General features: G+C 38.7%; 13 protein-coding genes, 1 long non-coding RNA gene and 2 pseudogenes across 24 annotated transcripts; 9 read left to right on the forward strand and 7 right to left on the reverse strand.

The window, feature by feature from the left end:
* Positions 1-7,222: 7,222 nt before the first annotated feature.
* Positions 7,223-9,227, reverse strand: LOC145467284 (ATP-dependent DNA helicase RecQ-like). The gene is made up of 2 exons (XM_081450828.1): positions 8,734-9,227; positions 7,223-8,375 (listed from the first exon to the last, which is right to left on the reverse strand). Exons 1-2 carry the CDS (start codon positions 9,225-9,227, stop codon positions 7,223-7,225), a joined length of 1,647 nt encoding a protein of 548 aa, XP_081306954.1.
* A 7,049-nt stretch (positions 9,228-16,276) lies between these two features.
* On the reverse strand, positions 16,277-34,535 carry LOC145467150 (uncharacterized). 3 transcript variants are annotated; one of them, XM_081450689.1, is made up of 6 exons: positions 34,266-34,535; positions 31,048-31,121; positions 26,408-27,375; positions 25,792-25,862; positions 20,758-25,212; positions 16,277-18,458 (listed from the first exon to the last, which is right to left on the reverse strand). In XM_081450689.1, exons 5-6 carry the CDS (start codon positions 25,199-25,201, stop codon positions 18,424-18,426), a joined length of 4,479 nt encoding a protein of 1,492 aa, XP_081306815.1. In that variant the 5' UTR covers positions 25,202-25,212; positions 25,792-25,862; positions 26,408-27,375; positions 31,048-31,121; positions 34,266-34,535; the 3' UTR covers positions 16,277-18,423. The 3 variants fall into 3 exon arrangements, with proteins under 3 accessions (XP_081306815.1, XP_081306817.1, XP_081306816.1); XM_081450691.1 differs by lacking the exon at positions 34,266-34,535 and having other exon boundaries at positions 31,048-31,399; XM_081450690.1 differs by lacking the exons at positions 31,048-31,121; positions 34,266-34,535 and having other exon boundaries at positions 26,408-29,852.
* Positions 34,536-45,767: 11,232 nt separating this feature from the next.
* LOC145468747 (uncharacterized) lies at positions 45,768-47,326 on the forward strand. The gene has a single exon (XM_081452447.1). The coding sequence runs from the start codon at positions 45,768-45,770 to the stop codon at positions 47,055-47,057; it is 1,290 nt and encodes a 429-aa protein (XP_081308573.1). The 3' UTR covers positions 47,058-47,326.
* Positions 47,327-48,921: 1,595 nt separating this feature from the next.
* On the forward strand, positions 48,922-59,596 carry LOC145467826 (uncharacterized). 2 transcript variants are annotated; one of them, XR_014042121.1, is made up of 7 exons: positions 48,922-49,174; positions 50,670-50,765; positions 51,474-51,587; positions 52,802-52,890; positions 54,622-54,716; positions 55,662-55,744; positions 58,733-59,596. It is a non-coding gene; the product is annotated as an uncharacterized LOC145467826 (long non-coding RNA). The 2 variants fall into 2 exon arrangements; XR_014042122.1 differs by having other exon boundaries at positions 50,670-50,761.
* Positions 59,597-74,890: 15,294 nt separating this feature from the next.
* On the forward strand, positions 74,891-90,750 carry LOC145467866 (tachykinin-like peptides receptor 86C). 3 transcript variants are annotated; one of them, XM_081451474.1, is made up of 4 exons: positions 74,891-75,155; positions 81,676-81,789; positions 86,132-86,201; positions 88,556-90,750. In XM_081451474.1, exon 4 carries the CDS (start codon positions 88,560-88,562, stop codon positions 89,535-89,537), a length of 978 nt encoding a protein of 325 aa, XP_081307600.1. In that variant the 5' UTR covers positions 74,891-75,155; positions 81,676-81,789; positions 86,132-86,201; positions 88,556-88,559; the 3' UTR covers positions 89,538-90,750. The 3 variants fall into 3 exon arrangements, with proteins under 3 accessions (XP_081307600.1, XP_081307601.1, XP_081307599.1); XM_081451475.1 differs by lacking the exon at positions 81,676-81,789; XM_081451473.1 differs by lacking the exon at positions 74,891-75,155 and having other exon boundaries at positions 81,340-81,789.
* Positions 90,751-95,605: 4,855 nt separating this feature from the next.
* LOC145468577 (uncharacterized) lies at positions 95,606-123,479 on the forward strand. Of its 3 annotated transcripts, XM_081452313.1 has the most exons (9): positions 95,606-95,679; positions 110,351-110,458; positions 113,244-113,441; positions 115,114-115,202; positions 117,058-117,274; positions 118,731-118,844; positions 119,638-119,811; positions 120,516-120,604; positions 120,792-123,479. In XM_081452313.1, the coding sequence occupies exons 1-9, from the start codon at positions 95,665-95,667 to the stop codon at positions 120,979-120,981; spliced, it is 1,194 nt and encodes a 397-aa protein (XP_081308439.1). In that variant the 5' UTR covers positions 95,606-95,664; the 3' UTR covers positions 120,982-123,479. The 3 variants fall into 3 exon arrangements, with proteins under 3 accessions (XP_081308439.1, XP_081308438.1, XP_081308440.1); XM_081452312.1 differs by lacking the exon at positions 95,606-95,679 and having other exon boundaries at positions 107,031-110,458; XM_081452314.1 differs by lacking the exons at positions 95,606-95,679; positions 113,244-113,441 and having other exon boundaries at positions 107,031-110,458.
* Positions 123,480-123,737: 258 nt separating this feature from the next.
* Positions 123,738-188,723, reverse strand: LOC145468576 (DNA repair endonuclease XPF-like). 2 transcript variants are annotated; one of them, XM_081452311.1, is made up of 34 exons: positions 188,642-188,723; positions 188,456-188,567; positions 188,010-188,089; positions 186,556-186,678; positions 186,345-186,402; positions 185,546-185,658; positions 184,586-184,625; positions 183,773-183,886; positions 182,905-182,997; positions 182,657-182,712; positions 181,757-181,810; positions 181,349-181,418; positions 180,130-180,218; positions 179,066-179,091; positions 178,250-178,342; positions 177,210-177,271; positions 176,583-176,673; positions 137,737-137,795; positions 136,911-137,026; positions 136,561-136,592; positions 134,928-134,953; positions 134,296-134,396; positions 133,555-133,648; positions 132,987-133,061; positions 131,588-131,650; positions 131,005-131,142; positions 130,366-130,452; positions 128,691-128,776; positions 127,676-127,763; positions 126,887-126,967; positions 126,285-126,344; positions 125,875-125,970; positions 125,272-125,315; positions 123,738-124,705 (listed from the first exon to the last, which is right to left on the reverse strand). In XM_081452311.1, exons 1-34 carry the CDS (start codon positions 188,716-188,718, stop codon positions 124,531-124,533), a joined length of 2,772 nt encoding a protein of 923 aa, XP_081308437.1. In that variant the 5' UTR covers positions 188,719-188,723; the 3' UTR covers positions 123,738-124,530. The 2 variants fall into 2 exon arrangements, with proteins under 2 accessions (XP_081308437.1, XP_081308436.1); XM_081452310.1 differs by having other exon boundaries at positions 179,066-179,094.
* LOC145468677 (DNA repair endonuclease XPF-like) lies at positions 138,272-153,450 on the reverse strand. Its single transcript, XM_081452387.1, has 18 exons — positions 153,130-153,450; positions 152,944-153,055; positions 152,498-152,577; positions 148,938-149,060; positions 148,727-148,784; positions 147,928-148,040; positions 146,977-147,016; positions 146,164-146,277; positions 145,266-145,358; positions 145,018-145,073; positions 144,035-144,088; positions 143,630-143,699; positions 142,413-142,501; positions 141,449-141,477; positions 140,665-140,757; positions 139,612-139,673; positions 139,028-139,118; positions 138,272-138,285 (listed from the first exon to the last, which is right to left on the reverse strand). Exons 1-18 carry the CDS (start codon positions 153,243-153,245, stop codon positions 138,272-138,274), a joined length of 1,407 nt encoding a protein of 468 aa, XP_081308513.1. The 5' UTR covers positions 153,246-153,450.
* Positions 157,851-162,937, forward strand: LOC145468678 (uncharacterized; annotated as a pseudogene).
* LOC145468041 (methionine adenosyltransferase 2 subunit beta-like) lies at positions 166,110-168,305 on the forward strand. The gene is made up of 2 exons (XM_081451700.1): positions 166,110-166,656; positions 167,353-168,305. The coding sequence occupies exons 1-2, from the start codon at positions 166,110-166,112 to the stop codon at positions 167,736-167,738; spliced, it is 933 nt and encodes a 310-aa protein (XP_081307826.1). The 3' UTR covers positions 167,739-168,305.
* Positions 173,653-175,447, reverse strand: LOC145468578 (DNA repair endonuclease XPF-like). Its single transcript, XM_081452315.1, has 3 exons — positions 175,376-175,447; positions 174,789-174,926; positions 173,653-174,236 (listed from the first exon to the last, which is right to left on the reverse strand). The coding sequence occupies exons 1-3, from the start codon at positions 175,394-175,396 to the stop codon at positions 174,063-174,065; spliced, it is 333 nt and encodes a 110-aa protein (XP_081308441.1). The 5' UTR covers positions 175,397-175,447; the 3' UTR covers positions 173,653-174,062.
* Positions 188,724-193,400: 4,677 nt separating the features above from the next.
* Positions 193,401-198,537, forward strand: LOC145467285 (uncharacterized; annotated as a pseudogene).
* Positions 198,538-201,649: 3,112 nt separating this feature from the next.
* Positions 201,650-204,392, forward strand: LOC145467868 (methionine adenosyltransferase 2 subunit beta-like). The gene is made up of 2 exons (XM_081451476.1): positions 201,650-202,196; positions 202,893-204,392. The coding sequence occupies exons 1-2, from the start codon at positions 201,650-201,652 to the stop codon at positions 203,276-203,278; spliced, it is 933 nt and encodes a 310-aa protein (XP_081307602.1). The 3' UTR covers positions 203,279-204,392.
* Positions 204,391-209,230, forward strand: LOC145467286 (uncharacterized). The gene is made up of 4 exons (XM_081450829.1): positions 204,391-204,419; positions 205,671-205,733; positions 208,150-208,421; positions 209,097-209,230. Exons 1-4 carry the CDS (start codon positions 204,391-204,393, stop codon positions 209,228-209,230), a joined length of 498 nt encoding a protein of 165 aa, XP_081306955.1.
* Positions 209,231-209,334: 104 nt separating this feature from the next.
* LOC145467287 (DNA repair endonuclease XPF-like) lies at positions 209,335-223,257 on the reverse strand. Its single transcript, XM_081450830.1, has 18 exons — positions 223,048-223,257; positions 222,163-222,255; positions 221,444-221,451; positions 221,096-221,149; positions 220,691-220,760; positions 219,475-219,563; positions 217,793-217,821; positions 217,021-217,120; positions 216,322-216,406; positions 215,854-216,077; positions 215,579-215,610; positions 213,921-213,946; positions 213,304-213,401; positions 212,886-212,979; positions 212,325-212,399; positions 210,920-210,982; positions 210,333-210,470; positions 209,335-209,779 (listed from the first exon to the last, which is right to left on the reverse strand). Exons 1-18 carry the CDS (start codon positions 223,255-223,257, stop codon positions 209,606-209,608), a joined length of 1,662 nt encoding a protein of 553 aa, XP_081306956.1. The 3' UTR covers positions 209,335-209,605.
* A 283-nt stretch (positions 223,258-223,540) lies between these two features.
* On the reverse strand, positions 223,541-243,221 carry LOC145467509 (uncharacterized). 3 transcript variants are annotated; one of them, XM_081451050.1, is made up of 10 exons: positions 242,150-243,215; positions 234,637-234,744; positions 233,304-233,501; positions 232,577-232,665; positions 229,915-230,137; positions 229,334-229,447; positions 228,322-228,495; positions 226,867-226,955; positions 224,028-226,097; positions 223,541-223,697 (listed from the first exon to the last, which is right to left on the reverse strand). In XM_081451050.1, exons 1-9 carry the CDS (start codon positions 242,162-242,164, stop codon positions 225,929-225,931), a joined length of 1,179 nt encoding a protein of 392 aa, XP_081307176.1. In that variant the 5' UTR covers positions 242,165-243,215; the 3' UTR covers positions 223,541-223,697; positions 224,028-225,928. The 3 variants fall into 3 exon arrangements, with proteins under 3 accessions (XP_081307176.1, XP_081307178.1, XP_081307179.1); XM_081451052.1 differs by having other exon boundaries at positions 239,803-243,214; XM_081451053.1 differs by lacking the exon at positions 223,541-223,697 and having other exon boundaries at positions 225,955-226,097; positions 226,869-226,955; positions 242,150-243,221.
* Positions 243,222-244,789: the final 1,568 nt, after the last annotated feature.

The raw sequence follows: 244,789 nt of genomic DNA on the forward strand, positions 1-244,789 counted from the left end.
CAAGCCAACCCCCCCCCCCCCCCCAAACAGAATGAAAAAATCCCCTCTAAAGATGGTTGGATTTTTTTTTAAAAATACAAGAAAAAAAGGGGTGGACAAAGGTGATGTTTATCAATATATTTGATCACTTAGTGGTAAACTGTATTGTGCTGTACTTTTTTCCAAGAAGTACATTACCTCTCATCAAAATGTAATTATAACCATTCCCTAGCCACAAGTAAAACCCAATGAAACTACATAGAAGTGTCTGCTTGGGGGTGTCCACCTTTTGGTCAGAGAAGTTTAAAATGAAGAGTGTCTAAGACAGAGATACCTTAGCTTCTGTTAGGGATGAAGTTTTATAAGAAAACTGTGTCAAGACTTACTGGTACTCACAGACTTTTTCATTTAGCAATCATCTCAAAAGTTATTAACAAGTTTTTTATAGGTGCTGATGTATAGCTTTTAATTAAGTTGTTGTTTCACATTTATCTGTTTTTTTTTTTTATTTCTTGCAATATGTACCATGCAGACCTTTGAAAGAATGAGGAGTCTTGGTATCTGCCAGTCAAGGGCAAATTACTTGAAAACTATGGATGCCATTGGTAAGCATTCATTTACAACAGTTTTTCTTAAATCATAAATTATTTTAAAGGGCATAAAATATATGTATTATTGTTATTTTCCTTCTTGAAAATTAAGGACTTTTTCTTCCTTTCTTTGCAGGCGATGGGCTTGTACAAAAGGTTCGTGACGTAATGAAGGAAAACAGTTCTATGGAATTAAGAGCTACATTTGACAATTTTGATTTCAAAATTTTAGCAAATGTCATCCTGAAAAATCATAGGAACTCTGATTTTCACTGGATAACGCATTATTTAACATTTGATCGGATCTCAAGTGCTGGGCTTGATGATACAAAGCCACTGGTGAATGACATTAGCACTTTCAGCAATTCCAATTACTTGCTTTGTAAGGATGAGCTTCAGCTTTTCAGAAAAGAGTTCATTGTCCTTGTTAGCAGAATACTGGTAGAATTCTTGCCATGTCTCAGTTCCTTGGAATCTTTTATCCCTAAGCATATTAAGCATCGCTTCTCTGCAGAAATGGCAAAGAAATCTATTGTCATCAACCTACCAATTGTTCCATACAATCAGTCAAAGCATTCCGATGTTGTGCAGTATCTTGAAGTGCTGCAGGAGCTACTCACTGAGGTGTATGCCCCTGATGAGGGAAGTATCGCAGAAGTTGTTTCACAGTTTGAAAAACTGGAAAGAACAGAAACACTTCTAAAAGGTGTGTGAAAAGAATATCACAATAAGTTTTATTTATTTTTTTGACAATCAATTACTAACCTGTAGTGTATCAGGGGTGAGTACAGGATTTTAGAGAAGGGGTTTTGAGAAGGGGACTACCAAAGGCACCCCCCTGTAGGGGGCCCGGGGGCATCCTCCCTCAATTTTTTTTTTAAATTGAGAATTTCCAGCAATCTGAGACCAAGTCAGCATGTTATAAATGTCTTTTTTCTTTTAATTTAGGAGGTTCAACCAAAACCCCCTAGATCTGCCCTAGGTGTGTACCTTAAAATTTTCTGTTTTAACTATAGTTATAACAACAAGAAAAAAAGAGCAATTTTTATTAAATGAGGTATTAAATTCTGTCACATGGAATTCTTTCTGAGACAATGCTTGCTTCTTCATTTTCCCGTCTTAATGAATTTGCAAAAAATATTTACACACAACAATTAAGGTGGCCAAACAGTTTTCATGCGTGCTTTTGCTGATGCCATTCAGCACACGCACAAGGATTGCTAAAAACAAGCATGCCGTCAATAGAACGATCATTTTATTTACTATCTGCGTTATTTTTCTCTATAATTGAACCCAGAGTGTTGATGGCTTTAGTCTTTTATTACAAAGATATGTTAGGAAAGGTAACGCTGCAAAGAACCCAGCAATTCTCAGCTTTTTCTTTGTTACTGAAAGAACCCAGTTAAATGCAGCGCATGCATAGTAGGTCAAAAAATTGCGATTGAATGAAAATTGCACTCTCGGAAATACGCCTTTTACTCGAAAACCACTCATTAGAATTTCACAAAATTTGGCACAAATATACTTAAGGAAATAAGTAACTGGAGTATTGAAAATGATTGAACTTTAACAAAGGAAATTCTAGATATTCCAGTGAACCTTCAACAACAGATAATTAAGGATCTCTCTGTTAAACTATTAGCAAAATGGTGTTAACTTGTGAGAATTGCTACAAGCTTGTTGCATGCAAATTGTAAAGAAAATCTAATGATTAGATTTTCTATAAATAAACAAAACTGATTTTAAAGGCCTGTTTATATTTATTCATGTTGCCATGGCAATGGCACTTACGTCAGCTTAACCATCAAAAAACCAAAGTTTGTGATGTTAACTTGCCTGCTGCTATTTTTGGCGAGCGAAGGATTAAGGGTTTTAGAGAAAAAGGTGAATGAACACGGATATCAAAAACTGTGTTCAGCCACCTTAAATTAATGTGTTTCTGTCAATAATCAGTTGGGTAAATTTATGACAGAAATTAATGTATATAATAAAATATGAAATATTTTAACATAGAAATTATTTGCTTTGAATATATGTATTGAATGTATAAACAGTGAAATAGATTTACTTCAATACATGAATTTTGTTTTCAAAAAGTAATTTTCTGGTGTTCTACAACTGGTAGGAAAGCATATCCCACTGTTTGGTGACCTTCTTGGTCGGGAACGAGTGACTGGAGCGAAGAAAACTAGAGCAGGCTGCGACTATTCATGTGAAAAGTTTGAATGTGTTATAGAAGCTGCAGCTGTCTGGCATGCTAAGCAGTCATTCCTTGGGGTAAGACTGAAATACCTCTGTGGGTGGAGGTGGTGGAACTGAATTTAAAATAAACAAAAATCCCATTGATGCTATTTCCTTCTGATATCCTAACTCCCTAACCCCTCCTGAAGATATAGGTTGTTTGACCCTTGTGCAAGCAGTGCATAAGATTTTTATAAAGTAAAAGGGACTAAATTGTGCTTTGTAACATTATTTACATGTATACATGCACAGCTGCTTACAATATGTTTTCCCAACTTGATGTACTGGTTTTTAGATGGTCAAGAAAAAAAAAATTACTATTTAATGAATATAAAAAATAACAATTCTATATGCATTTAATGCAAAGCCTAGCGTAGCCTACATCTGGACTCGAGATTTCTGTCCTGCTACCAGCTCAGAGGACTTTCAGTTCTCAGGCTATAATCACTTATTGCAACTGTCAAATGTACTGTAATAGGAGGTGAAACTAATGATAATAATGATGATGATTTAACATCATAAATGATCGACTTTAATATTTTCAATGATATTATAAAACTACGCAGGTACATGTATGAGATTGAAATGTCAGTATGACTTTTGAATTTCAATCATGTTACATTACCAGATCACAGTCCTAAGTCCTCCATGTTACTGACCAGTTTTAGTAGTAGTCTAGCTATCATACAATCAATTGGTGTGAGATTGATGCATTAAGTCACTTCTTTCTTTTAATTAATTCTCTCTTTAGTACATCTGGGAGCAGCTGTACAATACACAGTCTGCACGAGATGTAGGTTCCCTCTACAACTTGAGGCAACGTTTTGGCTTAGTAAATGTTTCCACCAAAGTTAAGAGCAACTTTGAGAGTGCCAATTCCCTTATGTTATCAGCAACAAAAGCCTACTTGTGTAGTGCTTTCATGGAATATGCTGGTCTAGAACGATTGGATGGTGCTCCAAAGAAAATTACTTCCTCAGACCCAAAGGACTTGGAAAGGATCATTGGTTGTTTTGTGGATGAGTACGTGATGCTTGAATTTGATGTTGAAAAAGCTCTGAGACAGCAGAAAGAGCAAGCACTGCAGCATCCACAGGCTGAAGCTGCTGCTACAGAACCCAGGTTTCAGCAATCACCCATCTACTCAGCAGGTACAGAATTGAATACTTATGAAATTTATTATTGAGCCGTGTTTTTATCTGCATTATTTTGTTAATTATTAGCTGAGGTTAACATTCTTGGTCATCAGTTAAAGAAATAAGAGGCAGTTGTTACATAGGTTTGAAGTAGGCAGCTTTATTGTTGGAGTAGGCAGCTGATTTTGCCATCTCGCTTAAAGAATCAGGTGATTAGCAAGTAGAGTAGCTGGGGGAGATCATGAAGTAGATAGTGATTTTTGCTGGTAGCTGGGTACTTCTGACAAGCCTAAGAAGGAACAATAATTTTCTGTTGGCTCGGATCTGAAAGAGACAGCCATTAGCTACTAATTACTTAAGGGGCTTGTCAGGAACAGACAAGGGAGATGGGTAGAGAAAGGGACAGCTACATGCATATGTAAGGGTAAGTTAAATAAATTAAACACCCGCAAAACACTTTGAAATTATACAATATAATCACTTAAACCATGTCAAAACTTTTTGGGGACATTAAAATAGTTTTTACCCAGTCTGTTACTGGTAATAATTAATCAGGGATATCACCGAGTGAAAGACAATTTTTTTTAATAGCTCTCATAATTTTGAAAATGAGTTAATAAATGTGCAAAACAATATGCATATAATAATACATGATAAAACATATTTAAAACCTCACTAATTAAATCAACTACACATAGGCATTTTTTTTGGCTCATTGTTGTTTATGTTTCAAAAAGATCAAGAGCAAAGGGAAGTAAACACAGATTCATTGAACAGAGCAAAGAGACCATCCATCCAACCAGGTGCATATTACATATATTACATTTTATATGAAGTTAAATTTATGTACACTAAAAACAAATGGTTTTGGCTCTTTTTTGTTACAGGTCATTGGCTTTTTAATTCACGATATTATTTAAAGATTTCATGGTACAACTGCTACATGTATTTCACTCTTCAGATAAAACTAATGGTAATACAGATGACTTAATTGCTGAGAAGTTTTAAAAATTTGTAATATTTAATATATACATGTAGTACTAAGATACACTTTTTGAGCAAGAATAAAATGCATCTTGCATTCACTGTTATGCATTTTGCAGGTCACATTGTTGCTCTTCTCCAACAAGTACCTAACCAGGGACCTATAGTACTAGGAGTGGGGAAAGTAATAACTCCTCCACCCACCATTGTGACCAACACTGAGACTGCATTGGTGTATGTAGCTCATGTTGAGGCTGTAAGTCCTGAAAGAAACACACACAACCTGCATGTTGGACAGTACGTGATTTGGCAGAAAAACCTCTTAGCATTATGTGGTCAGAACAAAGCAAGTCAAGAAGACAACAAACAACAACCTCAGTCTGAACCATTTACTGAGCCAGAACCTACAATATCAAACATACCACCACAGGATCCACAGAAGGATGACAGGGTACTCAACTATGGCTTGCAAGTGATACAACTTGGCACATTACTGATGCAACTGCATGATACAGAAAAGGAGGGGGATGGTGAACGTAATCTAAGAAATGCAAAACTATTAATGCTTTATTTCAGATCTAGACCAAGAGGAATGAAGTATGCATTTGAAATGATGCGGTTTATAACATGTGTTAAGGCCCTTTACACTCAGAAAGTAGCCCATAGGATTATACATGGACAGTTTGTTAACTGGAGAGGTGGTGAAGGGAAGAATGTTGCCAATGACCTTAAACAAGAGCACTTTGTTAAAGGCCACAAGACTGTTCTGAAGGATCTTGTAGCTAACAAGACACTCGCAGCAGTAGAGAGGGCTACAAAAGCTTCTTGTGGTTTGAAAGGTGTTTCAGATAATTTTGATAGACAGTGTCAAATTGCTCCTGACTACACCCTTCACACATCTCTGAGTAAGCAAGATGACGAGAGGGAAATGATTGAACTTATACATAGCCGAAGACCATTTGTGTTTACTTCAGGTCGTAAACACAACTCTTTCCCCACCATCCCAAAAAGTCCCCTCGACCAGTTGGACATTGTAAAACTGGATGCTTGGTTAACTAGACATAAAAGGAAACTGGCAGCCTGTAGATTTGCTGGAGCTGACAGTGATGGGGATAGCAGCAGTGATATTGAGGATGGGAGTGACAACGACTTTGATGAAGAGTCGGATGTGGATGAGATCAGTCCTGATTAGTCACACAAAAAGTGTAAAGTTAGAAATCATAAGCACATTACCTAAAAAGGACAAAGTTTATTGTCAGTCCAACATAACTTCAGCCATCTTACATTGTTATAAGAATTTTACAAATTATGTAAGTTTACACACTTGCATACACATAGTATCTTAAATGTGCTCAGTTTTCCACGATAATTCAGTAAGTACATGTACCATTGATATTTTGAGAACAACAGGTAATCCACATAAATGTACTTATAACCTCCAAGGAAGCCATTTCCATCCACTCACATTTATCCTAACATTCTTTAGGGTAAACCATGAATAACAATGCATATTTTAGAAAATAGCCCAAAGAAAATACGTGTCCTAAATGGTTAAAAATCATATTTCTGTAACTCAATAGGAAAACAAAAAAGTTGTCCTAGTCACATTGTTTATTATTTTCTTTGGGCTCTTTTCTAAATAAGATAAAAACATTTTCTTGGTGTTTCTATTGGGGTATACATTAGAAAAACTTGTGAAAGTTTGGGAGGATGTGAAAAAGCCGTGGAAACACTCGCCTGTCAGCTTGTGGTCACACAACATTTCTAGTTCTCCCAAACTTCCTTTTGTGTTTTTGAGGTTGAGATTTCTATCATGTGATAATTGACGAGGGTGCAGCCAGAGTCAACTATCACGCATAGAAACTGAGAGCGAATAATCTAATTGTTTTAGTATAAATCTACTAGTCATTCTAAACTCTATCTAAATCCTCTTCACAGACACTTAGAAAATGCCAAGCAGCAGCAGTCATTTTGTTAACAAGGGCACACTGCTACGCTACTCACTATCTATCACAGAATAGACAGTGAGTAGCGTAGCCAATCAGAGAATGGCATTCATGATAGAACACTAGTAGATTCATACTAAAACTTGATAGAAAAACAGACCATGTTTTCTCTGTCTTAAATATTAATGAATTACACATGAAGTTTAGTGTAAAGGTTTGACAAGAATATTGTGATGCCACCCAAGTAAACTAGAGCACCTCCCATCTCCGAGTTGACATTTGCATAGTTTATAACCAGCCACTTCACTATGACTTATTAAAACATAAGAATGGAACATAACTCCATCTAGGTCTGTAGCTCACCTAGGACACTTTGTAGGATGTCAAAAATAGCTTTAGCATTGTCTTCACTGAAAACAGGTAAATAGGATAAAATACTCCCAATGGAATCTAAGTTCTCAAAGTTTTGCACTGCTTTATCAACTAACTCTAAGCTGAAACCAGTTGACAAGCTCACACTGCCAACACAAGACCTGGAAGTACCCAGGGTATCTCGAAAATTAAGAAGCCTCTGACGAAAAAGGTCTCTCTGTTCTTTGGAAACAGTGATGGAACCAGTAGGTGCTGTACTCTGCAGATCAACTTCAGTGACAAATTTTGGTTTCTTAGCTTCACTTACACAAAGTTCACAGGAGCATATGTTTCTGTGGTAGTCACAGCAATCATGACCACCATCAGTTCTGTCTGGGGCTTGATACCCAAAATATTGGAGAATAATTTCGCGTTTGCAGTCAGATGTTGATTTCACAAACTTAATCATAATATCTTGTAGGCCACGTTTCGCTTTACTAATGTCATATGCATTGTAGTAAATTGTAGCTTTGGCTGGTAGACCATCCCTTCCAGCACGGCCAGCTTCCTGGAAGTACTCCTCCATGGTGTAAGGTACACCGAGATGAATTACCCTTCTAATGTTAGGGCAGTCTATGCCAATACCAAATGCAATGGTCACAAAAAAAACTCTGTGCTTACATTTATTGTTAGTAAGTTCTTCCATAATGCGCTCTTGTTCATGTTTTGGGTATTGTGCATGATATTGTGTAAATAGCCTGTTCTTGGCCACTTTGTCTGCATGGAGTGGCTCATACTGATTGTCACCTAGCTCAGAGCTGAAATAAAGAAAGCTTTCAGCACAGCCCTCCAGGTCCCCATAAAATATTGTTAACGGCATGGCAGATCTTTTAGCTTTTAACTCCTGAGCATAAGGTGTTAGAATTGTTATTCTTTCTTCTTTAGCAGCTGGTCGGGGTTTTGACTCAAAGAAAATATTTTCTCTGTCTGGATTAACCTCAACAACAAAAGGAAGCTGAAGACCAATGGAGCTAACAATCTTTTCTTTCTTGCTTTTGGTAGCTGTGGCAGTTAGAGCCACGATGGGCACATCAGGGAAAATACTGCAGATGGTATCAAGCTTCCCAAATGCTGGGCGAAACTCTTTCCTGAGTTGCACAAAAAATATAATAGATGGGTTTTAAGAAAAGGGGTCACATCCACTTTATACTATGCTTTGTTTTCTTTGATTGAATTGAAATGATTAACATTATTCTCTTGGTTTAAAAGTTTGCAACCTTCCATATATTTGAGTTAACGCCAAACTGTGCATGTACACACATTAACCTGCCACTAAACGGTTTTGAAATTTGTAGCAGAAATTTGACAAGTAATTAAGTTAGATGTAAGGTAGAACAAATTGAAGTTCAGTTGAAATTAAAGTATGCTTTAATACGTTTTAGTTAATTTATAACAGAAGTTGTATCTGTGTAAACCAAACGAAATCACTAAAAGAAAAGCACTCACCAGTCGTCCACTAAATGCGCCTCATCTACTACAATGCAACGCACATTCCTCTGAAAGTTGGTTGTTTTCAGCATCGTTTTTGTGTTGTTCACGAGCAGAAGTTCTGGGTGTGAAAATATCAGTTGTAGTTTGCCGTCTGTTACTAAGGACATTGCTAAATGGTTGGTACTTTTCGTTCCGTCGAGAATAATGGCTCCCAAGTGATCCAATTTTCCTATCTGATCTCTCATCAGGGCATTTAGTGGCGATACGACAATGGTGATGGCTTTTGTCTGTGTAGGTGGACCTTTAGCATCAACAAAGTCAAAAACATCACTTAACAGATGGAAAACGAGGGACTTTCCGAAACCCGTCGGCAAAACACCTAAAACGTCTTTTTTAGAACAAACTACGGCTTCGATAATTGCCTTTTGCTCAGCTTTTAAGCGAAAGTTTTCGTCTTTTCCAGCTTTCTTTAAGGCAGACACAACAGCTGCGTCCAAGTAAGGCGCCATTTTGGTTTTTCAATGAGCATGCGCTGTGACGCCAGCATAGCCAGATTTTGGCTACGCTTGCGTAGAGTTCCCCAGAGCCTTCGCGCGCGATCAAGAAAGCGAAGGGTCTGGGGTCGAGAATGGTAGATGTCCAAAATGTTATACGTTTTGGCTAAATCGAGGAAATGAAATCATCATTAAAACAGAATTTTCAATAACACATACGAGTGAGAAATTCTTGTTCTTTTATACAAAATAAACTAAGCTAGAAAAAATGTATCCAAAATTTTAGTGTTGTTAGATGCAGGTATAGTCAAAAATTCTGGTAATATATTCTTTTTAAATCTGAAATTTCTCCATTTTGGTATTTATTTCAAATATTTCTTGTATCTATTTGTTACTGTGCTAAAAGATATCATGTCCGATTTCCACATTTAAATTATGAAAACTTACATATAATTGCTGACTTTCACAAGTTATTTACCCAAAAATATCAAAATAAAATTCCTGGACAGGTTGACAAGGGAGCATTCACAATCCATCCACATGTCCCAAGGTTTTATTATATATTTATTTAAAGTATACAAAACAAATTCAGTCTTGAAAGTGAAATCCATTTTATTTTATTCACTCTTTAGGTACTCCTGACCTTGAATTTGCCTCTTAGCAGAGTGCAGGACCTGAAACAAAGCACAAGCGCTTGGAAGATTATTACATTGCTTACAGATGCTAATATTATTACAAATGTATTTTTTGTTTTAACATATGAATTTATTTTGAATGTAGTTACCACATTAGTCTCACTAAATAAGAGATTGCCCTCAAGTGGTCTGATAACTCTTATGTTTTCTATTTTTTATTACATATTCTTAACCAAACTGATATGTTTCCTGTACACAACCAATTAATGTTTTGCATTAGTTTCACAATTAGCAATGTTCAACACTCGACACTACATTATAAACTCTCGTACCTTTTCAGTCTTTGCGTTCATAAAAATTATTTTGCAAAAAAATTACTTTCTGGTACATCAAAGCTTCATGGGGAAGTGAAAAGAATCATCATCTACTGGGAACAGCTGCAGTGTGTATAGTTTTTAAAAAATGCCAAAGAAAAAGAGTACAGTACCCCCTACAAACCTTAACTTACTTGTTTGCATGGCCCTCAACGTCTGTTAAATGAGCACAAACAATCTCTCTACCCTTTGTGCCATTCCTTGGGATACTGATAGCATCCATTTACAGGGAATCACTGCAGAACCCCTGGCCTGTCTGTTTCGCTGCCACTTCTGTGCTGTAGGTGGTTTTCAACAGGCTGCTGGCTCTCCAGTGATAAAACTGGGGTGCACATTCGGTGAATCCACCAAAACATAGACCTCCCAAATTTGTTTAATTTCGTCCGCGTACTTAGCGACGTCTTATTTCCTCTCTTTTCCCTTTGTTTTTTCCCCAAAAATTCGGCAAAGTGCCTCGAGCAGTCGAGTATGGTCTTCCATGTACTTAAGAGAGAGAAATTGAAAACAACTGTCATAAAAATGAAGGAACGATGCTTACTCAAGCCTTATAACAACTGCGGTTCAGGTACACTTGTAACGCCTCAAATTCAAAGAGAGTTTACAAAATATCGACGTTGTTTACAACCGTGTAATTTGGCAAGATGAAACTTTAGCAACACTAGAACCAGTAAAAAATATACACAGCTCAATGAAAAATACGTGAATACTAGAAAATAACGCGTACACTTTACTAACCTTAACATTTGGCCACAAAATCGCGTCTACATCGTCGCTTGACACCAAAAAACCTCAATGATTAGAGACAGTCAACGTTCTCCCACTACCAAAATGGCCGCTTATTCTCCTTCTCAACGTTTGGTCGCAAAAAGTCCTGGATAATGCTGGCCATACTCTATGCGAGACTGGAAACAACATATTTTCTTGGTCCGCATAAAAGGTCCGCCATTTTCCCTGCAAACAATAGCTTGATGACGTCACGACTGTCCTAATTTATCGGGATATTCCGGACTGTACAACCACTCTTTCTCACTTGATGCTACAATCATGGTATCAAAAAACTGCCCAGTCATTGCTGAACACGTTGTTATCATTTTCGCGACCCAATAGGTTACCATAGTTTTGAAAATTTAAGGTGGCTCTGAACACTATGTACAGATTTTTTTTAAAGTTTGTCAAAAGTTATCATGCTTATTAAAATTTGATAATGTAACAAAATTTCACCGTGCCGTTTTTGAATTATAACACCCCAAAGCTGTAATTAAGGGTGTTTTTAGCAGGTCATAATGTTGCTATGGTAGCCTATTGTGTCGAAAATGATAACAACGTGTCACTAATGAATAGGCAGTTTTTTGATACTATGATTGCAGCACCAGGTGATAAAGAGTGGTTATATTGACCCATCAAAGTCTAAGTTCTGGAAACTGTTTTGAGCCACCTTATGGGAGGAAAGCCTCTTAATGGAGATCAATAAGGCACGTGATTAGAGTAGATCAGTAAGGCACGGCATTCGTGGAAAGCAGCTTTCTATTTAATAACTCCTTATTATACTGGGTAATAGACATAAGGCGTTAGGCGTTAGGCTTTAGGCATTATGTGTAGGTATTTTTAGCTGATGAATTTTTACCGTGGTTAAATAAAGATTATTTATCTATTTAATGCTGAGAGTAATCCTGTGATGGACTAGCATCCCATCCATGCGGGATGAAATACTCCTAGTCGCCTCATGCTAATAAAACCGGGATAAGCTCCGGCCTGAGAGGCCACTTGACTCGTGTGCAGACTTTACCAATTATTTTTCCCATAGATGCTCAGTGGGACTTATAAGCTGATCTTATCATCGTAAGATAGTAAATGAAGGTAACTTAAGCTAATCCGAGGGATTCGAAGAGCCAAAAAGATCTTAATTTCGTCTCGTAATTCCGGTATCTGTGGCATGAATCAAAGCAATTTTAGACCTGATCCTTAAATGAACGACCGATGTTGAACGCATTATGAAGGCGGGGCTTTTGTTGAAGGTCTTATCGATAATGATGAAAAAGTAGCTTCTTCTAAAAAAATTAGACCCAATTTAAGTCTAGAGTGCAAAAACCATACCCTATGTAAACCAAAATTGCCAAAATCGATACCATATTTCTGACCAAAACGGCTAAAAGGACATACCTATATAGCCCTTTTGAGTACCCTCTCGGCCCTTGTTATTTACTAAAGTTACCCGTTGGATCTCTCTTCGATTCTCTAATTCATAAATATTGTGTTTGTTTGTTTGTTTGTTTGTTTGTTTGTTTAGCTACATTGCTAACTAGCATGAAAGTCGCCGTTGATTACCTAGCAGCACAGTGTTAACTTTTCTTTTCCTCGTTGTTATCTGCGTGTTAGTGTTGCTGTCAATCAAAGCCGAGAAGACGAAAGCTTCTGAAGACGATGAAGAACCATACGAGAAATCGCCAGTCAAACCAGCCGGTCCTAGACCAAGCGACAGCGATTTGATGATCCCTGAAGCGCGCGCGCGAGGCTGGTTCACCTCTTACATTCCTCTAAAATCAGGAAGTTCGAATGGCGGCACAAGTCAAACCTTTAAATCCACTTGATATCGCAGCCTGGCTCCAACAGTACTATATTGTTCCTTCAGCTGAGGCTTCGTCCACACTACGCCGGAGAAATTTGAAAACGCAGCTATATTTCAACGATTAGGCCTACCGTCCACAATAATCTGTCACGACGAGAATGGAGCTTTTTCGAAAACGCTCTTCAAACTAGAGATATTTGAAAACGCGGGCTTTACGTTGTAGTGTGGACGGAAAACAATCTGAAAACGGAGCTTTTCGAAAACAAAGACATTACAATAACCACGCCGAGTTTTCCTCAAACACAAATCCAAAATGACCGGTGATTGTTGCGTTTTTAAATTCCTCCGGCGTAGTGTGGACGAAAAACACTTGATGCGTTTTCGGAGTGAAAACGCCGTTTTCAAATTTCTTCCGGCGTAGTGTGTGGACGAGACCTACTATCGATGTAGCTATAGATGTAACCAACGAAGCGATCCCAGTCACAAGACAACAACGAGATTAAGATCAAGCTATAGTAAATTAAAAGAAACAGCATTTAACAAGATAACAGAAGACATTATTATAAACTGAATGCAACTACTATCTTATCAACGCAGCAACAAAAATTTTAACATTAATTAAGAAATAGAAAACATGTACCGTGTTTCTATTGAGTTTTAGTATAAATCTGCTAGCGTTCTATCACGAATGCCTTTCTTTGATTGGCTAGGCTACTCACTATCTATTCAGTGATAGATACTGCGTAGCGTAGCAGTGTGCCCTTGTTAACAAAATGAAGGCGGCTACTTGGCGTTTTCGAAGCGTCTGTAAAGATGATTTAGATTAAGTTTTGAACGACTAGTAGATTTATACTAAAACAATTAGATAATTCGCTCTCGCTTTCTATCGCGCAGTAGTTGACTCGGGCTGCGCCCTCGTCACTTATCACGCGATAGAAATCTCGAGCTCATAATCTAATTGTTTATTAGAATGCAGTAGCTCTCGGTCGTCCACGAAATGTGACGTTTTTATCGTTTTTCTGAAGTTTTGGAAAAAAGTTCAGATTTAAATGGATAATTATATTCCTGAGAAGACAAAAAGAAGGACATAAACGGGTTCTTGACTTTAAAAACTTGAAATTATTGAAAAACCGGTGCGCGCGCGTAAACAACTGCAAATTTACCAAGGACAATTCAATACGTGCGATTCTGTTTAAGTGTAAAGTTCAATAATGCGTCGAAAAACTATTTGGAAACCATTATTTGCGCTAATTTAAGTTAGAATTCTACTAAAACAATTAGATTATTCGCTCTCGATTTCTATGAGGCGATAGTTGATTCGGCCTTCGGCCTCATCAACTATCACCTCATAGAAATCGAAAGCGAATAATCTAATTGTTAAATAGAAACACGATATTTAACCAATCAGCGCGCGTATTTTCTTAGGGCTGTTTTCTAAAACAACAATAATGACAAGACAACAAGAACAGGAACTCAATACGAATCAAGACATTTAGACCTTAGTTTCGTTGGTTTATCACTCGTGTTGCTATGTTGCCAGAAGTTAACTTTTAAGGTTTTCCTGTCTATGAATACGGGCTAAAACAACACAACGACTGTTAAGCGATACCCTAAGAAAGCAAGGGAAGGAAGTTTCATGAAATTTCTTTTTGTGTTTCTATTTGCTTAATACGTTCGCTACATTGGCTTGATTTACGTTCAGATAATTAGCCTGGGAGTCCTGTAGTTTGCCTTAGGGTTATTACATTACTAAAAATTTTGCATTTAATTATATCTACAGAATCAATTTTTAATTTCGCAATTATTTCTGTTTGTAATAATAAATAATTTTTTATTTATCTCTTTTATTACCGATCAAAGACTTCGCCGTTAAGTAACTGCGAAATATATTTTCTCTCCATAATAGAAAGGACCGAAAACTTCGCCGTTGAATAACTGCGAAATATTATCTCTGTAAAATAGAAAGGTCCATAAACTTCGCAATTTAATAACTGCGAAATGCATATATCCTCTGTATAATAGAAAGGACCATAAACGTCGCAATTTAATGACTGCGAAATATTTCCTGTGTATAATAGAAAGGACCAAAAACTTCGCCGTTTGATAACTGTGAAATATTTCGTCTGCATAACAGAAAGGACCATAAGCTTCGCCGTTTGATAACTGCGAAATATTTCCTCTGTTTAATAGAAGGGTCCAAAAACTTCACCGTTTAATAATTGCTGCGAGCAGTCCCTCACTTCCTCGAAAATCCGTGGGGAAGAACGCAAAACAAGTTAGCGCGCGAGCGTGACTCACGACTGTGAGCGTGACGTGCGAGAAACGATGCCGCGAGCCGCTAGTAGCGCGGGCGTCGAAAGACGGCCGCTATCGGCTCACGGCGTCGCCGCTCGTCGCTCGCACGTCACGCTCACCGTCTCGCTCGTACGCTTACTTGTTTTGCGTTCTTTCTCCACGGTTTTTGAGGAAAAGAGAGACTGCTCGCAGTCTACTCACCATCATAGAATTCTGCTGATCAGCAATCCTACAGAAAAAGTTCATGCAAGTTGGCATGGCACGCGTGAGGTCACACATACGAGGAATGTGTTCAATACAGCAAAACCCTTTCTGTCTTCTTCTCACACGTCGATTTAGTTAGTGCATACAATTCAACTCAACAGCCCTTTAAATTTAATGGCTACCTTTTTTTATTTGCATTACAACGTAATCCAACGTGGATGCCGTGCAATTTCAAGCCGAAACTGCAAAATCGTCCAAAATTTGCCTCACATGTTGGATTATTTTATTTGTTAACAAAATCCAAATAAATAACGGTGGAGCTCCAAACAAAGAGTATATCGCTTGAATATAGTCGCATCAGGCTTTACTGTACGACAGGGCTGCGTGTTATCAGTACCCAGTCCTCGGCGCCCGCGTGGCAAATGATGAGGACTAGGAACGAGGTAACCCGGATATAGTTTATGCTAAAGATAAATCAAAGCAGTTTTCGTTAGTACTTTAGTTCAAGACTAAAGTTTAACTTGCTGAGCTTACCACTATATAAGAAATTCAAATGACAATAAAATTAAAATTTTTAACCTCTAGCAGCTAAAACGGCGTCTCCTTCAAAAAAAAAAAAAAAACGATGCACGCGATATAAGACTTTCGAACCATGGGATACGCTTTTGATTTCGACTGGCTAAGACGTCTTTTTATATATCTACATTCAGAACAAGTATCAAACTAAAGAGACGGAACGAGTAGTTATTTAAGCGTTTGCATCGTGCAGCAGTGAAACTGGTATTTGTAATTCCTTCTGCTTATCCAACTGTCTCACTTATTTTGTGGCATTTGGACACAGTCTCATTTTGGCGTATAGGTTCTGCCATGTTACACAGTCGGCACGTTTAATTTTTTCCTCGTGTTTCAGTTTCATTCGCAATACAAGTTACAATTACACAATTAAGGTACATGTTTGTCTTATAAATATATACTGTACATGTATGCATGCATGACTCAATGTGTAAAATTTTACTAACTTCCTTTCGTCTGTGTTGCTGACAGCTAATAGTAATATTAGCGACGCCTTTGGTTCAGACAAACCTACTTCATTAGAAATGTATTCTCCAAGGGAAGTTCTACTGGTTAGGTAGTCTACCCCTAACTTGCAAAATGGTTTTTCGACAGGATCTCATTGCTGCCTGAGTTCGATTCTTTCTCCTGAAAAAGCTATTGACAGGTAACCGGCTGTGTGAATTAGCCCAGCCCTACCAATCATGAAGACGTGAATAACGCCCTACGACCACACCCAACTGCTCAAATGGTCGGTGTGGGGTGTGGTGTGTGTTCTCATCAGACAAGAATTTTTTTATCACGGTTACCCCCGGGAGAACGACAGACACGTGACATGCAAGGCAATACGGAACTCGAATAAGCAATGAGATGGACGACGCGAAGGACGACGCCCAGTAAAATATGAGAATTTACATTTTAATGATTGTACCGAATCTCGCAATTACCTAAGACCAATCAGTACGTCTATCAGTTTTAAGAACTAGCTCCAACTGAATATGGAAAGAAAGCATTTTACTCCAAATAGAAACAGAAGAAAAGTTAATCTTGTGGTTCACTTTCTAGCCACAAAATACCCTAAATTTGGTTTGAATTTCACGTTGATTTTTTTAAAAAGTCAGCTAAGAATTTGTACCATGCACCAAGATTTGTACTATTATTATTACGTGGAGACACTTTGTTCTTTTCATTACGGCACAACCGTAATGGATCTCTGAAGCTCTCTATTAATAATCCCAATACCTGTTTCCCTTGGAAAGGCTATAAATATTTTCTACAGAATAACAAAATAACAATAACTTTATTTACAGAGGGGGATTTCCTGTATTAATTCAATAAGCAATTTACGTTTCATTTTTGGTGATTAGATAGTAAACAAGAACTAAGGGATTCCCCCAAATGAGCTTACGTCATCACCTACTCGTACGGCTTTCCTTTAACGAAGTGAGTTCCGTTCTGACTGATAACAACAAGAAGGATCTGGAAAGAGAAGCTGGAATCTCGGTTCTTAGTTAAATCTTGTCCGAATTTCTCAGGCCCCATTTCATACTACGCCGGCGAAATTTGAAAACAAAGTAATCACCGGTCTTTATATGGACTTCTGTTTCAGAAAACTGGGAAAGGGAAATCACCCGAATTATATCGTGATGTCATCGTTTTTGAAAAGCTCTGTTTTCAAAGTGTTTTTCTTCCAAAACTAAAACGCAAAGCCGGCGTTTTCAAATTTCTTCTGTTTCGAAGAACGTTTTCTAAAAGCTTCGTTTTCGAGAAGGATTTGTGTAGACAGTAGGCCTAATCGCAGGATAAAGCTGCCCATTTTCAAATTTCTCCGACGTAGTGTCAAGGTTATCAGTTCAAATTCCTGTCCTTTTCTTGCAATAAACTCTTTACGGATTTCAGATCTTAGCTATAAGTTAAAAAAACGCGTTATTTTGTCAGCTGACAGTTGAAATTTTTACCAATTCTCTGTGTCTTCGTCATACAATATGCTTATTACAGTACTTCCTTTCGGTTTAACGTATGAAAATGCCAACAAAAGATGTGCAGAACACGTACAGTTGCATAAACGTTCTTCAGAAATTTAACAACTTACGGCAAAGGTTCATGTTGTTTCTGACACTATAATTTACTTTAAAATCCTACTTTCCTCATTAACAATTGCTACAAAGTGTCAGTATTCTTTTTATGTACACTATTTACAAGTTTAACAGCACGTTTCGCTGGTAAGACATTAGGTTTGTCTGTTAAGCGTGACTTTGGTATTACAGTACACTTTATATTTTTCCTAAAAGAGAAGATTCAGAACAATTTCTATCATCACGTGTAAACGTTCGATACTATGCAAGAATTTACCTTAAGCACGGAGGTTTTTCTGGTTTAGGCAGTTATTTGAGAGTTATTTGAGCTGTACACTGCAATATCCGGGAAAGTTTGAAATCTTCTTTCGTCGCTAAGAAAACAAATAAGAAAAACTGAAACTTATAAGCTAAATGTAATCGTTGAAGAAATTCTCGATCATAATTTCTATCCAACTTAGCAAAAGCACTGACACTTTCCGATGAAGTCCTGGCGCTTTTCTATGGGGATCACTCGCTGTCGTCCTGTTCACTCTTGGCGACACCTGCATGACAGAGGAAATAAGCAAAAAACACTAAAAAATAAAGTCATATAACCACGCTAATGTTCACTTACTTTAATAGGTTTTAGCAGGAGCCATAATAGGAGACGGAGATCGTAGGTCTTGGGATCCGCGCGCACCTATGATATGGGACAATTTTTCTATTTTTAGAACAAATTGTGCCATCCTGACGTCATATATTCGCGCGGATCCACGCACATGTCGGGGGCTCTCGCGTGGATGTTGTCACATTGCGTGGGGAAATGGTGAGATTTGCGAGATTCTCTTGCAGATTTTTCACAGCGAATATGTAGTTATATGCTCTGAGCTAATGGAAGAGATGAGTTATTTAGGATCGATAACATAACTTCAATTTCGCGCTATGAATGAATAATAACTGTTGTGCGCGTATTAAGCTTTTGCGTTTGTTCTGTAAAGAAAAGCTATGTAAGAAACCTCTTTACTCTGGTATCGAGTTAATTTGTGAGTTTCCCCAACAATGCTTAATCATAACCAAACCCTGTTTTTGATAGTTTCTTACTGTTTCGGTTTGTTTGGCGAGTTAGCAAAAGTTTTTGAAAGGAAAGTCTGACGCGTACATTAAGTAGCTCATTTGCATGGTGCAGTGCGTGCACTTTCAAATCCGAGTCCGTGTTTTCAATTGTCAACAAATCTTGACAAAGATTTCCTTCGTTACCTGTTTTGCTGAGATGCTGCAACAATTTTCACCAACGCCAAAAGGCTACTAACATCATGTGCGTTTCTTTAACATAGTGAAATTTTACACTGCCAAAATAAAATAGACAAGGAGTTTTGATAACTCAATCAACAAAATCGAAATCGTTATTCGAGTTGATTAAAGAAAGCGTCATCGTAATTTTGCTGATTTTTCTGCTTTATTCACATATTTTTAGCTAAGCTTTTAATATTTTCTCAAACATTTATCAACCTTAAATATATTTAAAAACTGGAGATATTATATGAGATATTATATGAGTTCGATGTACGTTTCAAGTCCAGTTTGTCATGTTTTACTGACTGTACAAAACACGCATCGGCGGGCGCTCTTATTCATCAACAACAGACAATTTATTGGATTTTTACAGAAATAAAACTGAGCAGCATCTACAGACATCAAATTTATTGTCACTTATCGGGCCTTGATAAAACATCAAGCGTTGCTTACAACTCAGGCGAAACTCAAACTTGCAATTGTTATTTTTTTCTTTTCGGTCTGACTCTGGCGAAATCCTTGCAAGCGTGTTCATGTGGCGAGAGGAGGGAAACTTTGAAGTCCTGAAACGCTGCTATATCCAGATATATCGAACTAGTTTTTTGCTGTGTTTTGAACAAGCTGTTAATCTTCAACATATGTGAAACTTGGAGTGGAGTAACGTGGAACTCTTATAAAAGAAGCTGCGGAACACAACTTGGGCAGTGATAATATCATAAAGCGGCACATAACTAAATTCGACACTGTCTTACTTCACTCAAACTGGAGCAGCTTACTACGAAAATACTGAAGTAAAATTCCAGACATTAACGTATTGAGTTGTGGGCCAAAAGCATCAAACATTTCGGAAATTTCGGAAGCCATTTCCCCGCGCTACATCCGCAAAATTCCTCGCAGCATGTACGTGCGTGTGCCGCACGGGATCGCGCAATTTGTTCCAAAAAAAGAACAATTCTCTCATATCATAGGGACAGCCCCAATACTAGAAATGGCGTGCGCTTACGGTCTCCGTCCCCGATTATGGCTCCTGGTCTCAGTTAAGCATTTTCTTACAAAAGCAGCTGCCTGATTACAAAACTGAGTTACGTTTAACACATCAGATTCTGCGCGCCCCCTGATTGGGTCGATGCTATATTTTATCTCTGTATAAAACAAGAAAACCTGTTGTCATTTTCTCGCCCAAGTAAATGAGTTAAAGCCATGAATTTTACCGTCATAAAACATCACGGTAACTTGAGGCTCCCATGGAAAATATGGAAAGTTGTCGTCTGCTGCTCTTGCTCAGAACACGCTTCACTTTTTGTTTTCTTTTAAAAATTGCGTTACATTACATGTTACTTAATTTAATGGTCTACACTCACATGACCGACAGAACTAGTTATCAGTTGTAAAATAAAATACATCAGTCGCACAAGATCAAACGACAAATGTTAGGAAATAATTACATATGGAAACCTAGCCCTATTAAAACTGTCTGAGAATACATTGATCGTTAACATGTATGGAAAATTATGGCTTAATAGCCCATTGCTAAAAACAATAAAGGCACGTGCTTTCATTGAATCTTACCTTTCTTTCCAAAATCAAATGTCACGTCATCTCCAATTAGTATAAAAGGTGCCCACTGATTCACACCATAGCCCTTTCTTCTCATCCACTTCATGGCCTCGTGTAGAGATTCACCAGCACTTTCCCCAGCCAAAAGGTGATCGTAGAAATGAGTCATTAACTGCTCCGTTGATTTGTCATCCAGGGCCCACAGTGCCACCAACACTGAGCGTGCGCCAGATCCTAAGAATGCTCGGGCAATTCCAACAGCTCCTTCGGCTTTTGTCTGTCCACGGGCACTATGGCAACAGCTAAGGACTACCAGTTTAGCTCGCAGTTGGACTTTAGAAATGTCAGACATAGTCAATAAGTAGAGTCCTTCTTGAGGTATCCCGTTAGGATGACGAAACGATGGTGCAAGGGCAATTTCTCCTCTCTCAGCATCGCCGTGTGCGGCTAAATGAATCAGGGCTACTGAATTCATCGCTTGAAGTACTGCCTGCTTAGTTGCTTGCTGTCCTAACAAAGGCTCGACACCCAGCTTTTCTGCTACCATCCTCGCTTCGTTTTCTGCACATTGCAGTCGCGAAATGTTCGTGAGTTTTCCTTCGAAATGCACTTCACCAACATCAGGATTTCCCACTATCAAAGCACCAGTCTGACGGTGATAGTCTGCTGGACTTTCATTAATGAGCTTGAGAGTTGTTAAAGAAGGAACAACACGAATCCTGAAAGTCTCGGATAAGTACTTTCCGCTTTTATCAGTTAAGGCGGCAAATGGAATTTGGTATAAAGCGCGATCAGGAACAATGATGATTTCAGGGCCCTCAAGAAAGCTCACCGCTGGAGCGATAATAAGTTTGTAACAGATAGGAAGGTTCATTTTGGGTCCTTGGTTGTCTTTACTTTCGTTTCCAATTCGCCAACTTTCATGGCTATCTTTCTCGCATGTGTTGGATTCTGGCTGAAAAACGTGTAAAGATCGGTCTTCGCAAATCTCGTCTGGTAAAACGCCAAAACTTCTGAAATCAAAAAAGTCTTCCACTTGTTGACTTAATCCTTCGCCAGCAATTAAATCATTTACTTCTATCTCCTGAAAATGTGTGAAACCGCCTGCTTTGAGAATCCACAAATATATACTGTCAGAATGATATGAGACGCAGAGACAGGTACGATTGCATATTTTGGCCACGGTGCTTTCAAGGCCATCCCATGTGCGAGGATCAGCTGAGATTTGATTCTCCACAGGGTACTGAGAGTACTGAGCTGACATTAAATCTGCCAAAGCCCTGGCCCTCGATAACTCTGAAACATACAGAGCTTCAGTAGGATTTCCGGTTTCACAGAGCAACGCACTGAGATCTCTGTAGGAACGAATATTGCGGTCAGAGAAGGAAATCTTAAATTGATCGTTGTCGCGGAGAGAGCCGCGCATTTCCTCGCATTTTTCAATACCAGAAAGGAAATATGAGATCGCTTCCTGAATCTTTCCTTCTTTCATTCTAATGCGTGCCATCATTTCGAGCGAAAGGAACTGAACCGCAATGTCTCCAATGTTCTCACTTAATGCAAGTGCGTCCTTGATATATTCTTCCGCTCTGTCATAATCAGACTGCCTGAAAAACCACTTTCCAAGCGAGACATAACCATGTACTTCTGTTTCCCTGTTTCCAATTTCTTTGCTTCTTGCAAGACTGCTTTCATAATATTCTTTTGCCTTGATTAAGTTACCTACAGCCAACTCCACGTCGCCTTGGTTGAGGTAAAATTGGGCGACCCCTTTTCTGTCTCCAATGTCTGTAAAGATGACCATAGCTTTCTTATTGCATTCATTAGCGCTGTGGTACTTTCCAAGCGACTGAAGTGTATCTCCCATCCTTAGGTAAGATAGAGCTATGTTTTTTCTGTCACCAATATTTTTGCTGATGGCCAATGATTTTTCATCGTAGTATGAAGCCTTCTCATATTCGCCAACTAATGTATACACACTTCCAAGAATTGCGTAAGACGCAGCTTCTCCATTTCTGTCTCCAATTTCTTTGTGGATCGCTAGTGATTTCTCGAGATGTTCTCTAGCCTTCTCATATTCGCCAACTGATATATAGACGGTTGCAAAGCTTCCGTAACAATCAGCTTTTCCATTTCTGTCTCCAATATCTTTGTGGATCGCAAGTGATTTCTCGAGATGTTCTTTAGCCTTCTCATATTCGCCAACTGATCGATACACACTTCCAAGGTTTGTGTAAGACTTAGCTTCTCCACTTCTGTCCCCAATTTCTTTCTGGATCGCAAGTGATTTCTCGAGAAGTTCTCTAGCCTTCTCATATTCGTCAATTAATCGATACACATTTCCAAGATTTGCGTAACACCTAGCTTCTCCACTTCTGTCCCCAATTTGTTTCTGGATCGCAAGTGATTTCTCGAGATGTTCTCTAGCCTTCTCATATTCGCCAACTGATAGATACACATTTCCAAGATTTGTGTTAGACTTAGCTTCTCCACTTCTGTTCCCAGTTTGTTTCTGGATGGCAAGTGATTTCTCGAGATGTTCTCTAGCCTTCTTATATTCGGCAACTGCTAGATAGACAGTTCCAAGGTTCCCGTAACGGGCAGCTTCTCCATCTCTGTCTCCAATCTCTTTCTGGATGGCTAGTGACTTCTCGAGATGTTCTGTAGCTTTCTCATATTCGCCAACTGATAGATACACATTTCCAAGATTTGCGCAAGACTCAGCTTCTCCACTTCTGTCCCCAATTTTTTTCTGGATGGCAAGTGACTTTTCGAGGTATTCTGTAGCCTTCTCATATTCGCCAACTGATCTATAGACGGTTCCAAGGCTTCCGTAACAGGCAGCTTCTCCATTGCAGTCTTCAATATCTTTGAGGATCGCAAGTGATTTCTCGAGAAGTTCTCTAGCCTTCTGATATTCGCCAACTGAGCTATAGACATTTGCGAGAACTACGTAAGACTTAGCAACTCCACCTCTGACCCCAATTTCTTTCTGGATCGCAAGTGATTTTTCGAGATGTTCTCTAGCCTTCTCATATTCGCCAACTGATAGATACACATGTCCAAGATTTGCGTAAGACACAGCTTCTCCACTTCTGTCCGAAATTTCTTTCTGGATCGCAAGTGATTTTTCGAGATGTTCTCTAGCCTTCTTATATTCGGCAACTGATAGATAGACAGTTCCAAGGTTCGCGTAACAGGCAGCTTCTTCATTTCTGTCTCCAATCTCTTTCTGGATGGCAAGTGACTTCTCGAGATGTTCTGTAGCTTTCTCATATTCGCCAACTAATAGATAGACAGTTCCAAGACTTGCGTAAGACTTAGCTTCTCCACTTCTGTCCCCAATTTCTTTCTGGATCGCAAGTGATTTCTTGAGATGCTCTCTAGCCTTCTCATATTCGCCAACTGATAAATACACATTTCCAAGAGTTGCGTAAGACACAGCTTCTCCACTTCTGTCCCCAGTTTGTTTCTGGATCGCAAGTGATTTCTCGAGATGTTCTCTAGCCTTCTTATATTCGGCAACTGATAGATAGACAGTTCCAAGGTTCGCGTAACAGGCAGCTTCTCCATTTCTGTCTCCAATCTCTTTCTGGATGGCAAGTGACTTCTCGAGATGTTCTGTAGCTTTCTCATATTCGCCAACTGATAGATACATATTTCCAAGATTTGCGTAAGACACAGCTTCTCCACTTCTGTCCCTAATTTCTTTTTGGATCGCAAGTGATTTCTCGAGATGTTCTCCAGCCTTCTCATATTCGGCAACTGATAGATACACATTTCCGAGATTTGCGTAAGACTTAGCTTCTCCACTTCTGTCCCCAATTTCTTTCTTGATCGCAAGTGATTTCTCAAGATGTTCTTTAGCCTTCTCATGTTCGCTAACTGATGTATAGACGGTTCCAAGGCTTTCGTAACAGGTAGCTTCTCCATTTCTGTCTCCAATTTCTTTGTTGATCGCAAGTGATTTCTTGAGATGTTCCCTAGCCTTCTCATATTCGCCAACTGATGTATAAATGGTTCCAAAGCTTCCGTAACAGCACGCTTCTGCTTTTCTGTGACCGATTTCTCTACTGATTAGGAGCGCTTTTTCATAGATTTGTTTTGCTTGGGCGTATTTACCCTGATGGAGATATATTCCTGCAAGATCTATACTTAGCTCACATTCTTCAAGTCTTTCTCCACTTTCACGGTGAATTTGGAGAATTTTTTCTGCATATCTTATGGCGTTTGTGTTATCGTTTAAAATACTACAAGCCTTCCACATAGTAAAATATATCCTTGTGTAGAATGATTTGCTTATTTTCTTGTCTTTTAAACCAGCTGTGTCTTTGAGAATGAACAAGCATTCCTTGTATAATCCGATGGCTTTTAGGAATCGATTGGTGTTGAGAAGGAAATCAGCGATAATGAGGCCGATTGAGATAACTTGTATGACTCCGTCTACGTTGTTCATGTCAATTACTTCTGTCAGAATATAACAGAGAATAAAAGTGTACACAAACTTGGAAACAAGTCCAGTTATCCATTTGTCAACTATTGTTGTTATGATTGTAATAGGAACATTTTTGCTTTACTAAAACACTCATATACTAAAAAAATGTCTGCTTCTGTTATCTATCGAGCTAATTCATGACAGAAATCATCGCTACATATCATAGATAAAGCTCTTTTTTTGAACGGACAATGTTAAGGTCTAGAAATTCATGAACTCGAGATCCAAATTATTCTCGGTTTTACAGTTGATTACAACACAAGCAGGTTATTTCGTCTGTAGTGTTCTTAATATACAATAATTAATTTAATCAATTGAAGACGTTCTCAACAATATGTCTATCCAGACATGCGCATAATTAAGCACTAAATAATCTGGTATAAGTTTCCTCTGCCCTCATCAGAAAGACAAAGTCTAAGAGGGAAGTGAAATAGTACTTTCATATTTTGCTGTTAGAAACACGATTAGCGACTTCCAGAAATATTTTCTTGCCATTAATATATAAGGTCATTCTTGTTTGAACAACAACAAATAATACTGTAAACACTCACCACTTCCTGTTCTCTCGGTTTCAAGAATACAAAAGCAACGACAGCGTCTGTTTACACTGGACTTTGTTTGTCTATGAGACAACATAAAAACCATCATAAGCTCATTCAAGACACGTATTTCTTTAATAATTCTGATTTTGCCTCTAACTCCATGCAGATATAGAAACACAATGCCAAAATTTAATCATAAAGGAAAGACAGTGGTACAAAATTGAAATATGCAGATAAAGGTAAACCCCTTAGAAATTGAAAGCCACAGACCAAGTAAGACAAACATGCCTCAAAATTCACAAAAAGCAGAAACAAGCAAAATTGGAATTTTCCGCCGATCCGCGAAGGTAAGCTCACAAAACGGAAAGTCACTGATACACAGAAACACGCAAAACTGGAAGTCTTGATCCCGGGTCTTAGTAACAGACAAAGATAGGCGTAAAACCTCCTGTTCACAGACAAAATTAACACGGAAATCGGCAAATTCAGCCCATATGAAACTGAAAGTCACCAAGGATTGCTTTCTAAAGCATGACTTGTGTATACTGAACATTACAATTATAACTTCATACTTACAGTATTGAAACTTAATATTTATGGTCATAAAAGCAATGCTTAAACTTACTATTCTATCCGTTACTTGAGAAGTGAGCTTCGGAGCGAAATCCAACGTTAACTTCACCCTTGTGAGCAATAAGGCTATTCCCCTAACAAGGACAAGGATACATTAGTACTTCATTTTTATAACTACTGAGAGGCATTTTTAACGCACAGTAAACATATAAAACGAGAGCATCAAATAGACGATATTTTATATCTAGGTTAAGTTGGGCCACCCTGCGAACAGAGCCTCTTTTATCGCTTTTTTGAGCGGACAGGAGACGGAAAAAAAGGCTCTGCACAAATCTGCTTTAGCCTTTGAAGTCGCCGTAGTCCCAAATCTCGGGCTAGTCATTCCGGTTTACAGTCGTCAAACTGGTTTTTCGAGTGCGAGCATCAACTTTTACGATAAACCGATGATCGAAACTGAGCCCACTGGATGCAAGAAACACATGGCAGCGAAAGGGCCGGCGAAAGGAGATCGTGCGAAAATGCTTGACGATGCTCTGCTTACACGCAAGCATCAGTCAGCTTCTGTCAAGTCTTTCACATCCGGGACTTTCGTGTCTTTACCCGGGGTCATTGGTCACGGAAAATCTTTCCTTTTATAAGCTTATTAACCTTCGCTCCCGTTCGCAAAAGAGTTTCAAAAGCACTCTGAACTCTGATTTTCTCTGCCCACTAACTGCGCTGATCAAAGGCCAAAGCCAAACTTACCAAGTTTTCGGTATGAATTGTTTGAAGCTCGAGGAATTTAAGCAGGGTGACCCCAGCGATTTGTTGTTTTCAAGTAAAGCATTAAGAAGGTTCATCAAATCTGAGCGAAGAAAATATTTTTGGCGTTGGTTTAGATGAAGCTCGTTGTGTGGTTATTTGGTGAGTTGTCATTCTTTTTAATTCAGCTTCTTACAGATCATGAGTAATACTCATCTTTATTGTTTTTCATTGTTATTTTCCTTTGTGTCGGTGAAGGATAATTATGCATGCACAAACCTGAAATAAGTTAAATAAAACGTTAAATAACACCAAGAATTAAATTGAATCATGATTGTATATACTTGGTAATTTGATTATGATATCATTTTGGTTTGATAGATAAACTAGTTTACTAGAAAGCATATTGTGCTGTTTTTATTGTTACTCAGGCATACTTTTGAGCATTTTTATTATTAGTTTGGCATTATTTAATCTTTGCTACAATGAATCAACATTAATTACTGATTAATTATCACTTATTGATATTCACATGGTGATATTCATGTCACACTGGTTAAGTTGGAGTGGTAGTCATGGCCAAGTTTCCTTTCAGGCTGCCTATTCTATAGTTGGCAACATACAGTAAAAGCAATTCTGAAAGTTCCAGTGTTTGCCTGACTGCAACAGCCAGCACAAAGTTGGGAAAAAAATTAAAATTAATAAGATGTTAAATATGACAGCTGTCAAAACCATTAGGATGTCACCTGACAAAAGAAATGTCAAATATATTGTTGAAAACGGTAAGGGTGTGTCTCTTTCCGGTAATGTGGATCACGATTAGGGATCCAAGATCACTCAGATCATTGTGCATCAAACAAAAGGAGCTGATGAATCCATGACCATAGTGGATTCATCAGTTCCTTTGATGTACCATGATCTGAGTGATCTTGGATCACGGCTCCTGATCCAGATCACCCCAAAGGAATGCATCCTAAGAGTGAACCACAGGATACCTTTAATTGGCTTATCAGTGATATGGTAAACAATGTGCATGCTGAAAAAATCATAATTTTCTGCCAGTCATTAAAAGCAGTGACATGGTGACATTTATGACACTTTTCAACACTTCCTTCCATGAAAAAGTAAAATTAGGGACTATGATCACTCAAAGACCCCTCAAGACATCAAGGATAATATAATGTTTTTTTCAGGACTGATTTACAGTCTCACAATGGAAATACTTGCCTGGTAATAACAGCTAGTGCCCTGGGGATGCGAGTTAACATACCCAACATCTGAAAGGGTTGTTATTTTTGGAGTGGCAGAGAACATGGAATCCTACTTTCAAGCAGTTGGAAGGGGTGAAAGGGATGGTTCTGATGTTTTGTCCATATTGGTTTACCGTGCATACCACTTGTGTCACTGTGATCCCACAATGAGGGCATTTGTTAAAACAAAGTTAAATGTAGGCATGTGGAAACAGTTTTTGAAACAGATTTTTAATGAGAAGATACAAAAACCTTCCATACTGCACAAGGGCTGTGATGTGTGTGGTAAACAGTGTGATTGTGAATCCTGCCCAAAAGAAATGTTAAAAAATTATGCTTGGACGATCAAGATAGAACTTTCTACAAGAAGGGAGATCAGTGCCATGCAAACTTTGCAGAAAGTTTTATCTTGATAACCCTTTTCATTATAATTTTAGTAATTAGTATCATTTTTGACAGCTTGTATTAAGTCAAGAGGATTATCAGAACACATTTAACAAATTTGTTTAGCATTGCTAGGAGGTGCAATGTCTCTTAGGGGTGCAAATCAAAGATTTCGGTTTCACTTATAATATGGGTGCTTAGAACAAACTACCTCCCTTCCAGGTTGTACATTGCTGTCATTCTATTTCTGGTGTCTTTAGCTCAACTTTACTTTAATTAGTGTAATTGCCTATAGGCAATTGCTAATACGGCAATGGTGATCAGGAGGGTGCTCAGGTGACACATTTACAGCGAAGGTGAATACAAATTACATAAAAGACACATTAACAAATAGCAAACGAAACTACTCACGCGCGCATACGAAGAACGATTACGATTTGTGTGTACTTGATTAGACAGGAAATTTGTATTTAAATGTCCTCTCAACTAAGGGTTCGCTTTTGCAACTTTATCCTGCCGGATTGCTTCGGTTGTGATTGCTTCTGAACTGTTCCAATGCTAAGTCTAAGACGGACGACTTTTTTGCGATCTTCTTGGCAAGGCCATCGTGACTCCGCAGTATAAAGTTGTAGTTACTTCCAGCTCCGCACAAATTCAGGCATTCAGCCCACAACAGAGGCAGCACGAATCCTTTTCATTCTTCACCTTAACTCTTCTTTTTCAATTTTAACTAGAGTTTGCGAACCAAGGGTGGGAGGCAAAACCTCCAAGTTCTACACGACGACTCTTTTTTGCGCTCTGTTTACATGAAGGGCGATCCAGTCTACGTTCGAAACTGTATCTTAGCAACCCGCTGAGCATGTTCAATAAGAACTTGACACGATTCGTGCAGAGTTTTTTCTCGGTACAAAGCATATGTACCGCAAGAAAAGGATCTGCTTGCAGGGTGAAGTTGGGCGTGTTTAAAACACGAAATGGCGAAATGACGAAATGGCGAAATGGCGAAATGGCGAAATGGCGAAATGGCGAAATGGCGAAATGGCGAAATGGCGAATGGCGAATTGGCGAAATGGCGAAATGGCGAAATGGCGAAATGGCGAAATGGCGAAATGGCGAAATGGCGAAATGGCGAAATGGCGAAATGGCGAAATGGCGAAATGGCGAAATGGCGAAATGCCGAAATGGCGAAATGCCGAAATGCCGAAATGCCGAAATGCCGAAATGCCGAAATGCCGAAATGCCGAAATGCCGAAATGCCGAAATGGTACAAAAGATAAGAACCAAAGTTATAAGATATTACCGTTCCACTGAAATCTTCATCTGTTGCCGAGTTTATTCTGTAGATTAATCCCGACAAATAAAAGAAACATCTACAATCACAAATTCGCGGTCACTGACCTTTGGGTAAGTTGGATTCCAGTCTCTCTCTGTTAACAGGGCACGCTTTGAGACGCCTAGGATATTCTTGATATTCGCGATGAAGTTTATACACAATATTTGGCAAACATTTACTTTGCACAGAAACGGAGTGACGTTGGATGTTTATACCAAATAGACACAAGGTAAGATTTGTAAACAAAACAATTACAAGTACCAATGCAGGAAAAAAATTCTTCCTCGGAAGAAAGTGTCCACACCCCCACCCCTCTCCCCCTGAACTCAAAAATTAAATGCTCCGTTGCCAAACAGAATAAACTGGGCAACAATTGCAACTTTTACTGGAGCGGTTATATCTTATAACTTTGGCTCTTATCTTTAGTACCATTTCGCCATTTCGTCATTTCACCATTTCGTCATTTCGTCATTTCGTCATTTCGCCATTTCGTGTTTTAAACAAGCCTGGTTACGTTTACTGTTCTTACCGTTACTTGATGAGTCAAAATCAGAATGAAATCCAATTTAGGCTGGATCCGGAAAAGGGATCTTTCTTTAAAAAGGGCAATGAGTTGTTAATGGAGTAAAAAAAATCTTCCCAATGCAAAGTGACAATAAAAAGAACAGAAAATAAATTATTAGAAACAATATATGAATCTTCTTCACTGTAATAACGCTATGTACGTAGAATTTCCCTCAGACATGAGCTAACCCAGTCCCTAAGTTTGAGCATCAGTTTTGGCTTTTTCGACATGAAAAATCAGTCAAGTGCAGTGTAAATTGACATACGTAAATCCGATTTCTCTACATTGGAAAACTGACTCTTTAGAAAGCGTGTAGAGGCTGTGTTTTTCCCAGAAACATGAGCAGTGGGCATCCTTTGTATTTTCTCCCTATTACGATAAATTACGTCATTGAAAATCGAACAACAATACATATTCACCAATGAAGAGTTTCAGGGGTTCCTTGCTTCATCTAAGTACAAATTAAACCAAAGATGAATCCTTCACTTAATGGCTGCGAAAAAAATAAATAAATAATAGGGTCAGTTCACTGCAGAAATATTGTCCGGGGGGAGGTGGGGAAAGGTTGGTGGTGGTGAAATTCTCCGAAACTGGGGAGGAGTACGTTGCCCGCGTCTTGAAACCCATACCGAAAATGGAGAAAATATGCGATTTTCTCTATCCTGTTAATTCAGCCCTGACCAAACAACAATAATCAAATTCAGACTTGATCCAAGCTCGGCGCTGCTTCGTTTTGGATAAAACAAAATCAAGTCCCTCTAATTCTCAATGTTTTTTGAATTGCAACAAGATCACCCTTCCCAAACGATGTGCAGCAACAATAAGAAACGTTTGTTATAAGCAGGGGGGGCAAGCAGCGAGGCCTGGAACCGAGTTTCTATGATCGCCCCAGTTAAGAAATTTGGCCGAGCAAGACTAAGTACTGGTTTGTGGAAAACAAACATGGCGGACTTCCGTGAGCGCGATGCGTTTGTAAAGTTTTGTAAACGTCGTGCATATTTCACGTTCAAACATCTACGAAAAAGCTTCAGTTGCCCTGCATCTAAATCTTGGACATTTGATCGAGGCATCGGTGATAAATATTCCAACGTAAACCTGTGAGCCCTCGCGAGCGGGAACTCCACAGTGTGAGCCAGATTGCAGGCATGAATATTTCATTCGAGCATTTTTGGGTGTCCTATCAACGGGATAAACTGAAGTATTTCTATATTTCCGCACTCCCTGTTGGTAAGGGTTGCTTTTTCTGAACAACTTCGTGACCCTTTTTGTTTGCACTTATTAAACTGACAGGGTTAAAGTAGGTTTCATAGTGAGTGCAGTGGGTACGGCGTTTTTCTGCTACGTTACTACAAGAGGTCTGTTTCAGTTTCAGGCAAAGCATCTGGCATTATTTATGAAAGCGAATACTGGATAGGTCCCTCGGCAGAATTGAGAATTCATCAGCATCTCTTTGCCGTTACAATACAATAGTTGCGTCGTTGATTGTTTTTGTTTCTTCATAATCCTTAGACTTTTGTTTTGATATTCTTGACTTAAGGGCTTAAATAATGGGTCCAATCAAGTCGTTGACATGGAGAGTGTGCAGGAAGTTTGACTTTGCCACCTCATTTTTTATGTCACCTCTCAATCAGTTTTCAAAGGGTTCATGCTCCTCTCTTGCACCAAGAATTGTCATTTGAGACAAGTACTATTAAAGACTTCTTCATCTGACTTTATATTAGTCTGCCTTATTGTCTTATTTAGCTATCCTTCCACTACAGGAACAAGCCACTGATAATCAACACGTTGGGCCAAATCATGAGTTGATATATTAACATCCTTACTCATCTTTTTGCCTTAGAGGAATAAAACAAATCCTTTGGTTACCGGTCATTTGATTAGCCCCTAGCCAGTTAGCCCCCAACCACAAGCCGATTAGCCCCTTACTCATGCTTAAGGAAAAAAATATATACAGTTTTTTTATTTCTGGTAGGGGGCTTATTGACTTCTGGTTGGAGTTTAAATGTTTAGGGGCTAATAGACTTGGGGGCTAAATGACTGTTACAGATCCCTGTGCTTGATGTCTTTTCTTGTTATTCTCGAAAGCCTTAAAGCCAAGTCTCAAAATTGGCCTATTTCAAATGTTGTGGAGGTTCTTTTGACTCAGGTTTACCCAAGTTAAAGTTAGTAATCTGGATGAATGACCATTTTACCTGCTTACCTCATTACTACCACTCAACTACAGGTAACATGGCCTCATTTTCCTTCCCTGGGTCTATTTCATAAATTATCTCCCTCAGCAGATGAGTATATGGCAGCCCTATTTTGATATCCAGAAGTATTACAGAGCTTTCTCCCACCACACAAATAAAACTGATGCTTATCACCAGTACAAATTATGCCAAAGCATGTGAGCAGAAGCTGCTTTCTTTATTTTCACGGGTAAATAACTTGTAAATGAAATACCTCAACCCAGTAAAGGTTCACATTGAGTCTGTGTCTAGCAAACAGTCCATTTTGGACATTCCCATATGCAGAAGCGGAAAAATGATTTCAAATTTGCGAGTTCACATTGGTACTGAACAGTAAGGGATGGAGGTTTCAAAACCTCTATAATTTATCACTGCATTATCGAGACACGCAAACTGGTAGCTATTTTCAATGTTGTTGACTGATCTGCAACTGCCCTCAAGTTTCATGATTAAATTAAATTACTCGAAAGAAAGTCTTCAGACTCAACACACTACAGGAAAATCATACAGTAAATGCAGTCTTTCATAAGAAAGTAAGTTAAGACAGAAAAAACTTTAGACAGAAAAGCTTGTTTAATGTAGTCAATGTAAGCTCAAGTTTAAATGTACAACTCTGAACAGTTGAGAAATATTTTAAAGACTTACGTTCGGAGGCTTCGCGATATATAATGGCAGACATGAAACAGTTCGACATCGGTATTTTCCATAGAAATTTGGGAAGAATAATTGCTCGGTATGAAGATGGAAAGTAATGAACCTTGAAATTTCCACAGCAAAATAAAAACTTCAGCTTCGTTTTCTTCCTGAGACGGAGAAACCTCTCCAGGCAACCAAGAATGCCACCACGCTCGCCAGGAAAATAGCACAAACCTGGTCCTGGATTCCCTTAGTCCTGATTGTCTCAGAGCTGTCGTTAAAAATTGCTAACAGCGAATAAAAAGTTATCGAATCGAAGGCAAACCCTGAACAAAAATGGCGGCGAAACATGTTTCGGTTACCTCGTGTTATTTTCGCGTCGTGCGCATGCTCGTTACGGTTCTCAAATGATTGACAGATTTCTTTACTGGGGCGATCATAGAAACCAGAAAAGCGGCGAGATCAAAGGTAGCTGCCAGCCCCCCCTGGTTATAAGAATCATACCTAATTGTTGACTAGAGTCCAAAACCATACGCTATATCCTGAGACCAAAATGGCCAAGACTTGTGACCAATTTTTGACTGAGACTGCTCAAAAAGTATGTCGTTTCAGGCCACACTTACCCATACAGCGTATAAAAGTGAGTCCCCGCTGACTATCTCAGGGGGGAGGCTCATTAAATTGTGTATGTATGTAAAAATAATAAGCAATCAATTGACGAGGATATTTAATATTAGAGGGAGCCTGAATCAAATCAAATGTGTACTCACCACCAATTCCTTTTCGGAGTGAAAGGAAAAACCTACAATTAAAGCCTGTTACAGCTCGTCAGATCACAACAAGTAGTTCAAGGAGTTTGTCTGGAAGATAACAGAAGAACCATCACAGCCTTGTTCATATCTGCTATTCCACGCTTTAACTAACACCAAGATACTAAACTATAAAACGGATAGCTTTCTACTAAGAGACAAATCTAAATTCCTCCATTTGACATTATTACCTTACTGGGAATCAGGGATAAGTTTTCCTTTGAGCGCCCACCCAGGAGTTTAAGAGGTGCCCTCTGTAATTTTCAACTATGGCCATTTGGACCAGAAAAAATCAAATTCCTCAAACTTTCTCAGATGAATGGTCTAGATAAGTGATTCACAAAAGTACAATTTTCAGTTCAATTCGATTCGTATTTTAGCGCTGGGGCCACCATCTTGGTTTTGTCCTTCTGAGAGGGCTTTCAGCGGCCATTTTAGGGCATATTTTTAACAATTTGCCATAGAAAGAAAACGATCTAAATCCGGGTAAAAACCCTTTATTCGAGACAAGCAAATGTTTCTTGTTACATTGAGAGGCTGTTTTGGCAATTTGATCATCACCCGATTTTTCTACAGAATTTTAAATTTCTTCCCTTTCGGACTACTCATGAAGCGCCACAAAAAAGGCGAAGTTTAAAGGAAAATATCGCTAAAAGTACATCACTTGAGATCCCAAAACTATCCTCCACTTAAAGAGCAATGTCTCACCTGTAAAAACATGTAATAAAATTTTGGGGCAGTTAAAACTGTAAAATGTTAGAAGAAGAAGTTTAAGCTGTGCTTTTGTCAACAAAGACCGCCGTCCTAATTAGCATAATAACGTGAAAATAACGATGCACAGTGAAAATAATTATATATTCCACTTATCTCGCGACATGTCGACAACTGGATGTTCCACGATGCCTCATGTTATATTTCCAGTATGTTTCAGCCACATTTTCGGTAATTAGTGTACGAAATCACTCTCAGACATCGCCACGGTTAAGCAGATTTCAACTCTCCGAAGCCCGCTTCATAACATCTATCAATATTATTTGTCTTTCGCCTCATAAGCCGCCGTTTACAAGAAGTGTAACAATTTGTTGAGATCCTAACTGACCCAGAAGTCTGTTAGCAGTCTTTAAAATCCTCCTCTCAATCGAGAATTCTCATCAAGAGTTCGTTTAAGCTCAGTTCTGTTTTGATCTGTTGTGCACCCGCCATTATTCCACAGATTGCGTTACATTTGACAAATGCGCATTCCAACGGGTAGGGGTAGGGTGGGTAGGAAGTGAAAATGTAACCGACGTTAAAGCCATTTTACGCATTTCTGTGGCTAAACTAGTTACTGGCTTTCCCAGAATGATTTCAACATGAGCTTCTGCTTGCAGGTATTTTCTAGGTTATTTTTGCAAGGTAGGTGGGGGGGGGGGGGGGGGGGGCGTCGTGTATTAAAAAAAAAAGAAAAAAGAAAACGATAAGCAGTATCAGGTCAAAAGATTATGATCTGTGTATCTTGATCAGCTTTATCAGTTCATCAGTGAGGCCCTATTAAGGGTTTTCAGGATACTGGATATTTGGGCAAAAAGTTAATAGGATGCAAGCAATTTAGGGGAAATATTATTGGGGTAGAGCATGTTTAGATCAGATAAAACGGGACATTAACTGAGTAGGAAATCGTTGAGCTGGATTTAACAGGATACAAGATATTTAGGACAAAATTATCAGGATAAGGGATACACCGACACCCCCCCCCCCCCCCGCCCTCCCACTCTGGGGCCTCAACAGTGGTCAGCTATTTAGAATAAAATAAATGTATGTCAACTGTTATAAGCATTTATTCTGGACTCTTAGTACTTATATCACGGTGGAATATGGAAGTTTTGTATCAGGTTTTAGGGGCTTTAAGGTTAGGTAACGCAGCTCCTTGTTAGTAATTTCGAAGCTCACACTTGTTACACTGAATAGATAGATAAAGACAGGGTTGGAGAAATAAACAGAGAATGAAATGAGTCCCGAATTCTGTACCGTTTAACACGAATTTTTTACATGGCAACCTTTGTGTCTGCAAAGAGATCGAGGCACAACATTCCACACTATATTGGTAAACAGCTATCCTAATCTCATTGACAGCCATTAGTTTTTGACGAGGATTTTCCTTTATTACAAATAGAATACGGATAGAACTCCAGTAAAAAAGTCTCTTCCTTGTGTTTTTTTTGTTCAGCATTATACTTGTGTCTTTCGCTGCCCGAAATGCCATCAAATGCTGCGAAAGGCAACAGACTGACAAGCCGTGCGCAAGAAAAGTTTTTCTCGGGTCAGGAAACGGCCATAAAAGTCGAAGCAATTACTGTAGCACAAAAGATGAGGTGCTCAAAAGGTGACGCCAGAATTAGGCGGTTCACCCGTGATGAGTTCCTGACTCCTTGCCACGTTTAATCCTTCCTCTCGAGAATGCCTTCAAAGCTTAGAAACAGACAGGAGAAGGTCCTCCAAGAAGACACAACAACTGCTGAGAATCAAGCTGCAGATATTTTTGACAAGTGTCAGTTAACTCATCCAATTGCTTATGACTCATTCAACTTGTGTGCCTTAAACGCATCTATAATGTCCTTAAAAAGCTAAGCGTCAACATTAGTGCTTCGCTTGATAGATGCCGGTATTTTAAAGCGCCCTGCATAGGGTTGAAAACTAGTCTGCAGACATGCAGCTGTGCTCCATCACAGAACTGAACGACATTAGTGGCTGTGGGGTGCCTCAGGCTCATAACGCGCAAACAAAATACAAACGTGTTTCCGCCAGATTAAGAAAACGTGGAAAAAGTAGATCTTAGCCAGGGTTATTAGAATCCACAAAGAAAACTGGGGGTATTCATTAATTTTTCCGAGATAATTAGCTACTGTTGACGGTAGCATTTTTCTGAAAAAAAGGTAAAGATATTTCTTCACAGATTCTCCTAAGGTTCGCCTTTACATGCAGAAAACTAAACATATTAAAAACATCTTTAAACCACGTGGTAAGTGGTAACATAAAAACCACTTTTGATATGTATTTAATAACAGAATCGTCACAACAGCACTCCTCTGGCTCAGCCAAAATACAGTCTACATAACTTTTCCTCACAGCCAAAAACTAATGTATTGTCGAATAGGCTTGCCACTTCCAATTCATACTATAAAATGTAGCTGTAATCACCCCTTTGTTAAAAGTTAAATGAGTTGTTTCATCCTTTCGAAAACTTTGTCGGTGTCCGTTGCTTTTTTTTCCTGTTACTTTCCAAGTAAGTTAAACATTGACGTCTCTCGCAGTTGTTTTGCGCGCGCATTATGCCATCTACAGTTGAATTTCAGTATGATTTTTTCTACGGATACGATAAAAGGTAGTTTTTCAGCTGGAAGCTGTTCACAGTTAGTGCTTAGCGATATGCTGCTTTTCTGGTAATCCCGGTTTTAGTACAGGCTCGTAATTTTAGTGCGAAATTTGTTTCGGCCACAATAGAATTTTTCTTAAGTCGCACGCTTGGTAGGGTAGTTAATTACGTCACTAGTTCCAACCCAAGCGCGCGCCTGGTGTTTAAACCATGCCTAAAAAAGAAGGTACCGTCCTTAACTGCCCTTCAGTAATTTTCTGAGCATTTTCTTTTCTGATGGAAAAGTGACACGGCTAAGAAAATGTAAGAAGTTTCAATAAAACGTTGCTTATCATTACTTCCTGCGCACTATTCGTCAGTCTACTGTCTTTTGCAAAATTTGATGGCACTTCCGGCAGCGAAAGACACAACTGTCCCGCTTTATCTGATCTAAGCATGCTCTACCGCATTAATTTTTCCCCTAAATTTCTTGTATCCTGTTAATTTTTTACCCAAATATCCAGTATCCTGAAAACCCCTAATAGGGCCTCACTGATGAACTGATAAAGCTGATCAAGATACACAGATCATAATCTTTTGACCTGATACTGTCTATCGTTTTCTTTTTTTCTTTTTTTTTTTCAATACACGACCCCCCGCCTACCCTGCAAAAATAACCTAGAAAATACCTGCAAGCAGAAGCTCATGTTGAAATCATTCTGGGAAAGCCAGTAACTAGTTTAGCCACAGAAATGCGTAAAATGGCTTTAATGTCGGTTACATCTTCACTTCCTACCCACCCTACCCCTACCCGTTGGAATGCGCATTTGTCAAATGTAACGCAATCTGTGGAATAATGGCGGGTGCACAACAGATCAAAACAGAACTGAGCTTAAACGAGCTCTTGATGAGAATCCTCGATTAAGAGGAGGATTTTAAAGGCTGCTAACAGACTTCTGGGTCAGTTAGGATCTCAACAAATTGTTACACTTCTTGTAAACGGCGGCTTATGAGGCGAAAGACAAATAATATTGATAGATGTTATGAAGCGGGCTTCGGAGAGTTGAAATCTGCTTAACCGTCAGGGGCACCCAACGACCGTTTTCTCTCTAATGCTGTTAGATGCTGTTTTAGGCTATCTGGAGTACTTTTAAAGCTCTGTAGGTTAATTTTAGGTTGCACTAAAAAAATTTTATCTGTTCGGATATTCTAGGGGAACTTGAGTATTCTCGAATTTATTAGGGCTTTTTTGTCCATTTCCCGAAAACCTTAGGTCTTATCGCCTTTCCGAAAATGATAGCTGACCTTTTTTCGCTACTCAAAACGACATTTTCAACAGTCCGAAAACAACAGACATTAAATTTCTCATATCACGAAAATTCGAGGTGCCAATTCTCTCAAGAAAATCAGAGGGGATTAAAGGCCTTCCGAACAGATAATTTACCGAAACGATCCGTTGGGTGCCCCTGAACCGTGGCGATGTCTGAGAGTGATTTCGTACACTAATCACCGAAAATGTGGCTGAAACATACTGGAAATATAACATGAGGCATCGTGGAACATCCAGTTGTCGACATGTCGCGAGATAAGTGGAATATATAATTATTTTCACTGTGCATCGTTATTTTCACGTTATTATGCTAATTAGGACGGCGGTCTTTGTTGACAAAAGCACAGCTTAAACTTCTTCTTCTAACATTTTACAGTTTTAACTGCCCCAAAATTTTATTACATGTTTTTACAGGTGAGACATTGCTCTTTAAATGGAGGGTAGTTTTGGGATCTCAAGTGATGTACTTTTAGCGATATTTTCCTTTAAACTTCGCCTTTTTTGTGGCGCTTCATGAGTAGTCCGAAAGGGAAGAAATTTAAAATTCTGTAGAAAAATCAGGTGATGATCAAATTGCCAAAACAGCCTCTCAATGTAACAAGAAACATTTGCTTGTCTCGAATAAAGGGTTTTTACCCGGATTTAGATCGTTTTCTTTCTATGGCAAATTGTTAAAAATATGTCCTAAAATGGCCGCTGAAAGCCCTCTCAGAGGGACAAAACCAAGATGGTGGCCCCAGCGCTAAAATACGAATCGAATCGAACTGAAAGTTATATTTTTGTGAATCACTTATCTAGACCATTCATCTGAGAAAGTTTGAGGAATTTGATTTTTTCTGGTCCAAATGGCCATAGTTGAAAATTACAGAGGGCACCTCTTAAATCTCTCAGTGGACAATTTAGAATTGTCAAAAATGTCATTTGTCTTGATAGTGTAGCACCATAATAGGAACAGAACCACATGCATGCATAGGAATAGAAACCCACGCAACTCTGCTTTCGTGGTCATCATGACTAGCGGCATGAATCGCTGGCGTGTGCAACCAACGACGACGGCGACGACGTCGCGCAACATGGCGGCCATACTCCACCATATTACCAAGTCTTGGTTTACAGCGTACGTCTTTGATATTTGACATCCATACTATGGTCAATTGACACCTGTCAATACAAGGTATCCGCTGACCAGTATCCCGTGCTATATCGCGCTTAGGTTTATAGCTCATCGAGGTAATGTGTTTTTTTAAAGCTGACCACTTACCAAGAACTTGTTTTCGATTGGATCGCGGGCTCATGTCAGGTTAATTTGTTGTAATCAGGGACCGGTTTCTCGAAAGCCCAGGAAAGTGTTCGGGTCCGAAAAGCCATTTTTAGTTAATCGGTATTTAAAGACAGAGTGGTGTATACGCCTGAAAACTTCTCGTATGAAGAGAACCTCTGTTCGTATTAAGAATATGTGAAGAAAACAGCTCTGTAGTCATAAGGTTTGAGATTTTGCTACGGCTTTTCGGGACCTTCGAAAAACGGGCCTCTGAGCCGGGTTGTTCGGAAATTAAAAGTTAACCGAAGTGTAAATTTATCTACTATACAAGTGTTTTTCAAAACCAGAAATCAATTACTCGTCGCTTTTCGTCGTTATCAAAATAACGAAATGCCTATGATGGAAGCACTGTGGATCGTTTGCGCTTGATAGGTCTTGATAGCCCGATTTTTCGTGTAAAAATATCTCAAACTCTCTTCGCTTGTGTTTAAAGAACAATTATCTAATTTCTGCTTTAGGGTCAGGGCCCCTGGTGTAGTTTGAGATTGTTCAAAATCATAACAGAAGGCCAAAAATATAAACAGAAAACCTCACCGCAAAGTTACAAAACTCGAATCAAAATTCTCGCTTATCCTGGGTTAGCTTAATCGAGTTTTGAACAAAGCGGTCCGGAAGCTCCGCGTTTAGGTTTGACTAAATCTATATATAATGTAAGTCTAGTTAGTTCTCTAGTTTAAAACTAAGGTAAAACTTATTGTACTTACCGTTTTATAAGAAATTCAAGTCTCTACCCTCTGTCAGCTTAAACAACATCTCCTTCAAAGTAACATTGACACAAGAGTTACCAGACTTTCGAACCGTGGGATATGCTTTCAATTTCGACTGGCCACGGGGTGTTGTTTTTTATTTATATACGTGATACAAAACATGTATCTTATGAAACAGATAGAGCGAGTTGTCATTTCATATTTCCAGTGTGCAGTAGCTATACTGACATTTGAAATTCACTTTAGGCTGTCCAGCCCTATCACTTATTATCTGGCATGAAGTACAGTGTTACTTTTGCGTCCAACAGCATCTGTCATTGCTACACAATAGGCACGTTTCATTTTTTCAGTATGTTTCAGTTTTCATTGGCAATTTAAGTCACAATTACACGGTTGAAGAACATGCTTGTTTTTTTTTTTATCATATGCTGTATATACTTTCTTTCGTCTGTGTTGCCGACAGCTAATAAAGTAAATATGCGATGAGAGGACTGAAGCGGCGGGGCAATCGCATTCAGTATGTTAAAACGGCTCCTTGCGCGCAAAAATAATGGTTCACTTCGAGCTTATAAAAAGCAGTCCATCTTTTATTCAACTAGACGCTCTAAGAGCCTTTACTCGGGCTTCGCACCGCAATATCAAATCGTGCTTTACGAAAACGCGTATTAGACATAATAAAAACAAATTAAAGAATCAGGATATTTTAGCAAGAGAGTTCCGCTTAGATATTTACTATTCAATAATTGCTTCGTTAAGTATCCTCCTATTCCAAGTTGTGAGTTTAAACCATTTTGTTTCAAGAATGAAGCACAGCTGTCTACGCATTTATGGAGAACTTGTTTGCAAAGAATTTTCCAAATCTTTTTTACAACTTTTGGGGATTACACTGTACATGCTAGCAGAAATTGTACGAAGTTCGTTTACTGGTCGTGGCGATCCGAGTAAATTGTGCAGCTGAACATTTTTGCTGCGATCTTAAAACTTTTTCAAGAGTCTTATCTCCTCTGGAGTGCGAATAGATAAACTTCTTCGCGAAAACAACAGTTCTAAGACAAGGCGTAAATTGCATTGCACTTAATTTGCATAAACTTTCAAGTTGTGTTTTTTGCGGATAACTTTTGCGAATTTGCTACCCTTAACGCAATTTGTGAAGAAATATTTAACCTACATATTTTTATTGAATCAAGGCAGGATTATTTTTAAAAAGGAACTCATTTATAAGGGGAGATGCGGCTTTTTCTATTCATTTTGGTTTCATACTCGTCTAGTTGATGTCACGCAACATGATTTTCTCTAGCAGTCAGACACAGTTTTCTAAATTAATTGGCGATTGCTAAGACTGCTAAATATACTTGAACTACTAGTGAAATAAATTTGGCTAAACTATCGTCAATGCAGATTTTCCTTAAGACTCGGCAATAACATTGGTTCGTGAATAATCCCGCACAATTCCCGGCACAATAGAAGGTTTAATTTTCCCGCAAAATTTGCCTCCAAAATCACACGGTATTTTTTCTTTCCTGCACCCTACTAGAAAGCCAACTAACTTGGAGGAGATATTTAATTCAAGTTACCGAAAGTCTTATCTTTACAAATTTGGAGATCGACATATTTCGCGCGGTGCAAGAAACAAGTCGCATGTTTTTAATGAACTACCAGTCCAAAAACCGTTTTCGTATTTAGCTCGTTTTATTGTAATATGATTTGTTTTACTGCAATGTCCTAAATAATAACAGCAGTAGCCACATGCAGTCATTAACTGCATATTTTTTGTCAGTGCTTCCGTAGTTTGAACTCATACCGCGATCAGCTCAGTTGTTATCTCACGAGAACGTTTCGAGCTTGACCTTTGGTTACCTGGCTGACTTTCAAGCAATATAATTCGTGGACTGGCCCTTTCTGAAAACGATAGACATCTTTGTATGCGAGATGAACGTATAAGGTGCGATTCTCACCAAAACTTTCTTCGCAAAACACCGCGTTCTGTCACGATGAGCGAGCAATGTCGCGTTTCTCGTCCCCAGTTTCCACGGTGTACGCATGGAACGCCTGGGACCATGACCCCCCTTTTGGCGACTGAAACGCTTGCATTTTATGACTTGGGCTTTCCTACGGAAGCCCAAGTGAAAATCTGACTTTCGGAAGAAAAAAAAACTGACTGCTTTGAAGTATTGAGAAAGTGTAATTTCCTGTGGCCGGGGGTGAAACTCCCACGGTCTAACAAAACCGAAGAAGACCAGTGCTACTAACATGACACATTCGCTACTTAATTTTACTAGCACAATCCATAAGGGCCTTTGTGTGCCAGGTATCACTTGGTCTGCTACGTCTTGTCTCCCCCTCCCGAGCACAGATTACTGCCATCTTAGGATGTTGGCTGGCATTCTGGGGATGTGGTCAAAAGTTTGAAAAAACAGTGTACGTTCTTAAGAAGATTTATATTTTCCATGCTGGTCTACCAGAACCCATTGCCCTTTATCCTCTTAACGAACAATACGGTGCTAGGGACATAAGTCAGCAAAAGAACCCGTCAGGAAAAATAAGAGGCGTTAAGTATGCGCCTGGTGACTTCGGGCAACCCGCGGGATTCTTCTACTTCTCCGGGGCATCATCGAGTTACGCCGAGTTCCCAAACAACGGAGGCCTCGACGCCAGAAATTCCATGACGTTTGTGGCCTGGATACGACCTGAAAATTCTGCTGGCCGAACAAGCTTGTTGCTAAGTTTGAAAACCTGACTTCTAATTTACCTTACGCTATTGAAAGCGACAAAATTCGGCTCAAAAAGTGGAATTACGTTGCTGCGTCCTACGATCACTCAGATGGAACTACCAAGCTGCGGATAGACGGCAGACAGGTGTCCCGGTTAAACCTGGGCCGGTTTGAGATCGCTATTCAGGGCGATGTAAGAATGGGTGCGTTTTTACTTTTTATAATTAATATCCATTTGTATTTATTTTTATTGAGATTTTTATAGTTGGTGTGATACCTCACGATTTTTACCGACTTAACTAAGTTTAGACTGATGTAGATGCGTATGCATTATGGTGCCGTTGAGTAGCGCCTTTGACTTGGAAATTTTCCTAACAAAGGGTGTTTCAAATTATCCTTACCTTATTTAAACTTGTACTGCGTGTATTGCTAGCCCTTAGGCCCGGTCTACATTACGCCAGAGAAATTTGGAAACGCAGCTTTATTTCGGCTACGGTTAGGCCTACCGTCCACACTAATCCGTCACGAAAACGGAGCTTTTCGAAAACGCTGTTAAAACCGGACGAATTTGAAAACGCGGGCTTTGCCCGACCAGTGTGGGTGAAAACATTTTGAAAACAGAGCTTTTCAAAAACGAAGACGTTAAGAAAATCATTTGATTTCCTTGCCCGAGTTTTCCTCAAACGCAAATCCAAAATGACCGGCAACCACTTAAAGGATGAGCACAGAAAGGATCCGGAGACCAGTGGAAGCGATTTCGAGATTATGAAAAAATGTCAGAGTAAACTCGACTGTTTGATTTTTATAATGATTTTCATTCGTAAATTTAAACCAAAACTGAGCAAACAGTGACTCGATCCGTGCGAAGGTATTTACTTAATTATTTCATTTTTTATATCGTTTTTATCGCCTTAGCGTTTTCATTATCATCCATGCCGCAATTTTCTTGCATTGTTTCTATGTAAATATTTTAGAGTTTTAGTCAGTGTCCATCAGCATTCTTATAATCGATATCTATATATTTAAGCGCATACAAAAATTTTATTTTTCAACTTGAAAATGACCGTCGAACGGTCGAAACGTCGTTGTTTTTTAATGTTAACCTTAATAGTGACCGGGGTTGTTGCGGTTTCAAGTTGAATTCCTCCCGCGTAATGAGGACGGAAAACATTTGATGTCTTTTCAGAGTGAAACCTCCGTTTTCAACATAAAAATATAATTTACGATTAGCAAATGTTAAATTGAAATGAAAATGTAAAACGTTCACTCATCTGGTTATGTTGTTCATTAATAAGTCTTCGATTTCAGCAGTGCTTGACAGACGGGAAATAATTTTCCGAGATGATGTCATCTTACTTTTGGTTGGTATTTATTAAGTTATTTTTGTGTCAGTTCTGCAAAATACTTCGTAACTAGGACACTCTAGACTGTGGTGAACTGCGGTAGAAAAAACTAAGGAGCCAATAACGCATGGAGACTTAAGTTTGGAAAATATCGAGAAAAACTTCGAACGAGAACTTGAAAATAATGTGCTAATTTTTTTTTTTTCATGATGCGGAACCCGAAATATAGCTCTCTGAGAGCCAAAAAACCCCAAACTTTTTAATTTCAGCAATGCTGAACAGTAATTTTTTTTAATGCAGTTTTTTAAATTATGATATCAAATTATTCGTCCTTTTTTTGATTTATTCCTTTTTAAACTGGTTCTGTTTGGAGTTCAAACTTGATCCTGATAACTAGTCAACTAATTTACACACACCATGTGAATACATTATTATTATCGGTCACAAAATTGAAAACACACTTTACAACAGAAATATTCCTCTTTGTCTTAATTTAGAATGAATGATTTCTGAGCGAATCTTTCATTAAAGAAATGTAGTTAGGATTTTGTGGTTGAGCTGTAAATTGCCACTGCAGTTGTCATACGCGTGACAAAAGCAGCGAACAAAGATCACAAAACTGAGATTAAGTGATTTCGACACACTATTGTATTTCTTTTATAATCGAGTGCTTTTGTTTACGCAACATTTTGCCGCTTTGCAAACAGAACCAAGAAGGAAATGACGATGGAATACGACAGAGAAGTTGAAGAGGCGACAAACTGTTCCATTCGTGATGATGAAGCGGAGATAGATATCTTCCTGAGGGTAACCCCATTGCTTACATTTTCATCTGGGCCTGAACCAAGCATTCAAGACGACGGCGTCGCTACAGAAGGACAGAAGCTGGTTAATTTGGAAAAGGTTTCTGGTACACATAGCGGCCACAATCACAAGCAGACGAGCTTGCTTTCAGGAGACGAAAACGTTGAAAAGCTCGCGGAATCAAAGAAGGCTCGAGCGAAGAAGTTCAAGCTCGACAGATCTGCGGAGGTCAATGCGGAATTGCCAGATTCACCAGAAAGTTCCCCAACAAGTGCAAGAAATCACAGAATGGCTCTAATACGAAGCTTATCCAGTTCTGCACCAGCGGCTCCAAAAGAAGTGTCTCCGAAACGAACACGACGGCTGTCGGACCCTACTGTTCCAAGCGCGAAAGGCCTCGTCAAGACCTTCGAAAGGCAAGCAAGTTTGAAGAAACTCCGGCCGTACCTCAAGCGAAAGGCCGTGTCTCCATTACATCTTCTGGGCAAGGTAACTGCGTCTACCGGCTCCAAACATAACAATAATGACGTGACTCAGAACAAGGAACCAAAAGGAAATAAAGTTCGTCTGCCTAAAAGGCTGTACCCTTCTTTTAATAAAGCTTACGAACAGCTTTCTCAGAAGGAAAGACGAGGTTCAGATCCGTCTGGTGTGCCAAGCAAAGAAGATAAATGTAGTGTGGGAAATGGCTATGAAACAATGATAAATGATTTCTCAAACCAGATTCAGGACCTTGCCTTCAACTTGGAAAATTTGACCACTTCTGAGCACACCAGGAATGAGCTTGCTGTATCAAGCCACATGAAGACAAACGGTCAACAATTTGGTGAGCCAGACCCGAGGGACAATGGCACGAGATATTTTTTCAAAGACGGTGACATCCGTTTGCAGGAAATGTTGGAACAGGTCTTGAAGTCGCATCTTGTGACCATGGATGATTACTCGCCGACAAGTTGTGACCGGGCAAGCAGGAGCATTTGTAAGATAACAACCCGGCTTCTTGGTGGTGGCCGTCGCCAAAAACGACCGTGTGAAGGCCAGCGTAAGGTAGCCTGCCTGGTGTACATTGGTGCCATCAGAGATAGCGGAATCCAGATGGCAGCCCAGGCAATGTGGTGTCCAGATGAAGACAATTTGGCGGCTGCTAGTTTCAGAAATAAATCTGTGTACGGCTTTGCAGTTGTGATAGCTACACCAGCTTTTTAATGATTGAAAATATGAAGTTATCAAGCCAATCAGCGCTGTAGAGTTTCTTGTCATCAGCAATTTTTTGCCCGCGTCGAAGATTGGGGAGAATAAAACTGAATGTCTGAGAGCACGCTATACCTAACAAATTAATCCTTATTTTAGATTAATTTTTGTCAGGTTTAGTGAACATTAAGTGGCTTGATGCGTGATTACATTATATTTGTTATTCTTACTATTTGTTCTAGTTGGAAAAAAGTCCTCGCAACTGCTTCTGGCATTATGTATTCTAAAATTGTAAACAATTATTGTAAATAAAAATTGTGAAGTGTTTGTGAATTGCAAAAGAACGTTACTTTGTAAGTGATGTAGTTTTACTTTACACCCGGGCTTTGCATTGGGTGTATTTAAAACATAGCTTTTCTGATGTAGTTGATTCGATTCCGGAACTTTAAAACCCGGACACCGGCTTTAAAATTGCGCTACCATATTCATTAAGTAGCTCTTTAGTGAATTTGTATTTGCGCTATTGTACTACTTAAATGATTTCGCTTCTTCTCATGATATCCTTGAGCCCTTGTGAGCAGAGAATCGAAAAAGTGTCTTAAGCGAGTTTAAAAGTAAGGCTTAAATTCTTGAACTTTCGCAAGCGTAACAAGGTAAAAAATAAAATGTCAACGTAGTTTGTTTATATACTCAACGCGTAATTGCTAATTTCCTAAGTGATGTGCAAATTTTAATTTTAATTTCAAAACGTACAATGTAGTGAATACAATGATGATTCGTGTATGGCTAAATGACCTTGACAAGTTGAACGTTTCTAGTGCTGAGAAAGGTCCATAAAAGAACTTCAAACAACGAACATAACATCTATACTCAAGTGAGAAGGTGTCCTTGATCTGCACTTCAGTTTGGACGTCTGACGATATTGTGGAAAATTGTTTCGCCCGAATCAGTTGAAAATACGCGGCGGCTCTCAAGGGAATGATAGATCAAAAGGATTCTTTTCTGCAGATTATTATCCGCCCCGAGGCTGCCGTTTGGTCGAATTACTGCGACTTTGCAATTTCTTCATTTAAGAAAACAGGCAAACAACAAAAACACTGCTGCAGCACGTGTGGAAACAGTTAATCGCGTAAATCTTTTGAGTCATTCGGAAGATATCCCGAAACATACACTATCAGGCACTATCAAGCAGTTTCTTCGAAACACATTTTAGGACTAAAACTAGGGGTATCGAATGGTCCCATTCGATGTAAAAGTGCTCGCTAAATTTGGCTTCTGCTCGAATTGCTCGCAAAAATTAGATGCTCTTCCTCACAAAATTTTTGGAACTGCTCAGATTCTCGTTAAAAATCTCTGCAGTGTAGCGGAAGCATATAATTTGCATCTTGGAAACAGCTGGAAAACGTTGGGGAAATGATGCAGGCTGCGATGTAAATGTTTCTGGAGGTGTGTTTCCTCGTTTCATTGAAACTGGCACGCATAAGAATTCTTCGCGAAAGGCACCCGCAAAGGTAGAAAATTGTTTGTAGTTTTGCAGTCAAATTAATCCCAAACTAAAGAAAAATTTAAATTGAGCTTAGAAATTGAAACGATTTCAGTGGACCTGATAAACCACGTAATTCAAGTGAAAATATAGGTTTTGGCAATACCTTCGGTTGCGTGTGTCATTTGTCCGGTTGGGTTTGTTGAGTTTCCGACGTGCTCGCTGCTCGCCATCTGTATTTTCTAAAGTGTTCACTCGGCTAGCAAGACAAATTTGATCACCGCTCGTGCTCGCAAAAATAAACGCACTGCTCGCATGTTCGCAAATGCTCGCAAAGACCATTCGATCCTCCTAATTCTGAAAGAGACATAAGAAGTCTACTATGCCTGTCTTTGGGTACCAGAGGTGTTCCATGCTTCACTAAAAGTATTTCTTGAGTTTTCTGTCTTTGGACATAACCATTTTAGACTGCATTCACTGGCAGTTATGACTATCTTCGCGTAAATATTCCATTGATTTATTAAAGAACCGGAAGCTGAGCAATGGCGTGATGTCAGATCCGGTTGAGTAATACTGAACAATCTAAGATCACGTGTCCAGAAGCATGATGTCTTCGAAAATATGGCGGGCCGATGTTGCTTCTTGCAAGGTGAGGCATTTTGGCGTTTTTCTGTTTTTATGTGCTCTTCTGTGACTTGTCCTTATATTATCATAAGTAAGATTTATTCCTTCAAAGTGAAAAGTAACTTGCAGAAGTTAATGCTAGTGGAAGCAGACGTTTTTGGAGGGTGAATTTGTCTTGAGCACATGGTAATAACATTGTCACCTCACTTGCGGTACCGGGGATATGCAGACTGCAGACTACAGATTGTAAAGTATACATCATGCTATTTCCAGTATCGAGTGCTGACTGTAAACAAGATTTTTTAGCGTATAGCTAATCGCGGTATAAGTCTGCACTCCAGATCACGCCTGCAGGTGAGCCTAAGTAATGCTCTCACGGTTGGTTGGCTCTCAATGATGGAAAATCAAATGGTACCTTGATTCAGTTAACAAGTCTACAGTCTGCGCGAAAAAAATGGCAAATTTTACAGTTATTGAAAGCGGATGAGTCTCAAAGGAGCTCTATTGGCTATTGTTTAGTTAAACAAAGAGCTGTATGCATAATTAATGTAGGGGGTCCCACGGAAATCTTGCCCAAATAGATGTGCATATTTTTGAACTCACAAAACTTTATGAACTGAATGTCTTTATAAGAAAACCTTTCCTCTAGAAGGTCAAACCAGGTGGGCACAGTTATCCTCACTGCCAGTCAATTTTCCCGCTGCCTGGCCCCTAATGAAAGTCCCTGTAAATCAATTGTTGATATTATCCTTCTAATGAATTATCCTTTTAAACAAAGACCTGAATGCAGGTTCAGTTTTAGTTTTAGTCCTACTGTACTTTTATTTGTAATGTTATTATATGGTCAGCTCCTCAAGCAGGCAAGATTAACCAAATCCTGTGCTGTGATTGGTTATTCCACAGGAAAGGTGGCACTATCTTTCCACTTGGGGGTAATATGTATTGTGTCCCCGAAGACAAAATTGTTCTTAAAATCTTGGTCAAGCTTGTTCGGTCAAGATGGCTGAAAATTGATCTAGTTTTGTGTTTATGGACCTTCATAAACATGAAAAAATAAATAAATAAATAAATAAATAAATAAATAATAATAATAATAATAATAATAAAAATAATAATAATAAATAAATAAAAAAGTAAAAATAGAACTTAGCCAATATCCAGCTATCTTGACCTTATGCTTAGTCAATAACTCATCAATCATGTAACTGGATGGAGTAGAGCACAATTCAGGGTGTACTTGGATGGATAATTTCAACTCAAATGAGCATGCAGAAGGAGGCCAATTACTTTAATAGTCTTAAGTATGTGTTGCTTGAATGTAGGAAACATTAAGAAGAAAGCCTGTAAAGCACAAGTAAGTTGGTTGTGACTGGGTACCTGCCATTGGACACCAGCCAATTGACTGCACAATGAATGATGAATTTTATTATAGCTGTAATCTATAGTCACTCAGACTTAAATTATAAATGTGGAATGATTGTATTTACCACCTCGTACATGTACGTTGTTTATTCCTACAGAATAAAACACATCAAACTGAAAGCCAGGAAGCCTAGATTTTCAAGACAAGACATGATTATGTCAACATGGAAACTATGATTGGCACATGTAGGTAAGTGATAGCAATAGCTATTAGAAGAGGTGAATATTATGATTGAGTGGCCCAAGTGACACGCTGTCTGTTGGTATTGGGACTGCACTCCAGTGGATAAAGTTGGAGTGCATGTTTCTGTGACATTACTCACTAACTTATTGGTCTGTATATGGTACAATTAAAAATATATTATATTGAAAAGATATTTAAAGTTAAAGCACACATCACATGATACCAAAAGTTGTTTACATGTGCATCTGTTTCATTTGGACTTCAACCCATGTGAACATTGGGCAAAACCGTGTTTGCCTGTGTTAGTATTCTGTGATGCTTTGCACATTTTCTTTGCTAATGGACTTTGCAAAATTGCATCACAGAGTGTCTGTTGATGAAGCTTAAAAAATTGACATCTAACCAGGTTATAAGAAGCAAACGTATGCACATGCTCAGACAATGGAACCCTAGAAAACGTCAGGATTGCACATTGCAATCTGGACAAAACCTAAGGTGATGAATTTGTAAATGTTAATCTTCAATGCTAATGGGTTGTTGTTGCTATCTGCATGCTTCAAAGAAAGGTTACCCTGTCTGGTTGGTTTACCATTTATCTTAGACTGCAGCCTCTTGTTTCGTATTATTTTGCAGTTTTTCCAGTGCTTATAAGGCTTGAATGCTTGAATGCTCCTTTTAAATGCTTTTAAAAACCTTTCCTGTATGCATTTCTTACCAGATGGAAACAGAGAAGCAGCAATTAAGTCCACAATCATGTATTTCCTGAGATGTACATGGAAAGAAATTCACTTTGAGACATAACAGTAATAATTAACTGTAGATCCCCAAAAAGGTGAGTCATGATTTCTTTGGGTTTGGTTAGAGTTGTTATTAATAACATTGTTACTTTTGCTACCTGTACTAAGAATTATAACACACAAATGATGCTGGCAATATTAAAATGAGCAGGGAAGCTGTTGTTTCATTTTCGTTCAGCTATTTCAAGAGTCTTTTGTAACATGTATGTGACGAGATAAAATAGTCCTGCCTGGTGTACTGTTTTTGATGAATGTTTACAATGTATGTGTCGGAGGGGGGACCAAATAGCGTCACACACAAATGGGGCCATGAAAAATTTATCCCCCCGTGTGACTCAGACAAACAAACCATTGCGTGGCTTTCTTCTTTAAGAGTGACGTGTGGAACAACGGCGCTTGTGAGCCCTGCAGCACGATACCCAGCAATTAATTTTGCAATTTGATGGCCTCTCCAGCTCAAAATGTCTGAGAAAACCCATGGCATGTACCTTGGAATAATAATAATATACCTTGGACACCTTGAATCCATTTTACATTACCCATGGCAGCAGTGTTTGCTTTCTAACATTTTTTTTAAGCTAATCAAACACCTAGATCACCAATCTTTCTTTTTTTGCCTGAATTTTTTGGTCTAGAAGACAACACGTTCATACAAAACCTTCTATCGGACTAATTCTTGTCTGAGTCATGTGGGGGTCTCTGGTGATGTAGTCTATTCTTAGAAACTGTGTGCAACACTACCAGTATTTCTTTCCACTTTATGTATCATTACTTCCTTAACCATTTTAGCTTCATGCTATGTAGTCATAATTGTTATTGTGGAATTTGAGCAGACAGTGTAATCTAACGGTTGGTGCACTGGACTGCACTGAGTCTTTGGTTTGTTCTTGGACAAGTCAAGACACTTTGTTCTCACAGTTCTCTCACCACCCCAGTGTACAATAATTATTGTTACTTGGTGACTTCAATGCTGGGGGCTAACCCTGTAATTGGGGGGGGACTAGCATCCCGTGTAGGGTGTGGGAGAGAGGAGAAATTCTTTATATCACGTTAACCTTCAAAACCAGAATAAGCTGAGAGTTTTGGATCACTTGGCCTGACACAGATTCTACCTTGCCTTCATAATTTGTCATACCTCTCCCCTAGTCAGGTTGAAAAAAGTCTGATGACTTATTTTTAATTGTATAGTTTGTAAAACATAGAAAGTAAGGCTGTCATAAAGGTTAAACAATTTCCTGTTTCTTACTAGATACAAAACATAGAAGTAACAATGAAATTATCATTTTGCTGAGACTTGGAGGAAAAATAATCATTTTGAAACGTTGGATTCCATATCAAGTGAGTCATAATTTCTTTGTGTTTGGTTTCGTGTACTACTAACCAGGAATGCCAGTGTACAGTGCAGGTGGAGACTTTTAAACAAATAGAGATGTTACTGTTCCATTGTTTCACTGTTTACATACACTGTATTTAGCTATTTCAAGAAACTGTTGTTATGTGGCCATACTACACGTTAGCCCTTCAGGGGAAGGGTGTACAGAAATTCCCTAAAATGGCAATGCCTGGGTTTGCATTGTTCGTGAGTTTTCTTATCCAGGAATAAAACACAGCAGAGGAAGTACTTTTCATGAATATAAATTTTAAATAATCTTGACAAAGTTAACCTAAGATTGGATGAATCTACAAGTGATGCAATAACCTTTTCTGAAGGCTAGCATTGTGAAGTAAAATAAGATCAATTCACTGTCACTTACTGCAGCAGAGGGGAATATATATTTTACCTTCAAGTACATCTCAACTGTTTCGCCATTGATCCTGGACAGATTTTCTCAGATAATTCTCTTGAAAAGCCTCTATGGTCTAAACATTCCTTTGGGGTTAGATTTTCTCAGATAATTCTCTTGAAGAGCCTCTATGGTCTAAACATTCCACTGGGGTTAGAACTTTGCAAATGACATCGTACCGGCCGTTGTTTAGCGTTTCAAATAAGGGAAAACAAACAATTTACTACAATGTTCCTTTCAGTAGTAAGGGTGATACTAAATCTTGTTGTCAAAGGCCATAAATGTCACACAATCTGGGTGGATGCTTTGGGATATGATTGTAAAGGATTGGAGAGCAAAATGATTGAATGTGGGCTTTGTTCGGGCAACGTGTGCATTGCATGCTGGTTGACTGACAGTCCTTTCAAGAGCTCAAGGCTGTCATAAAGGTTAAAGCAGTTCCCATATATTCCTTACTAGATACAAAACCAGAAAACTGTGTGCCGAGATGTACATGGAGAAAGATTTCTATTGAGGCAATAGATTCTATATTAGGGGAGTCTAATGTGTTTCTTTTTGTGTGGTTAGAGAGGTTATCAGTGACTCAATTTTACCTGTGCTGGGAATAATGGCACTCAATCAATGCAGGCGGAAAATTAAAACAGGTAGAGATGTTAATGTTTTGCACTGCAGCTCAATTTGACTGCATTGTGTTCTTGGACAAGACAGGTTACTCTCACTGTGTCTCCCTCCACCCACAACAGCATTGCCTTGGTCAGGGAAAAGTCAGGGAAAATTAGATTTTACTAGATGTTTTTGTATAGGCAAGGCAACTTTGTTTTTAAAATTATCTGAGCCATCCTTATTTTTGTTGATTCAAGGCAGGAATAGTCATCCTGCAGGGTCAGTGAAAATGGCTTTACAGTCAGAGAAAAGTTAGGGAAAAGTCAGGGATTTTTTGTTGTTGTTGTTCTAGTAGGTGGCAACCCTGCAGAAATACAAATGGGTACTGGGTGAATTTCATACTGGGGCTAACCTTGCAACAGACTGGCATCCCATTTAAATTAAGGTGGTTGGTGGGGGAGTAGAAAGATGCCTTATCAATTGATGCTACAGAAATTGGTATAAGGTGGAGTCGTTTGGATCACTGGGCCTGGTGAAGACTTAACATGGACTCTACCTTCATCATCAAGCCCCCCCCCCCCCCCCCCAGTAGGGTTGAAACTTTAAAAATTTGTGTAGTTTGTACCACTTAAGAGATCAAGGAATTCAAAAACTATTAAAAGGTTAAAACATTATTTTGCAGTTTCGTACTAGGTGCAAAACAGAGAAGCAAGGAAAAGAGCATGTGCTGAGACTCAAGAGGAGAAAATCAAAATGGGACATTGGATCTCATAGGAGGTCAGTTACAGTGTTATCGATGTTTGGTATTGTGTATCTAGGGATAATTTTGCACAAATAATATGTAGGCAAAAAATTAAAACGAATAGAGATGTTATTGTTCCACTACTGTTCAGCTATTTCAACAAACTGGTTGTGTGTATAATGCGATGATCAATCTTGTCGTCATATTTTTGCAGGCAGTTCAAATATGTGATCTTTCATATAATTCAGTAGTATTCAACATCTACGGGTATATTACAAAATCACAGTGTCCAACTCCCAGTTGGCTTGACAGCTTAGTTGGTGGAGCATTGCACCGGTATCGCAAAGGTCATGGGTTCAGATCCCCTTCAAGCCTGAATTTTTTTTCAGGCTTTATTTATTTCACAACTGCTTAAGTTGTTTGTACAACTACGATGATCAACCATGTCTTTGAACCGGTGTTACAGTGTGGCCATATAGCTTAGCACTTTAGGGGTATGGTGTACAAAAATTCTTCAAGACTACAATGCCTGGGGTGCTGTTGTTGAGGAGTATTTTTTTTTGTGGGAGGGTTTTTACTGTGATCTGGATTGCACATCAAGCAGTCAGGATTGGAGCCCATGGTTTGGGTCTCCGCACTGTGTTCTTGGGCAAGACACTACTCTCAAACTCTCTCTCTCCACATAGGAGTACAGATGGGTACTGGGTGAATTTAATACTGTGTACTAACCCTGTGACACACTACCATCCCATCCAGGCGGAATAATGCTTTATCATTTAATGCATCAGAGACCTAAATAAGCTGTGATGACTTAGATCACTTGGCCTGATGCAGCCTTGACCTTACATTCATTGTCGAAACTTCCCCCTGTAGGGTTGAAAAGGAAAAAAAATCTGGTGGTTTAGTTTTAGCTGTGTAGGTTTTAAAATTAAGAGATAAAGGATGAAATAAAGGGTAAGGCATTTCTTTATTCGTACTAGGCACAAGACAGAAAAAAAAAACAACAACAAAAGCTGTGCTGAGACTCAAAAGGAAAAAGAATCAAAGTGGGTTCTCTTGTTAGGTGAGTGACAGATTTGTTTTATTACTTGACGGTGCATGTACTGGGAATAATTATGCTCACTGCAGGCAAAGAATTGAAAAGATAAGAGATGTTGTTTCACTATTCAGATATTTCAAGAAACCCTTGTTATATATCTAACTGGATACCCTAGCCCTTCATGGTTAGGTTATAAAAATATTCCTTAAGAAAACAAAGAGGTTCTGTTGTTGATGAATATTCAAATTGTGAGGCGAGGCGCCTACAGTGTAATTGGATCAACGACCAGTTGCTTTCTGGTTCATGTATCAATGCTCCCTTCCAATAAGCCTCATGAGTAGTAAACTTTATTTAAATTTTGTCCTGACAGTCTCAAACACAATCATGAAGGGACAGTAAAGAGGATTTAGAAAGTAATCTCAAAACGGAATTGTCTAGATAACTCAAAACAAGGAAGGCGAATTTGCTTTTTGACTAAAATCTCTGAATAAGGACTAAGCAATGTGAAAACGTTTATGAAGTAGAGAATATTGTGGTGATATATTGCCAAATTCTCAGAACAAACAAACCCTGAAAGATATTTACATCACAGAACAACAGACAGCTTGGAAATTTAGGCGTAAAGTTCTTGTTGAAAAAGATCATGAACTTTATTTTATCATTTCAAGAGTGCCAAAGAAAAAAAAATGTACATAATTTTGTTTTGCTACAGAAAGCACATGAAAATACTGCATAGATTCGAATCGAATGGACAAACATAGTGATCTTATCCATAGATTTAAAAGCCAGAACAACATGAGAAAACTGCATGTGTCGTGAAAGTGCACGTCAAATAACTCACTTGGTTACAAACGTCAGTCTCTTCATATGCTAAAACTTTAATAGTGGGAGAGAAACGCTTCATAATTGTGTTCAAATTACGGACTTACATGTGTTTATTTATTTGTTTTGTTTTTGCAATACCGTTTTCGGGTTTTTACTTTGTGTGAATTTCCATCTGGGATTTCAGATACCACTGGGCATTGCTCTTGAAAAAGCTGTCGATTGTTTTCAGTCGTAGTTTCATAAAAGCCGTCTTGTCAAAACTAGCTGTAGCTGTCGGGCTGTCAGAGCAAAGAGTAACAAAAGAAAACCATAATTACTAGTAAATTACTGTAAGATCTGCTATAATTCATTACACGTAATTGTGTTGCGCGTACTTTAGCTTGTGTGCAAAAGTATTGTATTTAAATGTCAACAGGTTGAATTCTAAAGCAACTTTGTCTTGGTATTCGCACGCGTAAATATTTCAATTTTTCATGATTGAAAAACGTTACTCTGGTTTAAAAATGTAAAAATGTTAGTAAAAATTCTTTTTGTAAAAGTCCCAACGTTTCGGCTAAAACTTCAGCCTTCATCAGGGGAAAGTGACAAAGAATTTGTTGGAAAGGCACGTTCTTATACTATGCAAATCGGCAAATCGGAGCTAAGTATGTGATCGCGGCACTCAGGGCAAATGGCTACCCGAAACGCTTTGTTATTCATGCAAGTAAACCGGAACGGCCTTCTCAACAAACGCCTGCAACTCCACGGGATGACAAAAAAGGTTTCTGCATTTTACCATATGTCAAGGGCACTACGGAACCGATTAAGCGAATCCTAAGTAATTACAACATCAAAGTTGCTTTAAAACCACACCATACCATCGGCAATTTATTTCCCAAACCAAAAGACCCAGTCCCGAAAGATCAGACTCGTGGCGCAATTTATTCAATTCCCTGTCAAGGTTGTGACAAAAGCTACATCGGAGAAACGAAACGAAAATTTTCCACCCGGCTCAAAGAACATCAAAAAGCGGTTGTAAACAAACACTCGCACAAGTCAGCTTTAGCGGAACATTGTTTACACTCTGGCCACACCATCTCCTGGGAATCTTCAAAGATCTTACGTACAAGCACAAATTGGCGCAACAGACGTATTTTAGAAGCATGGGAAATTAACACTTGTAGGAATCCGCTGAACTGTGATGGTGGTATCCATTTGCCGCACGAATTTTTAAATTTAGCCCAAAGGGACAGAACATAATTAGCTCCGATTTGCCGATTTGCATAGTGTAAGAACGTACCTTTTCAACAAATTCCTTGTCACTTTCCCCTGATGAAGGCTGGAGTTTTAGCCGAAACGTTGGGACTTTTACAAAAATAATTTTTACTAACATTTTTACATTTTTAAACCAGAGTAACGTTTTTCAATCATGAATCAACCACCTGGTTACAGGACCATTTTAAAAACTCTTTCAATTTTTGTTTGTATTTTGGTCATAAGCGTTTAGCAAATCGAATTACCTTTATTTTGTATTGTAAAAATGTGCAGCTACCCGAGAGCTTTTTATTCTCAAACATTTCACGAGTTATTTATCGCATAAATTCATCCCCAGGAAGAAAGTACAAATACAGTGGATTGCCCGTTTTGTCGCGCACATTTTTGCGGTGAAATTGTCAGTGTGCTATTTTGCCGGTGAGCTTTTCGCCTGCAAACGTTGCGAATGACGGTTTCTTTAAGAATGTTACATTTTAACCGGTGCCATTTATTTCGTGCTGCTGTTTGTCCACGTTCTAAGTTTTTCTTAATTATTACTATGTAAGCTCCGTGTGTTTCTTTGATGACGATATAACCAAACGACAAGCGGATTCCCAATTAGAGAATAAACTTGTAAAATTAAGGGCCCATTAACCGATCTTTTCGAGCCGTTGCTAGGGAAACTTTATTGTCATATAACCTCGTCATTTTTAGTTACTTCAGAGTTATTTCATGTATTGTAACTTTTTCATGATCAGCAGCACTAGTGATGACGTCATCAGGCCACGCCCATGGTCATGTGACTAACACTGAAAAAACGCAAAGGCTCCCAGGCAAATTACTCAATCGGAATTTTTTGGGCCCTTAAGTCGAGTATGCACTGCATGTATGTTTTATTCTTTGGGTATCAGTATAGCCATTGTTTATTGGACGTTTTATTTATCTTTCTTTCAGGCTACCATCAAGTGCACATGAAGCGCCATTAACAAGCAGAAAGAACCAAAAGAATAGCAAAGAACTTCGTTTAGATGTGTCTTAAGTGGATCAGCTTTTAAAAGTGAGGTAGATTTACAAGACAAAGTTTATCTCGATAGAGTTTCTTGCGAAAGATTGTTAGGGCGGAGCTCGTATTAGTGATTGCACAACACTAAACTCGAGAGTTAATAGAAGCCACTGGAATTGCTGTCAAATTGTCTAGTATCTACTAAATTGTCTCGTATCTCGCTAGTTTTCGAGAAAGCCGTGATTTGTATTTCAAGTTTGTTGCTTTAAATTAAGGTAGAATATTAGCATTACCTGGATTTGTTTTTACAAAACGAATTTTCAGCCTGGAAGTCTCGTTATTAAACTCGTTGAAATTACTGTCTAATTGTCTAGTATTCATTTCGCAAATTTATTGAAATCTTTCTAGTCTTCGAAGACACATTAAATAGATCAATAGGATGCGCTTTTAAAAGGACCAAGGAAAGAAATGGAAAAGTTGTCCTCAGAAAAAAAAGTCTGCAATTTTAAATGGTGTCTGGTTTTGAGTCAAACATATACGGAGTCTTTTGGCGGAAAAAATCCTGCACTATGTAGGACTTTTCCCATCAAAAGTCGAATTATATGCTTGATTTCTAGCTAGACTCTGTTCAAAAGCGCAGAATTTTTTTTCTTTTTGGCAACCCTACATAGTCAAAATGTAGTAAAAGAGATAGCCTACATTTCGACTAGTAACCAGGCCCTTTTAAAAGCGCCATTTTTTTTTTGTTTACTTATTCAAATTGCTTGTAATGAATTTAATTGCATTATTTAAAAGCCAATAGAATTTGTAGTGAAGACGCGTTTGCTATTGTTGTCTATTTGGTGTAGTTTTGTAATTGTCTTTAATGTTTTTTATAACTGCTAAAATAATGTACACAATAAAAACCACCACTTGCTGTTTCATTTCATTTTATTGTTTTACAATGATTAAGTAATTATGTAATTAATTGAAAATCAGTAAAACTAAATTAAAACGTGTGAAGAAAAAAGTTCGCGTTCAAAAACTAAGACTTTTGGCGGGAAGATTTAAAAAAATTGCACAGCGTTTCCCCTTACAACTTTTTTGAGAAAAATGCAATAAGGTTACCTTTCAGAAGTTTTTGATCGCAAAAATATTCTTCAAGGCAACAGTTGACAGAAAATCCCGTCAAAAATTACTGCACCACCTCGCACTGAAAAAGCAATTTTGATATTTCTAGATAGCGTTTTTCCATCTCAAAATAAATTTGTGCCAAACAGTATTCAAATTTCAATTCGCGATGTGGAGTTTGTGCGAGGTGATCCAAGAGCTCATAGAGACGTGAAAAAGATGAAATGGCAAATGGTCAAATCAAGTAGGCGACGAAATAAAATTTAATTCCGAAATGGATTTCAAATCTCGTTAAGTGACCGTGAAATACCGTTTCAACTAACCGATCCAATCGAGTTTGATTTGCAACTGTTTATAGCTTGCCATGTCATATCTTTCTCTGTCAGACGATAATATAGATCATGGTGAACTTCGGATCAGTTGAACAGGAGCAAGCACACTCATCAATCAAAATCCAATCATTGTCCCTCCTTAAATTACCCAATTTCGATGAGTTACAACCCATTTAAGTTTCGAAATAAGCTAATATTTTTCTTACGATGAGACCGTTCGCTCCGTTCTCTTTTCCCGTGCAACAGCCAACGTGTAAACACCACAAAATAATCAATATTTGGTAGCAGCAAAGGTGTTCATTACTAAAATAACGCAAAATTTCTTCGACTAGTTCAAAATATTTTATGAACTCGTTCAATCAAAGCAATGTCGGGGCAATCCTCCATGAAAATTTAAATCTCTTTTTGAAAAGTCCGTAAATATTTTACTGTTTTGAACATAGTATCAAAGAAAAATGTTTATGTATTTCTTTTGGACATCCAGAAATTAAAACGTTAAAAGTGACAAAGGAAAACAAACATGCAAAGGCGCCAGGAGAACTTTGTATAACAAGACACGTTTTTAATACAATTCATATGCAAATGATATAATCCTTTTTAACAGATTTGTTGCTGTTCTTTCTAGTTTTGGTTACGATTCAGTTGTTTTCAAAATTGTTGGTAACCTTTTTGAAAACCTTGAAAAATTAATCAGTATTGTGCAATAGCCAATTTTGAAAAACAAAAGATGTAAGAATCGAATTTGATTTGCAAATGTTTAAGCATTTATAGGAACAAGTTTTATATTGTTGTTTTCCGCGATCCTAAACTCTTTCCTACACTGATTAAAGCTGAAAATTTCAACTCTCCTAAACGATTGTCTTAATTGGTCTCAACCGAAGTTCTGAGAATTTGGTAACACATCAAGACAACATCTCCTTAGTCGACTCTCCTATACTTTGCTGCGTTTTCCTCAGTTTTTGCAACACCTTTTATAAACCAGATATTGATCTTAGAAGCCTACACGTTCAACATCTAAAGGTTAATCAAACGTTGATCAGTCGTTAAGGTGGCACTTTCAAAAATTGAGAGTTGTGTAGTATGTCCAATAACCTGAAAACATTTCCAATTTATTTTAAAGTACCTGTGGTACAACGGTGTACAAGAAAAGTTTCCATTTTCAGCCAGACCACTACATCGGCAATCACATGATTCTGAATGCAGTTTATAATCTCTGAGAAATTTCCCTTTAGCCTTCCGAATTCCTTCAAGTGTTCCCAAAGCCTTCGTTACCGTTGGGAAATCTTCGGAAGACTTCTGAAATCTTCGAGTGATCTCCGGAATTATATCGTCGGCGATCTTCGGAATACCTCAGATGGCTGTCGGCAGCTGTTCGAAATGTTCGTACTTCTTTAAAATTTCGTAATTTGCAATCGACCTTAAATTGAGCCGGAGTGTAGATGCGTTTCACTTTGTTAAAAATGTTTGCAAATAATTTTATCATACAACTGTGTGTTCATGCGATTAATTCAGATGACATCCTTACCCTTTCAAGAGTAATTTTCATTGTTCTGGCATTAATTTTTCCATCTTTGAGGCTTTTTTCCATATTTTGTTCCAAAATATGTTTTTTTCTGTTTCGCTACAGGCAAGCGGTCCTATCAATCTCACTTAACATGACGTTTTACTCGATCTGCGAAGAGTAAAATGTTACGCGATGATTTTAATTCTAGCAAGACAACTTATTTGTTGTAGAGTGAATTTCGTTGCTGCCAAATATATTTTTTTCGTCTTACAGGCCATATAAATTTCCTGTACGCGTTTTGATCACAAAAATTTAGATGGGTGTTACCAAATGTAGTGCCACCGTAAAAACTCAACGTCGTTTATCCACTTAACCATGTCGACCAAAATGGTGGCTACCAGAATCGAGATATCAGATTTACCTACTGCCAAAGGTTAGCTATTGAAAAAAATATATATCAGTCGTTCAAAACATTTCAATACCACGACTTCTTCGATTCGTACTAGAAAATACCTCGACAACTATCCTTACAATGCGAGCTTCAAATACATTGCCACCATTTTGATCGAAAGTTTTGAAATTAAAATTCTTATCTCGTTGTCATCTCCAATGTTCAATAACCAGTAACTCCGCGAAGTTCAATCTTTGCTTTCGTTCGCCGGGACATACCACTGAATTCCATCTTCGCCGTTACGCCATTTCCACTCCTTTAAAAGAAGACAATAAAGAGAAATATAAGCCTTTTTTTACTAGAGAGATGTATTTCCAAGATACACTATTACTACCAAGGCAAGCAGCGACCAAAGCTCGAATGAACCAGCTGCACGTGGTAACGGTTTTCAACTTCCCGGGAGCAACACGTAACGCAAATAACAGGAAATATCATACAAATATTAATTCAGCGCAAGTATCTTACAAACTTTCGCAAAAATTATTTATCAACCATTCAAGTAAACGTTTCATCTCAGTGATTGCAAAATTACGATTATCTAGTTTATGAACGAAGCTGTGTGCAGCTCGGCGAAGAAACTTGCGAGCGAAGGTTGCGACTTAACTTTAGGAAGGTAGAAATTGTTCCATTTAGTGAGGAACAAAAAGATTAAAACGTACACTCACCAGTAGCATTTTAATAATTCTATCTCGCCCTGCTCTATCCTCTTCGAAGGAAGAACATAACCAGATCTGACATCACCAGGAACACATAAATTTACGTCCTCACACTATGACCAAGTGTTTGGTTTGACGCAAATTTCACAAGTAGTCATGAATATTGATTACAAACCAGACCCAATCGCTGACAAAAACGTCGCAGCATACATGTTTTCACGACGTAGATCTTAATTCTTATGCAAAACAATTGTATACTTGAAAAACATCAATTTCGTTCCCGATCTTTGCATTTTTAGGCTTTATTAAGACAGTAATAGAAGAAATTAAATACATTCGTAAGGGGTGATTCACGCAGCCGTCATACTTCGTTAAATCAAGAGAATATGAAACCTTTTCTGATAACGTTTTTTGTCGATATATTGCTGCGTGAAAAATCGATTTCGTTTAACATGGCGCAGGGGACAACTTTTAACGCAACATTTCGTTGCAGCAACATGTTGCAGGTTTTTGAAAGTGATTCACTTCAATCATTTAGTGTAACTTCGCCTTTACGCGGAGTTCAATTTTTCACGCGACAATGTTGGGCGAGAAATCGTCGCGTCCCTAAGCTAACACCACGTTAAAGTTCCTCTAATGTTGAAATGACATCAAGTTCCTTTATATTTAACGGGAATGGGGAGAGGAAGCTGGAGGAGAATTTAAACAGGGTTCTCAGTAGAAGCCGGCAGCTGGCGGAATTCCGCCGGTTGTTAAGACCAATGTAGCCGCCTGTTCCGGTTATTAAAATTTGCACATATCATAACAACAACAAATTAAGACTTAAGACTGAAACGTTTCAAGAAGAAAATAGCATTTTGAAAAGGTGAAACAGCACTACTTGCTACGTCTAATTTTATGATCATGAACAACTCAATTTCCGTAACACTTTTCCCACCATGAAATCATGCATCAAATCGCATCTTTGGCAACCTACAATTTTGACAATTTTCTGAGGGGAGGGGGAGGGGGAGGGGGGGACAACATTTCGTTGCGGCAACATGTCTCGTGTTCAACTGTTGCGCGAGAAATCGTCGTGTCCCTAAGCTAACACCACCTTAATTTTCCTCTAGTGCTGAAATAACATCAAAATCCTTATATTGAACCGGAGTAGGGGAGGAGAGTTTATGTAAACATATTTTGCTAAGCAATCGAAAACAAAACTAGACGCGTTTCAAGAGCGTTTACTCAGGCTTCGTATCGCAATATCAAATCATATTCTACACAATTGAACACAACATAAACAAATGAAAGAATCAGGATATTTAACACAAGAGTTATGCTTAAATATATATACTATTCAAGTTGCTTCAATGGGTATTCTCTTCATCCAGTTGCATGTTGTTTCTTCCCTCACCTTCAAAGATCTGTTCTTGAAGGCTCTTTGCTAATTTTTCCACATCTGAGGTGTTTTTGAGAACTAACATGAATTTTGCTTATTATTTCGGCCAGCTTTCAAGTCATAGAACTTGTGGACCGACTCTTTCAGAGAACGTTCGCCATCTTTGTATGTGAGATGAGTTCATATGGCCATATGGCATGATCCTTTCCAAAGCTTTCTTCACAAAGCACAGCATTCTGCAATTTATGTCGTTCGCGCGGAGCGAGCACACGAGTAGCAGGTTGTCGCAATTCTCATCTCCAGGTTCCACGCTCTCCGCTTTAGTAATAGAGACTTTTAGAGCCGCGTTTACCGCAAACGGCAAACAGCTAAGGGTCACGTGATCCGACCAGAGCCAAACGTCACGTTTGAAGTTTTTTACTCAGGTTTTGAACGTCAAGAGGTAGGTTCTCACGTAAGTCATTAACCTCAAGCTTTATCGCCTGAATCTTTTTTTGCCACGTACAAATGTTGAAATCGAATAAAGTAGCCCTTTTTCTACAATGTGGTTATAATTTTTTGCAAGTAAGCAATTACCTAGCCTTTTGTTGCTGCTTGTAGAAAGGCACTGATCCTAAGTGCAAATCCAATATAGCGGCGGTTTAAGTTGAATGTCCGTGTGTGTTTTATGATGCTTTATTTCTTTAGAAAGCTACTGTGAAACTGTGAACTTCGAGGAACAGATAATGTCCAAGGACAAATATCCGAGCATATTTTCGCCCCAAATGAAGGCTATTGTGTTTATTATCCTTCAAATATAGTTCGCAACATGCGTGGTTTTGAAAATTGGGGAACATTCTGGGATATTCCCCAGTTTTTGCTAGGGAATATTCAGTCACGTGACGCATTTAGACCAATTACGTGCGAGCGAAAAAAAATTTGATGGATTATAAGTGTGCTCATACAACTAACCAATAGAAGCATTGTGATTGTGTAATTTATGCATAGTCAATGAGGACAAAACAAACGATGTGTAATGTCAAGGACCTTCAAACATAAATCTTAGCTTGTTTGTTTGCTCTTTGATTTTCATCCCGCCTTCTTAACCATTTCCCCCTATTAAATGTATTTTAATCTATAAGTTACATCTAGAACAACCATAACTAACAATGTCTGCTTCAATTCTATTTTTTATTCATCAGAAACTTCAATGATAAAGGAAAAATGTTTTACAGAGAGTAAAAGGTTCAAAACTTAGTAGTTTAAGATAAGTAATTATTGTAATTGTACTTAGTTTTTAAATTTTTAACTTTTTATAAGTATTTAATTTATCAATTGAAATAGACACTTCTATTTTCATTATCATTTTAGTTTATTTTTCTTTAAAATATGAAAATTTAAAACTGTCATTTTTCCATCACCATCATGTACTTGCTAAATCCATATTTGTTCAAGCGATTGAACGAAAGGAAAAAAAAAACAGTTCATAATCAAACGTCCAGAAAATATTGTAGAAACAAAAGTTACTGATAACATAACACAAAACGGCGAGGGAAAATTTTATACATTTTTACCCTAAAACAACACGAAAACGGTTTCAATTTTCAAGAATACATAAATTGAATTCCATTTGTAAGGCAGCTCAAATTGTCTGGCTATTCTGAATGAACTCACTAATGCTATTTTGTTAAAAAAAGAAAGAAAAAAAAAACCAGTCATTTAGTGAGGCCAGTAAAAGGTCCTACAAGGTCCATTTTAGTAGTCATCTGTAATTATTCTTTCGAGACGGTCAAACAATACTTATGAAAATATCATGAGTGGGGTAAGCCTCACGGAGAGTGTACCCGACCAAATTCCAGGCCTGAAACAGTCACCGGCGGTTTTGCAGGGGCCGAGAAGAATGGGTCGAACCTGATCTAACCTCATAATTTCACACGAATCTATACTAATCAGCCTAACGAGGAAAACCAATAGCTTTGGTTTAAGGTTTCGCCTTAATTAAGGGTTCTTAATTATAAGTTACTCGATCGTTTGGGTTGATGAAAGCCGTCCATTGATAGGAGAGGCCGGGAGGTTGAAAATCGCAAGGGAAGCGAGATACCTGTTTGCTAGGCTAATTGCCTTCTGTGATCGTTATATTTTAAAGGAGCCATGTCAGAATATTTTGAGACAATTCTTCTGATTAACAAGATTTCTTTTAAAGTAAACTTGACATAAAAGTCTTCTCTGGTAACAGAACCCCAAAAATGTAATAGCAGATCAAGAATAAATAAGAATGACTACTGACTGACAAAGATAAAGACCGGTGACAAGCGACAAAGTCAAAAAAAAATAACCAATGTTTTCAAGATACGCTTTCCATTACGTGGCTGCACTCTCCTCTGCAGACCCTCAAAGGTTTTTTTTTTTTTTTTTCGTGTGGGGGAATCTGCTAACCGATATGGGTGCCGCCGCAGAGTTACGTGAAAGGCGATTTATTCGACTTTGCGCCTGCACTCATCCCGCACAGCGGCTTTCTATTACAAATACTTCGAACCTCTGCGGAGGAGAAAGACGTAGCTAGGGTAAAGTAGCTCAGCATACCTTCAGGGGGTAACTCTGCTTTGCAGCCTGATGTATCGCACATCGCCACCATGCAGACTCCCTTAACATAATCACAGAGAGCTTTCGACATCTTGTAACTATCTCTACTGGTGCACATTCGTACCCTTATTTTTCTGGGGATGTCCACGGATATGGAGGGCGGGATGACAAGCAGCATACAAACCGGATCTCTTTCCCAGAGGCAGGGCTTCAACTCAATGTTGTCGTCACAATCAATGTCTGCATTTTCTCCCTGGGCAACACAAGTTGGGCACACGAATGGTGCTGCCACAGTGAGAATATTAATAAAATCAATGAGTTACAAATTAAGCGAGCTTAGGCCCCGTCTACACGTATTTCGCCGGAGAAATTTGGAAAAGGATTTTTCACTCCGAAAACGCATCAAATGTTTGCTGTTCACACTATGCCGGAGGAATTTGAAAACGCAACAATCACCGGCGGCAGAAAAGCTTGAGTGCACTCTTGAGGGTTAGGATTAATCACATGGTTATCAAGACATCATCGTTTTCGAAAACCTCCGTTTTCAAAATATTCTTCGTGCCCTCGAAAACGTACAGATGGCGTTTTCAAATTCCTCTGATTTGAAGAGCGTTTTCGAAAAGTTCTGGTTTTGGTCTGGATTAGTGTCAGCTCGGACCAATTCGGAATACGTTTTTTCGTTGTTTAACGCAGTAAATACGTCTTAGTGAACGGTAACAAAAGGTGAAGTGGAGTATAAAGATGCGATTTGGAGAGCAAAATGATGCTGATCATAAATATACAGTAGAGCCCAAGGATAATTAAAGAGCTTTCTTCAGAATTTCCGTCTGGTGTGGGACGCCCTAAGACTTGCAGTGTAGCTCGATTATAACACTAATGATAAAGCCCAGTTTGGCAAAGGGTGTTATATTACAATATTTAGAGAGGAAGCCAAATCAGCCTTAGTTGTTTTTCATGCAGGTCTTCTATCCTGGTCGAATTGGAATTTGAAGTTGGCTTTTGTAAAGAGAGGAAAACCGGAGAACCCGGAGAAAAACCCCCTGGAGCAAGGCGAGAACCAACAACAAACTTAACCCACACATGGCACCGGAACGGAATCGAACCCGGGCCACATTGGTGGGAGGCGAGTGCTCCCACCACTGAGCCATCCCTACACCCAAAATACATATAAACCATCTATAAATATATAATATGTAAACCATTTCGTTTATCAGGGATATAAAAATCATTTTAAGACTTAACTAGGACCCCAGCAGCTTAAGTTACAAACGTGATTTGTGCTTAAATGTTACCTTCACTTTGGATAAGGCAAAACGTAGCGCAGACAGCGAGGACAAAAATTCCCAAATACACCATCGTCTTGTTACGGTCCCTACCATTTTAAATAAAATGATAGTAAGAGGGGTGTGGCTTGCAAAATAACCTTAAAGCTTGTGCATCTTAAAAAGGTCTAGCCTAAATTTTTCAAATTCGTCGTTTGTAATCCGTGTCAGTCTTCTCCATCCTCGACCATCCTTGTTCCACTATGATTTATTACTATCTCTTTGGCGTTTTTGTATCTTAGTAAACTACACAACTGCCTACCTGATAATATTGTAGGCATAACATAAGGTAGTTTCAAACAAAACGTGACTTACGTACTTCACTCGAATCTTTCCTTTTCCACGATAAGCTTTACTTTCCTTTCACGCTAACTCCCTGCGGCAAACTGAATGCGATGGGCGCATTCTGTTCTTTATATTAGGATCTAACAATGTAGCAATACAGCAAGACATCATCGACAGCTGAAACTTTTGTGGAGGGCTGCTAAACTCTTGCCACGTTAGTCAGACTGGCTGGCGCCGGTAGCGGTTGAAAGTGTGCATGCCCAGTTGGGTTTGTCTGGGGTGGGGATCTTAATCTTTACCAGAGGAAAAAAAAAATGTGGAAATGTTTAGAAATTCTCACCATGCAATGGTGTGAGTTTCAACAATTCGAAGACCAAGCCAGAAAGGGTGGGAACGTTAACAACCATTTGTGCGTTTCTAAACCTTAGCTCTAGGCTACTTTTAACTGAAGCTTGAAATCGGCGCTAAAAATGCCGATTTTAGACAAAAGATGACAAAAGTCTACGAACAAGCGATGGTCTAGCAGTTTTCTCTGTCTGTAACCAGGGAAATGAACCTGAAAGACGGGAGCAGATGTTCAAAAACCACTTACCACAAAAGATCAAAATGGTACTCAAACGGCTCTGGTTGTTTACCGATGCATTTTCGTCATCTGAAATATCCAATTTCCTAAGTGGTAACAAATGAGTCTTTTTTAGTCATGGAAATTGTTCTATTCAGTGCTTTGTGAAAATAGTGATTATTGTAAGAACTTCTGACAAGTAAGTTATGTTTCAAATGACAACATCTTAGCTATGATGTCCTCAACCTAGGAAAACGTGAGTTCTCCAGTATATATTTCTCTTCCGTTGGCCGGGCTTTCAATTTACCAAGGTAATTAAGCTTACACTTGCCAAGGTAAACTTTAGATGGTTGAGATAACAGTTTCAATCGCGTGATGCTTATTGTGTTTTGGTCCATCGTTGTTCAAATACTGTTAAGGGGCGATTAAGTTTCAGACATGCAATGATTTTCGTTATCGACCTAATAATAACACGACGGAGTAGCCCGGAAACCCCGAAAAAAGCGAATGTCTGTTTGAATTTAGTAAGGGCGGACTTCTTAAACATTATTTTACAAGACTAAAAGTCTTAAAGAGCTAAAGATTCGGACTTGAATTGCACCCATGAATTTTACGAAACTTGACACAATATTTTTGATTCGAAATTACTACAGTAACTTCCGATTTCTGAAAACAGGAGGGAGCTTCATGATTGAAGAACGTTTCTCTGGTTTAAAAATGTAAAATTTTAGTAACAATTTTTGTAAAAGTCCCAACGTTTCGGCTAAAACTTCAGCCTTCATCAGTCACTTTCCCCTGATGAAGGCTGAAGTTTTAGCCGAAACGTTGGGACTTTTACAAAAAATTTCTACTAACATTTTAACATTTTTAAACCAGAGTAACGTTTTTCAATCATGAATCAACCACCTGGTTACAGGACCATTTTTAAAACCATCTCAGGAGGGAGCTTGTTTTTCCAAAAGGTTACAAATATTTTGTATGCATTCTAATCAGTCAATTTATAGTTATCATTCTTCGAAGAAACGAATATTTTCATCACTTTTTTCATTCATCGCCAGTGAGTAGTCGAAAAAGATGATATTTAAATTTTAATGAAATAATATGCTGAATTGATCATACCGCTCACACAAAGCTAAAAAAATGAAAAACTATATTAACAACAGACAATTTTCGTCTTCTCGGTATTGGACTGGAACTAGCTCGCAAGTGAGGCTAATGCGCGGAGTCTTTTCAAATGCAAATGACGTAAATCTCTTTTAATGATATTACCCCGGATGAGGCGGCCGCCATTGCAAGCCAGTTCCATATACCTCTGGTGGTTTTTTGGAGTTCGCCTTCGTCCTATACCTCCGTTGTTGTAATTGTATATACTTCTATTTATTGCGACAAATAAAATGATGATGATGATGATGATGACGTCGACGAAGACGAAGACGACGACGATAATGAATGATAATTAGTTAGGGGACCTAAATAGGGATAACCTCATGGTCCTCCTTTTCAAATGCTCCTTGTACTCTGTATTTGAATAAAGTATTATTATGATGAAAGAAGGCTACTCATAACCACTCGTACATCTTGAACAGGCTATGGTTCTGATGACGTGGGTACCCATCATTAGCCGACTGTTTTTAAACCATTTCACACTCAATTCAAATCACACGGATTATTGCCAAGTTTGAGGGCCAATTTTGAACAAGATAGTTACAAAATTTGTTACACATGTGGTTACCTTATCTTTTAGCTTTACCTATTATGCGATGAAAGCAGTATAAATATGACGTTTTATAATATGGATAGGACTCTGTGCGGGCTCTGATAGGTCAAAAACCCATGTTTTATCAGAGTATAAAACATAGAAAAGGCGTGTTTTATTGCTTTTTGCCTCATTACCTCTAGTGAACATTTTTGTTAGAGATGGCGAAAAACATTCTATTCGCGGCGTGTAAAATCTACATCATAATATACTCGCCTGCGGCTCGTGTTTTCTGCATTTTCCTCGTGTTCTCAAATGCCCGTCGTGTTTTATCACAGTGTAATAAAAGGCTTAAGCTTCTTTATTTGTTACGTAGATTAAAAGGGATAATAATTAAGGGTAAAGAGTTATTCATTCATATAGCTTATTCCCGAGCTAATGCTTCTCAAGTTAATTTATTAGATCACTGCCGGTTTCAGAAATCCCAAAACAAAAAGTGGCACACGAGTCTTCAGGCGAGTGTCACTGATGCCGGCTTACCACATTTTGACATCTTCGGTGATCTATTACTGAACAGACGCACGCAGCATGGAATCTATTTGTTTCATATAATAAATAAACGCAAAAAGAGAATGTTATGACGTCTTCTATGCGCCTATCTTCCAATAGATCATAAGTAAGAACCAATCAGAGTGAGAGAATACAGCATAGCTTGGCGAATAACAGATTTATTAAACGACTGAAAATATTAAGAAAAAATTATACGATCACGGACTGGAAAAACATCTCAAACTTCAAACGCGCAGTTCTGATTGGGAGCCGGCGAGGCATATACTCACGTCTGATGTTAAAAACTAGAAGGGAAAGAGAGTTGGAAGAGAAAAAAGAATCTTTTATGTGAAAGTAAGTCCTTCCAGGAAGGTACTGCCAAAAACTAAAGAAAATCTTCAAGAGGAATCGTGAGGAATCAGTGATCAGGGATTAATCTGCTTTTGCTTGTTTCTTTGTCTTAAATTTAACAAATTGTAACAAATCAGGGAAAAATGTAACAAAACGTTTCATTTTTGCTAGGCAACCAGGCAAATTACAACTAGAGTCAAGGCTTTAAAAAAGTTGCTCGGTTCGGGTGTTTACACTAGTCCGTGCGAAATATGGAACCGTGCCGATCAAAAAGTTGACCTGCTGTTTTTTAGGTCCCAAACTTGCACACTTAGCCGTTCAAGACGTCTTCCAGTTCCGCTTGTCCCGTGTAAACGCATGGTGGAACCGTGCAAGTTTTTGTCGGTGCAAAGATTTGTCCGTACCCGTGTAAACGGGGCCTTACTCTTCATACACTCTTGGGCATTAGATCTTCAAGTGTTTTCACTCAGACACTTTTTTTGCTCTCTGTTTAGCGTTCCTTTCTGAGAGGGCGTTTTATTTTCAGTAAGACCAGTGTCAGGAACTTTTATGGCCTCCTTCGTAAGTTGCATTAGAAGCAGTGCTCTAAATGCGGGGTTGAGAGCTAAAATGATCGTAGAGTCGTAATGTTGCTGTCTATAAAGACTACGTAAAAATAAACGTTGTAAGACCAGTTTCAGAAAATTTATGGCCTCTTTCGTAAGTTGCATTAGAAGTTGTGCTGTAGATGCGGAGTTGAGAGCTAAACCGCAGAGTTGTAATATGCTGTTTATAAAACCGAGTAGGGAAAAACCTGCGTCTGAAATATCAGTCAAAGTGAAGTCTTCGGTTAGGAAAAGTTAGCAGATTCCACTGTTTCATAATCTGTCCTCGTTGTGCCATGGGACGCGCAAGGCCTTCACAGTCCCTCTCCAGCGTGAAAATTTTCGTGCCACCTTCTGGATTTCGCCCCAGGTCAGGTGTATGGACTTTTAAACGTTCTTTCTCTGCTGACCTCCTCCAGGTTTTTTTAGGCCTCCCCCCGTATTTCATTGTTTACAAACAAAAACAAAAAATAAGAAATCAGAGCAAACATCGGCAGCTACCAATACTTCATTTAACTAGTAGTAATCAGAGATTAGTGAAGTGCGTTCGATACCTGGGGGGAAGGAGGTACTCTAGATTTGTCGATAGGGTGTGTTGCTAGGAACAGACATTTTTGGGTTATAGCAGCGGATATTCAGTTAGTATTTGAACATCTAATTGTAGGCTGAGTACCAGAAATACCTTCTCTATTAATATTTCATACTAAATAATATTTCATACTATGTTTAATAAAAAAAAATCAGAAACTCAAATCTTTTTATATCAAGATCCCCGACTGTTTTGCCAGATCCTGATTCCTATACCCAAAGCAGACTGCTGGAAAAGCATACCCTTGACAGCAGCGCATACTAAAGCCCATTTACGTCATTCCCTTTCCAGGGTTTTCCAAGTTGTGTATTCTTCAGGGTATTGTTTAACTCTTGTGTCTTTTATTGGCATCACATGTCACATTACTCTAGCCGGAGTAAGGTTAAATATGTTTCTGGTACTGTGCGGTATAGCAATAGAGTAGAATAACAGTACATAAAACTTCATTTCCAAACATGAACGTTTTTCACTCAAGTTTACATGCAAGCTTACACCCGGCTTAAAGCAATTAAGGGCCTATTGAGCTGACCCGCATTGCAATTTCTTTTTCGTCGTTTGCGGTGCTACGTTGGAATATTTGCTGTCTTTCCCACGGTCAATGAGGTTGTGTTGATTTATTCGAGCTATTACGGTCCAGCCTTGCAATTTCATTCTCACAGAGAAGTTGAATCGCCGAGAAAAGCAGCTGACTCCTGAAAGACGACACAGATCACAAATCGATATGTTACCCACGCAGTTTCAGAGAAAATACAGCACTACACAGCTTTAATTTCTCGTGCTTAGATAAGTACCTTTAGGCATTTTAGCTAATAATAGTTCGAATACATCAACACAACTTGACTAACCTTGGGGAAAACTGCGACGATTCCTACGTAGAACAACGAACGAAGAAACGCACTTGGAAATGAACGGGTAGCACTTCAAATAAGACCTCTCTATTATTCAAAACGAGGAATCACATCAGACCGAGGCTATGTGTGCCACAAAGCCAGTCCGAAATGGCGTAAAAACCCTGCAATCATCTGGCATCGCGGAAAATCGCAGGATATAAACCTGCAAGAATGACCCGACTAGTATGCGTTTTCCTAACGTCGAACGCAATCATATGTAGAACACTCTCACGAGAAATATAGACAGCAAGACACCTGCCTGTGACTGATGTTTTCTAAATTTCGCTCGTTTCCTCAAATTCTCGTTGTCTTTTATGACACTATAATACACGCTAATGCCTTCTGTAGTTGTGAAATAAATTACTTGGACAAAAGCAATTTCCAAATATTTTCGAGTGACAACATTAAAGTACGTTTCACAAACTGAATACACAATGTACATTTACCGTGTGTAAAATAGAAGTAACAGGAAGCTTAAGCAAATCGATATCACGACGACGACGGCAACGAAAACGACAACAAACAAAAAATTTAATAAACGGAAAAATGTCGTTGTGTACCTGCGTTATAAATCTTTGTTCATTTCTTTGCCGTTTTCTACAAAACACGAACGTGAAATGACCAAGTTCTACGTAGTCTGAGAAATGCGAACGACGACGGCTAAATTTTCGTATTTCCATTTGGAATTGAACGTCGCCATTGCATATTTAGCCTGAGCACGTTTTTAGAGCCATTAGCGTACTGAGCTGATCAAGGCAAATTTTGCATTACGGACCGCTAACGAATTTTAGTTGTAATTTTCCATTTGAGCGCTTGCCAATTCCACGTGCAAATTTTGTCACATTGGCGATGTAAACAATACACCAACATGAACGTTTGCCGCGAAAATTCCCCAGGTAGTTTTACCAATTTACAAAAATCACTATGACAGCTTCCTGTTTTGTTGACTTTTATTTGAAAATACATTGTTTATTCTACCTAACTCGGGCGCTTTTTGATATTTTAATTATTTATTATTATTATTATTATTGTAAACATTAGCCAAAATGACTTAAATTTAGTCAAATTAAAGAAAAAATGTTTTTTCCGCCCTTGAAGTTGGGAAATGACCTTAAGAAAACGACCTAAGAAAGTAAATAAAAAAGAAATTCAGGTCGCTTCATTAAGGTTATTTCCCACTTTCAAGGGCGGAAAAATCTTTTTTTTTTTTTTTATTTGACTAAACTGAAGTAAGTCATTTGCCTAATGCTTAGGAAAATAATGCAAATTTCGAAAAGTGCCCGAGTTATTTCGAAACATGTAAAACGTTTAACGTTTGCCAACCATTATTGTACTTGTTGATTGTGGATGTGGGTGACAGTTGAAGTATTTTCACAGATTCCGGTTGTTTTAACTGGTTCCTCTGTAAAATGAATTATTAAGGAAAATGTCGCTCGTAAAAGGGTCAGCAGTACACATCTCTCACTACTTCATGATGAACGTGTAACACTAACACAAACCATCACCTTCTGCCACTTGGAATCCATCGCATTGAAAAACTCAAAATTAAGGTGAGATTGATTTTAACTAATTTTATCAGAATTTCCAGTGTAAAAATTTTATTGTTCCGTTGAAATTTTATCAATTCCCATTGCTTTTTGTTTGTGTTCGGATTGAAATGATAGAAAAAAAAGTCTGATCTTCTAGCGCTTGTAAAACACCTTAGACTGTGAGATTTTCCTTAGTTAATTTTAAGTTTCTTTTTAAATGCATTTGACTCAGTTTGGTTCTACGGTTTAACCAGTTTAACCGTCCCTGGACAGTAACAAGTACTGAATTTAGCCACATCCAGGCTCAACATTTAACGCGCATTGCGATTGTTAACGTGATCTTGAGACACTTATACCTTCAAAATCTCATGGCATGATTTTAGGCGTCATCAGGGGGAGAGAACGAATATATCCATACATAAACAATAGCCTCCATTTGTCGCGAAAAAATATGCTCGAATATTTCTCCGCGGACACAATCTGTTCCTCGAGGCGAACAGTTATCCGAGAGCGAAGCTCAGTAGAACTGTGAGCTTCGAGGAACAAATAATGTCCAAGAACAAATATCGGAGAAATATTTTTTAAGTCAAATGGAGGCTATATATATATATTGTGTTTCTTATCCTTCAAATAGTTTTCCCAACGCGCACAGTTTTGCTTGATAATTCATTGGCTATTAAAGTGGATGAAAATTGCAAATTTGCACGGTTAATGAAAACAGGAAGATCAGTAATCGTGCTGACAACAAGTTATCCGGACCTTTAAGGCAATATGAGGATTGAAGCACGTATGATGTTAGTGACATTCTGAATCAGGATCTATTGTTGTTAACCGGTGAGAATTCTGGACTGGATTATCGTTTGAAAGTTGCCTGTGTGACATAAGGGGTTGAGGGGATGGGAAAAAAATTATCCTACAATCCAGGAAACATAGATCTGACTTTCCTTGTACACAAAAAAAGTACTAAGCAATAATAAAATAGAGTTGGACCTCGCTTATTCGAACTCAATTGTTGCTAATTCCCCTTGATTTTCAAAACAAAACCATTTCCTTTGTATTTGCTCTTCCTACATTTACTATCGACTATTTCAAAGTCGCGCTATTTCGAACTATTTTTCGCTTCCCCTGAGAGTCTCGAAATAGCGGGATTCAACTGAAAAACGAGGTAACTGATCCCTGTCATATTAGCATGCACATACCCATTATTATAGAATTTCTTTTCATTTATTTGCGTCTTTTCCATATTGTTTTTCGTACTGTTTAGCTGCCAAATTTAATTATTGCCTCCTCGCATCGTACTTTATAAGGTTAAAAACTATCATATTCGAATCTATTGGATCATATTTTAAGAGCAGCTCGTAATAGAGATACATCCGAGAAAGTTTTTGTCATTTAATTAAAGACTGTGTCGTGTGGTTTCTTAAACCACTATCTGTCCTTTTATAAATGTATGTCATGGCTTAAAATATATGTGTTACTCCAGCAATTCAGGAGATACTAGATTAGATCTGTTCGAGGCAGGTGGCGTATAGAAATTCTTGCTAATCTGTTCAGAACCTTCTAACCTACGTACGTAAGCGGATTACAACTTGCGTGAACAAGTGAACCAAAAAAGACGGACAAAAAATTGCAAGGAAAAAGGAAAACCTCTTTTTTTCTTTTTGCCCAGCTGGTTAGTTATTTGAGAAAATCTTTTCCACAGGAGCCATGAGCCGTGGAGCACATGAAACAGGCTACCGAGCTGACTTGCAGAAGTAAATAATTTTATTTAAAATGTCATGCATCCTTAGCCAATTGCTGTTTAGATATTTAAGTAGGCTACTTAATCATTTTTGATTTAATTCCTTTCGTCGTTAAGCCTGCTGCTAGACTTTTTGGTGCCCTTTCTCACTGCCAAATTCGTAAGTTGATTTTTTTTTACAAGCCTCTGTCGTCTTGCGCCTCAACGCTCGTCAATTAAGTCTTCCTGTAATTCGATGCAGGGACTTCAATATATGATTTTTGAGAATTATTTTTTTTCGTCGCATTCACTCTTTCAAACGTAATGGATTGGATGTTAAGACTGCCTTCATCAACCGAATAGCAAGCTAGCAATTTGTTATTCATTTCTACCGAATAAAGAAAAACAACTTTTAATGGATTTATATTGAACTTTTACTGCTCTTACAAGTTTCCTGTCATAGTCGACAAGATCAAACCCCTTAAGCTTCGTTTGCGTTGATTTTAAGATCTTATGACAGTTTTACGTAAAACATCGCTCACCAGATTCACCAGCAAAAATTCTCTTCAAATAAAGCGTATTTTCTCCCGGGAGTATAATGAGCTGCGATAAAAGCCAAGCGAATCAAAAGTGATGTTTTAAGCGAGAGGTCAAAACAATTATTCGTTTGATGGCAATTACAAAACCGCACTTAAAAAAAAAATTATCATAATCTATAAGATGCATAGTTAAATGAGGCCAACGCATTATTTGTCTCCAGTAAGTGGCAAACTATAAATTGTCATTGCAAAAAGAAAGTAACCGCTTGTCTTCATTTAAAAACCTCTGAATACAAGGCGATAAGAACTCACTGCCGTTGTGAATATCACGCTACTGGCTCCAACTGTTCTTTCAGTTGGCAAACAATTTGGACGGTGGCTCGACGGCCTTCTGAATTAACTCCGCAAAATTAAGGTAGGAAAAAGTACAAAAAGGTTTAACGATCATAGCCAAGATACACTAAAAAAGGGTAGAATATCATTTCCCCTGCTTTATTCTTAGCAATCTAAATTTCGCGTACGTAAATTAAAAGAAATCTTACGATATAGTGAAGCAAGGAAAGTTTTAATATTGACCGGCCTGTCGTTATGAGGGGTGGCGAATGATAAATGTGAGACTTTGCGAGACGACGAGATTAGCGTTTTTCTTTGCGAGCCCGAGACATTTTGATTTTTTCAATTGCGAGACCGAGACTTCAAAGTGTTTTGAATGCGAACTCAAGACCTTCAGGTTCTAAGATGTTGTGATGTCATTTAATTTTACTAAAAAAAAATAAACAAATCGGTACTTCGCGACTTTCTTAGCCTTGAAAAAAAAACGAGATTGCGAGGCAGCCTTGTGAGAAAAATCGAGACTGCGAGACACACATAACCGCTAAAAAAACGAGACTGCGAGACCCGTGAAATTCGGCGAAAATTTTGCGAGACCCATGGTTTTTGAAGGACCATTCGCCATCCCTGTTTTGCGAACGCTAATTTTTAACATTATAAACCTTTTGTTATGCGAATATTGTAAATTTGAGTCTGTTTATAGTCAGTTCATAAACAGATTTCATAACTTCACATGCTCAGCAAATGCATATGTAGAATTTGTCCTTAGACATTAAAATATATCTACTTCTAGATGTCGGTTTACTTCGTCGGTGAAGCGACAGGGGTGAAACCTAGCTGTTAGTTGTCGTCGAATGCATGAATTTCTAAATAAAGCAACACATTCTTTGAGAAATTAAATGGACAGGTCGAAGTTAAGCAGTAATTTGCAAGTGTAATGTATTGGAAAATGTTTCCAATAATGAATCTTTGTTGCCCAGGTAATTAGTAACTTGAACACTACTAGTGCTTTAAGTAAAGTTTTTGCTGATTTTCGAAACGTTTTCTCAAGCCCCGGCCAAACGATGGCAACAATGAATATCGCAACATTGTTGGACGCAAGATGTTGCGGCGTTTGGCTACCCTGTTGCGAAGTGTTACGACATGCATGTTGAGTATTGTTGGCTCAAATTTGACCATTTTCAACTTTGAGCCAACAACACCCAACATGTCGCAACAGGGTGGCCAAACGCGCGCAACATGTTGCGTCCAACAATGTTGCGATATGTTGCGTTGACATGTTGCGATCGTTTGGCTGGGGCTTAATATGCAGAAGATAGGATGCAAAGTAAATAAGTCCAATTAAATAAATAATCATATTAAACAATTCAATAATTCAATAACCTAAATAAATGCCTTTAATAAATTGAAAATTAACTTGATAATGTCCAAATAATCTGACAAATTTTCTAATTTTATTCCTCCGTAGAGACAATTATGAGTTTTCCGTAAACGATCGAAATTAACGACTTCCCAAATAGAGATTCCTTGTTTCTATGATGTCACTGTAAAAAACGGAGTTAACGGGTTCAGAAAGAACACCGAGGGGAACTTGAACAACTCGTGCCTAGCTACAACTGACAACAAGGTGTAGTCATGAAGAGTCCATCCATGTGATAGAAATATTAAACTGGAATGACGAAATTTATCTCGTTTATGAAAAAAAAAAAACCTTTTGCTACGATATAAGAGCTCACTCGATTGATCGTGCTGACAACCGGTTATCCGGACTTTTTGGGCATATGTGAACCGAGACATGCATGATATCAGTGGCATTCTGAATCAGGGTTTCCTGTTCTAATGTGAGTTTTGGACTGGATTGGAGCGTATTGGGGATCGAGTCATTCACACTGACCATGTTATTTAACTTATAGGAAGAGAAGGCTAACTATTAGTAAGTTAAGTAGCATGTTCAGTGTGAAGGACTCAATCCCCAATACCCTCCGTTCCCAGGTGGTTTACAAATTTACATGTGCAGGATGTCATAGCTGTTATTTCACTCTGTTATATGCCTTAAGTACTATGTAACTTTTTCACTGTTTTGTGACTATTAACCTACACGTTGCAATTTACACCTACTTGTTACCTACTTTACTACCTACTAAAATGTCACTCACTTGTAAACATCCTTTAACCGAAGATGGATACTGAGTATCCGAAACATGCCTTGCAAAATGAAATGGCGTGCCGTCTTTTTTAAATGTTTGATTTCAATCCTACTGCTACGAAAATCTGGCAAAATTAGATCTATATACGAGGATGGTGGCGTGTAGCATTCGTACTAATCTGTTCAGAACCTTCCAACGAACGTACGTTTACAAATTTCAAGAGTTGCGTGAAAAACTTGTACCAAGAAATAACTCACAACATCTTACAAACTTTTTGTCTAGCTAGTTAGTTTGATATCTCTCAACGTATTTCGTGCTGCTCCCAGCTAACGGATGTGTGAAGTGTATGAGACTGGCTACCGAGCTGACTTGAAGACTTAATTTTATTTTATTTAAAATTTCATACATCCTTGGCCATTCGCTGCTTAGACACTTGAGGACATTCGCGCTAATTGTTTATGCGCATCTTTACTGCGCACGCAAATTCACACTCCACGTCATGCATGAGTGCGCAATGATAAACAATGATAGGGCAGATGGCCATTGCCACAGCTTTGCCTGGATTTAACGATCTCGGACCCGGCTTCAGTGACCCCCACTTTTTCTTTTGATGGCTCATTTTCTCTACCGATTTTTTACGATTAGGGAAAAAATGAAGAAAATCTATCGATTAGAAGTTTGAATTTTTTGCAAAATGCACCATTGAATTCCGTTTTTGTTAGCTCTTCGTTTATCTGTGTGGCAGTTTCAAAAGCCTCTTGAAGGGTTAAGTTTTGTGAAAACGTTGGCAACATTTGGACTTAATTACGCATCAGACCCACATGTACAAAATATGACTTAAATCTTTTGCCTCCGTTGACTCATCTTCGATATTTTTAACTATAAACCCCTGTAGAACATGCCGAATAACGTGCGCCAATTTTTCAAAATCAGGTAGTTTTCCGCACGCTTTATCTCTGAAACGAAGTGGGGTGACCACCAATTTTGTTTTTTACATTTCTGACACAAGTAACTCATTATCTGACTGCAGTAAAAATTTAAAAATAATCTATCGACTGGAAAATTTTCGCGTTAATGTCCTTAAGTAGGCTACCTAATCCTTTCGGTTCAATTCCTTTCGTCGTTAAGCCGGCTGCTAGACTTGTTGGTGCCCTTTCTCACCCCCAGACTCATAAGTCGATTTTTTTTTTCAAGCCTCCGTTGCCTTCAGCCTCAACGCACGTCCATTAATTTTACCTGTGATTCGATTCAGGGACTTAAGTAATTGATATTTGAGGATTATCATTTTTTCCCTAAGATTTCACTCGTGGAAACGAAATGGACTGGATGTTTAGATTACTTTTACTAATTGAAATTCAAGCTAGCAATTTGTTATTCATTTCCACCCGATTAAAAAAAAAGCAAAAAAACCTCTATGGAGAGAATCAATTCAGCTTCTTTTGCGTTGATTTTAAGGTCTTATGACAGCTTTACTTAAAACGGTTGCAAAACTTCGTTTACCACATTGACAATCAAATATTCCCTTCAAATAAAGCGTATTTTCGTGAAGGAGTATAATGAGCTTCGGTAAGAGGCAAGTGAATCAAAAGTGATGTAATGTTTTAAGCAACGTTTCAAAACCATTGTTCTTAGTGAGGTTGCTATTAGAGTGACTGACAATTGCAAAGCCACTAAATCCAAAATTATCATAATCTATAAGATGCTAAGTAAAATGAGGCCGACGCATTATTTGTCTTCCAGTAAATAGTAAGTTAAATTGTCATTGAAAAAAGAAAATAACTGCTCGTCTCCATTTAAATTCTCAGGATATAATGCGTTAAGACCTCACTGCCGTTGTGAAAATCACCTCGATGACTCGAATTGTTGGCGAAAATTCTCTGTGGCTGAACGACTTTCTGAATTTATTCTGCTAAATTAAGGTAGGAAAAATTACAAAAAGGTTCAACGATCATAAACCAAGATACTGTTCCTGAGTGCCCTTTGAAGAAACTAGCCCAGGGAACAGAGGTGCTCCTTGTCGATAGCAGCCAAATGAAGTTCAACTGCAAGCTAGGTTTATTTCAAATATATCTTACGTTCGATTCCTGACCATTTTTCTTCTTCTCTGGATTACACTTCTTAAGAAAGTTCACTATTCACCTCACTATTCACATGCAGTATACTTTCTTTCAAAATCCTTTTTTCACAATTGCTGATTATATGTGTTTTCGAACGCTGAATTACACGCACATACACTGAGCTCGTGTTTTTCTGTAACAACTAAAAGACATTGTTATCATATGTTTATCACGCTATTTCTGATGGTAACCATTTCTGTTTCACTTATATCTTAAACTTATACATAAAACTATTCAATAATTATTCAGTAATAACACTGAATGTTGTTAGAGACTATTTACCGGTCCAAAACCTAAGTTTAAACGAGTAAAAACACAGTTAAAATCACGGATCAATTTTCAACTGTTCTACGATGCCATAAACAATAAGAGGAAAGACCCAAGTCGACATCATAAAACTCTGGGCTAAAAATGAATTGATAGATCTAGAGGACAGATGACAAATTTATTTCCTTGAGTTCTTCAAGTAATGCATTTACTGGAAGTTGGAAAATCAACTAAAAGCATACTTGAGAGTAATATATTGGTGTCAGAACTGATCCACGATGTCTCAAAATGGACGAAGCAAAATACATCTGTTCCATTGTCAGTGATTAACAATCACCTAAAAGATCACGATACTTTCTCTAAACCTCCAAGCTCATCAAAGCAACTAAAAGCAAGTAAAATATTAAATGTGCCCAGCTGGGTGCTGCCTATGCCTCAATCGGGTAGCCACAGAAATATTGTTTTCACTGTACTGTAACTGTTACTTAAAAGGTATAATCAATTAACATTATTTCATCTTTATGGAAATGGTTTGACATGTTGATAAAGATAGAAATTTCTAGAAGTTTATGGCACTAATTGCCGTAAAACCTCATTTTCGATAATTTCTTATTTTCTTACGGAACTAACTGCAACTCATCATTCTCGTGACAATACACTGAAAAATTAAAGGGTACTATTGTGTCAAATTTTTCTTGCGTTATTTTTAGCAATCTAAGTTTCTCTTACGTAAAATTGAAAGAAAGGTCATTGTGAAACAAGTGAATTTTTGATATTATAAACCTTTCTTTATCCAAATATCAGTAGAAATTTTAGTCTTAGAATTTGCCCTTAGATATTAAAATATATATATTTACATCGTCGGTGAAACTACAGTGGGGGAAACTTAGCTGTTAGCTGTCATCGAATGAACGAATTTCTAAATAAAGCAGCGCATTCTTTGAGAAAGTAAATGGACAAGTCGAAGTGCAGAATTTGCAAGTGTGATGTATTTAGAAAATCTTTGCAATAATTGATCTTTGTTGCAATGGTTATTGGTAAATTGAACACTACTACTGCTTTAAGTAACTTCCCTACTGATTTTCGAAACGGTCTCTAAAACACGACATTTTCGAAAAGTGAAAACTAAGACTTACAAGAGATGGATGCAAAGTAAATAATTCCAATTAAATAAGTAATCATGAAGTTAAACAATTCAATAATTCGATCATGATCAATTACATGAATAAATGTCGTGAATAAATTGAAATTTATCTTGTTTGATAAGATTCAAATAAGCTAAGAAATTTAATAATTTTATGCACAGCCGAGAGAATCACGAGTATATCAATAATTGGCAATTTGTACCACGCGCGATGGGATATCGTTTTTGTTTTTTTGTTGCGATGTGATTTGATGTTAACATTCCTAACTCGATAGCAACAGACTCCGTCCACCAGACTAAATATTTGATCATAAACATCAAGATTAGATATGCGCAGTAAACACGTACTAGCTTTGGCGCAGCAGATTATTTTTAAACTTTTTTTTTCTGTCTTGCGAAGTCGATCCAGTGGTAGGTTTGGTACAATATTTGGTATGTATTGACCTTTGTTTTTGGCGAACGTTATACTTGGAAAAGCCAACGTTCTTCCAAGGTTACTAAGAACAACCGCTTCAATCAAAGCGGTAATCTGCCGTCAGGCCTTTTTTGACACATGTGGACTTCCGGATAGACGAGCTAAGAACTCATTTAGAGACAAAAGTTTATTGTGCTTAGCTTTTCTTCCGGCTAAATTAAAATCTTAGAAAGAGTTGTAAACAAAGGTTAATCATATTCTTTCCGGTGCACAGTTGAAACTGAACTTACCAACACAAGGCACGAAAATTTGAACAAACGATTAACAAAACCCTATACTGAAGTAAAAAGGTAGGATATGATTTTTAACTGCACTTTCATTCAGAACGTTGTAGTTTATATTAACGTTTTCGTGCTGCAAAGGCGAAAATTTGAGGCAACATTTTTCTCCGATGCATTAAAGTGTGACCTCGAAATAAACGCCTCCACGAGTCCTTTTTTTTCACTAATATCGATCGCTCTGTTCGACGTGAAATCGTGCATGCGACAAGTACACAAGATAATTGCTTGTTCGCATTCTTAAGGGGCGCGCAATTAATACTCTAAGTTATACATCGAACGCGCTCAAAAATGAAATAAACAATAATGGTGATAGTGGCCACTGCTACAACTTTGCAGGGATTTAACAAACGTGGAAGTTCAGTGACTTGCATTGCCCTGCAACAGTAACCCGTGAATTAAAATTGTGAAGTGATGCTTAATAATGAGACGATAAAGGTGGAGTAAATTTTCGAGTTTCGCTCGTAATGCGAATGAAAAACATTCATTGTCGTATTTGGGTCCAAAACTATGGGGCAGACTTTCCAATCATATTAAATCATCAAGTTTAAAGAATTTTAAAAATTACATTAGGAAAAGGGATGCCATCCTTTTAATTGATGCGAGCAGTGGATGCAAATGTCATATGTGTTGAACTTGACTATTTTCATCATTCTTAGTTAACTTTATTTGTAACTTTATTTTCTTTTGTATTTTTATTTTGATAGATAGGCTTTTATCTTGTAAATAATTGTAATGTTTAGAAATTTAATTTATACATAGTCCTGATGACTGTAACTCTTTTTAGGTGTCCCCAATTAGCAGCAATGCTAAATCTCATTGACACGTATATAAAGTTATTATTATTATTATGTTGTAATTCATCGATCAGTCAATTCCAGCTTTGCCCATCCTCACCGAGCAATAGCCTGGGCATCTGCTCACTTCTTAATCCCAGGGGTAGGGAAGGAGCATTATTGGCGGGGGCCCGGGCATTTGTCTGCTCCCGAAATAACCCGAAAACATTTCACATCCTTGCAGCTCCTTGTAGTTTTGGTCTCGAGCGCACGTCGCACATGATGTTATTCTCTTATTTATTTCATTTCCCTTTGATCGCACATGAATCAAATTAAATTTACTCCAGTCCATATAGTATATAAATTCTTAAGCTATCCGAGATGACCAATTTCATGACAAGTTTCTACATGTTTTGTTTGTAGTAGAGGATCATACATATATATTTTTTTATCTTACCCCAGGACATCCGACACACCCCGGAGAATTTGCCATTTGTTTTGCAAAAAATTACTAATGCCCGGGGGTTGACGCAGGGGGCTGGGCACTACTACAATTGACGTTACGACCTCAGCCTATTTTAAAGTTCGCGGCAACGCATGAGCAGAAGTACTGCTCTGAATAGGCCATTTACGAATTACCTTAAGTCTCTTTCTCAAAGCGAGTCTTGGTGTCCACCCTATCATATGAAAATGAAATTTCATTCACATGCAAATTAAACTCATTTTCGTATGAGTCGTTGTACGTCAAGCCTCGCCTTGATAAATTAAAGGCAACTCGGAAATGGGCTATTGGCTTCTCTAAAGTTAATAGAGGGAAATGGTTAAGAAGCTCGGAAGACATCAAAGAAGCAAACAAACAAGTTGAGATTTATGTTGGAAGGTCCTTGACCCTGCACATCTTTTGTTTTATGCTTATTATGCATGAATTACATAATCGCGATGCTTCTATTGGTTAGTTGTATGAGCAGACATGACCACCTTTTGTATTTTGCAAGGTATCATAACAATTTCCCTCTATTAACTATGGCTTATCTTAAATTCTAAGCACTCTATATCTGATTGTTTTTACTTTTATTCGAAAAAAGTCTGATTTCATTCATTGGTTTTTGTTTTTTTTTTTTCGTTAATGACGTATAATATATTATTCCCCTAAGTTTTGTAACATTCAAAATAATTTCATGCTCTTATCTCTTGTTCTCGACAGGGTGCTCATCTGTAGCAAAGCTTGGGCTGACTTTCAAGAAAAATATTTGGACAGACAAACTTCCTGAGTGGTAAGAAACTTTTGTAACTGCAAGAGTTTTTAAATTACAACGCAAATAGGTACGCTTCCATCCCCTGGACCAGCGCCAGGTGGGTGACAGGGATCGAGAAGAATTTCTCTCTGCATGGAACATCTTCCTGTTTGATTCGCGAAATTCAAGCATTAGGACTACCTTATAATATATTTTTGGCACACGGAAAGCCAATCTGCAACCAAGAGTCTACAAAAAAAGAAAAGGTATCAATTCTAGGACCCCTTTTACTCGGGTTACGAAGGGACAATACCATTGCTGCGAAACGGTGGGTTAGCTTGTTATTTAAGTAGCAAAAATTTGTTTGTGATATTTTTCTCACAGCTACATGACACTTAATACCATTAATTAAATCCTTAGTTACAACAAAACACCATCAAGTGTTGACTATCAACAAATAGTCATATTAACGGATTCACCAAGATACATATCATCACTATTTCAAGACATCTTTTAACAGAGTAAATTCATCATGAAATTTGCTATACAAAATATTTGCATAGTCAATTCCAGCTGTGCTCATCCCCCCGGGCAATATTGAGGTATTTTCCCACATTGACCATTACCATTACTGTCGTCAAGGGTTGGAAAAGCCGTGCACTGTTTTGCACGCAGTTCATTCTTTTCCTCTCCAAACGATTGGTCTCGCAAATTCCTGAGGAGTAAATATTATTCCTCTCACCAATGTCGCGTATGGATATAAAAGTCTTATAAACAACCGCACGCTGAACTTACTGAATCGGAAAAAGGGACTCAGTTTGATAAAAAGTCTACATATTTTATGGCCTCGCGAACTGTTTGAATTTAAGCGTATTTATATTCAGCTGTCAATATCTCATCAGTACTTTGAAATATTACGTCCTGTTCCAAATTGATACACGGCTATTTGCCCGCAGACATATTATCAGCTGTTCCAAGAAGTAAACAGCTTTCCGAGAGCCTCAGGGAATAGATGTAATACCGCCCTTTGCCCACTTTGGCGAACACGAAAAAAGCCATTTGACGTAATCTGTTGTCTATACAAATTGAAGCAATCTCATTGGTTGCTATGCGTAGCAAAGAATTGTGATTGGTCCAGGAAAATCGCGCCACTGTCAAACTTGACTCGAGCGTCGCTTCTCGTGGAATGAAAACTTACAGCAAAAGCAGAATTGAACTGCGAAATCTACAAATCTTAAAGAAAATGCTGGATAGGTCAAGTCAGTTTTTGTCATCAGAGCAGCCCTGTGAACCGAAAAGCTTGGATGTTGCCTCGAATATTGCAGGAGTTGAATACCTGCGCTCGGAAAACTTGCGGCTGCGGTCAAACTGGAGGCCATTCGATTCGAGTTTTGAATGAAAGGAGCGTTAGTGATGGTGGAAGTTTGTGTCCTCTGTGGTTGGTGATTCTCAAATCAGTTTGAAATGGTGTCGGAGACACCTTTTAGCTGCGATACAGTTAGCCGTGAGCTGTAGTGAGCTATACTTTGCTCGCTGTTGCGCCCGGAAACGGACTGGAACATTCGCATCGGAAAGCAAGGTTATGTCTTTATTTTAATTGATTTTAGGAAGTGGTTTTAATGTTTCATTCCAGACAATCACTGTGTCAACAATTATTTTGAGACTGAGAAAAGTTCAATGTTTTAAATAAATTAATCTCATAAACATTTTGTTTATTGGGTTTGTTAAATTCGAGATAAAGCAATGGTTCTGGGCTTACCAAGACTAATTTTGTGTTTGGTTTAGTCTCGCTCGACTGCCGACTGAGACTGCTCGAGTATGTTTTCTGAGTCATTTTCTAAAAAAGAAACGGCTTTATCTTTCTTCTTCCTGCTAGACTATGCTTCTGGTACCCGTGCAATGCCTGGACAAGACTTTCTTGTACCTTATCTTTTGCCCAGTCATGTAAAATACTATCTAAATTCTTAAAACTTTTCGCCATTTTAAAACACAGAGGGAAAAACTTTGAAATGATGACGTCAATCGTGCGTCTGTCCTCTAATAGATCATAGGCGAGAACCAATCAAAATGGGAGAATAACTTGGGTTATTATATAAAATTTGATAGAAACACGGTACATGTTTTCTATTTCTTAACTATAATATATTAATGGGTGATACAATGTATTTTAAGTTACTGAAGAGTTCTGCTCGTCCAAGAGAGGATGAAGGGTACTACATTAAATTATCTGCGGGAAAAATGGGTACCTGGTCTAAAAATAACTCGGGAAGGACTATCTTGAGAACGAGGCTCATTTGGGGTGAGAGGGGGGAGGGGGTGGGAGATTAACTCTCCTACTATTCACCTTCTCTTGGTTCAACTCGGTAATGCAAAAAAAATCTTGTTTTCAACAGAAATATGGGATCCGCAGAAAACATCGCATTTACCATCATGTACTTGATAACAATGCTTGTTTCCTTGGTGGGAAACATTCTTTTGATCTACATCGTGTGGAAGAGACCTGATGTAAGATCGCTGACAAGCTTCATGTTCGTCAACATGGCCGTGGCGGATTTGCTGGTCACCTTGGTTGTGATTCCTTACACCATTTCCGATTTTTACACGCACGGTGTGTGGCCAATGGCTGGTCTTGCTGGAGAAATCACGTGCAAAACCGTGTTATTCATTGCGTTTTTCACGATAAGTACGTCTATCATCTGTCTGACATTCATGGCGGTCGACCGGTTTTACGCAGTTGTGTATCCATTCCGACGCCTACTTTGGTTTCGACGACCGAAAATTCTTACACCACTTGTGTGGATCTTATCAATGGCTTTTATGTGCATCGTTCCAGTTCTGGCGGACTTCAATTCGAAAAATCAGTGTGTTTTCAAGTTTTCTATTTTGGGAGGCGCAACGAAAGCCACTCGTGTACTTTACATTTACTTTTTTATCATCAATTATTTATTCCCGGTAATTATCATTTCCATCTTGTACACTATAACTGCTCGAAAGTTGTGGTTCCATGAAGTACCAGGAGACGTCGAGCAAAATCGTCAACAACAGCAAATGACTAAGAGGAAAGTGCTTCGAATGCTCATCATTGTTTTCAGTGTGTTTGCTCTCTGTTGGCTTCCCGGGCAAGTGTTTCAGCTCTATTTGGCGGTAACGGAAGGCGCCAAGGATTTACCAATTGTCCAGGTGGCCTGCTACTGGTTCGGCTACAACAACAGCGCTATTAACCCATGGTTATACATTTGCATGAACAGCAGGATGTACAGCGCTTTTTCCAGTATGATCGGTCGCAAGTTGCGCTTGAGAAAACGTGACTCGAGATTGAAAAATAACGAAATAATGCCCTCGGCGATAGACGAAACACAAGACACACATTTGTGATTTTATTGGTGAACGCTTTATTAGCGTACGAGTAGCCGTTCCCATCCCCCCGAAAAAAAAAAGGAAGGGGGATAACGCAAGCGGTTTATATCCAGGGTGATCTTTCTGCCCGGATGGGAGAGGCAATTCCTGAAAATTTTGGTGAGGGTGCTCAGGGCGTTTCTTGAGAGATCAACCCCATTTCAGACCAAAATATATGACTTAAGCTCTATTTCAGACCTTGCCCTAAAAATTGATACCTCATTTAAGACCTCTAAAATAAGTGCAACTCCAAATGACGTGAGCTTAGCTAAACAGGAATGGCTTTCGTACACGTAGAATGATTTTAATCCTGAATTGTTCAATTCAGGACAAAACTTAAAGAAGGATGTTGACTGTTTCGCTACTTAAAAACCAAGTACAAGCAAAAAGCTATCTGACTGTTGCTTCAGTATTGACTCGATCTCGCCGAAAAGTTAGGTTTGATACTATTAATAGTGTAATAAAATAATCGAAAATCATTATTTGAAGGAATTCTGATGAAAGAAAACAAAAAATGCTACTGCAAGCGCGAGATTCCGATGAGGTAATGCTTGATTCGGCTTTCGACCTGATCATGATTATAAAAATAACAGTTTTAAGATTAGGGGTACGGAGTTCGTGGAAGGCAAGTTTATTGAAATCTGATAGTCGGATGCAGATTTTCCCGTAACACCCGCGGGCAAGAGACCATAATCTCATGCCAAGGGTCACCCACGAATATTTACCAACATTTTATAACGACGTTAATGTTTAGCTATAGCTAACTGCATTGGAAAAACGAACAGTAAATTAAAATGTTAAAAACAATAATATAATAAACTCTTCGTAACTCGGGGCAATACTAGGAGAATATCGCCCTCGGTATTTCATCTACGGACCGGGGTTTCGGTCCATACCAGAACGACCTCGGGAAATATTCTTCGGCAATACATTGTGCTTGGTTATATGAAATAAACATGTTTTAATCATATGAATATTACATGCAAAGATGTTTTGTAAATATTGCATTATTGCAGATTAGATGTGTACCACGTAGTTTTGTAAATATTGCATTGTGTTACAATTAAAAGTTAACAATAGCGACTTGACCAAAGTTTTTTAGTGATTTATGTGAAACTGTATTAAGCGGCAAAACTTTTGTTGACAATTACATCTCCAACTACAGTTGTAATTTGTAAAGGGATCAATCCATCACCGCAGATATGAAAGAAAATAAATAAATACGTAAATGTAACTAAATAACTATTGGAATGAAGAAAGAGATGGCACTGGTCCTAAACGCCTCCACACTCGGTTGGTCTATCACTTCAGCAGGAAGTGAGTTCCACTCGGGTATAGTTCTTGCGTAAAACTGTATTTGCGAGTATTGCTCGCAGGTTAGGCCTAACAAGCCAGCTATGTGAAAGAAAACAACTAGTGAAATTTAGGACAGGCAATCACAAACTAAAGATTGAAACTAGTAGATATGATCAAATTCCAAGGGTTAAGGCTGACTGTCTCATTTGTGAACCTAATATAATCAAATTGAGGATGAATCTCACTTTCTTACGTCTTGAGTTAAATACTCTATTCTAAAAATAGAACATATATAGAAAAATAGAACATATCGTTCCGTCTTTTAGACAATTGTCTCCGTTACAAGCCATCGCCAGACTTATGACTTCTACAAATCATTATATGTTAAAATTCAATTAGACAAATTCACTTTATTTCATTCATTCTACTTTCAAATCAAACCGATGCAACTTGATTGCTATTTCTCAAACGCATTAATTATTCATGAGCTGATGACCCAATCAGCTCGCATCAATTGGGTCAGGTGCATGTATGTTGATACCCAATGAACATACCGATCAACACACGGTAGATTAGTTCAAAAACTGATCAAGACACTGATCAAGAAACTTGAATTTTAATCAGTCTTAATTATAATTCTAAATACAGCATTTTTCCCGCTTAAATCATTGCTTACAACAACAATACAGCAACATATTATTCCTTCTTAGACATCGTTACATTAATTGTACAGTTTTTGAATTTTCCTTTCTGGAAAACAACATCCGTTAAAGATTGATCCTGTTTCTCTGTGGTAAAACATGTAGTTGTACTAACAACACTTGGACCTAGGATCTTTGAAACTTTAGACACATTTTCTTCTGTAGGCTTTTCGTACTGCAACAATGCATTAGAACGATGCCCCGACCTTTCGCGAATCAATTTTTCTTCAACCCCAGAATTGAACAGGGAGGAAACACAAGTAACGCGCAAACTGTGAGCGGTTTTGCGTTTAAAGCCTGCCGCGTCGCACATGTCAGGCAAAATCTTGTTCAAGCTGTTGATGCCTACGGGCGCTTTATCGAATGCGAACCTAGTTTTTGATGGCTTAAAGTAAAATGCAGTAACTTCCTTTGCACGAGTCTCAACTAACCCTACATACAATCTGAATATCTCAACAAGGCACGGCTCGTGCTTTTCCTCAATAGAATGACAAACGTGGTTGACCACTCGCGGCACATACTTTAGATCACAAAGACCTCCATGATAAGTTTTAGAGGCATTTTCTTCAAACTTAATAAAATTTGGACCAATTTCAAAGTTGTTTACAACAATATTTCTGTGATCTCCCCCCCGCAACCCAAAAACTTTTCCGTTGTAGAAATAGATCGTGTTCAATAACGACTTAGCTGATGTAGTTCCCAGCAATTTCTTTTGCCAGAATACTGCTTCTTCTTGCTCGCTCACAAACTCCTTTCCCTCTTTCTTACACTTAATGTGAAGCCCTTCTCGAACGCCATTCTTCATCTCGGCATCTAAGCAACGTCGGAAAAGGACAAACCTTCAAAAAATAACACACAGAATTAAAGTCCTGAAACAGTGCATTTTAAATTACTAACCAATTCGGTCTAAAAGTTGTCAAGTACCTTTTGTCACTAGCGTCCAGAGGATTCAAAGCTTCTGATCCATTTTTCTCCTCCAAATAACGCTTGAGGGCACAAATGATACCATAAACAGACTTCGGAGGGTATCTTTCACCGGACTTTTTAGCTACCTCCATCACAAATTTTGACAACCAATAGTTCAGCGACAGAGCGTCCATTCCAGCAATATCTACACTCACAGCGGTAACATTGTGTAAATCGTAGTCCTTGAAGAGACCGCCACAATCTAATACCGGAACTTTAACCTCTCTCAACCTCTGCCATTCGGCAAAAATGTTCACAGCCCACTTGTTTTTATACTTAGTTGAAACTGGAACAGCATCATTCACCAAAACATTTTCTTGAGACGAGGTTTTTGGAACTCGAAAACGTTCTGATCTCCACTCGATCTCCATCACGCGGCATAATGTTAATTTATTAAAAATTCAACCTTTAAAACTTGCCCACATGGCCGCATATAAAAGATTCATTTCATTTACCATATGAATAAAAAACAGACAATAGCCTATTGAGCACGCCTACTAATTACCTATTCTTCGAAAAAAATTCTCATGCTACTTTGAGAAGCCAGCTCAAAAACTCGTGCTTCGTTTTTCATCAGGGGTTCCAAACACCTCGAAACAATAAAAGCACTCCGCCTTCGACGTCGTGCTTTCATCTGTTTCTCGGTGTTTGGAACCCCTGATGAAAAACTCGCACTCGTTTTTGATCTATTACATCAAAACCTTATTATATGTTCACGATAATCGTTACTGTTTCAGTTTTGTATGTATTTATGGTCATGCAAATAACGATATTTTTTGTCTTAATGAACACCAGGAAAACAAAACCCGCTTACCAAGAGAGGGAGCCAACGGGTTGTCTTTGTTATTACGCGATCAGTGTTTTAATACGCTGGGAGGGACGAGTGTCGAAAACAATAGGAGACGTGACATTCTGGTATTCCCCTTTCAGTGAAAATTAAAGTTAATAGCCGACGTTTCGGCGTCATGTTGACACCATTCTCAAGGCAAAGTGAGCAAATTAATGGGAAGATTTACTTGTTTATATGTTTTAAAAACTCATCAGTGAAAGTTCAAGTTTTGAAAAATCACAGGTCATTGCCAATTTACAAAACCAAATTCACAAGGAAACAAATAGTCATTACTTATTTTGAGGGCAACGAACAGGGTCATTCACAAATTAAGAAAATGTCATTTACGGTCCTTTACCACTCCGTATTAAAAAAAAACGAAAATTTATTTAAGCAATAGACCACAAGTTTTTATGGTTTATAGGCTGATAAACCACCCGGGATGTTGGATGAACACGAGAAGAATTCGTAAATCACGAGCCGCAGGTGAGTGATTTACGAATTCTTCGAGTGTTCTTCCAACATCCCAAGTGGTTTATTATGCCTCTAAACCATAGAAACTTGTGGTCTATTGCTTTTATATAATAACTCAAAAGACACACGAAATTCCCACGAGTTTACTGGCGCAATAAACCATAGCTGATTGACCAATTAGAGCGCGCACATTCATTTAATTATTATATAAAGAGACATACTTCAATCTCATATATGTAAACAATAGCTTCACTTTAGCGTGAAAAAATGGACGGACATTGGCTGCGGCCGCACTAAGGGAGTTAACTGGGTTTATTTTTTAGAAACCTGGTTAAAAACTCTAAACAACTTAACTCGGTTAAAGGTTGGTTATAATAAAATAACGGGGTTATATTTTATGAGCGGCCGCACTGAAATGGGTTATGAAGTGGGTTAAACTCAATTGACGTCAAGAGATAAACCAAAAAAATGGCAGACTTCGAGAACCCTGTTCAGTCTGTTGTTATATTCTCGATTCTTTTCCTTTGTTTTCGTTTCCTTTCTCTCCACTCACGGCTAAGGCAGTCCCTCTTCCTTCTAATGCGCACTACGCAAATTTCTAAGGCAGTTCTTTGAAACATGATGTTAATTTCGCGCAAACGTCAGAGTGTTCTCCATCGCCGTCGAATCGTCCTCGAGTCTGGGTATATTCGAGAGACCAGCGATGGTTTGGGGAAATCCATAGGAATCCTGCCATGCATGACTTTTTTAGAGAGCACTTTGGAATGAGCTTCGACTCTTTTCACGCCCTTTGTCGTATTCTGTCGCCATTTATGGCAAGAAGAAACACTCGCTTTCGTGCATCGCTGATCAGACTGCTGATAAGAGACCATTAACCTGGGTTAAAGCACGGAAAAAGGTGGTTTAAAATTAACCTAACCCGGTTAGAAAATCTATTGTTCATCAATTAATTTCCGTAAACCGTAAACCCGGTTTAAGTTCCATGAACAGCCGAAATTAGCGGCCACATCACGATTTTTCGGTAACCCGGTTAACCGTAATTAATTAATTAGAAATAACCCGGTAAACTCTCCAGTGCGGCCGCGGCCATTATCTGTTCTGAGAAGCGAACAGTTTTCCCAGAGCAAAGCTGGCAGAAAAATTGTGAGCTTCGAGATTCGAGGAAAACTGTGAGCCTCAAGGAACAGATAATGTTCAAGGACAAAACTCCTAGCATATTACTGAGGTCAAATGCGGGCTATTGTGTCTAGAATACTTTAAGTATTAACACGCCGGGTTATTTTAAAATTGGGGAATATCCCCGGTTTTAGCTGAGGCATGTTCAGATACGCGACCCGCTTAGGCCATTCGCGTGCGAGGAAAAACAATTGGTGGCTTATAAAATAATATAAATGTATGAACTACAGCTGTTCTGTTTGTTTTGTCTTCTATTTTTCTTTTAATGAGACCACGTGTAGCAAAACAAAGCAAAGCAATTTATAGTCATGCAAGACATCTGTCCACAAAAATTGTTTTCGATGGATTATTTTATTCACACCAGTTAGACAAGAGATATCCTAATAGTTCCCTTGATCGTTTTTTTAAAACATTATCAGCAGATAGTTTGCAAGATACCTTCTAAGAAGTTCAAAAAAGGATCGGTGAAAAATCTATGGGAAAACTCACAGCGTAGCGCCAAAATCGAAATTCTGCTCCAGCGTTGGGCTGAATTGATTGATAACGTCGACAATTTTAATATGCCAATTCAAGGCAAATTTCAATGTCTTTTATTTGCATATTCAGAAAATTACATACTAGATTTTGACAAAGCGATAGGCTTCTCTCTGATGGTAGTAGAATCATGGCGTATGAAAAGGTGAGGTTTAAAGTTTTCCAGTGTCTTTATTTTCCCAAGAATTTCTTTAACACAAACATGAAATATTAGCTTCCTTCTACTTTCATTCTAGTAGTGTTATTTAAGTAAACATTTGTGACAAGGGGAAAAACTTGAATTTGTACCTGTCGCTTCTAAAATGTCGTCGCATCCATGCTTGGCTGGTCGTTCATAACGCATATAAGTTGCTTTACTGTTAAACCAGTCGATCTATCAGACATTTCTTTTATCTACGAAGCTAACATTCGTCGATCACTCGTTCTCCTACAATTAAGAAATCGAAACATTATCTTCGAGACAGCCGCTTGGGTTAAAAACTACAATATATTTCGATTCTGCTCGGTTACGTAGGCCAAATGCCATGTTCAAAGGCTTTCAGGTCGACCGAAATTCTAATGTTAGTAAAATAAGCGATCAGAACGCAGGGGCGATTCATTTCGAGTAATGTTCTTCGCGTTGGCTATTCTCTTCTTGATTACTCTGGTTAAAAATTTAAAAAAAAATGTTATTGTTAAATTTAAGCGAAGTAGAAAAATTGGAACGTATCGGACGCAGTAGCTTTTACTGAATCAATAGATAGCTGTTATTACGTATATCTATAAGAAGCGAAAACGTTCCGAAATCGGAAATATATTTACGTGCTGTAAATCGAGATCGACTAAAACTGATCACTAGTCTCAGTGTTATTTGTGCCACGAAAACATTGAAGCCTACTTCTTTGGTGAAGTAAGCTCGAGTTCGTACGCTAATTTCTGAGTTGATAGGCCTGTAGAAAGGCTTGCTGTTTTTATTTGTTAGCGAAAATGAAATATACGTGATAAATTTCCTCTATATTTCACGAAAAGAAATTCACCATCTGCCTTTCAGGCCTTTTAAAACTTTTGCATACATTAAGGTTTTCGATATCAAAAACAGTTTAGAATAGCCGAAGCAATAAAAGACGCTGTATTCGCAGTTTAATATTAAACGCCTTCCAAACTAAAATGTGGTGTTCCAATTTGATAAAATTCAGAGTAAATACTGAGAACCACTTCAAAAATGGCTACTTTTTCGGTGTAAAATAGAAACCTGTCTCGGAGAAATGTTATTTTTACGTTGCAGGCTTGGAGGTTTCCTTGGAAATGAGTGCAAAATTGGCCTAAAGTGAAACGTAGAGCTTAGACGGAAATCTATGATTGCCATTTAATTCCAAAGACGATATTTGCAATATACTAAGAATCTTAAACTGGTGTTAAAACTCAGAGGAAAAGTTTCCCTGTTTGCAAGGAATGAAAAAATTCTTCCGAACAATTTCCTATTCTTTATTTGAACTGAAATGTAATGTTTAAGTCACGCATAAGAAACCAAATGATTTTTTTGAATTTCTTGTCTCGAGAGGTACCTCCATAGAAAACGATTCAAAATTTCTGATCCCCCAAACAACACAAGAGAGGATTCAAAATTTCCGATCCCCCAAAGAACACTAGAAAGGGTCCAGAATTTCTGATCTCCCAAAGAACATTAGAAAAGGTTCAGAATTTCTGATCCCCCAAAGAACATTAGAAAGGGTTCAGAATTTCTGATCCCCCAAAGAAGACTAGAAAGGGTTCAGAATTTCTGATCCCCCAAAGAACTCTAGAAAGGGTTCAGAATTTCTGATCCCCCAAAGAAGACAGGAGAAGATTCAGAATTTCTGATCCCCTGCAAAGCCAGTGTTACATCCAATGTAGCCACATTAAATCATAACACTGAAGACAGGGTTTAGATCTTGCTGCCTGCCTGAACAATGTCTAATCAAAATATTTTTTCTTCATAACAATATTCAATTAGAAATTTTATACAAATATAGCATAATTCTTAACAGATTCCATACACTCAGATTATACTGAGAGTGATGAAGAACAATTTTCTTCACAGCAGTCTATTAATATAAGTAACTGTAAACATCACACATTGTATTACAATGATCTATGCACTTCAAAATTACAGTAGCTGTAAGTGTAAAAAAAACAATATCAAACAGTACCTAAGAGGATAGGAAAGTTCAGAATTGATCAAAACAGTAAGATTACTCAAACTGCACGACCGTAGGCATAAATGCAGACTCCACTTTCTCTGTCAGAATTTGCCCACCTCATGTGAAAGAAAAATTTCTAACAATTTCTGTTTAACATGGAAACAAGGCACCTCACTGTTATAAAACAAGAAGAGCGTTCAGGAACACTACAGTACATTACAGGGATGACAATTAAAGACTGCAATATACATGAACATTTAAATTTGCAGTTGATACATTTAAGTGGGTCAATGTACTCTACATACATGTATACAGTGTCCTCCAAAAACCTGTTGTCATATAGCAGAGGCCATGGACTTTAGCTTTGCCCAACACGTTTTTACATCTTCAATCTAACTTTTTGAGTGGGCTACCAGTTCATTCACACTTCAGTTATGCAACCAGTTTGACCATGCTCAAAGGAGAAGAGTGTGGGTAAAATTGTTTTTATAAAGACCTGACAGATATGGATGCAAGTATTGTAGCTAATGCTACAAGCAATTCTTTTCTTTCTTTTTTAATTTGGCATACTCATCTTGGAGATGTTTCCTGGTAGCTGGCAATAGTTTGCTGTCCTCAGTTAAAGAAGCCCTCCCAAAAACAATGATATCTTATTACTAGTTTATTACTAACTTCATGCTACTTGCAACTATCTCATTTCTGGTTGAGGGATGCAAATCTCTATTCTTTTTTCTATCCAAGAGGTTTTGTAGATAGAGGATAGCTATCTTTGACATGGCTTAAAGCTTACTAATATCTATCTATCAGATAGTTAGGAAATAGATTGACTAGCTAAAAACTAGCTTCCTGTGTAGATAGTCAACAGATACTTAGATGGCCTATCTATCCACTAACTTGTCTATCCAAAAACCACCACTAATGTAGTAAGCCAAAACCTAGGCTATCTGAAGACTAGTCCTTACATTGAACAATAAAACACTATCCTATCTAGTAAAAAGATAGCCTATCTGAAAACTACCCATCACTCATATCGCACTGTGATAACCTACCCAAAACCCAGAGATAGTAAAAAGATAGCAGCCAATCTAAAAAATTATCCATCACTCATGTACATGCAGCACTTTAATATTTACCTAACCAAAAGCTTTCTTAGTCACAGGTGGTGAAACTATAGCTAACTATTGAAAACTCTTCATTATTCATTTTATATGGATCTTTGATAACTGCTCTTCAAATCCTAAACCTAAGTGAAATCTCTGTATTTACATAGGAAAATGTATAAATAACTAATAGTTTTATTTAAACCTGCTACAGTTGTACATTAAAATTTCATACCAAAAACCAGGCACATCCAGATGCAAAAGGAGGACAAAATCTGGCTGGAAATGAGTTTCCATTATGTTGCGATTTATCACAAAACTTACTTAAATTTAACACATATCTTTCTAAAATCCTGTTTGAAACACTTCTCAGCTACTTAAATTGGAGTCTAGTAAATGTTTACATTCTTCAGTAAATTTTCATGAAATGTAAACAGATTTCATGACCGGAAAAGCACAAAACATTCTTGACATTAATTTCAAATTTCACTTACAGTAATTTCTTCATGAAAGTATTTTTTTCAATTAATTTTATCCATGAATCATGGGTTTTTCAAATTATGGCAAGACTTATGTACAAAGGTCTGGAAGTGGTTAAAAGTAATTTTCCGTAACCTAGCTGTGAATTATATCTGCTGTTCTAAATAACCTCTATTTGCATAAAGAAATGCCAAATTATAAAGGACCTTTGGAACACTGCCCAATTAAAGAGAACTTCAACCACCCTAATGAAAATAACATCAGTCTTTTGCAACTCAAGTAATAAGTGGCAAACAAATGGTCTTGATAATGTAATATGCACATCTAACATAACCTCAAGAGCACCACCATCAACCTGAAAATCAAAAAGGTGAAGGATGTTGCTTTTTGATATCTTGTGTTTTAGGTGTTGTATACTACATATGTATGCCCAGTTGATCCTAGACAAGATATACACTAGATATATAAGAAGTATATGTAAACTACATGAGAGAGCTCACATTTATTGCACTTATTGTACTTTTACAATGAATGATTTTCCCAACACGAAATTGTTCGTATATTGTTGCGTTGAATACAGTTGCTTTCATAACTCCTTTAGGAAATGAACATTTGTATTCACGAAATATACAAGACTTAACAGTGTGTTAAAGCATCTGCATCTTCTGTAATCTTCCACGATCAATTTAACCGGCCAGAACGTTTCCAGTATTTTAAGAACCGTCACAAATTATGCAAGAAAATCAGTTTACCTTGGAAAGCTCCAGGAACCATAACCTTTCTGTAAACCTGACGAGTGTAAGAGAAACCGCCAGCTGCTGGCAAATAGTTTGATTGCCACACTGTTTTGCCGACGAAACTTCATACTTTTCCACCTTTACTGGGATTTGACTCAACTGGAATAACAACGGACATCTGTAAACAATTTGTGACTGCTTTCCAACGTAGAGCAAGGCTATATAATAACAGAGAGCTTTGTTATCGAATCCTTACAACATTGACCACGATCTTTGCCCGCCATTTTGGTGTTTCCGTCCGATCCCATAATCCTTCGGTCAATCTGATAAATGAATACTTTTGACCAGCAGATTCCTTTTCCAAAGGAGTCGGTTATTTGCGCGCAATTTCGAATCCAACATTGTCAATAGCAGCAAGAAGCATGGAATGATTTGTCCAAGTTCAAATGAGTATCTTGGTTGCTTCGGTGAAAGAAAGGCAAGTCGCAGAAAAGTAAGTATATCATAATTGTTGCTCAACATTACAGTTAGCTGCTCAATCTTTGAATCGAAATCAATGTTGTGGCTGAAGAAATTTCGTTGTTATATTTATTTCGCGATCACTGAAACACAAGAAAAACGTTTGTTCTCCTGATTTTATTAGCACCCGTAACGAAGAAATTATTCACACGCATTTCCTATGTATGAAATGCTTGCATAATAACTTGTTAGTGTGCTTTTTGAAGAGGTAACTTAAAGTTTACACTGAATTGATTTGAAGCTACAGATCACGCTCGATACACTTCACTACCGCATTGCCTACATACTACTCACTATTCTTTACAAAAGAATACACTCCCGATCAATTGATTAATGAAAAACAATGTTAATTCTATCGCTATTTATAAGAATATTTAGCTTCAATTGCTTCATTGCAGAGCAGAGGGAAAAAAAAGGCAAGAATAGCGGCCCTCAATCCGAAACGAACACATTAAAGCAGAAAACGGAGGTGGCGCAGACGGCAGCTGAGTCCTGATTAAAATTCTTGTTATCTTTGATGTGGACTTTAAACAACAGCTCGTAATTCTGGAGCCTAAATTCATATCTTTTTGAATTGAAAATAAAACCTTTCACTGTCCGAAATGAAACTGCAATTTTTGTCTCGATCCTTTGGCGTGGTTTCAAATCGTTATTAATAATGACCTAGCTGTGAATATTTCATTTGTGTACTTTTCTGATGCCCTTTACTCTGTGATCCTTTTGTCTGTAATGTGTTTAAAGTTACTATCCAATCGTTACTTTTTAGCTATCAGACATCTAGTTAATTTCTTGTGAATTATAAATAGACGGCCATTTCTGTCCTGTCACCTGACAAGGGGGATCAGAAATTCTGAATCCTTTTAAGAATTATGGGTAGATGACCGTTTTGTTCTGATAAGTTATGCACTGGGGGATCAGAATTTTTGAATCCCTTTAAGTCATGTGGGATCAGAAATGCTGAAATGTTGTAGAATTATAAATCGACAGCTCTTTCTATCATGTTAGCAGATTTGGTGGGGGAGGGGAATCAGAAATTCGCAATACTTTTAGAACCATGAACAGATAGCCGTTTTTTCCCGTGAGGTGATGGGGATCAGAAATTCTGAATGCATTTAGAATTATAAATAGATGACTGTTTTGCTCTGACGGGTTGTGGACTGGGGATCAGTTTTTTGAAACTATTAAAGTCTTGGAGGATCAGAAATTCTGAATCCTTTTAGAATCATAGATGGATGACCGTTCTATTCTGATAAGTTGTGGGCCGGGAGATCAGAAAATCTGAATCTCTCAAAAAAGGAAAGCGCGATGGGTGCACGATCTTTTTTACATTAAATTGTACATTTTGGTGAAATTGGATGTATTGTCCCTGGCGGACTCAACTGAACACTTCTTTTTCTCCTTCCAATAAGCCAAAACCTTTCGGAAACACAAACTTTTTCGGCATCAAATACCAGTACCCTTCGGAATTTTTCCAAATTGGAATGCCACATTTTAGTTTGGAAGGCGTTATTAAGGTTGTTCTAGGAAAAAAAAAAATAGGTTTAAAAGTAAAATCATATGCGTCTTAATGAATTAGCGGCTCTTAAGGAAAATACGGTTTCAAAGCTTATTAAATTTCAACTCAAAACTGAGCTCTCGGCCAGCTGCATGCTTTATTCTGTATTTTTCAGCAACAAAAAAATCGAAGTCGCCATCTCGAAGGTCAACCACCGAAAAAGAACGCAGAATGCTTCATGCACATTTGCTATCTAGTCTTTAACGGCAGATAGATTTTATGATCAACCTAGAATCTTATTAAGGAGAATAATAAAACATCGGCGAAAAACTGAAAGAGACCTCCACGTGCGCGCGTGCCGCCTAAACCGAAAATCAAAATGAATTGAACTCCTATTTTCAGGCTAAATTGACAACATCCACAATTTAAATACCTCTGTTCGAATTTTGGTTTTTGGTTTAAAAATCGAGCAACATTTGTATGTTAGAGAAATAGTAGATTTTGGTGCTCTTTGGGCAGCGGAAAATCACTTGCACATTATTTATTTCAATAAGTGCTTGTAACATTTGCGTAAGTCAATTAAAACGAACAGACCCTCTCCGACAATTTTTCTTTTGGGAAGTGGGGCTGTGACACAGGTTAGCAATTTGTCAATAGGACAGTCATGGAGCTTCAACGGGTAAGATTCCCTGCCTCTGTTGGCGTTTTGCTTTTATTATTGTCTTTTGACACAAAATTGAAATATTTAGCTTTCTCAATTTCATTCTGGCACAGTTAATTAATATTTATGACAAGAGGAAAATCTTGGCCGACAATGAAAAGAACATTCATATGTGGTCATGATGAAATGAACTTTAACAGACTCGTCACCCGTTTGTCCTCGAACAGAAAGACATCGAAACAGTTTGATTAAGACATGGTTTGGCTGGAAAACTACAAAATATTTCTTCTCGGCCACGTGGGCTAAGTGCTATGAATTCGGCAAACTTTTCGTGTCGACCGAAATGTTAATGTTGAACCATCCGGACGCGGAGGTGATTCGTCTTGAGTAATATTCTCAACTTTAAAATTATCTTCTTTTCCATTCTAAACGAAGATTTCATTGTTCAATCTATAGCGAAGTAGAAAGTTATAAGCGGATGCTGTACCTTTTATTCAGTCAGTAGATAGCTATCATTACTTATATCTATAGTACGGTGGACAAAACTGTTCTGGATCGACGTTTTACAACAAAAAATTTAAAGCAAACAAAGTGACACAAATGATTTTGTGATTGTCTTAAACTTTACTAAATTCCACGCATGAAAACTTATTTTTATATGGATCACGCAAGAAAGGCTTGCGTTACACCTTGTCCAAATTTGGTAACGGAGTCACAAAAGTATGCAAAATCACGCAATTTCTGAGAAAATAGAGTCACATTTGGTATGTTGTTTTGCGAAGAAACTCTTTTCGTGTTGCAGGGCTCGAAATTGCGACTCACTGGTCGCCAATGCAACCAAAAATTGAGCACTGGCGACTAAATTTTCAGAACTGGTCGCCAGCTGGCGACTCGCGTTTTGTCCGATAACTAAAGAAAACCACAACACAACTTTGTTTTTAAGTCTTTTTATTAGGAAATCGATCTGGTATGGTAGCTAGTATACAACTCACCTTTCCGTCCCCAGTAAAATAATGTCTGAATATTACAAGATAATCGAAAAAATGTATTTCGTCGATACTGCGTTCACGGCGCGCCATATTGTTTCAGCGGCTTCTTCCGAAATTGGGATCGCAGGCGCACTTCAATGCCATGTGCTTTTCATTTGCCGCGAAAATGGCGGCGGATGGCAGATACCAATCAGTTGAAGGAATATACGTGAGTTTTTACGTGCGGGGAATGAAGATTCAAGCATGGCGTTGTTTGTCGGCAGCGAAAGGCGGCGAGGAAAGCAAGTCGAAAATAAAGAACGGCATTTCGAAGAAGTAGCAAAGGGAAAATACGCAAGGACCCGTGTTTGTCTGACAATGAAAACCACGGACTTAAAACGTTTTATGCTTCGCTTCATTTAAAATGACTATGGAGACAACCATCACCTTCGGATCAGAGACATATCACCTGAGAACAACAGTAGCTTTATAACCTTTTTACTCGTGTTGTTTTTAATTGCTTTCGCTCTTCAATTGTGACTTTTCTTGCATGCAAAGTAACGTATAAAATCGTGTTCTTGTGTAAGTTATAATTATATAAAATAAGTTGGCGACCAAAATTTACGATCTGGCGACCAAAATTTTTCCTTTAGTCGCCAGCTGGCTCCCGAACGAAAAAGTTAATTTCGAGCCCTGTGTTGGCGGATTTTTTTGTCAAGATTTTCACAACAAAGCATGAGAAAGACGTACAACTTATTTGGCCACTGAAATACGATACTGTCTCCAGAAACTGATATTCTTTAAAGTCTTTAAACTGTTGTTGTCACTAAATCGGTCGTCCACCTGTTTTAAAGATGGCTGTGTTTAGCTCCCGTTTCGTAGAAGCCATAATTGCACAAAACACTGCTATGTTAAAGCGTTGTCGGTCAAGAACTTCAGACACGGCTATTTGTGCTTTTAGGAAAGTTTCCCGACCTCTTTCTGGGCTCATCCACCAGGATGCTTGCCATTTTCTCGCATTTTCCTTCATAACAGCTTGAGATTTTTGTTTGATTTTCCCTCTGGCCCTTCAGTGGTAGCACTACAACATGAATCTTTGATTCTCTAAACCGCTGATGTATCACAGGATCATAACTGCTGTTTAGATGGGTTATCTCTCCTTCATCACAACATGTCCTCGCCGAATTCATGAAAAAAAAAACAAAAAACAAAAAAAAACACATAAACACAAAAACAAACACGCAACGATGTTCTTCACACAACAACACTGGTCTAACTATGCGATGTCGATGTAAACCATGACTATATTTTTCTCAGAAACCGCGCAATTTTCCGTACTTGTGTGATTCAGTCCGCAAATTTAGATACATTGTAACGAAAGTCTTCCTTGCGTGATCTATATGAAAATAACTTTCCATGTGTGGAATTTAAGACAATCAAAAAACTATTTGCATCGCTTCGCTTGTTTTAATTTTTTGTGGTAAAACGTCGATCCGGAATAGTTTTGTCCAGCGTACTAAGAAGCGGAACCCTGGAAATAGGAAAAGACTGTCGGAACATGTTCCAAAAATTATAATATAAGCCGAGAAATTTCGGAGATTTGATTGGTTGATAGTGTCACTATATTTTGCGTAATAGTGGTATAACAGCAAAAATGGTAGCCTGCGAACAGGCTTCCGGCGATGACGGAAAAAAACAATCAGCAAGCGCGAAACAGAAGAATTCGGAGAGCAAAGCGATCGGGGCGGGGACAGGGGAGCCTGTAGACTTTGTTTTTGATGTGCCTATCCGCCCTTGGTGATTAGCCTGTAACAAATCAGTCGATGAAGTAATTAGACCTGTCAAGAAGCTACATCTTCTCCACATGTAAACAGTTCTAATCGAACTAATCAAACAGCCAGGCCCGGCGTCATAATATAGAGTGCAAGTAAGCAACATGTTCACGAAATATTTCAAACTTAACTTTGGCCCTCCAGAACCAATACTTAGTGAGCTTAAAACATATTTTCCAATACTGAAATGAGCCTAAAGAAATTATAAGCACATAAAATAGAGGTGTCAAACTCTGCGAAGCGACAAGTAGATAGCAGCGGAAAGTCCGGAAACCATGCCTCTGATGACCTCTAAAAAAAATTGCTATAGCACTCCCAAAACGGCTCCACTCCACTAGCTTGTACTTAAAATTCCTCCTCCTAACAGAACATGAAGTACCCTTCAGAGTCACTTGTAAAATAACGAGAAGTCGAGAGACCGAAACTTAAAGAGAACGGCAAACACACTATTGTCACGAGCCGTAAGAGACATATAATTTTACAAAGATCTGACAAATATTCATCTCAAAGATGTCAACAATCAGCGATTTAACCAATCATATCATGATACCGGGAGCTGGTATCATAGAACGGCGGCATCAATAGAATGTCTACAGGCTCCCTCGCTTCGTTAGGGCTCACCGGGAGCCTGTTCGCAGGCTACAAAAATGGATGGTGTAACAAAGTTACCATGGCTGTTAAAATTTATGGGATTTCTTGAAAGGTAGACCAAAATTTCCAATCGGAATTTCCGAATAGAAATGAGCGTTCCATTTGCTAGTTTTAACTTGTTATAGTTCCAGGCTCGCTCTATAATTTCCTTTCTTCCGGCAAAATCAGCAAATGCCAGAAATCGACCGGAAATCGGCAAATGCGGTAAGACACAACTCGGTGTTCTCAGTCGAAAGATTGATACCGTTGCAGCCTTTTTACACAAGTCAGAAGATCAAAGGACAATTCAAACCAAAGGAACATAAACCTCCAATTGTGAATCAATAAAACGTTGTTTATTATTACAAGTGTGGTCTGTGTGATGCAGACCATGTAGGCTTCTCGAGTCGACACCTACATCAACGTGTGGAGGAACATAAGCGATCATCAATCGGCAACCACGTAAAGGATCCAGAGACCATTGGAAGCAATTTCGAGATTTTGAAAACATGTCAGAGTAAACTCGACTGTTTGATTTTTAAAATGCTTTTTATTCGTAAACTTAAACCAAAACTGAACAAACAGAGTGACTCGATCCGCGCGAAGCTATTTACTTAATTATTTCACTTTTTATATCGTTTCTATCGCCTTAGGGTTTTTTTATTATTCCTGCCGCAATTTTCTTGTATCGTTTCTATGTAAATATTTTAGAGTTTTAGGGCCTCTTCATATGAGCCCGATAACCGGGCTGGCTCGGTTACCGGGACCAATTTTGTGGTCTGTTCATATGGGAAATTTCAGCCCGGTCGACCGGGATGAAATCCAAGAAAAACAACCAAAATGGTGGGATATAAACTTTCATCGTTGGCGACTGTCGTGGCTTTTCGGACTCCTGTAACTTTACTAATAAAACTAATTCGCATACTCCTAAAATGGAAATACATTCAAGACAAAAATTATGCCATTTTGGCCGCTATGTTGCGAAAGTGAAGCTATTTTGTCTAAAAAGTTTCGTCCCGGTTACCCGGGCTGGTGTGTTCATATGGGAAAATTTTCATCCCGGTTACCGAGATCTCGGTCGCAAAAACCGAGATCTCGGTAAGCGGGCCAGCCCGTCTTCTCGTATGAACACATCGAACATTTTACGAAGGAAAGAGTGGCGAGGCGAGATCTCGGAAACCGAGCCAGCCCGGTTGACCGGGCTCGTATGAAGAGGTCCTTAGTCAGTGTCTCATTAGCATTCTCATAATCGATTGTATATATCTGAGCTCATACAAAAACTTAACTTTCAACTTGAAAATGACCGGTCAAGCCTTTTAATTCCTTCCACACTAGTCCGTCACGAAAACGGAGCTTTTCGAAAACGCTCTTGAAACCGGAGGAATTTGAAAACGCCGGCTTTGCGTTTTATTGCGGACGGAAAACATTTTGAAAACGAAACTTTTCGTAAACGATGACGTTACCATAATCGTGACGTTTCTCTACCCGAGTTTTACTCAAACATAAATGCACAGTGACCGGTGACTGTTGCGTTTTTAAATTCCTCCGGCGTAGCGTGGACGGAAAATATCAGAGTGAAACTTCAGTTTTCAAATTCCTCCGGAGGAATGTGGAAGGGGGCCTTCCTGCCTGACTTCAGTTCTTTTAATTATTTGCACGCGTTATGTGTTTACAAGTGTACGTCTGTAATTTGCTTACAACTATCCCATGGAAGTATTAAGGATGTCTTCTCTTAATTAGCGTCAATGTGAAAAGATAGGCTACTTAACTTTTTCGTATTGCCATCGCTGGTAAAAAGCATGAAGAGTTTAGTTCCCAGTTTATTACATTTGCTCAGAAAATAGATCGTGCGATTTAATTTTCATCTTTTCATTAATTTATAAAGTCTGCTATTCTTTGGCAGGGTTTCCGTTATCAATAAACATAGAGTGGTCGGGGGTAATGGAAAGCGCTGCATTCCTAGGCAAAGCACTTTTCTTAAGGAATAATTGGCATTTTAAGGAAATACTAAATGAAAGCTTTAATAAGAAAATAGTCAATGAAAGCTTTTGGTTCATCTCTTTAAATTCAGGTCAGCCTTTCAGCAAATACAGTATATTTGTCGCACAAGAGCTGGCCAACTTTCCTCGTCTATACGAGCAAATAAGAATTGTCACAAAAGCTGTCACATAAACACTGTCACATGAAAATTGACCGTGTAGACCAGACTTTAATTGTCATAAACTCAGTTTGCTTCGTCATTTATTATTTCTTAATTTCGTCATTCACTAATTTCTTAATTTCTTTATTTGATATATTTTTCCCTCTCGCCACTTTTGACGGTTTTTTTTGTTATTATTATTTTCACTATAACAAGATAATTATAAGTACAGTAATTTAAAAGCAAACTGCAAAGCATACTTTCAAAACAACATTTATGAGCCGCAACGTCCTTTGTCCCTCTGTAACTTAGGCCCGGGTCAAGCGCCGTACTTCACATGAGCCGAACCCAATTCAACCAATTAGGCTCATGTGAACTTCGGCGCTTGGCCCAATTAAGTTCGACTGATTTTATTTGGAGCGGCTGCGGCGTTCTTCACGTCTGGCCAGACGTGAATGACGCCTGAAGACCGACTTTTGGTCAAACGGCGATCTTCACATGAGTCGAACTAAACGCATAATCGAAGGTTTAAAGGCGCCATTTTGACTTTACCTTGAAAAACCTCTGAACAAGACCGCCTTTGTTTTTTATTTGGTGTAGCAGATCTGTACAGCACCGCAAATGATCCCCGACCGCAAATGATCCCCAGACCGGAAATGATCCCCAAACTGGACCGCAAATGATCCCGAACTGCAAATGATCCCGATGTGGACCGCAAATGATCCCGCCGGAAAACGAGGAATGGCATGGAGTTTGTTCTTTGGGTCGAGGTTTCACCTTTTAACCTAAACAGAAAAAATTCATAACTGACCATATTCTATAAAGATATAATTCTCAGGATAAATAGTTCTTCGGATAGATTAATTACCGTAAAAGCTCCGCGGAATACCTTGTAATCGGCTTTGCCTGTATATCACCATAACATTTCATAACAATTTAACCGAAGCGAAAATTGTGAACGGAAAAGTCAGATATTCTGCACCTCAATTTCTAAATCGTGTCTAGTTTTCTCGCCTGCACGTTTGGTCATACCGATAGTACTAGAGACTTTTCAAGTGCGGTTTCCAGTTTTGGTTAATCACGCGAAATGAAAAAACCTCTGATACCTGGGTTACTCTTGTTATCGATTTTTAAAATCAGTAGCAAGAAATTTTAGCGGATATCGGGTAAGGTTGTTCGTGAAGAAAGACTTCGTTGGTCTGGAAATCTTACACGAAAACGGCTTACTTCGGGCTGCCATTCGACTTTTAGTTCGTAGTAAAATCCAGTTTCTCGGTTTTCCGCATGCTTCCCACGGGTAATGAAGGTAAGAGTTAGATCCCTCAACATATTATGCAAGTTGACCAATCAGCGCTCCTGTCCAGATTCAGTAACACGTTTACATCTTTAGTATGGAATTTCAGGCTGTAAATTGCAGATGCCAAAGCCAAACCGGCTTGGAGCGTTGAAAATATCATTCGTTGTACTAAAAGGTCATGAATACTCACGATCGCTCTTACTGATGGTATTAAGTTATAATTGTTGTAGATCGAACCAATTGAGAAATGGTATCGCTGTTTACGACCTTTATTCTCCCTGATTTTTTTGAGGAATTGTCAAAGGAAAATGAGATGGAATTATTTATCACGAGAAATTTATTTAAATCGTAGTTTAAGTTGTCAGTATCTTTTCTTTACATTTATCGTTTGGATGATGAAAATAAAAGGAATAAATGAAAACATGGAAGGAAGCTCCATGCCGTTCCTCGTTTTCCGACGGGATCATTTGCGGTCCAAATCGGGGATCATTCGTGGTTCGGGATCATTTGCGGTCCAATTTGGGGATCATTTGTGGTCGGGGATCATTTGCGGTGCTGTACAGATTGGTTCGACTGAATTCAGTTCGACGTTTGACTCAAACAGGCGTTCTTTTAATTATTTTAGTCGACCCAAATTGTCATTGGGTTCGACTCATGTGAGCATACATCCCAGTTCAGTCGATGTTTGGCCCAGGCCTAAGCGCTTTAACCAAAAACTGACATGAAATGCTTCTTGCACAATTCGGCTTCCAGGCTGAAAAAGTCTTATGTAATTTTGACCTTTTCTTTCTTTTTCAGCCTTCGTGGGTAGAGTATTTCACTTCTTTAGCCTTGGGAGTCTCCATGCGTTCAAAGGACCCCAAAACACAAGTGGGTTGCGTTATCGTGGACTCAAAAACTCTGAAGGTACGTTTTCAAATATTTGAAGCCATTGCCGTTAGTAATTTAAAGAAATGGTCGAGAGAGCAGCAAATAAATCGCTAGGTTGATTTAAAAAAATACTCGATGTTTTTTTTTTCTTTTATTTTGTGAGGTATGTTTCGATGTGACCACCTCAATCGGCCGTTAAATTAATTTGATTATAACTGAACTTTTCCCAAGATATGACTCACAATGCGAAACTTGTTTTTTAGTTTGAAATTCGGACTAAATCAAACTTCAAATATTGATGATTTTAACAACTTTTATTGTTGGATCATTTTCAAGTCATGGCAATTAAAGGACTTTATCTTTCATAGTAATTATTATGCCTCCTTTAGACATTTAGGTCCTGAAAAAGAGTACTACACTACACACCTTTTTTTTTTTTTTTTATAATAATTAACAATTATTCACCGAAGTGGAGGTAAATATCCATCACTTTCACCGACACTGAGGTGAATAATTGTTTTAGTCTACACCACACAAGCTGAATAATTAGCGGACCAAAACGTTATTTTATGTGTGACAAGCGGTCGGAAATTTTAAAATCTCTCGCGCCGGCTGCTCGGAGGTGAATAGTACTTGCTAATAACCTCATAGTTAACCAATCAGAGCGCGCGAAAAGCACTATTCACTTGTGTGGTATATACTAATATGTTTTATAAGAATAAGGAGGCTGAGATTTTGGATCATTTTCAAGTCATGGCAATTAAACGACTTTATCTTTCATAGTAATTATTATGCCTCCTTTAGACGTTTAGGTCTTGAAAAAGTGTAGTAGACTTTGTTCTTTCTTATAATAATTTGTTTTATAAGAATATTGAGGCTGTGATTTTGAAAAGAATATAATTTTATTTGTTGAAAATTTGTCAGTAAAACACAACGTGTCTTTAACCAAACCGTTCCAAAATTCTTCCATCTCTAAACGGAAAAACTAGCTAAAGAGAAACAGAAACAGCACTAGCCGTATGCTGGGTGCTAATAACATTTCTGAAAAAAGTCATGTGCGTCATTTAACAAATTGACGTCAGTCTTTTATGCGTCTGTCCTCTTATTGATGATAAATTGCGTCATAACATTGTCAAAGTGGTTGTGAAACCACAAGCCGCAGGCGAGTGGTTCCGCAATAAACTTTGACAATGTTATGACGCAATTTATCATCAATAAGAGAACAGACACATAAAAAACTGACGTCAATTTGTTTTTTACAATAAAAAAACCCCAAAACGGTCAAATGCCTGGAATAAATGAGGGTAAAAGACGCCGTAAACTTGCCGTAAACAAAGATAAGTGAATTTTATTCAAAATGATGCGAACATTGTCAATAGCTTTTCTCGCTTTTTGATTGGCTACTTAAAAACTCCATAAATCTCACTGGTTAAAACGTTGACAGTTTAACAGCTGAAGGTTGAACTTGAAAGCTTGCATAAATTAAAATTTTCTCCTTCTGCACTCTTACTGATGATAAAAATGAGCCAATCAGCGCGCGAGTAATTGGACAGTTATTGTAAAAATCAGGCTTCAAGGACGGTGCCTGCTTTTGTTAGTGCGCACACGTTCTGCGCATCACGCAAGCCATGGTTTAAGCGCCACGCGCGCGTTGGGTTGACATTGGCGCAATCAACTACGCCACCAAGTACACGCCTAAAATGAAAGCAAAATTTTCCTACTGTGACCAAATCAAGTTAAATGAACCTGTACTTAAACCAGGAACACGAGAATAGCAGCATATCGCTAACCACTAACTGTTAACGTCTTCCAGCTGAAAACCTAGTTGTTATCTGTCGAAAATTATATTGAAATCCAACTGTAAACATGTACCTGTAGATGGCGTAGTGCGCGCGCAAAACAAGTGCGAGATACACAAATGTTTTACTTACTGGGGAGGTGACAGGAAAAAATGTAACGGGCTCCGAAAAACTTTTCAAAAACGATCAATAACTTTATAAAACGCGAGGTTACCCCTACATTTTATGTTATGAAATGGAGGTGGCAAGCCTATTTAACACGTGATTAGTTTCTGGTTGTGAGCAAAAGGTATTTAGACTGTATTTTAGCTGAACCAGAGGAAGGCTCTCAGAGACGCTAAAAGCGCTTTTGCAACGATATTGTTATTGAAAACATATCAAAAATGGTTTTTCTGTTACCATTTGCCATGTAGTTTAAAGATCTTTTTTAAATGTATTTGCTTTTCTGTATGTAAAGGAGAATTCTAAGGAAATCTGTGAAGAAATTTCCTTTCCTTCTTTTTTCAGAAAAAATGCTGATGTCAGCATTTTTGTTGAGATTCAAGGCTAATTATCTCGAAAAAATGCGTGGCAACCCCCAGTTTTCTTTGTGGATTCCAATAGCCCTTGCAAAGATCTAATTTTTCCGTGTGGTTCTAACCTGGCGCAAAAACGTTTGTATTTAGTAGGCACCGTCCTTAATACCTACAGGCTGGCTCCAAATACTTCAATATCATCCAGACACCAAATACATTCGAAAACAGAAATGTCATACGCTACAATCTAAGAGTATTCACAAGAATATTTTCAGCCTAAAATCGGCGGAAAAATAAGAATATTCAGCCTCGGCCGGAAAAACAATATTCGTATAAAAAAAAGAGTGTAGTCTTGATGCGACAGTACGGACTGAGTTTCGTACAAAAACAAAGCAAAAAACAAACAAACAAAATAATAAATTAATAAATAAATATATAAATCGATAAATGAATAAAAAAATAAATAAATAAATAAATAAATAACATCGTCTTTAATATTTTTGACAGATTCTATCGATTGGATACAACGGTTTTCCACCGGGGATCTCAAATAGCGTTAAGAACTGGTCTGATGAAGAGAAAAATTACTTAGTTGCTCACGCGGAACAAAATGCCGTCCTTTTGAAGGGAGGAGCAAGCCTGGAGAACGCAATTGCATTTGTGACCCTTTTTCCTTGTGAAGACTGCGCGAAAATGTTAATACAGGTAAGTGCATTCTACCATACGCTCCATTTTAATACTTATAACATAATATTTAATACTTATAATATGCTTTTTCTAAAAACAATAATAACTAAAGCACGTTACAGTTAACGAAATAAATTCTCACCAGTCACAAGTTGAGAATGAAACTACCGACTAATCTTAAGAGTTGAAATTAAAATCGTATCACAAATTTACAAATGAAGGTTACAATCTGAACAGAAGGCCTTAGGGGGTAAATAAGTCTTGACTTAACGCGTAAAAGTGTCAATGTTCCTAGCTTGCCTTACTGACAGAGGAAGGCTACAACCATAAACACGTGACTGCCCATGGTCAAAACAATTCTTACAAGTCACCGGTTGAGAACAAAACTACAGTAAAAACCCACGTATAATAGCCTAGGTTTTTTCGAGTTAGCCTCCATAGGTTCTTATATAAATGGTGTTTCCTGTAAAATTAGGCTACTGGGTTTTTAATCAGGTTCTTAATTTCTGTTAAGAAAAACTACTTGCACGCATGAGTGTGACCGTTATATTGAATCATTCACAATACAGTATCGTGGTCTTATAACACTGCCACTGTTCTGGTAGTTTTTGTTACTTTTAATTTGTTTGTAATGCATGTTATGTACTGTGTTATATTTGAAAAAATAATAATAATAATAAGAACCTGTACTGAGATTTTAGCCCAGAATGGTTCTTATGTGAAGGGTGCTCAATTGTGAAATTTTAACCTAACAGGTTCTTAAATTTTAGGTTCTTATAGCAGGTTTTTACCGTACCGACTAATCTTAACAGTTAAAACCTTATATCCTATGATAAATTTTGAAATTGAGCTTAAAAACTCAATAAAAGGCTTTAGAGAAGAAATGTCTTGACTAAACGCTTATGAGTGTCAATGTTCCTAGCTTACCTTACTGACAGGAAAGCTGTTCCACAAGACTGGGCCGAGCCTGCAACTATAAACGCACACGCGACTCCACATAGCCTTTTCCGCTCTGAACCGCAGACTTGCTAGGAATATACCATTTCCGTTTCGACGCAGTTAATAGAAAGCTTAAGCAATGACGACGGCGACCCGTAGGACAACGCCTAATAAAAAATGAATTTATATTTTACCTTCAAATATCGCAATTGTCTAGTTCTGTACAGTGCGCCTATTGGTCTCTGAACTTGCTGAAACTAAATACGAAAGGCTAGCAATTCCGAATGAAAACACACACACACACACACACACACACGCACACACACACACACACACAAAATATCGCCGCATTCGTTCGCGTTCTCCAAAATACGCAGAAGTGGTCATTTTACGTTGTTGTTGTACAAAGGACGGCAAGGAAATGTACAAAGATTCTATAATGTGAAGCCAGTAAGAGTAAAACTCATAATTCCAAGATAGCCAGCAGCTTAACCCCGGAGTGTCTTATATGTAATAGGAAATAAGAAGAAAACCACGTCAATGCGACCGCCCCGTTAACAAGGCCAACGGCCACATTTTGAAATCCAGACCTCTCCGCTTTTGTTGTGGAAGTCAAGTTGCTCTTATGCTAACTAGGTCCATTTACGTGAAAAAAGCAGAGAGGTCTGCATCAGGAGTAGGACTTTTATATACGGTTTACATGTGTGGTCAGGAATAAATCATTTATTCTAAATACGTTATCTCTTGTTAGGCTGGCGTAAGGAGAGTCTATTATCTCTCTTTTCGAGATAAATACAGGAAATCAGAAGAGATATTCAAGGCAGCTAAGGTGGAACTTTTGTAAGTTGAACTACATATGTAGCGACATACGAAGCCCTCACGTTCACACGACGCCGGAAAAATTTGAAAACGCAGCTCTATTTCTACGGCTAGACCTACAGTCCACACTAATCCGTCACGAAAACGGAGCTCATCGAAAGCGATGGCGTCATGATAATCCTGTTATTCATCTGACCGAGTTTTCCTCAAACACAAATACTAAATGACCGGTGATTCTTGCGTTTTTAAATTCCTCCGGCGTAGTGTCGACTGAAAACATTTAAAGCGTTTTCAGAGTAAAAACTTCGTTGTCAAATTCCTTCGGCGAAGTACGGACGGGAGCTTAGACATTCCAGTCTTTGGCATTTAATCACAGCTCCGCCAATAAAATTGTATCGCCAATAGAGTGTTCTCACTCTCGTGGCCAGCAGCCATGCAAACGTATTGAAACAAAAGAAAGTGTTTACATAAGATAAGAGTTCAACTCCCCCAGAATTGGTTCGAGACATCAGCATGCATGGCCGCCATTTCTTTGTTTTGGGACACCGATATGCATGGCTGCCGTGACGTCAGGTGAAAAGAATCTACGTTATTTGAGCAGCTTTAATCAATGAATAAATTGAGATCTGGCCCTGAACCCTGTCTGCAGAATTTTTTTTGTACAAAAAAAAAATGTAAAAATGTTCTTTAGCATTTAGACTCATATATTCAAAACCAGAACAGTACTCGAACAGTCTTTTTTTTTTAATTAGTAGTCATGGTAAATTCTACCTCTTAAGACGAAACGAATTTGACGTCATGTGGATCTGATGCGTTATTGGTGCTAAACGGTTTTAAGCGTATCATTAGGCTAGCTGTATGTTATAGAATGTCGTGGCCGGAAATAACTGGTTGTCTGACTCGAATTCCAGTTTTGCACAATAGCGAGGCACAAGTAAACAAAACACTAATAATAATAATAATAATAATAATAATAACAACAACAACAACAATAATGATAATAATAATAATAACAATAATAATAATGATAATAATAATCGTATCTATAAAAAATTCTCAATCGTGATTGGTTCTCCGCGCGCCTATTTGTCACGTAATCGGCGCGTGATCACGTGAGTGTCCGATTACAGATCTCCAATTTGAACTTTTTGTAACTGGATACCTGTAATTGGATACCCAAGTGATTCACACGTCAATTACGCGCGCTTTAATGGCTTCCTTCGCAATGTTTCCTACAGTTTTCAAAACGCGACCAGGGTGGTCGCTAAAAAGAATTGCTCAAAAGACATTTTTAATTTCGAAATTTGTTTTAGATACGATTAATTAGTAATTGGACCTCGTGCCGTACAATTCAGGGAAACGTCAGTGCTCTTGATTTCAAATCAACCTAGCGCTTCACGCTCGTCCGATTTTGAAATTACTCGCGCGATTTCTCCCTAAATTGTACTCCACTCGGTCCAATTACTATTATTACTACTACTACTACTATTACTACCGCTACCACCGCTACCACCGCTACCACCGCTACCACCGCCACCACCGCTACCACCGCCACCACCGCCACCACCGCCACCACCGCTACCACCGCTACCACCGCTACCACCGCTACTACCGCTACTACCTGCTACTGCTGCTACTGCTACTACTACTACTTCTACTACTACTACTAACAATAACAATAACAATAACGATAACGATAACGATAACGATAACGGTAACGGTAACGGTAACGGTAACGACAATGACAATGATAATGATAATGATAATATGTAGAAACTTCCGTTCTCTCAGCGAAAGTTCCTAGGAAAAAAAAACAATGTTTCTACATGTATACTGAGTTGGAAACAAGATCTGACTTTTATTTTCTCGTTTTCAGGCCAGTTAACAGAGGGGATGACGGTACATTGACTATGTTTCAAAACAGATTTATGAACATGTATAAAGCAACGTTACAAAACGTAACGAATACCAAGAAAGATGATTCCAGTAGACAGTTATATGACCAGTTAAAGGAGGAAACAAAAGACCTCAGGGAAATGGACATTGAAGATCCATGGGCAAGAGGCATTGAACCTGGAAAAAGATCTGACGAGGTAATTGATAAATGTATTTGTTTAACTCTTGTTAAACCAAGTCTGAATTGGGTGGTAGTGAAGTAAAGGTGTGTATTAGCAGCGGCTTTCCACCTTTATTATAAATACCCATCCCCGAAGCCTGCAAGTAATCTAAGATCAATTTATAGCTTAAGCTAGTTTAGTTAGGGCGAGTTGTGCTGGGTCAGTGTCATCTGGTGTAAGATAGGTGCAATCGCTATCAGTAGTTTAATTACAGTTGGACCCCGGTGATTCGAACTCGGTTGTTTCGAACTGAAAACCATTCTCCTTGGATTTACCCTTCAGTCATTTACTATCGGCTATTTGGAGCTGCCGCTGTTTTCAACTACAGTTGCTCCCCACTAATTCCAAGTCGGTTATTTCGAATTCCCTTTTATTTCGAAGTGAAAAACACTTCCCTTGGATTTGCCCTTCAGTCATTTACTATGCAGACTATGGGCCTTAATTTTGGAACCCCCGCTGTTTCAAACAATCTCTCGTTTTCCCCGAGAGTTCGAAATATCGGGGTTCAACAGTAGTATCATTGTGTTGGATTTAGGCAAGTTAATTTAGTTTAGTTTAATCAGTAAATTTAATTTACTTTTCATTACGTAACTCTACTCTACCCTACCCTACTCCAGTTAAAAGATAGGTGGTGAAGATTAGGTTATTTTAATTTCAAATTGACAACAAATCCGAAGAACACCTTCGAGACCTAGAATAGCCGGTCCTATAAAAAGAAGCAAGCAACAAAAACGTTTTGTAATATTTTGGTGCTTTTTACAATACGATGAACCGAAATAGAGAGCTAACTAGTACTTGTACGGCAGTTTTTAATTGAGTGTCGAAAGTAATCGGGCAATTATTTTGGTTTTCGTTTTGGTTTTGCCACTGTATGAGATTGGCCGAGTAGTCTAGCCTAAGGGCCTCCACAGACTGGACACTTAGTTGTCGACAACTAAAAATCGTAGTGTGTGAGATGAGTTGTCGACAACTAAACGCTAAATTCTTATTCGTTGACAACCAAGCAGTTTCCCTTTTCGCAAAAGCAAACTGCTTTTTGTCAACTATAAGTTGTCGACAACTACGTTTTGACCGGTTTTTCCGTGTGTGGGAATCATTGGTTTAGTTGTCGACAACCATCGGAAAATGACACACATTTGAGTATGCGTTTTGTGTTTTGAGCATGCGTAGTGAACGTTATTTCCCAAGCTCTCCCTGGCCTGAACTACTAACACTCCAATGTGTGGAATGCTCGCATCGGACATAATTAGTTGTCGATAACATTTTGTTGTCGATAACAAATAATTGTCGACAACTAAATGTCTAGTCTGTGGAGGTCCTAAGTGATGTAATTCAATCCCCTTCGTAACCGATACTACGTCAATCTTCTTGCATGGTGGCCACTTTATTCTTAATGAGAATTTCTAACTCGAATGGAATCCTTTTTCACTAGATATTGTTCAAGCAATGGAAAGATTATTTCCTTTTTCTGGCAGTCGTTGCCGGCATAAGATCTTCCAGAGATGCCAAAGAGGGAGCGTTGCTGGTAGATTCCAAAACTCTCAAGGTGTGTTCAATTTTGAGAACTTCAACCTTTTTCAGATATTAATTAGTTAAGTAGCATAGTTTTGGGGGTACGTTTTAGAGCCAATACATGATTGGAACAAGGTTCTCATCACCAACGACGTTCCCAAACGTTCGTTCTCCGTGAAGAGTGGATTAATACTTGATTCATGTTTTAAAGAGAGGGTTACACGGTTCGGCGTATGTCTATTATTTATTCGCCCGTGCAAGCTTTTTGGCACAGGCCCAATTTTTCTTTGTTTATGAACCAATCGTAAGCCGGTCACCTAATTTCGCATGCAAATATGCAATAGCCGTAAAATCATCAACTGTAGAATAAATCGCACGGGTCAACACTAAACTCAACAATCGACAACGTCGATAAAATCCACTGAAATCTCTTAAGAATTTTGGTCATCCGTCATTCTGCCACGACTAACTACTGAACTACATCTGAGTGGGGCTTTTAAAGCGATAACATTGATAAGAAGCGAACAAAAGGATTTTGTTTAGAGAAATACGCCGAGCCGTGAAACCCTCCCTTTAAGCCGTACATCGTCGAGTTATGATGAAATTGGAAAGTTGCAGGGCACTCAAGAAGCTAGAGTGTTGCCCCTCCAACAACTCTTAAGCTCTCTCTGTGTTCTCCAGATTTCCCAAACTAACTTTTTCAAAAATACTGGGTCAGTCGGGCGATGGAAGTTAAAACACTCTACGGAGATAGCTAAGCTTCTAACCGTACTTTCTAGTACTATGTCGAGCACTGGTAACATGATCTCACGTCGCTGCATTTACAGATGTGTTCCCTATCTTACCAAGGGTACCCTAGAGGCGTAGAGGGAGCCCCCGATGATGCGATGATGGTGTCCGCCATTATGAATGTCCTTTCTCTTCGCTTTTACGAAGGCAACAAGTTTTACGCATTTTGTACAAATTTTCCAAAGGAGGGGGAGGTGAAAATTCTTGCCCAGGTGAGAAATTAAAAACAATGCATCGTAACGTAGTAACTTCTTCGTTGGATTTTTTTTTTTTTTAACACCAAATAGGATATGTAATAGGCTTTTTAAAAGTCCGCGACTTAGTCAACGAGAACTTAAAGATAACTATTCAAATTGGGAGAAGGTACACTGTCAGCCTCGTTTTCGGCTGGCTATAACGCTTCCAGCTCGTCACGCGAAAAGCAATGCAGTCGAAGCTCTCTCGATGGCAACCTCAGGAATTTGAAAGGTCATAACTAGTGATCGCCGCGTGCAAAATTGAATTCTAGTAAGTGACCGCGTGCCGATACAAGTGGTTGGTATAGAGGCTGGTCTCTCACGAAAACATTCCAGGGGCACTCGACGAGCTTACGTTTCGAAATCTACGGAGGAATATAGATTCCTAAAAAAACTAAACAACGAAGAAACGCTTTCTAAACTGCAGTTAAAAAACAGTTCAAACGGGGCTTCACTCGAATGGTTGTAAGGGGAGCTTTGACGGTAGACAAGAAAGATCTTCAAGACGGTTTTTTGTGTGTTCATCGAAATTGACCCTGGTAACAAGCAACCTGCACCTCGACGAAAATGGCCTTAAATAGTATAGGTGATCGTTAATTCTCGTTTTATTTGTAATTGTCGGTGTAAACTAAGTTTCTTTCAGGCTCGTTTATTTATGTCTTTACTCTTCTTCATTTCAGGCAAAGGTTGAACGCCTCTATTTCATATCGCCAACCAATATGACTACAAGGGCCCTAACAATCTTAAAAGCCGCAGGGGTTAAAACTGTGTAAGTAAAGCAAACTTAACTAATGCCAGTTTCTTCATACATTCTCTTCAATTCTCCATACGACACAATACGTATACAAACCCCACGGGGGTTCTCTTCACAGTCGGTGTGAGCGGGCCTTCCTACCACTTCTCCAAATCTGACCCAAATATTGTATCATAGTGTAAGATGTCTGTCTTATTCATAGGCCCATTGATCCCTTGAACGAGAAAGAAGTAGAGAAAGAGATAGAAAACACCTTTAAAGGACTGGCGGACAAAGAGGATAAAAATACAACTTCATTCAAAAACTGGCCAAGGATTCAAGGGACTAGTCCATATGAGTTGGAGCCAAAGAGACGCAATTCTGGTTTGGAGGGAGTAGCGACCAAAAGCTGAGGGGTTCTGCATTTTGCCTCAGATTGTGGTCTGAATTATCTCATTTTAATCTAAAAATTAAGTTATGACGTCATATCTGATGACGTCACCTAAACGTATTAGAAAAGATTCTAAATTCATATCATTCACCATTTACATCGTTTGATTATGCATGATTATGCATCACCAGTTTTGGTCTGAGCATTGTTTAAAATTCCAAATTTCATATTTTTCAGCTGTTGATGTGCCCTAAAAAAGAATTAAGGGTATGGCATGACGTCATCAACTGTGACGACATTACTTTACATTCAATAGCTGTGTTGCCCAAAAAGAGGATAAGATCCTCTGTTCACTTGTCAAGTTTGGTGACAACAAAGTGTAACGAATACCCCATTCACACCAACGTGTCAAACTTGTTTAAAAGTTGTTTAACTAAACAGGGTTAAAAGTTTACTGCTCATACTGTGCACGCCCTACAACTTAACACGGTAAAAACCTGTTTGATTGAAATATGTTAGCAGGTGGTTTAAAATTTGTCTTTTCAAAATGACTGCAAAGCGTAATCAACAAATTAGAAAACTCTAAACCTGATTTGGTTAAACTAGTTTAGTTAGTGTGAATGGGGCAAAAGACAAATATAATGTAATAATTTTATGCACAAGGCTCAAAGTCGAGAAGATCCAATTATAAGTTAAGATCCTGTGTTCACTTGTGAAGTTTGGTGACAACAAAGTGTAACAAAGAGATATATAATGTTATAATTTTATGAACAAGGCTCAAAGTCGAGATGATCCAATTATAAAGTTTTATATAACGGCTATTTATGAATAAACACCATAAGTAAAGTTCTAAATCATATATCTTCCTGTATTGTACAGAGAAATTTTAATTTTAGGTAGCAGAGCTTTTTCGACATGGGCCCAACGTTTTTACGCAGGTATTTTCCTAATAACGAGCCCCCAATTTGTACTCCGAGTGGTTTTCCAATTAGGATCCCCAGTTTTCTAATTCAAGGCCTTTTTTCGACCAGGGTGTCCAGTTTTGTACTCTGAAAGCTTCTTCGACCTTGTACTCAAGTTCCTCTTTGAATTAATGTCCCCACTTTTGAACACCGAGGGCGCTTTTGTCCAGGAGGCCCACTTATGCACTCCGGGTGCTTTTCCAATTACTTGGAGTGCTTTTTTAAAATCTAGTTGCGCGCTTTTTCACTCCGTGCCTCCATCTTGGTAAAGGTAACGAACGCTTGAATTTGCTGTATCGAAAGGTTCTGCAGCTGTTTTCCTAGACCCTTGCCATTGATTTATTTTTTTGTTTTAGTTTATCTTAGTTTTACTTTTTAATAATGAATAGGTATCTGAAATGCGCTAATAAAGATTCATTTTTAAAATAGATGCGTGTCCCTTTTTAAGTGATCACAACATTGTTGTCAGCTTGATTTGTCACTGATTTAATCGGCAAATCAAGTTACACGAAAAAAAGAAATTCCTTGATTTGCTAATCTGGCAAGATCAATAGTCATGGTTTCCACAAACAGCACTTTGCACAATTCCCTGACTTTTCCCTGATAAAAATAGCATTTCCCTGACTAAAGAAAAAGTGTCAGATCTAGTAGCGGCTTCTGGCCTCCCCTTACAGCCGTCATTTCCAACCATTCATTGAGATTGGTACGTTTTTTTTTTTTTAATTCCTTCTTCATTTACGAAAAACATCGTTGAGATTGCAGTGACTCCAAATGTTTCTTCCAACCTTCAACGATATTACATTAGTCGTGTTAAATTATTTGAATTTTCCTTGATTTTGCTTCAAAATGTCAATTTTCCCTGACTCAAAATCAAATTCCCTCCTGGGCTTTTCCCTAACCCGGCAAAAAGTTCTTTTTCCCTGACCATTTTTTGACCCATAGCAGCCCTGATAGATACTTAAGGACGTTGCTGCGAACATTTTCCAGTCGATAGATTTTTTTGAATTTTTTACTGTAGTGAGATAGTGAGTTCCTTGTGTCAGAAATGCAAAAAAATTTCGGGTTTAGAGACTTCGTTTCAGAGATAAAGCGTGTAGAAAATTACCCTGATTTTGAAAAATTGGCGCACGTAATTCAGCATGGTCTACAGGGGTTTATAGTTTAAAATATCGAAGGTGAGTCAACAGAGGCAAGTGAGTCTGTTGCGTAAATAATTCCAAATGTTACCAACGTTTTCACAAAACTTAACCCTTCAAGAGGCATTTTAAACAGTCGCACAGATAAACGCCGCACAGATAAACAAACAGCTAAAAAGAACGAAATTCGATGGTGCATTTTGCAAAAAAATTGAAACTTCTAGTCCATAGATTTTCTTCATTTTTTTCGCTAAACGTGGAAAATCGGTAGAGAAAATGATCCATCAAAAGAAAAATAGGGGTCACCGAACGTCCAACATCTTTAAATCCAGGCAAAGCTATGGCAATGGCCATCTGCCCTATCATTGTTCATTTTATGACTTAGCGCGCGCTCTCATGCATGACGCGTGTGAATTTGCGTGCTTAACTCTCAGAAAACTAATGGAATTTTTTAACTCTTATTATTCGTAGTATGTTTGAAATTGTAAGTCCAGTTTATTATTTGTAACCATTTTTAATAGTAACTTAATTAAGTATTTTATTGTAAATAATATCGTATTTTAGCATTTTATTGTAAATAATATATTTTTAGCATTCTAATTATTTTAAGCTGAGGGCCCCAAGTTTATCAGTAACTTAAGTTACTGTCACGGGTCACCCTCATTAAATAAAGTCTTCCACTTCACTTCACTAGTGAGGATGCTCAGAAACAATTAGCGCAAACGTCCTTAAATAATGTGCTAAAGATGATGTAATATGGCGCGACAATGACGTCACTTACATCGAAAATATCCGCCATCTTGGATTCAACGCTCTATGAATAGGTGGAGATATTAAGGTTGTCATGACAACAGTGATTTATGATTCTACTGCCTCTGCTTCTCATCTGAGATATGGGTAAGGTGCACAAGAACGGACCTGTGATATGCAGCTGTCCATTCTCACGGGAAATTACGTAACAGCTTGGTCAATGAGAACGCTCTAGGAGCAAGCTCTTGTTATGATCAACGGTAAGCGAGTTTTCGATTCCTCAAGATGAATGTTCGATGATTATACGTGATAGATACAATATGAGAGGTCAGTGCAAATCGATCGCGAATATTGTATCGAACAACGATTGTTGTATCGAACTTGTGAAACGAATATTTGATATTCAATTTTTATTGTTTTCAAGCTCAAAAACAATAAACATATGGTAATCAATTGGTCCCATCTTATAAATAAACATCAAAAATTACAGAACACTCACTCTGTTTTAATATTACAGAATGCATATTCGGTATTGGGGTTTACAGCGCAGTCGTATGACCTGAAAAGCGCCTTTTTATTGCATCAATTGCTTTTGATTATAAACTATTAGCAAATTTTCACCATCACGACATTGTCACTTCTTTTCCACCGCGTAGTGAATGATAATGTAGTAAACGAAAATCTTTTTCTTGCTTTGTCGTTTTATAACTATTTGGTTATAGATTACCGGCGGTTTCGTTGGGTAGTCGTTTGTGCTTTCAAGGTTTGAGCTTTGTTACCGTTGTGAATGAATTCCCACAATTGCTTGGCACTGCCAGCATTGCCTAAAACAGTAGCAAGTCTTTCTTGCGACAACGTGAAAAGTTCTTGAATACTCTCGACGTTTCTCATGACAGACCTGAAAAAAAAAAAAAAAGACATGTAGATTCAGTTACAGAACCGAAAAAATATGTCCCTCTCACGTTCGTGACATGCCAAACATTTCAGCTTTCCCATTTCTTCGCAGAGCTTCAAATTTACCATCTTTTATTATTATCTCTGCACAAGATACTTTTGACATTGCTGCTCCTAGCAGTAAGCAGGAAGCCTGTCATAACTAAGCAAATGGTCTCATTCACCATTAGTCTCTCTGTAGCTCAGTGGCTAGGGCGCCGAACAGAGGTCATGGGTTCGAGTTCCGTAAGGGAGTCAGATATTTTTCTTTATCCCACGCATGTGAATTCACGTTTCATTTTTCACATTTATCGACCAAGTTTAGAATGAACTATCTTTCATTATATATCTCCACAAAAAAAGTTCTCTACTTCGAACGATTTGTTGAGAACAGTTTCCAAATAACTGTTTTCATTTTGACTGCTTTCGGGTCTGTGACACGCACTTCGATATTGCTGTAATTGCACATTTCAAATGTGCTTGGATTCCTCTTTTCCTCTACATGGATTCCTCTACATTTGCAAATTGTACCTGTAGTTCTTGAACGTTATTCCGGGCAGCTTCAAAATAAAGTCCTTCAAGAGAAAAAAAATTGTAATTACAAATCACAGTGTAAGATGATTTTTAAGTGAACTGAGGTAGAGTAACAATAAAAAATGTTTCTCGTGAAGCAAAAGAAACTGCAAGGAGGAAATCTAAAAACCAAATAAAATTCAATGTTTTACATATTAACATAGACAATGCTGTTGGGACGACATGGCCAGCTTCAGATTGCGAGAACCAAATAAAATAACTGATCACCGATTATATTTATTTTGGCTAGCCTAAAGAAATATTACTGTTTTTCAAGCCCAGAAGCTCTGTCAGATCGTTTATACCCTTCAAGACATGCAGTGACTTCCTTCCTCACTTCGACAGACTTCACCTTCCCCTTCCTTCCCCTCCCTCCTCCCATTCCTCTTCCCTTCCCCTCCCCCTCCCCCTCCCCCTCCCCATTAGCATCACCAGCAACACTTGCTGCCATCCATCACAAAACAAAAAAAAAGAAAGAAAACGAACGGCTCGCCCGCATCATCCCAGTCCATGGACAGAGACAGAAAAAGCTATATGAAGTTCACTGCAGCATCTTCCAACCTGCGGGCCAATGTTGTACGTGACATCAGAGGCAGCTGCTGATGGGTCAGATCCAACCACCATAGCTGTGTTAGTATCTGGTTCCGGGTTATTTGCCTGGTGGAGGAAAATAAACACGTGTATGGTGGCCGATGTTTACCATTCATATTTAAGTAATTTATTTTGATTTTACTTTTGGAAAATATTAAAACAACGAAAAATATGTATGGCAAACATCTGCCACCATACACATAAAAGTATTGCTTAATAGTTTTCATTTGAATGGTCACATACAAGGGTTTCAGTCGGAGGTGAATCATGCGCTGAATTCAAGTTTGATTTTGGCCTTTTAAGGACTTATTACAAAATGGATTTATAGTGTAATGCAAACAAGCAATGTATTTACATTCTGCAACTTACACGACACTCACCTTCAAATCATCGAATAACTCTGCAGTTGCATAAGGACTATGGCACCACAAGATTCGTAACTGAAGGGCAATCATGATCAAAACAAATCGTTTAATCAATCAATCAATCAATCAATCAATCAATCAATCAATCAATCAGTTAGTCAGTCCATTAATTTCATTCGTTGATACCTAACTAATCACTAATCATAAAACTTTCTTAGGTGTTCGCTAGCCACAGTGCGGGAATTAATCCTGTTTTTTTAACCGGTGAATCACGTAAGCAAGCTGCGAGTTGTAGTGGTCGATCAGATTATTTAGAATGAAGCGACTGGGAGAATGGTGCGACTAGGACTATTGCTGATCCCTCTAGAGGGCATCCCAATCCCTTATCGCAACTTCCTCCCCCCCTCCATCCCAACAGCATTTTTGCCACGTTACCGTAACAGTGTTTCGGTACCCATTTATACACCTGGGTGAACAAAGGCCCTATGTAATGAGAGTAACGTGTCTTGCCCACGAATATAGCGCAATGACCCCGGCCAGGGCTCGAACCCGCATCTTTCGATCTGGATTCGAGCGCGCTAACCATGAGGCCACAGTGACACAGAAGATTTCCTTACCTTTGGAAAATGAAGTGTAAGTAGAGTCAACTTAGATGAGATGTCATTAACGGAAACTTCACTGGACAAACTAGATTTTGCCTGCAATAGAGGAATGCAAAATTATAGGCCATTGAAGCGCTAGGTGAAACTTAAATATTTTATTTCACACGCGTTATTATCGCATTCTCGCGATTACGGTGTTAACATGACTGCAGAAGAGATCTTTGCACGGCAAAATTCACCATATTCAAAATGGGTAAACGTTGAGCGAAATAAAGAGTTTGAAAGATAATTTTATGGATTTTAACTCCTGCCCTTCAAAACAAGTTCTTAAAGGGCACGTGTTCTTAAATGAATCGTGTTCGTGGAATTGAAGAAAGAATCAGACACAGCATAACAACAACAACAACAACATACTTTATTTCCTCGCAGTGTACATTTATGAATTAAAGTACTACTTTTTAATGTTTAAAATTTTATATTTAAAATAAGGTAGGACGTGATACGCATATGTAGCTTTCGCGTAACCGTCTATTTAGCCGGTTCGGTTGAAGGAAAACTGCACATCTTCATGCAGAAAAATCCATGTCTAAAAATATCTTGCAACTTCTCTCGAAATTTTGTGTGGCGGAGTTGAGACCAATTTGCACAAGACGTTGAGTAGTGTAACACCTCCTGAACATGTCTTGCAAAGTTTTTGTTGCAGCAAGCGTTGAACAAAGTAGAATCCATTTCTTCTTTTGGCAATATCCAAGAGAGACTGCAAGAAAAATGGCCTAGAGTAACAGAACCTTTAGGGACACTAACCTGCAGTGAAAACGACTTGTTAGGGTCGAATTCAATTAAGAGAATGGGTCTTTTGTAAAATCTAGTCATTGAAACAGCCTGGTTGTACCTAAAGAAACAGGGATTGAAAACGAAAACCAACAAACTTAAAAACACAACAACAACTCATAAACCACATGTATAAATGGAAATCAAGTTCAGTGGTAAAACTTCCGTTAAGTAACTAACTTAAAGTGGATTCGCGCAAGGCCAATACATTGACGTTTTTTGTGTTTTACTAAAGGAAGTTTCCCACTTCGGCGCATGCACAAGCTATGGGATGACCGTAAATTACCTTTGTCGCTCTCCGAACCGCAAAACAATCCCACTTGGTTACTGTATTTGAATGTTCTTGTCATGGACCTTTTCTGGATGAAATAACTGTCAACTAACTAAATAGCAGCCTGTCTTTTCTAAGCAACTTTTAAGTTTTCAAATCCATCATGCTGTACTTTACATTTACACTACATGTATAGAGTAAAAATTGTAATGTAGTGCTGAGATTGCAGGCATGTTGAATCGTGCAGTTGTATAGCAAACTAGGTTGCCAAGAAATCCTAAAAGCAAAACTTACGAGCAAATAAGAAAATGTAGATAAAAGTCTCATGGTTACTGGAGAACACACGTTTAATGGCGTCATTAACAATTTTTGCTTCTTTAATTTATAAAACAGATAGATTCCACACTAAGAACATCAATGACATACTCGGCTAACGCCTCGCCTGCCACGTTTTTCGATCTTACCATATTTTGACGTCATCTGTGATCTATTAATGAACAGATGCATGGCAACACGAATCCATTTCAATAGGAATGAGTAAAAAACTCATATGATGCGTGACACTACGACGATAAACTAAAATATGAGGCTGAAGGCGAGTAGCTTGTTTGCTTAACGTTTAGCAAACCAGCTGTTACTTGACACTTTAAGGAGCCTCCAGCCTAATATGATGAAATCTATTTGTAAAATAGATCGAGGTACAATTACAGTACTCACAGCCTGCCATTGTTTAGAGATCCTATTAAATCACCGATGCTCTTTCGTTCAACACACATATCTGGAGTGAGAATGTAGTCTCCAACCTGGGAATATCAATAACATAGCCTCAACGATAGTTGGACTACAATCAAGGATACACAGGCCATCTCATAGATTAAGGTCATTCCCCAGTATTGCATTGCGCTCCCTACTGCGCATAATTACACGCGCGATCAGCGCGCGCATTTAAAAATGGCGGCTTTTTCTTTACGACTGGCCCTCGCCATAGTCATTTTCTCGCAAACGAGTACGGTGACCTATCATTTTGAATTGAGTAATAAATTTCTCTGTGTAAAATAAATATCGACCAATTGTCAGTGTAGAACAAAAAACAATCTCCGGAAACGTGAATTTAGCAAGCAATCGTGTCTACAATCATAGTGCTATTATAAGGATTTATTGGGTATAAACAAGGTGCTGTTGCTCCTAAACGAACATGGGGACCCCTCATTTTGATTTCTAAATTTAAGTTCCTATAATATAAACAATCAATAAGCAAAGTTTCACAAAAATTTCAGTGCAGGTTCTATTTCAGTGGAATGACCTTAAGTCGTGTTATGTTACTTTCCATGTGCTCCTTACGACATTACAACTCATTGATCTCACATATTTCTCAAATGATTAATAATTCGTCACGTTTAAATTTGGAAATTCGATCCTAATGAGCATAGATTCTTATGAAATCATTTCTCCGTTTTCTCCTTAGTTATGAGTGAGGGGATATGTCAACCATTCGAGACAGCGTTTGACCACATTTCCAAACATCTCAAGGTTCGTCAAAAATACTCCGCTGTGCGCCTTATTTTCCACACTCTTCTTGGTGTTTGGAAATGTAGCAAATTGAGATATTACGTAAGACGTTGCTTAATGAATTTTAAAGCGATTTCAGCAAGTTTTATATAGAGAGAGTGGACAAAAGAGAAGCTAAGACCCGTTGCAATCTGTTTAAAATTGTCTAAACCTCCACAACAACATAAGAAATAACGCAAAGGAAGCGAGGATGACGTTTTTACCGTATTCTTTTTCCGTATCTCTCGTTGCTGAATGCGTTCGTAACATTCGCTGTAACATTCGCGTACAAACTTCTCCCAATCATGTAACGTTGTTTCTCAATATCGCACAAAGGCGCTCACGCGATGAGATTGGGATACCTGTCTTCCTTTTTGAGTAAACATCTCAGAGTGATGTAAAAAGGGAAGATGGCTAAGTTAGGGCCTGTTTACAAGGATGAAGGGTTACCCTAGCAAGCGGGTTAACCCTAGCTAGAGGACAAAAGATAGCTCGGGATTACAAGCAAATTTTCACAGGTAGGGTAGCCCTACAACCCGGGACAACTTAATGCGCGGTTACACTAAAAGGGTCTGGAAGCAATTAGAAAGTTAACTCGGGTAGGCGGGTTAACCCTTCCTGGAGTGTTTTAAAGGGAAAAAGTTAACCCGCCTGCCAGGGTTACCCTAGCACGCAGATAGGGTAACCCGCCTACCCTGGTGACCCTGGCTGCCTTGTAAACACGACAACAACAAAAACAAGAGGAAATGTGTGTAAGCTAGGGTAATCCGCTTGCTAAGGTAATCCTCTCTCCTTGCAAACAGGCCCTTAGGCATTTAAAACAAAAGCAAAGATTTGCACCAACCTCTAACGTGACAGGCTCTACATCAATTCCTCTCCGATGTATTAGAGAAGGAAGCTCACTTCGAAACTCACGCATGTCGACAATGACCTACAACAACAACAAAAAAATGGTGTGGGCTAAGTCTGTATATGAGCCAGCTGGCCCATCAGCCCGGCTCTTATCTCCGGTTTCTGTAGCATCAAGCGACTAGGAGTATTTCTACTCCCCCCTGGATGGAATGCTAGTCCATCGCAGGGTTACGCTCCAACGTTAAATTCACCGGGACCCATTTCTACACCTGGGTGGAGAGGCACAGTGAGAGTAAAGTGTCTTGCCCAAGAACACAACACAACGACCCCGGCCAGTGCTTGTATCCGGAACACTCGATCCGGAGGTGAGCATTTTAACTATGAGGCGACGCGCCTCCAACAAAAATGGTAATGTACATTAAAGGCCTTTTTGCGCTGCACTAGAATTGTTAGTTGGGCCAAGGTAAAATCGTAACCCGTGTCCAATTTATCAATGTCCTATCAGTACCCAAACGTGGTTTGAATGGGTCTAAAATGTTCCCTCCTGTTTTTCTTAGGTTATGTTCTAAAAACGACTCAGCTTTATTGTGACTTTTGTGGCTCAAATGGGAAAGAGAATCCTTTTCTAGACCTTTCTAGATGCCTTATTTTGTCCGTCCTGTGCTCCCGCTTTCCTGGTGCTCACAGCATCAGTCGCCTTGGATGGGTCTCGGCTCAACATCATGGCTGCGCCTGTCTTTCCTTCACGTTCTTCCGGCACAACCATGGTCTGGTAGAGGGAAAGCACACACAAAAAAATAAAGATACAAATAAAAAGGGAATAGAATAGAAAAACATCAATAACTATTGTTACTTAGATTACAGTTCTTCCAACTAAACTTGGACATATAGAAATTTGAAATTCCTGGGTCCATAGCCCAAACAGTACATGATAAATCCAAACTGGCGGGAGGCAGAGCAGTTGACTATTTACAAGGACGACCAAAGACTTGAACAAGGGTCTAGCGAGAAACAACTCCAGCTTAGTGGTCAGAGCGGGACTTGATAATGCGACCTCAGGATTTCAAGTCCGGCGACCAAACCACTCGGCCACGCTGCCTCCATCACTATTTCCCTAAGACACGATGATTTTTTTCCTCATTTTCGTTTATTCTTTATACATATGCTCTGCAAAACATTGAAAGTTAAAATAAAACAGAGGAACATGAACTTACTCCTTTGTTTTTGATCAGCATCTCAAATGCTTCTTTTTCTTTTCGAAGAGTTGTTAAGTATTTCTGAAACGGAAATAATTATGGGTTATTGGCCAAGTGAGGTCAAGATGGCGGGATAGAGCGGGCAATCCCGAGAGGGACAAGATGGCCTCCATATCTTGCCAATCACAGCTCAGAACTTGGTTTGTCTTGCAGTTGCACGCCCGCGAAGCTAGGCATATGATAAAAAAAAAAAAGAGGTTAACACCGAAAAAGCAGCCATATGATCATAATCAAGAACTAATTCTAAATTTTAGTTAAGATTAAAGTATTAATGAAAATATAGCAAAAATGATCAGTAAGAACCGTGAGTCCAAGGGAAAAAAGCCAGGTAAAAGTAGGTCAAGATAACACACGAAACTAGAAGGACAGGCCTAACATTGAATGGAGACATCAGAGGTACAACAACAAAGAGAGTAAATGCATTGACACACAGAGCAAAACAGAACGGACAGCTTCTCGCTACAACATAACTGAAAAACCCAAAGGCAGACACATTTAATCACAATCATTCTATAGCACACCATGTATGTCAAGAAATTTTTCCAACAAGTTCCTGTTGCCAGGTCGAACGTTGACAGACCAGCAAATTTCCTTCTGTCCTCCGCTGGCTTGTGTACAATAAGCAGTTGGAAACAATAACGACTCTTTAAAAAACAGGACAACCAAGAAAAAGCACATCTTCCCATCTCGTCCTCTTTCGGGCGTTCACAGCGAATTTGAACCAAATTTTCATGAGTATCGACACGATCTTTTGCTCCTCTGACATTAACTCTATTGGACTTTTTTTCATCGTTTAAATAACACTGTGTGTTAATGTTTAACGTTAAGCATAATACGATGCTATAAGTAAATGAATAATGTAAGGTATTAATAATTTGTGAGCAATCTTAGTACTGTAAGTAGAGTTAGTATCGCAAGCAATGGTAGGGTTTTGTAAGCTTTTTTGTTATGGTACGCAATGTTATTATTGTGGGTAATATTAGTATTGTAATTAAGAATGGTAAGCGTGCAGCGTGCAATTATCGAGTTTTGGACGCACGCGGGAGGTTGCTAAGCACGAAAGAAACGTAAGAGTCGCACAAGGCGATAGCCGAGTGCGACTCTAGCTTCTTGAGTGCTTACCAGACTTCCGAGGCTATGTTATAAGGAATGTTATTATTGCAAGTAATGTTAACTGTTGTAAATTATGTGTGTTCCAATAAAATAACAACACTTCCTTTTTGAAAAGAAAAAACTCTATCGAGCTTTCAGCGTGTATGACCACGCTCAGAGGATACACCGACTGAACCCTACTTCCTCAACACCCTGGCTCTTGCCCAATAGTACCTGAATACCTTCTAATAAAACTTGTTCATACCTGTTCCTCGACAGAGCCAGTGTAGATTAAGAAATACACCCGAAGAGGAACTCCAGGTCTTGAAGCCTTGTAAACCTTTTAAGACAAAGAAATCAATGGAGTTCTATTTTCGGGGAAAAGTTGAGGTAACTATGAATGGTTACTTAGTAGCTATCTCAAAATACTGGAAGATTAGTAACGTTTGTCTTCAAGACATACCAGGAGTGCGCTTAAATCTGTTCCTGTCGCATGAAGCGGCTAGGAGTTTTGCCACTCTCTCTTACCAGCATAATACGCCCCCCGCCCCCACCCTACCTTCCCCCTACTATGAATTTTTGGCAGGTTGTGCTAACAACTTTCTGATACCCATGTATACTTGCGAGACACTAAGTGAGTATTAAATTGTCTTGCCAAAGAACGCAACAAAATGAATGACTCCGGAAAGGCTAGATTCAGGACTTCACGATTCTAAGTAAGAAATATTACTCCACCTCGCCTCTCTACTACGAGAAAGACAATGTTAACACTTCAAGAAACTGCGGGACTGCACATGCGAACTGAGAACAACTTAACAACGAACAAAACTAACCTCCAGCTGACGTATAAACTGCATCTGTGCATCATAGAGCACAACATAACGTGGTTCTACTTCACAGAGAGTCCTCAACAGACTATAGCGATCACTAATAGGAAACAAAAGGAAGAAAACGCTTTGCCAAACTGCAGTACACCTCAGGGGACACTACCACAAAACGACTCCGAAGAAAAAGAGCATTCAAAACAAACTTCATCGATGGATACCTACAAATACTCGCTCTGAGGCTATAATATGGTTTTCAAACCCGCGTCGCACAAAAAGTATTCAATGCATCGCGCTAAAATTCCGTGGGACAGATAATCGTGTTATGCACTTCCAATAAAGGAAAAGAGACTTAACGCACTTAATTGAAGACGGGGGCTGCAAGAACTGTTATTTATGCAATAGTTAATTTAGAAAGTGATCATAATTATGTAATCACTGTATGTTTTTAAGTACGTTTGTAACTAGAGTTCTATTTAGAATAAGTGTATGTTTTTAAACATGTTTTTAACTAGAGTTTTATTTAGAATAAGGGTTACAATTTTCACAAAATTTTAATGTTTTTTCTTAATTTTTCTTTAATTAGTGTCACCAATTAGTGTGTAAAACGCTAGAACGACTGACACTTAAATAAAGTTTACTACTTCTACTACTACTAATATTCAGATCTGACATTTTTGTACCTTGATCATAAACTGAATCGCTTATGCTCATGAGGTAAATATTGTAAACAAAGGTTGCCCTGTTTACCTGCATCCCGTCAAAGGATGAATGACAATCACACGCGATGACAACAGTTTTACTGGAGCGGAATCATCTTCTGTTTGCGGCTTCTTTGCTTCATCACCTTGCTATGAGTGACATCAAAAAAGAGCTCGTTGCTGTTTATCGCAATCCATGAAATATTTTCGCTCGGGCGCGATTGGTCTCAACGCGTCACGTGACCAAATATTCCCCAGCTAAAACTGGGAAATATCCGAGGATATTCCCCAATTTTCAAAACTGCGCGTGCTGCGAAAAATATTTGAAGCATAATAAACACAGTAGCCTCCATTTGGGGCAAAAATATGCTCGGATATTTGTCCTTGGGCATTATCTCTTCCTCAACACTCACAGTTTTCCGAGAGCTACTCTCTCACCAGGGGCGTAGCCAGGAGTTTTCAAAGGGGGGGGGGGGGGGGTCACACTGTGTCAAATAATTTGATACAAAACAAATGTTAAAAAAGTGGGCTTTTCAACAATGGCCAAGATATCGTCATGGCGTTTTCGCTACTTTTTGCAGGTTGTTTGGTTTAAACTGACAAGCTGACAAAAGGGAGGATCACGGGCACCTCAGAACCTCCCCCCCCCCCCCCTACCAACACCCTTGCTCACAGACTTACCCGTAATATAACATTGGATCTTGAGCCTTTCAGAGAGAGAAACACAAGAAATTAAAATGCGGTCGAAATCACAATCACAACTCTACACTTGAGCTACAGCACATTCGCCTTCACGACTAGAACGTTTTTAGGTTTCCAATAATCGAAAAGTTATTTCGGGCAGCCATGTACTCTTTTTATTTCAACTTATTTTTGTTCATTTAGTTTTTAGCTGAGTACAAATAAAGTTGTTGTTGTTGTCGAAAGTAGCTATAAAAAGTTACATGAAAAAAATCACCATCTTCTTTATGCCCTTAGCAGGGTACTCTGTTGACTTACGAAGCCTCCACATTGCGCCGGAGAAATTTGAAAACGCAGCCTTATTTCTACGGCTTGGTCTACCGTCCACACTAATCCGTCACGAAAACGGAGCTTTTCGAAAATGCTCTTCAAACCGGTGGAATTTGAAAACGCCGGCTTTTCGTTTTCATGTGGACGGAAAACATTTTGAAAACAGAGCTTTTCGAAAACGATGACGTCACGATAATCACGTGATTTCCATGACCAAGTTTTCCTCAAACACAAATCCAAAATGACCGGTGATCGTTGCGATTTTAATTCCTCCGGCGTAGTGTGGACGGAAAACATTTGATGCGTTTTCAGAGTGAAACCTCCGTTTTGAAATTCCCCCTTGAGTAAGGTTAACAAAATGATGACAAATTTCCCCATCTACTCCAACAAGAGGGCCGTCTACTTTTAAACTTTGTGACAAATCTGGATTCCACACTAACAACTATGACTACAACAAGTAAATATATGAAAGATCGTATATTTGAGCTGCGGAGAGAGATATGAAGACATGATTGATCATCGCAGTACTGCAATGATCAATCATGTTTTCATAACAAGGACTATTGCTTCTACTCATCTATAGAATTCTATGTGCTAGTCTGGTGTAGGGTACGCCTTGCATATTGAATAGGGAGCTTAAAACAACTGCAACAGCAACGGTAACGTTGCTAAACAACAGGTTTAATGAGGAAAACAATAGCTGTGCGCCTGCGTTGTAATTCTTGGTAGATTTCTTTGCTGTCCTCTGCAAAACAACAACGTGGAATGACCAAATTCTGCGTTGTCTGGAGAACGTAAACCACGACAGCTAATTTTTAAAATTTTTATTTCGAATTCATCGATGTGTCATAGATTCAGTTTCGAGATAGCTATGACACTGATAAACAAAGTAAATGACTTTAGGATACCGCGAGATTCGTGGCTAAAATATAAAATCATTTTTTAATCGCCGTTGCCCTCGGCGTTGCCGTCGTGGTTTCTTAAGCTTCCTTTGTCTGATCCGCAATGGCGTCCTGACAATTATCATCAGGACGCCATCGTGATTTTGCGGTAGCGACATACCCATAAATTGGACAGAAAATAATTTGGAAAAAAACGTACTGGTTAGCTTTGTATGTGAGCAACTGAATTCATGGCAAGTTGCTCAGGGCTTGGGAACCAGTTACCACGAAAAGGTTTCACTTGCCTGCTGCAAACGGTAATTTGTGATTTCCATTTAATATGACACACAACAAGCAAATTATTTCCTTGCAATCTCACATGGGATATACATAGGCAACATAAAAAAAAAATGGAAACACACCTTTAAATGGTTGTGCTGTCGGTTCATTGGTTCTAATAAAAAAAAAAGGGAAAAGAAATTAAGGAATTCATGAAGGAAGTCAAAAACGGAAGAAAGAAAGAATGAAGAAACGAACGAAAGGATGAGCGAGCGAATGAACGAACGAACGTACATACGTACGTACGTATGAACGAACGCACAAACGAACGGACGGACGGGCGGGCGGACGGACAGACGAACGGACGAACGGACGAACGAACGGACGGACGGACGGACGGACGGACGGACGGACGGACGGACGGACGTAGGTACGCACGTACGTACGAACGAACGAACGCGAGAAGATAAGAAAAACAACAACTAAAACGTACCCATCGTTTGAGTCATCTGTGCGAGCAGTTTTCTTTGACGCAGCAACTTTCCCTTTCGTTTTCCCTTTTGCCCCAGCCTTGGCTTTGGGTTTCCGTTTACTCGATGATGGTAAATCCTGGCAAATTGGAACAGAATATTCGATTAGAAAAAAAAAAATACTTAGTGGCATAAATGCAATGCCACAACAACAAGAACAAGAGCTAAACTTAATTTCTTTAAATGCCTTTAAAGAGGCTCAGACTATTTTCAGTTATTTTGGCCACATACAAAATTACCTTTAAATGGTAGGAAGCCTAAAAATAACAGTTTAATAACATAGAAAAAACACCAAAGAGATACATGTAATGATAAACCCATAAAGGAACAAGGATGACAAAGGATGGAGAAGATTAACACGGATTGCAAACGACGAATTTGAAAAATTGAGGCTAAACTTTTCAATATGTGCAAACCGTGACGAAGCTCCTTTAAACCGAAGAAGAAAAATACGAGGATCTTTAATTAACTTACAGTATCGACCGAGAAGAAAAAGGTTAGTATATTTTAAATATGATACAAATGTATCTCTGCTGTATTGTAACTGTGTTGCAAAATGACTTTAAATGACTTAAGCGCGACTAAAGTAAATCGAGTCAGTTTGAAATCGTTGCTACGTCGTTAACGCGTTTTAGTACGTGTCATCACAATTTTTAAAAAAAACAAAAAGTTTTACACGGTTTATTGGCATTAAACATTGAGAAAATCGGCCGATAAATCACGAGACATTTTGACGGCAAAAAAACTTCAATTTTTCGCGGGCGGTACAGTAAAACTGTGTGAGCTTACCGTTTTCCTAGCGATGTCTGCAGCAGCATCACCTCGCACAGTTTCACCACTGAAAGAAGCTACAGAAAATAACGACAGACAAGTCACGAAAACAGCATCGTTACGTTGTGTGCGGTGGTCTAAGCATTGCGTCACGATCCAGAGCCACTAACGTGACACAACCTCGTTCCCTCGTTTCCTCTTTGCCTGGAAAGATAGCCTGGGAACGAGGTGGAACGCAACGAAGGTAGAAAAAAAATTACATTAAGACATTTCTTTTCTTCTCGAAGCAAAATGTAAGAAAACAGCACTCGAGTATAAGAAGCCATTCCACTGATAGAGAGAAAAATAGAGTTTGAAGAGTAATGTTGCCTATTTTTGAGTACACTCTTTCTTTTGTAAGAATATCGAGACTGGGAGTTGCGAAATTTAAAGAAATTTTTAAAATAAACACGAGGCTAAAAATTTGAAAAGAAAATAATTCTTCGTGGTGAAAATTTGTAAATACAATACAATTATATGTTTCGAACTAAACCGTTTAAAATTCTTCCTTTCTCTAAATGGAAAAACCTATCCAAAACAAACAAACAAACAAACAAACAAACAAAAACAGCACTAGCCGCATCTTCGATGCTAATAACATTTCTGCAGGAAGTTAAGTGATTCACATCAGGCTTTAATCTAAGAATATTCACAAGGATACCTTCAGCCTAAAATCGGCAGAAAATAACAATGTTGAGCCTGGGTAAGAAAGCAATATTCTTATAAGAAAAGAAAAGTGTATAATACTCTGCTAGAGCGGTTTTCAGTAGACCTTTCCCGCATTTCACTTCAGTGCATTCGAACAATAACTCCAGAGCGAGGTTGGGGTGGACATTTTCATACATTTGTTGTATTTCTGTCCACCCTGACCTCGACTCCGCGTCATTGTTTGTTGGAATGCGGGAAAGGTCTATAGAGTGTCGTAAAGCCAAGAACAAAAAAAAAACCAATACTACTCAGCGAATCTCAAACTGTAGTTAAACCAAAAACAAAACCGAGCTAACAGGTCATTTACGAATTACCCTGTGCTTCTGTTTCAAAACTAGTCCTCGCGCAAAACTTTTCATACGAAAATGAGTTTGATTTGCATGAAAATGAACCTGTGAGTAGAACGCATTTTCGTATGAATGATTTCACACGAAGACTCGTTTAGACAGAGAGGCCAAAGGCAACTCGGAAGTGGCCTATTGCCTGATAACTTTCAACACTCAACTGACAAGCGCTCTATCTAGAAAACAAAGTGGAAAATTGGAAGGAATGCGATTATTACCTGTCTCGGTAGTTTCAGCCACGGTTGTTGGATTCTTAAGCAACTTGTTGTAAAGGCGTTTAAGCACAGCTTCACCACCATCACAGAGATACTACATAAAGAGACGACGAAAAAAGGAAGGGGTGAAGACAAATGATTGACACGAGATATGAAACAATATTGATGCATAAACAACACGATTGATACACAAACAACCCCCCTCTTATTTTAGTACAAAACACCAGAAATTTTGAACTTGAACCAGTTTATCAACTCTGATTTCCGCAGTCTGTTGCGTGAAACAACTGCGAGTATTTCTACTTTCCCTGGATTCGATTGAATGTTATTTAACAATTAGACCCGTATTTCTGGCGGGCTATTGACTCCTATTGACTCTATTAAACCCACCAGAATTCAAGGATTTATACACCTGGGTGGAGAAAGGCACCGTGAGAGTAAAGTGTCTGGCCCAAGAACACAACACAATGTCCCTACCCAGGGCTCAAACCTAGACTGCTCGATCAGGAGTCCATCGTGTAAAGTATTCAGTATCAAGGGTAAATAAACGTGTTTTAGAGTTTGGGTTAAAAAGGTTAATTACATACATCTCTGAGCTGTGAACATGTTCTCTCGTCATAAGCAGCTATCAGTACATGACCCGGGCCAACTAGAAAACAACGAGGAGAAAATAAAAATCAAACCCTCTCTACCTAACAATTAGATTTATGAGCTCGAGATTTCTATCGCGTGATAATTGATGAGGGCGCAGTCCGAGTCAACTATCACGCAGAGAAATCGAGGGCGAGTAATCTAATTGTTTTAGTATAAATCTACCAGTCATTCAAATATTTATCTAAATCCTCTTAACAGACACTTCGAAAACGCCAAGAAGTGGCCGCCAGTTTGTTAACGAGCGTACACTGCTAGGCTGCTCACTATATGCAACAGAATAGATAGTGACTAGCGTAGCTAATGAGAGCGGCATTCATGATAGAACAAGAGTACTGAATAACAAGTATCCGAAGGAAAGTACACTGTACTCACTGCAAGATAGCTACTGAACAATTTACCATGTAGCTAACGCGAAATGCTAACACGCACAGTATCAGCGTGCACCAGTGAGCAGAGCCTAACTTTGGCTCTCAAGCCGTCACCATGTCCTTGCTTGCTTGTATTAAGCACACTAATTAAGATTTTTTACCAAGCTACATGTACACGGCCAGGAATGAGTTGAAACACCCCGTTGGCGACCTGTACGTATTCCGCACATCTCTGTTGTGCGATCCCTTCGCTTGATTTCCTCCGCCCTCTTGATTCTAGGCCGTGCGGTTCCTCCCTGGACTATTTTCCCGAAAGGGGGCTGTTAATGGAGCCTATGCAATCTCCTACCTACTATAGGGTAAAGCATGACATTCTAATCTTATTTTTGCCTGCCTCTGTGTGGCCATGTTCACAATGGGTATCTTTTCCCAAGTTCACAACTCAGGAAAGATGATATCCTATCATTTTAAAGGGACACCAAACTATTCCAAAATGCAAAATGCAAGATCTTACATAGTGGCAAGAGCAAATTCTCAGTTACAGTAATTGAAACAGAAAAAAAGCTTTGATGATCATTTGAGCCCACGGCAAAAAAAAAAAAAAAAAATGCTATTTACGTTTGGAGTCATTTTTGGCATCATCACGTTCAATTTCGTCCAAGACTTCTGCTAGTAGCTTCCACTTTGGACTCTCCTCCAGAACAAGTTCCTCTATCGAAGAAACAAATGGAGTACACATGCAGCTTAGTCAAAACGATAGACACACAGTAGAACCCCGCCTTATGGTCACCTTGTTAACACGGTCACCTTGTTAATACGGTCAACTCGTTAGTACGGTCATTTTTTTCCCGGTGAAATACCCATACATTTTCCTATTTGAAAACCCCGTTAATCCGGTCACCCCGTTAATCCGGTCACCCCGTTAACCCGGTCACCCTGGTAATCCGGTCACCCCGGTAATCCGGTCACCCCGGTAATACAGTCACCCCGTTAATACGGCCAACGGCCACATTCTTAAATCCCATCCTGGTGACCGTATACAGGCAATGAAGATTTTCACTGGGCAATTGCAATTGCAGAACCGACCAGGGGCCTGTTTGTCGAAGGTCCCGAAGAGTTTTCGTACCCGAAAATCTCAAACCTTTTGACTACAGAGCAGTTTTATTCATATATTCTTAATACGAACAGAGGTTCTCTTCATATAAGAAGTTTCAGGCGTGTACATCTCTCTGTCTTTAAATACCGATTAACTAGAAAGTGGCTTTTCGGGCCTGAAAAGATTCCGGGGCCTTTGAGAAACGGGCCCCTGCAGGCCAACGTTTCTGTTAAGGTTCTCTATGCCAAATGGTGCCAGGTTGGGGAAAAGTGATTTTAAGAAAATGATAATTATAAAATCACCAACCTTTGTGATCTTTTTCAACATTGGAACTGCTGAAAGTCCAAAAAAATACAGACCACAGATTAGTATGGGTAATCAAATGGTGATGACTGAAATTAAGAAATATTATTATAGATTGAACTCGCCATCCCTTTTCTGATTGGCCGAATGCGTACAGTGAATTTTCGAAATCAGCGCCTGTGATGTCCTTTAGTTGCGGATTATACAATAATCATGTCAAGGACACTCAAGGTCACGGGTAATCATGTCATGTATGACCGCGGTGCATGATTTCTAAGGGTAATCATGTGAAGTTCGCGCGCTTTGTGTTGCTTACCGTCAGTTAAGAAGCAAAAACATGACTTTTTTTTGTTGTTGTTTAATGTATAATATTTCAATTATTAGATTCGGTTTTTGTGATATCCAGAACAATCAAAGTCTCGGTTAGGGTTATCAGCTCTAAAGCCGAAGGCTGAGGCTGATAATGCCTCGACCTTGATTGTTCTGGATATCACAAAAACCTCATCTAACAATCGTCTAATAACTCGCGCGTTTTATCAAAATTATCAAAAATTCCCAGGCCTTCAGGCGAGGTAAATTAGCAGGATTTTGACAAAACGCTGCAAGTGAAATTATTCCCCCATTTAACAAGAATTCCATAAATTTGATAACCTTTTTAATTAATATCATAGGTGACAAATGACGTTTAAAATCGTAGGTTTTATACTTGTTTATTATTTTTTATCAAGAAATTTTGTGCCAAACGTTGCCATGACAATTTTGTAATTTCACAAGAGAAATTATAAATTAGCACTGAAATTTCGCGTCAAAATTAGGGAATGATTTTTCGCCCATATTACCCAGTAACTTCTTACTTCTCTTTACAGAACTACACAAACTAATTTCCAACCACCTCACCTGCTAAAAGGTCATGCTGTACAGAGGACTAACTACAGCTCGACTAAATGCAATCAATGTATGTACTCACTGTTTCACGCTATCTTTTTCGTTTGTTAACTCCCCTTTCATTTTCTTGTTTTTCCTCTCTGTGTACTCCACAACTCTGGCCTTTGCATGCTATTAAATTAAAGCAAGGAGCGAGAAAATGACGTTCTCTATTGATCTGTTAGAATTCTCTAATGTCTTTCAATCTTAATACAAAACCTCTTGTTCTCTACAAATAAAGAACGGATCTTAGATGACTAGTACATTTGTATTAAAATTTCCTACATGTACATTACGTCAAGGCAGAGGTAAAGTCTGCATATGAGCCACGTGGCCCATCAGGCCAGAGTTTATCTCCGGTTTCTGAAGCAAGAAGCGACTAGAAGTATTTCTACTTCCCCCTGGATGGGATGCTGGTTACACTTCATCATTAAATGCGCTGGTATTCATTTATACACCCGGGTGGAGAGAGGCACTGTGAGAGTAAAGTGTCTTGCACAAGAAAACAAAACAATGTCCCCAGCCAGAGCTTGAACCCAGACCGCTCGAGCTGAAGGTGAGTGCACAAACCATGAGGCCACCAGGCCTCCCACATTGCATCAATAATCTTTGAGATTTACAGATTTACTACTTATCATTGTAAATAGATCCAGCTTGTTGTTGTTGTTGTTGTTGTTGATCAGTGGTACAATATAATGGCACATAGGCTGCTGTTTATATTACATGTTTCATTCTCTGTCATTTAGTCTATATGTTAATTGGTTTGTTTATTTATTTTTTTGATTACAATGCTCTGGCACAAGTTTTGTAACTGTTACAGCTATCAGGGAAGATTTCAGCACCTAGCATGAATTAGCATCAGAAACATCTCGTGATCTGACACTGACACGAATCATTTTCAACCTGAATTCTGTCTTTGGGCAATACTGCATTCATTCAAAATCCTATATTTATAAAACAGGTGCTCTGGAAATGTTGCCATGTTAAGCATACATGTAACACTTTGTATGCTATGTTATGGGCCCAGAGTGGTTTTCAAAGCAGTAGGACTTCAGCTAATCCAAGATTAAATTTGCATCCAATTTTTAAAGCTGCACTTGGCTTTGAAAAGTGCTTTTGAACAAGAAAAACTAAGACCTCCATCAATGTTAAATTCCAGATAAGCACTGAGTGTCTTTTGAACTGCCAGACCCTCAAGGCGCCATGCCAAGGTGAAAATTATTCACAATATACATTGTTTGCTACGAAAAAGGATCTTACCACGAACAGGGAATCTGCCGCATCCATAAACATCCACAGAGAATGATTCTTGACATCACGCTGACTGGTCCTAACAAAAGGTCATTTACCAGTATAAGTTAAAAATCATTTAAAATGTTGCATACATGCATGTACATTTTATAAATCATTCAAAAGTAAATTTGGAAACTTGTGATTCAATAAATGGCAAGCTCTGCAAATTAACTCGATTTGGCAAGCACACTTTACTCTAACACTAATTTTTAGTTAATAGCCTCTCTCAACCATTAAAATTTTTTTGAATAATTCTTCAATCAATGTAAGTTACTTTCTACTTTCACTTCACTTTTACAATGCCATAGGCACCTAAGCTCCAATATTTCAACTGACTCAGAGTTAAACATTACAATATTGATCAAGGCCTACCTCAAAGATTCCAGAAAGTTGTAAAATGTCACACAGTCATATTGTGTAAGATACCTGCAACAAAACCATTTCAAATGGCTATGCATGATTGAAACACTTAAACCAGTTTTCACATCATAACCTACAATGCACAGTACACATTATCTGCAACGTCCTTCCTTATTTCATAATTATTTGAATGTTTTTTTTTTAATTAATGTTATAAGGCATAAAATTGATTCCTTTTACAAACCCACACCATTAAGAGATTATTTCACTGAATAAGTTTTCTGATATTAACTAAGAGATTGGCTTGCAAGGAAATTGACTGCAGACTACATTCTCCTTGATTGAACTTCAAAATGATCAACCATTACGTCCTTGCCTGTTAGGGAAACACAGAGTGTGTGCCATTACACATTGATTCTAAATAGGACACATCTCGGATAAAGATCATGTTTATAGAAATCATTTCAAGTGGTTTAATTCTAGAGACTTAGGAAGTGACTGGAGATGACTGCTACAGAAAAATATTAGTGTAGACAGTACTCGGGGGGGGGGGGGGGGAGGGACTTCCATATTAAAAGGTTGGGGATGCATATCAAAGAATTTGAATTAAACTCCAAAAGGAGGCCAATCATGCTACATGTAGCAGATTGAACTCAATAGACCGATAGAAATTGAGCCTAAAAACGTAAATAACAGTGTTTCTTTTATAGTTATAATTATTATTTCTTTTATTGATTAATTAATTAATTTTCCAAATGATACTTTAATTGACAGCTAAAAAATAGTGGCATTCTATCATCAACAACCAGAGACCAGAATCCTTGATTTTTACCCCTAAGCAAGATGTGACCTTCTTCCTCTCTCCACCCCTCCCTCCCCCCCCCCCCACACCCCCTTTCCTCAGGGGAAAGTACCTGTCTGCCTTATACAGGGCCAATACAAAGTTGCTGGAATAACTTAAATGGCAATTTCAACACACTATTGACTATACTTACAGTAAAATTAGCCTCAAAGCTTTAAGATCAGCAACCAACTGTTTCGTCTTATGTCCCTAGAAATACATGTAGATAAATGCAACGTTATAGAATGATGGAAAGGGCTACTGGTAGCAGAAACAACTTGATGACTAGAATCAAAGCTGTGTAATGGCTATAAAGCACTACAGCCACATAAATAAAGATCTCTGTAAGAAAGTTATACATAAATAAAACTGACTTGTGTGGTAATTAAATGGGCATCTTACCAGCTGATGCCAGACAGGATTAAGCTGAAATCTCAGGATCTTGTCAAACGACTTGCTGATACTGTTCTCCACAGTGAGGTCATCTGTATCAAGCTACACATATGGTATAATGCACAACAAGAAAAAGACGTCTGAATTATGTAACCTAACAAAGTTATATTTAGATCTACATCAACTAATGTCACTTAAAAATGCAAACACATTTGGGGCGAGTCTCAGCCCCCAGCCGCTTGCGGGACCCTCACTGGTGACAAAACAAAAAATGTGAAGCCATTTACATGTTACAGTAGTATCTGAGGTAATGATCCCACAAGCAGCTGCAAGATGAGTGATGTGGTGAATACGTGCAATACTTAAGTTGTCACGACTGCCTGTACTTAGTTCCATTTTTCTCTTGACTAGTATGTTCAGTTACTACATGTAGCTACTCCCCTGTAGATGAGATTGTGATCCATCATTGGCTTCCCCCCACCCACCCAGGACATTTTTGAAGGTTTCCCTAACGGTTTGTTCAATGTGTTCATTAACAATCTGGGGGGAGAGAGATACTGTAAGGGTGTTATGATCTTTCCTAAGAACACAACGCAATGACCCCAGCCTAGGAGTGACCCTTGACAGTTCTACTACATGTACATCTCGCAGATCTAACAGTCAAACCCCAATAATGGACACCCATCTAAGCCTGAGGACATGTCTTATTCAAGTGAGCATTTCAACATGGTTGCAGTCACATCCAAATTTACATGTAAGTGGGCGGACACTGTACTTCTGAAGCTGCCTGCTTATAAGAAGTTTGACTGTACATGCACTTTAAAAGTCCTACACCTTAGTTGGTACTAAATATTTCATTAATTAATTAATTAATAATAATAATAATAATAAATTCCTTGAAACTCACTGTTGGGTTTGCTCTCTTCAGTTCTTTCAGACAGGTGTCAATCAAATCAAGAACAGCTGTTTGGATGGCTAGCATGGATGGTGTTAGGTGGAGGTGAAGCTCAATGACCTCTGGCTTAAAATATTAAAAACAACAACTTTACAAAATGTACAACATTACTGCGACAAAGGTAATTATAGGAAGACAAAACCTTTCAAATCATCACACAAGAATTTCTTTAGTTAAACTACTGTAATTACTGTACATATAAATTAAAATATAATTATTATATAAAATTATTCATCATTTATTACATTGAAGATGTATTTTCTTCTCCTCACATGGGAAAACATCAAGGACAACAACCCCAAAGAATAATTCTCTGAATTATTTAATACAGTTCTTTGTAAGATGTTTCAACTATTTCACTCAATGTGATGGTGCATTCAAGTTATTTCAGTTGATATTAACTTCACATGCATCAAGACATTAATATTTCATACCCTAATATAAATAGACAGCAGGGCTCTCATTAAGGGTTACAAGTGTTACGGGTGAGTATGCATGATATGCCTTTGATGTCACGGGTGAAATTACCTTTTGTTGGTACAATTCACCCACAAAATAACATGTTTGTTATGGGTGTGAAGCTCAAGGCTACAGGTGACTCAGGAGTTATTGACAGCTCTGGACAGTTGTAAAGTTGTTTCTTGGACCTTTAGTTGGTGTTTACTTAGTAGTTGCCGTCTCTCTGACAGATCAAGTTAGTTGTTCAATTGACCAGACAGCATTTTAAAACATGTAGTTCTATATTACTTTGTACATGTTAAGTACCTTGTGCTTTTCCAGAAATGATGACACTGTTGCATGAAATCTAAATTTAAACATAACAAACACTTCATTGCTCACTGAGATCCACTGGAAGCTTCGTCAAATAAAATTATTGCAAAATGGATTGTGTAAAAACAGCATGTACTCAGTACTAATCAATCAGAATGAAAACTCCACCCTGGATTTTATTATATACCATTGTACCTTGACTACATCTCGGGTTTGCATAAACTTTGGAGAATTCTCCCAACCCCCCAAGTGTTTAGACTAGGCTAGGTAAACACAGAAAAGGTGCTCTATTGCTTTTATAAAATAATTCTCAAAAATACATGCAAATCTAAAACGTCACAACCATGTTAACATAGCCCCATCTAAATACACCTATCGACCAATGAGAGCATGCGTAGTAACTCAGTTACTTTATAAAAATCAATTTTAACCTTGGAAAAAACCAGAGAAAGAGAATATAACTTTCAATTCTTGAATTTATCATGTACAGTATGGCGCATAAGACTGTAAGAGATTAAGGGCAAGGCCAATGAAGTTCACTCACATTATTTGGTTACTCAGCCTACATCTACACGTATCCAGTATTGCTATAAATCTACTAGCGCTCTATCATGAATGCCGTTCTCTGATTGACTACGCTACTCACTATCTATTTTGGGACAAATAATGAATAGTGTAGCAGTGTGCTCTTGTTAACAAAATGATGGTTGCTTCCTGGTATTTTCAAAGTGTCTGTGAAGAGGATTTAGGTGAAGTTTTGAACTTCTAGTAGATTTATACCAAAACAATTAGATTATTCGCTCTCAATTTCTATGCGTGATAGTTGAGGAGGGCGCAACCCCAGTCAACTATCACATGATAGAAATCTTGAGCTCATAATCTAATTGTTTAATCAAAAATATCATCATGCAATGGAGTGTGGCTGTTTACTGCCTTGTTGCATACCTGGGCCAGAGGTAGAGTTTTCTAACAAACAAGTTCTTCATCACTTTCTCCACTTGAAAGAAACCGGTAGTAAAAGCCTGAGGATTATCTGAAAAGGCTTTGATGAAACCATTCTACAAAAGATTAAATAAATCATAACTTTACATAAATAAAGAGGGGTTTTTCAAGCAGGTAGCATCAACCAACATCAATAAACACACTATAAGAGATCATACTCGATCAGTTTTATTTCTCTCCTTACCATTCCCCCTCTAAACGACTGCTAGGTTCACATGCAAGGACTGTTCAGTTGATACAAATAGTTATCAAGGATATTCAAAACAATTTAATCATTTATAAAATACTTACTTGGGGGATTGGGAGTATCGTTATAAGTCATGCAAACCCTTTGATTCATCTCGGGTTTGCATAACTGTCAACAAGCACCCTTGTGTTTAAATGAGGCTATGAAAACACACATTATTGCTTACATTTTAAATGGAACGCAGGGCCTTTAATGTAGCCTTTTATATTACAGGGTCTACCTACCCATTATAAGCTCTTTATAGAGGCTGAAAGTATGACTCATAAGTCTGCTAAATTGTGAGCCACACAGCAGAGCTTATTTGTTTGTCTGTTTGTAAATTTGTTTGTTTTTCTTGTTTGTTTGTTTGTTTTTTTTCTTTCATAATTGTTTTTTGCCTCACCTGAATGTAAAGATGTTTAGCTTTAGTTAGTAAAGAATGATATCATTTTATACTAAATTGAATAAATAAATTTTATATAAAATTTATTAGTGACATTATTTCATTAATTGTACCTTGTTGTTTTCTCTGTAGAGTCGGAGTATAAAAGCCTCCTGACAAGATTCAATGATTCTATCAATTGGAACAAATAGAGAAATCAATGAATTCTGTTCGTGACATGCAACAGTCACAGTTAACATAGTACAAACTTGTACAGACAGTAGTTTAGTGACTAGATATAGTACAAGTTTAATCCTGGTGCATACCAAGAAAGAATTCACATACTTATGAGCACGGTAAACAACAATTCCCGTCACCAGATGAATGGGCAGCTTCTTGGTCAACATATCTACCACCAAGATTCTTGATGTGATGAACAGCACACCTCCACTAAGGTAAACAGACTCTCTGCAACAAGAACCAACAATTCATCATTCTCTTACAGTACTATCAAAATGCTGGGAGAACACACCATGTGGTCAAAGCATTGAACCCTAGACAGAGCAGTCCAGGTTCAAGACTGGCTGCCCTGTGTAGACTTTTAAGCAAGGCACTTGTAAGCATGTATATCAGACTGACTCAGAGTACTTCATTGCTACATGTACATGTATCTCTCTCCAAAAAAATTTGGGTTTCCAGCAAATTACATGTACCGATGTTGTGGTTCACTTTTACCCTTCTCTTGTGAATCATCGTTCCTGTCAATCCAGTGTCATCTAGTTGGAGAAAAACATTGGCCCGGGAGAACCACGTAAATTCCCATTCACTATCTAGATTGGCCATGTGGCCAGCACAGTTGCTCTGATAGTGTAGTAGTGATCACATCCGACCGGTAATCAGGGGACGTGGGTTCAAATCCCGCTCAGGGCATAAAAAGTTTTTCTTCCAGTGAAAATGTCATTCAGGAGTTGTCCATCCTTGGTTACTTCATTAACTTCATATATATATATATATATATATATATATATATAACCATATGAGGAAGTAGCAGATCCCATTAAAATAGTGCTCAATACACATATAGTGTAGAGCTGAGTATATGAGTAATAACGAAGAGGCAAGATTTGCTGTTACTCCGAGTTCGACGACGATCGACGTACAAGAAAGCAAATTCTAATACGATTACTGCTATTAACAAAGAAGCTCAAGTCATTGCTACTAATCTGAACATTGACGACCGCGCGGAACGCATGGCTGAACGACAGACTTTTATAACACTCAAAGACCATAAAGACAACTTCCAGAACAAACCTACATGTAGACTCATTAACCCTGCAAAAAGTGAGATTGGACGTATCAGTAAAGAAATCCTCGCGAACATTAACACGACTGTGAGACAGAAGACTGGCCTTAACCAATGGAAAAACTCATCATCCGTCATCAACTGGTTCTCCTCTATACAACACAAAGATCAACATACCTTCGCCGTATTTGACATTGAGAACTTCTACCCTTCCATTACTGAGAAACTTCTTACAGACGCAATCAACTTCGCCAAACAATTCACTTCCATTACGGACCGCGACATCGATATTATTATGCATTCAAGAAAATCCCTTCTCTTTGACAGTAACACCGCCTGGATCAAGAAAAACAACAGTTCTTTTGACGTTACTATGGGCAGCTTCGACGGAGCCGAAGTATGCGAGCTCGTAGGCTTATTCATTCTCGACGACCTGTGTAACATATACGGGATAGACAACATCGGGCTTTACAGAGACGACGGACTTGCCATCTTCAAAAACATCTCCGGACCTCAAGCAGACCGTACAAGGAAGGACATAACAAGACGCTTCAAGACATATGGACTTAACATTACCATACAGACTAACATGAAAATTGTTAACTACCTGGACGTCACCTTCGATCTTACAAAAGATACCTACTGCCCCTACAGAAAGCCTAACGACGAGCCGCAGTACATCAACACAAAGTCTAACCACCCACCTAACATAATAAAGCAACTTCCAGCATCCATCAATCGCCGTATTTCCGCCAACTCATGCAACGAACACGAATTCAACAAGGCCAAACCAATCTACGAAACTGCTTTGAAAGCCAGCGGATACTCTGAAACACTAATTTACAACGAAGACAATCAACCAACACGCCCCCGACGCAACAGACAAAGAAACATTATATGGTACAACCCTCCATTTAGTAAAAACGTAAAGACAAACATCGGTAGAACATTCCTGAAGCTCATATCTAAGCACTTTCCGAACCAACATAAATACCACAGCCTCTTCAACAAAAACAACGTCAAAGTCAGCTACAGTTGCATGGACAACATGAAAACAGTAATCAACAAACACAACATGAAAATAACAAACGCCGACAACAACGCCAACGCAATCACCGGAGAGCAATGCAACTGCCGCAAAAAAGACCAATGCCCGCTAGACAACAAATGCCTGACTTCCAGTGTAATCTACAACGCACAAGTTACAACTAACAACACAACCAAGAACTACATTGGACTGACAGAAGGAACATTCAAACAGAGATTCTCGCAGCACAAATCCACATTTAAGCACAGAAAACACATCAACAGCACCGAGCTTTCTAAATACATCTGGCAACTACACGACAAAAAACAAGACTTCAACATCAAATGGTCAATTAGTAGCCGTGCAAGATCCTACAACAACATTTCCAAACGATGCGACCTCTGCCTCACAGAAAAACTAATGATTATCAAACATAGCAACGACAATCTACTAAACAAAAGATCAGAACTTATTTCTAAATGCCGGCACGAGAACAAATTCTACTTGAAGAACGCTTGACACTTTCTTTATATTGTACTGCACCCACGCAGTTTATACTCGTCCCCGTAATTTCTGTCTTCACACCTATTGTTTTCCAGTATAACTATCACTTATTGTAATGCAACTAGTCCAGCAATTAGCCTATTGTTTAATACCGTGTATATATATCTAGTTGATAGGAATGCTTATCATTAAATACTGTCTGATGAGTGCGTAAGCACGAAACTCGGAGTAACAGCAAATCTTGCCTCTTCGTTATTACTCATATATATATATATATATATGACAATGAAATATCAATATAAAACAAAGTTAAATACCAGAATGTGCCAAGGGTACAAGGGTAGAAATGAACCACAACATTTAAAGAGGCAAAAATCTGACAAAATCTGACTGCATTTGTTATAAAGCTGTGATAAACTAGCATCCAATTAAGCCTGGGAGCAGCTGAATAAATTTTCTCCTCACCAATATTGCCGGCAATATCATCTAACATTAATTTTACTAAATGTAGACGTGTTGAGACACAGGAAGCAACAAATAAGGAAAAATTGAAAACAATCCTGAATATTAGAGAGTAGAAAGAAATAAAGGCAAAAACTCTGGAAAGGTAGCTTATCACAATTTTTACTTTGTGGCATTACTAGTATTTCTGGTGTAACAGTTTTCAATGGGCAGGTACATGTATGTTTTGCAAGTTGTAGGTTGAAAAATCAACTTTGAAGTGTGAGTGAGTCTACTTAGCACTTTGGTTAGCCTGAATAGCACTCTGGTTAGTCTAAATTAGCCTAAGTTGCTTTCAGTTAGCCTTTATACTGGGGTTTATTCAACTTCAACTCAAATAAACAAGTCGTTTCACCCTGCAACATGCAACCTCAGCAACCTGCAAAATATACCTGTCAATTTCAATAAGGTTCCAATTCTCAAATTGCCAAATTTTGGGAACATACCCCATTGATTCTGCAACCACAAGGCACCAGCCACCCCCCCCCCCCCCTTCCCTCCCTTGAAAAATCCTGTATCTGCCCCTGGAGGCACTGGAAACTATTAATAAATGAATGCTAGCAAATATACCTCTCAGACGAACTGAATTCAGTGGTGATCACTTTAGGCAATGGAACATCTGAAGATTTTAGTTCATCAAGTATATAGTCCTGAAAAGAAATCCACTCTTAAATTTGAAACAGGGATCAAATCTTGAATAAAAACACTGAATTATTCATGACTTTATTTCTTAGCCAGTATATTTGAAATGACATCCTTATTCTGTATCACTAAGATAACAGAGTACAACAACAGGTTTCTCTGCCAAGTGCATGACCAAAACCAATGAGGGGGAAGGGTGGGGGTACTCCCTTATCACGGCTATATAGGCATGTGTACCCCAAAGGACATGCCCGGGGGGAATGCTCAGGTGGGGTAGGTGGGTTGAGGCAGAACTCCTGCTAGCTGCTGTTGTGCTTTAAGAACTCAAAACAACCGCTTGAATACATCTCAAAAGAAAGGAAGATGACACCTACTTCTTCTTGATCTGTTGTGTTGATAACTAGGACTAAAGAAATCGATGACGGATCGCTTGTAACACAGTGGATCTTCAGAAAGTTTGTGACCACTCTCTCTATGCTCAACCCCCTATAAACCAGAATCAGCCAAAATTGAAGTGAAAACAAATAGTAGATAGATCGCTCGAGTGCTTATTCACTTACTTAGCGGTGACAAACAAGCCATCGTCATCCATAAGCTCGAGAAACATCGCGTTTTCGTATTCAGAAAGTGCCGCCATTTTGAAGAGTGTCTTTGCAAAAATTACCGCTGACCTCATCCAAATTAGTCCCAGGAGCACTCGACCCTGAACTAAAGGCGCTCCTATTGCCTCTAAAATGTTTAAGCAACCGGAATGATGATCCCGCTGGTATACGTGGGATCAATAGTGATCTAATCGGCTTCACATATAAAATGAAGAATACAAAAGCAAAAACTGACACAACGTAGGATGGCTTTTTGAAGGTGTACTATATTTCGGCTGGTCAAACCAGCCTTCTTCAGGTACAATGGAAATTTTTACATTGGGACGCGTTTTTATGTAGCCGATATTTACGTAATACCGGAAATACGTAAAAGTAATTGACAGTGTAAATAGTTTAAAAAATTTCAACACAAATAAAGAAAAAATTCTGAAAACTACACGGTCGGAGACGGAAGCAGAAGGGGAAGAACAAACCAATCAAAATGCTCAATTCCGCTCGTTTTTTTATTTATTTATTTTTTGTAATTATTTTTATTTTTTTATTTAGTTTTTTTTTTTATTGCACTTATAATACAGTACAATATGACACACAGAGTAACCATACTTAAACATAGTTCTAACAATACTTTACTCACAAATACCGAATTACAGTATGTTGCTTACATTAGATTAGCTATAATAAATTACATTACTAAACGCGCACTATATACACGTAAATTACTTACAATACATTACTCACAGAAAACTACTTACAATACTTTACATAAAATAGAATAAGAAAAAAAGAAAAGAAAAAAAGGAGATGTTCGAGGGATTCAACTTCCTTTTTACAAAAATTGCATAAAGGTGAAACAATTGTTTTAACTCTGAAAAGCTTTCCATTTGTAACTATGATACCATTCAAAAGCTTATATTGAAATTCCCTTAGCTTTGTCTCTATTGTGACGACAAATGGCAGGGAATAGATCTTTGTCGATTCCACCATTAGCTCGGGATATTTTTTTTCTAGTTTCCTTTGGGCAGTTGGAGGAGTTTGCTTTTTTGAATTTGAATTCTTTATATGTAGTTTTGATGCAATTACTTTTTTGATGTAATTTTTTGATGTAATTCCGCTTTTAAACGATTACTAGGTAATTATTTTAGGTTTAAATAACTCATTTCTTATTACATTTGTACATAACTATTTTTAGGCATCTATTGTATATTACATATTTACATAGACTATATAATCCTATTTCTTCTCTTTCTTCTTTTATACAATTTTGAGTTCACGCACACGTTTTAACGAGCGCTTGCGCTCCTAGGTGTCGCGTGGTTAAATAAAGTATTGTTGTTGTTGTTGTTGTTGTTATTGTTGTTGTTGTTGTTGTTGTAATGTTTAGGATATCAACCTCACTCTGACAAAAATAATACCATTTAGTGTTTGAAAGGCAGAATGTTGTTGATTCTGCTTGATGAGAAGTCTCCAGTCTGGTGGAATACTCATTGATTTAAAACGCTGAATTGGGGATAAATTTACTTGCAATATCTTTGGGCTTTAGAAAAAATTGCCTGTTTCACATAACGAATCTCCAATTTTGACCACACCTAGCGAAAATAAAAGTTCATCAAAAATTGACTCACTCCGTATATATAACTATGTTCTTATTATTCCAAATGATTTGATTGATAACATCCTCGTAACTGTTAATGGTTGCGGACGTCAACTCTGGCCATGCATAGAGACATTCCGTATAGAAAGCTGGAATATAAATCGGTAATTTACGAATATCAAAGTTGCAAGAGGGGATAAGTTTCCTGCTCACTCCTCGTAGAAACTCGTCTACTACTCTTTGTGCTTATACCATTGAATCGAGATCTAACATTTTGAGTCCTCCGTTCTCAATATCATTTATAATTGCAGAGCGTTTAATTCTATCGTTACCTCTCCAAATAAATCCATAGATTAGTCTATTTTTCCCCTTGTGAGATCTTTAGAAATTGCGATTAATGCAGCTTGGCTCATCAAAATTTTGAAAAACGAAAGTTTTTACAATTTGAATTTTTGCTAGTAAGGTTAGACCTCTGCACCTCCACATATTTAGAGCTTTTTTTAACAGATTTGAAATTTGAATCAAAATTAGCTTTCATTCTTGATGGATTGTGATAGTCAAAATAAACACCTAATATTTTCATAGTTGACCGAGCTGTATGTGTAAATTCAGTCTGTTCAAGGCGCTGTCGTCCAATTGCGAATAATTCGGTTTGTCTTTATTTACCTTTAAACCAGAATACTTCGAAAAAACTTCTAGACACCTAAAAAGATGTAAATAAGAGAGCTTATCTTTTAAAAAACAAGTCACGTCAGCGAATGCTGTTAGTTTAATTTCTTCATTATTGATTGTTATCCCTCTTATGTTGTGATCTTGCCTAATTTGACACGCGAGAATTTCCAGGGCCAAGACAAATAACAAAGGTGACAAAGGATCACCTTGACGAACCCCACAATGTATACAAAAAAGGTTAGTAGTAAAGCCGTTGTTTATAACGCAGCTTGATATATCCGTATAAAAAATTGTATCCACTGTATAAAATACGGTCCAAAGTTGAATTTTTCCAACGCTTTGAAAAGGAAATTGTGATTCAGCGAGTCAAATGCTTTTTTCAAAATCAATGGCAACCAAAATACCATATCTATTTGTTATTTCTGCAAATTCCAAAATGTCATCAATTGTTTTCACTGCGTCGAAAACCGACCTTCCTTTCACAAAGCCATTTTGATAGTAGTAAATAATTTCCGAAAGAAACCGTTCTGGTCTCTTAGCTAGAGTTTTTGATGCTATCTTTACATCAACGTTAATTAACGAGATAGGACGCCAATTTTTGATAAACCGTCAATCTTTATCCTTCTTTTCCAGAGGAATTATCAATGCTTGTTTTTGAGAAATAGACAATTAGCCGTGGACGTGAGAGAATTCTAAAAATGCTACAAGATGTTTCGCTGAAAGATGCCAAAATGGCTAAATAGAGTTCGGAGGTCAATCCGTCGTTTCCTGGTGTTTTGTTTCAGTCTTGAAGGATTTTAACGCGTTAAAGAGTTCAACTCGAGAAAGTTCTTTCTCTAAGATCTTTTTCTGCTCAAAAGATAACTTCTTATTATTTATACTACTAAGAAAAATATTCATAGAATCTTCGCCCAGAGTAGACGGGATTTTTTCATAGAGCGTGGCACAGAAATTTTACCACATATTTTTCTCATGCTACTGTTTTTCTCTTTATTATTTTCTAAATTCCAAATGTATTTGTTACTCTTTTCTCCTTGCTCCTAACAATTCACCCTGGATCTAATAATTTTTCATTGAGTTATATATTCGTAATGGCGATCAGATTCTGCTTGAAGAATTTCAAGGTCATTCAATTTATCAGCTGTTGGATATTCATCGCATTTGTTTTTGCTTTCTTTTAATCTGTTCTCTAGATTCATTTCGCTCTTCTTGCTTTCGCTTTTCTTTTGCTATACACAATCCTTTCGTATCGAATTTTGCATTTTAAATAATGCCATATAACTCGTGGGTCTTTCTTTACATTCCTCGATCCACCCTTTATACATTCCCTTTATTTTAGCGGCATAATTCTCATCCTCTAGAAGGCTAGCATTTAATTTCCAAGAAGAGGGTCCGTATAGACTACGGAATAGATGACCCAGCCCTTAATATACCCGCGGACTTTCATGCTGGTCAGAAATTTAGCTAAACGAACGAACGAGCAAACAAACAAACACAACGTTTATGAATTAGAGAAGTGAAGGGAGGTCCAACGGGTAACTTTAGTACATAACAAGGCCCAAGAGTGTACTAAATTATTTTGGGCTATATAGGTATGCTTTTCTTTCGGCGGGGGGGCGGAAGCGTTTTCATCAGAAATAGGATATCGATTGTGGCCATTTTGGTCTTAAATAGGAAATGGTTTTACACTCTAGACTTAAATTGGGTTTGTTTTTCAAGTTAGAAGAAGCTACTTTTTCATCATTATCGATAGGACCATCAATAAAAACCCTTTACAATCCCTTTAACATCGGTCGTTGATTTAAGAATCAGGTCTAAAACAGGCGTCGTTGAGCAAACATCTCTTTCTATCGTAACAGCACTTTTTTGTTTAGTTTTTACATTGTAATTAATTATTGGAAAGGACCCCAATTGGAAAAGCACCCGAAGTGCAAAGGTGGAAGCCCTTCTTAGAAAAATCTCTGAGTAAAAAAGTGGGACTCACATCGAAAAAGCACTGCTACTAGAAATATTTATTAAAATTTTTATGTTCAATACATCAGGGATATACGATTTACAACTTAACTACTTATGGTGTTTATTCATAAGCAGACGTTACAAAATTTGATAATTGCATTATTCTCTAATTATGGTATTCTGTTCTCGACTTTGAGCCTGGTTTATAAAACTTTTACAATTTATAGTTATAACATTATAACTCTTTCTTACACTTATGGCTTACAGCTTTGTTGTCACCAAACTTTTCAAGTGAACAGAGGACCTGAAACTCTTTTCTTTTCTTTTCTTTTTCTTTTTCTTTTTTTTTTTTTTTTTTTTTCAACACAGCTAGTAAATGTAAACTTATTACGCCACAGTTGATGACGTCACGTCATACCCTTCATTCTTTCTTAGGGGACATCAACATTAGGTGAAAACTATGAAATTTGGAATTTTAAACAATGGTCAGACCAAAAATGGTGACCCCCTAGATAAAAATTTCCCACCTGAGGTTGTTGTTGTTGTTGTTGTTGTTGTTGTTGTTGTTTTCGTGCTCGAAAGCTAGCCCACCTGAGTTGCCGATTCATTTTCTTAGCTGATTAGAACAAGAATAATATGATTGTTTTAAAAAAAATGCGAATCAGAGCTTTTTCAGCTCTTGTGAGCAGCACTAACCTTTTTTTGGAACGTTATGATATACAACGTCTTCAATTCAATCGCTGAAATTATTTCTTTTGAAGGCCAAAATAAAATGTTAAATTATGCAAGTTCTACCGACACTGAAGACTTGCTTTTACTAATTTCTTAGGCGCCTATGAAGTTTTATTTCTTATTATTGAGGATGGTGATTATGAGGCAAAAATTTCCTGGATTACAGTCTCTGTCGTGGATTCAAAGACCCACCACCATTCTGGTTTAAGAAAGGTAAGCATATGTGATCAACAAACATGAATTATCGCAGGAAATTTCTGCTTGATCTCAATCCTATCTACATTCAATTTATATTAATCCCTCTAATTTCTCCCAACAAGTTACCTTTTAAAAGAAAGCTTAAGCAATGACGACGGCGAACGCCTTGCGCAAAAATGAAATTTATATTTTACCTTCGAATTTCGCAGTTGTCTAGATCTGTTCAGCGCGCCTATTGGTCTCAGAACTTACTCAAGGTAAATGTGTAACGTTCACTGATTCCAGATGAAAATACGAAAAATTAGGCTCCGTCGTTCGCATTCTACAAAATACGCAGAACTTGAATTGGTCATTTCACGTTCTTGTTATGCAGAGTCGCAGAGGACGGCAAAGAAATGTACAAATATTTATAACGGACGTGAATAGCCATCCGTTCTACTCATTAAACCTTTTGTTTGGTGGCGTTCTTGTTGCCGTTGCCGTCGTGGTTTCCTTCAACGCTCTAATTTCTGGTCACTTGCAGGTAATTCCCAAGGCAAAAAATCAGCCGGATGGTGTTCTGAAGGGAGATAGGCCTTTCTTGATTGCTCCTTTCAAGGGTGGAGAGAAAGTGACATTTCATGTTCCGCCGTCGGACAATAACCAGAGACACAGTAAGTCAAGATTACAAAGACAAGCTTCTCGTTCATTACAGAGAAGTGCCTTCTTCACTTTCTTCTTTCGCTTCTAGATTATCGAGTAAGAAACGAGAAGAAAGCAAACGCGAGAAAACAGTTTGGTCTGTCGCTTGAAAATGGAGAGATGCGACAAAAATAGGGACAGAAGGGCTGTTTCAGTATATCCGTGCAAAACTTAGTACGAGGCGAGATCTATAATAGTATGACGCGCACTGCAAAGATGTTTTCATGGAGTACGACAGCAGTGGCCCGACCTATTGTAGTTCCCAGCACCTCTCCTTTGAAGGAAAAGCTCTGGCAACGAAGTTGATCGTGGTAGCCATCTTTTTACTCTACTCGCCCGTCTCCTTCAAGATTCCAAACATTTTAATTTTGAGCTGTCATTGTGACCTAAGGCCACGTCCACGCACACTACACCGGAGAAATTTGAAAATCGGCGTTTTCAGTCCGAAAACGCATGAAATATTTTTCATCCACACAACGTCGGAGAAATTTGACAACGCAACAATCACCGGCGGCAGAAAAGCTTCATGCCAGTGCACGCTGGAGTGTTTGGGTTGATCACATTGATGGTCTTCAAGAAGCTCCGTTTTCAAAATGTTTTCCGTCCACATTAAAACGCAAAGCCGACGTTAATTTTTAAAACTCCTCAGGTTTGAAGAGCGTTAACTTTTCGAAAAGCTTCATTTTCGACTGGATCAGTGTGGACGGTAGGCCTCAGTGACCGTAGAAATAGCGCGGCTGCATTTTCAAATTTCTTCGGCGTAGTGTGAACGGGGCTCGACTCTCTTTCTTGTTCTGTGTTTGTTATCAGTTGATGCTTTGGTGAAAGAGGTTTCCTCAAAGTCAACAAAAAAAATACACGTGTGACTCATCGTGTGGAACAATGCTCTGGGATGGCTTTGGTAGATGGGTAAATGGCCACTGGAAGCCTTATATAAAAGGTAAGGTTTGATTAACAAAAAGAATTAGCGAAAAGGAACTGCAACGACATCTTGAAGACGCTTTGTACAAGAGGTTTGCTTTTCTTTTCAACCAGTGCATGTGTTAAAAAGTGTTCTCTTACTATAAAAATGTGTATAAAATTTAAAATACATTCAAATGTTATACCTTGCTGAACCAATCAGTTGCTATCGAGATGTCAATAGCGCTTCCTTTCATCATTTCTTAATTTTACGCGGGGCCCCTTTTGATATCAGCCTATGGCTGATGGGTCTACCCTGCCTAAATAAAGATGACTTGACTTGACTTGATTTCTCTCTCTGATCTACCTTTTTCTTTCCTTCTTCTGTTCTTTATTCTTTTTTATCGTTTTCTAGCTTTCTTGTTTTAGTTATTCATTTATACTTTCAGTCTCGCTAAATATTTTGTTGTGATTCAGTGACCGGTAGAGACGCTGAATGGCATTTCTCAAAACAAAGAAACAAACAAATTAATCAGGATTTAGGGACTTTCTAGCTTAACCTTGAAAAAATTGAGACTCCAAGACAGCATTGTGAAAAATAAAATCGAGACAGCGAGACGCACATAACAGCTAAAGAAAACGAGACTACGATACCCGTAAAATTTGACGATAATTTTGCGAGACCCATGGTTCTTGAATGACTAGCAATAGACCTTTTTAATGACAAGGCGGTCATGTTGATTTCTATTGATTAGAGAGACATTATGGGATGTTCAGGGGGCTAATTACAGTGTAGTATATATTTGCCCCCTAAACATCTCATAATAGCCATTTGAAACAATGGAATACAAAATGGCCGCCGTATCGATAAATATGGGTTATTGACCACGTGTGAGGTCAAGATGGCTGGATATTGGCCAAGTTCTTTTTTCGCGTGTTCATGAACCGAGGCGGAGTCGAGCTCCATAAACTCGCAAAAAAAGGACGAGGCCAATATCCGGCCATCTTGACCGAACAAGCTTGGTCAATAACGGATTTATTATATGGCTTTCGGGGAAATTTTTCTGGCGGAACACGGCGGGAAGCCCCGAGCGGGCAAGATAGTTCCATCTTGCCCGCTCGGGTAGCCGATCACAGCGCAGGATTTGATTCATCTTGCCCGCTCACGGAGCTAGCCATATAATAAAAAGGTCTATTACACATCTCAATAAAGCCACAAGAAAAAGTTCATATTAATTTGAACAAAGTTGTTTGAACTCCTCAACAGAAGACGCACAGAATGACAGGAGAAATAAGGAAGGCACCTTCTTCTCTTTTGGAGATTCGGTTTCGAACGTGTTTTGCAGCTCCCTGTCTTCCGGTCCTTATAAGAGTCTTTGCAAAACGATATTTACAGCCTGTCAACCTATCTATCACTGGGTATACGACATGCACGGTTACTGGGGCGACGGTGTCACGTCACCAAGGGAACCCTTACCGGATGGAATTGATTATGACCACGACCGAGTTATAAGAGACATCAAAATGGTAAGTCCTAGCCTTCTGTTCTCCACTCCCTTTCGGAATTTATGTACTTTTTTTGGTCCTTTCCTACTTCATGTAAATTACAAATTATGTCACTTGAATTTTTGGCGCTAAAATTGTCACGGGTCTTGATACGCCAATTACAATCTAGGGTGTATGAATCACAGGGGAGTTTGGACCCCACCACACTAATGCGTTTTGAAAAGTCTCCGTTTTCATTTAGAAGAAACCGAAGCAAAATATTTTAGCCCACACTAGCGTTTTCGTTTTGTTTTCACCTGTCCACACTGATGCATTTTGATTCGAAAACGGAGACTTGACGCGTTTTCGCCTGTCATCCACACTGACTAAAACGCCCGAAAACGCTGATGGAAGCAACAGTGGAGGACGCCTTTTTTCGCCACCGTTTTCAAAAGCCTCCGTTTTCACCTGTCCACTCCACACTAAAAACGGAACATTTCCAAAACGATGCGTTTGCAAAAGACTTCACTTTCGAAACCGTTTTCAATAGCCTCCGTTTTCATCAACGGTTTTCGTCGTTTTAATGTGGATGACGGACGAAAACTTATCAAAAATTTTGCGTTTTCAAATGAAAACGCATTAGTGTGTTCGGGGCCTAATTCTCGTGGTTAAAGCCGCAAAACCGTAAAAAAAAAAAAAAAAAAAAAAGGCTCACAGAAGCAGAAGATGTTGGCGGCCAAATGTTAACTCAAAGAACTTAGGATTAAAATGTTAGGATTTCATCCCGCAGAATTTTTATTATGTAACCGTGTACGATTGCCGATGTACATGTAACAATATAGGCCTAGTAGTCAACTCTGTTTCGTGCAATTTTCAAACGAAAGCAACGGTCTCAGGACGAGGCCGCGAAACAGTAGAAGTACTTGAGTTTATAGCATTGATTGTAACATCCGGTTTTTAAGGCTACGCATAATGCCCGCCGTGAGAGTACCCTCGCTTTACTCTGCTGATATCCTCATATAATCAGCATAGTTATAAGATACTGTTCCACGTAATTTGGAATTGTTTGATCGTCAGTTTCGCTTGCCTTTCTTATTGCAGACATTGTATAATCCTTTCCTGGATGAAAAGAGTGTCCTTCTACTAAACATGGGAATACATTTCGCCGCTGCAGTCAACTTTACAAACTATAAACGCATCATTGATCAATTAATTAGCCTGGTGAACGAAGGCAAAAGTCACAGAAACACTGTCAACGATACCAACACTTTCAAAGGAAGGTTCATATGGAAGACCTCGACTGCTCTTAACAGGGAGCGATTTCCAAACCCGCATAAAGACGTTCGCCGATTTTTAACATTCCCACGTGTGCAACTGTACAATGCTTACGCCACATCTGCCATGTGCCGCGCAGGTATTGACGTCATCGACGTTTATCCAATCAGCGATTCGTATCCTGCCGGGACTTGGTCACAAACTGATCCAGTACATTACGCCGCTCACGTGTTTCGCGATGTCGAGGAATTTTTGTATAAAATGTTCGCTTCTTAAGAGAGTTTGGTCTTATTAATTGAACAGAATTTAGCTATTCCGTGTAACCTAGTAAACAGGTAGTTTCTCTAAGCGGTAAATTCACTTTCTTCCCGCTTGAGATACAAGTGTGATTTTTAGCTGGTGACATAACTGACTCGTCCCCAGTCATCTTCCTGCAACTTTATACAGCGCGCGAAGACGACTTGGGAATAAGTCAGGTGACATAACCCTTTGCATCTCTGTGATGGTCCGTGAAGACTTCGCCAAGCACGTTCGTTTATTTAAGTTTATTTTTTGCCCTTATTTCCTTGAGCGTGTCACGATAGCCGCACAAATGGGAAAATGACCGTACGAGGGCGGAAAAGCGTGAAAAAAGAGTGTCCATCTGCCGTTCTTTTTTTTTTTTTTTTCTTTTCTCGCTCTTTCTCGATCATCTTCTCCACATGGCCATTTTTACACGTAAAATGACGTAGTCATTTCTGAGTAGCGCGCAAGGCTTCACGCTGACTAATCATGTACTCATGTCCCAGACTACTACCCTCGCTGCATTCCAGCTGCTCCAGCCTACTGTCATAGGCGTTTGGGCACTTTCGGACTTAATTGGGGGGCGGTGACCTTCTTGACGGAAAATTTACGCAATGCCCGAATGCATAAAAAAAAAAAAAAAACGTTTACAATTTCCACATCTAATGAAACTGCTATAATTCCAAAAATAGTTCTATTCAAAGCTTGCGTACTCACTCAATCAGTCATGCTCTATCAACAGTCTCAATCTGAGTAAAATCTCAGTAAAGTAACTAACTAGAACTGAACTTTATTCATGAGTTTTGGAAATCACGCCAACAGCATTCTTAATGCTTTCTCTCAAGTGTCGTTGCCCAAATCATGAGCATTTTGCCCGAAAAATCACATAATTTCTGTAGCTGGGGGTGCAGCCCCCCTCGTCGCCCCCGCCCCCCCCCCCCCTCACCCCAGCTCGTACGCCTATGCCTACTGTGTTTCGCTCCTTTATACAGTATCAGCTAAGGTGATTGATGTTGGCTAACTCTGAATTTCCTTGTTGAGATCGTGTGCGGTAGATACCTCACAATTTTCTCTTTTGTTCCACAAAATGTGTAAAATTAAATTTTCGAAACTAAAATAAACAAATATAAACTGGTATCAGCTCGAAATATGAAAAATTATTATTGAGGATAGGGGAGTCGGTAGGGGCGGGGTAGGGAGCGTTGGGTTTTCATTCAACTGACCACAATGAGTGCAGGCTCCTCTTCTTTCCCGCAAATTGCGCCACGTCGCTTTACAGCAGTCTGTTTTTCAACACAAACATGGACGATTTAAACGATGAATGCCAGGTAATTCATTGCGTTTCCTTTTTTGATCCCTGATTTCTTCAACATCTGAGGTGTTCGTCTGAGCATCATACAGTTGCTTGTTAAGTCAGTAACCATAGTTTTGTCACTGTTGCGTCCTCATGCTGTTATTTATTATCCCCAGTTTTCGCGCTGCTCCCCTAGGAGCGCCTGGCACTATGACCCACCAAGTGCAGACTCGGTTTTTCCGAAAGCCCAAGTAACAAGCAAGCTATTATTAACTAGTAGTAATCAAAGATTAGAGTAGCGCGTTCACGCGCGTATTTCGCACTGGTCTACTTTGGTGGCATTCGAATGGCTCGATGGAAAACTAAGTTTGATCGAATGTCCGATAACGATCTGCACGTGAAGTTGAACTAGCGGTAAAAGTATTTTCAATTAATTAACTATTACTTGTATTGGACTAAGCATTTTCTAGGAAATGCGTTTGAACTGTTGGCGACACTTAGAATTCAATTTCAGATCGCCAACACCTGTAACAAATATTTCTTGAGACAATAAAGTTTTGCACAGCGACCCTGCAAGACAGCGCGCGGGTCGCCAATTTTGTGTTTGTATTTGTTTACACTGTCATCAGAGCTCGCGCAGTTCGAACTAGTTTAGACAAGAAACTCAATGCCGAAGAGTTTCTTTTTCTATCTCATGGAGAAACTATTTCTTCATGAGAAATCGTGTTCACGCATATCTTTGTATCGACGTAATGAATTGAATAAAGAAATCACACTCGTGTACCCATATTTTTAGGTCTGATTAAGGAGTTCGAACGCCACCACCTTGGATTTCTGTGAAGAACGACATCTGGGAATAAAGGACAGTCAAGTGATTAGACTGTCGGCGAACGACTGGAAGAAATGGATTACTCTTCTTAGTTGTTAGCCTTCACTCATTGCAGTCACTTTCATTTTACTTTCTTTCTTCCTTCTTTTTTGTTGTTTTTGTTTTATTTTTTATTTTCCAAACTGATACCAGTTTATTTTTGTTTGATTTAATTTTTAAATATTTAATTTTACATATTTTTCGCATAATTATTATAATTATTCGATGTTCCGGGATGTTCCATGTTCCTGGTTTTATCGACGGCCCTCAGTAAGGGGTGAACCATTTGACTTTGGGTTGATTTGGTAGAGGCATTGTTATTTTTGTTTTTAACCCATTCATGCATTTTCGTGCATTTTTAACCATTTCATGGACGGTTCGTATTACTTGCAAACCGTCCTGATAGCATATTCGGGTTAAAAATGTAGATGTTGGTGCAGGATTCTGTTTTTCACGGGGCGTGTGAATACATGATATTTTTTTCCTCCATGTAGCATGCTTTCGGCAGTGGTTTTGTGCATATAACAATGAAGCAAGACCGATTATAACGTAGAAAACTCAATAACGCGATCGACATGATAGAGTCCAAACTGAAAGCCAAGAATTGCAACCGTGAGCAGCTGGTTCGACCTTGTTGGGTCCCGTCAGTACGGCCGGTAGCAGCAAAAAATAAAGCATTTATCACAGTGACCTCATCTTGGTCGATGTCACATGCAAAACGCGTGACCATGAATATCGCGGTGAACGTGAATCACGCGGTAAACGCGTGACCGTGAGTATCATATCGATGTCGCGATAAGGAGATTACGGACAGACAAAAACTGTGAATTTTTTTCGGTACAAGTATGCTTGAGGGAGACTACTTTTTCTTTTCAAAATCGCCCATTCCCCCTGAAAAGTCAAATGTTCACTTGCGAGGACACTTTGGGCTCGTCACGCAATCTTTCCTCTTGACGTGGAACATTCTTGTAGACGGGTAACCTGGTAACCACTTCAAATTCAACATGGCGGCCAAACCTCGCGTCCTTATCACCGGAGCTTCTGGCCTCCTTGGACGGGCCATTATGAACCAATTCTCCAACTCTGATAAGTGGAACGTGTTGGGACTGGCTCACTCTCGAGCTACAGATGCTCTAAAGAAGGTCGATCTGCTTGATTTTGACGAAACAAAGCGTGTTGTGAAGCATTTCAAACCACACATTTTGATTCACGCGGCAGCCGAAAGGAGACCAGACGTTGTCGAAAATGACGAGGAAACTTCCATGAAAATGAATGTTGGTGTGACAAAAACATTAGCATCAGCAATCAACGAGCTTAACAGTGATGCAGGGGCTCCGGAACACTTCATGCTGTATATCAGCACTGATTATGTGTTCGATGGCTCGAGTCCACCATACAAACCGCTCGACGAAGCCAACCCTTTGAACAAGTATGGCAAGAGTAAGCTGGCAGGAGAACAGGTTATGCAGGCCTGTAATTCCGATGGGGGGATCCTTCGGGTTCCAATCCTTTACGGAAAAGTGGAGTATCTTAAGGAGAGTGCTGTGACAGGTGTGTTATCCCGGGGGAGGTAGGGAGGGGGAGGATAGGCGTACGGGCACCTTCGGACTTTTGCTAACACTCATCCACTGGACAGCGATTTATCCGGTGGATAGCGTTATCCACCCTTCGAAAAACTGGGGTCTGGTGTGCAAAATAGTTGGACACCACTTTATAGCTGCAAGGGTGCGAGGCCTAGGGGGACATGACCTCTTTTAGTGTGGAGGTACTCCTCCTAATATGCTTTATAGATATGACCTGTACTAAAGGGTATCATTTCTGACCCATTTTAAAAGATACGTGGTTTGATTTAGAGGGATCTACAAATATATTTTTCTAGCATGCAAGACAAGATGTTCTGCAAAGTTGACAGATACATGTAGTTCTTGTGCAAGAAGGATGGGTGAGGTGTGGGGAGTAGAGATGAAGAGTTGTCTCATTTGCTACAGGATTTTTAACTGAAAGCAGTATCCTGAAAGCTCCAAAATCTGGAGATCTAGAGTTCCTAGCTTGGGCAGCAATATTGTTACTTTTGGTGGCTAAGGTCAAGTTATGCATGTACCTGGTATTTTACGATGATAATTTGATAATTTACATACATAGGACTGTAGGCATACCTAAATCCTTTTAGTTTATGAGCACATTTTATATGAATTCTTTCCTGTTTTGACAGTGGACATTAAAATTATTGTCTTGCTATCACTCTAGTGTTGTTTGATGCCCTCAAGCAAACTGACAAGCCTGCCAAAATGGATGATTATCAAATCCGTTTTCCCACTCTGGTGGATGATGTTGCTGCAGTCTGCAGTTTCATTGCCGATAAACGAATCAACGATTTTTCTGTGACTGGAATATGGCATTGGAGCAGCACAGAAGCCATGACAAAGTACTCCATGGTTTGTCAGATGGCTGAGATGTTTGGGTTGCCTCACAGCCACTTGACTGCCAATCCCAACCCTCCTACTGGAACACCTAGACCCCACAACACTGCTCTTGAGTGCTCATCGCTTGAATTGATGATGCCAGATGGTGGCACAAGTATGCGCACTCCCTTTAAGCAGGCAATTAAACAGTGCCTTCAGCCTTTTGTGTAAACATATTTATTAAGAATGTAAGACTGAGTTAATAACAACCATCTAGAAAGTTATGTAAGAAAATAGTATATCAAAGTAATTGTAAATTAATAGGTCACAATTTAAATCAAAGGGCTCTTGGAGCCAGCTCATTCATGTAATGACTTATGCGCATTGTGTTCTTTGGTTATGAAATATTGGTACAGTTGAACCCAGTTAATTGGAACCCTTGAGGAAAAACAGTTTGAAACAGCAGGAATTAAGTTCAAATAGATATTATTATTCTTGGGAAAATATCCATAATCCTCTTTGGGATTGGAAATCAGACAGTCCCCTCCGTGGGGGGAATAGGCATTATCTGGGATCACACGTTGTTGATCCATTCCCATGAACACCAAAACCTCACAAATCATTTTGAACTAATTGCCATGGACAGAAACTTTGGGAAGATTAAAGGTCAGCCTTTGGCACTAGGAGCTCTGTGATGAATTGGGTAACCAGTGTGAGCTATGATAGCTACTGAATCCAGAGACAAGTACACTAACCATGAGGCCACTGCACCTCCCACAACCCCAGTAATGCTAGTGCCAAAAGCTGACACTCAGTCTCCCCAAAGTTTCTGTCAAGGGCAATAGGTTGCTTGAGAGTAGCAAAATATGAGGGTGTCCAAAAATCTAAAATATGACACTTGGTGAAATGTTAAGGATATTTTCTTTAACGACTATTATGCTGTTTTAACATAACAGCATTAATTTGATAATTTTTTTAGCATTATTTACATACACTGATCAATACCACTTTACAAAAAATTCATCGAAGACTAACTAAGACAAATATATATTGGTAAAGTTATTTATAAATGGGAAATAAAAAAGAAATACACTAAAAATACATTAAAATGCTGACCTAAACAAAAATGTCTTAAGTTTGCTTTTAAAAAACACTTGAAGTGATGTGACAACACACAGGTCAGCCAGGAGGCTGTTCCATTGGGCTGGTGCAGCAATAGTAAAAGACCTGCTGCCAAGTGTTGGGTGCATTGTCTCCTGTGAAACTTCTAATAGTAGGCTATTATTAGAGTGTAACAAGCATGAGCTCTTTTGCTTGACTTTTATGAAGTCACTAAGATGAGATGATGCTAGTCCATAAATTGATTTTAAGGTAAGTTTAAGAATCGTAATCTTAATTTGATAAGCAATGGGTAGCCAGTGAAGTTGCTAGAGCTGGCATTATGTGCGAGTACTTGGGTATGTTCATAATAAGTAGATAAAGGCTGCATTTTTGACACGCTGTAGCTTGGAAATCTGCACATTGGGGAGTAGCCTGCAGTGCAGGCGTCTTGGGGCGAGTTGGCGTTACAACCTTGCGACCGCCTTTTTAGACCGCCATGTTAGACCGCCATATTCCCCCTCCCCTATCCTTCCTCTTGCCTACCATTCACCCCCTTGGTAAAACTTTCTTTCTCTCCCCAGTCTTCCACTACATGAAAAATTCAAGATGGCGGCTAAACTTTTTACGATGTGAGCGCTCGCTCGAAAAAATCTCGCCTGCGCTGCAGGCTAAATTTAAAAATACACTCAAGATTGGGCCCTCAACATTGAAGAAACAAGAATGTATCGCGTACTACAGGAAATCTTTAAAGTTTTATCTTTTTTAATCTACCACAGTTATTTCTCTTGTATACATACAAGAGCAAGCACGATTCCTATTGAACAATGCTCATCTTGACAAACAAATACATAGGTTCACCCGAAAACAACGTTGGGCATGGTCCCCCCGGTCTAAAACACAGGTCACGGGTCATTGTTTTATTAATACTGGAACAACCTTAACCTCTTCCTAATGCTAACCTTAGGCCTTAAGTACTACACTAAGACAATGTTTAGGCTTAAGGTTAGTATTAGTAAAGGTTTAAGGTTGTTCCAGTATTGGTAAAACAATGACCGGTGACCTGTACCCACCAGGCATGGTCTAGTTTTCATTTTATCAAATATAAATACAAAAAGTAGAACAGTGATGGTTATAATACGACCCATAACGTTAAAAAAAGCCAAAGACACAACTACGAGCATCCCCTATACTATTTTCGTGACGCATGAATGGGCTTTTTTGCTTTGCGTGAAGCGTGAATGAGGATTTATTTTTTCCATGAATCGTAAGTCCTTGGGAAACTGGTTTTCAATTTTTTCGTGATCCGTTAAATTAACATGCATTTACTTTCGCGTGATTTGTGAACCAATGACCTTTGCGGGGATAATTTTTCACTTTTCTTTGGAGATTTTAGTGTCATAAAGCTCGTAGAACCAAACTAGATGCAAAACCGGCCTATTCGACGTGCTTGCGGATGGAGGACTGAGAACTAACAACAGCGACAGTGAACCAGGAGGGCCTAGAATCTAGTCTGTCTCAAGGTTATTACAGACGAATTTCAGACGCCATTTCGATGCATCAAAATTGAGGGTTCTGCGGAAAAGGTGAGTTATTCTGTCAGTATCCACACTCTATCCAGCTTTAATTTTACTGACGTCTGCTCAACCATCGCTTCAATATATTTACACAAATATGTCAACAAAGTGTTAAGGGCCTATTAACCGATGCATGCGCGCGCTCGTGCGCGCTGCTAAGGAGGTGAAATTTCACTTCCAGTCACTTACATCAGCCTGAGCACGGAAAATAAAAACAACTCAAAAGCTTGCAAACTCGCATACATTTTAGATGGTTTTCTTTGTGTTTCGCAAAATGCAAAGTAAAAGTGCAAGCAAAGACAAAATAAGAGAAAGACAGAAAAACAAGAGCAATAGAAAGAGAAAAACTAACTCCGTGTGGCTTTGTTTGATCTTACCGAAGTGCGCTGGTAGTGTAAATTGCGCACGCGCTGATAGGGTAACTTCCAATAGATATCGGTCGCACTTCCGGTTTCTTTAAATGCTAAAGGAAAGGCGGTTTTTCATTAAATCCGGCCTTTTTCGACGAATTTCGATTAAAGCCAACGTTAGCAACATAGCTATGCATTCCTTTTTTGAAATCATGCTTTTTTCAGAAAATTACGAATTTTTCAATATTTTGAAATGCTCTCAAAATCTGACCTTTTAGAAATGAAACAAAATCGATGCATAGCGTGATGAGGATTTGAATTAAAATATTAAATCAATGAAAAAAATCCCGAGAAAGTAATTTGCTGGGAGCCTTTGCATTTTTTCTGTATTAGTCACATGACCACGGGCGTGGCCTGATGACGTCATCACTAGTGTAACTGGTCATGAAAAAGTTGAAACACATGAAATAACTCTGAACTAACTGAAAATGAGGAGGTTAGATGAGACTGAATTTTCCTTAGCAACGGCTCGAAAAGATCGGTTAATGGGCTCTTAACATGGCTTTCTTTTGTGACCTCTTTTGTCTTTCTGAATAACATTTGCGTATTTTCTTCATATTGTCATCTTCATTGCTTGGTAACCTGGCACCTGTCTGCATTATAAACCTTTTCTAGTGTTTCTAGACCCTCTGTAAGATGCTGCAAGAACAAAAATTATTTGGACAGGATCATCTCTCTTTGGATGTAATAATGCATCAAAGCACATGTAAACAGTGCTATTTTTTCCCAAAAATCTCAAAAAACCGTGGATTCTAAAATAAAAAAGTATTAGAACCAGGAATAGAATTTGTATTTTTAAGTGAAACATGGTTTAGCCTTTGCATTTTTACGTGAAACGTGATTGCTTGCTTTTTTCTGTGAACGTCAAGCTGTTTTTCGAGTTTTTTGTGATGCGTGAAAAGGCTAATTACATAAAGATGAAACTGTTTTCAGAACAGGTATAGGGGACCCTCAGTTACCTGTACAGACGCGACATGTCTGTCAACCCAACACTGGCTCATGTGCTGTATAAACAAGCTAAAACGCTTCGAGACTTTGTTTTGCAATTGTTTAAAGTGTTTTTACAGTATTCCACATTCTGACCTTTCGGCTTTAACTCGCTGTTTAAAAATCATCACTGCATTGAGTTATATCTTTGAAAAGTGTCAAAAAATCGCAAGAAATTAAATAAGTTACATATCGTTACAGTCTTCGAAGAGCTCGTTTTGCAAAAAACAGATTATCGAATTTACAAATTCTACACTTCCAGTCCGCTGTTTTATTCCTTGCAGTCAAGGTTATGACACGGAGGAATCTGACTGTTGTGATACTTGATATGTTCATGTCAAGTGCACCAAACCCTAAAAATGTTTCTCTCTTAAATAAATCTTTGTATTATCCAGAATATGCGTTCGAAAAAATTTTTTAATTTGGTTAAATCCTCAATTTTCTGTGATTTTTTGAACTGCGGAAAATCCCGCCTAAAAAGACGCCATTTTGGTTCAAGTCCGAGTGAAGCAACAATCGGAGGGAATGGGACTAGTGACATCAATTCCAGAACCTATTTCCCGTGATCTCAGTGAAATCAACATAATTCCACTTATCTTCACTCGTAGTTTCTCGATTGCGTGCAAAGGAAATGCCTACGATTTGCGTTGCTGCTGGTTGCAGCAACAGATGAGGATAACAAAATGAGGATAGGGGGAAAAATTTAATCCGTAATATTTTTTTATAATAAATAAAAGTATTATATTAAAATAATAATAATCATCGTCATCATCCTCCTCATCATCATTATCATCATCATCTTCATCGTCATAATAATAATGATATTAATAAGTACTGGTAGTTTAATACAACATGGTATGACACTGGAAGGGGGCAGTCCAGATATTTCATGAAATAAGTGTTTTTGATTACAGTATGACACTTGTGGTTTGGCTATATGACTGGTGGTCTTAGGAGAACATTTTTTTATATATATTGTTATAGTTTCCATAACTTTTACAGTTAATGAATTTTAAATCTATTATAGGTTGTCAGTCAAGAACACCAACATCAGAACAGAGCCAAAGCATATTGTCTTCCTCACTCAGCTGCTTCTTCTATTCAATTTGTGCCGCACCTGCAAGGCAGATAATCCTACTGTAGAGGCCAGTGGAAATGGGACACAGGTGATTGTGAGAACATACTGCAACAATCCAAAATGCAATAAAGAGGACATCTCATACAGCCAGCCCCAGATGCCAGGTCTGAAGATACCAGGAGGCAACTTTCTCCCATCACTGTCAATTCTCCTTGCTGGAGGTTCTGACTATAATCATAGTGCTATTATAAGGATTTATTGGGTCTAAACAAGGTGCTGTTGCTCCTAAATGAACATGGGGACCCCTCATTTTTATTTCAAAATTTAAGTTCCTATAATATAAACAATCAATAAGCAAAGTTTCACAAAAATCTCAGTGTAGGTTCTATTTCAGTGGAATGACCTTAAGTCATGTTATGCTACTTTCCATGTGCTCCTTACGACTTTAGAACTCATTGATCTCACATATTTCTCAAATGATTAATAATTTGTCACGTTTAAATTTGGAAATTTGATCCTAATTAGCATAGATTCTTATGAAATCATTTCTCCGTTTTCTCCTTAGTTATGAGTGAGGGGATATGTCAACCATTCGAGACAGTGTTTGACCACATTTCCAAACATCTTGAAGTTCGTCAAAAATACTACACTGTGCGCCTTATTTTCAACACTCTTCTTGGTGTTTGGAAATGTAGCAAATTGAGATATTACATAAGGCGTTGCTTAATGAATTTTAAAGCGATTTCAACAAGTTTTAGATATATAGAGTGGACAAAAGAGGAGCTAGGACCCATTACAATCTGTTTAAAATTGTCTAAACCACCACAGCAACATAAGAAATAACGCAAAGGAAGCGGGGATGTCGTTTTTACCGTATTCTTTTTCCGTATCTCTAGTTCCTGAATGCATTCGAAACATTCGCTGTAACATTCATGTACAAACTTCTCCTAATCATGTAACATTGTTTCTCAATATCGCACAAAGGCGCTCACGCAATGAGATTGGGATACCTGTCTTCCTTTTTGAGTAAATATCTCAAAGTGATGTAAAAAGGGAAGATGGCTAAGTTAGGGCCTGTTTACAAGGATGAAGGGTTACCCTAGCAAGCGGGTTAACCCTAGCCAGAGGACAAAAGATAGCTCGGGATTACAAGCAAATTTTCACAGGTAGGGTAGCCCTACAACTCGGGACAACTTAATATGCGGTTACACTCAAAGGGTCTGGAAGCAATTAGAAAGTTAATTCAGGTAGGCGGGTTAACCCTACCTGGATTGTTTAAAAGGGAAAAAGTTAACCCGCCTGCCAGGGTTAGCCTAGCACGCAGATAGGGTAACCCGCCTACCCTGGTGACCCTGGCTACCTTGTAAACACGACAACAACAAAAACAAGAGGAAATGTGTGTAAGCTAGGGTAATCCGCTTGCTAAGGTAATCCTCTCTCCTTGCAAACAGGCCCTTAGGCATTTAAAACACAAGCAAAGATTTGCACCAACCTCTAACGTGACAGGCTCTACATCAATTCCTCTCCGATGTATTAGAGAAGGAAGCTCACTACGAAACTCACGCATGTTGACAATGACCTACAACAACAACAAAAAATGGTGTGGGCTACGTCTGTATATGAACCAGCTGGCCCATCAGCCCGGCTCTTATCTCCGGTTTCTGTAGCATCGAGCGACTAGGAGTATTTCTACTCCCCCCTGGATGGAATGCTAGTCCATTGCAGGGTTACGCTCCAACGTTAAATTCACCGGTACGCATTTCTGCACCTGGGTGGAGAGAGGCACAGTGAGAGTAAAGTGTCTTGCCCAAGAACACAACACAATGACCCCGGCCAGTGCTTGTATCCGGAACACTCGATCCGGAGGTGAGCGTTTTAACTATGAGGCGACGCGCTTCCAACAAAAATGGTAATGTACATTAAAGGCCTTTTTACGCTGCACTAGAATTGTTAGTTGGGCCAAGGTAAAATCGTAACCCGTGTCCAATTTATCAATGTCCTACCAGTACCCAAACGTGGTTTGAATGGGTCTAAAATGTTCCCTCCTGTTTTTCTTAGGTTATGTTCTAAAAACGACTCAGCTTTATTGTGACTTTTGTGGCTCAAATGGGAAAAGAATCCTTTTCTAGACCTTTCTAGATGCCTTATTTTGTCCGTCCTGTGCTCCCGCTTTCCTGGTGCTCACAGCGTCAGTCGCCTTAGATGGGTCTCGGCTCAACATCATGGCTGCGCCTGTCTTTCCTTCACGTTCCTCTGGGACAACCATGGTCTGGCAAAGGGAAAGCACACACACAAAAACATAAACAGACAAATAAACACAAAATAGAGTATAAAACCATCAATAACTATTGCAACTTAGATTACAGTTCTTCTAACTAAACTTGGACAGATAGAAATTTGAAATTCTTGGGTCCATAGCCTAATCAGTGCATAATAAATCCAAACTGACGGGAGGCAGACCAGTTGGCTGTTTTACAAGGACGACCAAGGAGTTGAACCAGGGTCTAGCGAGAAACAACTCCAGCTGAGTGGTCAGAGCGGGACTTGAAAATGCAACCTCCAGATTTCAAGTCCGGCGACCTGACCACTCGGCCACGCTGCCTCCATCACTATTTCCCTAAGACATGATGATTTGTTTTCCTCATTTTCGTTTATTCCTTATACATATGCTCTGCAAAACGTTGGAAATTAAAATAAAACAGAGGAACATGAACTTACTCCTTTGTTTTTGATCAGCATCTCAAATGCTTCTTTTTCTTTTCGAAGAGTTGTTAAGTATTTCTGAAACGGAAATAATTATGGGTTATTGGCCAAGTAAGGTCAAGATGGCGGGATAGAGCGGACAATCCAGAGAGGGACAAGATGGCCAATCACAGCTCAGAACTTGGTTTGTCTTGCAGTTGCACACTCGCGAAGCTAGCCATATGATAAAAAAGAGGTTAACACCGAAAAAGCAGCCATATGATCATAACCAAGAACTAATTCTAAATTTTATTTAAGATTAAAGTAATAATGAAAATATAGCAAAAATGATCAGTAAGAACCGTGAGTCCAAGGGAAAAAAGCCAGGTAAAAGTAGGTCAAGATAACACACGAAACCAGAAGGACAGGCCTAACATTGAATGGAGACATCAGAGGTACAACAACAAAGAGAGTAAATGCATTGACACACAGAGCAAAACAAAACGGACAGCTTCTCGCTACAACATAACTGAAAAACCCAAAGACAGACACATTTAATCACAATCATTCTATAGCACACCATGTATTTCAAGAAATCTTTCCAACAAGTTCCTGTTGCCAGGTCGAACGTTGACAGACCAGCAAATTTCCTCCGGTCCTCCGCTGGCTTGTGTACAATAAGCAGTTGGAAACAATAACGCCTCTTTAAAAAACAGGACAACCAAGGAAAAGCACATCTTCCCATCTCGTCCTCTTTCGGGCGTTCACAGCGAATTTGAACCAAACTTTCATGAGAATCGACAAGATCTTTTGCTCCTCTGACATTAACTATATTGGACTTTTTTTCACTGTTTAAATAACACTGTGTGTTAATGTGAAGTTTATATGAAATAATTCATATATGAACTGCGGTTGTAGATGAAAGTGAAGAATGATCATCACAGTAAATTTTCCAATTTAAGCAATTGGAAAGAAGAAGCCTGAAAAAAATCAGGGCTTCAACGTTGTGCTTCTTCGACTCCTCGCGCAAAATCTTTCCTACGAAAATGAGTTTGATTTGCATGAAAATGAACCTGTAAGTAGAACACATTTTCGTATGAATGGTTTCACACGAAGACTCGTTTAGACAGAGAGGCCAAAGGCAACTCGGAAGTGGCCTATTGCCTGATAACTTTCAACACTCAATTGACAAGCACTCTATCTAGAAAACAAAGTGGAAAATTGGGTGGAATGCGATTATTACCTGTCCCAGTAGTTTCAGCCACTGTTGTTGGATTCTTAAGCAACTTGTTGTAAAGGTGTTTAAGCACAGCTTCACCACCATCACAGAGATACTACATAAAGAGACGACGAAAAAGGGAAGGGGTGAAGACAAGTGACTGACAAGAGATACGAAACAACATTGAGGCATAAAAAACATGATTGATACACAAACAACCCCCCTCTTATTTTAGTACAAAATAACAGAAATTTTGAACTTCACCAGTTTATCAACTCTCATTTCTGCAGTCTGTTGCATGAAGCAACTGCGAGTATTTTTACCTTCCCTGGATTCCATTGAGGCCTTATGTGCCACGAGGCACAAAGAAGCTAAGTGAAGTGGATTCCACTGAATGCTATTAAACTATTACTAGGTTACAGGGCTAACTCCCCTACTCCCCCCAATCAGTATTAAACCCACCAGAATCCAAAGATTTATACACCTGGGTGGAGAGAGGCACTGTGAGAGTAAAGTGTCTTGCCCAAGAACACAACACAATGCCCCAGCCAGGGCTCGAACCCAGACCGCTCGATCAGGAGTCCATCACGTAAAGTACTCAGTATCAAGGGTTAAAAAAACGTGTTTGGGCTAAAAAGGTTAATTACATACATCTCTGAGCTGTGAACATGTTCTCTCGTCATAAGCAGCTATCAGTACATGGCCGTGGCCAACTAGAAAACAACGAAGATAAAAAAAAAAATCAAACACTTTCTACCTAACAATTAGATTTATGAGCTCGAGATTTCTATCGCGTGATAGTTGACGAGGGTGCAGCCCAAGTCAATTATTACGCATAGAAATCGAGAGCGAATAATCTAATTCTTCTAGTGTAAATCTACTAGTCATTCAAATATTTATCTGAATCCTCTTCAGACACTTCGTAAACGCAAAGAGGTGGCCGCCAGTTTGTTAATGAGCGTACACTGCTAGGCTACTTACTATCTACTGACAACAGAATAGATAGTGACTAGCGTAGCCAATAAGAGAACGGCAGTCGTGATCGAACACTAGTAGATTTATACTGAAAAACAAGTATCCGAAGGAAAGTACACTGTGCTCACTGCAAGATAGTTACTGAACAATTAACAATGTAGCCTACGTGGAATGCTTACACGCTATCAACGTGCAAAGTGAGCAGAGCCTAACTTTGGCTCTCAAGTCCTCACTATATGCCCTTGCTTGCCTGTATAAGCACACTAATTCAGATTTATACCAAGCTACATGGCCAGGACTGAGTCGTAACACCCATTGGCGACCTGTACGTATGAATTCTGCACATCTGTTGTGGGATCCCTTCGCTTGATTTCCGCCGCCCGCTCAATTCTAGGCTGTGCAGATCCTCCCTGGATTCCTTTCCTGAACGAGTCTATGCGATCTCCTACCTACTATAGGGTTAAGCATGGCATTCTCATCTTAGCTTTGTCTAGCTATTTGTGGCCATGTTCGCAGTGGGTATCTTTTACCAAGTTCACAACTTAGGAGAGATGATTTTCTATCATTTTAAAGGGACACCAAGCTATTCTTGCCAAAATGCAAGATCTGACCTAATGGCAAAAGCAAATTCTCAATTACAGTAATTGAAACAGAAAAAAAAAGCTTTGATGATCATGTGAGCCCACGGCAAAAAAGAAAAAGAAAATGCTATTTACGTTTGGACTCATTTTTGGCATCATCACGTTCAATTTCGTCCAAGACCTCTGCTAGTAGCTTCCACTTTGGACTCTCCTCCAAAACAAGTTCCTCTATAGAAGAAACAAACAGAGCACACATGCAGCTTAGTCAAAACAATAGACACACAGTCGAACCCCACCTTATGGTCACCTCGTTAATACGGTCACCTCATTAATACGGTCATTTTTTTCCCGGTAAAATACCCATACATTTTCCTATTAGAAAACCCCGTTAATCCGGTCACCCCATTAATCCGGTCACCCCATTAATCTGGTCACCCCGTTAATCCGGTCACCCCGGTAATCGGGTCATCCCGGTAATCCGGTCACCCCAGTAATCCGGTCACCCCGGTAATCCAGTCAACCCGTTAATACGGCCAGCGGCCACATTCTTAAATCCCATCCTGGTGACCGTATACTGGCAATGAGGATTTTCACTGGGCAATTGCAATTGCAGAACCGACCGCCGGGGCCCGTTTCTCGAAGGTCCCGAAAAGTTGTCGCACCCGAAAAGCCGTAGCAAAATCTCAAACCTTTTTGACTACAGAGCTGTTTTCTTCATATATTCTAAATACGAACAGAGGTTCTATTCATACAAGAAGTTTCAGGCGTATACACCTCTCTGTCTTTAAATACCGATTAACTAAAAATGGCTTTACGGGACCGAAAAGATTCCGGGGCCTTTGAAAAACGGGCCCCAGCAGGCCAGCGTTTCTGTTAAGGTTCTCTATGCTAAATGGTGCCAGGTGGGGGAGAAGTGATTTTAAGAAAATGATAATCATCAAAATAACCAACCTTGCTGATTCTTTTCAACATTGGAACTGCTGAAAGTAAAAAAAAAAAAAAATACAGAACTCAGATTAGTATGGGTAATCAAATGGTGATGAGTGAAATTAAGAAATATTTTTTACCATTGAGCTCACTATCTCCTTTCTGATTGGCCGAAAGCGTACAGTGAATTTTCGAAATCAGCGCCTGTGGCGTCATCTAGCTGTAGATTATACAATAATCATATCAAGGACACTCAAGGTCACGGGTAATCATGTCATGCATGACCGCGGTGCATGATTTCTAAGGGTAATCATGTCAAGTTCGTGTACTTTGTCTTGCTTGCCGTCAGTGAAGAAGCAAAAATATGACTTCCATTTTCTTTTTTTTTTTTTTTTTTCCGTTCAATGTATAATTAGTATTTCAATTAGTAGATTCGGTTTTTGTGATATCCAGAATAATTAAGGTCTCGGTTAGGGTTATCAGCTGAAGCCGAAGGCTGAGGCTGATAATACCTCGACCTTGATTATTCTGGATATCACAAAAACCTCATCCAATAATAACATTGTTTAATATCTCGCGCGTTTTATCAAAAATATCATAAATTGCCGAGCCATTAGGTTAGGGAAATTAGCAGGATTTTGACAAAACGCTGCAGTGAAATTATTTCCTACTTTCACGAGAATTTTATAAATTTGATGACCTTTTAAATTTATATCATACATGTAGGTGACAAATTACCCTTACTATCATGGGTTTCTTCTTGTTTATTTTTATCAAGAAATTTCTTGCCAAACGTTGCCATGGCAATTTTGTAATTTCACAATGAAATTATAAATAATGATCACTGAAATTTCGCGCTAAAATTAAGGATTCGAATGATTTTTCGCCCATGATATTACCTATATATAAGTTCCTAATGTCAAGAGTGAACTGACCAACTTCTTACTTCTCTTTACACATATTGTAAGCATACATGTGCTTAAAAGTCGCCCAGTAAACTATTTTGCAAGCACCCCACCTGCTAAAAAGTCATATTGTACAAAGGACTAACTACAGCTCGACTAAATGCAATCAATGTATGTACTCACTGTTTCACGTTATCTTTTTGGTTTGATGACTCCCCTTTCATTTTCTTGTTTTTCCTCTCTGTGCACTCCGCAACTCTGGCCTTTGCATGCTATTAAATTAAAGCAAGGAGCGAGAAAATGAAGTTCTCTATTGATTTGTTAGAATTCTCTAATGTCATTAAATCTTTATGCAAAACCTCTTGTTCTCTACAAATAAAGAATGGATCTTAGATGACTAGTTCATTTGTATTAAAATTTCCTACATGTACATTACGTCAAGGTAAGGGTAAAGTCTACATATGAGCCACGTGGCCCATCAGGCCAGAGTTTATCCCCGGTTTCTGAAGCAAGAAGCAACAAGAAGTATTTTTACTTCCCCCTGGATGGGATGCTGGTTACACTCCATTATTAAATTCGCTGGTATAATTTTATAAACCTGGGTGGAGAGAGGCACTGTGAGAATAAAGTGTCTTGCACAAGAAAACAAAACAATGTCCCCAGCCACAACTTGAACCCAGACCGCTCAAGCTGAAGGTGAGCGCACAAACCATAAGGCCACCGGGCCTCCCACATTGCGTCAATAATCTTTGAGATTTACAGATTTACTACTTATCATTGTAAATAGATCCAGCTTGTTGTTGTTGTTGTTGTTGTTGTTGATCAGTGGTACAATATAATGACACATAGGCTGCTGTTTATATTGCATGTTTCATTCTCTGTCATTTAGTCTATATGTTAATTGGTTTGTTTATTTATTTGTTTGATTATAATGCACTGGCATAAGTTTTGTAACTGTTACAGCTATCAGGGAGATTTCAGCACCTAGCATGAATTAGCATCAGAAACATCTCGTGCTCTGACACTGACACGAATCATTTTCACCCTGAATTCTGTCTTTGGGCAATACTGCATGCATTCAAAATCCTATATTTATAAAACAGGTGCTCTGGGAATGTTGCCATGTTAAGCATACATGTAACACTTTGTATGCTATGTTATGGGCCCAGAGTGGTTTTCAAAGCAGTAGGACTTCAGCTAATCCAAGATTAAATTTGCATCCAATTTTTAAAGCTGCACTTGGCTTTGAAAAGTGCTTTTGAACAAGAAAAACTAAAACCTCCGTCAATGTTAAATTCCAGATAAGCACTGAGTGCCTTTTGAACTGCCAGACCCTCAAGGCTCCATGCCAAGGTGAACATTATTCACAATATACATTGTTTGCTAAGAAAAGGGACCTTACCACAAACAGGGAATCTGCCACATCCATAAACATCCACAGAGAATGATTCTTGACATCACGCTGACTGGTCCTAACAAAAGGTCATTTACCAGTATAAATTAAAAATCATTTAAAATGTTGCATGCATGCATGTACATTTTATAAATCATTCAAAAGTAAATTTGGAAACTTGTGATTCAATAAATGGCAAGCTCTGCAAATTAACTCGATTTGGCAAGCATACTTTACTCTAACACTAATATTTAGTTAATAGCCTCTCTCAACCATTAAAAATTTTTTGAATAATTCTTCAATCAATGTAAGTTACTTTCTACTTTCACTTCACTTTTATAATGCCCTAGCTGGCACCTAAGCTCCAATATTTCAACTGACTTAGAGTTAAACATTACGATATTGATCAAGGCCTACCTCAAAGATTCCAGAAAGTTGTAAAATGTCACACAGTCGTATTGTGTAAGATACCTGAAACAAAACCATTTCAAATGGCTATGCATGATTGAAACACTTAAACCAGTTTTCACATCATAACCTACAATGCACAGTACACATTATCTGCAACGTCCTTCCTTATTTCATAATTATTTGAATGTTATTTTTAATTAATGTTATAAGGCGTAGACATAAAATTGATTCCTTTTACACACCCACACCATTAAGAGATTATTTCACTGAATAAGTTTTCTGATATTAACAAAGAGATTGGCTTGCAAGGAAATTGACCGCAGACTACATTCTCTTCGATTGAGCTTCAAAATGATCAACCATTATGTCCTTGCCTGTTAGGGAAACACAGAGTGTGTGCCTTTATACATGTATAGATCAAGTTAAACCCTTTTTTGATTCTTAATAGGACACATCTCAGACAAAGATAATGTTTATAGAAATCATTTCAAGTGGTTTAATTTTAGAGACTTAGGAAGTGACTGGAGATGACTGCTATAGAAAAATATTAGTGAAGACAGTACTCGGGGGGGGGGGGGGACTTCCATATTAAAAGGTTGGGGATGCACATCAAAGAATTTGAATTAAACTCCAAAAGGAGGCCAATCATGCTACATGTAGCAGATTGAACTCAACAGACCAATGGAAATTGAGCCTAAAAACGTAAATAACAGTGTTTCTTTTATAGTTATAATTATTATATCTTTTATTGATTAATCAATTTATTTTCCAAATGATACTTTAATTGACAGCTAACAAATAGTGGCGTTCCATCATCAACACCCAGAGATCAGAATTCTCGATTTTCACATAGTTGTCTGGAATAACTTAAATGGCAATTTCAACACACTAATTGACTATACTTACAGTAAAATTAGCCTCAAAGCTTTAAGATCAGCGACCAACTGTTTCGTCTTATGTCCCTAGAAATACATGTAGATAAATGCAAGGTTATAGAATGATGGAAAGGGCTACTGGCAGCAGAAACAACTTGATGACTAGAATCAAAGCTGTGTAATGGCTATAAAGCACTACAGCCACATAAATAAAGATCTCTGCAAGAAAGTTATACATAAATAAAACTGATTTATATGGTAATTCAATGGGCATCTTACCAGCTGATGCCAGACAGGATTAAGCTGAAGTCTCAGGATCTTGTCAAACGACTTGCTGATACTGTTCTCCACGGTGAGGTCATCTGTATCAAGCTACACATATGGTATAATGCACAACAAGAAAAAGACGTCTGAATTATGTAACCTAACAAAGTTATATTTAGATGTACATCAACTAATGCCACTTAAAAATGCGAACACATTTGGGGCGAGTCTCAGCCCCCAGCTGCTTGTGGGACCCTCACTGGTGACAAAACAAAAAATGTGAAGCCATTTACATGTTACAGTAGTATCTGAGGTAACGATCCCACAAGCACCTGCAAGATGAGTGATGTGGTGAATATGTGCAATACCTAAGTTGCCACAACTGCCTGTTCTTAGTTCCATTTTTCTCTAGGATGTGCAGTTACTACAGTCATGTAGTTACTCCCCGTAGATGAGATCGTGATCCATCATTGGCTTCCCCCCACCCACATGGGATATCTTTTAAGGTTTCCCTAACAGTTTGCTCAATGTGTTCATTAACAATCTGGGGGGAGAGAGGTACTGTAAGGGTGTTATGATCTTTCCTAAGAACACAACGCAATGACCCCAGCCTAGGAGTGACCCTTGACAGTTCTACTACATCTTGCAGATCTAACAGTCAAACCCCAATAATGGACACCCATCTAAGCCTGAGGACATGTCTTATTCAAGTGAACATTTCAACATGGTTGCAGTCACATCCAAATTTACATGTAAGTGGGTGGACACTACTTCTGGAGCTCCCTGCTTATAAGAAGTTTGACCGCACTTTAAAAGTCCTACACCTTAGTTGTTACTAAATATTTCATTAATTAATAATAATAATAAATTCCTTGTAACTCACTGTTGGGTTAGCTCTCTTCAGTTCTTTCAGACAGGTGTCAATCAAATCAAGAACAGCTGTTTGGATGGCTAGCATGGATGGTGTTAGGTGGAGGTGAAGCTCAATGACCTCTGGCTTAAAATATTAAAAACAACAACTTTACAAAATGTACAACATTACTGTGACAAAGGTAATTACAGGAAGACAAAACGTTTCAAATCATCACACAAGAATTTCTTTAGTTAAACTACTGTAATTACTGCACATATAAATTAAAATATAATTATTGTATAAAATTATTCATCATTTATTACATTGAAGATGTATTTTCTTCTCCTCACATGGGAAATCATCCAGTACAACAGCCCCCAAAAATAATGCTCTGAATTATTCAATACAGTTCTTTGTAAGATGTTTCAACTATTTCACTCAATGTGATGGTGCATTCAAGTTATTTCAGTTGATATTAACTTCACATGCATCAAGACATTAATATTTCATACCCTAATATAAATAGACAGCAGGGCTCTCATTAAGCGTTACAAGTGTTACGGGTGAGTATGCATGATATGCCTTTGATGTCACGGGTGAAATTACCTTTTGTTGGTACAATTCACCCACAAAATAACATGTTTGTTATGGGTGTGAAGCTCAAGGCTACAGGTGACTCAGAAGTTATTGACAGCTCTGGACAGTTGTAAAGTTGTTTCTTGGACCTTTAGTTGGTCTTTACTTAGTAGTTGCCATCTCTTTCACAGATCAAGTTAGTTGTTCAATTGACCAGAGAGCATTTTAAAACACGTAGTTCTATATTACTTTGTACATGTTAAGTACCTTGTGCTTTTCCAGAAATGATGACACTGTTGCATGAAATCTAAATTTAAACATAACAAACACTTCATTGCTCACTGAGATCTACTGGAAGCTTCGTCAAATAAAATTATTGCAAAATGAATTGTGTAAAAACAGCATGTACTCAGTACTAATCAATCAGAATGTAAAAATTATCCACCCTGGATTTTATTATAAACAATTGCACCTTGACTACATCTCAGGTTTGTATAACTTTGGAGAATTCTCCCAACCCCCCGAGTGTTTAGACTAGGCTAAGTAAACACGGAAAAGGTGCTCTATTGCTTTTATAAAATAATTCTCAAAAATACATGTGAATATAAAACGTCACAACCATGTTAACATAGCCTCATCTAAATACACCCATCAACTAATGAGAGCATGCGTACTAACTCAGTTACTTTATAAAAATCAATTTTAACCTTGGAAGAAACCAGAGAAAGAGAATATAACTTTCAATTCTTGAATTTATCATGTACAGTATGGCGCATAAGGCTGTAAGAGATTAAGGGCAAGGCCAATGAAGTTCACTCACATTATTTGGTTACTCAGCCTACATCTACATGTATCCAGTATTGGTATAAATCTACTAGCGTTCTATCACGAATGCCGTTCTCTGATTGACTACGCTACTCACTATCTATTTTGGGATAAATAATGAATAGCGTAGCAGTGTACTCTTGTTGACAAAATGATGGCTACTTCCTGGCATTTTCAAAGTGTCTGTGGAGAGGATTCAGGTAATGTTTTGAATGACTAGTAGATTTACATGTATACTAAAACAACTAGATTATTCGCTCTCGATTTCTATGCGTGATAGTTGACGAGGGCACAGCCCCAGTCAACTATCACGTGATAGAAATCTTGAGCACATAATCTAATTGTTCAATCAAAAATATCATCATGCAATGGAGTGTGGCTGTTTACTGCCTTGTTGCATACCTGGGCCAGAGGTAGAGTTTTCTAACAAACAAGTTCTTCATCACTTTCTCCACTTGAAAGAAACCAGTAGTAAAAGCCTGAGGATTATCTGAAAAGGCTTTGATGAAACCATTCTACAAGAGATTAAATAAATCATAACTTTACATAAATAAAGAGGGGTTTTTCAAGCAGGTAGCATCAACCAACATCAATAAACACACTATAAGAGATCATACTCGATCAGTTTTATTTCTCTCCTTACCCTTCCCCCTCTAAACGACTGCTAGGTTCACATGCAAGGACTGTTCAGTTGATACAAATAGTTATCAAGGATATTCAAAACAATTTAATCATTTATAAAATACTTACTTGGGGGATTGGGAGTATCGTTATAAGTCATGCAAACCCTTTGATTCATCTCGGGTTTGCATAACTGTCAACAAGCACCCTTGTGTTTAAATGAGGCTATGAAAACACACATTATTGCTTACATTTTAAATGGAACGCAGGGCCTTTAATGTAGCCTTTTATATTACAGGGTCTACCTACCCATTATAAGCTCTTTATAGAGGCTGAAAGTATGACTCATAAGTCTGCTAAATTGTGAGCCACACAACAGAGCTTATTTGTTTGTCTGTTTGTAAATTTGTTTGTTTTTCTTGTTTGTTTGTTTGTTTTTTTCTTTCATAATTGTTTTTTACCTCACCTGAATGTAAAGATGTTTAGCTTTAGTTAGTAAAAGAATGATATCATTTTATACTAAATTGAATAAATAAATTTTATATAAAATTTATTAGTGACATTATTTCATTAATTGTACCTTGTTGTTTTCTCTGTAGAGTCGGAGTATAAAAGCCTCCTGACAAGATTCAATGATTCTATCAATTGGAACAAATAGAGAAATCAATGAATTCTGTTCGTGACATGCAACAGTCAAAGTTAACATAGTACAAACTTGTACAGACAGTAGTTTAGTGACTAGATATAGTACAAGTTTAATCCTGGTGCATACCAAGAAAGAATTCACATACTTATGAGCACGGTAAACAACAATTCCCGTCACCAGATGAATGGGCAGCTTCTTGGTCAACATATCTACCACCAAGATTCTTGATGTGATGAACAGCACACCTCCACTAAGGTAAACAGACTCTCTGCAACAAGAACCAACAATTCATCATTCTCTTACAGTACTATCAAAATGCTGGGAGAACACACCATGTGGTCAAAGCATTGAACCCTAGACAGAGCAGTCCAGGTTCAAGACTGGCTGCCCTGTGTAGACTTTTAAGCAAGGCACTTGTAAGCATGTATATTAGACTGACTCAGAGTACTTCATTGCTACATGTACATGTATCTCTCTCCAAAAAAATTTGGGTTTCCAGCAAATTACATGTACCGATGTTGTGGTTCAATTTTACCCTTCTCTTGTGAATCATCGTTCCTGTCAATCCAGTGTCATCTAGTTGGAGAAAAACATTGGCCCGGGAGAACCACGTAAATTCCCATTCACTATCTAGATTGGCCATGTGGCCAGCACAGTTGCTCTGATAGTGTAGTAGTGATCACATCCGACCAGTAATCAGGGGACGTGGGTTCAAATCCCGCTCAGGGCATAAAAAGTTTTTCTTCCAGTGAAAATGTCATTCAGAAGTTGTCCGTCCTTGGTTACTTCATTAACTTCATATATATACATATATGACAATGAAATATCAATATAAAACAAAGTTAAATACCAGAATGTGCCAAGGGTAGAAATGAACCACAACATTTAAAGAGGCAAAAATCTGACAAAATCTGACTGCATTTGTTATAAAGCTGTGATAAACTAGCATCCAATTAAGCCTGGGAGCAGCTGAATAAATTTTCTCCTCACCAATATTGCCGGCAATATCATCTAACATTAATTTTACTAAACGTAGACATGTTCAGACACAGGAAGCAACAAATAAGGAAAAATTGAAAACAATCCTGAATATTAGAGAGTAGAAAGAAATAAAGGCAAAAACTCTGGAAAGGTAGCTTATCACAATTTTTACTTTGTGACTAGTATTTCTGGTGTAACAGTTCTCAATGGGCAGGTTCATGTATGTTTTGCAAGTTGTAGGTTGAAAAATCAACTTTGAAGTGTGAGTGAGTCTACTTAGCACTTTGGTTAGCCTGAATAACACTCTGGTTAGTCTAAATTAGCCTAAGTTGCTTGCAGTTAGCCTTTATACTGAGGTTTATTCAACTTCAACTCAAATAAACAAGTCGTTTCACCCTGCAACATGCAACCTCAGCAACCTGCAAAATATACCTGTCAATTTCAATAAGGTTCCAATTCTCAAATTACCAAATTTTGGGAACATACCCCATTGATTCTGCAACCACAAGGCACCAGCCACCCCCCCCCCCCCCCCCCCTCCTTCCCTCCCTTGAAAAATCCTGTATCTGCCCCTGGAGGCACTGGAAACTATTAATAAATGAATGCTAGCAAATATACCTCTCAGACGAACTGAATTCAGTGGTGATCACTTTAGGCAATGGAACATCTGAAGATTTTAGTTCATCAAGTATATAGTCCTGAAAAGAAATCCACTCTTACATTTAAAACAGGGATCAAATCTTGAATAAAAACACTGAATTATTCATGACTTTATTTCTTAGCCAGTATATTTGAAATGACATCCTTATTCTGTATCACTAAGATAACAGAGTACAACAACAGGTTTCTCTGCCAAGTGCATGACCAAAACCAATGAGGGGGAAGGGTGGGGGTACTCCCTTATCACGGCTATATAGGCATGTGTACCCCAAAGGACATGCCCGGGGGGAATGCTCAGGTGGGGGAGGTGGGTTGAGGCAGAACTCCTGCTAGCTGCTGTTGTGCTTTAAGAACTCAAAACAACCGCTTGAATACATCTCAAAAGAAAGGAAGATGACACCTACTTCTTCTTGATCTGTTGTGTTGATAACTAGGACTAAAGAAATCGATGACGGATCGCTTGTAACACAGTGGATCTTCAGAAAGTTTGTGACCACTCTCTCTATGCTCAACCCCCTATAAACCAGAATCAGCCAAAATTGAAGTGAAAACAAATAGTAGATAGATCGCTCGAGTGCTTATTCACTTACTTAGCGGTGACAAACAAGCCATCGTCATCCATAAGCTCGAGAAACATCGCGTTTTCGTATTCAGAAAGTGCCGCCATTTTGAAGAGTGTCTTTGCAAAAATTACCGCTGACCTCATCCAAATTAGTCCCAGGAGCGCTCGACCCTGAACTAAAGGCGCTCCTACTGCCTCTAAAATGTTTAAGCAACCGGAATGATGATCCCGCTGGTATACGTGGGATCAATAGTGATCTAATCGGCTTCACATATAAAATGAAGAATACAAAAGCAAAAACTGACACAACGTAGGATGGCTTTTTGAAGGTGTACTATATTTCGGCTGGTCAAACCAGCCTTCTTCAGGTACAATGGAAATTTTTACATTGGGACGCGTTTTTATGTAGCCGATATTTACGTAATACCGGAAATACGTAAAAGTAATTGACAGTGTAAATAGTTTAAAAAATTTCAACACAAATAAAGAAAAAATTCTGAAAACTACACGGTCGGAGATGGAAGCAGAAGGGGAAGAACAAACCAATCAAAATGCTCAATTCCGCTCGTTGTTTTATTTATTTATTTTTTGTAATTATTTTTATTTATTTATTTATTTTTTTTTTATTGCACTTATAATACAGTACAATATGACACACAGCTTAACCATACTTAAACATACTTCTAATAATACTTTACTTACAGATACCGAATTACGGTATCATAGTAAATGGTTTGAAGTGAACAGATACCGAATTACAGTATGTTGCTTACATTAGATTGGTTACAATAAATTACATTACTAAACGTGCACTATATACACGTAAATTACTTACAATACATTACTCACAGAAAACTACTTACAATACTTTACATAAAATAGAATAAGAAAAAAGAAAAGAAAAAAAGGAGATGTTCGAGGGATTCAACTTCCTTTTTACAAAAATTGCGTAAAGGTGAAACAATTGTTTTAACTCTGAAAAGCTTTCCATTTGTAACTATGATACCATTCAAAAGCTTATATTGAAATTCCCTTAGCTTTGTCTCTATTGTGACGACAAATGGCAGGGAATAGATCTTTGTCGATTCCACCATTAGCTCGGGATATTTTTTTTCTAGTTTCCTTTGGGCAGTTGGAGGAGTTTGCTTTTTTGAATTTGAATTCTTTATATGTAGTTTTGATGCAATTACTTTTTTGATGTAATTTTTTGATGTAATTCCGCTTTTAAACGATTACTAGGTAATTATTTTAGGTTTAAATAACTCATTTCTTATTACATTTGTACATAACTATTTTTAGGCATCTATTGTATATTACATATTTACATAGACTATATAATCCTATTTCTTCTCTTTCTTCTTTTATACAATTTTGAGTTCACGCACACGTTTTAACGAGCGCTTGCGCTCCTAGGTGTCGCGTGGTTAAATAAAGTATTGTTGTTGTTGTTGTTGTTATTGTTGTTGTTGTTGTTGTTGTTGTAATGTTTAGGATATCAACCTCACTCTGACAAAAATAATACCATTTAGTGTTTGAAAGGCAGAATGTTGTTGATTCTGCTTGATGAGAAGTCTCCAGCCTGGTGGAATACTCATTGATTTAAAACGCTGAATTGGGGATAAATTTACTTGCAATATCTTTGGGCTTTAGAAAAAATTGCCTGTTTCACATAACGAATCTCCAATTTTGACCACACCTAGCGAAAATAAAAGTTCATCAAAAATTGACTCACTCCGTATATATAACTATGTTCTTATTATTCCAAATGATTTGATTGATAACATCCTCGTAACTGTTAATGGTTGCGGACGTCAACTCTGGCCATGCATAGAGACATTCCGTATAGAAAGCTGGAATATAAATCGGTAATTTACGAATATCAAAGTTGCAAGAGGGGATAAGTTTCCTGCTCACTCCTCGTAGAAACTCGTCTACTACTCTTTGTGCTTATACCATTGAATCGAGATCTAACATTTTGAGTCCTCCGTTCTCAATATCATTTATAATTGCAGAGCGTTTAATTCTATCGTTACCTCTCCAAATAAATCCATAGATTAGTCTATTTTTCCCCTTGTGAGATCTTTAGAAATTGCGATTAATGCAGCTTGGCTCATCAAAATTTTGAAAAACGAAAGTTTTTACAATTTGAATTTTTGCTAGTAAGGTTAGACCTCTGCACCTCCACATATTTAGAGCTTTTTTTAACAGATTTGAAATTTGAATCAAAATTAGCTTTCATTCTTGATGGATTGTGATAGTCAAAATAAACACCTAATATTTTCATAGTTGACCGAGCTGTATGTGTAAATTCAGTCTGTTCAAGGTGCCGTCGTCCAATTGCGAATAATTCGGTTTGTCTTTATTTACCTTTAAACCAGAATACTTCGAAAAAACTTCTAGACACCTAAAAAGATGTAAATAAGAGAGCTTATCTTTTAAAAAACAAGTCACGTCAGCGAATGCTGTTAGTTTAATTTCTTCATTATTGATTGTTATCCCTCTTATGTTGTGATCTTGCCTAATTTGACACGCGAGAATTTCCAGGGCCAAGACAAATAACAAAGGTGACAAAGGATCACCTTGACGAACCCCACAATGTATACAAAAAAGGTTAGTAGTAAAGCCGTTGTTTATAACGCAGCTTGATATATCCGTATAAAAAATTGTATCCACTGTATAAAATACGGTCCAAAGTTGAATTTTTCCAACGCTTTGAAAAGGAAATTGTGATTCAGCGAGTCAAATGCTTTTTTCAAAATCAATGGCAACCAAAATACCATATCTATTTGTTATTTCTGCAAATTCCAAAATGTCATCAATTGTTTTCACTGCGTCGAAAACCGACCTTCCTTTCACAAAGCCATTTTGATAGTAGTAAATAATTTCCGAAAGAAACCGTTCTGGTCTCTTAGCTAGAGTTTTTGATGCTATCTTTACATCAACGTTAATTAACGAGATAGGACGCCAATTTTTGATAAACCGTCAATCTTTATCCTTCTTTTCCAGAGGAATTATCAATGCTTGTTTTTGAGAAATAGACAATTAGCCGTGGACGTGAGAGAATTCTAAAAATGCTACAAGATGTTTCGCTGAAAGATGCCAAAATGGCTAAATAGAGTTCGGAGGTCAATCCGTCGTTTCCTGGTGTTTTGTTTCAGTCTTGAAGGATTTTAACGCGTTAAAGAGTTCAACTCGAGAAAGTTCTTTCTCTAAGATCTTTTTCTGCTCAAAAGATAACTTCTTATTATTTATACTACTAAGAAAAATATTCATAGAATCTTCGCCCAGAGTAGACGGGATTTTTTCATAGAGCGTGGCACAGAAATTTTACCACATATTTTTCTCATGCTACTGTTTTTCTTTTTATTATTTTCTAAATTCCAAATGTATTTGTTACTCTTTTCTCCTTGCTCCTACCAATTCACCCTGGATCTAATAATTTTTCATTGAGTTATATATTCGTAATGGCGATCAGATTCTGCTTGAAGAATTTCAAGGTCATTCAATTTATCAGCTGTTGGATATTCATCGCATTTGTTTTTGCTTTCTTTTAATCTGTTCTCTAGATTCATTTCGCTCTTCTTTCTTTCGCTTTTCTTTTGCTATACACAATCGTTTCGTATCGAATTTTGCATTTTAAATAATGCCATATAACTCGTGGGTCTTTCTTTACATTCCTCGATCCACCCTTTATACATTCCCTTTATTTTAGCGGCATAATTCTCATCCTCTAGAAGGCTAGCATTTAATTTCCAAGAAGAGGGTCCGTATAGACTACGGAATAGATGACCCAGCCCTTAATATACCCGCGGACTTTCATGCTGGTCAGAAATTTAGCTAAACGAACGAACGAGCAAACAAACAAACACAACGTTTATGAATTAGAGAAGTGAAGGGAGGTCTAACGGGTAACTTTAGTACATAACAAGGCCCAAGAGTGTACTAAATTATTTTGGGCTATATAGGTATGCTTTTCTTTCGGCGGGGGGGCGGAAGCGTTTTCATCAGAAATAGGATATCGATTGTGGCCATTTTGGTCTTAAATAGGAAATGGTTTTACACTCTAGACTTAAATTGGGTTTGTTTTTCAAGTTAGAAGAAGCTACTTTTTCATCATTATCGATAGGACCATCAATAAAAACCCTTTACAATCCCTTTAACATCGGTCGTTGATTTAAGAATCAGGTCTAAAACAGGCGTCGTTGAGCAAACATCTCTTTCTATCGTAACAGCACTTTTTTGTTTAGTTTTTACATTGTAATTAATTATTGGAAAGGACCCCAATTGGAAAAGCACCCGAAGTGCAAAGGTGGAAGCCCTTCTTAGAAAAATCTCTGAGTAAAAAAGTGGGACTCACATCGAAAAAGCACTGCTACTAGAAATATTTATTAAAATTTTTATGTTCAATACATCAGGGATATACGATTTACAACTTAACTACTTATGGTGTTTATTCATAAGCAGACGTTACAAAATTTGATAATTGCATTATTCTCCAATTATGGTATTATGTTCTCGACTTTGAGCCTGGTTTATAAAACTTTTACAATTTATAGTTATAACATTATAACTCTTTCTTACACTTATGGCTTACAGCTTTGTTGTCACCAAACTTTTCAAGTGAACAGAGGACCTGAAACTCTTTTCTTTTCTTTTCTTTTTCTTTTTCTTTTTTTTTTTTTTTTTTTCAACACAGCTAGTAAATGTAAACTTATTACGCCACAGTTGATGACGTCACGTCATACCCTTCATTCTTTCTTAGGGGACATCAACATTAGGTGAAAACTATGAAATTTGGAATTTTAAACAATGGTCAGACCAAAAATGGTGACCCCCTAGATAAAAATTTCCCACCTGAGGTTGTTGTTGTTGTTGTTGTTGTTTTCGTGCTCGAAAGCTAGCCCACCTGAGTTGCCGATTCATTTTCTTAGCTGATTAGAACAAGAATAATATGATTTTTTAAAAAAAAAAATGCGAATCAGAGCTTTTTCAGCTCTTGTGAGCAGCACTAACCTTTTTTTGGAACGTTATGATATACAACGTCTTCAATTCAATCGCTGAAATTATTTCTTTTGAAGGCCAAAATAAAATGTTAAATTATGCAAGTTCTACCGACACTGAAGACTTGCTTTTACTAATTTCTTAGGCACCTATGAAGTTTTATTTCTTATTATTGAGGATGGTGATTATGAGGCAAAAATTTCCTGGATTACAGTCTCTGTAGTGGATTCAAAGACCCACCACCATTCTGGTTTAAGAAAGGTAAGCATATGTGATCAACAAACATGAATTATCGCAGGAAATTTCTGCTTGATCTCAATCCTATCTACATTCAATTTATATTAATCCCTCTAATTTCTCCCAACAAGTTACCTTTTAAAAGAAAGCTTAAGCAATGACGACGGCGAACGCCTTGCGCAAAAATGAAATTTATATTTTACCTTCGAATTTCGCAGTTGTCTAGATCTGTTCAGCGCGCCTATTGGTCTCAGAACTTACTCAAGGTAAATGTGTAACGTTCACTGATTCCAGATGAAAATACGAAAAATTAGGCTCCGTCGTTCGCATTCTACAAAATACGCAGAACTTGAATTGGTCATTTCACGTTCTTGTTATGCAGAGTCGCAGAGGACGGCAAAGAAATGTACAAATATTTACAACGGACGTGAATAGCCATCCGTTCTACTCATTAAACCTTTTGTTTGGTGGCGTTCTTGTTGCCGTTGCCGTCGTGGTTTCCTTCAACGCTCTAATTTCTGGTCACTTGCAGGTAATTCCCAAGGCAAAAAATCAGCCGGATGGTGTTCTGAAGGGAGATAGGCCTTTCTTGATTGCTCCTTTCAAGGGTGGAGAGAAAGTGACATTTCATGTTCCGCCGTCGGACAATAACCAGAGACACAGTAAGTCAAGATTACAAAGACAAGCTTCTCGTTCATTACAGAGAAGTGCCTTCTTCACTTTTTTCTTTCGCTTCTAGATTATCGAGTAAGAAACGAGAAGAAAGCAAACGCGAGAAAACAGTTTGGTCTGTCGCTTGAAAATGGAGAGATGCGACAAAAATAGGGACAGAAGGGCTGTTTCAGTATATCCGTGCAAAACTTAGTACGAGGCGAGATCTATAATAGTATGACGCGCACTGCAAAGATGTTTTCATGGAGTACGACAGCAGTGGCCCGACCTATTGTAGTTCCCAACACCTTTCCTTTGAAGGAAAAGCTCTGGCAACGAAGTTGATCGTGGTAGCCATCTTTTTACTTTACTCGCCCGTCTCCTTCAAGATTCCAAACATTTTAATTTTGAGCTGTCATTGTGACCTAAGGCCACGTCCACGCACACTACACCGGAGAAATTTGAAAATCGGCGTTTTCAGTCCGAAAACGCATGAAATATTTTTCATCCACACAACGTCGGAGAAATTTGACAACGCAACAATCACCGGCGGCAGAAAAGCTTCATGCCAGTGCACGCTGGAGTGTTTGGGTTGATCACATTGATGGTCTTCAAGAAGCTCCGTTTTCAAAATGTTTTCCGTCCACATTAAAACGCAAAGCCGACGTTAATTTTTAAAACTCCTCAGGTTTGAAGAGCGTTAACTTTTCGAAAAGCTTCATTTTCGACTGGATCAGTGTGGACGGTAGGCCTCAGTGACCGTAGAAATAGCGCGGCTGCATTTTCAAATTTCTTCGGCGTAGTGTGAACGGGGCTCGACTCTCTTTCTTGTTCTGTGTTTGTTATCAGTTGATGCTTTGGTGAAAGAGGTTTCCTCAAAGTCAACAAAAAAAATACACGTGTGACTCATCGTGTGGAACAATGCTCTGGGATGGCTTTGGTAGATGGGTAAATGGCCACTGGAAGCCTTATATAAAAGGTAAGGTTTGATTAACAAAAAGAATTAGCGAAAAGGAACTGCAACGACATCTTGAAGACGCTTTGTACAAGAGGTTTGCTTTTCTTTTCAACCAGTGCATGTGTTAAAAAGTGTTCTCTTACTATAAAAATGTGTATAAAATTTAAAATACATTCAAATGTTATACCTTGCTGAACCAATCAGTTGCTATCGAGATGTCAATAGCGCTTCCTTTCATCATTTCTTAATTTTACGCGGGGCCCCTTTTGATATCAGCCTATGGCTGATGGGTCTACCCTGCCTAAATAAAGATGACTTGACTTGACTTGATTTCTCTCTCTGATCTACCTTTTTCTTTCCTTCTTCTGTTCTTTATTCTTTTTTATCGTTTTCTAGCTTTCTTGTTTTAGTTATTCATTTATACTTTCAGTCTCGCTAAATATTTTGTTGTGATTCAGTGACCGGTAGAGACGCTGAATGGCATTTCTCAAAACAAAGAAACAAACAAATTAATCAGGATTTAGGGACTTTCTAGCTTAACCTTGAAAAAATTGAGACTCCAAGACAGCATTGTGAAAAATAAAATCGAGACAGCGAGACGCACATAACAGCTAAAGAAAACGAGACTACGATACCCGTAAAATTTGACGATAATTTTGCGAGACCCATGGTTCTTGAATGACTAGCAATAGACCTTTTTAATGACAAGGCGGTCATGTTGATTTCTATTGATTAGAGAGACATTATGGGATGTTCAGGGGGCTAATTACAGTGTAGTATATATTTGCCCCCTAAACATCTCATAATAGCCATTTGAAACAATGGAATACAAAATGGCCGCCGTATCGATAAATATGGGTTATTGACCACGTGTGAGGTCAAGATGGCTGGATATTGGCCAAGTTCTTTTTTCGCGTGTTCATGAACCGAGGCGGAGTCGAGCTCCATAAACTCGCAAAAAAGGACGAGGCCAATATCCGGCCATCTTGACCGAACAAGCTTGGTCAATAAAGGATTTATTATATGGCTTTCGGGGAAATTTTTCTGGCGGGACACGGCGGGAAGCCCCGAGCGGGCAAGATAGTTCCATCTTGCCCGCTCGGGTAGCCGATCACAGCGCAGGATTTGATTCATCTTGCCCGCTCACGGAGCTAGCCATATAATAAAAAGGTCTATTACACATCTCAGTAAAGCCACAAGAAAAAGTTCATATTAATTTGAACAAAGTTGTTTGAACTCCTCAACAAAAGACGCACAGAATGACAGGAGAAATAAGGAAGGCACCTTCTTCTCTTTTGGAGATTCGGTTTCGAACGTGTTTTGTAGCTCCCTGTCTTCCGGTCCTTATAAGAGTCTTTGCAAAACGATATTTACAGCCTGTCAACCTATCTATCACTGGGTATACGACATGCACGGTTACTGGGGCGACGGTGTCACGTCACCAAGGGAACCCTTACCGGATGGAATTGATTATGACCACGACCGAGTTATAAGAGACATCAAAATGGTAAGTCCTAGCCTTCTGTTCTCCACTCCCTTTCTGAATTTATGTACTTTTTTTGGTCCTTTCCTACTTCATGTAAATTACAAATTATGTCACTTGAATTTTTGGCGCTAAAATTGTCACGGGTCTTGATACGCCAATTACAATCTAGGGTGTATGAATCACAGGGGAGTTTGGACCCCACCATACTAATGCGTTTTGAAAAGTCTCCGTTTTCATTTAGAAGAAACCGAAGCAAAATATTTTCGCCCACACTAGCGTTTTCGTTTTGTTTTCACCTGTCCACACTGATGCATTTTGATTCGAAAACGGAGACTTGACGCGTTTTCGCCTGTCATCCACACTGACTAAAACGCCCGAAAACGCTGATGGAAGCAACAGTGGAGGACGCCTTTTTTCGCCACCGTTTTCAAAAGCCTCCGTTTTCACCTGTCCACTCCACACTAAAAACGGAACATTTCCAAAACGATGCGTTTGCAAAAGACTTCACTTTCGAAACCGTTTTCAATAGCCTCCGTTTTCATCAACGTTTTTCGTCGTTTTAATGTGGATGACGGACGAAAACTTATCAAAAATTTTGCGTTTTCAAATGAAAACGCATTAGTGTGTTCGGGGCCTAATTCTCGTGGTTAAAGCCGCAAAACCGTAAAAAAAAAAAAAAAAAAAAGCTCACAGAAGCAGAAGATGTTGGCGGCCAAATGTTAACTCAAAGAACTTAGGATTAAAATGTTAGGATTTCATCCCGCAGAATTTTTACTATGTAACCGTGTACGATTGCCGATGTACATGTAACAATATAGGCCTAGTAGTCAACTCTGTTTCGTGCAATTTTCAAACGAAAGCAACGGTCTCAGGACGAGGCCGCGAAACAGTAGAAGTACTTGAGTTTATAGCATTGATTGTAACATCCGGTTTTTAAGGCTACGCATAATGCCCGCCGTGAGAGTACCCTCGCTTTACTCTGCTGATATCCTTATATAATCAGCATAGTTATAAGATACTGTTCCACGTAATTTGGAATTGTTTGATCGTCAGTTTTCGCTTGGCTTTCTTATTGCAGACATTGTATAATCCTTTCCTGAATGAAAAGAGTGTCCTTCTACTAAACATGGGAATACATTTCGCCGCTGCAGTCAACTTTACAAACTATAAACGCATCATTGATCAATTAATTAGCCTGGTGAACGAAGGCAAAAGTCACAGAAACACTGTCAACGATACCAACACTTTCAAAGAAAGGTTCATATGGAAGACCTCGACTGCTCTTAACAGGGAGCGATTTCCAAACCCGCATAAAGACGTTCGCCGATTTTTAACATTCCCACGTGTGCAACTGTACAATACTTACGCCACATCTGCCATGTGCCGCGCAGGTATTGACGCCATCGACGTTTATCCAATCAGCGATTCGTATCCTGCCGGGACTTGGTCACAAACTGATCCAGTGCATTACGCCGCTCACGTGTTTCGCGATGTCGAGGAATTTTTGTATAAAATGTTCGCTCCTTAAGAGAGTTTGGTCTTATTAATTGAACAGAATTTAGCTATTCCGTGTAACCTAGTAAACAGGTAGTTTCTCTAAGCGGTAAATTCACTTTCCTCCCGCTTGAAATACAAGTGTGATTTTTAGCTGGTGACATAACTGACTCGTCCCCAGTCATCTTCCTGCAACTTTATACAGCGCGCGAAGACGACTTGGGAATGAGTCAGGTGACATAACCCTTTGCATCTCTGTGATGGTCCGTGAAGACTTCGCCAAGCACGTTCGTTTATTTAAGTTTATTTTTTGCCCTTATTTCCTTGAGCGTGTCACGATAACCGCACAAATGGGAAAATGACCGTACGAGGGCGGAAAAGCGTGAAAAAAGAGTGTCCATCTGCCGTTCTTTGTTTTTTTTTTTTCTTTTCTCGCTCTTTCTCGATCATCTTCTCCACATGGCCATTTTTACACGTAAAATGACGTAGTCATTTCTGAGTAGCGCGCAAGGCTTCACGCTGACTAATCATGTACTCATGTCCCAGACTACTACCCTCGCTGCATTCCAGCTGCTCCAGCCTACTGTCATAGGCGTTTGGGCACTTTCGGACTTAATTGGGGGGTGGTGACCTTCTTGACGGAAAATTTACGCAATGCCCGAATGCATAAAAAAAAAAAACGTTTACAATTCCCACATCTAATGAAACTGCTATAATTCCAAAAATAGTTCTATTCAAAGCTTGCGTACTCACTCAATCAGTCATGCTCTATCAACAGTCTCAATCCGAGTAAAATCTCAGTAAAGTAACTAACTAGAACTGAACTTTATTCATGAGTTTTGGAAATCACGCCAACAGCATTCTTTATGCTTTCTCTCAAGTGTCGTTGCCCAAATCATGAGCATTTTGCCCGAAAAATCACATAATTTCTGTAGCTGGGGGTGCAGCCCCCCTCGTCGCCCCCGCCCCCCCCCCCCCCCCTCACCCCAGCTCGTACGCCTATGCCTACTGTGTTTCGCTCCTTTATACAGTATCAGCTAAGGTGATTGATGTTGGCTAACTCTGAATTTCCTTGTTGAGATCGTGTGCGGTAGCCATGATACCTCACAATTTTCTCTTTTGTTCCACAAAATGCGTAAAATTAAATTTTCGAAACTAAAATAAACAAATATAAACTGGTATCAGCTCGAAATATGAAAAATTATTATTGAGGATAGGGGAGTCGGTAGGGGCGGGGTAGGGAGCGTTGGGTTTTCATTCAACTGACCACAATGAGTGCAGGCTCCTCTTCTTTCCCGCAAATTGCGCCACGTCGCTTTACAGCAGTCTGTTTTTCAACACAAACATGGACGATTTAAACGATGAATGCCAGGTAATTCATTGCGTCTCCTTTTTTGATCCCTGATTTCTTCAACATCTGAGGTGTTCGTCTGAGCATCATACAGTTGCTTGTTAAGTCAGTAACCATAGTTTTGTCACTGTTGCGTCCTCATGCTGTTATTTATTATCCCCAGTTTTCGCGCTGCTCCCCTAGGAGCGCCTGGCACTATGACCCACCAAGTGCAGACTCGGTTTTTCCGAAAGCCCAAGTAACAAGCAAGCTATTATTAACTAGTAGTAATCAAAGATTAGAGTAGCGCGTTCACGCGCGTATTTCGCACTGGTCTACTTCGGTGGCATTCGAATGGCTCGATGGAAAACTAAGTTTGATCGAATGTCCGATAACGATCTGCACGTGAAGTTGAACTAGCGGTAAAAGTATTTTCAATTAATTAACTATTACTTGTATTGGACTAAGCATTTTCTAAGAAATGCGTTTGAACTGTTGGCGACACTTAGAATTCAATTTCAGATCGCCAACACCTGTAACAAATATTTCTTGAGACAATAAAGTTTTGCACAGCGACCCTGCAAGACAGCGCGCGGGTCGCCAATTTTGTGTTTGTATTTGTTTACACTGTCATCAGAGCTCGCGCAGTTCGAACTAGTTTAGACAAGAAACTCAATGCCGAAGAGTTTCTTTTTCTATCTCATGGAGAAACTATTTCTTCATGAGAAATCGTGTTCACACATATCTTTGTATCGACGTAATGAATTGAATAAAGAAATCACACTCGTGTACCCATATTTTTAGGTCTGATTAAGGAGTTCGAACGCCACCACCTTGGATTTCTGTGAAGAACGACATCTGGGAATAAAGGACAGTCAAGTGATTAGACTGACGGCGAACGACTGGAAGAAATGGATTATTCTTCTTAGTTGTTAGCCTTCACTCATTGCAGTCACTTTCATTTTACTTTTTTTCTTCCTTCTTTTTTGTTGTTTTTGTTTTATTTTTATTTTCCAAACTGATACCAGTTTATTTTTGTTTGATTTAATTTTTAAATATTTAATTTTACATATTTTTCGCATAATTATTATAATTATTCGATGTTCCGGGATGTTCCATGTTCCTGGTTTTATCGACGGCCCTCAGTAAGGGGTGAACCATTTGACTTTGGGTTGATTTGGTAGAGGCATTGTTATTTTTGTTTTTAACCCATTCATGCATTTTCGTGCATTTTTAACCATTTCATGGACGGTTCGTATTACTTGCAAACCGTCCTGATAGCATATTCGGGTTAAAAATGTAGATGTTGGTGCAGGATTCTGTTTTTCACGGGGCGTGTGAATACATGATATTTTTTTCCTCCATGTAGCATGCTTTCGGCAGTGGTTTTGTGCATATAACAATGAAGCAAGACCGATTATAACGTAGAAAACTCAATAACGCGATCGACATGATAGAGTCCAAACTGAAAGCCAAGAATTGCAACCGTGAGCAGCTGGTTCGACCTTGTTGGGTCCCGTCAGTACGGCCGGTAGCAGCAAAAAATAAAGCATTTATCACAGTGACCTCATCTTGGTCGATGTCACATACAAAACGCGTGACCATGAATATCGCGGTGAATGTGAATCACGCGGTAAACGCGTGACCGTGAGTATCATATCGATGTCGCGATAAGGAGATTACGGACAGACAAAAACTGTGAATTTTTCTCGGTACAAGTATGCTTGAGGGAGACTGCTTTTTCTTTTCAAAATCGCCCATTCCCCCTGAAAAGTCAAATGTTCACTTGCGAGGACACTTTGGGCTCGTCACGCAATCTTTCCTCTTGACGTGGAACATTCTTGTAGACGGGTAACCTGGTAACCACTTCAAATTCAACATGGCGGCCAAACCTCGCGTCCTTATCACCGGAGCTTCTGGCCTCCTTGGACGGGCCATTATGAACCAATTCTCCAACTCTGATAAGTGGAACGTGTTGGGACTGGCTCACTCTCGAGCTACAGATGCTCTAAAGAAGGTCGATCTGCTTGATTTTGACGAAACAAAGCGTGTTGTGAAGCATTTCAAACCACACATTTTGATTCACGCGGCAGCCGAAAGGAGACCAGACGTTGTCGAAAATGACGAGGAAACTTCCATGAAAATGAATGTTGGTGTGACAAAAACATTAGCATCAGCAATCAACGAGCTTAACAGTGATGCAGGGGCTCCGGAACACTTCATGCTGTATATCAGCACTGATTATGTGTTCGATGGCTCGAGTCCACCATACAAACCGCTCGACGAAGCCAACCCTTTGAACAAGTATGGCAAGAGTAAGCTGGCAGGAGAACAGGTTATGCAGGCCTGTAATTCCGATGGGGGGATCCTTCGGGTTCCAATCCTTTACGGAAAAGTGGAGTATCTTAAGGAGAGTGCTGTGACAGGTGTGTTATCCCGGGGGAGGTAGGGAGGGGGAGGATAGGCGTACGGGCACCTTCGGACTTTTGCTAACACTCATCCACTGGACAGCGATTTATCCGGTGGATAGCGTTATCCACCCTTCGAAAAACTGGGGTCTGGTGTGCAAAATAGTTGGACACCACTTTATAGCTGCAAGGGTGCGAGGCCTAGGGGGACATGACCTCTTTTAGTGTGGAGGTACTCCTCCTAATATGCTTTATAGATATGACCTGTACTAAAGGGTATCATTTCTGACCCATTTTAAAAGATACGTGGTTTGATTTAGAGGGATCTACAAATATATTTTTCTAGCATGCAAGACAAGATGTTCTGCAAAGTTGACAGATACATGTAGTTCTTGGGCAAGAAGGATGGGTGAGGTGTGGGGAGTAGAGATGAAGAGTTGTCTCTTTTGCTATTGGATTTTTAACTGAAAGCAGTATCCTGAAAGCTCCAAAATCTGGAGATCTAGAGTTCCTAGCTTGGGCAGCAATATTGTTACTTTTGGTGGCTGAGGTCAAGTTATGCATGTACCTGGTATTTTACGATGATAATTTGACAATTTACATACATAGGACTGTAGGCATACCTAAATCCTTTTAGTTTATGAGCACATTTTATATGAATTCTTTCCTGTTTTGACAGTGGACATTAAAATTATTGTCTTGCTATCACTCTAGTGTTGTTTGATGCCCTCAAGCAAACTGACAAGCCTGCCAAAATGGATGATTATCAAATCCGTTTTCCCACTCTGGTGGATGATGTTGCTGCAGTCTGCAGTTTCATTGCCGATAAACGAATCAACGATTTTTCTGTGACTGGAATATGGCATTGGAGCAGCACAGAAGCCATGACAAAGTACTCCATGGTTTGTCAGATGGCTGAGATGTTTGGGTTGCCTCACAGCCACTTGACTGCCAATCCCAACCCTCCTACTGGAACACCTAGACCCCACAACACTGCTCTTGAGTGCTCATCGCTTGAATTGATGATGCCAGATGGTGGCACAAGTATGCGCACTCCCTTTAAGCAGGCAATTAAACAGTGCCTTCAGCCTTTTGTGTAAACATATTTATTAAGAATGTAAGACTGAGTTAATAACAACCATCTAGAAAGTTATGTAAGAAAATAGTATATCAAAGTAATTGTAAATTAATAGGTCACAATTTAAATCAAAGGGCTCTTGGAGCCAGCTCATTCATGTAATGACTTATGCGCATTGTGTTCTTTGGTTATGAAATATTGGTACAGTTGAACCCAGTTAATTGGAACCCTTGAGGAAAAAACAGTTTGAAACAGCAGGAATTAAGTTCAAATAGATATTATTATTCTTGGGAAAATATCCATAATCCTCATTGGGATTGGAAATCAGACAGTCCCCTCCATGGGAGGAATAGGCATTATCTGGGATCACACGTTGTTGATCCATTCCCATGAACACCAAAACCTCACAAATCATTTTGAACTAATTGCCATGGACAGAAACTTTGGGAAGATTAAAGGTCAGCCTTTGGCACTAGGAGCTCTGTGATGAATTGGGTAACCAGTGTGAGCTATGATAGCTACTGAATCCAGAGACAAGTACACTAACCATGAGGCCACTGCACCTCCCACAACCCCAGTAATGCTAGTGCCAAAAGCTGGCACTCAGTCTCCCCAAAGTTTCTGTCAAGGGCAATAGGTTGCTTGAGAGTAGCAAAATATGAGGGTGTCCAAAAATCTAAAATATGACACTTGGTGAAATGTTAAGGATATTTTCTTTAACGACTATTATGCTGTTTTAACATAACAGCATTAATTTGATAATTTTTTTAGCATTATTTACATACACTGATCAATACCACTTTACAAAAAATTCATCGAAGACTAACTAAGACAAATATATATTGGTAAAGTTATTTATAAATGGGAAATAAAAAAGAAATACACTAAAAATACATTAAAATGCTGACCTAAACAAAAATGTCTTAAGTTTGCTTTTAAAAAACACTTGAAGTGATGTGACAACACACAGGTCAGCCAGGAGGCTGTTCCATTGGGCTGGTGCAGCAATAGTAAAAGACCTGCTGCCAAGTGTTGGGTGCATTGTCTCCTGTGAAACTTCTAATAGTAGGCTATTATTAGAGTGTAACAAGCATGAGCTCTTTTGCTTGACTTTTATGAAGTCACTAAGATGAGATGATGCTAGTCCATAAATTGATTTTAAGGTAAGTTTAAGAATTGTAATCTTAATTTGATAAGCAATGGGTAGCCAGTGAAGTTGCTAGAGAGCTGGCATTATGTGCGAGTACTTGGGTATGTTCATAATAAGTAGATAAAGGCTGCATTTTTGACATGCTGTAGCTTGGAAATCTGCACATTGGGGAGTAGCCTGCAGTGCAGGCGTCTTATTGGGGCGAGTTGGCGTTACAACCTTGCGACCGCCTTTTTAGACCGCCATGTTAGACCGCCATATTCCCCCTCCCCTATCCTTCCTCTTGCCTACCATTCACCCCCTTGGTAAAACTTTCTTTCTCTCCCCAGTCTTCCACTACATGAAAAATTCAAGATGGCGGCTAAACTTTTTACGATGTGAGCGCTCGCTCGAAAAAATCTCGCCTGCGCTGCAGGCTAAATTTAAAAATACACTCAAGATTGGGCCCTCAACATTGAAGAAACAAGAATGTATTGCGTACTACAGGAAATCTTTAAAGTTTTATCTTTTTTAATCTACCACAGTTATTTCTCTTGTATACATACAAGAGCAAGCACGATTCCTATTGAACAATGCTCATCTTGACAAACAAATACATAGGTTCACCCGAAAACAACGTTGGGCATGGTCCCCCCGGTCTAAAACACAGGTCACGGGTCATTGTTTTATTAATACTGGAACAACCTTAACCTCTTCCTAATGCTAACCTTAGGCCTTAAGTACTACACTAAGACAATGTTTAGGCTTAAGGTTAGTATTAGTAAAGGTTTAAGGTTGTTCCAGTATTGGTAAAACAATGACCGGTGACCTGTACCCGCCAGGCATGGTCCAGTTTTCATTTTATCAAATATAAATACAAAAAGTAGAACAGTGATGGTTATAATACGACCCATACTGTTAAAAAAAGCCAAAGACACAACTACGAGCGTCCCCTATACTTTTTTTGTGACGCGTGAATGGGCTTTTTTGCTTTGCGTGAAGCGTGAATGAGGATTTATTTTTTCCATGAATCGTAAGTCCTTGGAAAACTGGTTTTCAATTTTTTCGTGATCCGTTTAATATGCATTTACTTTCGCGTGATTAGTGAACCAATGACCTTTGCGGGGATAATTTTTCACTTTTCTTTGGAGATTTTAGTGTCATAAAGCTCGTAAAACCAAACTAGATGCAAAACCGGCCTATTCGACGTGCTTGCGGATGGAGGACTGAGAACTAACAACAGCAACAGTGAACCAGGAGGGCCTAGAATCTAGTCTGTCTCAAGGTTATTACAGACGAATTTCAGACGCCATTTCGATGCATCAAAATTGAGGGTTCTGCGGAAAAGGTGAGTTATTCTGTCAGTATCCACACTCTATCCAGCTTTAGTTTTACTGACGTCTGCTCAACCATCGCTTCAATATATTTACGCAGATATGTCAACAAAGTGTTAAGGGCCCATTAACCGATTCATGCGCGCGCTTGCGCGCATTGCTAAGGAGGTGAAATTTCACTTCCGGTGACTTACATCAGCCTGAGCACGGAAAATAAAAACAACTCAAAAGCTTGCAAACTCGCATACATTTTAGATGGTTTTCTTTGTGTTTCGCAAAATGCAAAGTAAAAGTGCAAGCAAAGACAAAATAAGAGAAAGACAGAAAAACAAGAGCAATAGAAAGAGAAAAACTAACTCCGTGTGGCTTTGTTTGATCTTACCGAAGTGCGCTGGTAGTGTAAATTGCGCACGCGCTGATAGGGTAACTTCCAATAGATATCGGTCGCATTTCCGGTTTCTTTAAATGCTAAAGGAAAGGCGGTTTTTCATTAAATCCGGCCTTTTTCGACGAATTTCGATTAAAGCCAACGTTAGCAACATAGCTATGCATTCCTTTTTTGAAATCATGCTTTTTTCAGAAAATTACGAATTTTTCAATATTTTGAAATGCTCTCAAAATCTGACCTTTTAGAAATGAAACAAAATCGATGCATAGCGTAATGAGGATTTGAATTAAAATATTAAATCAATGAAAAAAATCCCGAGAAAGTAATTTGCTGGGAGCCTTTGCATTTTTTCTGTATTAGTCACATGACCACGGGCGTGGCCTGATGACGTCATCACTAGTGTAACTGGTCATGAAAAAGTTGAAACACATGAAATAACTCTGAACTAACTGAAAATGAGGAGGTTAGATGAGACTGAATTTTCCTTAGCAACGGCTCGAAAAGATCGGTTAATGGGCCCTTAACATGGCTTTCTTTTGTGACCTCTTTTGTCTTTCTGAATAACGTTTGCGTATTTTCTTCATATTGTCATCTTCATTGCTTGGTAACCTGGCACCTGTCTGCATTATAAACCTTTTCTAGTGTTTCTAGACCCTCTGTAAGATGCTGCAAGAACAAAAATTATTTGGACAGGATCATCTCTCTTTGGATGTAATAATGCATCAAAGCACATGTAAACAGTGCTATTTTTTCCCAAAAATCTCAAAAAACCGTGGATTCTAAAATAAAAAAGTATTAGAACCAGGAATAGAATTTGTATTTTTAAGTGAAACATGGTTTAGCCTTTGCATTTTTACGTGAAACGTGATTGCTTGCTTTTTTCTGTGAACGTCAAGCTGTTTTTCGAGTTTTTTGTGATGCGTGAAAAGGCTAATTACATAAAGATGAAACTGTTTTCAGAACAGGTATAGGGGACCCTCAGTTACCTGTACAGACGCGACATGTCTGTCAACCCAACACTGGCTCGTGTGCTGTATAAACAAGCTAAAACGCTTCGAGACTTTGTTTTGCAATTGTTTAAAGTGTTTTTACAGTATTCCACATTCTGACCTTTCGGCTTTCACTCGCTGTTTAAAAATCATCACTGCATTGAGTTATATCTTCGAAAAGTGTCAAAAAATCGCAAGAAATTAAATAAGTTACATATCGTTACAGTCTTCGAAGAGCTCGTTTTGCAAAAAACAGATTATTGAATTTACAAATTCTACACTTCCAGTCCGCTGTTTTATTCCTTGCAGTCAAGGTTATGACACGGAGGAATCTGACTGTTGTGATACTTGATATGTTCATGTCAAGTGCACCTAAACCCTAAAAATGTTTCTCTCTTAAATAAATCTTTGTATTATCCAGAATATGCGTTCGAAAAAATTTTTTAATTTGGTTAAATCCTCAATTTTCTGTGATTTTTTGAACTGCGGAAAATCCCGCCTAAAAAGACGCCATTTTGGTTCAAGTCCGAGTGAAGCAACAATCGGAGGGAATGGGACTAGTGACATCAATTCCAGAACCTATTTCCCGCGATCTCAGTGAAATCAACATAATTCCACTTATCTTCACTCGTAGTTTCTCGATTGCGTGCAAAGGAAATGCCTACGATTTGCGTTGCTGCTGGTTGCAGCAACAGATGAGGATAACAAAATGAGGATAGTGGGGAAAAATTTAATCCGTAATATTTTTTTATAATAAATAAAAGTATTATATTAAAATAATAATAATCATCGTCATCATCCTCATCATCATCATTATCATCATCATCTTCATCGTCATAATAATAATGATATTAATAAGTACTGGTAGTTTAATACAACATGGTATGACACTGGAAGGGGGCAGTCCAGATATTTCATGAAATAAGTGTTTTTGATTACAGTATGACACTTGTGGTTTGGCTATATGACTGGTGGTCTTAGGAGAACATTTTTTTTATATATTGTTATAGTTTCCATAACTTTTACAGTTAATGAATTTTAAATCTATTATAGGTTGTCAGTCAAGAACACCAACATCAGAACAGAGCCAAAGCATATTGTCTTCCTCACTCAGCTGCTTCTTCTATTCAATTTGTGCCGCACCTGCAAGGCAGATAATCCTACTGTAGAGGCCAGTGGAAATGGGACACAGGTGATTGTGAGAACATACTGCAACAATCCAAAATGCAATAAAGAGGACATCTGGTACAGCCAGCCCCAGATGCCAGGTCTGAAGATACCAGCAGGCAACTTTCTTCTATCACTGTCAATTCTCCTTGCTGGAGGTTCTGACTATAATCATAGTGCTATTATAAGGATTTATTGGGTCTAAACAAGGTGCTGTTGCTCCTAAATGAACATGGGGACCCCTCATTTTTATTTCAAAATTTAAGTTCCTATAATATAAACAATCAATAAGCAAAGTTTCACAAAAATCTCAGTGTAGGTTCTATTTCAGTGGAATGACCTTAAGTCATGTTATGCTACTTTCCATGTGCTCCTTACGACTTTAGAACTCATTGATCTCACATATTTCTCAAATGATTAATAATTCGTCACATTTAAATTTGGAAATTTGATCCTAATGAGCATAGATTCTTATGAAATCATTTCTCCGTTTTCTCCTTAGTTATGAGTGAGGGGATATGTCAACCATTCGAGACAGTGTTTGACCACATTTCCAAACATCTCGAAGTTCGTCAAAAATACTACGCTGTGCGCCTTATTTTCAACACTCTTCTTGGTGTTTGGAAATGTAGCAAATTGAGATATTACATAAGGCGTTGCTTAATGAATTTTAAAGCGATTTCAGCAAGTTTTAGATATATAGAGTGGACAAAAGAGGAGCTAGGACCCGTTACAATCTGTTTAAAATTGTCTAAACCACCACAGCAACATAAGAAATAACGCAAAGGAAGCGGGGATGTCGTTTTTACCGTATTCTTTTTCCGTATCTCTAGTTGCTGAATGCATTCGAAACATTCGCTGTAACATTCACGTACAAACTTCTCCTAATCATGTAACGTTGTTTCTCAATAACGCACAAAGGCGCTCACGCAATGAGATTGGGATACCTGTCTTCCTTTTTGAGTAAATATCTCAAAGTGATGTAAAAAGGGAAGATGGCTAAGTTAGGGCCTGTTTACAAGGATGAAGGGTTACCCGAGCAAGCGGGTTAACCCTAGCCAGAGGACAAAAGATAGCTCGGGACTACAAGCAAATTTTCACAGGTAGGGTAGCCCTACAACTCGGGACAACTTAATATGCGGTTCCACTCAAAGGGTCTGGAAGCAATTAGAAAGTTAACTCGGGTAGGCGGGTTAACCCTACCTGGATTGTTTAAAAGGGAAAAAGTTAACCCGCCTGCCAGGGTTACCCTAGCACGCAGATAGGGTAACCCGCCTACCCTGGTGACCCTGGCTGCCTTGTAAACACGACAACAACAAAAACAAGAGGAAATGTGTGTAAGCTAGGGTAATCCGCTTCCTAAGGTAATCCTCTCTCCTTGCAAACAGGCCCTTAGGCATTTAAAACACAAGCAAAGATTTGCACCAACCTCTAACGTGACAGGCTCTACATCAATTCCTCTCCGATGTATTAGAGAAGGAAGCTCACTACGAAACTCACGCATGTCGACAATGACCTACAACAACAACAAAAAACGGTGTGGGCTACGTCTGTATATGAGCCAGCTGGCCCATCAGTACGGCTCTTATCTCCGGTTTCTGTAGCATCGAGCGACTAGGAGTATTTCTACTCCCCCCTGGGTGAAATGCTAGTCCATCGCAGGGTTACGCTCCAACATTAAATTCACCGGTACCCATTTCTACACCTGGGTGGAGAGAGGCACAGTGAGAGTAAAGTGTCTTGCCCAAGAACAGAACACAATGACCCCGGCCAGTGCTTGTATCCGGAACACTCGATCCGGAGGTGAGCATTTTAACTATGAGGCGACGCGCCTCCAACAAAAATGGTAATGTACATTAAAGGCCTTTTTGCGCTGCACTAGAATTGTTAGTTGGGCCAAGGTAAAATCATAACCCGTGTCCAATTTATCAATGTCCTACCAGTACCCAAACGGGGTTTGAATGGGTCTAAAATGTTCCCTCCCGTTTTTCTTAGGTTATGTTCTAAAAACGACTCAGCTTTATTGTGACTTTTGTGGCTCAAATGGGAAAGAGAATCCTTTTCTAGACCTTTCTAGATGCCTTATTTTGTCCGTCCTGTGCTCCCGCTTTCCTGGTGCTCACAGGGTCAGTCGCCTTGGATGGGTCTCGGCTCAACATCATGGCTGCGCCTGTCTTTCCTTCACGTTCCTCTGGGACAACCATGGTCTGGCAAAGGGAAAGCACACACACAAAAACATAAACAGACAAATAAACACAAAATAGAGTATAAAACCATCAATAACTATTACAACTTAGATTACAGTTCTTCTAACTAAACTTGGACAGATAGAAATTTGAAATTCTTGGGTCCATAGCCTAATCAGTGTATAATAAATCTAAACTGACGGGAGGCAGACCAGTTGGCTGTTTTACAAGGACGACCAAGGAGTTGAACCAGGGTCTAGCGAGAAACAACTCCAGCTGAGTGGTCCGAGCGGGACTTGAAAATGCGACCTCCGGATTTCAAGTCCGGCGATCTGACCACTCGGCCACGCTGCCTCCATCACTATTTCCCTAAGACATGATGATTTGTTTTCCTCATTTTCGTTTATTCCTTATACATATGCTCTGCAAAACGTTGGAAGTTAAAATAAAACAGAACAACATGAACTTACGCCTTTGTTTTTGATCAGCATCTCAAATGCTTCTTTTTCTTTTCGAAGAGTTGTTAAGTATTTCTGAAACGGAAATAATTATGGGTTATTGCCAAGTCAGGTCAAGATGGCAGGATAGAGCGGGCAATCCCGAGGGGGCAAGATGGCCTCTATATCTTGCCAATCACAGCTCAGAACTTGGTTTATCTTGCAGTTGCACGCTCGCGAAGCTAGCCATGTGATAAAAAAAAAAAAGAAAAAAGAAAAGAGGTTAACACCGAAAAAGCAGCCATATGATCATAACCAAGAACTAATTCTAAATTTTATTTAAAATTAAAGTAATAATGAAAATATAGCAAAAATGATCAGTAAGAACCGTGAGTCCAAGGGAAAAAAGCCAGGTAAAAGTAGGTCAAGATAACACACGAAAATAGAAGGACAGGCCTAACATTCAATGGAGACATCAGAGGTACAACAACAAAGAGAGTAAATGCATTGACACACAGAGCAAAACAAAACGGACAGCTTCTCGCTACAACATAACTGAAAAACCCAAAGGCAGACACATTTAATCACAATCATTCTATAGCACACCATGTATTTCAAGAAATCTTTCCAACAAGTTCCTGTTGCCAGGTTGAACGTTGACAGACCAGCAAATTTCCTTCGGTCCTCCGTTGGCTTGTGTACAATAAGCAGTTGGAAACAATAATGACTCTTTAAAAAACAGGACAACCAAGAAAAAGCACATCTTCCCATCTTGTCCTCTTTCGGGCATTCAAAGCGAATTTGAACCAAATTTTCATGAGAATCGACACGATCTTTTGCTCCTCTGACATTAACTCTATTAGACCTTTTTTCATCGTTTAAATGACACTGTGTGTTAATGTTTAACGTTAAGCATAATACGATGCTATAAGTAAATGAGTAGTGTAAGGTATTAATAAATTGTGAGCAATGTTAGTACTGTAAGTAGAGTTAGTATCGCAAGCAATGGTAGGGTTTTGTAAGCTTTTTCGTTATGGTACGCAATGTTATTATTGTGGGTAATATTAGTATTGTAATTAAGAATGGTAAGCGTGCAGCGTGCAACTATCGAGTTTTGGACGCACGCGGGAGGTTGCTAAGCACGAAAGAAGCATAAGAGTCACACGAGGCGATAGCCGAGTGCGACTCTAGCTTCTTGAGTGCTTAGCACACTTCCGAGGCTATTTTATAAGGAATGTTATTATTGCAAGTAATGTTAATTGTTGTAAATTATGTGTGTTCCAATAACATAACAACACTTCCTTTTCGAAAAAAACTCTATTGAGCTTTCAGCGTGTATGACCACGCTCAGAGGATACACCGACAGAACCCTACTTCCTCAACACCCTGACTCTTGCCTAACAGTACCTGAATACCTTCTAATCAAACTTGTTCATACCTGTTCCTCCACAGAGCCAGTGTAGATTAAGAAATACACCCGAAGAGGAACTCCAGGTCTTGAAGCCTTGTAAACCTGTAAAGACAAAGAAATCAACATAGTTCTTTTTTCAGGGAAAAGTTGAGGTAACTGTGAATGGTTACTTAGTAGCTATCTCAAAATACTGGAAGATTAGTAAAGTTTGTCTTACATTCCAGGACTGCGCTTAAATCTGCTCCTATCGCGTGAAGCAGATGGCAGTTTTGCCACTCTCTCTTACCAGCATAATGCGCCCCCCACCCCCACCCTACCTTCCCCCTACTATGAATTTTTGGCAAGTTGTGCTAGCAAATTTCTGATACCCGTGTATACTTGCGAGACACCGAGTGAGTATTAAATTGCCTTGCCAAAGAACGCAACAAAATGAATGACTCCGGAAAGGCTAGATCCAGGACGTCATGATTCTACGTAAGAAACATTACTCCACTTCGCCTCTCTACTACGAGAATGACCATGTTAACACTTGACACTGCGGAACTGCACATGCGAACCTAGAACAACTTAACAACGAACAAAACTAACCTCTAGCTGACGTATAAACTGCATCTGTGCATCATAGAGCACAACATAACGTGGTTCGACTTCACAGAGAGTCCTCAACAGACTGTAGCGATCACTAATAGGAAACAAAAGGAAGAAAACGCTTTGCCAAACTGCAGTACACCTCAGGGGACACTACCACAAAACGACTCCGAAGAAAAAGAGCACCCAAAACAAACTTTATCGATGAATACCTACAAATACTCGCTCTGAGGCTATAACATGGTTTTCAAACCCGCGTCGCACAAAAGTATTCAACACATCGCGCTAAAATTCCTTGGGACAGTTAATCGTGCTATGCACTTCCAATATTCAGATCTGATATTTTCGTACCTTGATCATAAACAGAATCGCTTCTGCTCATGAGGTAAATATTGTAAACAAAGGTTGCCCTGATTACCTGCATCCCGTCAAAGGATGAATGACAATCACACGCGATGACAACAGTTTTACTGGAGCAGAATCATCTTCTGTTTGCTTCTTTGCTTCATCACCTTGCTACGAGTGAAATCAAAACAGAGCTCGTTGTTGTTTATCGCAATCCATCAAATATTTTCGCTCGGGCAAGACTGGTCTCAACGCGTCACGTGACCAAATATTCCCCAGCTAAAACTGAGGAATATCCGAGAACATTCCCCAATTTTCAAAACTGCGCGTGCTGCGAAAAATACTTAAAGGATAATAAACACAATAGCCTCCATTCGGCGCAAAAATATGCTCGGATATTTGTCCTTGGGCATTATCTGTTCCTCAAAGCTCACAGTTTTCCGAGAGCTACGCTCTCATCAGGGGCGTAGCCGGGATTTTTCAAAGCGGGGGGTTACACTGTGTCAAATACTTTGATACAAAACAAATATTAAAAAAGTGGGCTTTTCAACAATGACCAAGATATCGTCATGGCGTTTTCCCCACTTTTTGTAGGTTGTTTGCTTTTAACTGACAAACTTACAACAGGAGGGGGGGTCACGGGCACCTCAGAACCCCCCCCCCTACCCACACCCTTGCTCACAGACTTACCCGTAAGATAACATTGGATCTTGAGCCTTTCAGAGGGAGAAACACAAGAAATTATAATGCGGTCGAAATCACAGTCAAAACTCTACACTTGAGGTACAGTACATTCGCCTTCACGACTAAAAACGTTTCTAGGTTTCCAATAATCGAAAAGTTATTTCGGGCAGCCATGTACTCTTTTTATTTGAACTTATTTTTGTTCATTTAGTTTTTAGCTGAGTACAAATAAAGTTGTTGTTGTTGTCGAAAGTAGCTATAGAAGGTTACATGAAAAAAATCACCATCTTCTTTATGCCCTTAGCAGGGCACTCTGTTGACTTAGGCAGCCTCCACATTGCGCCGGAAAAATTTGAAAATGTAGCTTTATTTCTACGGTTTGGTCTACCGTCCACGCTAATCCGTCACGAAAACGGAGCTTTTCGAAAATGCTCTTCAAACCGGAGGAATTTGAAAACGCCGGCTTTTCGTTTTCATGTGGACGGACAACATTTTGAAAACAGAGCTTTTCGAAAAGGATGACGTCACGATAATCATGTGATTTCCCTGACCAATTTTTCCTCAAACACAAATCCAAACCGACCGCTGATTGCTGCGTTTTCAAATTTCTCCGGCATAGTGTGGACGGAAAACATTTGATGCGTTTTCAGAGTGAAAACGCCGTTTTGAAATTCCTCCAGCGTGGTAAGAACGAGGCCTAAATTGAGTAAGACTTCACAAAATGATGACAACCCCTCCTCCCCCTTTCTATTCCAACGATAAGGCCGTCTACTTTTAAACTTTGTGACAAACCTGGATTCCATACAAACAACTTGGACTATTACAAGTGAATGTGTAAAAAATCATATATTTGAGCTGTGGAGAAAGATATGAAGACATGATTGATCAACGCAGTACTGCAATGATCAATCATGTTTTCATAACAAGGACTATTGCTTCTACTCATCTATGGAATTCTATGTGCTAGTCTAGTGCAGGGTACGCCTTGCATATTGAATAGGGAGCTTAAAACAACTGGCAACGGCAACGGCAACGGCAACGTCGCTAAACAACAGGTTTAATGAGGAAAACAATAGCTGTGCGCGTGCGTTGTAATTCTTGGTAGATTTCTTTGCTGTCCTCTGCAAAACAACAACGTGGAATGACCAAATTCTGCGTTGTCTGGAGAACGTAAACCACGACAACTAATTTTTAAAATTTTTATTTCGAATTTATCGATGTGTCATAGATTCAGTTTCGAGATAGCTCTGACACTGATAAACAAAGTAAATGACTTTAGGGTACCGCGAGATTCGTGGCTAAAATATAAAATCATTTTTTAATCGGCGTTGCCGTCGTGGTTTCTTAAGCTTCCTTTGTCTGATCCGCAATGGCGTCCTGACAATTATCATCAGGACGCCATCGTGATTTTGCAGCAGCGACATACCCATAAATTGGACAGCAAATAATTTGGAATAAACGTAGTGGTTAGCTTTTTATATGAACAACTGAATTCATACCAAGTTGCTCAGGGCTTGGGAACCAGTTACTACGAAAAGGTTTTACTTGCCTGCTGCAAACAGTAATTTGTGATTTCCATTTAATATGACATACAACAAGCAAATTATTTCCTTGCTATCTCACATGGGATACACATAGGCAACATAAAAAAAATGGAAACACACCTTTAAATGGTTGTGCTGTCGGTTCATTGGTTCTAATAAAAAAAAAAAGGGAAAAGAAATTAAGGAATTTATGAAGGAAGTCAAAAACGGAAGAAAGAAAGAATGAAGAAATGAACGAAAGGATGAGCGAGCGAATGAACGAACGAACGTACATACGTACGTACGTATGAATGAACGCACAAACGAACGGACGGACGGACGGACGGACGTAGGTACGCACGTACGTACGAACGAACGAACGCGAGAAGATACGAAAAAGAACAACTAAAACGTACCCATCGTTTGAGTCATCTGTGCGAGCAGTTTTCTTTGACGCAGCAACTTTCCCTTTCGTTTTCCCTTTTCCCCCAGCCTTGCCTTTAGGTTTCCGTTTACTCGATGATGGTAAATCCTGGCAAATTGGAACAGAATATTCGATTAGAAAAAAAGAAATACTTAGTGGCATAAATGCAACGACACAACAACAAGAACAAGAGCTAAACTTCATTTCTTTAAATGGCTTTAAAGAGGCTCAGAGTATTTTGAGTTATTTTGGCCACATACAAAATTACCTTCAAATGGTAGGAAACCTGAAAATAACAGTTTAATAAGATAGAAAAAACACCAAAGAGATAATGATAAACACAACACAATGCCCCAGCCAGGGCTCGAACCCAGACCGCTCGATCAGGAGTCCATCACGTAAAGTACTCAGTATCAAGGGTTAAAAAAACGTGTTTGGGCTAAAAAGGTTAATTACATACATCTCTGAGCTGTGAACAGATTAGATAGTGACTAGCGTAGCCAATAAGAGAACAGCAGTCGTGATCGAACGCTAGTAGATTTATACTGAAAAACAAGTATCCGAAGGAAAGTACACTGTGCTCACTGCAAGATAGTTACTGAACAATTGACAATGTAGTCTACGTGGAATGCTTACACGCTATCAACGTGCAAAGTGAGCAGAGCCTAACTTTGGCTCTCAAGTCCTCACTATATGCTCTTGCTTGCCTGTATAAGAACACTAATTCAGATTTTTACCAAGCTACATGGCCAGGACTGAGTTGTAACACCCGTTGGCGACCTGTACGTATGAATTCTGCACATCTGTCGTGGGATCCCTTCGCTTGATTTCCGCCGCCCACTCGATTCTAGGCTGTGCGGATCCTCCCTGGATTCCTTTCCTGAACGAGCCTATGCGATCTCCTACCTACTATAGGTTTAAGCATGGCATTCTCATCTTAGCTTTGTCTAGCTATTTGTGGCCATGTTCGCAGTGGGTATCTTTTACCGAGTTCACAACTTAGGAGAGATGATTTTCTATCATTTTAAAGGGACACCAAGCTATTCTTGCCAAAATGCAAGATCTGACATAATGGCAAGAGCAAATTCTCAATTACAGTAATTGAAACAGAAAAAAAGCTTTGATGATCATGTGAGCCCACGGCAAAGAAAAAAAATGCTATTTACGTTTGAACTCATTTTTGGCATCATCACGTTCAATTTCGTCCAAGACCTCTGCTAGTAGCTTCCACTTTGGACTCTCCTCCAAAACAAGTTCCTCTATAGAAGAAACAAATGGAGCACACACGCAGCTTAATCAAAACAGTAGACACACAGTCCAACCCCGCCTTATGGTCACCTCGTTAATACGGTCATTTTTTTCCCGGTGAAATACCCATACATTTTCCTATTAGAAAACCCCGTTAATCCGGTCACCCCGTTCATCCGGTCACCCCGTTAACCCGGTCATCCCGGTAATCCGGTCAGCCCGGCAATCCGGTCACCCCGGTAATCCAGTCACCCCGTTAATACGGCCAGCGGCCACATTCTTAAATCCCATCTTGGTGACCGTATACTCGCAATGAGGATTTTCACTGGGTAATTGCAATTGCAGAACCGACCGCAGGGGCCCGTTTCTCCAAGGTCCCGAAAAGTTGTCGCACCCGAAAAGCCGTAGCAAAATCTCAAACCTTTTTGACTACAGAGCTGTTTTCTTCACATATTCTTAATACGAACAGAGGTTCTATTCATACAAGAAGTTTCAGGCGTATACACCTCTCTGTCTTTAAATACCGATTAACTAAAAATGGCTTTACGGGACCGAAAAGATTCCGGGGCCTTTGAGAAACGGGCCCCAGCAGGCCAGCGTTTCTGTTAAGGTTCTCTATGCTAAATGGTGCCAGGTGGTGGAGAAGTGATTTTAAGAAAATGATAATTATCAAAATAACCAACCTTGCTGATTCTTTTCAACATTGGAACTGCTGAAAGTAAAAAAAAAAAAAATACAGAACTCAGATTAGTATGGGTAATCAAATGGTGATGAGTGAAATTAAGAAATATTCTTTACCATTGAGTTCACTATCTCTTTTCTGATTGGCCGAAAGCGTACAGTGAATTTTCGAAATCAGCGCCTGTGGCGTCATCTAGCTGTAGATTATACAATAATCATATCAAGGACACTCAAGGTCACGGGGTAATCATGTCATGTATGACCGCGGTGCGTGATTTCTAAGGGTAATCATGTCAAGTTCGTGTACTTTGTGTTGCTTGCCGTCAGTGAAGAAGCAAAAACATGACTTCCATTTTCTTTTTTTTTTTTTTCGTTCAATGTATAATTAGTATTTAGATATTAGTATTAGATATAAATTCTTAGAGATCTTTTAATCTTTTTACAATTGTAAATTTAGTTAGCATCGGGCAGGCGAAGAGCCACCCTGTGGATATACTGCCCGAAATGCCATTATTATTATTAGCAGCAGCAGCAGCAGCAGCAGCAGTAGCAGTAGCAGTAGCAGTAGCAGTAGCAGTAGCAGTAGCAGTAGCAGTAGCAGTAGCAGTAGCAGTAGCAGTAGCAGTAGCAGTAGCAGTAGCAGTAGCAGTAGCAGTAGCAGTAGCAGTAGCAGTAGCAGTAGCAGTAGCAGTAGCAGTAGCAGTAGCAGTAGCAGTAGCAGTAGCAGTAGCAGTAGCAGTAGCAGTAGCAGTAGCAGTAGCAGTAGCAGTAGCAGTAGCAGTAGCAGTAGCAGTAGCAGTAGCAGTAGCAGTAGCAGTAGCAGTAGCAGTAGCAGTAGCAGTAGCAGTAGCAGTAGCAGTAGCAGTAGCAGTAGCAGTAGCAGTAGCAGTAGCAGTAGCAGTAGCAGTAGCAGTAGCAGTAGCAGTAGCAGTAGCAGTAGCAGTAGCAGTAGCAGTAGCAGTAGCAGTAGCAGTAGTAGTAGTAGTAGTAGTAGTAGTAGTAGTAGTAGTAGTAGTAGTAGTAGTAGATTCGGTTTTTGTGATATCCAGAATAATCAAGGTCTCGGTTAGGGTTATCAGCTGAAGCCGAAGGCTGAGGCTGATAATACCTTGACCTTGATTATTCTGGATATCACAAAAACCTCATCCAATAATAACATTGTTTAATATCTCGCGCGTTTTATCAAAAATATCATAAATTGCCGAGCCATTAGGCTAGGGAAATTAGCAGGATTTTGACAAAACGCTGCAGTGAAATTATTTCCTACTTTCACGAGAATTCTATAAATTTGATGACCTTTTAAATTTATATCATACATGTAGGTGACAAATTACCCTTACTATCATGGGTTTTTTCTTGTTTATTTTTATCAAGAAATTTCTTGCCAAACGTTGCCATGGCAATTTTGTAATTTCACAATGAAATTATAAATAATGATCACTGAAATTTCGCGCTAAAATTAAGGATTCGAATGATTTTTCGCCCATGATATTACCTATATATAAGTTCCTAATGTCAAGAGTGAACTGACCAACTTCTTACTTCTCTTTACACATATTGTAAGCATACGTGTACTTAAAAGTCGCCCAGTAAACTATTTTGCAAGCACCCCACCTGCTAAAAAGTCATATTGTACAAAGGACTAACTACAGCTCGACTAAATGCAATCAATGTATGTACTCACTGTTTCACGTTATCTTTTTGGTTTGATGACTCCCCTTTCATTTTCTTGTTTTTCCTCTCTGTGCACTCCACAACTCTGGCCTTTGCATGCTATTAAATTAAAGCAAGGAGCGAGAAAATGAAGTTCTCTATTGATTTGTTAGAATTCTCTAATGTCATTAAATCTTTATGCAAAACCTCTTGTTCTCTACAAATAAAGAATGGATCTTAGATGACTAGTTCATTTGTATTAAAATTTCCTACATGTACATTACGTCAAGGTAAGGGTAAAGTCTGCATATGAGCCACGTGGCCCATCAGGCCAGAGTTTATCCCCGGTTTCTGAAGCAAGAAGCAACAAGAAGTATTTTTACTTCCCTCTGGATGGGATGCTGGTTACACTCCATTATTAAATTCGCTGGTATAATTTTATAAACCTGGGTGGAGAGAGGCACTGTGAGAATAAAGTGTCTTGCACAAGAAAACAAAACAATGTCCCCAGCCACAACTTGAACCCAGACCGCTCAAGATGAAGGTGAGCGCACAAACCATGAGGCCACCGGACCTCCAACATTGTGTCAATAATCTTTGAGATTTACAGATTTACTACTTATCATTGTAAATAGATCCAGCTTGTTGTTGTTGTTGTTGTTGTTGATCAGTGGTACAATATAATGGCACATAGGCTGCTGTTTATATTGCATGTTTCATTCTCTGTCATTTAGTCTATATGTTAATTGGTTTGTTTATTTATTTGTTTGATTATAATGCACTGGCATAAGTTTTGTAACTGTTACAGCTATCAGGGAGATTTCAGCACCTAGCATGAATTAGCATCAGAAACATGTCATGATCTGACACTGACACAAGTCATTTTCAACCTGAAATCTGCCTTTGGGCAATACTGCATGCATTCAAAATCCTATATTTATAAAACAGGTGCTCTGGAAATGTTGCCATGTTAAGCATACATGTAACACTTTGTATGCTATGTTATGGGCCCAGAGTGGTTTTCAAAGCAGTAGGACTTCAGCTAATCCAAGATTAAATTTGCATCCAAGTTTTAAAGCTGCACTTGGCTTTGAAAAGTGCTTTTGAACAAGAAAAACTAAGACCTCCATCAATGTTAAATTCCAGATAAGCACTGAGTGTCTTTTGAACTGCCAGACCCTCAGGGCGCCATGCCAAGGTGAAAATTATTCACAATATACATTGTTTGCTAAGAAAAAGGATCTTACCACGAACTGGGAATCGGCCGCATCCATAAACATCCACAGAGAATGATTCTTGACATCACGCTGACTGGCCCTAACAAAAGGTCATTTACCAGTATAAGTTAAAAATCATTTAAAATGTTGCATACATGCATGTACATTTTATAAATCATTCAAAAGTAAATTTGGAAACTTGTGATTCAATAAATGGCAAGCTCTGCAAATTAACTCGATTTGGCAAGCACACTTTACTCTAACACTGATATTTAGTTAATAGCCTCTCTCAACCATTAAATTTTTTTTGAATAATTCTTCAATCAATGTAAGTTACTTTCTACTTTCACTTCACTTTTACAATGCCGTAGGCACCTAAGCTCCAATATTTCAACTGACTTAGAGTTAAACATTACGATATTGATCAAGGCCTACCTCAAAGATTCCAGAAAGTTGTAAAATGTCACACAGTCGTACTGTGTAAGATACCTGCAACAGAAGCATTTCAAATGGCTATGCATGATTGAAACACTTAAACCAGTTTTCACATCATAACCTACAATGCACAGTACACATTATCTGCAACGTCCTTCCTTATTTGAATGTTTTTTTTTTTTAAATTAATGTTATAAGGCATAAAATTGATTCCTTTTACAAACCCACACCATTAAGAGATTATTTCACTGAATAAGTTTTCTGATATTAACTAAGAGATTGGCTTGCAAGGAAATTGACCGCAGACTACATTCTCCTTGATTGAACTTCAAAATGATCAACCATTACGTCCTTGCCTGTTAGGGAAACACAGAGTGTGTGCCATTACACATTGATTCTAAATAGGACACATCTCGGATAAAGATCATGTTTATAGAAATCATTTCAAGTGGTTTAATTCTAGAGACTTAGGAAGTGACTGGAGATGACTGCTACAGAAAAATATTAGTGAAGACAGTACTTGGGGGGGGGGGGGGACTTCCATATTAAAAGGTTGGGGATGCACATCAAAGAATTTGAATTAAACTCCAAAAGGAGGCCAATCATGCTACATGTAGCAGATTGAACTCAATAGACCGATGGAAATTGAGCCTAAAAACGTAAATAACAGTGTTTCTTTTATAGTTATAATTATTATTTCTTTTATTGATTAATTAATTAATTTTCCAAATGATACTTTAATTGACAGCTAAAAAATAGTGGCATTCTATCATCAACAACCAGAGACCAGAATCCTTGATTTTTACCCCTAAGCAAGATGTGACCTTCTTCCTCTCTCCACCCCTCTCTCTCCTCAACTGTTTCGTCTTATGTCCCTAGAAATACATGTAGATAAATGCAACGTTATAGAATGATGGAAAGGGCTACTGGTAGCAGAAACAACTTGATGACTAGAATCAAAGCTGTGTAATGGCTATAAAGCACTACAGCCACATAAATAAAGATCTCTGTAAGAAAGTTATACATAAATAAAACTGACTTGTATGGTAATTAAATGGGCATCTTACCAGCTGATGCCAGACAGGATTAAGCTGAAATCTCAGGATCTTGTCAAACGACTTGCTGATACTGTTCTCCACAGTGAGGTCATCTGTATCAAGCTACACATATGGTATAATGCACAACAAGAAAAGACGTCTGAATTATGTAACCTAACAAAGTTATATTTAGATCTACATCAACTAATGTCACTTAAAAATGCGAACACATTTGGGGCGAGTCTCAGCCCCCAGCCGCTTGCGGGACCCTCACTGGTGACAAAACAAAAAATGTGAAGCCATTTACATGTTACAGTAGTATCTGAGGTAATGATCCCACAAGCAGCTGCAAGATGAGTGATGTGGTGAATACGTGCAATACTTAAGTTGTCACGACTGCCTGTACTTAGTTCCATTTTTCTCTTGACTAGTATGTTCAGTTACTACATGTAGCTACTCCCCGTAGATGAGATTGTGATCCATCATTGGCTTCCCCCCACCCACCCAGGACATTTTTGAAGGTTTCCCTAACGGTTTGTTCAATGTGTTCATTAACAATCTGGGGGGAGAGAGATACTGTAAGGGTGTTATGATCTTTCCTAAGAACACAACGCAATGACCCCAGCCTAGGAGTGACCCTTGACAGTTCTACTACATGTACATCTCGCAGATCTAACAGTCAAACCCCAATAATGGACACCCATCTAAGCCTGAGGACATGTCTTATTCAAGTGAGCATTTCAACATGGTTGCAGTCACATCTAAATTTACATTTAAGTGGGCGGACACTGTACTTCTGAAGCTGCCTGCTTATAAGAAGTTTGACTGTACATGCACTTTAAAAGTCCTACACCTTAGTTGGTACTAAATATTTCATTAATTAATAATAATAATAATAAATTCCTTGAAACTCACTGTTGGGTTTGCTCTCTTCAGTTCTTTCAGACTGGTGTCAATCAAATCAAGAACAGCTGTTTTCTCTAGACTCATTTGTTTTGCTCTTCTTTCTTTCGCTTTTCTTTTGCTATACACAATCGTTTCGTATCGAATTTTGCATTTTAAATAATCCCACAGAACTCGTGGGTCTTGGATTTCTTTACATTCCTCGATCCACTCTTTACACATTCCCTTTATTTTAGCGACATAATTCTCATCCTCTAGAAGGCTAGCATTTAATTTCCAAAAAGAGGGTCCGTATAGACTACGGAATAGATGACCCAGCCCTTAAGATACCGGCGAACTTTCATGCTGGTGAGAAGTTTAGCTAAACAAACAAACAAACAAACAAACACAACGTTTATGAATTAGAGAATTGAAGGGAGGTCCAACGGGTAACTTTAGTAAATAACAAGGCCCAGGACTGTACTCAGTATGTTTTTTTTTTTTCTTGGTGGGGTGGGGGGGGGGGGGGGCGTTTTGGTCAGAAATATGGTATCGATTTTGGCCATTTTGGTCTTAAATAGGAAATGGTTTTACACTCTAGACTTAAATTGGGTTTGTTTTTCAAGTTAGAAGAAGTTACTTTTTCATCATTATCGATAGGACCATCAATAAAAGCCCTTATACTCTAATCACCCTGAAACGATTATAAAATATTTTGTAACTAATCTTAATAAACACAAACACAGCATCAGGGGCGGGCATCTCGTTTATTGATGCAGGATACAGCGAGCGTTACATCATCATAAAGAAAATACAGCAGTGAATAAACAGAAAAATTAAAAAGCAAAGTTGAAAGAGATGCCTTCGAGTGGCTCTTGCATAACTTACAAATTCTTAAATAGCCTACTAGCCCCCTAGGGATTCACGCCTAAAATACTTCTACAGTTAACATGAACCATACATAGTGAACATACTCCAGTGTAATTAGCGAAACGTTACAAAATATATTTTACAATCCCTTTAACATCGGTCGTTGACTTAAGAATCAGGTCTAAAATAGGCTATCGAATTTTTGGTCAAGTCATTATAAGGATAGGGAAATTCGCAGATTTTGTTCTTAAACAGGAAAAGAGTTTTGGCAAGCGGGCCACACACCCCCAACCAATTTTTCTGGGAGTACTCCCCCGGGTAAAAAGTCAAGTTACCATGAGGTGTCGTTGAGCAAACATCTCTTTCTATTGTAACAGCTCTTTTTTGTTTAGTTTTTACATTGTAATTAATTATTGGAAAGGACCCTAATTGGAAACGCACCCGGAGTGCAAAGGTAGAAGCCCTTCTTAGAAAACTCCGTGAGTAATAAAGTGGGGCTCATGTCGAAAAAGCACTGCTACTAGAGATATTTATTAAAATTTCTATGTTCAATACATCAGGAATATAAGATTTACAACTTAACTACTTATGGTGTTTATTCATAAACAGACGTTACAAAATTTGATAATTGGATTATTCTCTAATTATGGTATTATTTTCTCGACTTTGAGCCTGGTTTATGAAACATTTACAATTTATAGTTATAACATTATAACTCTTTCTTACACTTATGGCATACAGCTTTGTTGTCACCTTAACTTTTCAAGTAAACAGAGCTAGGACCTGAACCTCTTTTTTTTTTTAACACAGCTAGTGAATGTAAATTTATTACCACACAGTTGATGACGTCATGTCATACCTTTAATCCTTTGTTAGGGGACATCAACATTAGCTGAAAAATATGAAATTTGGAATTTTAAACAATGCTAAGACCAAGGAAACTGTTCCAAAAAAAGTCAAGGGGATTGATTTTAAAGGAGCAGTACAATTCCAAGGTGTACCCTCAATCTGGAATTGCTTTAAATTGTTATAGAGCGGTTTCCATTTTGAGTGTCGTAAGGTAATTGGTTTTGCATTACTACGCTGCACATCCAGCCGGAAGTAAAACCAAGTGTGACTCACTCGCACGCGTTTTCCGGCGCTCGGCGTACGTCACATGTAATTACTTCGAGTTTTGACTGGTTCACCGTTTTGCCTGTTTCCCTTGTTATTGGCTAAAGTGATTACTTTGGTTTCGTTTTTGCGACACTCAATTGAAAACCTCTCTAATAGTTTCTTAGTCCTGCGTAATACAATGGTATAAAAATTTAGAAGTTAGAATTGTTGCTAATAAGTTTTTGTCACGTCATCAGATCTGACGTCATAACTTAAAATTTTGAGATTATTTTTTGCAATCGAAATAATTCAGACCACAATCTAAAGCCTTGGTCAAACGATCACAACATGTCAACGTAGCATATTGCAACATTGACGAGCGCAACATGTTGGACGCGTTTGGCCACCCTGTTGCGACTGTTCGGTGTTGTTGGCTCAAGTTTGAAAATGGTCAAATTTGGGCCAACAACACCCAACATGTCGCAACACGCCGCAACACTCGCGCAACATGTTGTACCCAACAATGTTGCCATCTGTTGCCTTGACATGTTGGGATCATTTGGCCCGGGCTTAAAGCAAATGCAGAGTCCCCCTCTAACATGATTTGCCAATGCCAATGGCTGTGGCTGTATGCCTTTATATAATAATCAAATCAATGCGCGCGCTCTGATTGGTCAATCAGCTATGGTTTATTGCGCCAGTAGACTCATGGAAATTTCGCGTGTCTTCTGAATTAGTATATAAAAGCAATAGACCACAATTTTCTATGGTTTAGAGGCATGATAAACCACTTGGGATGTTGGAAGAACACTCGAGGAATTCGTAAATCACTCGCCTGCGGATCGTGATTTGCGAATTCTTCTCGTGTTCTTCCAACATCCCGCGTGGTTTATCAGCCTATAAACCATAGAAAATTGTGGTCTATTGCTTAAATAAACATGCTTTTTATTTAATCCAAACCAGAATTGTGTCTTTTGGGTTTCAACTCATATTGGATCCCTTCAGTCTTTGGCCAGTGTTGGAATGAAATCGTATTTTTCTCTTCTTTGTCCGTCAGTCCTTTAATAGTGTTTATTATCTCTTTCTCTATCTCTTTCTCGTCCAAGGGATCCATGGGCCTACAATAAGACAGACATCTTACTATGTGATACAATACAGTGCACGTTGTCCCTGTGTAATACATCCCTCCGTTGTAATACACACAGGAATAAGCGTATCCCAGTTCCACGGTTATCAACCACTCGCGGCACTTGAACGTACAACGTCATTAAGTTCTTTACACGTGACTTTAAGACGCCACACTTCAGATTATCTCTCTACGTTTTATTGCTAACGCTCTCATAGCGCATTGATTCCAGTAAACGCAAACATTACAACCAAGATTTTAACCCTATCCAGATCAGGAATATTTTCATCAACAACCGAAGTTACACGAGAAAAATCATTTGATAATATTAATGCAATGATATTTCAATTCTCCACACTCAGTTTGAACTTTTTGCACTCAATTGTAACTTGCTGCCCTGTTTGAGATTAATTCACGTGCACTCAGCCAATCAGCATGCTAGAATTGCTGCATATATATTGTTAATAAAGAAATGTAAACGTATGTGCGTAGCGTAGTTTTCTTTCTTCGTTTGGGCTTTTCTTCTTCAAATGACAACACGTTAACAGGAATAACTGAAAAATATAATGTGCACCGGTATGCACACTGCCAAAGGGTATGAAGAATATATTTACGTCAGATTCAGAGAAAGGGGGCCAGGAAGGCCCGCTCACACCGACTATAAAGAGGACCCCTGTGGGGTTTGTATGTACATTGTGACGCATGGAGAATTGAAGAGAATGTATGAAGAAACTGGCATTAGTTAAGTTTGCTTTACTTACACAGTTTTAACCTTTGCAGCGTCTAAGATTGACAGGGCCATTGTAGTCATATTGGTTGGCGATATGAAATAGAAGTGTTTAACCTCTGCCTGAGATGAAGAAGGGTAAAGACATAAATAAACGAGCCTGAAACAAACTGAGTTTTCACCGACAATTACAAATAAAACGAGAATTGACGATCACCTATATTATTTATGGCAATTTTTGGCGAGGTGCAGGTTGATTGTTACCAGGGTCAATTTCGATGAACATGCCAAAACCCATCTTTAAGATCTTTCTTGTCTACATACAGTCGAAGCTCTCCATGCAACCATTCGAGTGAAACCCCGATTGAACTGTCACTTAACTGCAGTTCAGAAACGTTTCTTCGTTGTTTAGTTCTTGAGGAATCTATATTCCCCCATAGATTTCGAAACGTAAGATCGTCGAGTGCCCCTGGAATGTTTTCGTGATAGCAGCCTCTATACCAACCCGGCACGCAGTCACTTACTAGAGTTTAATCTTACAAGCGAGCATCACTAGTTATGACCTACAAGTGAATATATGAAAGATCATATAGTTGAACTGCGGAGAAAGATATGAAGACATGATTGATCATCGCAGTTATATACACAACTTAAGCAGTAGTGAAGTTAAAGCTGAAAAAAATTCAGGCCTGTACGGGATTCGAACCCATGACCTCTGCGATACCGGTGTAGTGCCCTACCAACTGAGCTATCGAGCCAATTGTGAGCTGGTCACTCTGTGAGTTCGTAATTAATATACCGGTAGATGGTGAAGAATACAAGTGAATATATGAAAGATCATATATTTGAACTGCGGAGAAAGATATGAAGACATGATTGATCATCGCAGTCATGCACACAACTTAAGCAGTTGTGAAATTAAAGCCTGAAAAAAATTCAGGCACCGGTATCTCAGGGATCATGGGTTCGAATCGCGTTCATGCTTGAATTTTTTTTAAGCTTTAATTTCACAACTGCTCAAGTTGTGTGCATAACTGCGATGATCAATCATGTCTTCGTATCTTTCTCCGCAGTTCAAACATATGATCTTTCATATATTCACTTGTATTCTTTACCATCTACGGGTATATTACGAACTCAAAAAGTGACCAGCTCTCAGTTGGCTTGATAGCCCAAGGGTAGTGGGTTCGAATCCCGTTCATGCCTAATTTTGTTTTTTTAGGCTTTAATTTCACAACTGCTTAAGTTTTGTGCATAACTGCGATGATCAATCAGATCTTCATACTAGTTATGACCTCTTTCGAATTCTCAAATGATCTAGAGAGCTTCGGATGCGTGGTTTTTTTCTCGGGACAAGCTGAAAGCATTGTAGTCAGCTGAAAACAAGGCTGACATAATAGTTAAACTTAAAGTTCCCGTTGACTATTTGGTAATAACAAAACCAGCGAAGAAGTTACTACGTTACGATGGAATGGTTTGAATTTTTCACCTGTGCCAGGTTCTTCACCTCCTCTTCCCTGGGAAAATTCGTACAAAACGCATAGAACTCGTTGCCTTCGCAAAAGCGAAGCGCAAGGACATTCATAATGGCAGACACCACCATCGCATCATCTGATGTTCCTTCTACGTCTCTTGGGTACCCTTTGTACGATAAGGAACACATCTGTAAATGCAACGTAATAAGATTATTTTGATCAATGCTCAAAATAATACGAAAAAGTGCGCTGACAAGCTTAGCTATCTCCATAGAGTGTTTCGTTCCCCGTCGCCCAACCGACCCAGTATTTTTGAAATATTAAGTTTCACCAATCTGGAGAACCCATAAAGACTTAAGAGTTGCTAGAAGCGCAGCACTCTAGCTTCTTGAGTGCTCTCCGACCGCGACTTCGCAATTTTATCATAACTCGATGAGGCACAGCTTAAAACATAAATCACTTGCTTCACAACATTGGCAATGGAAATAAGTATAAATATATGGCTAGCTCCTTGAGTGAGCAAGATGAACCGAATCCTGCGCTGTGATTGACTAGCCGAGCAGGCAAGATGGCGCTATCTTGTCCGCTCGAGACTACCCGATGTGTCCCGCAAGAAAATTTTATCGAAAGCCATATAATAAATCCTTTGTTGACTAAGCTTGTTCGGTCAAGATGGCTGGATATTAATTGGCCTTCTTTTCTCTTTACGGGTTTATCCCTAGGAACCTCGACTCCGTCTTAGTCCATAAACACGGAAAAACATAACTTGACTAATATACGGCCATCTTGGCCGGGCAATAACCGATATCTCCACTGTTCACGAGGGCTGGGTTTAGACGTGGTGTGGTAGCATAACGAGTCTGTTTAGTTTAGAAATGTCTTCGATGATGAAAACCTAGATCCCAACCATGCGTCGTCCCTAAAACCTGCCCCAAAAACTAATCGTTCGAAATAATAGTCAACAATAATGCTATAGTTAACTAATTAAAATCTTAATAAATTGCAAGTTCTCAAAATTGAACCCACCTTAAACTTTTCACAATCTACAAGCAACGCTCCGTCTTTGGCACCACAGGAAGATCTTGTGCTGGCAACATGTGCAAGAAAAAGGAAGTAATGTGTCCATTTCTTGAACAATATCTGGTGAAAAAAGATTCCGTTCAAGTTAGAAGTTCGCTGATAAAGAACAAAGTGGCCACCAAGCAAGAGGGTTGACGTACTACTGGAGACAAAATGTATTGAATTACATCACATTTCCTTTTAAGCTAGCTCTCTGTTTAGGTTCATAGTGTTGTAATAGGCATCAAAATATCACATTACGTATACGTTTTTGTTGCTTGCATGCTAATTGAACTATACTAATTAAATTACTCGCAATAATTACACCCACAGCACACCAGATCACAGTGACCTAACAAACCTCACCTTAACTAAACTGGGCTTAGTTATAAATTACTTACTATAGATTGCTTGCAGGCTTCGGGGATGGGGAATCATACATAATTAAGGTAGCAAGCTGGCAATGCTTCACCCTCACCCGTTCCTAGATTCAGGAATTGGTGAGGAACAATGTCTGCAAGAGTTAAACAAATACATTTATCAATTACCTCGTCAGATCTTTGTCCAGGTTGGTTTCTTTTCCATCTACTTTTAATGTCCCTTTTCCTGAGGTTTTTTATTTTCTTCTTCTTCTTCAACGAGTTACATAACTGTCTACTGGAATCATCTACCTTGGTATTGGTTACATTTTGTATCGCTGCTTTAACCATGTCTATAAATGTGTTTTGAAACATGGACAATGTGTCATCATCATCCCCTCTTTTAACTGGCCTGAAAGCGGGAAAAATAAGAGTCAGATCTTGTTTCCAACTCACTTTACATGTAGAAACATTGTTTTTTCTAGAAACTTTCGCTGAGAGAACGGAAGCTTTTACAGATTATGTTATTACTGTTTTGTTCACTTGTACCTCGCTATTGTGCGAAACTGGAATTTGAGTCAGACAACCTGTTATTTCGCGTCATTGGCATTCTATTACATACAGCTAGCCTACTGATACGGTTGAAACTGTTTAGCCCCAAGAACGCATCGGATCCACATGACGTCAAATTCGTTGTCGTCCTGGGAGGTAAAATTTACCATGACTTGTAATCAAAGAAAAACTGCTCGGGTACTGTTTTGGTTCAAATATATGCGTCCAAGCTGCAAAAGAACATTTTTAGATTTTTTTGTGCAAAGAACATTCTGCAGGTAGGGTTCAGAGCCAGATCTTAATTTATTCATTGATTAAAGCCTTGTCTACACGGGCAGTTTTTATGTGACAATTCTTATTTGCTCGTGTAGATGAGGAAAATTAGCCAATTTTTATGTGACAAATATATTTGCTGAAAAGCTGGCTTGTTAGCTTTTATGTGAAAAATAAGAGTTTTCACATACGAAAAATTGCTAGTGTAGACGATTCGTCACATAAAATGTGGCAAATATGTTCGTAAGCGCCATACTTTGGGGGAGCGACTACGTAGCCTCGCCTTGTTTTGCATATCCCTGCTGTCCAACGTCATTACTGGCGCCCTAAACTTTGAACTGCTGACAAATATTTGCTGTGCCATCTGGGTGATCAAATCTATTTGTCACATAGAAATTGTCACATAAAAATTGCTCGTGTAGACGAGACTTAAAGCTGCTCAAATAGACTGTTCTCACACGACGTCACGCAGCCATATTGGAATCCCAAAACAATAAAGCGGCGGCCATGTTGGTGTACCAAACCAATCCTGTGGGAGTTGAACGCTTTTCTTATGTAAACACTTTCTTTTTTTGCATGGCTGCTGGTCACGTGAATGAAAACGCGTTATTGGGGCTAAAATATCCGTTTAGCTGTAATAAAATGGCAAACTGGTAGATGCAAGCCATTACTAGCCACAGCAAAATATTAAGGTTACTTACCACCTTCAAGGGCACAAAAAATCGTTGTTTCTTTTAATTTATTTGACAACAAAATTTAAATCAGTCGTTTTATCTGAGGTTTACAAAAGAAAAATAATAAAAATCTCAAAAAGAGGCCGAGTTATTTAGAAAAGACGTATTTTCAAATAAAGGTAATAAACCAGGAAGGTGTCATAATCGCTTAAATGGACGAAATCGCCAAAGGAAATTTTTGCGGCAAACGCTCATCTTAGAGCTCGTGATTCATGTTATTTGGTATTGTTTATATCGCGCATTTGTTCTTTTGCCTTTGGCAGTTTTGCCCGTTTTAGTGTCTCTCTCTTCAGTGAAGACAGCGAGATAGAAAACGTGTTGCAATGCGATGCTTTTCCCGGGAAATCCCGATCCATGGTCATTGAACCTAGGAGGCCCTGTTGGTCCATTGGTTTGCGGTTTTATATGGCGAGATAATCTCCTGGCGTGGCTCGGGTTGTTTACAAACTTTTATGAGCTCAAATCTCGCATTTGATTTTGGGAGGAATACATCCCGGGGGGGGGAGGGTACTCCCAGAAAAATCGGGTGGGGGTGTGCGGTCCACTTCCCAAAACCCTATTTATGACCAAAATCTGCAATATTCCCTACCCTATTTATGACCTGACCAAAATTTCGAAACCCTATTTATGACCTAACCATTAAATCAAAATCCTGTTTCAGACCTACGTTGTAATTAGTTGCCTTGTTCAGACCAACGTTAAATTACCGTAAACATAATTTGTGAAGGGCTTTTGTTGATTTTCTTTTCGATAATGATGAAAAAGTGGCTTCTTCCTAAAAACATACCCATATCAAGGCTAGAGTGCAAAAACCATACCCTATTTATGACCAAAATGGCCAAAGTCAGTAAAAATCGATACCATATTTATGACCAAAACAGCTGAAAAACCCTACCCTTTGGGGTCGCACATATCTACAGAGCCCATATAAGGGAGTACCCCACGGTCCTTTCGCGCCTTACCGGCTCCTGACACTTCCTAAAAAAAAAATCGCTAAAACTGTATTTTTATCGTAAACTACATTTATTAAGCTTTCTTCTGATATATAGTTTGTTGGGGTTTTATTGAAAATGGTGCGCGTACTAATTTTTTTCCCGAAGGAGACCCGCGGAGGTGGGAAGTGACCCTAATAGCACTGCTTGCAATTGCTTTGCTATAGGTCTAATAAAGATTTCTACCGGAATACTTTTTAAATTAGTGCAAATTTCGATTGATAAAGATAAGCGCAATTGAAAGAGGTCTATTGTTTTAGAGCAATAGGCGCTTTAATATCACTGCGTAATTCAACTTACAGCATGTCCACCTTAGCTTCTTTGAATATCTCTTCTGATTGCCCGTATTTATCTCGGAAAGAGAGATAATAAACTCTCCTTACGCCAGCCTAAAAAGACATAATGTAACAAGAATAGATGATTTATTCTTGAATACGCATATCTATCCTATTCCAAAACACCCAAGCTGCCAATAGGACATTTCCCTCTATGATTCCCCGCGCGCAAGTCTCGTACAGGGAAAGGGCTATTGCCGATAACAGATTTGGCCTTCCCGTCCCCTTCCCTCGTGGGGTTACGTCTAGCCCAAACCAATCGTGACTCGCTTGCTCACGTTTTCCCGCCCTTCGCGTCGGCTACATGTATTTACTTCGAGTTTTGATTGAGTCACTGGATGGCTTGTTTGTGATTGGACAGAGCGATTCTGGCTTTCGTTTTAGTTTTACGACACTCAATGAAAGGCGGGTGGACAATTGGACAAGGTGAATTTTTGCGGGACAAGAAAATGGCAGGTCGAGAATCCGTATTGTTACTGTTGTGTGCTCGTTCTAAGCAAGTTTGTGGCAACCTGGCAAATATTATAATATTCTTATCATTATAATATTTTAACAGATCAGAACAGTATTCATGTAAAGAAAATCAGAAAAGTAAACCTGATGTTAGTTGCTAACATAGCTTGTGAAAAAGACGTAGGACGTTACGTACCTAATACAATAAAACGGAGCGTTTGGCAAAGTTCGCGGCTTACCTGTATCAACATTTTTGCACAGTCCTCGCATGGAAAGAGTGTCACAAATGCAATTGAGTTCTCTAGGTTGGCTGTTCCTTTTAAGATCACAGCATTGGCTTCTGCATGAACTACTAAGTTGTTTTTCTGTTCATCCGACCAGCTCTCATCGCTGTTAGAAATCCCCGGAGGAAAACCATTATAACCAATTGATAAAATCTGTAAACAATATTAAAGAAACAATTGATTTTTTGTACGAGACTCAATCCGTACATTTCCGTTTGAACTCAGTATTACTCAATCTTTTTCCAGACGTCGATGTGTAGAGGAGACACGGTAATCACTATGGAAGATAAAACACTTTTATTGCCATGATTTGAAAATGATCAACAATCAATATTTACGGCGGTCAAAATACCCTTCCCGGCATAAAGCAGCTTTCAAGTCAAGTTGGCACTTAGCTTTCGTGAAGACAATCTCACCAGCTGGTTTGCAGGTGTAACACAGAAAGGAAAAGTAAAAAGAACTAAATTGGGATAATACCTCCAACAAATAACTACCATAATATAACATAAAAATGTAAGATTTAAAATCTATTTACATAGGACTACATAAATAAATACATAAATAATGAAAGGTATGAAGTTTAACGATCATATCAGTCCTGACAAGTCTAATTTTCTGATAATATTTTTAAAAACCTTTAAGGATCGAATAAGTCTGTATGAGTCAGGTATTAAGTTCCATAGTTTTGGCTCCGTAAACGTCCAGGATTTTAAACCGTATGTTGTAGTGATGTGAAGTTTATATGAAATAATTCATATATGAATATATCGTATGTTGTAGTGTTGGCCTTTGGTAGCTGAAGTGTACATGTGTTGTTCATAAGCGGCGTTTTGATAGATTTACTTACGTCTGCTGATTGAGATTCGGTTGACGGTTCTTAAATTAAAGCTGATGAAAAGACGAGTTAGAGCGTCGCATGAGAAGTGACGCTGAGCTGGGTAATTTTCGTTTCAAACAAACTTTGGTCAATAAGACGGTGCAGCGAACCATGGTAGACTCAAAATGAACTAGAATATAGTTCAAAACGATCATATTTGGTTATAGTGGATTTTAGTTATGAAGTTAGAGATGGGTGTTTGCAAATTATCAACAATGGGTCGTACTTGGACAAATTAAATTTTAATCTTGAATCTAGAGATGAGTGTTTACAAATTATCCGTGCCTCAATGATTCTTATTGGGCAAAGCTGCCTTGGATGTTGTGTTCATGGGAGCCAAATGTTATGCAGAATTTTTCAATTCTCTCTCTTAATTACCAACAAAAATGGCTTCTCATATTAAATACTTACTTTAAGTGTTACTGAGTCCACAATAACACAACCCACTTGTGTTTTGGGGTCCTTTGAACGCATGGAGGCACCCAAAGCTAAATACGTGAAATACTCTACCCATGGAGGCTGACAAGAAAGGTAGAAAAAACTGTCAGGCATAAATGACATTAAAGAAGGAAAATATCAAAATAACATAATAAGTTTGGGATCTTGCAAAATAAATCGAGGTTATTCCCTATGCCTTATGTGATTCTTTTTAAAACTATGCTTTTCTTGTTATCGTCCTGCTGGGATGTATGCTAATTCATGTTACGAATAGAGGGACAGCGTTAAGGCCGATAAATCTTGTTTTGAAAAGTATACTTTGGAGCTCGAGTTTGTTATAAAAGTACTTTTATGTTTCTCCCCTTCATCTCATATCAGTATTAATCAGTGTTGCATATCCTGAAGCTTGTTTGCTGGACCCTAAAACAGTAATATAACACACAAAGGCTGGAATTAAATGGCTATTTAAAAAAAAGGCCCATAGCCGCTTTAATAAAATAATTATTTTCCAATCTTAACCGATTTTACCAAGAGCAAAATTATTTTTCTGGCCCAGTAAAGGTGAGTGCACTGAAAAACGCAATTGCAACTAAAACAACAACCCAACGCACTGCTAAGAAGACAAATCGGGAGGGGAGGAAGGGGAAAAAACACGTCAGTTTTCCCCCAGCGAGTTCAATTGAAACGCTTCTCCGTAGAAGGGGCATCATCTGATTTAATCCCATAACCCCTCAGCACATGCCTGGATCTTGTCACCCAACCAGAAACACAATAAAACAGTTTAATGCTAAGATTGTCGAGGAAAACTTAATAATGCTATTTGCAAGCAAATATTTTATTTAGTTATCTTGTAATAGTGTAACAAAAAAAAACAACAAAAAAACGCCATGCACTGAACTGGTGAAATTAAGAGATATCAAACAAAGGAATTGACAACTGACGACTAATCAGATTTGATGAACTGTAACCCACTTTCACTGCAATGCACTGCAATGCACTCAAATGGTGAAAAAAAAAACAAACAAACAAACAAAAAAGATATATCAAGCAAAGGAATTGATAACCACTAATCAGATTGATAAACTGTAATCCACTTTCATCATTGTTATCTTTTTCTTCTTCCCCGTTTACTTTTTCTATTTTGCTCTGTGGAATCATTTTATTCAATTTAAAAGTTGCGTATTTGGTAGCAATATGGCGAGGTACATGTAATGTGGGAGAAATAAAGACAACTTTCGATAATCTGGCCAGAACTCATCTGTCACTTTACAAAAATATGGATCGGATATCATATTTATTAAAAACTTAGCATTCGCATCCGGCGCACCGATATCTAGTTTAAAAGGCAAAACATTTCGAAACAACTTTTACGTGATTGAACATTTATCTTTTCAACTTGGAAGTAAATATGCAATAAACATTTTTTTTTTCTTTCGTCGACGACTTTAGCTGAAAAATATAGAGTAGATGGATCGAAAGCTTAAGTATTTTTCTTATAATGTCATTTATTTTTCTGAATGAAAAAATTACTTCATTGTGATTGGCTGGGGGCAGGCCAATTTATCGTTAATTCTAATTAGCACTGCAGTGAAAATTAACGCGCGCGCTTTCGCAAGTTTTCTCACTAGTCATACAATAAATTAGTAATCGTAGGAAAGCTCGAACAATTAAGGATTTACACAAAGGCTCGCGCAATTTTGAGAGAATTTTCAAATATCACTTGTAGTGTAAATCGTCGCATTCAGTTGATCACCTATACTAATGCGTTAAGACACATGCTTTTTTTATACATCTATGGTGTTTACTTAGTCTAGAAAAACCTTCATATTAGCCTTCGAATACTGCGCCTTCCACTGCTTTCAGCCGCTCTGTTTTTCTAGATAACGAAAACCTTGCCAAAGAATTGAAAAGTAGACATTTTGAATCAATAAAAAATAGTATGAAAATCAAATGGGTTGATCCAGTTTTTAAGCAAGTATTATAAATTGGGAACTACACTGGCTCCATGCTTTCGATCAGCGAAAAAAAAAAACATGTTCAATCGAGGTAAACAGAGTTATAGCATTAATGTATTTTTGGGTTCCGGTAGCCAAGGCTCATATGACTTACCCTGTTCCAGGTTCTCGGTCAGTGGGGAAGATCAAAAAAGCGGGCGGGCGACATGCGGGGTCTGGGAGATAAAAGGAGAGGCGAGGGGCCCTGTCCGTTTCTCTTCGGGACCCCGCCCGTCGCCTTTTCCGCTCGTCCCCTGCCACCTTTTTCCATCGTCCTCACTGACTAATACATATTGTTGTTTCAAAGAACACAGACTGCTGCTTGAAACGTCCATTAATGTAAAGACTGTTGTTTTCTTGAATTGTCTGTAAAGACAATTTAAGTGTGGAATCGGATTGTCAGGTTAGTCAGCGGAATCAAACTGAAGTTTTACCTGCAACAACGACATTAAAGTGAAAACCAGCTTCATCGAAGCAAACGAAGAAAACAGATGTTAGTTCTTTGTTTTTGTGTGCTTAGTGACCGCGCGATTGCATTTTGGACCTCACCCCGCGCCCCCGGGGTTGCATGTGAAGACAAGTATTTCTTTACCACGGGTAGGTGAGGTACCTCACCTCCCCGGGGTCCCACGCTTCCTCGTGAACAGGTCCTTAGACAACGAATCCAGCCTGCTGACCACGATTGCTGTATGCAATGGTATTCGGACGGTACCGTTAGTGCCGTCTTCCTTTTGATCTATCGATATCAACCAAGATTTTTCAGAAGAGAGCTCTTCAAGGACTCTTCAAGCAGCAGAGGGACTTAAGGAGTTCTTGAAATCGCATATGCCATCTTAGTGTGTGGTGTGGAAAACGCTTGAACCGGCAAGGAGCCCGGCATCGCCGACCACAACAGAAATCTCCAATCTCCAAGTCTCTCGAAGAGTCAAGAAACTGGTGACCACGGTATATAATAATAATAATTATGTAATGTAATAATTATGGCTCCAAAGCAGAGTTGGAGGTACAGTTTGATGTTTAGTCAGAATATGCTCCGGTGGAGCTGACCTATTACAATCAGGAAAGCCTATCGCCTATGTAAGTCGTGCCTTGATACGGATACTGAGACAAGATACAGTCACGAAAAATATTGACGAACGCCTTCTTACGCGATAAACCTCACCAGTACACATTTGGGCGACCTTTGGTGGTTAGAAGCGACCACAAACCACTATTGCAATCCGCTGTCGAAGATCTCAAAAGGCTTCTGCTGCAAAATGGTTACCCTCAGGGCATCATCACTTTTAATATCAATGATGTCCTGAACAAGAACAAGAACAAGCCAAATGAACCCACAGCAACAGTCCCCAAAAAAGATGTTACTATTTTATTTCCTTATATAGCTCTCCATAGCAATCATATTACTAAGCGTCTGAAATCTTGTGGAAATCATATCTACTCTTTTGTTAAGAAGACCGTCTAAACCAATCACAATTATCCAAAGTCATTTATAAAGCTGGTTGCTGGGACGGCAATGATTTTTACATTGGGAAAACGAAACGAAGACCGTTCACGACCGGAAAACGAAACATTTCAAGGCCCTTTCGAAACGTGATCACTCTTGTGCTATTGCTGATCGCGTCAAAACAACTGGTCACAACATCAAGTGGGACCATTTTGACATTTTGGCGTCCGGCAAAACTGACCACCATTGTACGGTTAAGGAGACCTTGTTTATTCTGGAGCTGCAGCCAGCATTAAATGTCAATGTCAGCGGTGAAAAACTTTTACTTTATTAGGAAAACTGTTCCATTGTGCCACGTTACAGACAGTTTCCATTTGAAACCTCTTAAATTTCTACTGCAGAACTAGATGTTTTCTGTCTAGGTTCCAGACCCCCATTGATACAGTATAAATAGCTTTTTAAAAAATTTTAACCCTTATGCTTTAAAAATGTATGTTGACTAGCATACGAAACGTCAAGTTCATAAAATGTATGTTTTTTAAAATGTTTATCACCGCTGTTTGTTTTATATTTTTAATCAAGCTACGATGGCCGAAGACCAAGAGTTTATATGACCCCAACTTAGCTATTCTGGACTACAGGAACACTCCGGTCCATCACAAGGGGTTGGATCCAGCCCATCCCAGAAGCTGATGAGTAGGAGAACCAAAACCCTGTTTCTAACAGCAAAACAAGCTCCTGCAACCCCAAACTAACAAGCTGGCTGAACAAAAAGCGAAACTGGTCGAGTGTCAGAACAATCAATCAATCTATCAGTCTACCAATCAATTAATCAATCAAAAACAGACAGAAATTATCCTACGATCGCACTGCCAAAGATTTTGTACGGAAGCTCTACGTCCGAACGAGAAAGAACGGCGTAACGAGAGATAAGTGCTCGTTCACCATGGAGACATTGGACGGCCACAGTGTTGCCTATCGTCGAAACCGAGCTCATCTAACAGGAGCCTCCTCCGACCATGTAGCAGAACCAGGAACTCGCTGCAGACAAACTAAAAGCAAAGCCCGACGGCACCCTAACGACGTCACCTGCAAGTCTTCCAACACTGACGTCAACTGTCACACCCCTGACGTGGAGAATGACAAGACTCTGAGCACTGCGTAAACACTTTGCCGAAACGTTCTGTAAGACCCTCACGAATTCCCTGCGCGTTTTAAAGATTTTTAAGGACCGTGTTTGTAGCTGAACAGTTGAACAATGTTTATCTGCTTCACAGCCATTTTCCTAATGTTTGTCTTCCTTTACTTGTGTTGTTATTTTTTGTGTTTTCAAAAGAGAAAAGATGTTATTGCTGGTATATGATATTCTATAACGAGGTTGGCGTGACATTTGAAGTAAAATTAAAGCGTCCTGTAGATAACGAGCGGTTCTGAACGGAAAGTGCAAAGCCAGCAAGCTTCACTTAATTATAAATAGGTAGACGACATAAAGATCGTGTTCATGAAAAATAGTGACTTGGATGTAAGCGTTCTCCAAAAGTATATTAATTTTGTGATATCCAAATGCTTGTTGTTGTCTAGCTGTCGACAGCGCAAAAGTCAGCTGGAAAGTATATAAAAATAACAATAAAACAATTCCTCTAGAAGAGAAAGCTAATTTAACAAGCGATACATTCGGTTGAACTAGCGATATTTCCATACCGTAGAGATAATCGATCCATTTTAAACTTGTCCATAGTGTTCCGTAGCTCGGTTTTGTTTTACATGAATTCAGCAGCGACAGGAAGACCTTTGATTCACACCTTCTCGTTACGACTCGAAAGACGACATCATTGCTTCGAAGTCATTATCGTCCTCTTAACCATCGATTGAGTCTTCTTGATGCTTATTCCTCACCATTTCGAACTCTTTAAAGGTGTGTTTTGGTTCTAGGTACAGAATTTTGCCATCTACGAGAAAACCATGACACGCGACGCCATGTTTCTTTTCAAAAAACTTTCCCTTACCCCCTGGAATATGCAAATTAAAGGACCACTGAAACGCAATAGGTACTAAAGAAATCTCTGGGGAGTGGGAAAGAGGCAATTTCTCAGTATTTTCAAAGAGCCACTTGCCTCACCTACCCCGCAAGGAAATTTACTTGCGCCCAGGCCACCCCTAAACGAAGTTAACGGCGTACGTTAACAATGGAAAGTTTAAGAGGTTTCTGTTACGCTCTCTTTTCTTTTTTTTCTCTCTGTGTCATATTGTGTCCAGCTGCTTACGACATTATTGACATCTGAAGACCACGTTTTCGATCAGGAACTAGCATTTCGCTTACTTTGAGTACCTTTCCCAATATTCTAACCCTAATAATTCTCCGTTCTACTGACTTCGCACTTAAAATAAAACCAAAGAATCCAACAAGAAGCTACATCAGCCTGGTGTTCAAGTGGGTCCTCTAAACGGTCGAATTAGAATTAGATAGCTACTTGTGTACGATCACGACATTAAAATAAATAAATAAAAATAAATCACTTTATATAAGTGTTAAAGTCTTAAGCACTACTGCGCTAATTGAGGACCCTGAAATGAGCAAACAAATATTGTAAATTGAACAGAAACATTTTAAAAATCCCAAATGGCGGGAGACTGACCAGTTGGGTATTTACAAAGCGTGGAGGAGTTGAACCTGGGACCACCAAATACAAACCCATCCAGGGGCAGGGAGGAGGATTTGAACCCAGGACCTCCAGATTACAAATCCCGGGCCCTTACCAATAGACCACGCTGCCTCTACAATCAATATTCTAGCATAAAACCTAACTCCGCTGGCTGAAAAGACTGCTGAAAAATCATTGGTGTCTCCTCACAGTAGACAACTGAACTTGTGACACTTGGTACTTCTGGTTATAAAACGCGTAGCTGTGAGTATGACTCTTATGATTGCTTTTCAATGCAGCCGATAGCCGTTCTTTAGAGGCCAGCAGTAACAAGAGATTTATCCGGCAGTGCGTTCGACGCTTTCGATCAACTGGAACGAAGAAATTGTTTGGGATAAATGATTAAGTGCAGTATAGTGATAAAAGCGATAATTTCCCTGTTGATGATATTTCATTGTTTCCGAAAGATTTTTAAGCACGCTTCAACGTAGGTTTCATGTCCATTTTTACTTTCGTGCACGCGCTCTACCGGAACTAAAGTAACAGACATTACGCCAACCTGTCAGTTTGGTCTTATAACACTAATTGAAATGTTTGCATGACTCCATGTGTGACTGCTTCCCAAGGCGGCTAATGACGTATTTGAAAATAAAAACAGGAATGAAAAAGCGCTTGGTCAGTTAGGCTTCCTAATTCTTCCGGAAACTTTGCTCTTATTTGCGTGAATTAAATTAATTAAGGCTCCCTTCATTCCTATGAGTTTAATTACATGATCTTGCTACGTGCAGAACCTGTCCAGGCAAGTAGATGAAACTAACAACTGAGGTCACTTGGAAAATTCCCGCGAACTTTGTTTGACTCACGCAAGTCTCGAACGTTTTATGACTCGCGTGACTATTTTTCAGAAAGGTTCCCTGTGCTACGCCGGGCCATTTATACAAATCAAGTGACTTTGAGCGCTGAAATTCTCATGTCAAGATCTAAGCTCTTGGAGCTTCTCGTTATCCAGAGTGGTGAATGTTGAGAATATTACTCAAGATGAATTGTTTCCGCGTCCAGATCACTTAACTGTCAAATTTCGGTTTCGTGCTTTTGCTTTTCGAGAACGAAAGGTCTTACATGTCCTCACAAAGACTACCCGCCGAAGAGTTACGGTTTATTTGACTGTGAGCAAAAGAAATTAATTTTAACATTAACGGCACTATGTGAGTGGCCAGTTATCATTTCCGTGTGCGATCGTTCTTTCGCGATGATCAAGACATTTCATTCGCAAAGTTTGAGGTCAAGTTTTTCCCCTGAGTCATAAATGTTAACCATGCTAGAATGAAAGGAGGGAGGCAAAACACTTCAAGTTTTTGTCCAAAGAGTTTCAAAAGCAAAACGTCATAAGGAGCAGTGAAACTTACCTTTTGAAGTTCCATGATTGTGATATTAATAGAGTCCCAGCAGTCCTTATATCAAAATTTACTAGTTCTCTAATGCAAATGATGCTCGGCAGGAAGAATCGGAAAGATGTCTGTTCACAAACGTCGTTTTTCGTTATTTAAAAGCTTCCAACCATATATACTGCCTTCGGTTACGTTCACCGGGAGACTTCAGCGGTATAGCTTCAGCAAAGATAAGCTACGTTTTGGATTTCACGCATACCAATTAAGATTCCTTCCTGCTAAAAAGTGAAAGGGGGTTTTTCACAAAGGAACAACAGGCTTGCCCAGACTTGCCCGCTCGTAATCCACAATTTATTTTGGCTATATATATATTTTGTATATAAGAATTGGACATTCTGATTGGTCGAAAAGCTCATCATATGACGCTATATTCACCCCGCTAGAGCTTGGTTACTAAGCTCACCATCTTTGCCATCTCGGCAAATAAACATAGCGGATAGTTGCTGAATGAAGTTTTCATTTATTCGAAAGACATCACTCCGAGTCCAGGATATTTGGATGGACGTAGAATTTTCAAAATGACTGCAGTCACCCTTGGACCAAAACTCTTTTCAAGAACTCGTATTCAAGGCTTTTAAGAATCGTAAACGCAGTACCAGCTGGTCAGGTCGACTGACCGAAATGTAAGCTTATTTTCTCTTCAAACTAAAGCTATTCATTTCTAGGCGATGATGACAACTGTGAATGAAGTCAATAACGATAAAACAATGGTACCGGATGAATATATTTTTCGTAGTGTTTCGCTCGTTTGTTTTACTACCAAACTCGATGAGTAAATTGATTGACAATCGATGTACGTGTAAGCTTGCTATTAAAACTACGGCTGCATACGTGTACGCACACGAACAATTGCGTCTGTTTTTTTATGTTTTAGTCTGTTATTTTGTAGTCCTTGATATTCACCTCTTAAAATTATACTAAAACAATTATTCGCCTCAGGCTCAGTGAACATACGTGAATATTCACCTCGACTTCGTCTTGGTCTTGGTGAATATTCACCAATGTTCACTTTGCCTTTGAGTTCTGTTTTCCCTCGAATCTCGATGTTTCCGTTGAATTCATCACGGGGAACTTTGAGATTCTCGGGAAAACAGAATAAAACTTTACATCAAGTGCTGTCGAATGGATGATGTCTTTTCTCAGCACGAAAAACTCGTAAAGTGTTGTTGACGCTTTTCTTTCCTTGAAGATGAACCGTTTAAAATTATTCAACAATTGGTCGGTTTCCTCTCTTGACTACAACGTATTCTTTTATTAACACAGGCGTCAAGCAACGAGGTTGCACTGGAAGACAATCTGAGATTCAGCGACTTTTAAGCCCATTTAGAAGAATTCAAGCCTTGCAGTTGTTGTTTTATGCTCGACTGAGTAGTTCATTATGTTAATTTTGACTGAATCTGGACTGAATTTGCATGAAAAATCTGTCATCTCCGTAAAGAAACAATTCGAAACCTTATGCGTAGTAGTTTATTTGACAGACGAAGAAAATTTATCGAATCCTTCGGAAACCAGCCTTTATTTTATCAATTTTTACGTTCTGGAATTGGAATTTGTTATGACATAAAGCTCAATACTCCTTATATATTACTACTCAGAATTGAATTCTCTTTGTGTTTGATCGAGCGAAGAGAGAGGCAATTAGGGACTTTAAAGGAAACAACAGATGCGACGGAGAAACGGGAACGTCACTAAACAAAGGGTTTAATTAGCGATACAATAGGAAGCTTAAACAACGACGACGGCGACGCCGAGGACGACGCCTGTTAAAAAAATGAGTTCGTATTTTACCAGCGAAATTCGCGACTGTCTAGATCTGTTCACTTCGCCAATGGCTCTAAAAACGTGCTCAGGCTAATTATGCAGTGACAACGTCCAGTTCCAAATGGAAATGCGAAAAATTAGCCGTTGTCGTTCGGGTTCCTCAGACTACGTAGAACTTAGTCATTTCACGTTGTTGTTTTGCAGAGGACGGCAAAGAAATGTGCAAAGATTTATTACGCACGTGCACAACCATTGTTTTGCTCATTAAACCTTTTGTTTGGTGACGTTCGTTACGTTGCCGTCGTCGTCGTGGCTCGCTTAAGCTCCCTAATGACCCTTCACGTGCGTTATAAATCTTGGTACATTTCTTTGTCGATCTCTGCAAATACAACGTGAAATGGCAAATTCTGCAAGGTCTGCAGAACATGAATTACGATGGCCATTTTTTTAAATATTCATTTTTCGAATCAACGCAGCGTTAAAAATGGCGAAGTTTGCGGAATAAGAACAAACACTATTTCGAGGCAGATTTTGTACATTTCCGACAGTTTTAACCGTGTTTATGCTGTCGTTGCCAAGATGGGCCTGTTTTGCAACGAACGTACCTTAATGTTTGCTCGATTTAGGTTTTGGAAGAGATAAGTAAGTTTAATACTTAGACTAAGTATTAACTAACGATTACTGGACAAGGTGTAGCAAAATATCGTAATTTGTCAGTGGCGGGCAGATCAACTATTTGCCGAAACCAAAGACTAGGCAAACAATTGATCATTGGATCACCAAGTTTGTTTTTGTAGGTGAAATCACTCACTGACAGCTTAGGAAAGCGATCTGCCA

Source organism: Orbicella franksi, chromosome 14 (genome assembly GCF_964199315.1).
Source record: "Orbicella franksi chromosome 14, jaOrbFran1.1, whole genome shotgun sequence".
NCBI lineage: Eukaryota > Metazoa > Cnidaria > Anthozoa > Scleractinia > Merulinidae > Orbicella > Orbicella franksi.

Bases quoted from the DNA above. Each gene is read 5' to 3' on its own strand.
- LOC145468577 (XM_081452312.1), top strand. From the start codon at position 110,279: ATGCTTCTTGCACAATTCGGCTTCCAGGCTGAAAAAGTCTTATGTAAT. The intron at 113,442-115,113 runs GTAAGTGCATTC...ATCTCTTGTTAG, and splicing joins GCGCGAAAATGTTAATACAG to GCTGGCGTAAGGAGAGTCTA. The intron at 120,605-120,791 runs GTAAGTAAAGCA...TCTTATTCATAG, and splicing joins GCCGCAGGGGTTAAAACTGT to GCCCATTGATCCCTTGAACG.
- LOC145467866 (XM_081451474.1), top strand. From the start codon at position 88,560: ATGGGATCCGCAGAAAACATCGCATTTACCATCATGTACTTGATAACA.
- LOC145467284 (XM_081450828.1), bottom strand. From the start codon at position 9,227: ATGGCGCCTTACTTGGACGCAGCTGTTGTGTCTGCCTTAAAGAAAGCT. The intron at 8,376-8,733 runs GTGAGTGCTTTT...TGTGCAACTCAG, and splicing joins GCGCATTTAGTGGACGACTG to GAAAGAGTTTCGCCCAGCAT.
- LOC145468578 (XM_081452315.1), bottom strand. From the start codon at position 175,396: ATGCTGATCAAAAACAAAGGA. The intron at 174,927-175,375 runs GTAAGTTCATGT...TCCCTTTGCCAG, and splicing joins TGCTGATCAAAAACAAAGGA to ACCATGGTTGTCCCAGAGGA. The intron at 174,237-174,788 runs GTCTAGAAAAGG...TTGTTGTTGTAG, and splicing joins AAAATAAGGCATCTAGAAAG to GTCATTGTCAACATGCGTGA.
- LOC145467868 (XM_081451476.1), top strand. From the start codon at position 201,650: ATGGCGGCCAAACCTCGCGTCCTTATCACCGGAGCTTCTGGCCTCCTT. The intron at 202,197-202,892 runs GTGTGTTATCCC...CTATCACTCTAG, and splicing joins TAAGGAGAGTGCTGTGACAG to TGTTGTTTGATGCCCTCAAG.
- LOC145468677 (XM_081452387.1), bottom strand. From the start codon at position 153,245: ATGAGGTCAGCGGTAATTTTTGCAAAGACACTCTTCAAAATGGCGGCA. The intron at 149,061-152,497 runs GTATATTTGCTA...TTCTTGTTGCAG, and splicing joins GAATTCAGTTCGTCTGAGAG to AGAGTCTGTTTACCTTAGTG. The intron at 145,074-145,265 runs GTAAGATGCCCA...ATGTATTTCTAG, and splicing joins ATCCTGTCTGGCATCAGCTG to GGACATAAGACGAAACAGTT.
- LOC145468747 (XM_081452447.1), top strand. From the start codon at position 45,768: ATGACGATGGAATACGACAGAGAAGTTGAAGAGGCGACAAACTGTTCC.
- LOC145467286 (XM_081450829.1), top strand. From the start codon at position 204,391: ATGATGCTAGTCCATAAATTGATTTTAAG. The intron at 204,420-205,670 runs GTAAGTTTAAGA...GTCTGTCTCAAG, and splicing joins GTCCATAAATTGATTTTAAG to GTTATTACAGACGAATTTCA. The intron at 205,734-208,149 runs GTGAGTTATTCT...AATCTATTATAG, and splicing joins TTGAGGGTTCTGCGGAAAAG to GTTGTCAGTCAAGAACACCA.
- LOC145467150 (XM_081450689.1), bottom strand. From the start codon at position 25,201: ATGAACAACGTAGACGGAGTCATACAAGTTATCTCAATCGGCCTCATT. The intron at 18,459-20,757 runs GTAAGATTCAAT...TCTGTCATGCAG, and splicing joins ATTTGATTTTGGAAAGAAAG to GTGTCGCCAAGAGTGAACAG.
- LOC145468041 (XM_081451700.1), top strand. From the start codon at position 166,110: ATGGCGGCCAAACCTCGCGTCCTTATCACCGGAGCTTCTGGCCTCCTT. The intron at 166,657-167,352 runs GTGTGTTATCCC...CTATCACTCTAG, and splicing joins TAAGGAGAGTGCTGTGACAG to TGTTGTTTGATGCCCTCAAG.
- LOC145467287 (XM_081450830.1), bottom strand. From the start codon at position 223,257: ATGTGTAAAGAGTGGATCGAGGAATGTAAAGAAATCCAAGACCCACGA. The intron at 213,947-215,578 runs GTGTGTTTCCAT...TCCCTCTGAAAG, and splicing joins GACAGCACAACCATTTAAAG to GCTCAAGATCCAATGTTATC. The intron at 212,980-213,303 runs GTAATCAGGGCA...GTTTCCTATTAG, and splicing joins CATCCTTTGACGGGATGCAG to TGATCGCTACAGTCTGTTGA.
- LOC145468576 (XM_081452310.1), bottom strand. From the start codon at position 188,718: ATGGCGGCACTTTCTGAATACGAAAACGCGATGTTTCTCGAGCTTATG. The intron at 126,345-126,886 runs GTAAGGAAATCT...ATTGCCCTTCAG, and splicing joins TTACACTTCATTTTCCAAAG to TTACGAATCTTGTGGTGCCA. The intron at 125,971-126,284 runs GTGAGTGTCGTG...TTCCTCCACCAG, and splicing joins AGTTATTCGATGATTTGAAG to GCAAATAACCCGGAACCAGA.
- LOC145467509 (XM_081451050.1), bottom strand. The intron at 233,502-234,636 runs GTAAGTATTTAA...TATTGTTTACAG, and splicing joins TGGACTCAGTAACACTTAAA to ATTTTATCAATTGGTTATAA. The intron at 232,666-233,303 runs GTAAGCCGCGAA...ATGTCTTTTTAG, and splicing joins GTGCAAAAATGTTGATACAG to GCTGGCGTAAGGAGAGTTTA.